We start from the raw sequence: 288,358 nt of genomic DNA, 5'->3' as shown, positions 1-288,358 counted from the left end.
TCTTCAGTGAGGCATTCGACAAGGTTCCTCATGGTAAACTGGTTAGCAAGGTTAGGTCACATGGAATATAGAGACAACTAGCTATTTGGATACAGAATTGGTACGAAGATAAAAGACAGAAGATGGTAGTTACGGGTTACCTTTCAGACTGCAGGCCTGTGACCAGCAGTGTGCCACAAGGACTGGTGTGGCATCCTCTGTTTTTCGTCATTTATGTAAATTATCTGGATGTGAACACAGGTGATATGGTTAATAAGCTTGTAGATGACACCAAAATTGGAGGTGTAGTGGGCAGCAAAGAAGGTTACCTCAGAGTACAACGTAATGTTGATCAGATGGGCTGATGGGCTGAGGAGTGGCATTTGGAGTTTAATTCACTTAAATGTGAGGTGTTGCATTTTGAAAAGGCAAAATACGGCAGGACTTGTACACTTAATGGTAAGGTCCTGAGGAGTGTTGTTGATCAAGGAGAACTTGGAGTGCAGGTTCATAGTTCTTTGAAACTGGAGTTCCAGGTGGAGAGGATAGTGAAGAAGATGTCTGGCATACTTGTCTTTATTGGTCAGTGCATTGAGTATAAGAGTTGGGAGATCATGTTGCAGCTGTACGGAAGATTGGTTAGGCCACTTTTGCAATACTGCATTCAACTGGGGTCTCCTACTGTAGGAATGATGGTGTAAAACTTAAAACGGCTCAGAAAAGATTTACGAGGATGTTGCCAGAGTTTGAAGGTTTGAGAGAAGGAGGGCTGATTTTCCCTGGAGCATTGGACGCTGAGGGGTTACCTTATAGAAGTTTATAAAATCATAAGGGACATGAATAAGTTGAATAGACCCAGAGGTAAGGGAGTCCAAAACCAGAGGGCATAGGTTTAAATTGAAAGGGAAAAGATTTGAAAGGGATCAAACTGGTAATATTTTCACGCAAAGTGTGGCACATTTACAGAATGTGCTACCAGGGGAAGTATTAGAGGCTGGAACAGTTATAACATTTAAAAGACATCTGGATGAATGTATGAATAGAATGGGTTTAGAGAGATATGGGCCAAACGCTGGCAAATGGGACTAAATTAATTTAGGATAACGGGATGGCATGGATGAATTAGACTGAGGGGTCTGTTTCTGTGCTGTACAGGTCTATGACCCTATGAATATAAGTATCCCTGCCTCAGTTATAGGCAACATTCACTTACCAATTGCCTATTTCTGAATAGTTATGATTATAATTTCCTTAGTAGCAGACTGTATGTGTTCATGACTCAGCTGAGGGTCTTCCAATCTGTTATTAATTTCAGAACTAAGATCTCTATGACCTAGCTGCAGAAAATAGTGATGCTGAGCTTGAGACATTAACTCTGTTTCCCTGTCCACAGATGAGGCTAGATCTGCTTGGAAGTCCCTGCACTTTTTTTTTAATTTCAGATTTCCAACATTCATAGTGTTCAAATTTTGTGTTTTGTGAAATCTCCGGACCTGTGTTTGAGTGAAGCTGCCTCTCAAGAGGACGGTCATATAAATTATGACTATCCTATGACCCCACTCTCACCTCTACATGGCTAACATTGCTCTACAAGGCTGCTAATTCAAATGATCACATCAACTAATTATTTGTTGCTTTGGTTTGGCAGCTTATATCCTGTAGTTCTTTTAACCTAAGCTCCCTATGGAGCATAAAAAGAAATTCTGTTCAGTTTTGAACTAGGAACTTTTTGCATATGAGTCAAATGTGATAACAACTACACGACAGACACATTTTGTAAGGTACTGTTGCCTTGGTCCTGCTGAATCATAGGCCTGAGTTCTCATTAAAGAGAAACAACAATGTTGGTTTAACCTGAGCGTACTCACGCAAGGGAAGAAGCTGAGTCCTTTGTGTTAATTTCAGCCAGTGCAGGAATTGAATCCATGCTGTTAGCATCAATCTGCATTGTAAGTAAGCCATTCAGCCAACTAAGCTAACTGACCCTGACTGGCTGGTAGCAGTAATAGAAATTCCAGAGCACTGTAGGTTTGTTGTCTTATTAGAGAGAGAAAACAGCTGGCATGTTTAAACTGAGGGCTAGCACCTTCAGGTGAAGGATGAGGTCAAGAAGGCGGGACCTTCATGGTGTCCTCAGTTGTTATGAACTCTCACGGTTGGCATCATTCTGCATCACAAACCAGCTGTCCAGTCAACTGAGCTAACTGACTTCCCATTAAAAATAAATTTCTGTCTGAAATAAGATACTGAAACACTTGAATGGATTGCTCTGAACATAAATGGCAGCAGTGGGATTAAAATCCACACTTCCAGAGAAACTTGAACCTGAATCCAGCACCTTAGACCTCTTGGCATTGGATGAAAACCAACCTGGTGTTTGGGTAAGACTACTCTACATTCTGCTCCATGGTACTGTCCTGTACCTACTTAGCAAGAAAAATGGCTTTGTATGCAAACGCTTTGTGACTTTTCTAGCCTCTTATTAATATAACAAGTTGAGGCAAAAATTTGTCCCAAATGGGAAAAAGCCTCAACATGTAATAGAAAGACTTGATTTCTCACTCCAGTGTAATGATATGTTTCACCCGTATTGGGTCAATCTTTACTTACTATTTACAGATGATTTGTTTCAGAAACTAAGGAATAAATGCCGTAATTGCCTGCTGAAAACAAATTGATGTCTACAGTGCATTCTGGCAGTAAGACTGAAAGATGGCCAAAGCTGTAGGCTCATAAATGATGGCCAATATGTTTGGTTGCAGGAATAGGGAAAATAATTGCTGTAAGGTAGTAACATTTAACGTAGGATTGAGGACCGGAAATATTTTAACATGTTCAAATCAAGAAAGGCAAGCACATGTAGCAGCTTGATTTGCAGTCAGTCATCTTTCTGACCTCAAGCTGACTAATTTAAAGACCCAAAATAGCCACACAGATACTTGCCACCTGTGGCAAGGCTACACAACGTAACAGATTGCAAAGTGAAGCAGAGCAGGATAGCAGACAAAAACTGATGCACTCAATGCTTTCTACAATCAATTTGTGCAGAATGCCAGTGGTGTGGCGTCACCTGCCCCAATAGGCAAAGACACAATTATTCTCTCTGCCACTGCTGCAGACTTCGGATTGGTCTTCCTGGGAATAAACCCAAGGAAAGTGACAGGCCTGGACAGAGTGCCCAGGTATGCATTTAGATCCTGTGCACACTAGCTGACAAAAATATTCTCTGATATCTTTAACCTCTCTTTGCTGCAGTTTGAAGTTGCCACTTGCTTCAAGAAGACCACCATTATCCCAGTACCGAAGAAAACATATGCAATGTGCCTTAACTACCATCATCCAGTGGCTCTGACTTCAATAATCATGAAGTGCTCTGAGAGGATGGTCATGGCCCACATCAACTCTAGCCTCCCAGCCTGCCCTGATCCCCTGTAATTTGCCTACTGCCAAAACAGGTCCAGAGCAGACGCCATTTCCCTAAACCTACATTCATCCCTAGAATATCTGAATAACAAGGACACCTACGCCAGGCTTCTAATCATTATTACAGCTCTGCCTCCAACACCATAATCCCTGCCAGACTAATCTCAAAACTCCAAGACCTAAGACTTGGCTCCATCCTCTGCAACTGGATGCTCAGCTTCCTGAACCACAGACTACAACCAGTGAAGATAGACAACAACACCTCCTCAATAACAATCCTCAACACTGGTGCCCCACAAGGATGCATTCTCAGCCCCTTACTGTACTCCCTGTACACTCATGACTATGTAGTCAAATTCCATACAGATGCCATCTACAAGCTTGGTGACAACACCACCATGGTAGGACAAATATCAAACAACAATGAGTCAGAATATATGAATGAGATAGAGTGCTTGGTGTCATGGTACAATGATAACAAGCTATTTCTCTTACTTCCAGCAAAAGGGTTGATAATTGACTCTAGGAGAAAGGAGAAGGACATGAACCTATCTACATCAATGCAGCTGAGGTGGAGGGGTTGAGAACGTCAAGTTCCTAGGAGTAACAATAACCAACAATCTGCCTTGTCCCTCCCTCATATCTACAACAGTCAAGAAGGCATAACTGGACCTCTTCTGCCTCAGATGGCTTAGGAAATTTGCCATGTCTATAAGGACTCTCACCAACTTTTGCAAATGTCCCATAGAAAACATTCTATCCAGGTACATAATGGCTTTGTATGACAATTGCTCCATCCAGGGCCATAGGAAAATAAAGAAAATTAAGTGCACAGTGCAGACTTTCATGGAAGCCAACCTCCCATCCATGGACTCTATTTACACTTGTCATTGCTACAGAAAGGCTGCCAACATCATCAAAGATCCCTCCCACCCTGGTAATGCTCTCTTTCAATCTCTTTCATTAAGCTGAAGATACAGACAGAAGCTTGAACACATACACCAACAGGTTCAAGAACAAATTCTTCCTTGCCATTATTAGACTGCTGAATGGATATCTGTAACTTCAAATAATGTTGATCATGCTAATGTTGATCTTGCTTTGTGCATCCATAACCTTGCATGACTTGCCCGGTCGAAGCACCCTATGACCTGTATACAGTAACAAGGTGTAAAGCTGGATGAACACAGCAGGCCAAGCAGCATCAGAGGAGCAGGAAAGTTTACGTTTCAGGCCTAGGATCTTCTTCAGAAATGGGGGAGGGATGTGGGTTCTGAAATAAATAGGGAGAGAGAGGGAAGTGGATAGAAGATGGATAGAGGAGAAGATAGGTGGAGAGGAGACAGACAGGTCAAAGAGGCAGGGATGGAGCCAGTAAAAGTGAGTGTAGGTGGGGAATTAGGGATGGGGTCAGTCAGTCCAGGAAGGATGGACAGGTCAAGGGGGCAGGATGAGGTTAGTAGGTAGGAGATGGGGGTGGGGCTTGAGGTGGGAGGAGGAGATATGTGGGAGGAAGGACAGGTTGGGGAGGTAGGGACGAGCTGGGCTGGTTTGGGGGTGCAGTTGGGGGAGAGGAGATTTTGAAGCTTGTGAAGTCCACATTGATACTGTTGGGCTGCAGGGTTCCCAAGCGTAATTGATTTTCCTTCAACCTTCGGGTGGCATTACTGTGGCACTGCTGGATGCCCAAGATGGACTTGTTGTCTGAGGAATTGGAGTGGGCGTTGAAATGGTTCGCAACTTGGAGGCGCAGTTGTTTAGTGCAAACTGAGCATAGGTGTTCTGGAAAGCTAGCCTACAGCCTCCACTTGGTTTCCCTGATGTGGAGGACGCCACAACGGGCACAGCGGATGCAGTATATCACATTAGCAGATGTGCAGGTAAATATCTGCTGGATACGGAATGTCTTCTTGGGGCCTGGGATCGGGGTGAGGGGGGAGGTGTAGAGGCAGGTGTAGCATTTCATGCGGTTGCAGGGAAAAGTGCAGGGTGTGATGGAGCTGGAAGGGAGGGAGGAGCAGACAAGCAAGTCATGGAGAGAGTGGTTGCTCCGGAAAGCAGATAAGGATGGGGAGGGGAAAATGTCTTGGTGTGGTGGGGTTGGATTGCAGATGGCGGAAGTGTCGGAGGATGATGCATTAGATCCGGAGGTTGGTGTGTTGGTACATGAGGATGAAGGGGTATTCTGTTTTGGTTGTTATTGCAGGGAGGGGATGTGAGGGATGAGTTGCGGGAAATTGGGAGACATGGTCGAGGGCGTTCTCCACTCCTCTCCATCTATCTTTTCCTTTATCCATCTTCCATCCACCTCCCCCTCTCTCCCTATTTATTTCAGAACCTCCTTCCCCTACCCCATTTCTGAAGAAGGGTCTAGGCCTGAAACGTCAGCTTTTCTGCTCCTCTGATGCTGCTGTGTTCATTCAGCTCTACACCTTGTTATCTCAGATTCTCCAGCTTCTGCAGTTCCTATTATATATGATCCGTACGTCCTTTTTTGCTTTGATCTTCCTATACTGCCAGCAAAGCAAAGCTTTTTATTGTTCTTAGATACGTGTGACCACAATGGTCAAAGTGGTTTGAATCACTCCTAGCCACTGGTTCTGGACTCTGGGCTTATTACTCACAATGTAATAAGGATCCAGGGGAGAGGTGTTTAAAGGGGAAAATATCTCTGTGTTTACTTATGCACAAAAAGGTATAAACAATACAGGAATATGCAATTTAATAATTCAAGGAAATTAACACAATTAATATACAGGAAACAGTCATACTTAAAACAGACCATTGCTACTATTAGAATCACAGCTGTTTGTTACTACTCAAAGAAGACACCAGTATTTAAATACACTGTTAATCAGAATTCCTACCAGTACAGTACCAAAGCATGGATATCAACCACCTCCAACTGCTAACTTTGTTGGAACTTTGGAGTATTGAGAGTTTTGTTCACTGCTCAGAAAACATTTTTGATGTTTGGCTAGCTATTCTGGCTTGTTGTACAATGCATGGTTGAGGACTTTGAGCTATGCAAACTTTTCAGTTTGGGTTGTGCCCCCAATGTGGTAAGGCATGCATTGGATCTATTGGATAAGTACCTGATTTCTTTTACCTTGCTTGTTTGGCCCTGGTTTTCACCTCAGTTGTGTCTGAGGACTTTTGATATTGGATGAGTTGGTTGTTGCTTTGAGTCGTCTGTCTTGGTTTTGATTATTTTACCATCAAATGTTCTCAGTTCACAAAAGCCGGTGTTCAGAAGCTCTTTGTTCAAAAGTTGCTTCAGTCTATTCTTTTGCAAATGCCTTGGATCTGCTTTTCAGCCTCTCGGGGCATTCTGTGTTCTGATGATACTCTTGGATTGGCTTCCCAATTTTGGCCTTGCTTTTCAGCCTCTCAAGCTAGCTTCTCTTGGATCTTGGCTCACAAGCTTGCTCAAGTGGGATTGGGGCTGACAGTTACACTGGCTGTGGGCTCTGTTAGCTCCATGCCAAACGTATAGTCTCATTGCTTGGTTGATGTTCTTTTTGAGGTTAATTGGCTTCCCAACAAGACCTAAATGGTCTTTAATCAATGTTGGATGCCCAGGCCTTTCACAATACTTAGTAGGAGCAAATTACTGTAGATGTTGGAGTCTGTACTGAAAACAATAAATGCTGGAGATCACAGCATCAGATCAAAATGTTGGCTTGCTCTCTCCATGGGTGATGCTTGATTAGCTGTGATCTCTAGCATTTTGTTGTTTTCAGTCTTTCGCAGAAGACTCTAGGTTCCACACTGTCTGAGCTATGTAGCCAGAAGTGTAAAAGCCATCTCGGGACAGGACTCTGTTGGTTTTGGGTCAATTATTTCAGATTGGACATGTGAATTGGAAATGCAAGCTGAACAATTCTCCCAGGTCTGCAGGTGGTTTTATTCATTCCTTGTAAACACCACATTTTGTAAAAGTATTTGTTTTAAAGTCTGTCCAAAATCCAGAGTTTTACCCATTAGTTTTAATACTGGGGATTTTTGCACACTATTACATACAACCTGAAGACATTAGAATGTTTGTATTTGTATTGTAGAGACTGAGAATTGCAAGAACAAGTAAAAAAAATGTTAAACTTGTATTGGGCACAGTTAAGGCACATTTGGCTAATGTGCAGCTTCAGATTTTCTGATACATGATATGGTATCTATGAGTTCTTCCTTTATAAACAGCAGCCTGACTTTACCCTGATCTAATCTGCCCTTGCAATCCACCATAGATACAGTGTTGGGCTATTTATCTTTAGCAGGGTATTGGTATCTGATGAGGTAACACTTATATTAGCTCCCATTACATAAGAACAAGATGTGGGTTCCTGGTATTACAATCACAGGCACTTATCAATCTGAATTAAAGCTAAGCAAATTGGATGCGATCTACAACATGCTTCCCTCAGTGGGGCATACTGCAAAGAGGGCTTAGCAAGATGGAAACTGAGATGTTTATACCATCAAGCTACATGCCATCATTCAATGATGACAGCCTGGAAAATTCCCTTAAAGGTGTATTACATACTAGCCGTAAGACATAGCTCTTAAAGATAGTGGAATCAAGGGTTATGGGGATAAGGTAGGAACAGGATACTGATTATGGATGATCAGCCATGATCATAATGAATGGTGGTGCTGGCTCAAAGGGCCGAATGGCCTACACCAGCACCTATTGTCTAGTGTCTATTGCATAATTTACAACGGGGACGATATAAATGGGTGACATGGTGGTTCAGCGGTTAGCACTGCTGTCTCACAGCGCCAGTTACCTGGGTTTGATTCCACTCTCAGGCAACTGTCTGTGTGGAGTTTGCACATTCTCCCCATGTCTGCGTGCGTTTCATCTGGGTGCGCTGGTTTCCTTCCACACTCCAAAAATGTGCAGGATAGGTGGATTGGCCATGCTAAATTGCCCATAGTGTCCAGTGATGTTTTGGTGAGGTGGGTTAGACATGGGAAGTGCGGGGGAATGGGCCTGGGTGGAATGCTGTTCGGAGGGGCAATGTGGACTTGTTTTTCCACACTGTAGGGATTCTATGATTCTAAATCAAATGAATTAGGGAGAATGGCTAAATGACCACTGAAGATCTTTAGAATCAATTGGCCTACTTCCTCCTTGTCAAAGTAGATAAGGTAAAATGCTAAGATAGATCATTTCTCCTTTCTTCTGGCTGTCCGATGATAATTTTTGTTGGAGAGAATTCTCATCGTGGGTTCTTGAAAGTTGGCAACATTATTAATAAAGACCTTGTTAGCATGTTAAAGATGAGTTCATTTTTTATTGCACGCCTTCTTGTTAGATTGACATATCTTTGAAAACGAGGAAGCTGCTCAGCAGCATCCAAGACTTGATAATCTAAGCTTTTGGCTATGTTTTACATTTTTGATTTTTTAGGTTTTTTTTAAACAGCATAGAAGGAAAACGTACTACACTGAAAGCTCTTCATGGAACTGTTAACAAATTAGTGTCATGTGATTGGCTGAGTAAGCAATAAAACATGCCAAATGTTCAAACTAATATTCCAGGTCTTTTGTAACCCTAATTTAGCTTACTTCTCCTCTGATATCATAAATAATTATCTGAAGACTGAATTATAATGCTCTTAGCCCTTCTAGAGTGTCTATCTGTGTCTTGTGATTCAGATAAGCTTTTAGTAATAGGAGATGAAGTTCAAACCTTGATTATTTTTCAGTAAGTGGGATCAGTTGGCTGATTTGTTATACAAAGTAACTTCAACAGCATAGGTCCAATTCCTGCAGTCGCTGAGGTTATCATGAAGAACTCTCCTTATCAATCATTCCCCGAACCTAAGGCATGGTGACCCTTAAATTTAACTCACCACTAGTCATCTCTGCAGTGGGAACTCTTTTAGGACTATGGTGACTTTACTTGTATTAAATCACTTGGAATACAGAATGAGATAATCAATTCTGCTTTGGATAAAAACAACACAGCACTATGCAAAGAATCATGTCACTATTTGTTAGGCATTTCAAAATACTTCAATTGGCCACACAACAGCAGTTTGTAATTAGAAACGCAAGATATATTGGGTAAACTGACAAGGTGGGGGAGAAATCATGTCCTTCCCTCACTCGCTGTTCTTTGCAATGGTTGGAGTTTCAAGTAGATACATTAATGGAGTTGCTCAGTCATAGATTTTTTTGAGAATTTTAATCTTGTTGCTACAATATACTTTGAGCCTGTCATGAGCTGTGCAAAAATAAATTGTTACACACTCCCACACCAATCTTTCAAACAGTGCAATGAGCATGTTGATCAGTTTAATGATTAGGGTTTAATTAATTTGCTATACTTTCCTGAGTACTGGAGAAAAAGCATTGCTTGTTTTTCAAAACACTAATTCAAAAATGCAAACAAAGAAGTGGGTTTATCTATGAACCTGAAGTATATAATAGCAGTTCTAATGTGATGCATGTTAAACATCTTACTCTAGAGATCACGTTGCATGCACATTTGGCCTTCTTCAGCCTATTTCATCATGTTGTTCCTCAAATCCCTTTACAATCCAGAATCATTCCTGTGTCTGTGCATTTCCTTCCAAAAGTTACAGCTAATGTGTAGCATCAAGCCATTCAGTTCAAATATCCGTGACAGTTTCTCCAGGGCTCCTTATCAGGTTTCTAACCACACAATTAAAAGTCAAACTCATTCCACTTTTTTATTTCTTTTCAATTTTCAATGTCTTGGCAAAGTTAAAGAAAGGTAATAAATGACCAACAACTGCAAGGTATATCAAAGATAGGTTTATATGGCCTTCATGGTAAAGGTCACCCTCCCATATCGATTAACTGCTCCACTTTTGCACATCTATATTCAATTACCTTCATCATCAATTAACTTATCCTCACCAAATACCCTCAATTCAAAACAATGAACACCTGCGCTAGCACCCATTCATAGGTTAGTGATTTGCCTCACTTCAAGATGTGGAGGTGCCCGTGTTGGACCGGAGTGGGCAAGGTCAGAAATCACATGACACCAGGTTATAGTCCAACAGGTTTATTTAAAAAACACAGGCTTTTGGAGTCTTACTCCTTCCGGTGTTGATGAGGGAGGTAGTACCAGACACAGAATTTATAAGTAAAAGGTCAAAGGATCATGCCACTTATGAGGATGTACTAAACAAACCTTAAGGCGCTGTTAAATTTTAATCATTTAGAAGGTTTTAATTGATTAATATGTATATGTAAATCTCCAAATTCCTTTGAAGTCACTGTCCTGAGAGAACTAAAGGTTTTATCAGTGTAAAGAAGAGGTGACATTTTAGGTCTGACAACGCATGTTAGGTGGAGGCCTTGTTTAGAACCTATTTGTGTTTTGGTTTGACCCCATATGCCCACACACACACACACACACACACACACACTTTGATCAAATAGTACACAATTTATAGACAGCTGGTCAATGTGGTGTTTTATAAATTCCTACATCAGAAATAAACTATCTGATTTCAAAACAAAACACAAACAGATTCTAACCACGGCCACACACCTAACATGCAGTGTTCTAACCTAAAATGTCAACTCTTTGCACTGACAAAACCTTTAGTTCTCTCAGGACTGTGACTTCAAAGAATTTGGAGATTTACATATGCATGTTAATCAATTAAAACCTTCTAGTTTATTAAAGATTTAACAGCATTTTCGGATTGTGTAGTACATCCTCATCAGTCGTGTGACCCTTTGATCTTTTACTTATAAATTCTATGTCTGAAAATACATCTGTCACTAATACCTGAAGAAGGAAAAAGTCTCCAAAGGCTTGTGTTTTCAAATAAGCTTGTTGTAAAGTAACTTGGTGCTGTGTGATTTCTGACCTCATTTCAAGACAGCAGATCTCTTTCATTCTCAAAACAACTCAAAACAGACAAACTCAGAGGTGGAGACATTGGATGTCAGTCGAGTTAAAATCACCACAGGAGATGCAAAACTTGTAAAACTTCTGAAATCTCACTGAAAATATCTTTATTTTTCATTGTTTGGATCCCTCCTTTGAAAATTTGGGTGTTAATGATCATTATTCCTTAAATATTAATGAAGATTCCTTTAAGTTGCATGTTTTTTAAAACAATGGGATGTGTGCATCACTTGCAGTAATTGACTAAGCAATGTTGCTGCAGGTCTAGACTCTGCCTTGTAGGCCAGTCAGAGCAGGAAAATCCCTTGCCGCTCGCTATGTCTATCCTTTAACATATTTATTTTGACAAGGGCTGATCTCGGGCTTCAACTCCATTTGCCAGCTATCTACCTATACCTTTTGATTCCCTGAAAGATTAAAAATCTGTCTATTCCAATCTCAATGGATCCAATGATGGATTATCCATAATACTGTGTAAATAATTCAAATAATTACCACTTATTGGATACGGATATTTTCCTTTACCACAGTTCTAAATAACTAACCCCTAATCCTGAGACTGTATTGTTGCATTTTTAGATTCCATTACCAGCAATTACAATCACTCACTGGATACTCTGTCAAGCCCCCCCTACACGTCTTCACAAGATCACGTCTCATTCTTTGAAACTCCAGCAAATACAAAGACAATTTACCATTGTCTCATCATAGCACAATCCTTCTATCCTAAGTATTAAGCTATGTTTCCTCCAAGACAAGTATTTCCTGCCTTAAATATGAAGAACAAAACTTCACAGAGTAGTCTAGTTGCGTTCTTACCAAAGCTGTATATAGTTGTAACAAGTCATATTTACAGAGTAGTCTAGTTGCGTTCTTACCAAAGCTGTATATAGTTGTAACAAGTTATATTTATTCCTGAATTCCAATCCCCTTTCTTCATCTAAGCCATTACTATAGGTTGTAAATAGCTAAGGCCCCACTGCAATGTTTTGCTAGTTACAGCCCACCATTGAACATACACCATTTTGTGCTTGATCTCTTTTGCTTGTCCATTTACCAATCCTCTATCAATGTGAATGTATCAGCCTGAAACTCATGAGCCCTTATTTCATGCATTAACATATTGCATGTCACTTTATCAAATACTTTTGGAAATCCAAAGTATACTACAGCTACTGGATTCCCCTTTATCTACCTGATAGTTGCATCCTCAAAAAACTTAAATTTGTCAAATAAGATTTCCCTTTTGAGACTTTTTTCACATCATGCTGCATTGTTTCTATTTGCATTGTTATGGCATTCTTGATAATGGATTTTAGGACCTCCAGAAGGAATTGGAATAGGCTGCCAAAGGTAGTGGTGGAAACCAGAACAATTTTGTCATTTAAGAAACATTTGGACAGGTACGTGGATGGAATAATTATGGAAGAATATGAGCCAAATGCAAGCAAATGGAATGAGTTTAATTGTGAAAAATGGACAGCATGGGAAAGGTGGGCCAAAGGACCTGTTTCCATGCTGTAAACCTCTATGACTTTATGATTCTATGTGTTGCTCAATATCAGAGCAGAGACTCAACCTGAATGTCTCCACCGCTCCTGCAGGGGTTGCACAATACAACATTAGCCCATTCAGGAACTGGAACTAATCAGTATTGGTATGGAAATGGTGCTGGGGAAATTGATGGGATTAAATCTTTCAAGAATCGAAATTTTCTGGCACAGTTCCTATGAACTGGAAGAATGCTTATGTAAGATAACTATTTTTAAAAAATGAATTATAAAATGGTCAGCCTGACAATGATAATGGGGAAAATGTGCAAGTTCATTGCAAAAGATTTAATTACAGAACATTTGGAAAACTGTGACAAGACCAGGCAGAGTCAGAAACTGAAACAGAAATTGCTGGAGTAACTCAGCAGGTTCCTGAGCATCTGTGGACAGAAAACTGAATTAAAGTTTCAGGTCCAGCGACCCTTCTTCGGAATACTATCAGTTAATGCTGAATTAGATAGAGAACTGCTTAGCAGGCAGGAAACAAAAAGTAGGAATAGAATTGTTATCTTCCAAGTGGCAGCCATGGATTTTGGCATACCGCAAGGATAAGTTTTAGGTCTTCCACTATTCCAAATAGATATTAATGACTTTGATGAGGGACGTATGTAGTTTTGGTCTCCTCATCAGATAAAGGATATTCTGGCTGTAGAAGGAGTGCAACAAATATTTATCAGACTGATTCCAAGGATGGTAAGACTGATGTATAAAGAGAAACTGGTTTGATTAGAAGAAGGAGGGGGCTTTCGGAGAAATCTATAAAATTCTAACAAGACTGACAGAGTAAACATAGGAAAGTTGTTCCTGATGCTCAAGATCTGTGCTGTTTAGGACTGAGCAGGGGAGAAATTTCTTCACCCAGAGAGTGATGATACCGTGGAATTCACGGCACAGGACATTGTTTAGGTCAAAACATTAAATGTTTTCAAGAAGGAATTAGACATAGTTTGAGGGCTGATAGGATCAAAGGGTTTGGAGAGAAAGGAGAAACAAGATACTGAGTTGGATAATCACCATGATCATCTTGAATGGCAGTGAAGACTTGAAGGGCCAAATGGCCTTCGCCTTTTCCCTATGTTTCTTATGAAATGTTAGCCTTTATTATCGGAAAAATTGGAATTGAAGGAAAGATGTGTTGTTTCACCTGTACAGAGCATTGGTGAGACATCTCAAACAGTGTGTCTAATTTTGGTCTCCTCATTTGAGAAGAGCTGTATATGTGGGAAGTTTACCAACATAAGGGAGTGACATTTTAATAGATGCAGGTAAAAAAGCAGCTGTGATATTGAGTATTTTTACAGTATTTCTATAAATTTGATTCAGTTCCGACAATTAAAGCAGAGGTCTCTCCTTACCTGTGAGTTGTTGGGAACCTGAGGATTCATTGGATGTGCTGTTAAATCTGAAACTATCTCCCCAGTTGAGTGTCTAACATCCATAAAATGAAAAGCTGCCCTTCTCCCAACCCAAGTTTGTATAACCAACTATCGCATTTCAGATATTTGTAGAAGTCAACAGATTGGAGATGGCTTCCTGATGCACTGATACTTTTGCAGATTATACCCTTCTGTGTTGCACCTACTTAAATTTATGTCCTGTTTGAGATTAAAATTGTTCTCAAGGAAAGTGGAATCACCACAAAGACAGCAAGAATGAGATAAAGAGGGAGAAGCAAGTACATCGTAATATGAAAGATAGAGGATATATTTTCTCTACATTTTGTTAATTGTCTGTGCCATAACTGATCACGCATCAAACATAATATATACGACACAATTATAATGTATTCACTTTTAAAAAACGCATAAATCTGATCGCACTGAGGAGCAGAACACAAGATGTTTTAGCAGCATCATTGAAGGTTTCAGGCATTTTTATGATGGCTTAAATTAGATAAAAATATTTGTGCTTAAATTTCTTTCCTAGTAATGTGTGTATAAAATGTCTCAAATAATATTTAAACAGAACATTTAGAGCCAACTGAAATGGACCAAAAAAAGTATTCATTTTTAGCTGTAACATTTTCAAACATAAATCTTACACTTGCTGTTGACATTGTTTTTCAGTTTACATCTGAAGATGAAATGATAACGTAGTTATGAGTAAAAGGTCACTATAGGAGTCGGGAATTATTATTACTCCACACCAAAGGCGTAGCCATTCTTGACTGTAAGATGTTTTACTAGTTTTGGTCTGTGATACAGACTTGTTCCAAAGTATACAGGGAAAGATATTCATTTACAGGTTTATTTGCGACACTGCATTATGCCTCAAATGAAGAACATTGCATAGATCGTACTGGGAGTGTCTTAGAATGCTGTTGTCTAATGAATTAATGCAAACCTGTGTTGCTACATGACTCACAAAGCTGCCTCAGAGAGAGTACAACAAAAGACCAGTAAAACCTGTAAGTGTAAATACGAGAGCTCATTATTCTAGAGCTCTATTTAAGTATGTAGAATGAATTGGAACAGTGCATCTAATCTGTCAATTTTATTTTCTGACTGGGACAGAAATGCATTTCACCCTCAATATTTTTGATAAGTATTATGGAAACTATAAATCATGAAAAAATATACTTATGTCTATTGACAGTTAAACAGTGAATTGACATACTGTCTGACAGACACAACATACTTCTGAGTGACTGGACTCCCTGTATCTTGTCTATACTCGGCATATTCAATTCCTCCCTGAGAACATAATGATAATCAGGCTTTACTTAACTTTAACTTAACTTACTATCTTCATCAAATGGAAAGGGCATTTTTGTTTCTAAATATCTCTTCCTTTTGCCTCTTGAAAGCCTTTGTCAATTGTGGCCTTTGTTTTAGCAAATAACTGTCCTATTATTTCATCTGAGATTGCACATGTAGCTCTTCATTCTGTTGGTCTGACTTGAAACCATTTGATGAAAATGAAATCACAAGCATGCATAAGTGCTTACTTATTTGAAGAAGCTTGATGGACAGACTTATCAGGAGGTAAAGAGGGTACATTTATTTGTTGGGGTTGCTGGCATCCATCTGTTGCAAGGTACAACTGTATTCACATCACATTGTGGACACTACACATAAGCTCTGCTCCATACACAATTGAAATTTCCCGTGCGGAGAGTTCACTATTAGGAGAAAATCTGACCAACATTTTCAAAATTATGAAGAGGCTGAATAGAGTAGATTGGGAGCAATCGTGCCTGCTCGTAAAATGATTGTGAATAAGAGGTGATAATCGCCTCTTTGTAGGTTACGTGGAACAGTCCCTCTTCCGCACCGACACAGGCCCCAAACCCCACCTCTTCCTCCGTTACTTTGATGACTGTATTGGCGCCACCTCTTGCTCCGCAGAGGAGCTCGAACAGTTTATCCACTTCACCAACACCTTCCACCCCAACCTTCAGTTCACCTGGGCCATCTCCAGCGCATCCCTCACCTTCCTGGATCTCTCAGTCTCCATCTCAGGCAACCAGCTTGTAATTGATGTCCATTTCAAGCCCACCGACTCCCACTGCTACCTAGAATACACCTCCTCCCGCCCACCCTCCTGCAAAAATTCCATCCCCTATTCCCAATTCCTCCGCCTCCCCTGCATCTGCTCCCACGATGAGGCATTCCACTCCTGCACATCCCAGATGTCCAAGTTCTTCAAGGACCGCAACTTGCCCCCCACAGTGGTCGAGAACGCCCTTGACCGCGTCTCCCGTATTTCCCGCAACACATCCCTCACACCCCGCCCCCGCCACAACCGCCCTAAGAGGATCCCACCAACCTCCGAATACAACGCATCATCCTCCGACACTTCCGCCATCTACAATCCGACCCCACCACCCAAGACATTTTTCCATCCCCACCCCTGTCTGCTTTCCAGAGAGACCACTGTCTCCGTGACTCCCTTGTTCGCTCCACACTGTCCTCCAACCCCACCACACCCAGCACCTTCCCCTGCAACCGCAGGAAATGCTACACTTGCCCCCACACCTCCTCCCTCACCCCTATCCCAGGCCCCAAGATGACTTTCCACATTAAGCAGAGGTTCACCTGCACATCTGCCAATGTGGTATACTGCATCCACTGTACCCGGTGTGGCTTCCTCTACATTGGGGAAACCAAGTGGAGGCTCGGGGACCGCTTTGCAGAACACCTCCGCTCGGTTCGCAATAAACAACTACACCTCCCAGTCGCAAACCATTTCCACTCCCCCTCCCATTCTTTAGATGACATGTCCATCATGGGCCTCCTGCAGTGCCACAATGATGCCACCAGAAGGTTGCAGGAACAGCAACTCATATTCCGCTTGGGAACCCTGCAGCCCAATGGTATCAATGTGGACTTCACCAGCTTCAAAATCTCTCCTTCCCCCACCGCATCCCAAAACCAGGCCAGTTCGTCCCCTCCCCCCACTGCACCACACAACCAGCCCAGCTCTTCCCCTCCACCCACTGCATCCCAAAACCAGTCCAACCTGTCTCTGATTCCCTAACCTGTTCTTCCTCTCACCCATCCCTTCCTCCCACCCCAAGCCGCACCTCCATCTCCTACCTACTAACCTCATCCCACCTCCTTGACCTGTCCATCTTCCCTGGACTGACCTATCCCCTCCCTACCTCCCCACCTATACTCACCTCTCCACCTATCTTCTTTTCTCTCCATCTTCGGTCCGCCTCCCCCTCTCTCCCTATTTATTCCAGAACCCTCACCCCATCCCCCTCTCTGATGAAAGGTCTAGGCCCGAAACGTCAGCTTTTGTGCTCCTGAGATGCTGCTGGGCCTGCTGTGTTCAACCAGCCTCACATTTTATTATCTGTGAATAAGAGGACATGGATTTTAAGTGATTGGCAAAAGAAGCAAACGAATGTTCATACAGTATGTTGTTTGGGTCGGGAACGCACTATCTGGAAGTTCGGTGATGGCAGGTTGACTTGAGGCATACATGAGGACATTTGGTGATAATTTATATTGAAACAGGGAAAAGGCAGTTAAAATAAGTTAAAATATTCATTCAAAAAGTTGGTACCGGCCTAATCGGCTGAATGGTTTTCTTTGCATCCTAACAATTCTGGGATTCTTGTTGTGAAAGAATTCCACTCTCTTAACATCCAACTATTATGCAACCATAGGCAGAGAATCATGAAGATGAAAACCTGATACACTGGCAACATCCATAATGCCTTCATTTCATAGCAGTCCACTGTACCATCTACATTTGATTCATTGTGACAAATCTACCAATGGTTGTGCTACATTCATGAATTGTGATGATTTGGATGGCACTTTCCCTGTTCTGGTGACATTGTTAATACTCAGCATGTGTATATTGGTACTCAAAACCTTTTGAGTTGACTATTGGCATTCTGAATCAATGCTGTCATTGTCAGCAGACCACTTTAGTGGAGCTGTGCACTGCTCTGCAGAGCCTATTTCAAGAGGTGAGATAATTTGTTGCATTCTGTATGATCTTCACATTATGAGTGGTGCACCTTCTCACTTGCTATTTTGGAGCAGTAACACGAGAAGGAGAAGACGGTAGAAGATTAAGAGACAGGTAGGGGATCCTGAGACTGCTCTTTCCTTCCTGAACTATTAATGAATGGCCAAACCAGTTCAGTGTCAACAACAGAAACCCTAATTTCCCCATTCACCACTGATTCTCCACTTGATTTTTCTTCAGTCATTGACCTTCCCAGCTTCTGATGAGACATAATGCAAAAATAAAAGGCACCAAAAATATTTTAAATTAAGTTTATGAATAAAATCATGCTATTTGGTAAATTAACATCATTTAATCAGTGTTCATTATTACCTTAGTGACTTTCTTCTGTTTGCTTTTGCCCGTCTTGGAGCTCCTACACAGTACGACCCTGGAGGCTGGATCATGGCTGCTGAGTGCAGAGAACAGAAGGTGGTCTTGGATGATGACCTTGAACAGCCTTGGTTCCCAGATCAGGGCTTCCAACCATCTGGGCTGCTTGGCTTGCAGGGAACAACAAGCATACTGCAGGAGTGGCAGTGCTGGGAGAACAAACGCCGTAATCAGAGGAGAATTCCTTGGAATTAGTGATACAGCCCCAGGTGATGTGACAGCAATCCTCTCCATCTGTTGAAGTGTGGATGGAAGGCATGCTGAATGCTGCAATGGGCACTCACGATGGTAGACTTTAAAGCATTCATAAATGCAAGCTGACTTTCCAGGGCATTCATCTGACTTTGTATTGCAGCATTCAGACACTTGTGCTAAATTGGAAGCTGGGATATCAGCCATTTAGTGCTGCATAAGAGCAGCTGTCCATAGAGGCAGCCAGACCTCATATGCCAGGGCAGCATGATACAAAATAACATTTATGGAGTTGTCCAACCTTCAAGTCAGATTGCACAGTGCCTTCAACAAGTTTGCTTCCTGTGTTTGCATGTGCATTTAAATTAACTTATTAATGACCGACAGGAATGGCATCCTCTCCTTCCTGGGATTGCGCAGGCATCTAGTTGCTGGCAGGACTATTTCTTCCTCGACCAGCTGGGAAGACGTGGCTGGCATGTGCTCTTCGGAATGTGCTCCCAATTCTAATCTATATGAAGTATCTACAGAGGTGTCAATCTGTAAAGGAGGCAGCCTTGCTCGTGCTTCCACTGAGGGATTCATAGGTTCTCACTCTTACGTGGACAAGGAAATGTCTGCCACCTTTTAACAAAAGGCAAAATGAGTTCAGAAGTGGGCATTGAAGTTTAGCCATGGTAAGAATGTATTCACTATGATAATAATAGGGGAATGGTAGAGTACTTGATAATGACTCTTACTTGGTTGCTGGGACATAGAGGTTTCAGCATCGCATAAGTGGCCTCTATCTTCTCCCACCAAGGAAAAGATTCTTTCCTCATTTTTGCTGAGGATACCGATGTTGGGCACACCACTTAGCTATCTTAGATAGCTCTTTCTGACTTGCTGAGGGCCATTTTCTCCTGGAATGAGGCAAAAGGAGGGATAGAGTGAGGTAAAAGTGAGTCAGTGGCACAGAGGAAATGCAGGGTGAATAGTGTGGTGAAGGAAGTGTTGGGATGGGTGAGAACAAGTGAAGGAAGCTGTTACAAGCAACCATAATGATGGCAAAGCATTGGCCTTGATGGGAAGTGGGTGCATCAGAAGAGATAGTGAGAGTACTAGGTATCAGAAAGATGATGGTGGCACTTATCCTCAAGAAGTGGAGTATTTCATTGATGTTCTTATGTCACTGCTGAGCATTATTTTGGACCATGGACACTGCAATTTTGGCTGGCAGAATCTGGGGCCATGCTCCGCTAGCAATCATGAGGGAAGAGGACTGGCCCCATCCACACTTCCCATGTAAAGCAATGAGTTTGACCACCATACCTTAATTAGGAGCTTCAAAATTTTCAGTAAAATAAAAAGCTACACTTTCATGTCCTTGTACCCTCAGCTGAAATTTGAGCTTTCCTATGAATTCTCTTTAGTATTCAAAACTACATTTAATTACCTTACAACTCTGGATTCCTTTCAGCATTACATATCACTATGCTCCATATCACTAATTTGTCCGGATTGAAGTGACAGCTTCCCTTGGCAACTTTTTTTTCTTACAAGTACTATTTCGTCTTCAGCAACTCAGAACAAGAGTCACTGCCCTCAAAATGTTAACTTTTTTTTCTGAATAGATGCTGCCAGACCTGATGACTTTCCCCAGCATTTCTGTTGTTATTTGTTTCAGATCTCCAGCATCTACAGCTCTTTATTTTGTTTTAGTTATAACACTGAACAATGGGCACACTCCCATGTGATTGTTAAGAGGGAGGAAGTAAAAAATGATGTACTGGTTCTAGAACACAGTCACAAAACAAACACAGGCCCTCAAGTCAACAAGAAGGAAAATCAAATAGAGAGTTGCCACAGCTAAAAAGCAGCAAAATTGGTGCTGCTCAAAACAAAGGCAAAGACTGTCAAACATAAAGCATGGTAAAAAATATTGTTAAGGGATAGGTAGTCGGAACGCATGGTCATCATTTTTCTGATTATATGGTACATCAGACAAGGACTTTATGTAGGATCTTATTGTTAGTAAGCCTGAATGGATATGCAGGAGGTAGAGGAAGATATTGAGCTTACTCAAGCCAAAAATAGAGACTGATTGAGATTATCACTTAGATATATGACATCAGATAGTGTACAGTGTGTTATAGTTATCCTAGACATAGCACAGCAATATCAATCTAGTTTTGAACTCCAGCAAACTAGATTAAGGCATCCAGTCAGAATTTCAGATCATCTCCACCCATGAGATTTAAATTTTGATGGGGATGATTAGGGGCACCAGTGTCCTATGTACTATGGATGCAATTAAACTATACATGCAATATATACTACTTATGTAATTAAAAATACGTAACTATTGGAATAATGTAGACCAAGTAGATAGATGGATGGAGATGTGGTATAATGAGTTCCATAAATTATGATTTAATTGATCACATAATTCTGACATCAATAAAAGCGAAAACACCAGAAAACGATAGTCAAGAATGTATATGGAACAACAGCTTTCATCAGTCATGGCATAGAATACAAGAGCAAGGAGGTAATGTTGGAGATGTACAGAGAATTAATCAGACCACAACTGGAGTACTGTTTGCAGTTCTGGTCACCTCATTACAGGAAGGGTGTGATAACACTAGATGAGATACAGAAGAAGTTCAACAGGATGCTGCTTGGGATGGAGGAAGTATGCTATAAGGATAGACTAAAAAGTTTTGCATTTTTTTTGCGCAGTGAAGACTGAGGGGGCCATCATTGAGGTGTGTAAAATTCTAAGGGGTATGAACAGGGTGAATAGAGAGTGGCTGTTCTCCTCATTTGAGGGGTCAATCACGATGCCATAGTTTTAGGGTGGGGGTAGGACGTTCAGAGGGGATTTGGGAAAAAAAATGCTTTCACTCAGCAAGCCGTGGGAATCTGGAATGGACTGCCTGGGAAGGCAATAGAGGCCAAAAACCTGAAAAAACTTTAAAAAATAAAAAAAAATTAAAAATGAGCACTTGATTGGGGATTAGTCCTACTTTAGTGGCAGTTATTGTTAGTCTAGACTTGATGGGCTAAAGGGCCTTTTCTGTACTGTATGAATCTATGAACCAGTCTGTATGAAAATGGAAACGGAGGGTCTTAGACATTATACTAGAGAGCTGTATTTCAGAAACTAAGTACTGATATAAATTAATGAATGTTACGAGTGTTGAATAGCCCCACTTAGTGACAAGGAGAAAACAGCCACTGAGACTACATATGTGCAGACATCCAGAAGCCAAGATATTCCATACTGGTATCTTAATGTGCAGTTGGCAGTTTTGGCTTAATGCACAGGAGAGGGCACTGAGCAGGAACATGACGTCAGTCATGATTGCCAAAATGACTATATCAACAATACGATCCAGGTTTGTCAAATGATACAGTGTCAAGTTTTCACTATCATGATGTGATCGGCGCTGACCCAAGGGCTTGTTGCAGAACCAAGGATGCACAATAAATGCATGGCTCACAGTTGAGTTTTAGCTGTGGCCTTATACCCATTTGTTTTGAAATTTATTGTTACACTCTGAAGGATCAACATTTCAATGCAAGTATTAATTCTGTGATATACTGTGCAGCTATTGACTGGGTAACTGTACAAATACATTCAATTTATTAGTTTTAATGATAAGCCTAATTTATCATAACTATTTAAAATAGTATAACTTTTGGTTGAAAGGTTCACCTTCATTTATTATCTGTAAAATATATGAAATTAAGTTACTGGATTGTCTGATATTTTAAATTAATTTTCAGTTTACAGTATTCTAAGTTTTAAAAATTGTTCTTAGAAAATTTCTACAGAGCAATTTCAATGTGATTGTTCACAATTGTGATTTTAAGCAAGCTTTATTTGTGGTAAATTCTCACCAAAACAATTCAACATTTGAACTACAAGTTCTTGAGAAATAATGAGTAGTGTCTGAGTTCAAAACAATTCAATATCTTGGTCAGTTTAGATAGAGCCATAGAGCTGTACAAGATGGAAACAGATCCTTCGAGCCAACTTTTCTATGCTGACCAGATATCCTAAATTAATCTAACTCCATTTGGCAGCATTTGGGCAACATTATCCCTCGAAACCATTCCAATTCATATGCCTATCCAGATGCCTTTTAAATATAATTGCACCAGCCTCCACCACATCTGGCAGCTCATTCCATGTATGCACCATCTTCTGTGTGAAAAGTGCCCACAGCACATGGCCCAATGATTAGAATTACTAATTTGCAGGGCCAGGGACCTAGGTTTGAACCTAGCCTTGGGCAACTGTCTATGTGGAGCTTGCACATTCTCCCTGCATCTGCATGGGTTTCCTCCCTTAGTCTAAAGATGTGCAGGTTAGGTGGATTGGCCATGCTAATTGCCCACAGTATGCAGGCTAGGCCGGTTTGCCATGTGAAATGCAGGGATGGGGTGAGACATGGGTTTGGGTGGCAATCTCTTTGGAGGCTTGATAGGTGTAGACCTGTTGGGCTGAATGACTTGTTTGCACACTGTAGGAGTTCTATTAAGTCTTTCCCCTATCACCTTAAACCTATACCTTCTAGTTTTGGACTCCCCTGTCCCAGGAAGTGACCTTGGTTATACATCTTATCCATGCACCACATGATTTTATACACCTCTACATGGTCACTCCTCAGCCTCAGATGCTCCAGGAAGAATAGGCCCAGCCTATTCAGCCTCCCTCTATAGCTCCAACCCTCCAACCTGGCAAATCTTTGTAAATCTTTTCTGAACCCTTCCAAGATTCATAACATCATTGCTGTAGCAGGGAGACCAGAATTGCACACAGTATTTCAAAAGTGGCCTAACTAATCTCCTGTACAGCTGCAATCTAGCCTCCCAATTCCTATACTCAATGCACTGTACTATTGTAAGGCAAGCATCCCAAATACCTTCTTCTCTTTCCTCTCGACCTGGAACTCCAGTTTTGAGAAACTATGAATCTGATGTCCAAGGTCTCTTTGATTGACGACACTCTCTAGAAACTTATCCTTATGTGCATAACTCCTGTCCTGTGCAGCACCTCACATCCATCTAAATTAAACTCTATCTACTACTCCTCACCCATTGGCCTATCTGATCAAAATCCCATTGTTCTGAGGTAACTTTTTTGCTGTACCACCAATGTCAGCAACATCTGCAAACTTACTAACTATAACTCCTATGTTCACATCCAAATCATTTATAAAAATAATGAAAAACAGTGGACCCTGCACTGATCCTCATGGCACACCATTGGTCACAGGCCTCCAGTTTGAAAAACAACCCTCCACCACCATCTTCTGTCTTCTAACTTCGAGCCAGTTCTGTGTCCAAATGGCTATTTTGCCCTGTACTCCACAAGATCTAAATTTGCTAACCAGCTTATCATAAGGAACCTTATTGAACATCTTACTGAAGCCCATATAGATCATATCCACTGCTCTGCCCTCATCAATCCTCTTTGTTACTTTTTCAAAAGTTGAATCAAGTTATTGAGACACGATTTCCCACACACAAAGCCATGTTGGCCATTTCTAATTAGTCCTCACCTTTCCAAATGCATGCAAATGCTATACCTCAGAACTCCTGCCAACAACTTGCCCGCCAGCGATGTCAGGCTTACCAGTTTATAGTTCACTGGCTGTTCCTTATGACCCTTCTAAAATAGTGGAACCACATTAGCCAACTTCTAGTCTTCCATCACCTCACTTGTGGCTACCCATGATACAAGTATCTCAGCAAAGGGCCCAACAATCACTTCTCTAGCTTCCCACAGAGTTCTAGAGGACACCTGATCAGGTCCCAGGGATTTACCCACCTTTATGTGTTTTACGATGTCCAGCCCCTCACCCTTAGTAAATGGACATTTTTCATGATGTCACTCTTTATTGCCCAAGTTCTTAATCTTCCATATCCTTCTCCACAGTAAAGACTGATGCTACATACTCATTTAGTATCTCTACCATCTCCTGAGGTTCCACACATAGGCGGCCTTTTTGATCTTTAAGGGTCCCTATTCTCCCCCTGGATACCCTTTTGTCCTTAAAGTATTTATAGAATCTCTTTGGAATCTCGCCAATCCTATTTGCCAAAGCTATTTCATATTTTTTTTAACCCATGACTTCCCTCTTAAGTATTCTCCTACTGCTTTTATATTCCTTTTGGGATTCACTTGAACCCTGATGTTTGTAGCTGGCGTATACTTCCTTCTCATTTTTGATCAAAACCTCAATTGCTGCAATCATCCAACATTCCCTACACCTAACTGCCTTGCCCTTCACTCTAACAGGAACATACTGTCTCTGGACTCACCTTATCTCATTTTTGAAGGCTTCCCATTTTCCAGCTGTCCTGCAAAAATCCAACCCCAATTAAGTTTTGAAAATTCTTGCCTAATACCATCAAAATTTTCCTTCCTCTAATATAGAACTTTAACTTTTAGATCTCTATCATTTTCCATCACTATTTTTAAACTAATGGAATTATGGTCCCCCACTAACACCCCAGTGACCTGCCCTGCCTTATTTCCCAAGAGTAAGTCAAGTTTTGCACCTCTTCTCATAGGTATATCCACATACTGAATCAGAAAATTTTATTGAATACAGTTAACAAGTCCATTTCCATCTAAGCCCTGAACACACTGGCAGTCCCAGCTATGTTTGGAAAGTTAAAATCCTCCACCACAAATAAATTACTGTACAAAAGGAGGGAGAGAGAAAATGGGGAATTATTGGCTAGTTAGCATGAAATCAGTGGTGTGGAAAATGCTTGAGTCAGTCATTAAGGATGTAATAATTGAACATATAGCAAGTGTTAACAGAATCTGTCAAAGTCAGGATGGATGCACTAAAAGGAAATCATGCTTGACAAATCTTCTGGAATTTTTTGAGGAAGTGACCAGTAGAGCAGACAACAGTGAATCAGTTGATAACAAAGTTTGGAGCTGGCTGAACACAACAGGCCAAGCAGCATCTTACAAGCACAAAAGCTGACGTTTCGGGCTTAGACCCTTCATCAGAAAAGGGGGATGGGGACAGGATTCTGAAATAAATAGGGAGAGAGTGGGAGGAGGACCGAAGATAGATAGAGGAGAAGATAGGTGGAGAGGAGAGTATAGGTGGGGAGGTAGGGAGGGGATAGGTCAGTCCGGGGAGGACGGACAGGTCAAGTGGGCAGGATGAGGTTAGTAGGTAGGAAATGGAGGTGCAGCTTGAGGTGGGAGGAGGGGATAGGTGAGGCAAAGAACAGGTTAGGGAGTTGGGGACGAGCTGGGCTGGTTTTGGGATGCAGTGGGGAGAGGGGAGATTTTGAAGCTTGTGAAATCCACATTGATACCATTGGGCTGCAGGGTTCCCAAGTGGAATACGAGTTGTTATTCCTGAAACCTTCGGGTGGCATCATTATAGCACTGTAGGAGGCCCAGAATGGACATGTCGTTCAAAGAATGGGAGGGGGAGTTAAAATGGTTCGTGACTGGGAGGCGCAATTGTTTATTGCGAACCAAGTGTAGGTGTTCTGCAAAGCAGCCCCCAAGCCTCCACTTGGTTTCCCCAATGTAGAGGAAGCCACACCGGGTACAGCGGATGCAGTATACCACATTGGCGGATGTGCAGGTGAACATCTGCTGGATGTGAAAAGTCATCTTGAGGCCTAGGATGGGGGTAAGGGAGGAGATGTAGGGACAAGTGTAACACTTCCTACGGTTGCAGGGGAACGTGCCAGGTGGGGTGGTGTTGGAGGGGACTGTGGAGCGGACAAGGGAGACCCGGAGAGAGTGGTCTCTCCGGAAGGCAGACGAGGGTGGGGATGGATAAATGTCTTTAGTGGTGGGGTCGGATTGTAGATGGCGGAAGTGTCAGAGGATGTTGCGTTGTGTCTGGAGGTTGGTGGGGGATGCTCTTTTGGCGGTTATTGCAGGGGCGGGGTGTGTGGGATGAATTGCCACAAATGCGGGAGACACAGTTGACAGCGTTCTCGACCACTGCATGGGGGTAGTTGCGGCCCTTGAAGCATGAGGACATCTGGTATGTACGGGAGTGGATTGCCTCATCCTGGAAGCAGATGCGGTGGAGGCGTTGGAATTGGGAATAGGGGATGGAAGTTTTGCAGGAAGGTGGGTGGGAGGAGGTGTGTTCTAGGTAGCTGTGGGAGTCAGTGTATCTGGACTTTGAAAAAAGCTTTTGACAAGGTTCCACACAGGAGACTAGTAAGCAAAATTAAAGCTCATGGTATCAGGGATAATGTGTTGATATGGATAGAGAACTGGTTGGCAGACAGGAAGCAGAGAGTTACAATAAATGGATTATTTTCAGAGTAACAGGCAGTGACGAGTGGGGTATTGCAGGGTTGAGTGCTGGGACCTCAATTGTTCACAATATACATTCATGATTTGGATGAAGAAATTGAATGCCGTGTCTCTGATTTTTGCAATGACACGAAGCTGGGTAGCAACGTGTGTTACGAAGAGGATGCTTAGAGGTAGCAGGGTGATTTAAACAGACTGGCTGAGTAGACAAATACTTGGCAAATGCAATATAATGTGGATAAATGTGAAGTTATCCATTTTGGTCACTAGAGTAGTAAGGCAGATTATTATCTGAATGGGGGCAGTTTAGGAAAAGGTGACTTGCACCAAAACCTTGGTGTCATGGTAGAACAGTGGCTGGAGGTTGGTATGTAGGTGCAGCAGGCAGTGAGGAAGGTTAATGGTATGCTCTCTTTCATAGTGAGCAGGTTTCAGTATTTGAGTAACAACATCTTGCTGCAGTATAGAGGGTCCTGGTGAGGCCACACTTTGAGTGTTGTGTGCAGTTTTGGTCTACTAGTCTGAGGAAGGAGATTCTTGCTATTGAGGGAATCCAGACTGATTCTCAGGATTGAAGCCCCAGTGGCTCAATGGTTAGCACTGCTGCCTCACAGTGCCAGGGACCTGGCTTCAATCCGACCCTCAGTTGACTGTGGAGTTAACATGTTCTCCCCTTGTCTGTGTGGGTTTTCTCTGGGTGTTCTGGTTTCTTTCCACAGTCCAAAGATGTGCAGGCTAATTGGATTGGCTATGCTAAATTGCCCGTACTGTTCAGAGATGTGTGGGTTGATGGGCGTGGGTGGGATGCTCTGTGGTTCAATGTGGACTTATTGGGCCAAAGGTCCTTTTTCCACACTGTAGGAATTCTAAAAACCTGTAAGAAGGGCTAACATATGAGGAAAGGCTGGGTTGACTGGGCTTGTACTTGCTGGAATTTGAAAGAATGAGGGAAGATCTCATAGAAACATATAAAATCCTGATGGGACTGGACAGGTTAGGTGCAGGAAGAATGTTCCTGATGTTGGGAAAGTCTGAACCAAGGGTTCACAGTCTAAGAATAAGGGGTAAGCAATTCTGGACTGAGATGAGGCATAATTTCTTTACCAAGAGAGTTGTGAACCTGGGGAATTTTCTACCACAGGCAGCTATCTGGCCCAGTCCATTAGATATATTCAGGAAGGAGCTAGACATTGCCCTTGCAGCTAAAGGGATCAAGGGGTATGGGGAGAAGGCTGGAATGGGATACTGAGGTTGCATAATCATCCATGATTGTATTGAATGGTAGTGCAGGCTCAAAGAGCAGAATGGCCTACTCCTGCACCTGTTTTCTGTGTTTCTATAACCACCCTATTATTCTTACAGATAACTGAGGTGTCCTTACAAATTTGTTTCTCAATTTCTCACTGACTACGGGTGGGGGGATTGGGGGAGAGGGAGGTTGTGTGATAAGATCCCAATGTGGTGATGACCCCTTTCTTATTTCTCAATTTCACTAACATAACTTCCTTGCATGTATTCCTAGGAATATCCTCCTTAAATACAGCTTTAATGTTATCCCTAATCAAAAACGCCACTCCACCTCCACTTTTGACACCCCTCCCACCTTCTATTGTTCCAATAGCATCTATAGGCTGGAAACCATTCCTGAGCCACAACTGTGTAATCGCGGTGATATTCTAATCCCATGTTCCCAACCATGTCCTGAATTCATCTGCCTTACTTGTTAGGTCTCTTGTGTCGAATTAAATGTAGTTTAATTTATCATACCGATTTTGTTCTCTGCTTCATTTTACCTGTCCTAACTGTTTGACTTGCTCCTTTTCCCAACTGCACCAGTGTCAGACTGATCTCTTTCCTCTCCCCATCTCCCTGTGTACACTCTCTTACTAGTTCAAACCTTCCCAAGCAGTTCTTGCAAATCTCCCCAGGACTATATTAATCTCCTTCCTATTCAGGTGCAATCCGTCCTTCTCATACAAGTCACTTCCACGCCAGAAGAGGTTCAAATGATCCAAAAATTGAATCCTTCTCCCCTGAACCAGTTCCTCAGCCACACATTTGTCTGCCCTATCCTCCTTTTTGTACTCTCACTAGTCCATGGCATTGGGGGAAATCCAGATATTACTACCTTTGAGGACCTACTTTTTAAGTTTGCTCGCTGAGCTGGAAGGTTAGTTTTCAGATGTTTCGTCACCATTCTAGCTAACATCATCAGTGAGCCTCCGACAAGCGCTGGTGTTATGTCCCGCTTTCAATTTATCTGGTTAGGTTTCCTTGGGTTGGTGATGTCATTTCCTGTTATTTTTCTCAGGGGATGGTAGATTGGCTCCAAGTCAATGTGTTTGTTGATGGAATTCCAGTTGGAATGCCATGATTCTAGGAGCAACCCAAGGAAACCTAACCAGATAAATAGAAAGCGGGACATAACACCAGCGCTTCGTCGGAGGCTCACTGATGATGTTACCTAGAATGGTGACGAAACGTCTGAAAACTAACCTTCCAGCTCAGCGAGCAAACTCACATCCAGAACCTCAACCTGAGCTACAAATCTTCTCAAAACTCGCTAGCACCTACTTTTTAAATTCCTGCTTAACTCCCTGTATTCTTTCCTCAGAATCCCATCCTCTTCTCTTCCTCTGAATTTAGATCCAATGTGTACGATGTTCTCCCACTGGTCCCTTTCGCCTTTGAGCATATTCTGCACCCTGTCTGAGATTTCTTTAATCCTCGCATGAGGACGCGACACACTTTTCTGATGTCTCACTGTTGGCTGCAGAAATGTCTGTCTGTGCCTCGGACTAGCGTGTACTCTATCTCAAGTGATCGCTTGGAACCTGACATATCCCTCATTACATTACAACCAGTTTTAGTACCAGAAACCTGGCTGTCTGTACTCCATTCCCCTGAGAGTACATTGTCCCCTACACTTTCTAAAGCAGAATACTTGTTCAGGATGGAGATCAATTTTATGTTATGAAATAGTTAATGGGAAATATAGAGAGTCTTAAAATGATTTTTGTCTTTGTGCAGTTACACATGTTATTTAAACTGATGATAAACCATTTCATTGTGAGAGTCTCATCACAAGAGATGAATAATTCAGAAACTTTGAGAGGAGAGTTAAAGATGTATGACACTATGAAGAACTAACTTAAATAAGTGTAAGTGCTTTTAGAAGTGCAAACTAATGTTTGAATGCTGTTGTTTGCACCTTCAAAAATTGTCTCAAAAATAGGTTGAAAAATATGGGCGGTCCTTGTGTTCTGCTGCCATTCTTGATTCTTATGCACAGCCATCTATTATTGTGGGTCATGCTGCCAGTAAACAGATGGGAATGTGAAATGGTGGTTAATATTGCATGAATGTGACACACTTAAAAAAAGACTCACTCTACTAGTAATCCTCCACAAAAGACATGCAAGAGAGGTCCTGAAGTTTACTGAGTAATATTCAAATCCGGAGATGTTATCAGTCAGTCTATTTCTCCAGTTTGTTAAATTCTTTGATGACTGGCTCTTCCAAACAGTTGAAGCCAATTACTGACTTTATTGTTTCCCAGCTGGCTGGCATGTTGATATGTTTGCAATAGACTTTACTGAAATGTTTTGCAATGGAAAATAATCAAGACGAGATTTGAGTCACACTGCAGCACAAAAGATATGATCAAAAATAAACAACTTAGCCAACTCCCACACAAATTGTCTTTTTAACTAATGCCAATGTAAATGGAAACTTGGGAGTGGGTATAAGGTGCTGTCTGGTCACCATTACCCATATTGCTGATCAAATTAACTTCATACCAATTTGTAGTTTGCCTGATAATGCACAACAATTCATCAATATGTTTCTGCGTCTCACTACACCAGCAACATGTAGGTAGCCAGCAGTAATGGCGCTGGTACTGATTCATTGGCATTTCCAGCATAATAGCTGCCCTATGTTGAAGAAACCAGCAATAAACACTGCCCCATTGAAGTTCACATTTGATCCTCCTATAGTAGATCCCACTACTCTCTTGCACAGGTGATCTGACTCACAAACCATTTTTTGCTCATGGCTAGCTTGTATGTTACTCATGCCTGGTGCACTCTATGTTGCTTCCAGCCTAACACAAGTTGGTAAGATAATTTAGTGTCAGTTTCTTTCTCTCTCTTTCTCGATCTCTGTCTCATCCACAATAGCAGTGATTACCCTGTATTCAGCTTACACATTTTGCCAAGTGTCGTACAATGAGTGATGATGTATATCTGTGATTTCAGCTATTATAGAGTCAATAAGGCATAAGCATGGAAACAGAGCCTCTGTCCAACTCATACACGCTGACCAGACATCCCAATCTGACCATTTGTTAATATTTGACCAAGATCCCTCTGAACTCTTCCTCTTTCATATACACATCCAGATACCTTTTAAATGCTGCAATTATACCAAACTCCACAACTTCCACTGCCAGCTCATTCCATACATGTGCCACCCTCTATGCGAATAAATTACCCCTCAGGTCCTTTTTTAAATCATTCCCCTCTCACTTTAAACCCACATCTTCTAGGTTTGGACTCTCTACTATTCACCCTAATCATGCCCCTCATGATTTTATAAACCTTTATAAAGTCACCCTTCTGGCTCTAATGCTCCATGGAAAAAAGCATTAATCTATTCAGCTTCTGCCTCTAACTCAAACCTTCCCATCCCAACAGCATCCAAGTAAATGTTTTCTGCACCCTTTCAACTTTAACAACATCCTTCCTATCGAAGGGTGTTCATCATGTACATGAAACTGTAAAGAAAGGACAGAATAGTCTCTATGCTTGAGAGACGTACTTAGAAAGAACAGTGGTAAATAAAGTGGTGTAAATAAAATAGTTTGCAGAATATATTAATGCCAGGCATCAGTTGCTCCAAGGTAGGAGGAAATTATCATAGGTCCTGTACTAAAGCTGAGTCAAAGGCAGCTATCTCTCCAATCTGCAGAACAGAACCTTGAGCAACAGACGTCATGGCAACACCAACTTTCGGGCTTCAAGATCAGGAATGCTGGGATCTGAGAAAGGAGATAAAGCAAGAAATGCTACTTCGAGGTTTTGAATGTCACAGCCTCCATCACAACCAGCTACATGATATGAAGAAATCTCTCTCCCACACTTCGCGTTTCTTGTCCTTCCCAGCTTTTGCTCTGCTCCCTTCTATTGAATATTGTCTTCTGCTAGAAATAGGAAAGAACATTAATAATTGTGTTGTACTGTGTTTGAGTAGTATGCTCTTATTCTATTAACTCCTGTAATAGCATTTAGTGGACGTTTCCCATTATTGAGTGTGGCATTCCCTTAAGAAGTCAGACTACATTTGAGAACAGAAGGTTAGCTACAGCAGATGAGTTGACTAAACACTATTTTGCTTCCTGCTGAGCTAGCAGTGAGATATATGTATAGGCCATATATACATATGTCTACAACTGGAGAAATGTAGAGGCATCACCAAATTTGCTGCTTACCTCCCCCAAATCTGATGCTAACAAATTAAAAATGGTGACCTCTTTGCCAAAATAACATTGCAACCCAATTGTTAGCCTGTGTATCCTGACATCTAGTAAGGATTGTTTAAGGTAGCAAGAGATTATTCGCATCATTGTAAGATTTACTCGCAACTTTCAATTCATGAGGAGATGGTGGCGTAGTGGCAACATCATTGGACTAGCAATCTCGAGACCCAGGTTCTGGGGAGGAACATTCAAATGGCAGCTGATCAAATTTAAATTTAATTATATAATCTGGAATTAAAAACTAGTTGATTTGTTACTTTGAAACCAATATAAATTGCAATAATAACTTATTTGTTTCACAAATCCTCCTTCAGGGAAATAAGCCTGTCATTTTGCTGATTTATACTCCAGATCCAGAGCAATATGATTGAAAATAGGCAAGCCTCCTGGAGGTCTGAAAACGTGTCACATTCGACTTGAAGTATTAACTTTGTTTCTTCCTATACAGATGCTGACAGACCTGCTGAATTTCTCCAGCGCTTTCACTTTGCAGTTTAGATCACTACTCTTTGTGATACTTTGCTTTATGTTTCAAAGCCACTCAGTTGCATCAAACTGTTACAGCAAAACTAAAGCGGAATGAAGCCAGATAGACCTAGGCACAGGAAATGACAATGGCACATACCACACTTTAGCAACACTGCAAAGATCTCTTTCTAACTTCTGGGTGCTTTTGGTACAGTTGGCAGAACTGTCCCACAAACTAGGCAAGTAACAGATGGATTTAGTAATGCTCACAGAATCATACCTACAGACAACATTCCAGGCACAAGTATCTCCATTCATGGGTATGCCCTGTCCCAGAGGCAGGACAGACTCAACAGAGCTGACATAATATTGGCATACAGTTGGGAGTGAATGTCCTCAATATTGATACTAGATGTATGAGATCTCATGGTATCAGGTCAAACATGGGCAAAGAAATGTCATGCTGATTACTGTCAGTGCCCTCACTCCCCCCTCTCCACATAATGATCAATAAATGCTATTTCATATTCAACACCACTTGGAAGAAGCATTGTCTGTGGCAAGGGCAAAGAAATTACTCCAGGCAGGACAGTTTAATATTAATCCCCACAGTAGCTTGGTAGTGCAACCACCGACTAAATGACCTGAATGCTAAAGGATGAGGCTTCTAGAATAGGTTAATAAGAGATAATGAGGAAACCAAACAGTTGGAATACCCTAACTGAATTCCTCCACACCAATCTGCCTGTCACAGATGCTTCTCTCCCAGAAGATACATATTTCAAAATCATTTTGGCAAATGGAAACAAAATACTAGTAAATGTGTGCCAAGTTTGAACTGTGTCATCTCTGACACGCAAGTACATTGAAGACAAATGAACAAGCAGGCAGATAGGTTGGGGTAAATGAACACACAGAATACTAGAGAAACTTAACAAGTCTGGCAATATTTGTGGAGAGGGAAATAAAGTTAACATTTTAAGTGTAGCATGATTCTTCTTCAGAAGTTTCTCTTCATTTTGAAGAACAGTCATACAGGGCTAAAAAGATTAACTCTGTTTCTCTCTCCACAGATGGTCCCAGAACTGTTGAGCTTCTCCAGCATTCTCCATGCTGGTTTCATATTTAAAACATCCCCTGTTATTTTAATATTTTTCATAAGTCGGGGTTGTAGGGTGGGGAGGTATATCAGCTTGACCATTCCTTGTGATTGATCGCAGGATACGGTAAAACAAAATGGTAAATATTAGAATGGTAAATTTGAAAAAGGAACTTAGCAAAACTGGAAACATGATGATAACAGTCCGAGTTGGAGTTCTATTTTCAGATATATCAGATAGGTTCGGATCAGTTTCATCATTTGCGAGTTGAGTTTATTTGGATTCCTTCACCTCAGAGCATGGTGGATAATGTCATGTTGATGATAATGGTACAATGATCATTCACTCATCAGGGATTTATTAACTCCATGGGTTGATTTATTTAAAACTGTAGAGTTACAAAGCAGACTGCTGCAAAGCAACTGATTTCTACATTTGCAGCTTGCAAACTCCCACAATTTAATTTTTGTACAGAGCTGTGACATTGTATACACATGACCTATGAAACCCTTCAAAGTAAACATTCTTAAAGACAAATCGTCATTGCTGCCATTCATTTGTGAAAAGAGGATCACACGAGCAATTTGTTGCACCATCTGTGCTGTGCACCTTTCCTGTTTTACAGGTCCATCAACTTTTAGCACCTCAGAGAATCAAATGTTGTAAAGCATGGTGGAATTGAGGTAAAGGAATACTTAGAATGAAAAGTTTGAGCACACTTAAGGATAATACTACAAAAATAAAGGACAAAATGCTGGACAAACTCAGCAGGTCTGGTGCCATCTGTGGAAATAGAAAGGGAGTTAGTGTTTGTATCTAATATGACTCTTCTTTGGAACTGAGAGTATATTCTTGCTTCCATTTCTGTTTCTCTCCTCCAACCCTTCCACATACATTCCTCACTTGTATCAAGTATTATGCCGGAGACAAAAACTCTATGCACCCTGTGGACTTGGCAGCAACATTTACAGGTGTTCAGTACTTGCCAATAGCAAGGGTTTCAGAGATCAAACCAAATTGATAATGAAGTCTGAGTTCAATGGAAAATGAAACGCTGGGGGCCAAGCTCTCTCTCTCCAAAACTTCATTTTAAGTTAATGGGTTTCTATATCTTGAAAATAGCTACAGCAATTCTTGAATTATTGATTGAAAATCCAATTAAATTGCAGGGATTGGCAAGGTTGCAACACTATTCAAGTTTTCCTTTGTAGAAATGAAAGAGGTATTGCACAATTTGTCAGGAGTGGAATCTATTATATTTTCAGATCTCACGTTACTTTTGAGCGCCATGAAAGTCATTGAATGAATGGGTTTCCCTCGTTAATGGCGTAATCTCTGGCTCACTAATTAATCTCAACATCAGTTGTCGAGTGTCATTTTATCCTCAGTATATATACAGAGATTAAGACACAACGGCAATGTAAAAGCAAAATGTCCAGGTTAAGACAGCACCTTCCAAGCTCATGACCTCTACTTTGAAGAGCAATGTCAAAAATCACACAACACCAGGTTATAGTCCAGCAGGTTTATTTGAAAACACAAAAAGCTTTCACAGCTGATCTCCTTCTTCAGGGGTAGTGTGGGAAAAAGTGTATAAGACCTAAGAATTTATAAGCAGAAAGGTAACAACCCTAAAACTGCCCACCTGTAATTGAATCTTTAATCAGTTAGAGGAGACTACTGATTGAGATCTTATCAATGTATACAAGAGGTGGCATCTGAGGGCAACAATGCATTTCTGTTGTGAGATCTTGTTTAGAGCCTGTGTATAGTTTAAAATGGGGTCATGGTTTTTTTATTGAGCAAAACAGAATGCATCTGCAAACACATAAACATCTTGAAAGGAATCTGGATTTTTTCATTTCTATCAGTAGTCTCCTTCCTGACTGATTAAAGATTCAACAAGAGATGGCCAGTTTCAGGGTTGTTACCTTTACGCTTATAAATTTTGTGCCTTATACCCCCTCTCTCACATTACACCTGAGGAAGGAGGAATAACAATTCTGGTTGCTCTGCTACAGGAAGAATATTATTAAACTGGAAAGGGTGCAAGGAGATATACATACATAAAGACATAGGAAGTCGGAGCAGGAGTAGGCCGTCCGGCCCTTTGAGCCTGCTCCGCCATTCAATAAGATCATGGCTGATCTTTTTGTGGACTCAGATCCCACGCTCTCACCATATCCCTTAATTCCTTTATTGTTCAAAAAAATCTACTTTAGCTTTAAAAACATTTACTGAATTAGTGTCATCTACTTCACTGGGCAAGGAATTCCATAGATTAGCAACCCTCTGGGTGAAAAAGTTCCTTCTCAATTCAGTCCTCAATCTGCTCCCTCTAAACTTGAGGCTATGCCCTCTTGTCCTAGCTTCACCTGTCAGTGGCAACATCTTCTCTACTTCTATCTTATCTATTGCCTTCATAATTTTATATGTTTCTATAAGATCCCCCCCTCAATCTTCTGGATTCCAATGAATATAACCCCAATCTATTCAGTCTCTCATCCTTAGGCAACCCCCTCAATTCCAGAATCAACCTCGTGAACCTCCTCTTCGCCCCCTCCAGTGCCAGTCCATGTTACCAGGATATTTCTGAGACTGGAGTTGGAGGGATGAGAAGAGGCTGGATAGGTTGTGACTTTTTTTCCCTGGACTGTAGGAGACTAAGAGGTGACCATGTAAAGGTTTACAAAGTCATGAGGAGCATAGATGAGGCAAATAGCTATGACCTTTTCCTCAGGGTAAGGGAGTCAAAAACTCAAGGGCATTAAGTGAGAAGGGAAAAATTTAAAAGGGACCTGCAGGGGCAGCTTTGTAACGTAAAGGATGATGTGTATATAGAACAACCTGCCAGAGGAGTGGTAGTGTTGAGTACAATTACAACATTTATAAGATGTTTGGACAGGTACATGGATAGAAACTGCTTAGAGGAATATGGACCAAACACGGTCAAATAAGTCTACCTCTGTTTAGGACCTTTGTCATCATGGACAAGTCAGGCTGAAGGGTTTGTTTACATGCTGTGTGACTCCCATTCATCAAGGTCAAAGCCTTAGAAGCTGTAAAGGATAATTTTAGCTCAGGTGATGGGGCAATAACCTTATGGGAGGTATGCAAACATTGTACTGAAAGAAAAATGGACATGGATTTGTGAAGTGAATCACATTCAGAGGCATGAGAGAAAAGGGATGATATAGTTTGCAAAGAGAAAGAATCAGTGTAGATTGATGATAAAGACAAACTTGAAACTGGGGGAGATGGAACCTGAAGACAGGATATCATCAAATAACATCATCTAAAGTGGGTGCCAGGAATGGAAGATAGGTGTTAAGTAGTTCGGTGCGAATTGGGTTGTGTTCGTGATTTGGGAAGACGAATATCACAGACACTTGGAGGAGGTGGTGCCCTTGTGGTACTATTACTAGATTATTAATCCAAGGACCCAAGTAATGTTCTGGGGACTTGGGTTCAACTCCTGCCATGCCAGATGGTAGAATTCGAATTCAATTAAAACCTGAAATGATGAGTCTAATGATGACCGTAAAATCATTGTTGATTTTTGAAAGATCCCATCTGGTTCACTGGCCTCCTCATCTGGTCTGACCTACATGTGATGCTAGAGCCACAGCAATGCAATTGACTCTTAGCTGCCCTCTGGGCAATAAATGCTAGCCTAGACAGTGATGCCCACATCCTGTGAATGAAATAAAAAATAAAATTAGAATAGCCAGTGGGGATATTGGAATTAAACAAGAGAAATATTGAGAGTTTAGGGTGACAGTGGAGAGTTGAGGGTGGGCAGTATCCAAAAGAAAGATTGGCTTGGTTGGATGTGAGAAATGAGGATTACAATGAAGATACCTGAACATGGATCGCAATTTTAATGACAAAAAGCATTAGATACCTTTGTACCTATCAAAGGTAGAGGACTCGGGAGAGCAAAGTTTATAGTGTTTATGTTGAACAAAAGAAAACAAATACTATTGTATTTAGAGAAATTATTTGAAAAGTAAGAAGTTTTGATGGAAGGGATCAAAACCTATCATTGCTTCATGCAGTCCAGTCAGATCTGATGTTAAATGACAAAGCCAGTTGCTTGCCACAAATGTTCAAACCTACACTATTGGATCTATGGAGGTCAATATGAAGACTGTTATTTGGTGACAAGCAGAGGAAAGAAAATTATGTTTTTTGGTGACAAGGACATCAATGTAGATGTAAAAATACAATTGAGCAGGTTAGTAGATGCAGAAATGTGGCAATAGAAGGACCAAAGATTAGTTGGGAATGTAATTACGCCATTATACATGTTTTGAGGGAGGACACAGATGGTGAAGGCAGTGGGATTTGAAGGGAGTACGAAGGACTGAAGCACAGAGGAATACAAGGAAATGATTATGGTTAGCTTTATCGGTATTTGTCACAGTGGGAATTCTGCAATTCTGTTCAGTTAAGTTAAAGTCACAACCATGGTATTGACTCCAACGTGGCCATGTGAAACAGAAATCTAAAAAGTTTTATTAAATATTTTACTGAGCTTATCAGAACAGAGGCCCAATCAGGTAGCTTATTTGAATGGGCGGAGGTGAGATTGGGTTGCCCTGAACCATTAGCTATCAGGTCCAACACTTTTTCAATTATTTCAGTGTCAAAACCTTGCAGATGTCAGCCAGCTGGCTGATACAGAGGGAGTATTTCTGCCTTTGTGCCAGAGGATCAGGTTTGAGTTACATGTGTCACAGAAAAATCTCAAAACAAGTTGCTTAAAAATTATAATGGAGTCAATGGCCACATGAAGGCCCTTTGGGTAAGAGAACAATTCAGCAATACTTACTCTCCCTCTGCAGCTAGATAACGATTTAGAAGTATGCGTAAAGTTTACAAGCATGGAGGAGAAAGATTTTCATTTATTTTCATATTACATTGGATTGTATAGTATCAAAGTTCAGCCCTTTCCTAAAAGACTCTGTGGGTAACAGTAATGATATTTGTTGTTATTGGGAGTGCAGTCAAAAGAACTAACTTCCTGTGCAACATTGTGGACCAGAGAAACCATCCTATCTCTGCATGCACAAACTCATCCATCAACTGTAACTTGCTACTTCTGCTGCTGCAAACAGGTTGCTTAGAGTAACTTTCTCTATGAGCAGTTCATCTCCTTTGCCTGTGGCACTCTCCAGTTGTCATCCTGAAAGAAAAGTGTTACATAGTCCGTGGAGTTATGATGCAAGGTGGGAAATCCCTGAACAATATAGGTCATGGGATTTTGCAGAAGCAGTGTGTTCCCCACTCTGATGTCATAAAGTTAGTCAGGAATGTACCCGCAAAAATGCCAGCTACCCTCCAGCCATTTTACATTTAGTTAATTGGCTCTGGGTGAGAATTCCTCCCCTACCCCTTTTCATCTTGGGAAGAAGCTCTCTTTTAAAGAGCTTTCGACCAATCAGATTGACCAGCAGCTCTATGATCCCAGTAGTGCCATGTTTGAATGGTGGGTGGCTAGTGCTGACAATACAAATGAACCACAAAGAAGAAAGGTCTACAGAAGCTAAGCAGCAAATATTGAGTTTCAGAGGGTACTGGCTGGCAGATTTTAGTAAGGGACATAGAATAGAATAGAACAGTAAATTATGGTAACTTGTACTTTTTTCAAAAAACTCAATGCAAAGTGTTCAAGTCATCATGCTCCAGCACTTATATTTAGTAACGGAAATCATATATAAAAAGTAAGTCAGTCCATTTTTGTTTAGTTTATGAATCATGGTTTCCCAAGGTCAAAGAAAAGACAAGAATCACATTTTTCACTGCTGCAGAAAGCCAACACCAAAGCTGCAGAATCTCAAGCTAGTGGAATCTTGGCACAGATGACCACGCCACTGAAAACACCACAGAAGCTGTCCAAGGGCCTACCTCATCACCAAAGCCATGAAAAAAGCAGGCTACCACACTGAATCATTGGAATCCCAGGCCAAAAGATTCTACAGAAGTCACCTCGAAGAAACCCGGGCCAAGCCAATCTCTTCGCTGAAGGTGCTATTGACCTGGGACATTGGAATCCTGAGCCAGGCCCACCACACCACCAAAGCTGCCCATATGCTGCCACAAAGACCAGGAGGACCGAACCACACCACTGAAGCCAGTAAAAGAAGGTAAGATAAATTTTGATGTTAAACATGAATAGATGAAAAAAATTAAAAAAGAGGTTTGACGGGACTGCTGATCAAATGGGCTCAGGAACCCAAACACTTCCTTTGTCCCTTGCTACTGCCATGTGCAAATGGAGGCCTATGGGACTGGGCTTGAGGGAGCAAGAGAAGATTCAATGTTTGGGAGCTTGTGGATGGGGCAGGATGAGGGAATATCTCTCACAGGCGCAGAAGACAGCCTCCACACCCCCCCAAAAAGAGTTTCTCTGTCCCCATCTATTAACAGGCTGTACAGCTAAGAGGAGTGATGGCCTGGTGATTTTATTGACTTGGTGATAATGCGGACTATGAACAGAGACCCTGATATTCTTCAGAGGATCCAATTTGAATCTTGTCATGACATAGTGGGAGTTGAATTCATTAAAACCTGGAATTTGGAGAATAATGATGACCGTGAAATCATCATATAATTGTCAAAGAAAACACGCCTGGTTCACAAATATCTTTCAGGGAAGCAAACTACCGCCCTTGTCTGGTTTGGCCTACATGTGACTTCAGACCCACAACAATGTAGTTGACTCTTAATTGCCCTCTGGATGATTGGAATTGACAATAAATGCTTGTGTGGCCAGTGATGCTCACATCTTGTGAATGAATAAAAAAGAATAAAAGCCAGAACTGTAGCTTAGCTACTTGTCCTGTGCCAACCCTTGCTGTAGTCAAATAATGATGGAGCAGGATAAGGCACTTAAATATGTTTTAATTGCACACTTATTAGCTGCAGTATTTCCAAGAGCAGATGAGCTATTCAATACCTCCCTGTGCCTTGTAAAATGGGAGACACATTATGGGACAACCAGAAAGGTGGCAGCAGACCACTCTCTGTATTTTATGAACTCCCAAACCATTAAACATACTGGTGGCACTGGGGTGTAAAACACAGTGCCACAAGCTTTTTCCATCCCCATCTCAGATCAAAATTCATATCCATTCTTCAACCAGCTTCCTGACCTGCCTGATACTCTTTCAATTTGAGCTCCCTTAATTCATTCCACATAGTTTTCAAAGTATTGCGGTCTGCACCACTCTTACTTTGTGTCCCATACTCACCATGCCTCACTTATTCACTCATTCTCATTGTTACTTCAAATCCATCAAATGACTCCATTTGCCGAATCTTAGTGGTCTTTTCCTCCTACACATCTTTCCATTGGATCTCTTAGTCTTCCATTGATAGCATCTCCTCAACTATTATGTTGTTATACTTAAGAATTCTGTACCTGGTGCCATTAATCTTTACTTTTAAAAATATCTTCTTCAGTTCCAAACACTCACTCCCTCCATCTTTAGTACACAATGATTACCTCGCCCCTTTCCTTCCGATTGTAAAAGTATGTGGACAAAAATAGTGTTATATTGTTTTAGTTTGCCAATGGATTTTCAACAAAGTAATGACCATTAATAACAAAGGGTATTAACCTTTCCACTGCATCTCCATTCAAGCCTTTGATTCTATTTTCTATTTTAGTATATTACCCTACAAGTCCTTTGCGTGTGTCTAGATCCACAATAATATGGTTGGCTTTTAATGGCCTCTTAACGCACTGAGTGAGTCACTCACCTGGATCAAAATGCTGCTGAAAAACTGTAGAAAGGATAAAATTTGGCAGAATACTTAGCAATAAACTCGGCACTGGAATGACTGGGGCCCAGTCAAAACTGCAAAGTTCACCTCATCAACACCTAGGGATAAAAAATATTCATTTTTTAAAGCAAAAATTTGAATATTGCTGAAAAGGAGACACATTTTGTTGATGTTTCAATCTTTCACTTATCAGGACATTTTCCAGAATATCAATATACAGGAGACAACATCTTTTGCAACAAAAGAAGAGAGGGCTAATAGTTTGACAAGTGCACACTGATTGATAGGCACATTATAATGGAAAGACAAAGATAGAACATAGAACAGTACAGCACAGAACAGGCCCTTCAGCCCACAATGTTGTGCCGACCATTGATCCTCATGTATGCACCCTCAAATTTCTGTGACCATATACATGTCCTGCAGTCTCTTAAATGACCCCAATGACCTTGCTTCCACAACTGCTGCTGGCAACGCATTCCATGCTCTCACAACTCTCTGCGTAAAGAACCTGCCTCTGACATCCCCTCTATACTTTCCACCAACCAGCTTAAAACTATGACCCCTCGTGCTAGCCATTTCTGCCCTGGGAAATAGTCTCTGGCTATCAACTCTATCTATGCCTCTCATTATCTTGTATACCTCAATTAGGTCCCCTCTCCTCCTCCTTTTCTCCAATGAAAAGAGACCGAGCTCAGTCAACCTCTCTTCATAAGATAAGCCCTCCAGTCCAGGCAGCATCCTGGTAAACCTCCTCTGAACCCTCTCCAAAGCATCCACATCTTTCCTATAATAGGGCGCCCAGAACTGGACGCAGTATTCCAAGTGCGGTCTAACCAAAGTTTTATAGAGCTGCAACAAGATCTCACGACTCTTAAACTCAATCCCCCGCTAACGAAAGCCAAAACACCATATGCTTTCTTAACAACCCTGTCCACTTGGGTGGCCATTTTAAGGGATCTATGTATCTGCACACCAAGATCCCTCTGTTCCTCCACACTGCCAAGAATCCTATCCTTAATCCTGTACTCAGCTTTCAAATTCGACCTTCCAAAATGCATCACCTCGCATTTATCCAGGTTGAACTCCATCTGCCACCTCTCAGCCCATCTCTGCATCCTGTCAATGTCCCGCTGCAGCCTACAACAGCCCTCTACACTGTCAACGACACCTCCGACCTTTGTGTCGTCTGCAAACTTGCTGACCCATCCTTCAATCCCCTCATCCAAGTCATTAATAAAAATTACAAACAGTAGAGGCCCAAGGACAGAGCCCTGTGGAACCCCACTCACCACTGACTTCCAGGCAGAATATTTTCCTTCTACTACCACTCGCTGTCTTCTGTTGGCCAGCCAATTCTGTATCCAAGCAGCTAAGTTCCCCTGTATCCCATTCCTCCTGACCTTCTGAATGAGCCTACCATGGGGAACCTTATCAAATGCCTTACTGAAGTCCATATACACCACATCCACAGCTCGACCCTCATCAACTTTTCTAGTCACATCCTCAAAAAACTCTAAGGTTTGTAAGGCATGACCTACCCCTCACAAAGCCACAATTAGAAACTATTCTTTCTCCAAAATAAGCATTTAATAAAATAAAACATTAAATGATGGCTGATAGTTAACTGCCAAGTTTTGACTCAGTTTAAACTAGACAGGTTGACTTTGATTAGTCAAGGCATTGCAGAGGAATCAGCCAGAGAGTAATTGTCACAGGCATATATTCCAACTGTCTCAAAAGAACAGGGCCTTATATATTAATATGTGAAGGTTCTAGCACATCTGTGTGTGTTAAACTGGAGCCCAACTAACAATCTTAAACAGATTGTCAGCATAATTTTTTGCACACTCAGGGTCATTGAGTAAATGTTGTCTCATTGTAAAATCACACCTAATGTTTGGCAGTGTTTTGAGTTTTGTGAATACAAACTGTTGTGCCTGCTACCAAAAGCTGAAAGGATATGTTACTTGATAAGATCTGTCAGTCCAGGATTAAGGCTTAGACGCCTAACATTTTATATGGGTGATGATAGGTACGTAGGGTGTTCTGGCAGTTTACATATTATGTCGCCTGGCAAGAATCCATTTATTTTAGTATAAGTACCTCAGGTACCCCTATTCTTCCAAAGCCAAATAATATGTCCTGTCTTCCAGTTCAAATTTGGAGGTGAGCAAATAACTCAGTCATTCCTTCCGCTATAATCTATCAGCTGCCAAAACAAGCGTTTCATCTGAATAAGTGCTGTGACGCTGTTTCAATTCTACATGCAGATGTTCTCATGTATTTCTGCCTTGTTTTGAGGTGAAATATACTGAAAGCTTTTTTTTGGTTAAGTGTGAGTTGAGTCACATTATTAGACGGTTTGTTGCCATTAAGTCTCAAGAGTTCCCTCCTCTTATTTTACCAACCTCAGTTCATCAATTAACCGCCCGGCTCCAGTGACCATCTTACCACATGTTCTTCTCAGAACAACTCTCCACTCAGTAGACATCCCTAAAATCACCCACATCCCTTTTGTGCCCATGCCATCTTTAAAAGCTAATTGCACAGCTGAATAATCATCAAAGAAGATGCCCTGCATGGTTGCTCTGTCTCTGTTATTGTAGCCGCCTCCCACTAGGACTCATGCTCTACCATTCTCACTATTGCATGTAATGTCTTGCACACTCGCTGCCACTCATCCTAACCCTGGCACTACTAACCCTGCATTCTCTCTGCGCTGCCTACTCACTCGGGACAACTCCCCAACTGCATGAGTAGCAGCTGTACCACCACTTTCATATTCTGAAATACTTGCCTCTCCTTCATTCCAGGAGGAAAACAACTCATAGTGGGATAGAAAGAATTAAGATGGGAAGCATGCTGCCTGTCATTAAGTTCCTTAGCCCTTATGAGGAGAGGAACTAAACTATGATCACTCTGAGGCTGATTTCAATAGCTGCCCTTGATTCAGTTTGCTCAGATCCCCTGATTGATGTCTATTCCCTTGACTTGACTGAGGACTGGTGATAGCTTTATTAATCTTGCTGGATTTTATGCCTTTACTAAACAGCAAAGCAATACAGCAATAAAGCACAAGAAAGAAGGACAAAGCAGGGATGCCGTGAGCGTTGAAATGGGCTCAGAGCAAGTGTGTGCTATGATAGCAAGTGAAGAGTTTGGAGATGCAGTCTAGTTCAGTCTATGAGCTGGGTGTGTTTCCCTGAGCTACACAAGGTCTTTACTGCAGCATTACAATAACAGTTGCTTGGGCAACACAAAGTATAAGATCAAAGGATAGAAATGTACTGTACGTATAATGGAGAGGTGCCATGGAGTTCGGAGAGGCTCATACATGATGGATGTCAATGTTCCAGTGTATGAGGTGCATGTGGCCCATGCCCATAGAGGCCATTCAGAACAAGAAGTGAGCTGAATCTGCCAGGAACTCAGTTTGGTTTCTTTGTAGATTTCTTCCAACATTGAGTTTTTTTGGTGAGTTTGTTTAGATGAAATATTGAATGTTATGCTGAATTTTAATGAGACAAGTTGAGCTATAAACACGGTATTTCATAAGCAGTAATTGATGTTTCAAACTGTCTAGTGAGAACCTCATCACACCATTTGCGAAGAACATAAAAGATGGTGCATGTTGCTCCCACATTCAAGATGAGCCTTGCTGAACATCATGCCTGACTCTGCCACAAAGCTCACCATTGTCCACATCACTCAGGGCCCTAAAGAATTCCATTCATGGAAGCAAATGTAGACCTTTAAGTTCATCAACTTTGTTCCACTTCCATTATTATTGACAGGAGAAAAGAAAAAAATGATTTTTTACCTCGATGCCACAGCCTTAGGGTATCTCCCTCAACTAATGGACAAAGTGACTCTTCAATGTTACCTGTTGGTCCACCAATTCTTGCAATGATCAATGTCCTCCTCCTGGTCAAAAGTCTTGGGTCTGAGATAAAACAAAACTTTGCTTTCCTCAACCCTGGTGCCTGACGTCCAAACATGGCCTGAAATTCCATTGATTTCCATCAAAGACTTCCACCATCAGAAAGAGGATTGACAACAGATGACATTAGAGACATAAAATCAATGTGTTATGGGTGGATGGATGATTGGCATTTCAATGGTTTCCCATCTTCTCAGACCTTGGCCATAAGACTTCTTCAAGCAGTTAAAACGAAAACCTACCTTTTTGTCTAAATACCCTTTGGCTGTGGAGTTAGTGTGCCAAAGATCATTCCCCCAAAACTAAGCACTGGTATTACATTTTTGGGTACGATTTAAGATAACCTTTATCTCTCAATCTTCTAACTCCTGAAGTAGTTATGGGATGTACCCTTGGAGAGTAAATTCACAATAATGAATAGATCAAAAAAATGAAGCTCGTGTATAGAACTAATTAGGTTTTCTTCATTATTCAATAATATCTGGTTACTTCAACAGTTAAAGTAGTCACAAACAATGGGCAGGCCATGAACAATGATTCAAAGAATTATCTTTTAATAATTCAATTACAAAGTCCCCTCAGACTGCTAGCTAACACAGTTACTAGAGAACAGAGGTCTGTGGGAAACACTAGTTTGCAGTTTGGAAAAAAAATCCATGTTGAATTGTTTAGCGTTAACAGCATAAATAATTATTGTACTGCGTAATAACCCAGTCTGTTCACTTCTGAATGTAAAAGGTAGCTACCTCCTACATTCCCATAACTATTTGATGTTGCTCAAGTATTGATATGTTTAGATTACAAAAGAGCTGTTTTCATACATGGCTACAATGTAAGCACAGTACGAATTGATGTCGATAGAAATAATTGCTTGTTAGCTCATGAAACAGTCAATGTTGGTTAGTTCATACAGCCCATTCTGGAGTTGAGGGGGAGTAAAGTAGTCAAAAATTCAGGTTCCAACACCTCCCAGTGATCTTTAAATCTCAACTATCCCTGAACATTTTTCAGTTAGAAAGAACTTTATTCAATCCTTATCCTGAAGTAGATGTTCCTTTGCAATTTTATGCTTTTATCTACAATGTCCAATATGTTATGAAAATGAGAATTCTCCATTGAGCAAGAAATTGTACTTTAAAAAGCCATGACAGGAAAATGGAAACAGGGAAGGAATGGTCCAATCTTTGCCACATGTTGAGCACTATTCTTTTAAGATAAATTATAGGGAGGTCTTTTTAACCATGTTAAATTCCACATTTTAATTTCTTTAAAATTCAATATATGTTTGCGTAAGCTCCCAAAACATTGCTTTGGAAGACTCTTTTTTTTTAATTTGTGGAAGAAAATAGTCATTCAGAGTTCTTTAGCTTTTAGTCATTTCTTTCTCCACTAGTAACTCGATGCTGACCAGCATCAGAGTTCCCAATCCCATGGACATGGAAGAATCATCTGTGGACCCAATCCAGCTGGCATTGTCAGCCAAATCTCACTTGGGTGAGGCTTTTCATAGTATATACCATTTAACTTTTTATTTTCCTATTGTCTTCATTGCAATTTGAACTGCTAGATGTACAAGCCAATTGCATAGCATGATTATTACAATGGAGAAAGGATTGTGAGTTAGAATCTAATCTGGTGTTGAAAGGGAACGGAAGCTACGTTTAATGGAAACAAACACAAGAAAAGCAAGATACAAGTACGAAATTTAAAGGCTTATTTTTAAAAACCAAAACAAATGGACTCATGCATGAATAAGAATATGGGCCAAAATGATTGGTATGCATTGAAAATTTTAAATAACAATTAACACTGTTACATGTTTTGTGGTGGGTTTAATGGCTATAAAATGTGTAAATCCAGCATATTCTTAAATATAAAGGAAGGCTAAGGACAAGATGCTATTTCTATGAAACAAGAAGTTAAGTATGTAACTCGACCAGCAAGTTCTAGAGATTCAGAACTCATACTGTATTCCTTTATCTTTTAAATTTGCTGTTCAATTTGAACATTAATCAGACTGTGATATGTTAACATGCCAATAATTTTCTAAAACAATTTGGGCAACTGTGAATTTAATTTAACATTGAAATAAGAATTATAATCAAGAAGAAATGATAAACTTCTGAAAAAAAATCCTACTTGAGATTTTTGCTCCTAACATCACTTTCTCAACAGCAGTCTTTAGTAGAAATTTGCTCCTTGTCTTATTTCTGGCACTAAGGCCAACCTCATAACAGAAAGGCAGTGTTGGAGTCCATAAGGATACATTGTTTTGCAATGCATAACTACTTGAGATAGTAAGACACAAGGGTAAGAATTTAACTCGCACCAAGTTTTTGGTAGGTGGAGTAATCATCAATTATGTCAAATGAAAAGTGTGTGATTTAGATATATTTTAATACTGTTTAGATTTGATGTTGTATTTTTGAATTTTAAACTAGTGGCATAAGGATTTTTCTGTATGATATGAGGGGTTTAATTATTAAGTTGTAAGTATTTCTCTTTTCATGCTGATTTCTTTCAAAGACAGTATGAGAAAGGGACGTTGAAGAACTGGTGGCTTATTGTTTACGTTGGAAGAGTTTGAGTGAGAAAGGAAATAATATAATGAATTGAGCTTTTGGAAGGAATCTCCTTGGTGTATCTTTTTGTTTTGCATGGGGATGAGTCAAAATACCCATAGTTTGGGAAACAAATGTTTCAATTTCAGGATAATAAAATGTGAGGCTGGATGAACACAGCAGGCCAAGCAGCATCTCAGGAGCACAAAAGCTGACGTTTCGGGCCTAGACCCTTCATCAGAGAGGGGGATGGGGGGAGGGAACTGGAATAAATAGGGAGAGAGGGGGAGGCGGACCGAAGATGGAGAGTAAAGAAGATAGGTGGAGAAGGTGTGGGTGGGGAGGTAGGGAGGGGATAGGTCAGTCCAGGGAAGACGGACAGGTCAAGGAGGTGGGATGAGGTTAGTAGGTAGCTGGGGGTGCGGCTTGGGGTGGGAGGAAGGGATGGGTGAGAGGAAGAACCGGTTAGGGAGGCAGAGACAGGTTGGACTGGTTTTGGGATGCAGTGGGTGGGGGGGAAGAGCTGGGCTGGTTGTGTGGTGCAGTGGGGGGAGGGGATGAACTGGGCTGGTTTAGGGATGCAGTGGGGGAGGGGGAGATTTTGAAACTGGTGAAGTCCACATTGATACCATATGGCTGCAGGCTTCCCAGGCGGAATATGAGTTGCTGTTCCTGCAACCTTCGGGTGGCATCATTGTGGCAGTGCAGGAGGCCCATGATGGACATGTCATCAAGAGAATGGGAGGGGGAGTGGAAATGGTTTGCGACTGGGAGGTGCAGTTGTTTGTTGCGAACTGAGCGGAGGTGTTCTGCAAAGCGGTCCCCAAGCCTCCATTTCAGTTTGGGCAGTTCTGAAGAAGTGAAGGTGAATCCATAAAGCAGTTACTTCTGATAAAGAGAGAAGATGGTTTAAAATTGTTAAAAGTAGGCTATTTCAGGGAAAGGAATTTAGTCATGGTTCAGGTCTGGAATTGTTGAGGGTAAATTTGGGGGTTGAAGTCACAACTATGTTAGACTCACAGAGAGATGGGAAAGAAAGAAAATCTGCTTATTGGTGTAAGTGTTGTGAAAGGGTTTTTTTTTAAGATCTTTAACAGAGTGTTCTTTTGGGTAAATGACTTTACATTTTTACCATGTATTTCAAAATCTTTAAGTTTGTGTTATTTGCAAATGGTCTAGTTCATTCTAATTTGACTTCATTGGTTTTGCTTAGTGAACTTCTAATTTAATGTTAAACCAAATCTGCAAGACGTGCATCTATGTTTCAGAGAGATATCACCTCATTAAAACCAAAACAAAATCTATTAAGCTAGACCTCAGTTTAGGAATACCATCAACTAGGATCATAACACCAGGCTTGCTAATTAGAACACTCCTGCTTTAACTACGAATCTTAATCCTAATCTCCAACATGATGTGCACTTGTGATGCCAAGGTGTAAAGTCTATGCGTCAAGTGCTAGAAAATTGAATTAGAAAAGTTAGATAGTTGTTCTTGGCCAGCATGGACATGATGCGCTATAGGGCCTTTTTCTGTGCGAAAGATCTCAATAACTCTATGACTCTGCATTTGCATTTGAATGATGGGCTGCTTGTATGACTTGATCAAGAACAGGGAGCCCATCTGTTGTATTTCGTGATACCATCCACTAGTGGCTTACTGTTGGGTGTGATGTTGCCACCAAACCTTCTATACGGAGACTAAGTGTCTGCCTGATTAACATTGGTCAAGGGTAGGCCACCTTTGAGACTTTACAGAAAGAGGTGCTTGTCTTACTCAATATGTAGTTTATTGTACAATGGCAATAGATGCAAGTTATGTTGACGAGTTAAGCATAGTTAAAAAGACAATCAGGAGCCAAAGATAATACATCTGTCTTTTTCAGAAGCTTGTGCTACACTGCTGCCTCCCTACCCAAAGATTTGTGGAACAATAAGATGGGTGGAACTTAATGCAACTTTCACATTTACTCTTTCAGAACCATTACTTTCTTCAATAGCATCCACTCTGAGAGGAATTTGGGTACAGAACTTTAGAGGCCTACATCTCTCGAAAAGAGGTTACATTAATTGGTGCCAAACTGTTACGTGAACTTGGGGTTTCTTCCCAGTGAGTGGCAGAGCTGGAACCAGGTTCCATGATGCCTCACAAGAGGTTTTAATGGGAGAAATTGGATAATGGGAAACAGATTGTTTTCCAGTAGGGGGAAAATGATTTCCAATGTTTTTGTATGCTAGGCCTTGAATCAAAAAGCAGATATGGTCAGTTCCAGGACCAGAACCTTCAGGCCCAATTTAGTGCATACTTCAGTCATCTGAAGAATGATTTCAAAAAAACTGAGCAAACAAAACCCTCCTCCTTTTCTTAATACAGAAATATCCTAAACCTACAATATGTCTTTTATCATCTTTTATTCTGATTTAAAACACTTCCTGCTTGCAATTTCCTGTTTTCACAGAGTTGCATTTGCAAAACCTAAATGTTGCCTAATGACCCCTTTCTCACTTCTCATTCTATCTGCTTGCTTTTCTTCCAATCCCTCCCTATGTAGTTGTGTCTGGTTTATTCTCCCTTCCCTTGTATGCATAACACTCAGAAGTTTCACACCAGAGCAGTTTTTTTTTCCATTGACTCTGCAAGCCACAAGGAAACGTGATAGAAAGGAAAGTTGTAAAACTGAGGGAAGAGCCTCTCCCAGCACTCTGCCACATATCCTGATGAAAGACAGGCTTTTGGACATTACAAGCTTTTTAACAACAGTGCTGAATATTGGAGCAACAGCAGTTATCCACCAGCCTCCATGAAATCACTTGCATGACATCTGATAGGAGCAATTAAGTTAACATTCCTTCTTTAACAAAACATTTTGCATTGGCACTTAGATGAGAAGTGAATTGAAGGCAATTTTTGTGCTACATTAATTGAATCACACTATAATTTTACAGCAACTTTTGAAGCTGCATTGTCAGAGCATCACTGATGGAAAAGAGAGCTGAATGGCTCCAGCGTTTGTTAATATGGGATTGAGGAAGTGATGAAGAACAGGGCAAGGATAGTTAACAGAGATAACAAAATGTGGAGCTGGATGAACACAGCAGGTCAAGCAGCATCTTTGAAGCACAAAAGCTGATGTTTCAGAACTAGACCCTTCATCAGAAAAGCAATTTGTGATAATGGGTCGAGGCCCAGAACGTCAGCTTTTGTGCTCCTAAGATACTACTTGGCCTGCTGTGTTCATCCAGCTCCAAGCTTTGTTATCTCAGATTCTCCAGCATCTGCGGTTCCCTTTATCAAGAATAGTTAACACGCATGGGCCTGCATCAATTTTCAGCGAAGGGAGATAAGTGCATCACTGAAAATGCTGTACCCCAGTGATCCCTCATGGCCTCAATTGCAAAGAGTTAAACTGGCCTTTATTTTGCTTCTACCTTCTCTTTACTTACATTTGTGGTGTTAGTTACAGATTCTCTATCCTCACATGAGTATTTTGTTGAATAATATACAGCATACCATATTGATAAGGAAGACTTTTTTCATAGATTCATAGATCACTGCAGCACAGAACAGGCTCTTTGAGTCTGCACTGACAGAATTACACACTAAAAATATGACCATCCAAATTTTTTTGCATTTATCGCATATCCTAAGAATGAGAGAGAGATTCAGCAAAGGTGGTAGTTTCCCCATTTAACTGAATTGAATGATTGCTATGGAATTCTCCTTGTTTCAGCTTATATTATCTTTAACTTCTCTGCAGGCTGCGGTTGGACCTGAGGTACTCTGGAGTGATGGGGCTCTGGAAGCTTAAATTAACCATGGGGAGGGCATCTCTGCAATGTTTCTGGATGGGTTGATTGCCACAATTTAAGTCCCATGACTGGGATGAACTTCCTCTTACAATAATCAGATGCCTTAATGAAATGTAATCCTTCCTGTTGGCTTGTATTCTGGTGATTTGTTAAGTTTATGATTGGAGGCAGCTGCCTAGCCTTGTGAAGACATCCAATGTTGCAAATGTTGCAGTGTCCTCTCATTGTAGCACTTGGCATCGATAAGGAAAATGATGCATTGATTGATTAATCTTGACAAATGGGGCCTTGGTGACATATATGTTCTGAAGTGCAGAAAGATGTTAACAATGCCCCCGAGACATTTTGGAAGAAAAGTGGTTAAGGACAATGGTGATTTTGACAGACACTGTCAAAACATGACCATGTGATCCAGAATGCAGCAAGCTTTGTTACAGGAAGCTGCAGGCATCAATGCAAACCTGTCCAAAGAAAATTAATCTTCCCATGTAGAGTTTTTGCCCATTTTTTAAATTCCAGCATGCTGCAGGGCAGATTATTAACATTTTTTGGTTTTGCACTGCATAACAGATAGGTCACCAAGGTCCTATCTGTCAAGACCAATCAATGCATCATTTTCCTTACATTTGCTGAGAGTTGTAAAGAGAGGAATTGGTGATTTCTGCACATTCATGAAAGTAACTCATGTTTTACAGAGATTATATATCAGATAAATACCCCCACAGCAGCCTTCCTCACCCGCAGTCGTCCAATATGCTGATCTACCCACAAATCCAATTGTCGAGGGTACTGTCAGTTGCTGTTCCACGTTTAACTCCTCATCCTTTATCGAAAACAGTGAAGCAAGAATTGTTCAAACAATAAGTTGTGAACAAAGCAAAAAAAACAGAAAAAACAAGTCTAGGTAATTTCTGCATGAAATGGGAAGCTTCAAAATCAACCAAAATGGAATCAATTGTGACTGTCTTCACCGAAATCAAAATTGAGAGTGATGTACAAATGGATCTCTGAATCCACATCATTCTTTCTAGGCTGTCACCAAAAATCAAAATTACCCACAAGAAGAACTGCCTTGAATATGCAAAACATATCTATGTGATTCTGAGTGCCTGTCCCTGTAAAAGTTCCAATCGTCATGGTTCACTGAAACTAATTATGCCAGGTTTACATGCAGCAGATTAAATACAGGGCGTGCCTTCCAAGTTTTCAAGTTAAAATTGCAGCAAAACATAAATTACACTGATTCACATATATATGTCAGAGACATCCTGCTTCTGCTGAGCACCCCAAACCCAACAAATATTAAAGTTTCAGCAAGCAGGAATCTAACAAGGGTGGTACTCAATGTTTCAGATTGCAATTGGCTTATTCACAAAACGCTTCAGAATGTATACTTGCAGCTAGGTTAACAAATTTTCAATGTTTGGTTAAACATGTGAAGATGTAAAAAAACCTGTGCCCTGTTGTTGTTATTCAAGAAGGAAAGGGTTTAATTAACAAAATCACTCATTTATAAGTAAGCTGAGGCGTAGACAAAAACAAAATAAGAGAGCAATCGGTAAATCAACCTTGACATTCCATTGACATAAATAAAATATTTGTTATAGCTCAACAGCAGTTTTATAAAAATTGTCAATAATCATTGTTGCTTAAAAATTTGTCAAAGAAAAATATTGGCTCCTGAGTTTGTGTCAATTTATTAAGGAACTAAGTTGTAAGTCCAGACGACAAAATTCATTTCTGGAACTGAGATTTTTTTCAAGTATACAGTAGACGTTGGTGGAAAGTCCAGACTTAGTTGGTACCTTATACACCTGTTTCCCACACAAAATCTGTCAGCAAAACATTGAATACATGTAAACAAGCTACAATCTCAAATGCTCATACCTAATTACTTTTCAGATCAGTTGTCAAGGAAACTGTTATGCAGGTAAAGTCAACATCAGCTGGTCCTTCAGCAAGTCTTAATGACTATTTTCCTTGCAATGCTTGCTGCTGTTGGCATCAAAAATGATACAGCATTAAGCTGTTTCACTTTTTTGTCACAAGCTTGCCTTTATTGGTCATTGGATTGAGTATAGGAATTGGGATGTCACATTGCAGCTATACAGGACATCGGATAAATCACTTTTGGAATACTGCATTCAATTCTGGTCTCTTTGCTATAGGAAATGTATTATACTCAAAAAGGTTTAGAAAAGGTTTACAAGGATGTTGAGATAGCCCAATGTGGAGCTGGAGGAACACAGCAGGCCAGGCAGCATCAGAGAAGCAGGGAAATCCTCTGTCCCAACCTGAAATGTCAACTTTCCTGCTCCTCTGATGCTGCCTGGCCTGCTGTGTTCCTCCAACTCCACACTGTGTTATCTCTGACGCCAACCTCTGCAGATCTTGCTATTTCTTTACAAGGATGTTGCTAGTTTTGGTGGGTTTGAGCTACAGAAAGAGGCTGAATAGGCTGGGGCTATTTTCCCTGGAGTGTCTGATGCTGAGGGTTGACCTTGCAGCTGCTTATAAAGTCATGAGGGGCATGGATAGGGTGAGTAGACAAGATCTTTTCCACAAAGTGGAAGAGTCCAAAATTAGATGGTATCGGCTTAAGGGGTGAGGGGAAATGTTTAAAAGGGACCTAAGTGGCAACTTTTTCATGCAGAGGCTGGTGTATGTATAAAATGAGCTGCCATAGGAAGTGGTGGAGATGGTACAATTACAACAATTAAAAGGTGTCTGGATAGGTACATGAATAGGAAGGGTTTAGAGGGATTTGGGTCATATGCTGGCAAATGGTACTAGATTAATTTAGGATATCTGGTTAACATGGACGAGTTGAACCAAAGTGCCTGTTTCAGTGCAGTATGTCACTATGAGTATGACTATGATAAGGAAAAATTGGTAGGCCAAGGTACAACCAACAACTCTAGAAACTTCAACTTAAGCACCTGTTTTGACATGGGGAAGAGTGTGGTGAGGAAGCCAACAGTGAGAATAATGCCTCCTTGATATCTGATAGGAGAAATGGCGGACTTCATCCTCATGCTTGAAGTGAATGCCTACTTGATTCTGGTGGGCATTGCCATTTGCACATTCACATTTTGTCAAGTGGTAGGTTTTTATTTCTATTTTCCCTGGTCTGTCATGTTTAAACCAAGGCAGTCCCAACAACGGCTACATTCCCACCAAACTGCACTGTGCATAGTTGCCCCAAAGTTCCTTGCACACCGATCACCATCAGGACAAACTGATCATCGCATTGACATCTGGCTCTGTTAATCGCTGCCACACATGGACCTTGGAAATCCTGCCGTTGGAAAGAAAATTAGACAGAGTGCTGAAAATTAGGTATCCTCCATTGTTCCTACTGAAGCAAGGTCTGGCACAAAATAATAATACATCAAAAATTTACATGCATAATGCTTACAATCACAATGGCTTATGTGGACTTGTTTGAGAATTAGCTAGGCAGTCAGAGCAGGGCTTGGTGAGTTCTGGTCTCCACCTGCTTCCAAGGACCTCCATGTTGGACACTGGGCACCGATACCTCTGAACATGGACAGCGGCCCCATACACCTCACATCTATAGCCAATGACATTGGCTAAATGCCAACATCTAAAAAAATTACATGGCACATCTCCAATTCACTTATAGGACAGTTCTACACTTCATGCTACAACTCAAGGCACAATGATAACAATATTGTTTTCTACAGCAAGGATACTGTGCTAAGGGGCTCACACCCAGCTCATGAAATCGACCAGGCTGCACCTCCAGCCTGTTTGTTTGCAGTCATACTACTCACTCATTCTGATGTCATAACATCTCTGCCCTTTCTTTCCTCTGTTTTGACATTTTGCACTTTATCCCTTTGGTCAGACATGCCAGTCTCATGGAAGTGCTGTCTTGTCATATCATTTACTGCGACCACAAAGCTGGGAAGCTCTTCACAGTTGTTAGCTGGCCTCAGTCAGAAGGAAGGGGATAGGCTTTGTTCAGAGATCCCAGCAAAATAAGACAAGGGCAGCCTTAAATATCTGCCGAGGAGTTTGAAAGCAGTCAGTCAGGTACTCAGAGCAGTCAGAGTTTGTGTCTTATTCTCATAAGAGGGTGTGAGGAGTCAAATGTTGGCCTGCCCATGACCCTCTTGACTTTTTCTGCACTATTGTCATTGTTTCCTCCTGGAATGAAAGAGATGTCCTTGTATATTGATGACTCATTTTTTTAAAGGGTAAAGTATGCCAATACTACGGCTTAATGAGGTGTATTTTGTCTTTTTTTTTAACTGAAGAGAGGTCGAGTGAGAGCACTGTGTGGTCTGTTCAAAGCCAAAAAAGTACACAGCTTGGGAGGAGTTGTTTTTTTTAAAAGTTGGAAAAATAGAAGCAGTTTAAATGGGTGGGGTCAAGCTCTCACAGAACCAGGATTTTTGTTTTGTTTTAGCTTCCAGCAGTTGCTGAGGTCTTGAAGCTGAATATGAGAGCTTTTATTCCTCTCTCTGTTACAGCTCAAAGTTGGGGTTTTCTTCTTGCTGCTAGATTCGCATGCGAGACCATCTACTTTATTAAATTTGTACCTGCGAAGCAAAGATTTATGAGGCATTACTATACTGAAACAGTTAATTAGTAGCAGTTAATATATATTATAATTTTGTTAACCATTTCAATAGAATTACAGTTAAGACAGTTATTTTCTTTTATTTTGTCTGTTTTCAACTGTAGGATTAAAATGAAATATATTACTTATAGTTGAGTATTTTGACACATCAAATTGCATTTGGAACACAAAGCTTTACATTTACCTTTAAAATAAGAAAAGGCTAGGGTCTAAGTTATCTTGGTAATATATTGTGAGAGGGTTTAGTTTGGTCGATAACAGTATACATGGCAGAAACTACAATCACTTGAGGCCTCTTAATCTTATGCAAATAAATATAGTGCTGTGGCAGCATAGATCAGAATGCCAAAGCCATCAAACAAGCAATGTTTTACCTGAAAGTCAGCTTTTTCAGCTAAAAATGAATAATGTGATGCCATGAATAATGTAAGTGCAATCTGTGTCAAGTGAGGGAGTGCAAGGGATGAAGGCCAAAGGGCGTTATTGTTGTTAGTATAAATGGGGCCAAACTCCCATGGTACCTAGGTTAACCTTTTAAACAGCCCCCTTAGCACATTGCCACCCAAAGCAATTTTATTAGCCTGACTGCAGCCCATCCCAGGAACAAAAATCATATTCTTGCAAAGTGGATGGGCGAAATAGGAACATTTTCCAATTCATGCTACCCTCCTTGAAGATTACAATCCAGTTTATGGTGGTTATGTTATCAAAATAATATTCCAGGACCTTAGATTATTAATCTGGACTGTGTGAGTTTAAATTCCCTCAGGGCAATTGGAAAAGTTAAATTCAGTCAATCAAAATAAATATAGAATGAAAAACCATTGTCTATATGGATGACAATGAAATTTCAAGATTGTGCATAAAAATGTATAAATACGTTGAGGAACGGAAAGCTGGCAACTTAATATAGGCATACATATGGCTCCGAACTTACAAAAATTTGGGCCACTCTTAGCTGATTTTAGAAATGATCAAATGAGCTTCTTCCACACCATACCTGAGAAAATGTAACACATACAGACTGTTATGGTTCAAGAAGATGGTTTACAAACTTCCCCAAAACAATTAGGTATGGACAATAAATGCTGGCCTCAACAGTGATGTATGTGTCAAATATCTGAATGACAATAAAATGCTTTGCTGCTAGAGAGAGTTAATTGTATTGTAGTTATTAGAAGTTATCATTCAGCAATGAATTGCAGAAGATTCAATAGATTTCTTAAAATATATACAGTTTCCTCATGGATTTTCCAACAGGCAGTGGGCAGAATTTCAATAAATGAATGCTGCACTCTCTTTTGGGTCTGTTAACTACAGCATTATTATAATTTGTATTTGAAGTAAACCCGGACAAGCACTCTGGAAATGCTTCCTTTAGCTTTTATATTACCATATTGTATCATAAATCATTCTACAGTATTGGAACTCAACAGTGCATTCACCAAATAGCTATTCTCTTTGATAAGCAATAAAACCTTTTTAAAGAGCCTAGACTGGGGAGATACAGTGGAAAGTGAAACAATTTCAAAATATTCAGTGCCATCCTTGAACCAAGTGATTTTAGTTAAGAGGAAAGACCTGTTTTTAAAATGAACTGGTTTAAAAGAACTTCTGAAGTTGCAACATGTGGTGAAGGCAGGTTCAATAGAGGCATTTGAGGCATTGGATGACTATTGAACAAAATTGATGTTCTAATGCTTGGAGATAAAACAGCGGATTGATACTAGATTATGATGCTTTTTTAAAGAGCTGATACAAGCACAATAGGCCAATGGCATCCTTCTGCATCATTAAAATTCTGTGTTTTTTTGATTCTTTGACTTCCAATTACATTCAGTCTATGGATCTGGCTGCCTTCCACAGGCAACTGCTATAGTATTGATGTCCACACAAGAACCAACATTGATTTACACAGATCCTAAAGAAGTGTCACATTGGATTTGAAAATTTGCACTTTTTCACGCCACAGATTCTGCCAGACCTGTTGAGTTTCTTCAGCAATTTTGAATTTTATTTCAGATTTCCAGCTTCCACAGTGTTTTGCTTTTAACATTGGTTTCTGTGGAAAGTTACTATGATCGAGAATGTATTACCTACAAAGGATCTGCAAGATAAATAAGTAACCTAAATCTAAACAAACAGAAACAGGACAGCATTGGAAAGAAAAGTAAAACAGGGCATTGAAAGAAAGGGAATCTGCATTAGAAACTGATGAGTGGAAGAGTGTTAATGAGCATTTTTTGTTTGAAAGCTAGTAATTCATTTAATTTTGCAACTAGCTAACCATTATGCTTTAAGTTAAACTAAATTAAATCTCATTGCAGACTTATTTCAGGAGTGTACCAGCTCTGAAACTGCACACAGTTAATTAGTGGCTGGTTTAATTCAGAATTCAGAATTTTGAGATTGGTCTCCTTCAGTGCTACTTCCTTCATTGTATGCTGCTTTGGTCATACGGAGTGTAAAGTGAAAATTTAGTGCATTACAGGGAGGTTGGTGACTGGGAGGTGGAGGTACTCATGTCTTATTCTACAGCCCACAGAATTATAGATACAAAAGTTGTGGGAAGGATTCAAATGAGTATCATGTCTTTGTCTTCAATAAAGGAGAAGGAGGATTCAGATATTCCAGTTAAAGAGGAGTGTAAAATATTAGATAAAGTAAGCCATGTAAGAAAGCAATGCACTAAAGGGACGGACCATCTTTAATGTGGATTAATCACAAAGACTGGAGTAATTGTATCCTCGTTTAGTAAAAAAGACCTTTGGAAGAAATGGCAGATGTAGTCTTTTTTCCCCCAATCCTCATTTGATTTAGGCAAGTTAACTTAAGTATAGTGGTCTGTGAACATTGCACAATACAGCAGGAGTGTAACAAATAGTTAAAGTAATTATAGCCTGGTCAGTCCGAATTTGATATTAGGATATTGATAGGATGAACATTGAGCAAAAAGGATTATCTATTAACTTGGAATAGTACACAACAATCAGGGAGAGTCAGTATAGTTTTGTTAAGGCAACAATGAGACTTACTAACTTCATTCACTTTTTTGAGTAAGTAACAAGCAGGGATAAGAGTTGAGGCGGATGCAATCTGCATAGATTTTAGATTGGGGCTTATGACGAGGCAGGCTGATCGCAAAAATTAAGGCCATGGTATGCATGAGAATGTGATGATTTAAATCTAAAAATAGCTGGAGTGACAGAAACAAAGGAAAATAGTCAATAGATGTTATTAGGAACAGAAATCAGTTTCTATTGGTGTTCCACAGGGCTATTTGTTGGGTCTGTTGATGTTTGTGGTATATATTAATGATTTAGGCATATTTTGGTAAGGATGATTGGAAAAAAATTGCAGGCAACACAAATGTTCTGTGTAGTTAATAATGAATAATAGCCTGTTGATTGTAGGAAAATGTCAATGGTTTTTGTTGAATGGATAGAAAAGTGCCAAACGGAATTCAATCAGGAGTAGAAACTGAAAGAACTACAGATGCTGTAAATCAGGAACAAAAAGCCAGTGACCCAATCTCAGAACTCTGTGTTCTGGGGAATCGTCATTGGATGTTAACTCTGATTTTTTTCTTCACTGATGCTGCCAGACCTGCTTAGCTTTTCTGGCAACTTCTGTTTTTGTTCAATCAGGAGTAGTATGGAGTTAATTCTTTGGGGAAGGCTATAAAATCCTGGGAATACCCAATAAACAGGAGGTTATTTAGGGGGATAGAGGAAGTGGCAGAGCTGGAAGTGCCTGTTCACATGTCTTTCTCTGAAGGTATCAGATCAGGGCAGTGAAGAAGGCATTCCTTCATTGGGCGAGTTATTAAATAAAGGAGCAGGGATGTAATGCTAGAACTATATAGGTACTGGTTAGGCCACGGTTGGAATTTTGTGACTATTATAGGAATGACATAATTAGTCCAGAGGGAGTACAGAGAATATTTGTAATAATGTTGTCAAGGCTTGAAAATTGTGGCTGTGAGGACAGATTGGATTGGCTAAGGCTCTTTTTCTTGACAGAGGAGCCTGAGAAATGATTGAATTGAAGTATGCAAAATAATGATGGGCATGGATACGGCTGCAGCGAAAACCAGTTTCCTCAGTGGGTAGGTTATTTACCAGGGCAAAAATTTAATGTGATTGATAGAAGGATAGTGTGGACTCGAGGAAATCAGTGGTTGAGACACACTTTAAATAACTCTGGAATTGCACCTGCAGTGTTGTAACCTGCAAACCTTTAGACCTAGGCCTGGAAAGTGGGATTAGACTGTGCCTCTGGTTTATTCAGCCAGCAAAATATGATGGGCTAGATGGACTTTTTCTGTGCTGTGAATATTTTACAGTTCTTTGAGATAGATATGGGATAGAAGTCTGAAAAGGTGGCTACGTATTATTGGAGGAAGTTATCTTAAAAATAAACTAAAATGTTTACACAACAATGTGCACAATATCCATAAGTAAACAGGGGAACTGGAGCAATCATATATTCAGAGTAAACAAGGTGTAGAGCTGAAAGTACACAGCAGGCCAAGCAGCATCAGAGGAGCAGGAAGGCTGACATTTCGGGTCTAGACCCTTAATTTTCCGAAGAAGGGTCTCGGCCCAAAACGTCAGCCTTCCTGCTCCTCTGATGCTGCTTGGCCAGCTGTGTTCATCCAGCTCTACACCTTGTTATCTCAGATTCTCCAGCATCTGCAGTTCCCATATCTCTGAATATATTCAGAGTAAGCAGGTATAGTTGATATTACTCAGACATGGCATAGAAAATCTAGGATTTGATTTAAAAATTGCAGGGTAGAACAGATACAGAAGAGAGGATGAGAATAGGGTGATGGAGTAGTTTTACTTATTAGTGATATCATGCTGAGAGTAGAGAAAAGAAATGGAACAATCACCAAGGAAAAAATATAGAATGCTTATATATGAAAATGAGAGATAATACAGGATTAGTCACTCTTATCAGTGTCGTCTACAGAATGCTTAATATTGGAAGCAAGGTGGACTGAGAAATATGCCAAACAGTTTGGAAATGAATCATTAAACCATGGAACTTCTCAAACTGCTTACTGGACAGAAAAGGTAAATAAAGAGAAAAAAAACAAACGGGGTTAATATACTGTCCGCAGGATTGCTTTGTAACCCAACATATACAAAACCTAACAGGAGAAGTTTTGTTATTGGATGGGTTAATGGGGAATAAATCAGAGTCTACAGCAGAAGTAAAAATAGTGGAGTAGTATTAGTGACCGGAATATATATACAATAAGATGATGATCTAGAAGGGCACAAAACAACTAAACAGTAAACACTGGTGGGAAAGCTAATTTTGAGAGATTGTGAACAGAACATAGGGGAAGTAAAACCAATTATATTACTGGTGAACAACAATCAGAAGCATTTAAATCAGTGCTCAACAGAGATCAGGGAAAATATATTACCAAAACTAAACATACATTAATTCATGGATGAATAAAGACATAAGGGTAAGAATAAGGGTACGGAAGCAGACATATGTGAAGTACAGACATAGCAGAGAAGAGCCTGAAAGGACGGAAAATCATTAGTGGAGAAGTGAAAATGATTATGAAGTCAAAAAGGAGCTATGAAATTAAATTATTAAGATACATAGAGCAAACTTATAAAATATTTTACAGGAACATCAATAAAACATAAGGAAGGGTCCAATAGAAGTGTGATCATTATGAGCCACATCACTGCAAAAAATAGATATAAGGCAGAAATATTAAATAATTATTTCACCTTGGTATTTACTGGGGAGATAGAACAGGTAGATATGAGATAATTAGAATTTAAATAAAGGGAGCATTTTGATTAAATCAAATACACCCAGAAGATAAATCCCCTTGTCCAGGTTAATTGAATCCATATGCTGTAGAAGAACCTGGGGAAGAAGTAGCTGAAGAATTACTGAACATTTTTAACATTTTGTTATAAAAGGGTGCAGTGCCAAAGGACTGACAGGCAGGTAGTATAATTCCTACAGTTGAAAGGAGGACTGAACGTGTCCAGGGAATTACAGTCCAGTAAACTTCCCTTTGGCAGTCGGAAAAGTAATTGAAAATCTATTAAAGGAGAGAATAGAAAAATAACTAGAAACTAGAAATATAATAATGAGCAGTCATTAATGATTTCAGAAGGCAAAATCTTGCTTGACCAACCTTAATGATTTTAAGGAGGTAGATGAACATGCAGACATTGGTTTAGCCGATGTAATTTGAATAGATTTACAAAAGGCATTGGATTAGTTACTACAGTCAGATAATATGGAGTCAAGAGACAAGTGAAAGGCTGAATTGGTCACTGGATTCAAGACAAAAAGCAGAAAGTAGGAATTATTTAGAGTGAGGGAAGTATTTTTCAACAGCCACTGTTGTTCATGATTTACATCAATGATTTCAACTTCATCACCAAAAACACAATTTTCTAAATTTGTCAAAGCGATCAAATTTAGATGGGGCCATGGGGAATAGTCAATCCTGAAGCAAGCTGTAGTAAATTACAGGAGGGTATTAATATGGCAGCACAGCGGCTCAGTGGTCACCATTGCTGCCTCACAGTGCCAGGAACCTGAATTCAATTCTAGCCTCGGGCAACTGTCCGTTTGGAATTTGCAAGTTTTGCCCATGCCTGCATGGGTTTCCTCCAGGTAATATGGTTCCCTCCCACAGTCCAAAGATGTGCAGGGTAGGTGCATTGACCATGTTAAAAAATTGCCCATAATGTCAATTAGGTGGATTAGCCATGGGAAATGCAGGTTTACAGGGATAGAGTAGGGGGTGAGTGTGGGTGGGATGCTCTTCCAAGTGATGGTGTGGACTTACTGGGCTGAATAGCCTGTTTCCTCACTGTAGGAATTGTATGAAATGTGCTTCCAGAATGTGGAAATAATTAGCTAATTTGCTTTAACATATATAACATTTAGGGCTATACTTAACTGCGCGTAGTTTCAATTTCCATGTTGTAAAAAGAATAAAGAGGAAACTGCAAAAGGTTCAGAGAAGATTTACAAGGATGGTACAAAAATGTGAGTTGATATATATGTATAAAATATATGCAAAAATCACAAAGGGTTGACAGGCTGGATCTTTTTTTTTGTATAAATAAAGGCAAGGATTGGTGTAAAGTGACACAGGTGCTTAAAATTCTGCAAAGTTTTGATAAGAGTAAATAAAGATAGCATGTTTTCTCTTGTGGTGTAAAGCATAATTCAAGATCAATGCAAAAAATCCAACAGGAAATTTAACAAAAACCGCTTCACTCAAAAAGTGGTGAAAAAGTGGAACTTGCAACCACATGGGATGTTTGAAGTGAGTTGTATTGATGCATTAAGGGTAAGTTAGACAGGCAAAAGGGAATCAACAGTAGTGGGTCACAGTTATAGATTTACAAGAGGAAAAACAGAAGAAGGATTGAATGGCATGTAAACATTATTATGTAATGTTTGGGATCAACTGCACTGTTTTTGTGCCACACATGCTTTACAAAAATGGACAACCACCCCCTACACTGTATTCCCTTGCTTTGTTAACTCTCCCCAAGGGTTAACCTCACAAATCTCCCTATTGAAGTCCATTTCCCACTTTTCCACCCAAATCAAACAGACCATGGATATCATTCTGGAGCCAACAGCTACCTTCTTCACCATCAAACATCTGACCAATTTTTGTCTGGTCTGAAAATTTCCAAATAATGTCTCCTACATTTGCTTCTAATTCATTAGCATATATCATGAGAGAAAGGGATCCAATACTAAGCCCTGAAGTGCACCAGTGGAAACTGCTTTGTATTCATTAAAAAAGCAACCATTGACCATTTTCCTTTGCATTCAGTCACTTAGGCAATTTACCAGCAGCTTTAATTTTAATGAACAGTTTGCTGTATGGAAATTTGCCCAATATCTTACTAAAATCCATGTAGATATCATTGACTATTCTGCCCTCATCAATTTTTCTTGTTACTGCCTTAAAATTTTCAACTAAGTTAGTAAGGCACAATATTTTCTTAACAAAACCGTACTGACTATTCTTGATTATTCTACATCTTTCCATTTAACAGTTAATTCTATCTCTCAATATTGACTCTATTAGATTGCCCACCACTGAGATTAGACTTACTGGTCAATAACCATTTGGCATTTAATTAATAGTATTGTTGAATAATGGTACAATATTAGCAGACCTCCAATATTCTGGAAGACTGCTTGTATCGAGTTCAAATTGGAAAATGATCTTTGGAGCATGAGCTAATTCCTCTCTGAATTTCGTTAGCAGCCTTGGGTAAAATTCATCCAGCCCTGGTAATTAGATTACTTTTAAGTAGGTCAGTCTATCAAGTAATTTCCTTCTCGTTATGCATACTTTATCAAATATTTCCTACTCCTCTTTAACAAGAATGTCTGCATCATCCCTCTCCTTTGTGAAGACAGACACAAAGTTCTCATTAGGAATCCTTCCCACATCTTTTGCATCCACCCACAAGTTACCAGGTATGTGCCTGATAGCCCCAGTCCTTTCATGAGTCATCCACTTGCTCTGAATGTACAAATAAAATATTTCTGGATTTTCCTTAAATTTACCAGCTAAAATTTCTCTCCTATACTCTTCTTGCCTTCATTCTTTTTTCCTTTTCACTGCAGCCCCATACTTTCTGTGTTCCTGTAAGCTTTATAAAGTTTTTTTTTCCATCTCTGAGATTTTTTTAAGCTCCATTTTTCTGTATTGACCTTCCCTGTGTGATTCTGGATAACAAGAAGTCTGTAGATTGGATAGTATTATTCCTTTTCTTTGTGGGAACATGTCTACATGGTGACTGTACAGTGTAATTTTTGAATGCCTCTCACTAATCTGCCACTTCAAGGAGCTATATCCAATCCACTTCTCTAAAATTTGTCTTTCTCCAGTTTAAAACTTTATTTCTGTTCTATATTGTTCCTTTTCCATAATCATGCTAAATCTGACTATACTACGATCACAGTCTCTAAAATGGTCACCCACTAATATTTCATCCACTGCATTTCCTAAGACTAAATCTGGAATTGTACTCTCTCTCTCATTAGGCTTGTTAAGTACTGCTTAAAAAAGAAGTTCTCTTTGCATGCACGTTGTTGCTGCTGTTTGTATCCCAGTTCAAATGTGGACAGTTGATGTTTCCAACAGGGTGTTTAACACACTTGCCTTCATTGCTCAGACCTTTCCAACTGTTATTGCCCGATTGTTTTTACACTCGGAAATATGCTTCCATATTTGCTCTGCATTTTCGAAATAAAAGGGTCTATAATACACATCTTGCAGTGTGACTGCCCTTTTTATTGTTTCTGAGCACAACTCATTGTATTATTTGATGCTTGATTTAGTACAACCTCTCTCCAAACAACTGTGATTGATTGTTTAGCCGATAACGCTATGTCTCCAACATTTTTAAAAAATCTTATTCTCTACAACATACAGGGCCTGGGTGGGACACATCTAAAATATCATGTGTCCTTTTCCTCTCCTTATCTGAAGAGGAATGTTCTTGCTACAGAAAGAATGCAGTGAATGTTTACCAGACTGATTCCTGAGATAATAGGACTGGCATATGAGGAGAGTTTTAAATCAGTTAGGATTGTATTCACAGGAGTTAAGAAGAATGAGGTGGGGCACCCATAAAATTGTAACAGGGGTGGCATAGTGACTCAGTGGTTAGCACTGCTGCCGTACAGCACCAGGGATCCAGGTCTGATTCCACCCTCAGGCAACTGTCTGTGTGGAGTTTGCACATTCTCCCTGTGTCTGTGTGGGTTTACTCCAGGTGCTCTGGTTTCCTCCTACAGTCCAAAGATGTACATGCTAGGTGAATTGGCTAAATTTAGCTATGTTAAATTGCCCATAGTGTTCAGGGATGTGTATATCATGGGAAGTGGGTCTGGGTGGGATGCTGTGAGGGTCAGTGTGGCCTCGCTGGGCCAAAGGGCCTGTTTCCACACAGTAAGGGTTCTATGATCTATGATTAGACAAGATAAATGCAGGAAAGTCTGGAACCAGGGTCACAGTTGATAAACCATTTAGGACTTAGAAGAGGAGAAAGTTCTTCACCTAGAGAGTGATAAGCTTATGGAATTTGCTACCACAGAAACTAGCCTAGGCCAAAACAACTGTATGATTTCAAGAAGGATTTGGATATAGCACTTGGTGCTAAGGGCTAGTATTTCACCTTGTGTATGTTTTTGATATTTCCAAAATTTCTTTAAGGTTCTCACTTCTTGAGGTACTTTTCTTTCTTTGGTGTCTTCATGTTGGTTCAGCTACGAAGTGATTTCATACATCTTTCTTTTGATACTTCCTTTGGGATATTGGTTTTCTGTACATTTCTCCTCTTCTCTTTAAATATACCTGTCCATTTGTTCTACTCCACTTCTCCTCAGGAGTCTACACCTGAACCATTAACCTTGTTGTCTTCACAGTTGCTCAACAGGGTAGCAAGCCGAATGCAGAGTGGCGTGGCAAACCAAGTGGTACATTGAGTGGAGTGGCAGTTGAATGCCAAATGAGCTGTAAGTAGAACAATGACGTTGACTGCACCAAGCATGCACTTATCAGCAGAGTGGGTGCCAATCTCCTGTTCTGGTCTTATGTTACCACTAACCTCCTGTATCTGAATTTCAGGAAGTACATTGTTTCTAGTTAAGGGTCAGAGAAATTGACCTGGACTTTGCCGTAGGAGGAGACAAAGAATGGTGGTGGAGAGTTGTTTTTCAAACTGGAGACCAGTGACCAGCAGGGATCGGTATTAGGTCTGCTTTTGTTTGTGATTTATGAGGCATGGTTAGTAAGTTTGCAGATGATACCAAAATTAGTGGGAGAGTGGACAGTGATAAGGCTACCTAAAATTACAAAGAAGTTTTGATTATTTGGGTCAACTGGCTGAGGAGTGGTAGGTGGAGTTTAATTTGGATAAATGCAAAATATTATATCGTGGTAAAACAAACAAGGGCAGGACTTATACAATTAATGGTAGGGTCCTGAGCAGTGTTGTAGAACAGAGAGATCTGAGGATTCAGTTACATAATGCTTTGAAATTTGCATCACAGGGTGGTAATGAAGATGTTTAGCACATTTGCCTTCGTTGCTCAGACCTTTGAGTACAGGACTTGGGGCATCATGTTGAGGCTGTACAGAATGTTGGTGAGGCCTCTTCTGGTGAATGCCTACCTCCAACACCAGTTTTTCAGCTATATGCTCAATTATTTAATTCTTCCATTTGTGTGCATTCTGGTCACCCGGCTGTAGGAAGGATTTTATTAAATTGGAGAGAGTTCAGAAAATATTTATCAGCATGTTGCTGGAAATAGAAGGTTTAAGTTATAAAAATGGGCTGGGCAAGCTGGGCCTTGTTTCTCTGACGCATAAGAGGGTGAGGGGTGACCCGACAGAGTTTTATAAAATCACAAGGGGCATAGAAAAAGTGAATAGTAAGAGTTTTTTCTCTAGGATAGGTGAGCTCAAAACTAGGGGCATATTTGTAAGGTGAGAGGAGAAAGTTTTAGAAAGTACATGAGGTACAATTGTTTTTACCCAAAGAGTGGCTCATGTGTGGAATAAACTGTCAGAGGAAGTGGTGCATGCAGGTACAGTTACAATATTTTAAAGACATCTGGATGGTTTCATGAATAGAATGGTTTGGATGGATATGGGCAAAATGCTGGCAAATAGGAATAATTCAGCTTGGGAACATGGTTGACATATGGACTAGTTGGATTGGAGTGTCTGTTTCCATGCTGCATGACTCTATGACTACGCAAAAGTGGAAAGAGGTTATTGATTTGGATGATCAGCCATTAACATAATGAATAGCAGAATATGTTTGAAAGGTTGAATAGTCTACTCTTTCTTCTGTTTTCTCTGCTTCTGCATAATGCTTGAGAAATCTACATCCAGGGATGTTAAGCTTCTATACTTGATCATCTTTAAGCCATGTGTAAGAGTGCCCTCAGCTCATCAGCTATTTTTGCTTTATTCCTTATATTTATATATACCTTTTATTAGTACCAAAATGCTGTGCTGCCCTCTTGTTAATTACTGTTTTCTCAACCTTTCAAGGTTCACTCAATATCTTCCTTCTTTCCATTCCCTGCTTTGAATTTTCCCTCGGTTGCTAACCCTCAGTACTTGAGTTTTAAACTTCTCCAGCAATGCTATTAAATCTTCCTGCAAGAATATTTTCTTTGCAGTCTTGCTCGAGAATTTATAGATTGCATAGGTCCTATCTTCACCCGATCTGGTCCCAACACTCAAGAATGCCCACCTCCAACACCAGCTTTCCAGCTATGTGTTCAATTATTTAATTCTTCCACTTGTATGCTTCCATGCATGTGGGACTGGGTGAAACCCAGATACTACTGCTTTAGAGGACCTGCCTTTCAACCTTCTACCTGGGTCTCTGAAATCTGGTTTCAGGACATCATTCCCACTCGCTTTTAAGTCAATGGAAGCAACATGGACCAAGATCTCTGTCTGGTCACCCTCTCCAAGAAGAATTTCTGGAAACCACTCAATAGCATCTTTTACCCTGGCATCCTGGAAGCAACGTACAGGCCTATTGCCTGACTCTCTGACCATAGGATTCAATATCACTTTTACTCTTCAATTATTCTTCTTCCACCGCAATACAACCACACGTGATGCCACCAGACATAGTTTTGGCTGCACTGTCTTGAGAAACCAGCAACTTCACCAAGATTCAAAATGAATATCAATTAGTAAGCAAAATAGACTATGGGGATTCTTGCACAGCCTGTTCAGTTCTCTTCGACTACCTAGTGGTCACCTTTTCCCTCACTGCCGATACACTCCTTTCCTGGAGTATGATTATCTCTGTAAATGCATTATCCATGTTCCCCTCTTCCTCGCAGATTCAGAAAAGTGACATCAGCTACCTCATAAGTTCCAAAACAGAAAGCCTCATATGTCATGGGTAGGGAGTTCCACTTGGCCAAGCTGACCAGCCATCATATAACTTTAACTATAAGTGATAATTAGAATAGCATTATGCTTATCAGAATTCACCAATCAGTTTAGTCTTCTATACAGAATCAAAAGCCCACTACAGAAAGCCAAAAACAGTATGAGGAAGGAGCACCTCACTCCACTCCACTCTGACTTACTGAATTTTCTTTAGCTGATTGAGGCCTCATTTTACACTCAGTGCAACCAACGGAGCATTCAGTGATGACAAGGTATCTCTGAGACATCCCTGTAGTTCATTTCTTGAAATCAATAGACTTGAGCTTCAAAAAACTGGATTAAATCAGCCACTGATTAACTAGTTAAATCTTATCCCAGAGCTCACATACCTCTGGTTCCAAATTGCAATAAAACTTTATTCTGTAGCTTAGCAAATTGTTAAATTAGAGGATAAATTAGACAATAGATGGGAAAAAAACCTATACATTTTGCACACTCATCATTTCTTAATATAGATCTTGCTTTAATTCATAAAATCCCAGAGTTACATTCCCTCATCTGCATTATATCTCATTAGAAACAAAAAATAAGTTCATAATCCCTGACAGTAACAAGCACTGGAATTCATAACCACATGATAAATTGTACATAACAATTGTCTCTGTCAATTTAACTGTGAAATAACAGGCACCCTGCCGTGATAAAAGATTATTGTAAAATCAGTCATGCAGCAAAAATCTAGTAATAGGAGATCTCATGCTTATGTTAACAGGCATTCAATCTTTCTAATGCTTGACTATTTCTTTTTATTATATTTTTATAGATAAGGTAGAGAATTTTATAGATCCTTTGGACAAATCTTCATTACATATTTAATAAGTCCTGTTAACATATTTGATAGCTGTTCTTGAAAGGTGCTCTTGAAAGTTGCTTTTAACCATTTTGACAGTTTACTTTGTTTTGCCTGTTGACACTTTCAATCTGCTTGACAGTTATAAAGTTATGTACATTTCGCCCACAACTGTCCTTAATTTGAATCCTTTGAAACAGCAACATACCACCTCCAATCAGCAGCTTACTTCTCCCAAAGGTCACCTTGATTGTTGTCAATATGACCTTGGAACATATCCAAACAGGTAACTCACCTTTCCAAATGAAAAACCTGCCTTTCAAAAGAATTGCACAAATTTGAGACCTATCCTTACTGGATTTACTCTGTACATTTCAGGCCTAATGCTCCTGGGCTTCCAAAATCACTTAGCCCTAGGGGTACCTCATCATTTAAAAGTTAGCTGCTTCTATAAGATGTGCATGCATGAATCCTGACCTGACTCAATCCCATTCATTCCCCACAAAAAGGAATTTCTGTGTTTAGGAGTGGGACTTGCGTTTTCGGAGTGCGTGTTATCATGATGGAGAGCATCTCCTTCCGTCATGGACAAAACCCAGATTGTGAGAGCAATCAATTTGATTGTAACAGCATATAATCACTGTCAACAAGCAACAAAGAGTAGCTCAATCTGTGTATCTGTGATCAATATTTCAAGTAATTGTCTTGGTTCAAACTAAAGTTGCAAGAAACAAAAGCGTTGGAGTGGATTTTAACTGTCAGGTTGGTCGAATACACAGCCATCTAACCTAATCTTGTTGACAGGAAATGCTTGTTTCATGCCTACTGCCATTTTTCCAAATTGACTGGACTGGCTGGTTAACATGACGTTTTAAAATAAATCTTGTAGCTTGGCTTTTCTCTGCACCTGCAATACTGTACTCCTTTAGGAATGATATCAGCCAGTGCCAACATAATTGAGGTAGTTAACCAGGCTTAAGCCATTTACTGACCCAGGTTAAAATCTAACCAGTAAAGCAGTGCTGTTTTACTTTGAAAAATAGAAAATAGGGACAGGAGTAGACTATGCAGCCCTTTGAACCTGGTCTGTCATTCACTATGATTACTGCTGATCATCCAACTGAGCACCATGTTCCTGGTTTGTTAAACACTTTAACCCTAATAAGTGTATCTCACTCCTTCTTGAAAATATTCAGTGTGTTGACCTCAACTGCTTTCTGTGGCAGAGATTTCCACAGGCTCACCTGGGTAAGGAATTTCTCCTCACCTCAGTCTTAAATGACCTCACACATCCTCATACTATGGCTCTTATTTAGTCAATTAGTAATGCCATTTCATTTTCCTTCATGTAAATATAAGTACAGTGGCATATAAAAGGCAGCACTTGAATTCTTTTGGATAAAAGTGAGTTAATGCCGTCTTTCTACATCTGTTGGAAATGTCTGTCACATTTGCAGCATATTAGATTAAATTAAACAAGTTGGAAACTTTGTATAGTTCAAAAGATTAATTAGTCTGAAGCTCATCTTTTTCAATGGGTCTTCGAAAGCGGTAAGTACCTTGGGATAGCAGTATCCTCCTGCTAATAATGCAATTCATTTACATTTGACCCTTCTTTCAACCAAATAGAATGATATGTTTTATGATTGAAATTGGTTAATTGAACTCCAGAGGGCTTCCTGTTGGGAGCAAGCACAACGCCAAAATTAAACTCTAGGGTCTCCTTTCATTTGAAATGTCATAACCAGAGAATTGTTCAAGACTGTCTGAAATAAAAGTGATTAATGAATTACCTCATCAAACCGAGGGTTTTATTGGGCATAACATAGAAATGATCCACTTACAAGTTAAAGATGTCAATCATACATCTTTTAATTACTTGTTTACAATTATTCCTTTTTAGGCAGCAACTTAAGTATTTGTAAAGTATACTAATTTGTCTTTTACCTCTTAATGAGGTTTTCTGGACTGTAGAAAAGAGTTAAAAACAAAAGAAAAGCCATTTTACATTATCTAAACCAAAACTTTGCCAATTTTCAATTGTGATTGAGCCTAGAAAAGAGCTGTCATTTTCAAAGTGCCTTTTGGGCTTTGTGGGGACTTTCCTGGAGATCTGCAAAACAATGTAAAACTGTATTAGTTATGCATCTGAGTGAATGAGTGGTATGAGACAGGCTCTGCTCCTTCACACTCCTATTCTCAGAAAGAATTGACGAAGGATCACTGTATTCGAAACATTAGCTCTGTTCTTCTCTCCACACATGCTATCAGACCTGCAGTGTTTATCCAGTAGATTTTGTTTTGGTTTTTAACATTTCTTAATTTTATTTCAAGAAAATTGCCAAACTGTATGCAACTATAATTAATTCTTCTACAAATGATCCATCATTTTACCTGACAATTTTATAAAGTTTTGCTGTCATTATGAGACTATTTTGACAGACGTCAGATGAGAATTCACCTCCAAATGTAACAGAGTTGCATCAACTCTAAAATATGCAATGAATTCCAGCAGAAATTAGAGTGGTGGAAAGTATCCCCTCCTTTCTGGAAACAGTAATACATCAAGGGAATGGCCTGATGCATCAAAAGCTCTACCATTGATTAACAAAGCTCATTACAAAATGCAGCTTTAGTTACCTGCAAAATTGGCAAATGAGGAAGTGTCTATTTTCAACAAGCTATGGAAACTGTTCCTGTTTATTGTAGCTCATTCCTCATTTTTGAATGGAGCAATTTGAGCTTTGTGCCTAATAGCACATGTTGCATTGAATGTGCCTTAATGACTACCACGCAGTGGCTCTGACCTCTATAATCATGATGTACTCTGAGAGGCTGATTATGACCCACATCAACTCTAGTCTCCTCAATCCCATGGCAATTTGCCTACCGATGAAGCAGATCCACACCAGACACTGTTACCCTAGACCTACACTCATCCCTGAAACATCTGGATAAGATGTACACCTATGTCAAACTGCCACTTACCTATTGCTCTCCCTTCAATACTATTAGCCAGTCCAGACAAATCTCAAAGCTCCAAGGCCTAGGTCTCAGCTCCGTCCTCTGCAACTGGATCCTGAGCTTCCAACACACAGACTGCAATCAGTGAAGTACTGAGGCGTCCATCCTTGATGGAGTTGTGTGTGTCCAAGAATAAGACCGATTCTGAAGAGTAGTCCAAGATAAGTCTGATGGTGGAATTAAACTTGTTGAAATTGCTATTTGGCTGTATCAGTGATTCCTAACCATGGGTTCAAAGGAAGAAAATGTTGACAATACATCTGGTGTATAGTGTTGTTCAGAGGTCCTGCAGAGCAAAGACATCTTACTCAATCTTGTATATGAAAACGTTGGCATTTTGGGTTGCAAATTTGGTTGCTCTGGCTGGATGAAGAACTGGTTGCTGAAAGTTCCCAGACCTTTACGGTGCCCTACGCACTCTCGTCCTTTGTACTCCCCATATTGGAGACTTCTACTGCTTTCTGAAGATATGCAAAGCCAACACACTTGAATGTCCCATCATATCAGGTAATGGGACACTGTGTGAGAACCTCTCTGGCTATATTGAAGGTATATTGAAACCCATTGTATAGTGAACCCCTAACTTCTGTTGCGACAGTACAGATTTCTTACAAAACTCAGTACCCACGGACCAGTCAAACCAAGAACATTCCTCACCACAATGAACGTTTTGACAGTCTATACCAGCATTCCCCACGACGACAGCATCGCTGTAATAGCCTCAGTACTCAATACCAAAAACTGCCAATTTCCAAACACCATCTGACAAACTCATCCGCTTCATCCTCAACCACAACACCTTCACCTTGACAACCAGTTCTTCATCCAGCACACGGAACAGCCATGGGGACTAAATTTGCACACCAAAATGCCAACATTTTCATGCACAAGTTCAAGCAAGACTTACTGGCTGTGCAGGACCTCCAACCAATGCTATACACCAGATACGTTTAATGACATTTTCTTTCCTTGAACTCACGGCAAGGAACCATTAAAACAACTACATAGCAATATCAATAAAGTTTCATCCCACCATCAAACTTCAGATTCAGTCTCATTCTTGGGCACAGGCAACTCCATCATGGACAGACACCTCAGTACTTCACTCTACCACAAGCCCACTGATAACCTCACGATACTGCACTTCTCTAGCTTCAGCCCTAAACATGGTAAAGAAGCCATCCCTACAGACAAGCCCTACACATACACAGGATCTATTCAGAAGTGGAAGAATGCAACGGTCACCTAAAGGTTTTGAAGAGTACCCACATAAGTTTCGGATATGATGCTCAATGCATTGATTGCCAGTTCCAACGTGCCACAGCTAAAAAATGCAATGACCTCCTCAGAGGGCAAACAAATAATAAGACTGATAGAGTACCCTTCATCATCCAGAACTTCCATGGAGCATAGCAACTACGCCATGTCCTTTGCATCCTTCAACAAGTCATCAATGATGATGAGCACCTCACCAAGATCTTCCCCATGCTTCCTCTTCTTGTCTTTAAACAACCACCAAATGTTAAACAGGTCATTTTTCATCGCAAACTACCCAGCCTTTAGGGCAACATTGACCACAACACTCTCCAACTGTCATGGCAACCTCTACAAAACATGTCAGGTCATCAACATGGATACTACCATAACACGTGAGAACATCACCCACCAAATGCACGGCAGATGCTCACATGACTCGGCCAACACTGTCTATTTCATACGCTGCAGGCAAGGATGCCCCAGGACATGGTATATTAGTGAGACCAAGCAGACATTACAAAAATGGACACCGCACAATTGCCAGAAAGAAATGTTCATTCCCAGCGGGGGAGCACTTCAGCAGTCAAGGACATTCAACGTCCACCGTTTAAGTAAGCATCCTTCAAGGTGGACTTCAAGATACACAACAACGCAGGATTGCTGAGCAGAGACTGATAGCCATATCCCCTATCCAAGCAGACAGCCTCAACCATGATCTTGGGTACATGAACCACCACATGTGACCCCACTGTTCTGCTTCTGTAAAATTTTCCTTCCTGTCCTGTTTCGTCACCATCACCTGGATAAATTGTTATGATCTCTCTACATTAATTAGCTTGTACAGTGTTGACTTACTTATTACTTTTGATGGACCCTCAGCATGCGACTCTTATACCTATCATGTTATTCCAGTCTAGACCCTTGATGAAGGGTCTAGGCGCAAAACATCAGCTTTCCTGCTCCTCTGATGCTGCTTGGCCTGCTGTGTTCATCCAGCCCTATACCTTGTTACCTCAGATTCTCCTGCATCTGCATTTCCTATTATCTCAGATGTTATTCCGGTCATCTAGTTTGTTTCCAGGATTACATTATTTTTAAATTTTGGTAATTATTTCTCAATTAATTGTATTATAGGCCATCCTTTTGCTTGTTATTCAGCTGTTGACACTTTACTCACCATCTAACACTCGTGATCACCTGCAGAGACTTATTATCTGACACTCCATTCATTACCAGTTATAAGCTCTTTTGATCTCTCAGCCCTTCAGGTCTCTGCCTTTAAACTCTGCATGCGCTGTTCTCTCCCACTGTACTTGTTGAAGGGCCTGCAATCTGAAAACTTGTGAATTCAATTAAACGTGTTGGACTATGGAGACAAAAGAACTGTAGATGCTCAAATACAAAGTAGGCAAATAGGAGGCTAGAAGAAAACAGCAAGCCAGACAGCATCTGGAGGAAAGGAGAGGTCAATGTTTCAGGCATGACCGTACTTCAGGACTCGATGTAGGAATCGGTGGGGCTGCAGGTAAAGGGAGCGGGGGATGCGGCTAAGCAGAATGGTGGCAATAGTTAGACACTCGGTAGTAGGCATGACCTGGTTTGCCGATGGGAGGGATGAATCTGTTTTGTGGCTGAAGGGAGGGATAGAAAGTAGAATGGAAGGGAGGAGGTGGGGCTGGAAAGGGAGCTGTGGGATGGATGGGAAGGTTATTTGAAATTGGAGAACTCAATGTTGAGTGCTCCGGGCTGCAGGCTGGAGATAAGCTCTTGGGGGAAGATAAGGTGCTGTTTCTCTAACATACATTCTGAGTTGCTGTGACACTGGAGGAGGCCAAGAACAGACATGTTAGAGGGGGAGTGCTGGGGTTGAGGAGGGGGTCTGGGAATTGAAATGGACAGTGACCGGGAGATTAGACTGGTCATTACGGGCCAGGTGAAGATTTCAACAAAAACCACATCAGCAGCACCGGATGCAATGGACTAGGTTGGAGGAGGTGAAGGTGAAGCTCTGTCTCGCCTGGAAAGGCTGTTTAGGGCCCAGCATAGAGGTGAGGGAGGTGGTGTGTGGACAGGTTTTGCATCTTTTATGGTTAAAGGGGAAGATACCAGGCAGGTTGGAGTGGTTGGTGGGAACTGTGGCACGAACTAAGGAGTGGCAAAGGGAATGGTCCTTATGGAAGGCAGATAGGAGTGGGGAGAGGAAGATATTTCTGTTGGTGGGGTTTAATTGGAGTTGGTGGAAATGTTTGAGGAAAATATGTTGGATATGGAGGTGATTGGGGTGGAAAATAAGGACAAGGGGGATCCTATCTTTATTATGCTTGAGGAAAGTTTAAGAGCTGTGGGGCATGGAATGGATGAGGCACGTTGGAGGGCTGTCTGGATGAAAGAGGGAGGAAAAGAGTGTAGTTTGGAAAAGGCGGATATCTGGGATGCTTGGGAGTGGAACATCTCCTCATCAGAGCAGAATGCAATGGAGACTGAGGAATTGGGAAGACGGATTGGAATTTTTGCAGAATGCAGGGTGGGAGGAGGTGCAAGTAGAAATGGGAGTCTGTGGGTTTATATTAAATGTCAGTCTGTAAACTGTCACCAGAAATGGAAACACAGAGGTTAAGAAAGGAGAGGGAGGTGACTGAGATAGATCAACTGAATTTGAGAGTGGGGAGGAAGATGTTAGTGAAGTCGATGAACTGCTCCAGTTCAGGCTGGTTGCAGCATGCAGCACTGAAGCAGTCATTGATGTAACAGCAGAAGAGGTGGGGAACAGTACCCGTGTATGTACTGAAAAAGACTGTTTGACATAACTGACAGGCAGGTACAACTGGGGCCTATGTGAGTGCTCATGACAAACCGCTGGATTTGGAGAAAGTTGGAAGAATTGAAGGAAATGTTATTGAGGGTGAAGACCAGTTTGGCAAGGCAAAGGAGGGTATTGGTGGGAGGGTACCATGTCTGTTGGAGAGGAAGAACTGAGAGCCTGTAGGCCGTCCTTGAGAGTTATGGACATGTACAGGGATTACACATCCCTCGTAAAGATGAAGTGCTTGGGATCAGGGAACTGGAAGTTTCTGCCGAGGTGGAGGGTGTGTCTTGTGTCCTGAATGTAGGTGTGCAGTGTCTGGACCAAGGGGGACAGAATGGAGTTGAGGTAGGAAGAGATGAATTTGGTGGGGCTGGAGTATGTGGAGATGATAGATCATCTGGGGTAGTTGGGCTTGTGGATCTTGGGGAGCAGGTAGAACTGTATAACGTGGGGCTGAGGGACTATAAGTTTGGAGATAGTGGAGAAGCAATGAGGTCATGGACAGTGTGGGAGACTTGATGGGCCATGGTGGGTTCATGGTCAACAGGGGGTAGGATATGATGCCAGAGAAGGCCTCTGCAACATAGAGGTTCATCCTCCAGACTACCACTGACCTGCCTTTGTCAGTGGGTTTGATGAAGAAACAGGGATTGCTGTGGAGAGAGTGGAGTGCCAAATGTTTGGAGAAGGAGAGGTTGGAGTGGGTGAGGGGAGTGGGGAAATTGGGGCAGAGGATGTTACGTTGGCAGTTAGCAATGAAGAGGTCCAGGGTTGGTAAGAGACTGTGAAGGGGTGTCCAAGATGAGGAGGAACATTGGAGGCAGGAGAAGGGGTCTCTGGAAGGTGTTTGGGAATCTTTATTGAAGGAGGAAGCATGGAGGCAGAGGCGGGAGAAGAATAGCTCCACGTTGTGGTGGTCATGAAGCTCATTGAGATGGGGACAGAGGGGCACAAATGTAGGCCCTTTACTGAGGACAGACCATTCAGCCTCAGAGTTCGAGGTCGGGGTGGAGTTTTGGGGAGGGGGCCTTCTAGAGGTTGAAGGAGGTTGGGGGAAGGATGATAGCATGTGATGGGTGAAGATTGGGAGAGAGTAGTTGTAGGAGGAAAAGGAGAATGGGAGGGAATTGGGCTGAGGAGTGGGATGGAGGATTGGATGGGGGGAGGGGTGTAGGAGAGCTGAGGAAGAGAGGAGAGAGGAGAGTTGGAGGGGTCGGGTGTGCATATATGAGGAGAGAGGAGTATGCTAACTAGCTGCAGGTGGGTATTAGGACCCAGGAGTGACCCTAGGGATAAGGGACCTTGTGTTGATTGGAAGTGGGCAGAGTCTGGAGTGGAGGCGGAAGTTGCAAAGAAGTCGAGGCAGGTTCCAGTTCTTTCATTGGCAGATTCTGGGGCAGCTGACACAGAGGTTGAAGGTAAGTTCCTGTAGATCCCAGATGATGTTTGTAGAGGCTCCAGTACTACATAACCTTCACATGGTTTGTCCACCCCAGTCCACCACCGACACCTCCACATCATTGGTTTGTCTAAAGCACTCCATGATCTTTATGTCCTTTTTCACTATGATCTGCCAGTACTACTTGCCAAACAAAGCTTTTCACTGTACTTAGGTATGTGGGCCTTCAAGAAATCAAATCAGATCCCCCATTCTACACTTACAGCAAGAATTTCTCTTGTTTCTCCCGTTGGGCATGCCATATATATGTCCTCCTATTGGAGAACAAATAATAGCAGAATGAGGAGAAATGAGAAAGGAACACAGGATAAGCTTAGACCTAAAGGAGAAGGAGACTAACATGTAACATTGCTTGTGCCATATGAAGTCAGCAATGCATTTCTTTACAGATCTAGTAAAGGAGCTGGAAGTTCCATGAGGAAGCATTAAAAAATCCTCCCAGACAGGCTAAATGGTGTGGGATAGAATTGCCACCACTTTTGATTGCCCAATGCCCAACACCTTATTCTGAGAACAAGACTTGAGGCAACTTGCACAGTCATCGCTACATTTGCATGTTAATATCAGCCACAACTATCACCACCATCTGATCCACACCACCCCTTCTACAATGGCATGAAATGACATAGTTCCAACATACAAGTTTGAGGCAGGGTGTGGGAGTAGATAAGAAAAAAAAAAGATGTTTGAATCATTAGCTCCCAATCAAGCCACTTGATGCTATACAAGGCACACTGGGCTTTCACATTATAGGATTAACTCCTGTCCTCCACTGGCTGAAACTTCTGGGATTAAGATAATGGGAGTAAGCACAACTGCTGAGATCAAATTTAAATATAGATGTGATATCAGAGAAATAAGGATTTTTAAACTCTATGATGAATATGAGCAATTGAATCAGAGTGAATAAATTGGTTCAAATACAGGATGCCGACTCGTGAACACTCATTTCACATTGTTGCACAAAGTCAAGATCTCACCCAAGGGGCTTTCATGTCTCTGGGACAAAGCAATCATGTGGGAGCAATTTTGATATGACTTCCTGCTGAGACATATATTACAGACAAATTCATTGTAGTCTGAGCTGTGTATAATTAACTGTTCACTTGTTTGTAAAAATATTAACTAAGTGGTCTTTGCTTCATCAAACATTAATTAGGCAATTTTAATGGCTTGGCCTCAAGTGACATATATCTCTGAATGGAACCATCAGCTAGAGCAATCCCTAAGTATTCCATAATTGATTAACTATTCTTCAAAACACTATGAAGTAAGCCAAAATGATCATAGCTAGGAGCATACTCTGACTATAATGAAATATTACAATGGTTTTAGACAGGAATGTGTTTTGTACTTTTCCTGAACTTTATACTTTTTTTACATATAACTTAGAGAAACAAAATTAAATTGGCTCCAGTAAACTCAAATAAATTTTACAAGGAGGGATAATATATAGATTTTGGTATAAGTTGCAAGGTTCTGAGGCAGATTGTATCGTAATAAACTTAACACAATTAGTCTGAGGTAAAATTGCAAGTGCATGGCTACCCACTTACCTTGACCCCACAGAGGTTGACATCCCACCATTGCTGACCACACAATAAGGTCCCAATCCATTTTTTCATCTTTGCAATTTTCATCTCATTTTCTTGACATAGGCATAGAAGCATAATCTGAGTTGACAAACTATCTTTATTCCTGTTCAAATGCCAAACAATGCACACATTTCAAAGCCTTTGAAGTTTAATATTTCAAATTTTAAAAAAATACAGCACTAAAAGGAAGACCAATACTATTCAGATCAATGTGCACTCTCCATCATAAGGAAGCATATATTTCAGTTACCGCTGTTAAATATCATGGGTAACCATGGTGGAAAATAAAATAACTTTCAAGAATTTGCAAAAAGTACAGGGCATTGAAGGCACTCGATGAAGGAAGAACACATAAAGAAATTCAAGTTGAATTCATTGTCAAACAAAATAAACTAAATAGTTGGATAAAATAAATTTAAAGCAAAGTATGTGAGAGTGGAATCTGGAATATCAAAAAGATGTGACTCGCAAAGAGTCCAGGATTGGAGAAGGTTAGCTTAGCTTGGTATAATGATGCACTCAAAGCCAAAACAAAAGTAGCTTTGGAGATAGCTGGAACTGCAGATGCTGGAGAATCCAAGATAACAAGGTGTAGAGCTAGATGAACACAGTAGGTCAAGCGGCATTGTAGGATCAGGAAAGCTGATGTTTCGGGCCTAGACCCTTCATCAGAAATGGCAGAAGGGAAGGGGGTTTGGAAATAAGTAGGGACAGAAGGGGAGGAGGTTTGAAGGTGGATAAAGGAGAAGATAGGTGGAGAGGAGACAGACAAGTCAAAGAGGCACGGAAGGAGCCAGTAAAGGTGAGTGTAGGTGGGGAGTTAGGGAGGGGATAGGCCAGTCCTGGGAGGATGGACAGGTCAAGGAGGCGGGATGAGGTTAGTAGGTAGGCGATAGGGGTGCGGTTTAAGGTGGGATGAGGAGATAAGTGAGAGGAAGCACAGATTAGGGAGGCAGGGATGAGCTGGGCTAGTTTTGGGATGCTGTAGGGGGACGGGAGATTTTGAAGCTTGTGAAACCCACATTGATACCATTGGGCTGCAGGGTTCCCAAGCGGAATATGAGATGCTGTTCCTGCAACCTTCAGGTGGCATTGTTGTAGCATTGCAGGAAGCCCAGAATGGACATGTCATCTGCGGAATGCGGTGGGGGGGGCGGAGATGAAATGGTTCGCGACGGGAGGTGCAGTTGTTTATTGCAAACCGAGCGTATGTGTTCTACAAAGTGGTCCCCAAGTTTCTGCTTGGTTTCCCCAATGTAGAGGAGGCCACAATGGGTACAGCAGATGCAGTATACCACATTAGCAGGTCTGCAGGTTAACGTCTGTTGATGTGGAAAGTCTTTTTGGGGCCTGGGATGGCAGTGAGGGAAGATGCGTGGTGGCAGGTGTAGTGCTTCCTATGGTTGCGGGGAAAGTGCTGGGTGTGGTGGGACTGGAGGGGAGTGTGGAGCAGATAATCCATCTGGCCCTGGCAACCTAACCACTTTCATGTATCCCTTTTACTTCTTTTTAAAAGAACTTTGGTTATGTCTTACAACATTGACTTTAATTTCTCAAGAGGAGAAAACTGGCTTTGCTGAGAAAAGATAATATGTCATAAACTAAAAGGGTCTGTTGATTTCATAATGACAGAGACTGACTCCAGTTGCTGCTTAACTCAAAAAAGAGATGAAGACTTGAAAATTCTCAAAACATCCACTATATTTCCAAAGAATCCACTTTGAAAAACCCCTGGCAGCTAAATTTTGATATTTAAGTCAGGATGAAGCAGCAGCTGATATTTGATCCAACTGTACCTTAGAATAATCGGAACTAGTCTTTCATTTTCCTATCAAAAGACCTGCAGACGATGAAGATGCAAATCCTGTCAGTTCCCAGACTTTGTACAAGATAGTTGATGGATGAGCCACTCAGCTCTAGTTTGCATAATCATTTGATAGAAAATTGGGTGACCATGAAATAAATAACTTTGGTGAGAACCCATTTGAAGACTTATCTGAATACAACTCAGAACCAGATGGCTTACAGTCATACTTGCAGCACTGATACGGCTGACATGGTCGAGTCACAGATTTCCATTCCCAAGCTGTTATCACTGCATGCCAGTGAGTTTAAAAAGACAGTGAATTTACAAGGTTATAAGTATCTGTGCCTTTTTCTCCCCCAACCATCTTTGTTTTGAATAGTAACCTCACTATCCTCCAAATTATGTACATATTAAATAGAGCACGGATAGAATTCTTATTTCTTATGCATCGTTATCAAATCATTTATTTATTTTTGCTGAGCCTTCATGCTCTGTAATCTTGGGACTGCAGTCATATATTAGAGTCTCTATTTGCAACCTAAAGCTGCTGATAAATTAATTTTAATGCATCGGAAATTCTTCAAAGTGGATGATCTGCTCACCTGATTATCTGATGCATACATGTAGTATAGGAACTCATTTATTCATATTATAAAATTCATAATATCTGCTTTTATGCTTTTTCTAGGCTCTACACACTTGATACAACTGAATATTGATGAGCCATTGCTAATTGCTGGTAGATACAACTTGTAACGATTATAAGGTCTTATCAAATGAACACCTCTTTATATCAGGTGAATTTATTGCCTTTAGAAAAGTATTTCTTTTGCATTAAAAGGATGTGAAACTGAATAAGAAGCATTAATGCAGCAATATAGGCATTAGCATTGACTGTGATGCACAATTGCATAAGCAAAATGAAACTTTATCGTGGGAATTTTTAACTGCCAGTTGGGATCTAAGAAGTTTGTCATTTTGCCTTCACTATATGTTGATCCTCAAATGACCAAACAAAAACAAAATTACTACAAGCTTTCAGCATTCAAGGTCAGTATTAGTGGGCAAGGCAAATCAGTTAACATTTAAAGACAGAACCAGAAGGCATTCCAAAAGGAAAATAATTGAAGAGACCCTTCCCTCTTAAAATAACAAAGGTGCACTTTTCACCTTCTGAGTGGTGCAACGGAGTGGTTGCACTCAATCTGCACTCGTTTAGACAGGGCAGAGGGACTGGATCTAGGGCATGGGCATCCCCTAAAAGACACTGAATTTCCCTTGTTTCTGATCTTGCCACAACCGCAGCCATGACCTGCCTCATCACCACCCACATCCCAAACAATACCTAGCTGTCCCAGGAATTTGAGGATGCTGTCCTGGCAGTAACCACAGAGTTCACCATGGTGTTGCCATAGCAGCTTTAGATGGACACGAATTTCTGCTGCAGAATCATAATTCTGGCTGATAGCCTGGCAAGAACCAATCAATTACCCAATTGATGTTGGAACCAGCCATCTTTCTGAATATAAATAAAAGTTGCTGAAAAAGATCAGCAGGCCTGGAAACATTTGTGAAGAAAAATTCAGAGTTAATGTTTGGAGCCTGGTGACCGAAACAATAACTCTGATTTTTCTTCACAGATGCTACCAGACCTGCTGAGCTTTTCCAGCAACTTATATTTTTATTCCTGATTTACAGTGTCTGCAGTTCTTTCTGTTTTTACTTTTCTGAATATGATAAGCCAGGGGTTTCTCTCTGGGAAACACTCCCGCTTAGACCAGAAATGGGAAAATCCCATCCAGAATTTTGGAAGTGTGCTGTTTTTTTCAATGAATAGTTAGCACAAATGATAAACGTGATCAGAACAATGTTGATAAAATGCTTTAGCCTACTGGGCTGTGGAATGAATGTCAAAATCTTTCCAACATGTTCTTCTACAATACGCTATAAATCACATTAAACAATTTGTGGGCACAGGTCATAAATTATCACCTGTTATCAAAGTGTTTTTTTTAAACAACTAATTATATTGGTAGAAAATGTTTTGTCATTCTGGCACAATTGTGACTGCACCATGCTGTATCATGCTGGCAATACAGATCAAAGCAACATTCAGCGTGGCAATCTGTGTTTGTTCCTTATATCAAACTGGATTGTCAGCACTGCAAACTCTTACGCTAACAGCTTTCCAACTTTGTCTGGGAAATGCGACAGCCATAGAAATGGTAGCTCTTTACTGCTAAACAAAAAGCAGCTGCAACTCCACATAAAAGCACAATGACTTCTGGCATCAGAAACAGAGACTAATTATTCTCAGATAATAAAACGTGAGGCTGGATGAACACAGCAGGCCCAGCAGCATCTCAGGAGCACAAAAGCTGACATTTCGGGCCTAGACCCTTCATCAGAGAGGGGGATGGGGTGAGGGTTCTGGAATAAATAGGGAGAGAAGGGGAGGCGGAGCGAAGATGGAGAGAAAAGAAGATAGGTAGAGAGGAGAGTATAGGTGGGGAGATAGGGAGGGGATAGGTCATTCCAGGGAAGACGGACAGGTCAAGGAGGTGGGATGAGGTTAGTAGGTAGGAGATGGAGGTGCGGCTTGGGCTGGGAGCAAGGGATGGGTGAGAGGAAGAACAGGTTAGGGAGGCAGAGACAGGCTGGGCTGGTTTTGGGATGAGTGGATGGAGGGGAAGAGCTGGGCTGGCTGTGTGGTGCAGGGGAGACGGGACGAACTGGGCTGGTTTTGGGATGCGGTGGGAGAAGGGGAGATTTTGACGCTGGTGAAGGCCACATTGATGCCATTGGGCTGCAGGGTTCCCAAGCGGAATATGAGTTGATGTTCCTGCAACCTTCGGGTGGCATCATTATGGCATTGCAGGAGGCCCATGATGGACATGTCATCTAAAGAATGGGAGGGGGAGTGGAAATGGTTTGCGACTGGGAGGTGCAGTTGCTTATTGCGAACCGAGCGGAGGTGTTCTGCAAAGTGGTCCCCGAGCCTCCACTTGGTTTCCCCAAGGTAGACAAAGCCACACCGGGTACAATGGATGCAGTATACCACATTGGCAGATGCGCAGGTGAACCTCTGCTTAATATGGAAAGTCATCTTGGGGCCTGGGATAGGGGTGAGGGAGGAGGTGTGGGGGCAAGTGTAGCATTTCCTGCGGTTGCAGGGGAAGGTGCCGGGTGTGGTGGGGTTGGAGGGCAGTGTGGAGCGAACAAGGGAGACACGGAGTGAGTGGTCTCTCCGGAAAGCAGACAAGGTTGCGGATGGAAAAATGTCTTGGGTGATGAGGTCGGATTGTAGATGGCGGAAGTGTCAGAGGATGATGCGTTGTATCCGGAGGTTGGTGGGGTGGGATGTGAGAACGAGGGGGATCCTCTTTGGGCGGTTGTGGCGGGGGCGTGGTGTGAGGGATGTGTTGCGGGAAATGCGGGCGACACGGTCAAGGGCGTTCTCGACCACAGTGGGGGGAACGTTGAGGTCCTTGAAGAACTTGGACATCTGGGATGTGCGGGAGTGGAATGCCTCATCCTGGGAGCAGATGCGGCGGAGGCGGAGGAATTGGGAATAGGGGATGGAATTTTTGCAGGAGGGTGGGTGGGAGGATGTGTATTCTAGGTAGCTGTGGGAGTCGGTGGGCTTGAAATGGACATCAGTTACAAGCTGGTTGCCTGAGATGGAGACTGAGAGGTCCAGGAAGGTGAGGGATGTGCTGGAGATGGCCCAGGTGAACTGAAATTTGGGGTGGAAGGTGTTGGTGAAGTGGATGAACTGCTCGAGCTCCTCTGGGGAGCGAGAGGCAGCACCAATACAGTCATCAATGTACCGGAGGAAGAGGTGAGGTTTGGGGCCTGTGTAGGTGCGGAAGAGGGACTGTTCCACGTAACCTACAAAGATGCAGGCATAGCTGGGGCCCATGCGGGTGCCCATGGCCACCCCCTTTGTCTGTAGGAAGTGGGAGGAATCGAAAGAGAAGTTGTTGAGGGTGAGGACGAGTTCGGCTAGGCTGATGAGGGTGTCGGTGGAGGGGGACTGGTAGGGCCTGCGGGACAGGAAGAAGCGGAGGGCCTTGGGGCCATCTGCATGCGGAATACAGGTGTATAGGGACTGGACGTCCATGGTGAAAATGAGGTGTTGGGGGCCAGGGAATCAGAAGTCTTGGAGGAGGTGGAGGGCGTGGGTGGTGTCATGGACGTAGGTAGGGAGTTCCTGGACCAAAGGGGAGAAAATGGAGTCCAGATAGGTGGAGATGAGTTCGGTGGGGCAGGAACAGGCTGAGACAATGGGTCGACCTGAGCAGACAGGTTTGTGGATTTTAGGAAAGAGATAGAAACGGGCCGTGCGGGGTTGGGGAACAATGAGGTTGGAGGCTGTGGGTGGGAGGTCACCTGAGGTGATGAGGTCATGAATGGTGTTGGAGATGATGGTTTGGTGCTCGGGTCAGTTGTAGGCTAGAGAGATGTGAGCTTCATTGCTCCGTTTGATGCTGAATGTTTGGAAGTTCTGTTCTTGGATAACTACCACAGAACCGAGACTTGATTCAGACCTCCTGAAAAAAAAAACATAGACAGCAGTTATACGGAAAATAAATGAATTAAGGAATAAAAGGAACTGCAGATGCTGGAGAATCTGAGACAACAAGGTGTAGAGCTGGATGAACATAGCAGACCAAGCAGCATCTTAGGAGCAGGAAAGCTGATGCTTCGGTTTCTGATGAAGGGTCTAGGCCCAAAATGTCAGGTTTCCTGCTCCTAAGATGCTGCATGACCTGCTGTGTTCATCTAGCTGTATACCTTGTTGTCTCAGACTCTCCAGCATCTGCAGTTCCTATTGTGTCCTAATTAGAATCTGACTCCCCTGAACTAGGCTGCAAATAAGGAATGAACAAAAGGAAGAATAAACAAAAGGAAGAAAAGAAAATTTTGAGAATTGCCTACTCCCGTTTTACTACTATTCCAGGGTTACAGCTTTGAGAACCCAACCCAAGTTCATTACACTCAATATTACACAATGCATAGCATATTCACATTTTCAGAACGCATTATTCAGACCGTCAGTCAGGCCAAAGTGCTTGTCCTTTCTAAACTGTCTTTTATTGTTCTGTCCTCTTCAAATATGATTGTTTCTCATTTGTTTTCAAAATCTCCTTAAAGCAATAACAGCAACACAAAACAATAAATTCAAATTCGGGTGCAATTTACAAGTCAGATAGTGAATTGTGATTCATACAAAGTCATCGGTGCTTCAATATTTAATGAAGAGCTAGCTTATCAATCAAGCGACTCTCGTCAACACTTACAAATCCCTAGTCCACAAGCAATTAGTGAATCATGAGAATTTAGTACTCGATTTGCAACTTCTCAGAAGACAATTACATCTTGAATGGCACATCTGGTTTAAATTGTGTAATGCAACATAAACCCATATAACCTGTCTTTTTGTAACTCACTCCATGGTTTTATCTCTTACTATGTCTGTAACCAACTGCAGCCTGACAAATTTTCAGCAGCTTTGCAACTCCTCCATTTCTGGCCTCCTACATAACCTCAAATTTGATGCTTAACTGTGGTGAGTATATGTTCAGATGCCTGGTCCTGGTATTCTGTCCCTATACCTTGCAATTTCTCTTTCAACCTTTAATGAAGCTTTTTAAAACCTTTTATGTCTAAGTTTTTGGCCCCTGTTTCCCTTAAAAAATGACTTGAAAGGCTCAATGTAATATTTTGATTAGGGGTCCCAAAAGTGCCTTAAGATATTTGACTGATAAAGTTGTTACAGAAATGTAAAATGTTGATATTTTTCATTAATTGATATTTTAAGTTAGTCACCTTTCATATATATTTACAAAATGTCAAACAATAGCATTAAGGATGCTAATAATTTGATTAGATAAAAGAAAGTATCATATTACATGCATGTCAAAGTACATAAGTATGGTGTCAACCTTTATAATTTGGCTTTGTAAATTAAAAGCACAGCCATTACTCGTGGCCTTTCTAAACAAAAGCCCCATTATTCGCTGACTATGACAGTGTGCCGGTGTGACTGAATTTCATAAGCTGCCCTACTTCAGTTTCACAGCATAATAAATCACAGCTATACTTTTTAAAAAAATCTATTCTTATTAGCTACACATTAAGGGCTTTAAAAATAATAAGCGTATAAAGCATTGCTGAAATCCAAATATGTGATCAAGAGGAATGCTTTAGACTCAACTGTCTTAACGGCAGGAGTTAGTCACAATGCCATCACTGTGGTTGCATTGACTGACAGTCCCTTGTGTTTGTGTGAGATAATTTTATGAATGATTTTGAGAAAGCACAGGACATTTTCACTTTGTAACAAAAACAGGATCAATATTGGTTACTGAACTGTAAGTGCATTTCAACCTAACATGCATTTTGCACAGTGAAAGGAAATCAATGCCGCACTTAGAAAATGTGGAATGATTCATTTTTCTGAGTGTCTTTTTTTATTGTGTAATGTATGTTGTTCTGAATTCAAATGTCAGGATCAATTTAAAACTGCAAAGTAATTCAGTGTGAATGGCTGTCAATACTGACTATGATTAGAAGGGTCATATTTTTATACAGGACAATATAATGCAGTTTTCATATCAAGACATTTCAGAGAAGTGTTCTTCATCTGTTGCAGATACTGCTCTCTGAGGGGGATGCATTAAGAGTACTTTTCCACTCTGCTAGAGCCCAGGCTGTAATAAACGGTATCACCTGGTCTTTCAAGTTCTCATGTCAGAGACTAAATAAGGTGTCAGTATTCAAGAAGAATAAAATTGTCAATGCCTTAAGCTTCCTTGCTCATGGAGTTCAATGTGATCTCTCTCAAGCATAACAAGTTTTAGGTTATCAGTGTTATGATCAAATCCACTTTCAATAACAATGAATGTTACTAAGTGGGATTTAAATGCTTTTTCCATACTCTCTCCGTTGGCCGTTTGATTTCATCCAAGCAGGTTCAAATTTTATTGAATGTGAATTAACCTTCAGAGACAATCTCACAGAGTCAATATTACTCATAAGTCTCACTCTAATGCAATTTTGCTAGTCTAAAACAATGAGCTATTAATTATCCAAGAAAAACATACCAATTTAGTTCAAACTAAAGAGAGGTCATTTGTTCAGTTCAACCTGATTATCCATCTATTCTCGACGCAAAATGGACTTCAGTTTTTAATCTTGATTTTCCATGTACTGTAAACATGCTGAATTTCTTTATATTTGCCTTTCAATGGCACAGGACATAAGGTAAGGCAGATTAGACTATCAGCCATTCTAACTTGTACAGCCACCAACTCATACACTGGCATGAACCAAATTTTAGAGGGCAATGAGACAGACTAGCTTAAGGTGAAGGAATGCCTAAGAGGCAGTAACCATAATGTCATAGAATTCATCCTGCCTTTGAGCGAGAGAAGCTGGAATCAGATATCACAATATTACAGTTGAGTAAAGGAAGCTGCAAAGATATAAGGGAGGTGCTGGCCAAATTTGAATGAAAAATGAGCCTAGCAAGGAAGACAATGGAACAACAATGGCAGGAGTTTCTGGGGTAATTCAGGAAGCACAGTAGAAATGCATCCGAAGGACGAAAAAACATACTGAAGGGATGAAATTGTTGGCTTGCTCACCAAGCTGGCTGGTTATCGTACAGACATTTCATTACCATGCTCAATAACATCATCAGCGCAGCCTCCAATGAAGTGATGTTGTTCTACTGTTTGGTATTTATATGATCCGGTCTGTGAAGTTAGGTGGTGTTATTTCTAGTTCTGTTCTGCTTGGGTTGCCTTCATTGTCCGAGTTGCATTGAGATGAGTGCACAGAACTGACAACGAGACTTGTGAGCACTAGAAATCATGGTAGCATACAAACCCACAGCCACACTTTAGCAAACACTCAAGGAACAAAGATCCCATACATACGACATGCAGGTCCAGTACAGATTACAAAATACCTTGTGATAACTGCAACAAACATTACATTGGCCATACTGGAAGGAAACTAGCCATCAGGATCCATGAACACCTGCTAGCGGCAAAATGACACATCTTTAACTTTCCCACATCTCAGAGCTCTCGGGCAATGAAGACCATCAAATTAACTAGGACAATATGGCCATCTTATCTCAAGCCAACCATATACATGCACGGGAATTCCTAGAGGCCTGTTTTCAGCTGTAATGCAATCAACAAACATTTGGAATTAGACCCAATATACAAATCAACGCAGAACAAAACTGGAAATGACACAACACAACAGACTGGATCGTATAACTTCCAAGCGGGGTAGAACATCACTCCATTGGAGGCTGCACTGATGACGTTACCTAGCATGGTGATGAAATTTCTGTACAGTAGCCACCCAGCTCAGTGGGCAAGCCAATAACCTCTTCCAAAACCCAAGCTAGAAATCTTCGCAAGAACCTTTAAATGCTAAAGGGAGGATGAAGCAATCATGGCTGACAGGGGAAATCAGTACAGCCTGAGAGCAAAAGAGAAAGCATACAATGTGGCGAAAATCATTGGAAAGCTAAAAGACTGGGAAGGCCTTAAAAAACCAACAGAAGATAACTTAAAGGCAATGGGAATAGGGAGAAGATGAAATATGAGGGTAAGTTAGCTAGCAATATAAAAGAAAACAGCTAGATTTTTAGATATAAAAATGGTAAGAGAGAGGTGAGAATGGACATTGTACTGAAGAAAATGAGGCTGGAGAAGTAAATGGGGAACAACAAAATAGCAGAGGAACTAAATAGGCACTTTGCATCAGTTTTCACAGTGGAATAAATCATACCAGAACTTCAAGAGAGTCAGGGAGCAGAGATGCGTGCAGGGGCTATCACCAAGGGGTTATCAGCTAGGGAAGCTGAGGGATGTGAAGTTAGATAAATCATTTGGACTGAATGGACTACACCCCAAAATTCTTAAGGTGATGGTTGAGGAGATTGTAAAGGCATCGGTGGTTATTTTTCAGCGATCACTTGAATCAGGGAGGTTTCTAATGAAAATCACTAATCTAAAGACCCCTGCTAAAGAAGTGAAGCAGGTTCCAGATAGAATATTATAGGCCAGAGATAATGGGAACTGCAGATGCTGGAGAATCCAAGATAACAAAGTGTGAAGCTGGATGAACACAGCAAGCCAAGCAGCACCTCAGGAGCACAAAAGCTGACATTTCAGGCCTAGACCCTTCATCAGAGAGGGGGATGGGGTGAGTGTTCTGGAATAAATAGGGAGTGAGGGGGAGGCGGACCGAAGATGGAGAGAAAAGAAGATAGGTGGAGAGGAGAGTATGGGTGGGGAGATAGGGAGGGGATAGGTCAGTCCACATAGGTCAGGCCAGGAGCTGCAGCCCAATGCTATCAATGTGGACTTCACCAGCTTCAAAATCTCCCCTTCCCCCACCGCATCCCAAAACCAGCCCAGTTCGTTCCCTCCCAACACTGCATCCCAAAACCAGCCCAGCCTGTCTCTGCCTCCCTGACCTGTTCTTCCTCCCACCCATCCCTTCCTCCCACCCCAAGCCGCACCTCCATTTCCTACCTACTAACCGCATCCCACCTCCTTGACCTGTTCGTCTTCCCTGGACTGACCTATCCCCTCCCTACCTCCCCACCCATACTCTCCTCTCCACCTATCTTCTTTTCTCTCCATCTTCGGTCCGCCTCCCCCTCTCTCCCTATTTATTCCAGAACCCTCACCCCATCCCCCTCTCTGATGAAGGGTCTAGGCCCGAAACGTCAGCTTTTGTGCTCCTGAGATGCTGCTTGGCCTGCTGTGTTCATCCAGCCTCACACTTTAGAATATTATAGGCCAGTTAGTTTGATCTTGGTCATTGGTAAGACTTTAGAGGCCATTACTTTGGATTAAATTATGGAGTACTTGGAAGTGCAAAGCAAAATAGGGTTTGGTCAGCACGGCTTCATCAAGGACAGTTATGCTTGACAAATATATTAGAATTCTTTGGGGAGGTATTAAGCAATTTAGACAAAGGAGAGCCAGTGGATATGATCTATTTGGATTTACAGAAGGACCTAGAAAATCTGCCTCACAGGAGCCTGCCTAATAATTTCAGAGACCGTGGTATTAGGGCAAGGTATTGGGATGGATAGATTGGCTGACTGGATAAAGTGGTCTTTTTTCTGGATAGCTGCTGGTGACTAGTACAGTTCCGCAGGGGTCAGTGTTGGAACTACAACTATTCACATTATACATTAACTATCTGGGTGAAGGAACTGTGATCCTTATTGCTAAGTTTCAGATGACACAAAATGTTAAGAAGTCAAGAGGGTGCAGAAATGTTTGGACAGGTTAGGAGAGACAGCAAAGAAGTGACAAGTGGAAAACAGTGGGAGAGTATGAGTTTATGCACATTGGTAGGAAGGATGGAGACATAGATTATTTTCTACACAGGGAAAGGCTTTGGAAATCTGAAACAGAAAGGGACTTAAGAAGCTTTGTTCAGGATTCTCTGAAGGTTAACATGCAGCTTCAGATGGCAGCTAGGAAGACAAATGCAATATTAGCATTCATTTCAAGAGGGCTAGAATACAAGAACAAAGATGTACTGCTGAGGCTGTATCAGGATCTGGTCAGATTGCATTTGAAATATTGTGAGCAGTTTGGGGCCCTATAATCTAAAGAGAGATGTGCTGGCTTTGGAGAAATCCAGAGAAGGTTTATAAGATTCATATCTAGAATTAAGAGCTTGTCACAGACATGCACAGTAGACATAGAGTAGATGTTTCCACTAGTAGGAGAGACTATGGCCCAAGGGCACATTCTCAGAGTGAGATGATGAGCCTTTCGAACTGAGATGAGGAGAAATTTCTTCAGCCAGAGGCTGGTGAATCCATGGCACTTATTGCCACAAAAGGCAATGGAGGTGATCATTGAATGCATTTAAGACAGAGATAGATAGGTTCTTGATTAGTGAGAGGATCAAGGATTACAGGGTGGAGGCAGGAGAACAAGGTTTCTTCTTTTCCCACCTCCTTCTGTCTCACCTTCTCCTGAAATGGTCATTGACTCTGCAACAGAGAATGGTGATACTCTTAATCTGGCCAAAAACAAAATAGCTAGGGCATCCAACCCAGTGGGCAATGGAATGGTCCAGATTGTGAATTCATTACTTCTATATATGGACAGTCTACGTATAGACATATATCTTGGCTGTCCTTGCAAGTACTGGCCAAATTTCATAACGTTCCCATCACTGAAGCTGGTATATGCAGAATCTCCACAAACTGTTGCTTTCCGCTGCCTTTGCCTCCACGCTTACTTCTTTAACCGGCCGCCTAACCCTCCCTCCACTGACCCCTTCACCTGCCTCCAACACAAGTCCTCCCCCAGGACACCACCCCCAGGCCTCCTACCCTCCCTTGACCTCTTTATCTCCAACTGCCGTCGAGACATAAACCGCCACAACCTCTCCACCCTTGTCACTCACTCCGCCCTCTCCCCTGCAGAACAGGCAGCCCTCCGCTCCACACCCAACCTCACCATCAAACCCGCAGACAAGGGAGGCGCAGTGGTAGTATGGTGCACTGACCTCTATATCACCGAGGCCAAACGCCAACTCTGTGACACCTCCTCCTACCGCCCTCTTGATCATGAGCCCACCCCCAAGCGCTAAACCATCATCTCCAATACCATCCATGACCTCATCACTTCAGGGGACCTCCCACCCACAGCATCCAACCTTATTGTTCCCCAACCCCGCACGGGCCCATTTCTATCTCCTTCCCAAAATCCACAAACCTGCCTGCCCTGGTCGACACATTGTCTCTGCCTGTTCCTGCCCCACCGAACTCATCTCCACCTATCTGGACTCCATTTTCTCCCCTTTGGTCCAGGAACTCCCTACCTACGACCGTGACACCACCTTGGCCCTCCACCTCCTCCAGAACTTCCAATTCCCTGGCTCCCAACACCTCATTTTCACCATGGACATCCAGTCCCTATACACCTGTATTCTTCATGCAGATGGCCTCAAGGCCCTCCGCTTCTTCCTGTCCAGCAGGCCCGACCAATCCCTCTCCACTGACACCTTCATCCGCCTAGCTGAACTCGTCCTCACCCTCAACAACTTCTCTTTCGATTCCTCCCACTTCCTACAGACAAAAGGGGTGGCCATGGGTGCCCGCATGGGCCCAAGCTATGCCTGCGTCTTTGTAGGTTACGTGGATCAGACCCTCTTCTGCACCTACACAGGCCCCAAACCCCACCTCTTCCTCTGTTACATTGATGACTGTATCGGCGCCGCCTCTTGCTCCCCAGAGGAGCTCTAACAGTTCATCCTCTTCACCAACACATTCCACCCTGACCTCAAGTTCACCTGGGCCATCTTCAACATATCCCTCACCTTCCTGGACCTCTCAGTCTCCATCTCAGGTAACCAGCAAGAAACTGATGTCCATTTCAAGCCCACTGACTGCCACAGCTACCTAGAATACACCTCCTCCCACCCACTCTCCTGCAAAAATTCCATCCCCTATTCCCAATTCCTCCGCCTCCGCTGCATCTGCTCCCAGGATGAGGCATTCCACTCCCGCACATTCCAGATGTCCAAGTTCTTTAAGGACCGCAACTTTCCCCCCACAGTGGTCAAGAACGCCCTTGACCGCGTCTCCCGCATTTCCGGCAACACATCCCTCACACCTCGCCCCTGCCACAACCGCCCCAGATGATCCCCCTCGTTCTCACATATCACCCCACCAACCTCCGGATACAACGCATCATCCTCCGACACTTCTGCTATCTACAATCCAACCCCACTGCCCAAGCCATTTTTCCATCCCCACCCTGGTCTGCCTTCCAGAGACACCACTCTCTCCGCGACTCCCTTGTCCGCTCCACACTCCCCTCCAACCCCACCACACCCGGCACCTTCCCCTGCAACCGCAGGAAGTGCCACACTTGCCCCCACACCACCTCCCTCACCCCTATCGCAGGCCCCAAGATGATTTTCCATATCAAGCAGATGTTCACCTGCACATTTGCCAATGTGGTATACTGTATCTACTGTACCCGGTGTGGCTTCCTCTACATTGGGGAAACCAAGCGGAGGCTTGGGGACCGCTTTGCAGAACACTTCTGTTCGGTTTGCAACAATCAACTGCACCTCCCAGTTGCGAACCATTTCAACTCCCCCTCCCATTCCTCAGACGACATGTCCGTCATGGGCCTCCTGCAGTGCCACAATGATGCCACCCGAAGGTTGCAGGAACAGCTACTCATTCCGCTTGGGAACCCTGCAGCCCAATGGTATCAATGTGGACTTCACAAGCTTCAAAATCTCCCTTTCCCCCACTGCATCCCAAAACCAGCCCAGTTCTTCCCTTCCCCCCCCCACCACTGCATCACAAATCCAGCCCAGCTAGTCTCCTCCCCCCACTGCATCCCAAAACCAGCCCAGCCTGTCTCCGCTTCCCTAACCTGTTCTTCCTCTCACCTATCCCTTCCTCCCACCTCGAGCCGCACCTCCATTTCCTACCTACTAACCTCATCCCACCTCCTTGACCTGTCCGTCTTCCCTGGACTGACCTATCCCCTCCCTACCTCCTCACATACACTCTCCTCGCTACCTATCTTCTTTTCTCTCCATCTTTGGCCCGCCTCCCCCTCTCTCCCTATTTATTCCAGTTCACTCTCCCCATCCTCCTCTCTGATGAAGGGTCGAGACCCGAAACGTCAGCTTTTGTGCTCCTGAGATGCTGCTTGGCCTGCTGTGTTCATCCAGCTCCACACTTTGTTATCTATGAATTGTATGATATATGCATTATACGATAAACATTCCATTTTAGATACTGTTCAGGTTAATCACTTCACCACATATAGTTTAGAAAGGGACCAGAAAGGGAAAGGATGGAGGTTTATAACAAACATATTTACAATTGGCTGAAAAAACACAGAGATGGATGTGCTACAATTGCATAGATGGGAATGGCAGCAGATAGAAAATTTATCAATTGAATTCTGAGCTATTAACTAGGAGGACTAGACCCTGATATCTGTGACTATATAAAAATAACGCAAGGCATCTGCAGTAGATGAAGGATACTAGCTTACTAAATCCCATTCTGTGAAGGAAAATAATTTGTTAAATCCTAATGGTTTTAAGTCCACTTCGACTGAAGCTAGTCCTTTTAGTGTTGCATGTCAAAAGAAACAGCTTTGCTCTGACATGCAGCATAAAACAAATGTATTTGCAAAAGTTACAGTTTTTAAAAACAATTTATTCCATGATCTGCAGATTTTGTTTTCAATCTGCAAAACTGAGGGTCCATCTGTCCTATCAGGCAGTTTGTTGAAAAATATCCTACAGTGCAATTTGAAGATGAGGGGAGTTTACTGGCAAATATTTATCCCTCAAACCGAAAAGAAGAATAGATAATCCAATTATTGTAACATTGCCAATTGTGGGAGATTGATATCTGGAATTGGCTGCTGCCTTTCCTACATTACAGTAATGACTACATTTTAAAAAAGGTAGTTTGGGATGTCTTCTGGCATAAATGACACCGTATTAATGCAACGGTCCTTTCAATTTTCTCACAAAATTCAACAACTGATTTTACAGAAAGATATCTCCATATTCTTCACATTCAAAAATAGCTCTAGGTTTTTGAATTTGAAATTACACCAATACACATGAAAGTGAAGGAGCGGACCAAGTAATGAGTTAACTTGCTAACGCCTAGTAGCATGAAGAAATAGCTTGCACAATACAAACTGCTGAAAAAGCAGAACCACGCTGAAACAGCAAGATCCTGCAAGCTAACAACATAACAACTCTAAGGGAGTGAACCGTTAGACTGAAGCTGAGAAAGTAGCATCTGCTGATTGTGAGACGCCTGGAACAGATCAAGGAACTGTGTACGTGACTGGGGGAGGGTGGCGAGTAACAGCAAATGTATTTATACTTTGAAATAGTCTGTAATAGCTGAGAAGTTTAGTGAGGCCCCTTTGAGGCCCCTCCTCCTTCCAAAAGCTTTTGTTAATAAAGCAGTGCCTGACTCACTATTAAATTGTATTTGGTAACAATTTACCTACAACAAAAGCAACAAAGTGTTTAAAGGGGATCTCTTCAGGGCACGAGCCAAGATTCTTAATAAGTCTGACTGGCACTGCATCTGGTAAGTGAAGGACTATAATCGACCTTCCTTTTATCTCGTGTCATTCAGCCGACCTAAAGTTCGGATATTTAAATTTACTTACTTGTTCAGTAAATGCAAGCCAGTGTCACCATATAAATTGTCTTGCCATTTCAGAGAACTGCAGCTATAATTCCACCAGGAAGTGACCAAAGTATAAACAACTATGTATTTTTTTCATGCTTGAGGGCTTGCACAATTTTGCCAGTTCATTAAATGTTCTGATGCAAGATGTCTCCATAGATTTCTTAGCTAAAAGCTATTTGCTGAAGAATATTCCACTTTTTATCCGGGCTTTACATGCCTGCATCTGTTTTATTTATCGTGTGACCGCTTTAAAGAATGAAGTTGATTGAAAACTTCATGCAGTAATGTTCCCTCATGGTTTTGGTAAAGCAAGCCTGAAGAGTGCATCCAAAATTTGGTCTTCAAATATTTTGTTGTCAAACAGTGTGAAATAGAATTTGATCTACATATTTAGCTATAATCGTTGACATATTTTGTGATTGTTTGGATAACCTTGATTACTTGTCTTTCAGTTATACAGACGAGCAATGAAGCTGTTACCAAGACAATGACTGAAAAAGATATCAGGCAAATATTGACCAAAATATGACAGTACACAGTTCAGTAACACAAATGATCCCTGCTGATCAATGATTATCTGGAGTGTAAAAAGCTTTGAAACAGAAAATGTGAAAGCAACTATCCAAATAAAGTGCCTGAGCCCCAGCCTCAGAATAGCATTCCTATTGCAAAAGTGTGATACTTCAGATTTCACAAAGCAGAGATTTTGTGATCTAAAGGACTGAGATGGTCTATTAACTGTCACCTTTGATTCAGTGATAATGTTTGAGCAATACAAAACTCTGCAAGTACAACAACTTAAGTAGCTCTGGGCTCATAGAAAAAATGTTAGCCTTGGAGAGAGTCTTGTAAATATTCTAAAATAGTACTTGGAGTCCAAGCATCACTATGAAAAGATATTACACAAACATTGTTTGGAATCCCCAGAATTAAACCTTTTGGGGCATTATGATTGACGTTTTCCACATATTTTGGGGAACAACTATTTCTGCCAGTTGGGGATTCTAGAACGAGGGGGCATAGTTTAAAATTATAGCCGACCTTTCAGGACTGAGGTTATAAAATGTTTCTTTCAACTGAAGAAATGAACATTCAGACAAAGTGTAGGAGTAGGCCATTCAGCTGGTCAAGGGTGCTTTGCATTTAATAAGTTCATGACTTTTGCTCATTGCCACCTTCCCAAATAACGTCACTCGTTTGCTTATCAAGAATCTACCTATGCTTTAAAAATGTACAAAGACTCTGCATCCACAATGTTTTGAGGAATAGAGTTTCAAAAACTTATGACATCTAAGAAAAAATGTCACTTTATCTCTGTCTTAAATGGCAATCTCTTATTTTCAAACTGTAGCCCATAGTTCTAAATTTCCCCACAAGAAAAAACATCCACTCTACCTTCAGATTCTCATATGTTTCAATCAAGACACATTTTGTTCTTCTAAACTCGAGCAAATAAAAACCTGGCATGTCCAGCCTCTATTATAAGGCAATTATTAACAATCCAAGTTATTAGCCAAGTGAACCTTCTCTGAACTGTTTCCAACACACTTGCATGAATCGTCATAGAATCCCTACAGTGTAGAAATAGGCCCTTCAGCCCAACAAGCCCACACCAACCCATCGGAGCATCACACCCAGACACATACACCTATAACCCACCTAATCTACACATCCCTGAACACGATGGGCAATTTAGAATGGCCAATCCACCAAACCTGCACATGTTTGGACTGTGGGAGGAAAGCAGACCACCCGGAGGAAACCTACAGACATGGGGAGAATGTGTAACCTCCACAAAGACAGTTGCCTGAGACTAGGCTCAAACCCAGGCCCCTGGTGCTGTGATGTAGCAGTGCTAACCACTGAGTCACCATGCTGCCCATTTACATCCTTCGCTTAAAAAGACAAATACTGTGCATTGTACTCCAGATATGGTCTCAACAGTGCCTTGTATAACTGAAGCATAATTTCCCTGTGTTGTATTCAATTTCTCCTTACAATAAATTATAGAGTTCCATTAACTGTACTAATTACTGACTGTATCTCCATACTCAGAAGCAATCAAATAAACCATGATTTTATTAAATAACAGCTGTCCTTTTGTGATTCAGGCACTAGGTCACCCACATCTCTCTACATCTCAGAGCTCTGTAATCTCTTACAACTTAGATAATGTGCTTCTTTTTTATTCTTCCAGCCAAAATGGACAATTTTACTTTTTTTTTCCACTATATCCAGCTGCAGGTTTATGCCCACATACTTAATCTATCTGTATCCCTTTTGTAGCTTACTTATATCTTCTTCAAATTTATTTTCCTACATATCATTGTCTGATCAGCAAATTTAGCAAGCATAGCATTCGTTCTTTTATCCAAGTAGCTGAAATACATTGTAAAAAAAGATAAAAGCTGCAACACTGATCCTGGTGGAACACCTCTTGCTATATGTTTTCACCTAACAAAATGACAGACTTATCGTCATTTTCTGCTTCCTGTTTGCTGTACAATTTTCTATCCATGTCAATATATTATCCCTACGCTATATGATTTTAATCTCTGCATTAACCATTGATGTGGAACTTTATCAAATGCCTTCCAGAAATCTTAGTACTGTACATTCACCAGCTCCCTTTTATCCACTGCATGTTGCTTCTTTAAAAACTACAAATATTGGTTAAATGTGATTTCTCTTTCACAAAACCATGTTGATTCTTTCTGATTTCTTAAATGATCTGAAATGCCCTGCTTATAGCATCATTAAAAATAGTTTTGAACTTTTTCACTATGGCAGGTTTTAAATTAGTTACCTGCATTTTGTTGCCCCTCTTTTTTGAGTAGAAGAGTTTCATTTCTTATTTCCCTACCTAATTGAACCTTTCTCAACATATCAAATATCTCTCAGGCCACTTCTTTCCAAACTCAAATAAACTCCATCAGGATCCAGGGGCCTGTTGGAATGCACCTCCAACAATTTATTCAGTATTACTTCCGTTGTGACTGGAATTTTTTGAACCTCCCCCTTCTTTTTCATGATTTATTGCTATTTATTTGATCTTACTAGTGCCACCTGTTATCTATGTAGTTGCAGGTGCATGGTTGACCCAGAGCAGTGAGCTTAGGTCAGTCTGGGCCTGACTGTGTAGCTGTAAAGATAAATATTAAACTGTTCCCAGTTCAAGTTTCTCCAGACCTACCTCATGGTCATTCTACAATTTATAATTAGACCTGAACATAATGACTGCTGATGAGGCTTAGTCACAGCACATTAACTGTGTGCTATCGCCGTTTTGAGAAGGAAGTGACGAGATTGAACATTGCCCAGACTTTGAAAACAGCATGGGATTGAGGAGCTACTGTGGTAGCCCTGCTGGGACACAGATCAAAATGTCTAGAGAAGCAATTACTAGGGGACTCAGACTGCAATCGATGTTGGGGAAGAAGGTACTCCATGGAAATGAGCCGAGACTGGTGGTTCTGAGTGTACGCGGGCTATGCCCAATGGCTGAAGCAATGAGTACTCTGAAGTACTATTCACGAATTTACTTAATCTGCAGGTGGCTAGCAGTACTAAGACTCAAGTTGCAGAGAAAGTTCCCACCAGGGCAACAAAATGGTAGGTCAATTTGAAACGATGGGCCCATTTAAAGAAGAGACAGAAAATTGGATTCTGTACATCGAATGTTTAAATGCACGCTTTAGGGTAAACAGAGTAGCTGACGGTTTCAGGGTATTGGTTTTAGAATAGAATAGAATCCCTACATCGTGGAAACAGGCCCTTCAGCCCAACAAGTCTACACCGACCCTCAGAAGGTCCCACCCCTATAACCCACTGAACACTATAGGCAATTTAGCATGGCCAATTCACCTAACCTGCACAACTTTGGACTGCGGGAGGAAACTGGAGCACCCAAAGCACACCCATGCAGATAAAGGGAGAATGTGCAAACATCACACTGGCAGTGACCAGAGGGTGGAATCAAACCCAGGTCTCTGGTGCTGTGAGGCAGCAGTGTTAACTACTGAGCCACTGTGCCCTCCACCATCGACTACCATTGGGACCAAGAACTTTGTTGTTCTAAGAATTCTCGTCAACCAGAGAAACCAGGTGAAAAAGACAAACCAAAAACTTTATGAAATGTTGAAAAGTCATTTTGTACCAAAGTGATTGATGATTGGAGAATGTTCCTGTTATTATAAATGGGCGCAACATGATGGCGACTCTATTGCCCAATTGTGGCCACCTTAAAGAGGTTTGCAGCACCTTGTGAATTCAAATGGTTCATCCAGGATGCTTTGCAGGACTGGTTGGCTTGTGGCCTCTGACTTGAATCAATTTCACCTTTTGAAATCGCTACCTCAATGGATTGGCCACCAAAGAAACATCTCACTTGCAGTACCAATACCTGGGTGTATAAAGTAGCAGAAGTTCAGCAGAGTGTAGCACCAGCATCAGTTTGCCACCAATGTAACAAATTTGGCCACAAGGAGCCAGCACATTCAACTCGAGAAGCCCACTGCTAAAAATATAAGCAAATGGGCTGTATTGCTCAAAATTGCTGGTTATAATCCAAGCATGAGAAGGGGATTCAAAAAGAAACAATTCAGAGAACAAGGCCTAAGGTACATGTTGCCAGCAAAAGAGTTGACCAGGAGTCAGAGAGGTCTACAGAAGAAGCCTAGAGCTATCAGACCTTTGGTTTAACATTTTGTAGGTACAGGGTGAAGCTGATCATTTGTGGTTTTTCCTAAATTAGAAGAGAAGACAGTGGATACAAGTGCAGCAGTCACTCTGATTCCCAAATTAGTCTACAATGAGAAGGTGAACGCACTACCTGCTGAGATTATACTGCAGAAATACATGGATCAAGAGATGCCATAGAAGACCTATCTACTAGTGAAAGTGCAGCTAAGGCAACAGTGTGCAGAATTACCACTACATGAAGTAAAAAGCAAATATCCTGCATTATTCAGGGGCTTCTAGTTACAAAGCTTAAAGTTGAATTGAGGCTGGTGAACTGAAACATGAGCTTGCAAGATATCCTGGACAAGTATAAAGTTGTATTCAAAAGAGCCCTGGGGGATATGAAAGGTGTCAAAATTAAATTCGAGCTGAAGCCAGAGGCTCACCCAAGGGGTCTGAAGACTTATCCAGTCGTATATGCTATCCGGTCTGAAGTGGAGGTAGAACTGCGACCAGTAGTCACCAATGAATGGGCCACTTCCATTTTTCTGGTCTTAAAAACAGATGGTGACTGAGGATTTGTGGAGACTTTAAGGTCATAGTCAACCCAGCCGTATTTGCATGTCAATACCCACTACTATGCATCGAGGACCTGTTCCCATGGAAATTGAAAGTGCCGTACTCAGAGACAGGGCTTGTGGTTTCTCTCCACTTCTGCCATTTTCACCACAACATAGAAGATCTCTGTCATGGGAAAAATCTAGTGGACTGTCCGTTTGTCTGTCTCAATATGTTTACAAGATGGCTTAAATAGGCTGTCGCCACATTATTATAATGAATATATACCAGAAGTAATTGATTGGCATTAAGGTTCTAAGCACTTGCAGGAGATGAGATTTACTCTATAAATTCAAGACCTTTCATTAAATACCTCTAAACAGGCAACTGGGACAAAAATAACAGCCAACTCATTTTTTTTCCAAAGCCCAAGCAGTTCTTTTTGAAGCCTAGATGAGAGTTATGCATAGGGACTCCATGGAATCCCATCATGGTACGATCCAAAGGTATTGACTGGGAAATTGAAGATTACAATGGACAATTTCCACTATGCTTGGACTGTACAAAATCTCCGTTTAAATTGGAGAATTCAGAGTGTTCTGTTGAAGTCAAGGAAACAGGTACTCCGGGAAAGTAGGTTATTAAATGCCTAGTCTAACTCCTGAATAACTATTCAACTGACCCCAAAACCATGCCCCCTACTCTGGACCAGACACAAATATGCTTCTCTGCTAGAAGATATGAATCTTCCTCAAGTTCCCAACATCCTCACAGCTGATTCTCTCCCCTCCCACCCCACTCATCCCACCCTAAACTAGACATGTCCCACCAGTTCAGATGTTACTCTGATATGGCCCAACTTTCCTTTAAACGTTTCATCACTTAACAGTCCACACTGCATCCTGACATTCTACTCACCTGAAACTCAACTCCAGGATACTAACCCCTACCACTTGACAGCATAACTCACATTTACCTTATGTACTTGGTCTTTGATAGCAGCTGTCAAAGTGGCTGTTTTAAATGTCAGAATACATCGGCTGACTACTGTCAAAGAGAACAATGGTTTGCCTTCCCCTGACAGAACTGCACCAGGAGAGAATTGTCAGGATGGAAGTATGGCGCCATATTTCTGAGGGGACCCTAATCAGACCCTCCTGTCAGTAATGAACATTCATGGCATAAAAAAAGATAGAGAAGGATGACAATCTGAGAAATTTCACTCCCTTGGAAAATACGGCCGATTATATTTCATTAAATAACCACAAGACTTTTCATAGAAGAACCCGTACTGTTGAAAATGCAATGAGGCAGAACTACTTCACACAAATTTGTTCCTATTGCAAATTTAGGTGAAAGGGTCATTGCCATATTAAAGGGTAGGTACTTGCACTGATGGTGATATGAGAAAAGCAACTCTTTATTCTGAATGAATGTGGCAGAGGGGGGAGGTGGTTGTAAATGATACAGTTCATTTGAAGAGTTGACCATGAAAGATGTTCCCGACTGAAACAAAAACTGATCTACTTAGGATCAATTCATATTCAGAAATATGTGAGGCTGTATCCTGGAAAATGCATTTTTTAAATAAATGCATCGCTAACAGCCATAAAAGGATAAGTGAGTTGAGACTGCAAGACAATCATAGGAAGCTCCTCTGTCAATATCACCCCTAAACAAAGGACAAGTTAGAAACGAGGAAACTGAAGTAAGCAACCACTGCCAGACATGGGAATTGCAGAGTGTGTCATTTTAGAGTACAAACATAATGGAGAAAGGTTCCAAACAGTCTCTGTCAGTCTCTTCATGACCTTTAGGCTCACATTCATATAAGAAAGAATGGACTTTCAAGACTGGAGTGCAGTGCTTATATTCAAATTGAGTATCTCAACACCTCCGTTTACTTTTCTGATGAGACAGTAAATTATTCTAACAATGTATTGAATTAGACTGGGTTAGGATTTTTGAGAGCAAAGCTGGTTTTAACCCCTTTGTGTATCATAACGCATTAAATGAACAAATAATAAGTTAGATTTTACATCACTTTTTATGTTTCAATACTTTAATGTGAGCCTTTAACAAGCTCTTCATAGTTTCAAGCAAGCTTTTAAAAATGTATTTTAGGCTTTTTTTCCCTTACTCTCCTTGTCTCTATTTTAGTTTTGGTGCTCACCAATACAGAATAGAGGAAAGGCTTCATTTAGGTAGCAATGTTCAAAACTTTGAATGATGCCCTCATTCTTCAGGCTGACAACACATTCCAGGAAAAGTTATCTACAGTAAACAGACAAAAGCATGTGATTTTCCTGTTTCATACATCTATAGACATGGGAAGCCTTCAAAAGCTAACCTTTAGTGATCATGGGATGCTCAAAAATTCTTTGAAGCTACAGATCATTTGAAGTGTAGCCACTCTTGTAATTCAGAAAACTCAGCCAAGCCAGACCCCATAAAATCAATGAGATAAACTGCCAGATAATCTGCTTTAGAGATTAACTTGAGCAATAGATATCGGCTAAGACACCGGAAAAAATTCCTGTGTTTCTCCAAACTAGTGCACTTGGATGCTTTCTGTTGACCCAAGGGGGCAGACTAGATTAACATCTCAACAAAATGAAAGCATCTGCTCTGGGATTTAATTAAACATGGATCGAGGAAGCTGTTCCCTCTGTCAAGTGACTGTATACTAGAGGCAATAGATAGAAAATCATTAGGGATAGATCAAGCTGGAAGATAGGGCAGAATTCATTTACACCGATCAAGTTGAGAGGATTTGAGATTCCAAATGAGGTACTATCTGACTCCACAATTCATTTTAACAAGGAGTTGGATGGCTACTTGAGATTCTGGAAGTAACCGTGCATTTGGCAAAAAAAGTAGGTATTTGGGACTTAGGATGAATGCTCATTCTGGAAGTAACTGTGCATTTGGCAAAAAAGTAGGTATTTGGGACTTAGGATGAATGCTCTTTCAAGGACCCATCATAAGCACAAAGACCTTCTGTGCTGCAGGCTTTGATTGGTCTCTGAAATCATAACCCTCCCTCAGTAAAGTACTAAAGTGATAACCTAGATGGTGGTGAGGCAAGAGTGCTACCAACAAGCCAAGGCTGTTGTGAAAAAAATACAGTATGATTAGTAATAGAATGTAACACAATGAAATTGTTACATATCTAGTGCTGTTTTTGCACACTTTTGTTTCCCCGGCCAATAACATCAAGAGTGAAATATCAGATTATGTTATGCTTAAAAGGACAAAGAACAATTTGGAGGACGAATAATTAACAGGGGGAAATGCCAATTCTATTGAGGTGAGAATGGATCCATTCTGAAGAAACTGAAACTAAAGGTTGATAGGCAACATGATCACTGAACAGAGTGCTGTCTTTTAAGAGGACATAGTTTGGTGATATCAAGGTATAATCCCATAAAGAAGAATGGTAGCACAAACAAATCTAGTCCATGCATAATGAAAGAGATTAGAGGTTAAAGGACAAAGTAAAATTGTTACGGGTTTGAGTGAAGATTTGTAGCTCAGGTGGGGGTTGTAGATGTTGGTGTGTTCGCTGAGTTGGGAGGTTTGATAGCAGACGTTTTGTCCCTTTTATTAGGTGACATCCTCAGTACTGGGTTTGTCATAGAAGACAGAAATATTGACTGGAGATCTATGATCAGTGGTGTTCTGCATGGATCAATCCTGGAACCCTGTTATTTGGAATATGTATAATTAATTTGGAGAAGAATGTAGCTGGTATAATTAGCAAGTTTGCAGATGACATGAAGATTAGGGTAATGCAGATAGTGAGGAGGATTACTAAAAGATGCAGAAAGTTATGGATGGGCTGGGGATTTAGGCAGAGAAATGAGAGATGGAATTGAATTTGGAGAAATGCAAAGTAATGGATTTTGGAAGGTCTATTGCAGGAAAGAAATATACAGGAAATGGCAGTACCTTCGGAAACATCGATATACAGGGAGAGCTAGTTGTACAGGTCCACGTTTCCTGAAAGTGGCAATACAAGTGCATCAGGTGTCAAGAAGGCAGATGACATGCATTTCTTTATTGGTCAGAACATAGAGTAGAAAAATTGGGAAGTCTTGTTGCAGCTGAATAAAACTTTCAGTCAGCCACTTTTAAAATACGATGTACAGTTTTGGTTGCCACACCACCAGAAGGGTGTAAAGGCTTTGGAGAGGGTACAGAAAATGTTTTACCAGGACGTTGTCTGAGTTGGAGGGTATTAGCTTTGAGGAGAGATTGGACAAACTTGATTTGTTTTCATTTGAACAGTGAGGAAAGAGGGGTAACCTGAATGAAGTTTATAAAATGTGGAGAGGAATGGATATAATGGTTAGTCAGAGCCTTTTTCCCAGGGTAGGAATGCCAATTACCAGGGAACATAGGTTTAAGATAGAAGGTGGAAAGACTAAAGGAGATGTGAGAGGCAAGTATATTACGCAGAGGATAGTAAATGTCTGAAAAGAGGTGATAGAAGCAGATGCAATAGCCATATTTCAGAGGCATCATTAAAGATATATAAATAGGTAGGGAATAGAGCCATGCAGGCCACAAAGAAGCAAAAGGTTGTTTAGAAAGGCGTGTGTCAGGCCATACTGCTCTTTGTAACATAGAGTTGGTGAGGATAATACTGTTGATGTGGTGTATTTGGCCTTCCAGAAGGCTGATGATAAAATGTCATACAACAAACTCATGACAAAGTTAGTGTTTGTGGAATAAAAGCAGATTACATCATACAGTATGATCATGAAATTGGCTGAATGACAGCTAACAAAGATTAGCAATTAACCAATGTTTTTGGGAATTCAGGAAGATTTGTAATGGACTTCCCAAACGGAGGTGCGCAAAAGACATGAAGGGCTGGATGGAGTAAACAGAGTAAAACAGTAAAAAAATTTTGTGGAAAGATCAGATGAGAGAACACCAATTTAAGGTAATTGACAAAACAAACAATGGAAACATGAAAGGAAATCCTCTTCACGCAATGAATATTTTGGATCCAGAATGCACTTATTGCTGTTTTGATTGAGCCAATTAATAGGGATTTGGATTATTTGAAAGGGAAGCATATGTGGGGCTACAGGGAGAAGATCCTAGATGCAACACTAAGTAGGTGATTCCCATGGAGAGCCAGCACAGACACAATGGGATGAACAACCACATTCTATGCTAAAACCATTCTGGGAAGTTCAAATGTCAGGCTGACGAAGGTCTGAGGGCCCTATGGTACACCAGGGAAGTAGTTAAGGCACCTCTGATCAATAGCATCCCTCTTTGTGGTGTTTCTAAGAGTGAAGGGCAAATACCTTAACATCTTAAGACAGATTGCAGAATATATTCAGTGCTATAATATGATTTCAGTAATATTCTAACATACTTGTCTAATGATTATTTGTGATAATTTCCAAGAAGGCAAACCCAACTCTTCAGATAAGCTTTGGGTTACTCGTCCTAATAGCTTCATTTCTAACTCAACATCTTACATGTTCTATAATGGCTATATGAATTGCCTTTGGACATTTGTCTACATCAGAGTCTGAAACCTTATAGGCAATTGAAGGTTTTTTTAAAAAATCTAAGCCTGTTACAATAGCCTGAAGTGGAGCTCCAGGGCACAGCAAATGTTTTTTGGGGAAGGAAGCATGAAACAAAATATGTTTTCTGGCTTACAGATGAGCTACTAACCTGCAAGTGGAGTGCAATGGGGATCACCAGCCAGCACACTCCCAGGATAGCAAAGAATTCCTGGGCCCTGGCCTTGCTTAAATATACTGAAACAGCAATTGGAGCAGTGCATTATGAGTGTGACTTGATCATCATCAAAGCATTTACAATTTTAACATGACAAAGAGGAATGCTATTGATCAGAGGTGTCTCAACTACTTCCCTGTTGTACCTTAGGGCCCTCAGACCTTTGTCAACCTGACTTTTGAAGTTCAGGCATCTCAACGCTATTACAATTATCATTTGTTATTTTGATTTGTATTATATAATTTTGTGCATTGGGAAGATTGGAAGGCGTAATTTTTCACACAATTATATCATTGATGGGAAAGTTCCAAATTTTACGTCGATTAGCATCAGGTTCTTTGACCAATTTGCAGAAAATATAGCCCACCTAAATTTCCCATTCCTAATTGACCTTGACAAGGTAGTTATCAGTCTTCATCTTCAGGTTGGAATCCTGCAACAATGAAGGACCATGTGTTTGAAGAGAAAATCTGTTTGATGTGTGACCATGTATCTAAATGGTTCAATTGGAAATACTTTTTGCTTTCAAGTTTAAAGGATCTTGATTCATTACCAGATCGGCCTTGATATTACTGAATGACGCAACAAACTTGAGGGGCGAAATGTCCTAATTCTGCTTCTAATTCACAAATTTGTCCTGTTCTATGGCTGGAAAATCAGTAGAACATTGAGGAACTGCAATGCTATTATAGGTGTGACCTCAGACAGTGCTATTTTGAAGAAGAGTAGAGAAATTATGCCAGGTATCCCAGATATTACCTCAAATGATATCAGAAAAGTGTATTATCTGATTGTTATCACAACTCTCTGTGTGAATAGGTGCTGTCTTCAACACTACTTCAAAGATACCTCAATTGCTGTACAGTGCTTTGAGATGTTTAGTGGTCCCGAAAGGCACTCTATAAATGCAAGATTTTCTCTCTTTATCTTGCTGCCCTTGCCCTTGTAGATATTCAGTTCAGAAGTTGTTTGCAAAAAAAGTCTTAATGAATTACTGCAGTACATCCTGCAGTTAGGAGACATTTCAGTTCTTGTACTTAAATGATGAATGAAACAAATGCTGAATCATAAAATGATAATGACACAGATGGGTGTTATTCAGCCCATTGAAGTCTGTGCTGGTTCCCTGCAGAAACAATTCAGCTAATCCCACACTATCTCTCTTTCTCACAGCACCTAATATCCACCCAATCCACCTCATCTCCTCTGGTTCTTATCCAATTCCCTTATGAAGGTTATGCTTGATTGGTTCAAAGTTAGAGGCTATTTAGTGAGAGCTAATGGTCAAAAGTGCTGCAGTAACATTGCTTGGTATAGTCTATGGATCACTAAGTAGTGGGAAAGTGCAACTGAATAATCAGTTACCTTTAAAGAAGCGATTACTTGCACACCATCAACGTATATTTCTACAAAGAGAAAAGTAAGGCAAACAAACCCTGAGCTTTGTGGATGATGAGGCAGAGATTAAGATGAATCAGAACATCTGTGCCTTCAACAGATGCCAAGCAGATAATATAATTGAGATCTAGGCTGAATAATGAAGGTTCAAAGGGGAATTGGAAAAAAGACAAATAAAAACAAAAGAAGAATGAGAAGATGCTGGTGGCTAACACAAAATGGAACCCATAGAAAATTCTATTGTACATTGTTAGTGTCTCTACTTCTTGATCCAAAGGACCTGATTCAAGTCCCAACTGTTGTGGAGATGTATCAAAATATTCCTGAAACAAGTTGGCTTAAAAGTTCTGTTTTTTTTTAAGAAAGGGAAGGAATCCATAGGCATAAAACTCTAAAGGAGTGATAAGAGGAGGCATGGGGACTAGGTACCAAAAATTGGATTTAAACTAGAAACAGAGGGCTTAACTAAGGTGTTCAAGAATATTTTGCATCTGTCTTGACTAAGAAAGAACATGCTACACAGGTCATGGTGAAGAAGGGGGAGTTTAGATTTTTGAAAGGTATTAAAATTGATAAGGAGCAAATATTGGATACATAAATTTGATCAGACACCAGGATTAATTGAGATGCATTCAAGGACAGTGAAAGAAGTGAATACAAATTGCAGGGGCATCATTCACAATTTATCAGTCTTACTTGGACCTCAGAGATGGTGCCAGAGGACAGGAAAATTGTGGGTGTTACACTATTGCTCAAAATAGAGGAGGGAGTCGATCCCAGCAACCACAGACCAATCAGTTTAGCCTCAGTGCTGGAGAAGTCTTTAAACATAATAATTTGGGACAAATGAAAGGTGGTTAATTAAGGGACAACAACATAAATATTTTCATGGAAAATTGTATCTAACCAACCTATTGAAGTGTTTTTTTAGCAAGGTAGCAGAAGAGTTAATATTGTTAATGTGGTGTACATGAATGTACAAAAGGCATTTGATAAAATGTTACACTGAACATGTGAACAAAGTTAGAGTACATGGAACCAAAGGGACAAAAGCGGCACGGGCACAGTATTCGTTAAATGACAGGAAACAAAAGATTGTATTTTTCAGACTGGAGGAAGTTTTACTGTGAGGTTCCCTAGGGATCTATGGGTTAATGTTTGTCTGCCAGGTATGTCTGTCAGGACTCCTGTACTTTCTGATATATATTAATGATGTAGATGTGGTATACAGGGCAGAGTTATATAATTTAAAAATGGTACAGTACTTGTAAGTATTTAGAATCATGTACAGAGTAAAGTAGAACATCATAGAACATAGAACATAGAACAGTACAGCACAGAACAGGCCCTTCAGCCCACGATGTTGTGCCGACCATTGATCCTCATGTATGCACCCTCAAATTTCTGTGACCATATGCATGTCCAGCAGTCTCTTAAATGTCCCCAATGACCTTGCTTCCACAACTGCTGCTGGCAACGCATTCCATGCTCTCACAACTCTCTGTGTAAAGAACCCGACTCTGACATCCCCTCTATACTTTCCTCCAACCAGCTTAAAACTATGACCCCTCGTGTTAGCCATTTCTGCCCTGGGAAATAGTCTCTGGCTATCAACTCTATCTATGCCTCTCATTATCTTGAAAACCTCAATTAGGTCCCCTCTCCTCCTCCTTTTCTCCAATGAAAAAAGTCCGAGCTCAGTCAACCTCTCTTCATAAGATAAGCCCTCCAGTCCAGGCAGCATCCTGGTAAACCTCCTCTGAACCCTCTCCAAAGCATCCACATCTTTCCTATAATAGGGTGACCAGAACTGGACGCAGTATTCCAAGTGCGGTCTAACCAAAGTTTTATAGAGCTGCAACAAGATCTCACGACTCTTAAACTCAATCCCCCTGCTAACGAAAGCCAAAACACCATATGCTTTCTTAACAACCCTGTCCACTTGGGTGGCCATTTTAAGGGATCTATGTATCTGCACACCAAGATCCCTCTGTTCCTCCACACTGCCAAGAATCCTATCCTTAATCCTGTACTCAGCTTTCAAATTCGACCTTCCAAAATGCATCACCTCGCATTTATCCAGGTTGAACTCCATCTGCCACCTCTCAGCCCATTTCTGCATCCTGTCAATGTCCCGCTGCTGCAGCCTACAACAGCCCCCTATACTGTCAACGACACCTCCAACCTTCGTGTCGTCTGCAAACTTGCTGACCCATCCTTCAATCCCCTCATCCAAGTCATTAATAAAAATTACAAACAGTAGAGGCCCAAGGACAGAGCCCTGTGGAACACCACTCACCACTGACTTCCAGGCAGAATATTTTCCTTCTATTACCACTCGCTGCCTTCTGTTGGCCAGCCAATTCTGTATCCAGACAGCTAAGTTCCCCTGTATCCCATTCCTCTTGACCTTCTGAATGAGCCTACCATGGGGAACCTTATCAAATGCCTTGCTGAAGTCCATATACACCACATCCACAGCTTGACCTTCATCAACTTTTCTAGTCACATCCTCAAAGAACTCGATAAGGTTTGTGAGGCATGACCTGCCCCTCACAAAGCCGTGTTGACTGCATTTAATCAAGCCATGCTCTTCCAGATGGTCATAAATCCTATTCCTCAGAATCCTTTCTAACACCTTGCAGACAACAGACGTGAGACTTACTGGTCTGTAATTGCCGGGAATTTCCCTATTTCCTTTCTTGAAGAGAGGAATTACATTTGACTCTCTCTCCAGTCCCCAGGTACGACTCCAGTGGAGAGCGAGGATGCAAAGATCTTCGCAAGTGGCAAAGTAATTGCATTTCTCATTTCCCAAAGCAGCCGAGGACAAATCTGGTCTGGGCCTGGCGACTTGCCAATCTTAATGTTTGACAACATTTTCAGCACATCAGCTTCCTCTATCTCTATCCATTCCAGCATGCGCACCTGCTCTTCAAAGGTTTCATTCACTACAAATTTCTTTTCTTTCGTAAAGACAGAAGCAAAAAACTCATTTAGGGCTTCCCCTACCTCCTCAGACTCCTACGGCTTGAATTGTAGCGAGACAATCTATTTTCTTGAATTTGCATTTGCCAAGGGTGTATTTATGGGATAATACTATATTAGAACAGTTAATTAATAGTAGTTTATATATATAAAATTTTGTTAAGCATTGCAATACAGTTACAGTTGAGCCAATTCTTTTTATTTTGTCTGTATTTTAACTGCTGTGTAAAACTAAAGTGTGTTTAGCTTAAAGTCAATCAAACGGCATCTGGAATTTACCTTTAAAATAAGAACATGTTCGGGTCTAGGTTTTCTTCTTAATATATTTTGGTCTGGTCCATAACAATAAACAGAGTTAAGCAATCCCAAAACCAACTGATCCTGCCACAGTCCTGCCACATCCAGTCATGAATAATGGTAGGCTATTAAACAATTCACTGGAGGAGGAAGCTCCATGAATATCCTGTCCCAATGATAGAAGAGCCCAACACATCAGTACAAAAGTTAAGGCTAAAACATTTGCAGCAAACCCCAGCCAGAAGCACCAAGTGGACGATCCATTTCAGCCTCCCCCAGAGGCTCCCAGATACCAGTCTTCAATCAACTGGATTCAGTCCATGTGATATCCAGAAACAGTTGGAGGCGTTATGCTGCAAAAGCTACAGGGCCTGACAACATTCCAGCAATAGTACTGAAGACTTGTACTTAAAGTCATGTAGTTTGACCAATCAAATTGCATCTGGAATTTACATCTACCCAACAGTGTGGAAAATTACACAATTATACAAAAACAGGACAATTCTACCCGGCCAGTTACCGCCCTGCCAGTCCACTCTCAATCATCAGCAACGTGATGGAAGATGCCACCAACAGTGCCATCAAGCAGAACCTGTTCAGCAATAACCTGCTCAGTGACACCCAGTTTAGGATCCGTTCAGACTACTCAGTTCCTGACCTCATTATAGCCTTAGTTCAAACATGGACAAAAGAACTGAATTACAGAGGTGAAGTGAGAGCGACAACCCATGACATCAAGGCCTCACCTAACCTCAAGTGTGGCCTCAAGGAGCCCAGGCAAAACTGGAATCAAGGCAAAATTCTCAACTGGTTGGAGTCATACGTGGCACATAGGAAGATGGTTTGGAGGCCAGTCATCTCAGCTCCAGGACATCGCTGCAGGAGATCCCCATGGCAGTCCTCAGCCCAACCATCCTCAGCCGCCCCATCAATGACCCCTCCTCCAACAACAAGGTCAGAAGTGAGGATGTTCACCAGTGATTGCGCATATTCAGCACCATACGTGACTCCTCAGATAACAGGAAACAATCTCTCAGCATTATCTTGTCAAGTAACCGTATGTGGAATATCTTGTCAAACTCCTTTTTGGAAATTCAATTAAACCTACTGGTTTCACTTCATCTATCCAGCTTATTGTCTCATGAGTTTATAATATAAAAATCCCTACAGGGTGGAAACAGGCTCTGTGGCCCAACAAGTCCACACCAAACCCCAGAGCATCCCACCCATACAAGTTTAATGGAATGTATGGACAAGTGACAGTTGAAATTTAATACCGAGAAGTGTAAAGTAGTTTCACTTTGGCAAGAAGAACAAATACAGTAGAAATTAAAAGATTTTTTTTATAAGAGGTATAAGAGCAGTGGAAGCAGGAGGTATAGGTGCATAAATCATTGCAAGTATTGGGACAGGTAGGTTAAGAGAGTGGTTAATAAAGTGTACAGCATCCTAGATATTACGAATGACAGCATAGAAAACAAAAACAAGTACATTAATTTTTAAAACCCATTGCACAAAAGAATTGTACAAAATACTGGATTAGCCTCAACTGGAGCCTTATGCCTGCACACCACGTTATAGGAAGGATAGGGAAACATTAGCCAAAATACAGAAAAGGCTCTGTAGACAGAGTACCTATCAAATAAGATTGTCTTGAAAAAAGCAAAGTTGAGTTTGTTGAACATTTTTAGAAATGATGGAAGGATAATGTTTAATCATACTCCAGACTTGTGCTTTGTATATTGTACATGGAAATAAATGGCCCTTGAGATTCAATGCTTAAATGTTAAGTGTTTTGACAACTTTGCACTGGAAAAATATGAAAGCACTGAAGTGGCTGATGCAAGAACATTGCCACAAATACACCCATAGTAAAGTCAGGAGATATTTAAAAAAAGACTCCTGTTGCTCCTACTCTTTATGCTGCAGCAGTGCTCATAATTTATGCTAAAAATCAGTCATTGATTTTCCAGTGTAACTTTCTTCTCGAAGCTATTTTGTTTTGGCACTCTTGTGCAGAGAGTTAAAGTGCAGAAAGCAATGAAACCATCATTTGCTGTAGCAGGATGAGTCAGAGATTAGCCCATAGGAAACCTCTAGGCTTGCTACTGGCGTCTAGCCTTCTCGAGCTTCCAGCAGCCACCAAGGTCAAATTAATGAAAAAATGTGTCCTTATTACTGTGCCTTCTAGCTGTGCCTTTATGTTATGCCAACTATCGCAGCAAATTAAAAATTCTAGTAGTCATGCGCATTCATGCTGTGCAAAAATATCAAAATTACTCAAACCACAAGAGCGATGCAATAGCTTTTAGACCCATAATACGGAAATGTATCTGTCATGTGCCATTCCTGACAGTGGTATTTGAGGCAGTTAGGCACTCTTGCTTTTATCTGATTTCCCCATATAAATCAAAATTGCAGATGCCAGTGAAGTGCGGGGACACTTGTGCGGTTACATGGCAGGAGAAACATTTCAGCGGTGAAACCCAGTGACAACTGATAACTCAGCCAGTTTGGTTTGTCGAACAAGGTGGACCCTCATTATGGCCACAACTTCTGTGCCCAACCCCATTGTCATTGATAAGTACTGAGAACAGTTTCGGTCTCCTTAACGCAGGAAAGATATTTTAGCCACAGAGGGACCTTTTCCTGAGATGGCACAAAGGTGCTATGAAGAGAGATTGGGAAATCTGTGGTTGTATTCTCTAGAGCTTTGAAGAATGCGAGGTTATCACATTTAAATATTTTGTGAATTTCAAGGGACAGGCTGATTAGATGCAGGTAAAATGATTTCCCTAGTCAGGGTGTCTAGAACCAGAGGACACAATTTCAAAATAATGAGGAAGCTACGTAAGACAAAGACAAAGCTTTTATAAAGAAAGTTGTGCATTTTTGGAATTCTGTATTCCAGAGGATTGGAGGAACTCAATTATTGAGACAGTGAGTATGTTTAACATACAGAATTTTAGGTACCAATGGCATAAAGGAAAATGAGGATAGTGTGGGACGAGAAGAAGCTTTTCAAGTGGATGTTCAGGCATCATGTTACATGATTGAACAGGCTTGAGAGGATGAATGGCATACTGCTATGCTCCTACACCATTCTCCTACTCCCCCGCCGCCTCAGCATAGAATTCAACAAGACAACTGCATAAAGTTGACTGATCACATAGTATTTTAGCAAATAAGAACCAAGTATAACAAGATTTTCATGTTCCCTTGCCTTTATTTTGAAGGCAGGAGTTAATTTTAAAATGTACACCAGTGAGTATACATAGCATGCAAATATAAACATGAATATGTCAGATGCTGTTGTGAGGCCTGGCAATAAAGCACACCCAGACTTTATCTCTGCCTTCAAGAGCTGTCAGGAAATTAAAATGTTATATTCTATCTAATTCAGTCATTATGTGTGTCACATTTCTGTAAAACCCCTTCCATTGCAAAACATTGGTTAAGGAAGTTCATACCTTATACTTCCTTTCAAATGTCCCTGATGATACTACTTGAACACCATCTCAATTACTGGGAATTATATCCTATACCCTCGAAGTGGATTTCCAAACTTAGCAGAAGATGAAGATTTCATTGTACTGCGTATATAAGAAGGAATCGATAGGAACCATAGCCAGGATTTCAGATAAACAAAATTAGCAGTGAGGTTCAGTGTTGAAAAGATACAGAAAATCAGTCTTATTGACCTTGATGTTGACAATGGAGGGTGTCAGTATGATGAAAGATTTAAAGCGTAAACCCAACATGCTGGGTTTCTCCCTCTCCTGGTGCATATGTCCGTTTCCTCGCCTTCACCTCGTAAGTATTGGAGTCAATGTGTCACTGTTCAACTGTCTTGGGTTTACAACACAATATAAGTAGCATTACTGGAACTTGAGTGGTGTAAAGTTGGTGCTCGGCCTCGTGTATGAGCCAGTAAATTAACATCCCACTTACAGAGGGATACAACCTTTATGCTTGGCAAAACTTCCGTACACTCTGAGGGATTAGGTTCAAAGTTGAGGTACATTAACTCTGGGTGAACAGATTTCAAACTTTAAGTTTGATCATAATGCTCTGAACAGTTGGGAAATACTCTGTGATATAGGCCTATTTCTAGGAATAACGTTGATACTCACAGGACCAGGCAGCATCCTGGGTTCATGGACTGATATTTCCCTAGCCCCTGAACCATCATGGGGAAATTTAGATAGTTACATATCTCATTTTCACAGCAGCCACTTCCTATCTCTGTGTGCCTTAGTCAATTAGTGTGAACGCAAGGACAGTTAGCAAGTATTTATCCATTGCCATGTGAGCTTATGAACAACTGCATCCTGTCCCCTGCAGTTTAATGAAAATCTGCGTAAAATAATGGTCCAAACCAATCAGTCACTCTCCTTTGTGGAACACCTATGCTCGGTTTGTGTCCCAGTTGCGAGCCAATTCAACTCCCCCTCCCATTCCTTGGATGACATGTCCATCCTGGGCCTCCTCCAGTGCCACAATGATGCCAAGCAAAGGTTACAGGGACAGCACCTCATATTTTACTTGGGATCCCTGCAGCTGAATGGTCTCAATGTTGGACTTCACAAGCTTCATAATCTCCCATCCCCGACCTCGTCCCAAAACCAGTCCAGCTCGTCCCTGCCTCTTTGAAATACCTGTCTTGTCTCTCACCTATCTGCTCCTCCCACCTCAGACCAACCACCTCCCCCAGCTCCTACCTACCAACCTCATCTCCACCTCCTTGACATGTCCTTCTTCCCTTGGCTGACCAACCCCCACCCTAACTCCCCACCTACACTCACATTTACTGGCTCCATCCCCGTCACCTGGACCTGTCTGTCTCCTCTCCACCTATTTGCTCCTTTAACCACCTTCCATCCACCTCCCCCCCCCCATCTATTTATTTCAGAGTCCCATTCCCCTCCCCCATTTCTGAAGAAGGGTCCAGACCCGAAACATCAGCTTTCCTGCTCCTCTGATGCTGACTAGCCTGCTGTGTTCATCCAGCTCTACATCTTGTTATCTCAGATTCTCCAGCATTGGCAGTTCCTACTGTCTTTTGTTAATCACTCACCCATATGTCTGATATAGAACACTCCTACTTCCATCACTCCATTCTACTTCTCTAACATCGAATATGTTCAAATATAACAAAGCAGGTCAGAGCAATGGAAAATCTTCATTGTGAACAATGGAAGTAGTAGACTACAGAGCCATCTACACTGGGCAAATGACTGCTTTGTGGAACATCTCTACTCAGTCTGCAAACATGAGCCTGATTTTCCAATCATTTGTCATTTCAATGCACCATCCTGCTCTCATGCTCTCTTTTCTGCACTCAGCCTGCTACAGTGTTTCACTGAAGACCTGCATAAGCTGGAGGAGCAGCATCTCATTTTCCACTTAGGGTCTTTATAACCTACAGGATTCAACAGAGAATTCAGCAATTTCTGCCAATAAACAGTTCTTCATTTTGATATTTATCTTGCCCTCCCTCCTATCTCTGCCTCATCCCCACAGTCTCTGTCTTGTTTTTCCTTTTCTTGTATTCATTTGGAACTCATCTTTATTCTGTCATTGGTATATGTTCTGGATCTATGCTGCTTCTTTCATGTCACGTCTTTGTCTTGTTTTCTTTCACTTTAATCTCCAATCTCCTGTTACCTTTCCTCAACCTGCACTACTGTTCCACTTGCACATACCCCTATCAGCAACATAAAAATAGTGATATTTTTGCACTTCTCTCAGGAACGAAGAAAAGTCATTGGATTCAACATATTAACTTTGCTTCTCTCTTCACAGATGCAGCCAGGCGTTCTGCATTTCTCAAGAATTTTGTTTTATTTCAGATCTTCAGCATTTGCAGTATTTTGCCTTTATTCATAATAAGAACTTCTATACAGTTTGATTTTATTGATACAGTTGCCAGAAGGCCTCATTATGAATGTTTAACTGAATTCCATTTCTTAAAAGTGTCGATCAACTACAGCTAATCATAATATCAATGACAGAAGCTTTTATCCAATCCGTGTCTCAATCTTTATAAATGCAAAGGCCATGAAAAAAGCTGTTCAAAGTATGGTAATATGGATGCCAATTCTCACTGCTAGGTGGTATGCCAACAACCACTGGCTACTAATTTACCAGAATATCCAAATATCTTTTGACAAAGGCAGTGCTACGGGTATGCATGAAGGGATCAAAAAGACACTTATAAAGTGAGCTCTTCTGTCTAAAGTAAGTGGTTCTTGTTCTGGTTTCTGGGTAACTTCTACACTTGCCAACGGGCCTTTGGTTCTGTACATAGTATATCCTGGGAAAATGGATATGCAGAATTGATGGAAATATGGAATGGTTGAGAGGAGGCATGGGAGATTGAGAAGAAGTTTAAAATAAAAGGCATGGAAAAACAAATGTATCAGTGTCTGACATTCATCATTATAATCAGTCTGAAGTCCATGTAAATGAAAATAAGTATTCTAGGCCATCTGAAGCTAATTTCCGGAGGTATTGGACCCAACTCCATCCTGCCCTCCATCTCCCTGGAGCAAACGTAAACGAGGATGGTCACCTTCTTAACAAAGATGAGTTTCCAGAGTTGAGCTCTTTCTTAAATCCTGACATCCAACTTCTTCACAAAAATGTGACTCCAGAAGACCAGCCCTCACCATGAAGAAACCTGTCAAAAAGAATCTGAAGAGAAATGAATTTAAAAGAAAGACTAACCATCATTTACCAGATTTCATTTTCTTAGAATTTCCCAAAGAAAATAAAAGGATTCTGCAGTTTAGAACAATAAGATGCAGTTTCATGGAAAATTAGAACATTCCAAAAGGGATAGACACAATAGATACAGAGTAAATGTTTCCCAGGTTATGGGGCCCAGAACCAGGAGAAACACAGTCGCTGAAAAAAAAGACAAGTCATTTGGGATGGAGATGAGGAAAATGTTTTCACTCAGAAAGTGGTGAATCTTTGGTATTTTCTATCCAAAAGGATTGCGGAGGCTCAATCATAAAGTAAGTTGAAGGCAGACATTGATAGATTCCTAGTTATGACTAACTTCAAAGAATATGAAGATAGCACAGGAATATGCTGCAGAGGTCGATAATCAGCTATGATCAAGAACAGCAGGTCAGGTTTGTAGAGCAGAATGACTTGCTTCTGCATCATCATTCTTATGTGCTAAAAAAGCAATTAAGTGTTCTTGAAGAATAAGCACTGTTGTACTGTAGGAACTATGATTTCCCATTTGTGTACAGCAGGTTACAGGGAACAGCAATGAGCTAATAAACAGCTAATCTGTTTTATTAACACTGGTTAAGAGATAAATGCTGGCCTAGGCAAAGAAAAGGTTATATAGCATTTTTCTCAGATGTTTAATTACCATTCATTTAATATAGATATTCGCTTGGTAGTGGTTCAGGCAAGGGTCCAGTAATCATGCTTGAATTCTGGATTGCATATTGACTGCAATATCACTTTTGCAAAGCACCTCTGCATGAGGATTTTTTTTGTCTTTGCCAACTCAGCAAAAATAGCTACTTCCAAACAGAGCCACAAGTATTTAAATATTAATATTAAAGTTGGAATGTTGTGATTTCTTTCAATTGATAGCAAAAGCTTTTCTTGGTGGAGAATTAATAAGTTTTTTTTTCTTGAATCGTATGTTTTGTCACTCAGACCAGTATTATCAACAGTCTGTATTTGTGGCATCTTATGTGTCATATTGAAGAAGAAGTAGCTATCGATGAAACACAAGGAGATGTAGTCTTGATAAATTTAACAGCAAATCAATGCAGAGCAGGAATCATCTAAGAAAATAGCTGTCAAGATATTGACTCAAAATAGTTCATGTTTTCATCACTAGGTGATTGATTTGAGTGCATTTACCACAGTAGCAGATATTCACACACCCAGCTCGGGTGGTGACCACTTAACAGATATACCAAACTTAATTGTATGGCTAAATTGTACTTTGAAATTGTTGCAAGAAATAAATGATAATTATATTTTGGTCCAGATGAAAAACCTCACTAAATTTTAACTGAGCCATTGATGAATCGTCTCCAATGTTCACCGAACTCTCTCAAGAGAATTGCCAGAACAATGGAAATGAATGAATATGTATGGCACATTCAAAAAAAAAATCAAAAAATCAGAGAGCCACAGCTGCAGAATTTACAAAAGGATTAAAAATATTGTTCATCCTTAAGTCATGAAGTGTTGTACTTTGAAAGTAAGGTTAAGCTAGCATTGCTAAAAGGAAATAAAAAGTTGAAACTTTTACTTTTTCACTTATCAGAACTAGGCTGCAAGGTACAGACTTGAAGAAAGGAATTGCAATGTATACAGTTTGAGAAGAAGGTACTGGCATGAAGATGCAGCAAACTAGTTACCTATCAATCTTAATTCTGAGACTCAGTGAATGGATTCTGTTTGGTCAGAGAGTTGCCATGGGAATAAAGCAGAGTTTGGCTGTATCCATGACTCCGTTTTATCTGAAAAAGGCGTAATATACTTACAAATTCCTTATGCCTACATAAAGAGGGTCCTGAGTATTCATATGTGTAATTTTTGGCATGCACAAATGAATCACATCATAAGCCTGATTGATTTTAAATTGGTTTCCAGCGTAACTCTTAGCACAGGCTGGACAACAGCCGAATCATGTCTAATGTCAAATATACCTTTCTGAGACTTGCAAGCATGGACTGGTTGAGCATGAAAGGCATGTTGTCACTAAATTGGCCAACAGAATACATTGTTTTAAATGGTCCACTAGCCATTGGGATGTATGGCCTACATACCTGACATCACATTGATACTGTAACTCATACCACACCACTCATTTTGACTAAACTGAAGATCGCTCACTGTCTTACCGTGTAGAAACGGCAAGACAGTGCAAGCTTCAACTGTCGTCTAAATTTTTGAGACATCTTCCTTTTCCAGGGTAATTTCCAAAATACACATAGTTCTCAATTATGTTTCTGTTTATATCTACAGGACCTACTACAACACATGATTGAACATCCATACAACTGGGAAAATTGCAGAGGCATTTGTCAGAATTGCATTATGGTGCGGCCTGCCTCGTGGCAAGCATAAAAGTTTCAACTTATCTTCTTTTAGCAATTTTTAAGTATTGTCATACCCAACAGTCATTTCTTAATCTCCTAGTTAGTCAATATAATTTTTGTTTGAAAGGACCTATGGAAATAGCTTTTGTAGATAATGGGTTACCTATCTTCAGGTCTTGAAATAAAATGCAACTATACATTTGGCAAAACAAAAGCCTTTGGAAAAGTTCACTCATGAGACGATATCATCCAAACTTCCTACTGTGGAATCAGAGGGACATTATTAAATTGGACCAGGCACTTCCTTACCAACAGAAGACAAATAGTTACAATGGATCATCTTCTCCTTGGGGTGACCTCCCTGCATTGCATCAGGGAACTATCTTGGGAACTTCATTCAACTTGACACACATGAACATTTCCAGCAAGTTTATAAACAGGGTGCTATTATTTACAGATGATGACATGGCATATGTACCATGTAAGATAAGATTGCATCAAATCATTGCAAGATAAATCTTCCTAAATTGTAAAACTGGCAGGATCCAAAAGAAACAGTATTTATTGCCAAAAATACCTGTCATGAATGCTGCCAACACAAAGGTTCCACCAGCAGATAGCTTTAAGCCCTGAGACAGAATGCCTGACTGACTGATGCATAATCATACCCATTGTTTCATGTTTAAAAAAATCCTTAATTGGGATTCCATATTCATTGGGTAATATTGAAAGCAAACATCATGTCCACATTTCTGGGGACATATCTTTAGTATTAGAACAAAAATATAAGAGTCAGATCTTGCTGAACATTTGTTTATCCAGCCCTGAAGGAAACAGGTTGAAGGTGGAATTATTTTATGACATAGGATGCTGCTCAAGACCTTAAAACATAGGAATAGAAGTAGGCCATTCAGTTCATTGATTGTGATCTGTCATTCAATGTGATCATGGCTGAACTGATAACTCCACTTACCTGGTTTTTTTTCCCCATAACCCTCGATTCCATGGCTGATTTTTAAAAATTTAAGCCTACAATTTTTTAAAAATCCATCCTCGACAGCGTTTTATAGTAAAGAATTCCAGACTGACTACCCTCTGAAAGAAGAAATTCCTTCTCATCTCTCTATTATATGTGCATCACATTATTCTAAGATTATGTCCACTGGTCCTGGACTCTCCCACAAATGGAAACAACTTTCTGCATTTACCCTGTCAAGTCCTCTAAGAATCTTGTATGCTTTGATCAGGTTGCCTCTCATTCCTCTAAATTCTAATGACTACTGACATTAACCTACTCAACCTCTCCCCATAAGACGTCCTTCATACCTGGTATCAATTTAGTGAGCTTTTTCTGGGCTGCTTCCATTGCCAGAATATTTTCTTTAGATAAGGGACTCAGATTACTTGCAGTATTTCTGTTGTGGCCTGGCCTGTGCCTTGTATAATTTTAGTGAAACCTCTCTACTTCAATACTCTATTTCCTTTGAAATAAAGACCAAACCTTCATTTGCCTTCCCTATTGGCTACTGAATATGGACATGATTGATGCATGAGAACTCTCAGACATATCTGTTCCATAGCTTTCTGCAGTTTTTTTTTCCATGTAAATAATATTAAGCACCTCAGTTCTTCCTGTCAAAGTGCAAGATCTCACATTTTCCCGCATTATAATCTATCTGGTATGTTTTTGCTAACTTGCTTAACCTTCTATATCCCTTTGCAGACTGTGTGTTCCACTCACAACTTGCCTTCCCATCTATTTTTCTCTCATCCAGAAAATTGGTGATAGTACATTCACCTCCCATCATCTAATTCTTTCATATATATTCCAAATAACTGTGGTCCCAGGACTGATCTCTGTGGTGCACCATCAATTACAAGTTGCCATCCTAAAAATGCCTCCCTAATCCCAAATCACTGTCTCTATTAGTCATTCAATTCTCTATCCATGCTAATATATTGCATCTCACACCACAAGCTCATCTTATTAAGCAGCTTAATGTGTGATCTCTTATCAAACATCTTCTGAATATCTAAATACATCACATTCACTGTTTCCCTTTTATCTCCTCTGCTTGTTAACTTCTCAAAGAATTCTAGTAAATTTATCAGGCATGAAACCCTGCTGGCTCTGCTTGATCACTCTTTGAATTATGAAATGCTCTGCTATTATCTCCTAGATATAATCATTTTCACACTCCAGACCAAAGACTTGGAATAGGAGTCACTACCACAAAGGATAGAGAAAAAATATCTTTATTTCATTCTATAGCATATAGAATGGAGTATTGAGAATTGCAAGAAAAAGTACCATAGTGCCCTTTGGTAATGATCGAACACGAGGAAGCCATCCATGCAAACTACATATCAACACTGTTTCTTCAAAAGAACAATCCCACAGTGAAGAAACTGTCAAAGCAAATAGTGACAGCCTCATTTGTTTGATAGTTAGAGGTATGATCCTTAGATTATTTCCATTTGATTCCTTACTTTCTCAGAAATACTACCTCAACCTGCCCTCCAGTGCAACCTATATGAAAAGTGACGGAATGTGAATATTAGTCTGCATGGCAGCACAACAAAAGCAGAAACAGAAACAGTTCAATATAATTCAAAGAAAGTTATGATCAAACTGAATAGTACACTGGTCAGTTTACATCTGCACTGGGAGGTGGAGGGTGGAGGTAATGACCTAATATTATTTCTGCTAGATCATCAGTTCACAGATCCAAGCTAATGACTGGAAACTAGGGTTTGAATCCTGCTGTGGCAGGTGACAGAATTTGAGTTCAGTAGATATCTGGAATTAAGATTTTCATGATGATCTTGAACGATTGTGAGGAAAAAAATCCCATCAGATTTACTAATGTCCTTTAGGGAAGTATACTGGTGTCCTTGTCTGGTCTGGCTTACATATGACTCCAGACCCAGAGCAATAATTGACCCTTAATTGCCCTTAACTGTGAAAATAGAGAAAGGTAATAAATGTTGGCTGACCAGTAACTTGCATATCTTGGGAACGAATTAACAAAAACAGTGCTCAATCAGTCAGAGATAAACAGTAGAGCAGTGGAGGCAATGCAGAGGCAATGCAAGGAAGAGCTGAGAGCTTGCCCCTGGTGTTAAAACTCTGAGGCCCAAAGGAGAAATGGAGAAACAATGGAGTAACTGCTGTGTCTTCTCAGAAGGACGAACTAAAATGAACTTGTTTGCTCACAACATCTGTAACATTTCTTACGTTTCGGTAGCCAAAGTCCTTTTGATATGATCTCAGATGTCAGATCATTCGGGTGCGCACCTCAGTGGGAATGAACATGTAAATACTCAGCACCAGCCCTGCACTATGCTATCATAAGGATGTTGCTCAGGTTCCAACCCCAAATTTGTTCTCTTCATATTCTTCAAAAACACAAACTCTTTTGAAAAGATTCATTTTTCCATGGGTTGTGTGTGTCACTGGCAAGGACAACCTTGTTTGCCTATCACAATTTGCCCTTAAAGTGAATGGCTTATGAAGTTATTTCAAAGGAGAATTAGGATTTAACCACATTTCTGTGGGTCTGAAGATACATGTTGGGATGACAAGACAAGGGTAACAGATTTTCTTCCCTGAGGACATTAGAGAGCTAGTTCGAGTTTTACATTAACCGTTGGTGGATGCCATGGTCAATGTTACTAAGACTATCTCTACATTTTTTTTCAGTGAATTCATTAAATTTAAATTCCAACAGTTGCCATATTAGGATCTGAACCCACGTCCTTATAGCATTAGTCTGGTCTTCTGGCAAGACCCAAGAGGCTCTCATTTCTAATCAGAAGTGCCTGGGCAGTAGCATAAAAGCAAAAGAGAAAGCATATAATGTGGCAAAGGGAAGCGGGAAACCAGAGGTTTGGAAGTTTACAAAGACCAACAGAGGGCAGCAAAAAAAGAATAAGGAGGCAGAAGATTAAATATGAAGGTAAACTAGCCAGTAATATAAAAGAGGACTGTAAGAGTTTCTCTGGGTATATAAAGGGCAAAAGAGAGGTAAAAGTGGACATTGGACTACTGGAAAGTGAAGCTGGAGACATAGTAGTGGGGAGTAAGGAAATGGCTGAGGAACTGAATAATTATTTTGCGTCAGCCTTCACAGTGGAACACATGAGTAATATCCCAAAAAATAGAGAGAGTCGGGGCAGAGCTGAGTATGGTGGCCATCGCCAAAAAGATGGTCCGAAGAAAAACGGAATGGCCTGACGGTGGATGAATCACCTGGACCAGATGGACTACACCCCAGAGTTCTTAAGGAGATAACTGAAAAATTACTGCTGCCTCACTGCACCAGGGACATGGGTTCGATTTTGTCCATTCTCTCCATGTCTGAATGGGTTTCCTCCGGATGCTCCGGTTTCCTCTCACAGTCCAAAGATGTTCAGAGTAGGTGGATTGGCTATGCTAAATTGGTCATAGTGCCCAGGGATGTTTAGGCTAGGTGGGTTAGAGAGAGGAAATGCAGGGGTAGGGGAATGGGTCTGGGTGGGATGCTCTTAGGAGGGGCAGTGTGGACTTGTTGGGCTGAATGGCCTGTTTCCACACTGTAGGATTTCTAGTGAAGGTGTTAGTGGTGATCTTTCAGGAATCGCTCGAGTCAGGGAGGGTCCCAGAGGACTAGAAAATCACCATCATGACACCCCTGTTTAAAAAGGGAGGAAGGTAAAAGACTGAAAATTACAGACCAATTCACCTAACCTTGTTTGTGGGTAAGATTTTAGAGGCAGTTGTGAAGGATGAGATTTCTGAATACTTGGAAGTGCATGGTAAAATAGTGAAAAGTCAGCATGGCTTCATCAAGGGGAGGTCATGCCTGACAAATCTGTTAGAATTCTTTGAGAAATTAATGAGCAGGTTTGACCTAGGAGAGCCAATAGATGTTATCTAGCTGGGCTTCAAGAAGGCCTTTGATAACTTGCTCAGCAGCCTCTGTGCTGTACGTTAAGGGCCCAAAGTGTTAGACGCAAGGTGTTAGCATGGATAGAAAATTGGCTGTCTGGCAGAAAGCAGAGTGGGTTTAAAAGGGTCATACTCAAGATGGCAGCTGGTGACAAGTGGTGTTTGGCAAGGTTCAGTGTTGGAACCACAACTTTTCACTTTATCCATTAATGATCTCCATGAAGGAACTGTGGGCATTCTGGCTAAGTTTGCAGACCATACAAAAATATGTAGAGGATCAGGTAGTATTGAGGAGGTGGGGAAGCTGCAGAAGGATTTAGACAGGTTAGGAGAGAGGGCAAAGAAGTGGTAGATAGAGTACAATGTGGGCAAGTGTGGTTAAGCATTTTGCTCAGAAGCATGTACTTGTTTCTAAATGGAGAGAAAATTCAGAAGTCTGAAGTGCGAAGAGACTTGGGGATTTTAGTCCAGGATTCTCTCAAAATAAACTTACAGGTTGAATCAGTGGTGAGGAAGGCAAACGCAACTTCAGCATTTATTTTGAGAGGAGTTGAATATAAAAGCAGGGATATACTTCTGAGGCTCTATAAGGCTCTGGTCAGGCCACATTTGGAGTATTGTGTGCAGTTTTGGGCCCCATATCTCAGGAAGGATGTACTGGCTCTGGAGCGGGTTCAGAGGAGGTTCATGAGAATGGTCCCAGAAATGAAAAGCTTAACATATGAGGAATGTTTGAGGTCCCTGGGTCTATGCTTGATGGAGTTTAGAAGGATGAGGCTGGAGATAATTGAAACTTACAGAATACTGAATGACCTGGACAGAGTGGATGTTGGAAAGGTGTTTCCATTGGTAAGACAGACTAAGACCTGAGGGCACAGCCTTAGAGTAAATAGAGGACCTTTTGGATCGGAGATGAAGAGAAACGTCTTCAGCTAGAGTGTGGTGAATCTGTGGAATTCATTGCCACAGAGGGCTGTGGCGGCAATGTCATTGAATATATTTAAGACTGATATAGATAGGTTATTGATTGTCAATGGAACCAAGGATTTTGAGAGAGAGCAGGAGAATGGGTTGAGAAACTTATCAGCCATGATTGAATGGCAGAGCAGACTCGACGGGCTGTAAGGCCTAATTTCTGCTCCGATGTCTTATGGTCTTACTACCACGGTGTCGTTACTAGATTACCACCATGTCCTATAACCCCCGTCCTTCAGGGTTGCAGTTCTCCGGTCTTGACGTCATCAGCTGTTCCTCCATCTGCCCATCTTGAGGTCAATGCACTTCTACTCATGCACAACACTAGCTCTCAAGGAGATGCCAGATTCCAACTGAGCCAACAGACTGGGAATAGCCAGCACTGGAAATTCCCAAGTCTGTCCAATGTGAAGATATTTGTCTTGCAAAGGGTGGCTAAAGAATCTGTCACATTTCAAAATAGTGTTCCTGGATCCAAAGGCAAGGATAGGGGAGGGGATGCAGAGGGGTGATATCCATAGGTCTCCTGCATAGATATGATGGGAGTCCAGTCTTGAGTGAATGTTAGTTCCTTTGTGATAGGTACGAGGCTTATCTGAAAAGGAAGTAAAACAAAAGAATTTTTTTTTAGAAAATGCAATTTTCTTTTTTAAGTGCAATACTAGTATTTGTAGCTTATCAAAATTTCTGAAAATAGTTGTTGCTTTGGGCTAGCAGGAGAGTCAATGGTTATCAGTGGTAGGCAAGAAAGCACTGTTGAGGCAACAGTTGAATCAGCTATGACCTTATTGAAGTGCAAAGCATGCTCAAGGCTTCAAAATGTCTGCTTCTGGTCCTAATTCACACATCTGCCACCCCCATCCATGCTCAAGGTGATATTAACTTGTTGCTTCAATATCCACCTCCATGCCAACCATCCCCTAATCCTCCAAAATGCAAACAAAAAAGGTCACCACTCATTAATAGCTTTTTAAAGCAAGTGAACAAAGTAAAGCTACAAATTCCAAGGGAAAATTGTCAGCAATGCCGAGTAACACAGATTCATCTTAATTTATCTTAAGTTTTCTGCGCTGCTCTTTTCAGAATTATAACAAAAATAGTGCTTATTGGCTACAACAGAGAAATGAGTCACGTAGTTGATATAAATGTCAAAACGTTCATTAATCTTGACAGAGAATGACCCATGAGATTCATTTTACCAACCAAACAATGGCTACAGTTATAATATCTCTTGAGAAAGAGTATTAAATGACATTTCATTTTTCTTTATCTGCTTGTGGGACATGAATGTTGCTGGCTGGACCAGAATTTATTTCCTGGTTCTAGTTGCTCTCAAGAAAGTGGTGACATGCTTCCACCTTCTCAAGAGCAAGAAGGGAGGGGTAAGAATTGCTAGCCCAAATAGCAAGTGAATAAATGAAGTGTCTGTTTCACTGGTTATAAACACTTACTTTAAATCTTATAATCTGTTTTAATATTGTCATTTCAGTATAATACAGAGGAAAAACAATATTTTCTAAATTTCAGGTTCCAGAAATATGTCTTGTGGGTTCCTGGAAAATCGTGATTGCATTTAAGTTGAAAGCAGTGGTGCTCAACATTCCCACTATTTGCCTGTGTCTGTATGACTGCATACCAAAAAGAAACTACTGTCAAATTTTTTGAGCTGTGTTACTAGATTATTTCCTATCGAAGCACACCTAACATGGTCATTGCAGCAAGCTGTCAGTGAAAAATAACCCTCCTGTGCAATAATCAATTCTTACACTTGTGATACTACTTCTGAGTTATTCTCTTCATTCAGCTCATTCACTTGCAACAAAATATTTGTATTGTCACTGTATAGCTACAGCATGTGGTAAGAGTGCATCATTTATGACCTTAAAAATGTTTTTAACAAGTACTGAAAATTCACTTTGAACTTACTTGTTTTTTTACTAATGATTCATTTACTTTTGTGGGGTTTTTTTGATGTAGACATATTTTAAAGCATTAGAATTTGATCGTTCAAAGTTAAGAAAACAGGGAATGTTCCTGCAGGGATGAGAGCTACATCATACAAGTTCAATTCTCAGCATGAAGCTACAGTAGTTGAGGAAAATGCGATATATCCCATATTTTTCTTCATAAGCTTATGGCATTTTCTGTAGCCTATTACTGCCCAGTATGATACTTTGTAAAAAAGTTTGCTGCAACCAAAATCCTTAGTTCTTTAAACTGTTTTGACTCTTGAGAAATTGTAAATCAATTATAATTTGATCCTAGAAACTTTGAAGACAAGATGTGAGATACAGTGTCAGATACACATGACATTTCAAGATTTCTGTTACAACTATCTACAACTCATTGCTAAGTGATGTTGCATTGAACTAATCTCATTACTCAAAAAACTCTGCTAATATCCTCAGAAATAGTAAGAGCTGCCGACGCAGAAGTCAGTGATAACACAGTGTGGAGCTGGAGGAACACAGCAGGGCAGGCAGTATCAAAGGACAGCAAAGTTCATGTTTCGAATTGGGGCCCTTCTTCTTTCTGAAGGCCCTTTCTGAAGAACGGTCCCTACCCAAAACATCCGCCTTCCTGCTCCTCTGATGCTGCCTGCCCTGCTGTGTTCCTTCTGCTCCATACTGTGTTATCTGCCAATATCCTGATCAGTTCTTGACAGAAAAGCAATAGTTAGCAGTACATTGAGTCATTTCAGCAATCATATGTATGATTCATATTCTGCATCATAGCAAACGTTACTCAAATATTTCCTTATTCTTATATTAATTATTTACAAAATGCTCAGCTTTATTCTCATTAATTTTTCTGTGTTATCAGAAGGCCATGGTGACAAAGGTAATAGTTTGATAAGCTTTTAAAATAACTTTTGTGGAGCATGATATGAATTGTTAGATAATTTTGGTATCTTTGTCACTTGCTTAGATGGTGATGATACTGCTTGGCACAACACCAATCTACACCAATGAGGAGTCTCTCTCAAATCTAGTCTGATCCCAGCTACAGTAAGTATACAAGTGTTAAATTTGGATTTATCGCTCCCGGATTAGAAGAAAAATGAAGAAACTAACTAGGATTTCAGCGCTAGCTGACCAGTAACCAGGGTTATAAAATGTGTATTTGAGCCCCCACAATGTTTGTCATACAATCAAGCAGAATGCTGAAATTTGTTGAAGAGAATAGTCATTTGCATAAGGTTTCAGAGGACTGCTAGGAACTGGACTCAACAAGGCAGCACCCCCAAGAAAGAAATAGATAGAATTTACATCATTCAGAACATTCAATCCAACAAATACCTTCTGTTTATTCTTTACACACACCAATAGTCATATGCATATTCACTTCATGTTCCAGTATCCCATCCACCCATTTCCATCACCAATATAGAGCATCTAATCTGAATATTGACCCAGTTACTGATCCAGCCCCAAACACCAGAGGTTAATTTGATAGCCTCACAAGCACCTTCAGGAGGACTTTTTCCTGCTGTCTATTCAAATTATTTATGTCTATTTCTATATCTATGAACACTTATAATTTAGACTTCATCAATTGAAAACAATCTAGTTCTCTCTAGTCTGTGCTAGCTGTGCATATTTGAAAAAAAACTTTTCTACCATTTCTTCATCAGTGTTACTGTAACAAACAGAAAGCCCCTAAATTTTCCTGGCATTTTTTTTATTGGAGCGGAAAGGTGATTCAGTTAACTAACAGAAAGCAAGTGATAGATTACAGACAATGCAGAATCAAGTATTAGGATGGATAGTTAGCTAGTTGGAAGGCAGAAATCAGAAAGGAATAAAGGTTGACTTTTCAAAATGATAGCAAGTGAGGCTTGTGCCAGTGCCACAGCTCACGTTTATAGTCATAGAATCATAAAGTTAGACAGTGCAGAAACAGACCCATCAGTCCAACTCATCCATGCCAAACAGATATCCTAAACTGATTTAGTCCCAATTGCCAGCAGTTGGCCCGTATCCCTCTAAACTCTTCCTATTCATATATCCATCCAAATTAAAATGTTGTAATTGTACCCACCTCTACCACCTCCTCTGGAAGCTCATTTCATACATTGCACTACCCTCTGCAAGAAAAAGTTGTTCCTCAGGTCCCTTTTAAATTTTTCTCCTCTCACCTTAAACCTATGCCCTCTAGTTTTGGACTTCCCTGCTCTAGGAAAAAGATGTTGGCTATTCATCTGATCCTCCCATGGTTTTATAAACTTCTGTAAGATCATCCCTCTTTATGTTAATAGTTTAAATTTTGGAATGAAAAATACATCGAATTGGCTTTCGATTGTATCATCCCGTGTACTCAAGTACAGAACTACAGTGAAAAGCGTACAATGTGGCCACACATGGTGCCATCGTAGGGTAAAGTACCTAGATACAAAATCTTAAGAACAAGATAGAAAGAAAGAAAAAACAAAGTTAAAAGTTAAATGTAACCTCATTCTTAATGTTAAGCAGAAAAATAAAGCTAACAGGTCAAACCTCTACATCGCCGAGGCCAGACGCCAACTCTCCGACACCACCTCCTACCGCCTCCTCGATCATGACCCCACACCCGAGCACCAAACCATCATCTCCAACACCATTCATGACCTCATCACCTCAGGGGACCTCCCACCCACAGCCTCCAACCTCATTGTTCCCCAACCCCGCACGGCCCGTTTCTATCTCCTTCCCAAAATCCACAAACCTGCCTGCCCTGGTCGACCCATCGTCTCAGCCTGCTCCTGCCCCACCGAACTCATCTCCACCTATCTGGACTCCATTTTCTCCCCTTTGGTCCAGGCACTCCCCACCTATGTCCGTGACACCACCCACGCCCTCCACCTCCTCCAGGACTTGCAATTCCCTGGCCCCCAACACCTCATATTCACCATGGACGTCCAGTCCCTGTACACCTGCATTCCGCATGGAGATGGCCTCAAGGCCCTCCGCTTCTTCCTGTCCCGCAGGCCCGACCAGGCCCCCTCCACCGACACTCTCATCCGCCTAGCGGAACTCGTCCTCACACTCAACAACTTCTCTTTTGACTCCTCCCACTTCCTACAGACTAAGGGGGTGGCCATGGGCACCCGCATGGGCCCCAGCTATGCCTGCCTCTTTGTAGGTTACGTGGAACAGTCCATCTTCTGCACCTACACAGGCCCCAAACCCCACCTCTTCCTCCGGTACATTGATGACTGTATCGGCGCCGCCTCTTGCTCCACAGAGGAGCTCGAACAGTTCATCCACTTCACCAACACCTTCCACCCCAACCTTCAGTTCACCTGGGCCATCTCCAGCACATCCCTCACCTTCCTGGACCTCTCAGTCTCCATCTCAGGCAACCAGCTTGTAACTGATGTCCATTTCAAGCCCACCGACTCCCACAGCTACCTAGAATACACCTCCTCCCACCCACCCTCCTGCAAAAATTCCATCCCCTATTCCCAATTCCTCCGCCTCCGCCGCATCTGCTCCCACGATAAGACATTCCACTCCCACACATCCCAGATGTCCAAGTTCTTTAAGGACCGCAACTTCCCCCCCACGGTGATTGAGAACGCCCTTGACCGCGTCTCCCGCATTTCCCGCGACACATCCCTCACACCCCGCCCCCGCCACAACCGCCCCAAGAGGATCCCCCTCGTTCTCACACACCACCCTACCAACCTCCGGATACAACGCATTATCCTCCGACACTTCCGCCATTTACAATCCGACCCCACCACCCAAGACATTTTTCCATCCCCACCCCTGTCTGCTTTCCGGAGAGACCACTCTCTCCGTGACTCCCTTGTTCGCTCCACACTGCCCTCCAACCCCACCACACCCTGCACCTTCCCCTGCAACCGCAGGAAATGCTACACTTGTCCCCACACCTCCTCCCTCACCCCCATCCCAGGCCCCAAGATGACATTCCACATTAAGCAGAGGTTCACCTGCACATCTGCCAATGTGGTATACTGCATCCACTGTACCCGGTGCGGCTTTCTCTACATTGGGGAAACCAAGCGGAGGCTTGGGGACCGCTTTGCAGAACACCTCCGCTCAGTTCGCAACAAACAACTGCACCTCCCAGTCGCAAACCATTTCCACTCCCCCTCCCATTCTCTTGATGACATGTCCATCATGGGCCTCCTGCACTGCCACAATGATGCCACCCGAAGGTTGCGGGAACAGCAACTCATATTCCGCCTGGGAACCCTGCAGCCATATGGTATCAATGTGGACTTCACCAGTTTCAAAATCTCCCCTTCCCCCACTGCATCCCTAAACCAGCCCAGTTCATCCCCTCCCCCCACTGCACCACACAACCAGCCCAGCTCTTCCCCCCCACCCACTGCATCCCAAAACCAGTCCAACCTGTCTCTGCCTCCCTAACCGGTTCTTCCTCTCACCCGTCCCTTCCTCCCACACCAAGCCGCACCCCCATCTACCTACTAACCTCATCCCACCTCCTTGACCTGTCCGTCTTCCCTGGACTGACCTATCCCCTCCCTACCTCCCCACCTACACCCTCTCCACCTATCTTCTTTACTCTCCATCTTCGGTCCGCCTCCCCCTCTCTCCCTATTTATTCCAGTTCCCTCCCCCCATCCCCCTCTCTGATGAAGGGTCTAGGCCCGAAACGTCAGCTTTTGTGCTCCTGAGATGCTGCTTGGCCTGCTGTGTTCATCCGGCCTCACATTTTATTATCTTGGAATCTCCAGCATCTGCAGTTCCCATTATCTCAGGTCAAACTTTATGGTTTTTTTTAAGTGCTTAGCCTTCTGGAAATGGACTTCATACAAGGACTCAATCTCTTCTGCTTTGGCATGCTTTCCTTACACAGTACATTTTAGGATCACCCACACTGGCCCTACCATGCGGCCATCAAAGCAACTGCTGCTCACATCGATCCACTATGAGCATTAATTGAGGCAGACCACATTGCAGGTGCTGACTGATGTGGAGCGCAGATTCCTCTTTCTCAGTCAACCACAGAGGCGTCCCTGCTTTTGAAAGTCAATGCCTCCTTGAGTTCTGCACTAGGCCCACCAACTTGGAAGGTGCCATGCTCTGGCACCATCTCTTGCTGTTGGACACACAATCGTTGCCGTCGTGAGCTCCCTTACGGTTCATTCTCCTCTACAATAGGCTCCCTCTCCCCGAGGAGCTGAATTCTGCTGCTCCTGCTGCATACGCTTGGAAGTTTGCTCTCACCCTGCCAAAGACTGAAAATGTCACCGAGAGGAAAAAAATAAAGACCAATAGTGAAGAGCAAAAGCAAAAAAAAAATGCAAAAAAGGAACAAAGCAAGCAAATGGAAGTGAACAAGCCTCGGGCCAGCAGCTCAGTTGCAGCACTGCTACTTCACCACGGCAAACTTGTGAATTGAGGAAGAATGTCACAAATAGGAACAAGATGACATTAATAAACCTGCCATGTAATTAGAAAATAATTTGCATTACAGGTTGCAATTCAGAATGGAAAGTAGGGAAATCACATGATTTTCAAAAATAAACATTTGAATGGGAGTCGAAATGTATAAATGACTAAAGGTAGATGACAGTCCAAACTGTTGCATTGCCAGCCCACTATCAGAATTCAGGACATCGTCTCGGGGCTGGAACAGGACTTACAGTAAAAAAGAGGGGACCCAACAATTGAAGTCAGTGCAGGGACCAACCACATTTTGCAATGAGAGTATGAGGAACTAGGGCACAAAATTAAAAATCAGAACCTCAAAGATTAAAATCTCGGGATTATTACAAGAGATGCGTATAAATTGGCATAGGGTACATAAAATTAGAGAGATAACCTTTGAAGAGCAGATATGCATGCTGGAATGGATAGAGATAGAGGAAGCTGATGTGCTGAAAATTTTGTCAAACATTAAGATTGACATTAAGATTTGCCCTCGGCTTCTTTTGGAAGCGAGAAATGAAATTCCTTCGCCACTTGCGAAGATCTTTGCATCCTCGCTCTCCATTGGAGTCGTACCTGAGGACTGGAGAGAGGCAAATGTAATTCCTCTCTTCAAGAAAGGAAATAGGGAAATCCCCGGCAATTATAGACCAGTAAGTCTCACGTCTATCGTCTGCAAGGTGTTAGAAAGGATTCTGAGGGATAGGATTTATGACCATCTGGAAGAGCATGGCTTGATCAAGTACAGTCAACACGGCTTTGTGAGGGGTAGGTCATACCTCACAAAACTTATCGAGTTTTTTGAGGATGTGACTAGAAAAGTTGATGAGGGTCGAGCTGTGGATATGGTGTATATGGACTTCAGTAAGGCATTTGATAAGGTTCCCCATGGTAGGCTCATTCAGAAGGTCAGGAGGAATGGGATACAGGGGAACTTAGCTGCTTGGATACAGAATTGGCTGGCCAACAGAAGACAGCGAGTGGTAGTAGAAGGAAAATATTCTGCCTGGAAGTCAGTGGTGAGTGGTGTTCCACAGGGCTCTGTCCTTGGGCCTCTACGGTTTGTAATTTTTATTAATTACTTGGATGAGGGGATTGAAGGATGGGTCAGCAAGATTGCAGACGACACAAAGGTCGGAGGTGTCGTTGACAGTATAGAGGCCTGTTGTAGGCTGCAGCGGGACATTGACAGGATGCAGAGATGGGCTGAGATGTGGCAGATGGAGTTCAACCTGGATAAATGCGAGGTGATGCATTTTGGAAGGTCGAATTTGAAAGCTGAGTACAGGATTAAGGATAGGTTTCTTGGCAGTGTGGAGGAACAGAGGGATCTTGGTGTGCAGATACATAGATCCCTTAAAATGGCCACCCAAGTGGACAGGGTTGTTAAGAAAGCGTATGGTGTTTTGGCTTTCATTAACAGGGGGATTGAGTTTAAGAGCCGTGAGATCTTGTTGCAGCTCTATAAAATTTTGGTTAGACCGCACTTGGAATACTGCGTCCAGTTCTGGTCGCCATATTATAGGAAAGATGTGGATGCTTTGGAGAGGGTTCAGAGGAAGTTTACCAGGATGCTGCCTGGACTGGAGGGCTTATCTTATGAAGAGAGGTTGACTGAGCTCGGTCTCTTTTCATTGGAGAAAAGGAGGAGGAGAGGGGACCTAATTGAGGTATACAAGATAATGAAAGGCATAGATAGAGTTGATAACCAGAGACTATTTCCCAGGGCAGAAATGGCTAGCACGAGGGGTTATAGTTTTAAGCTGGTTGGTGGAAAGTATAGAACGGATGTCAGAGGCGGGTTCTTTACACAGAGAGTTGTGAGAGCATGGAATGCGTTGCCAGCAGCAGTTGTGGAAGCAAGGTCATTGGGGTCATTTAAGAGACTACTGGACATGCATATGGTCACAGAAATTTGAGGGTGCATACATGAGGATCAATGGTCGGCACAACATTGTGGGCTGAAGGGCCTGTTCTGTGCTGTACTGTTCTATGTTCTATGTTCTATAAATACAATGCTCAAAGACTAGTTTAGGAGAAGTGAGTTCCAGTACGTCGGTCAGCAGCATTGGGGAATGTGAAGGCACCATTGAGACAGTCTAAATCTGAACATGCTAGGATCAGTGTACTTGTGAACTGTATAACTTGGAAAGTAAAGGGAACTTTAAGCAACATAATGGTGACAATGGATCAAATGTGGAAAGATTTAGTATATTAAAATATAGGGACAAGGTAAGAGTGGAAAATCAGAATATGAAAATGAGAGTTAGAAAATGGCAGGAAGAGAGAATTACCTGGAAACACAACAATTAAGATGAGATGTTGCAAAAATAAAAAAAGTCAAATCAAAAGACTCAGTATCTGAATATGTGTAATATTGAAAACAAATTCAATAAACCTATCGCAAACAATAACAAAAATAAATAGAATCTGACAGCCATTACAGAGACATGGTTTCAGGATGACAAGGATTGGATATTTAAGATTGATGGGTATACGACATTCTTGGAAAAAGTAAGAAAGCACACAACACCAGGTTGTAGTTCACAGGCTTATTTGAAAACACAAGATTTCAGAGTATTATTCCTTCTTCAGGTGTTATTGAGAGAGGCAGTATCAGACACAGAATTTATAAGTAAAATATCAAAAGTTCACATACTGATCAGGATGTACTAAACAAACCTAAGATGCTGTTAATCAGTTAGAATGTTTTAATTGATTAATGTGTACATGTAAATCCCCAAATTCCTACTGAAGTCAATACCCTGAAAAAAAACTATAGATTTTATCAGTGTAAAGAAGAGGCGACATTTTAGGTCAGACAACGCGTGTTTAGTGTGAGGCCTTGTTTAGAATCTGTTTGTGTCTTAGTTTGGAGTCAGACTGTTTTATTTCCAAAGCAGGAATTTATAAAATGCTACATTGGCTGATTTTCTATAAATTGTATGCTTTATGAACAAAATAAATGCATCTACAAATACAAATTCACTCCATCGATTCACATGTGTGTGTGCGTGTGAGTGTGAGAGAGCGAGGGACCATGTGTATGTGTGTCTAGTGTGACCGCAGCACCATAGGGCCCTGTCATGGCAGCTCGGCAAGACATGTCAGATCGACATGGACACTAACAGCACATGTGGGAACACCACCCACCACATACATGGCAGATTCTCATGCAACTCGGCCAACATTGTCTAACAAGCAAGGATGCCATGAGGCATGGGAGATTGGTGAAACCATGCAGACATTATGACAATGGATGAATGGATACTGCGTAACAATCGCCAGACAGGGATATTCTCTCCCAGCATGGGGACACTTCAGCTGTGAAGGTCATTTGACCTCGGATCTTTGGATAAATGTCCTCCAAGGTAGACTTTGGGATGCACAACAACGCAGGATTGTCAAGCAGAGGCTGATAGCCAATTTCGGTACCCATGAGGATGGCATCAACTGGGATCTTGGGTTCATTTCACACCACAAGTGAGTCCATCACACTGTACACTCACTCTCTCTCTCTCTCTCTCTCTCTCTCTGTCTTTCTCTCTCTCCCCCCCAAAACACTCAAACACACACACACACATAGTCTCCCTCACTCACACACATATATGCACACACTCATGTGAATCTATGGAGTGAATTTTTATTTGAAGATGTTCAAAAAGCACAGTTCATAGACAATCAGTCAATGTGGTGCTTTATAAATTTCTACTTTGAAAATAAAGCCAATATGACTCCAAACCAAAACACAAGCAGATTCCAAACAAGGCCTCACACTTAAGATGCTTTGTCTAATCTAAAACATCACATCTTCTTTATGCTTATAAAACTTTAATTTTCTCAGGACAGTGGCTTCAAAGGAATTTGTGGATTTACATATACATCTTAATCAATTAAAACCTTCTAATTGATGAAAGATTTAACAGCATCTTAGGTTTGTTTAGCACATCCCCATTAATGGTGTGACCCTTTGATCATTTACTTATAATTTCTGTACCTGATACTTTGTCTCTCACTAACACCTGACGAAGGAGTAAGACTAGTGCTAGTGCTGTTTGGATGGATTTAAACTAGCTCAGCAAGGGGATGGGAACCTATGGTGTAGTTCCATTACACAGGAGTTTGAGAGTAGGGAGGACATGGACAGTATCTCACTGTCACAGGAGTGTGCTGGCAGACAGCAAGCTAGCTTGAAGTGTGTCTACTTCAACGTCAGGAGTATCCGGAATAAGGTAGGTGAGCTTGCAGCATGGATAGGTACCTAGGACTTCGATGTTGTGGCCATTTCGGAGACATGGATAGAGCAAGGCCAGGAATGGATGTTGTAGGTTCTAGGGTTTAGATCTTTCATTAAGATCAGGGAAGGTGGTAAAGGAGGGGGAGGTTGACTTTGTTAGACAAGGACCGTATAACGGTGGCCGAAAGAACTTTTGATGAGGACTCATCCACTGAGGTGTTATGGGCTGAGGTCAGAAACACAAGAGGAGAGGTCACACTGCTGGGAGTTTTTATAGGTCTCCGCAAAGTTCTAGGGATGTGGAGGAGAGGATTGGCAAAACAATCCTGGGCAGGAGTGAAAGGAACAGGGTGGGCATTATGGGAGACTTTAACTTCCCCAACATTGACTGTAAATGCTATAACTCTAGTACGTCAGATGGAACAGTTTTTTTTCCAATGTGTGCAAAAGGTTTCCTAACACAGTATGTCAAATGGCTGACAAGAGGGGAGGCTGGTACTTGATAATGAACCAGGCCAGGTGTTTGATTTAGTGATAGGTGAGCACTTTGGAGAGAGTGACCATAATTCGGTTACATATAATTTAGCGATCAAAAGGGATAGGAACATGCCACAGGGCAAGAGTTATAGATGGGAGAAGGGCAATTATAATGCAATTCTGCAAGACTTAGGAGGCATAGAATGGGGTTGCAAAATGCAGGGGATGGGTACAATCGAAATGTGGAGCTGGTTTAAGGAACAGATATTGCGTGTCCTAGATAGGTTTGTCCCTGTCAGGCAGGGAGGAAGTGATAAGGTAATGGAACCATGGTTTACTTAAGAAATTGTATGTCTTGTTAAGCGGAAGAGGGAGGCTTATGTGACGTTGAGACGAGATGGTTCAGATGAGGTGATGGAGAGTTACAGATTAGCTAGGAAGGATTTAAAGAGAAAGTTAATAAGAGCAAGGAGGGCACATGAGCATCCAATAGCAGGTAGAGTAAAGGAGACCCCTAAAGCTTTCTATAGGTACGTGAGGAATAAAAGGATGACTAGAGTAGAAATAGGGCCAGTCAAAAACAGAAGTGGGAAGTTGTGTGTGGACCCTGTGGAGATCGGAGAGGTTCTAAACGAATATTTGTCATCTGTTTTCACTCAGGAAAAGGAGAATATTGTAGAGGAGAAGACTGAGATACGGGCTATTAGACTTGAAAGGATTGAGGTTAGTAAGGGGGAGGCGTTATCAATTCTAGAAGGTGTGAAGGTAGAGAAATCCCCTGGGCCAGATGGGATTTTACCGAGGATTGTCTGGGAAGCTAGGGAGGAGATGGCGGAGCCTTTGGCCTTGATCTTTGAGTCGTCGTTGTCTACAGATTTAGTACCAGAGGACTGGAGGATTGCAAATGTTGTGCCCTTGTTCAAGAAGGGCAGTAGATATGAACCAGGTAATTATAGACCAGTGAGACTTACGTCTGTTGTAGGAAAATTTTGGAAAGGATTATAACAGATAGGATTTATAATCATCTAGCAAGCAACAATTTGATTAGAGATAGTCATCATGGATTTGTCAAGGGCAGGTTGTGTCTCACAAACCTTATTGAGTTTTTTGAGAAGGTGACCAAGCATGTGGATGAGGGGAGGGCAGTTGACGTGGTGTACCTGGACTTCAGTAAAGCCTTTGATAAGATTCCACATGGTAGGCTATTGGAGAAAATGTGGAGGCATGGGATTGACGGAGATTTAGCAGTTTGGATGAGCTGAGAAACTGGCTTTTTGTAAGAAGGCAATAAGTGATGGTTGATGGAAAATATTCAGCCTGGAGTCCAGTTGCTAATGGTGTGCTATAAGGATCTGTATTGGGACCACTGCTGTTTGTCATTTTTATAAATGACTTGGACGCAGGCATAGGTGGATGTGTTAGTAAGATTGCAGATGATCCTAAAGTTGGTAGAGTAGTGGACAGTGTGGAAGAACGTTGCAGGTTGCAGGGAGACTTGAATAAACTGCAGAATTGGGCTGAAAGGTGGCAAATGGAGTTCAATGCAGATAAATGTGAGGTGATTCACTTTGGGAAGAATAATAGGAAGGCAGAATACTGGGTCAATGGAAAGATTCTTGGTAGTGTGGATGTGCTGAGGGATCTTGGTGCCCATGTACATAGATCCCTGAAAGTTGCCACCCAGGTTGATAGTGCTGTTAAGAAGGCTGACGGTGTGTTAGGTTTTATTGATAGAGGGATTGAGTTCCAAAGCCGAGATGTCATGTTGCAACTGTACAAAATGCCGGTGCGGCCTCACTTGGAATATTTCATGCAGTTCTAGTCGCCCCTTTACAGGAAGGATGTGGAAACATTGGAAAAGGTGCAGAGGAGATTTACCAGGATTTTGCCTGGTCTGGAGCGAAGGTCTTATGAGGAAGGGCTGAGGTATTTGGGCCTGTTCTCACTGGAGAGAAGAGGGCTAAGAGGGGATTTAATAGAGACTTACAAGATGATCAGAGAATTAGATAGGGTGGACAGTGAGAGTCTTTTTCCTAGGATGATGATGTTGGCTTGTACGAGAGGGCATAGCTGTAAATTGAGGGTTGATAGATTTAAGACAGATGACAGAGGCAGGTTCTTTACTCAGAGAGTGGTAAGGGCGTGGAATGCCCTGCCTGCCAATGTAGGTAACTCAGCCACATTAGGGGCATTTAAACAGTCCTTGGATAAGCATATGGATAATGATAGAATAGTGTAGGGGGTTGGGCTTAGATTAGTTCACAGGTCGGCGCAACATCAAGGGCCGAGGGGCCTGTTCTGCGCTGTAATGTTCTATGACTCTGAAAGCTTGAGTTTTAAAATAAATCTGTTGGACCATAACCTGGTGTTGTGTGGCTTCTGACCTTGTCCACCCCAGCCTAACACTGGCATCTCCACATTCTTGCAAAATAGGAAGCTAAGTAAGAGTGAATGGTAGTGCTGTTAATCAAGGATGGTATTTGAGTAGTAGAGATAATCTAGGTTTAGAACATCTGGATATAGAATCAGCTGAGAAATAGGAGCAGAAAGAAGTCATTAGCAAGACTAGTCTACCGGTCTGTTAACAATACAGAACAAATTATTCAGTAAGAAGTATTTGATGCTTGTAACAAATGCACAACAATAGCCATAGTAACTTTAGTCTATGTAAAACTGGAAAAATCAGTTTGCCAGTGATAGCCTGAGTGTCATAAGAAGCAAACACAAAAAGTGCTGGAAAAACTCAATAGTTCTGGCAGTATCTGTGGAGGGAGAAATAGTTTCACCATTTTGAGATCTGAATCAGAGTTATACTGCATAATCTGTTCAGATTTTCCAGCATTTGCCAGCATCTGTTTGTTTCCGATTTCCAGGATTGCCCTATCTTGCTTTTATTCATTACACTGACAGAGTTAGATTAGGAACAATGGGAGCATGATCAAGTGGAATATGAATGTCAAAGTGGGCCTTTTGGGCCAAGTTACCTGTTGCTGAACTGTACAGTCAATGTAATTCGATGCACTTCTCCTTAAGTGGGTTATATATCAAGGTAAGTTGTTGCAATGCTCTGTGGAAGGGCCAGTCAACCAAAACTTTAACTCTAATTTCTGATCAGATGCTGCCAGGCCTGCTGAGTTTTTCCAGCAATTTCTGTTTTGTTAGAAAATGTCAGATTTATGCAACACAGCCTAGATCAACACAGTGAAATGCAGATGCAACAAATCGTTAAGTGATAACATGGTGTGAAGCTGGATGAACACATCAGGCCAAGCAGCATCGGGGAGCAGGAAAGTTTGACGGTTAGGGTCGAGACCCTTCTTCACACTTTGTTATCTCAGATTCTCCAGCATCGGCAGTTCCTACGATCTCTGTAACAAATTGTTAAGTGACTCTGTATTAACCAATATCAAAACATGTGATTTTAGTAGAAAATTATTGTAAGATTCATTGTACAACAAATAATTTGGACTGTAATTATTTCACACCATTAACTTTTACCAGTAGAGTAATCATGTTTTAATGTACTATGACAAATTAACCTTTTAAAACAACATAACAGGTTAAGTAACCTTAGCAGATTTTATGAAAATTAATTCATTTTTTGCATTGCAATTTAGGTAAAGTTATATCAAATTTAGAGCAAAGCAGTAGGCTATTTGACCCAGCTGTTTGAAGCAAGTGTTTATTCTTCATGCAAACTTCTCCACATTATTTGCCTCATCTGATTCTATCAGTACTTCCCTTTTTCACCATTTTTAACTCATGCTATTGTTTTGCATCAATGCAACTTGCCTTAACCTTAACCCTAATCCGTTGATGGAGATTTCCACATTTTCACCATTTCCTGACTAAAGAGTTTTATCCTTAGTCACTGATGCCTTTTATCTCTGACAACTCCCTGTTTGTAGTCCATTTTTTGAATTCACAAGTGCAGACATCTTCTCCACCTTTATCAAATCAAACTCCATTACAGATCATATTCATCTTGTCAGCTAACGTAAGATTGAACCTTTCTGAACCTTTATGATGGTCAAACAATATTATCATATTGGTATAACGCTACTAATTGACTAAGTTATTTTCGCTTACACATCACGCCAAAAATATACTGCATTCTGTTTTGCTGCCTCTCGGGATTAGGTCATATGTTTAACTCCAGAAACGAAGATCACAAGAGTGTTGTTGACATCGGAAAAAGGATATTAGGTATTTGGATGCTTTCAATTTATTGGGCCATTTCTAGTGTGATGTAGAATTGGAAGATTGGATATGCACATATCTCAACAGTAATCCAATTGGCCTAGTGGTATTATCACAACTATTTATTTACAAACCCAAGGAATGTTCTGGGGACTTGAGTTTGAATCCTACCATGCAGGCAGTAGAATTTGAATTCAATAAAAATATGGAATTAAAAGTCTAATGATGATCATGAAACCGTTGTTGTTTGTCAGGGGAAAAACCCATCTGGTTCTTGAGGGAAGATAAGCTGCCATCCTTACCTGGTCTATCCTACATTTGACTCCAGAACTACAGCAATATGTTTGACTCTTAACTGCCCTCTGAGCAATAATGGACAGGCAATGGAAGTTGGCCTAACCGGTGACACCCATGTGAATGAATTTTTTAAAAATCCCATATGGGCCTATTGGCTAAGGCCTCAGTGGTTCCTCTTCTCGTGATGTTCAGCAGTGCCTCTCTTTCATGTGGAAGTTTTTAATAGCTTTTCCTTTCTATAGTAGAGGACACATGACTAGGCAAATCATAGTATTGCAAGAAATCACATATTGATTTTTGGACTGTGGACTGAAATTGAGAAAACAAAAGGACTCTGCTTTTAAATGGGGGGATGGTACAAGGTATTATTTCCTTTCTAGGTAAATAAATGAACCTGACTGAGACAAATTAACATCATTCGTTATGGGTTCATGAGAACACAGCCTACCACTAAACACCGACTTTCCTGCTCTTCTGATGCTGCCTGGCCTGCTGTGTTCCTCCAGCTTCACAATGTATTGATCCTGATTGATGAGCTAGCAGTTTATCACAGAAGAGTAAAACAGGGCGAAGGGAGGAGACCTCCAAAGGTTACCTGTATTAATCTTTCTTTCTTCCTCTCTCTATAAAGTTGTGCTTTCCAATTTCCTGGCAAAAGAGTAGAAAATGTTGAAAGAAATAATTCTGAGACCCAACAATAACAAGAAAGAACATGAGTCTAACCTCACAAACAGTAAACTCCAAACTGATCATCAGTATGCATATAACATTGACTCATTTATCAAGGAATTAGATTGTGGAATTGACCTATTTAATATTATAAGTTTGGACTTGTGATATAGACTATATTCTTCCGACTGTACATTTTCCCACCCCTAATAATACTTGTGTTTTACCTTTTGGTGTGCATTTCCGAATGTGTGTGTTTTTAAAAAAATGGTTATGTTAAACAAGAAATCCTATTCTTTTACTGTTCTTGTTACGGTTAAGTGTGTTACAACAAATAAAGATTCTTTATTGTTATGAAGTATGCTGGTGTAGTTTGTTTTATCCAAAGTAACCCCTGTAAGTCAGAGGCAAATTGGGACTCATGGTACTTTCATTATATCTTCATATTTGCTATGATTTCTGGAATGGAGCAGTTTGCTTTCCAGCATCCTGTGGTATGTGATAGTGTACAAAGTACTTGAAAACTGGAATTGAATTAAACGATTTAACATCATTTGCATTTTATAGCAACTAATGCATAAAATATAGTGAAAAGCTTCAACTGTTGTTGCAATCCAACGTCACTTTGAATTGTTTACGAATAAAGTGAATTAAAAAAATAACTGAAAGAGGGTCCATCTTTGTTCTGCCACTTCTGCCCTGAGTCCTGAGCTGTGATCCAGCTCACCGACAACACTGTGACTCCACCTGTCCTCCACTGCCTTGCAGCTGACTGTATGGCCCTATCAACATATGAGTTGCTTCTTTTTAGGTGCCATCTCTTCGCCACTAGGTCCACTGTGCTAGTGTCACTGCTGATGGCATGTCCCATGCTGAACGCACGCTTGCTCCACCAACAGGGGACCCTGGTTTCGTTACCACTGCCATCTCACCGATAACCAGGAGTCCTCAAGTCAGGATTTACCACAACCAGAAGCTGCCAACTCTGCCTCATCAGAGATAATGGGAACTGCAGATGCTGGAGAATCTGGGATAACAAAGTGTGGGGCTAGAAAAACACAGCAGGCCAAGCAGCATTCTAGGAGCACAAAAGCTGACGTTTTGGGCCTAGCCCCTTCATCAGAAAAGGGGGATGGGGAGACGACTCTGAAATAAATAGGGAGAGAGGGGGAGGGGGACTGAAGATGGATAGAGGAGAAGATAGGTGGAGAGGAGAGTATGGGTGGGCAGGTAGGGAGGAAACTGGTCAGTCCAGGGAGGATGGACAGGTCAAGGGGACAGGATGACGTTAGTAAGTAGGAAATAGAGGCGTGGCTTGAGGTGGGAGGAGGGGATAGGTGAGAGGAAGAAAAGGTTAGGCAGACTGGGACAAGCTGGGCCGGTTTTGGGATGCAGTTGGGGGAGGGGAGATTTTGAAGCTGGTGAAATCCACATTGATACCATTGGGCTTCAGGATTCCCAAGCGGAATATGAGTTGCTGTTCCTGCAACCTACGGGTGGCATCATTATGGCACTGCAGGAGGCCCAGGGTGGACATGTCGTCAAATGAATGGGAGTGGGAGTTGAAATGATTCATGACTGGGAGATGCAGTTGTTTACTGCGAACCGAGCATAGGTGCTCTGCCAAGTGGTTCCCAAGCCTCCTCTTGGTTTCCCCAATGTAAAGGAAGCCACACCGGTTACAGCGGATGCAGTATACCACATTGGCGGATGTACAGGTGAGCATCTGCTTGATGCGGAAAGTCTTCTTGGGGCCTGGGATGGGGGCGAGGAAGGAGGTATGGGGGGCAGGTGTAGCACTTCCTGCGGTTGCAGGGGAAGGTGCCGGGTGTGGTGGGGTAGGAGGGGAATGTGGAGCAGACAAGGGAGTCGTGGAGAGAGTGGTCTGTCCGGAAGGCAGACAAGGGTGGGGGTGGGGGAGGGGAATGTCTTAGTGGTGGGGTCAGATTGTAGATGGAGGATGATGTGTTGTATCCGGTGGTTGGTAGGGTGGTATGTGAGGACTAGGGGAATCCATCTACAATCCGACCTCACCACTAAAGACATTTTTCCCACCCCACCCTTGTTTGCCTTCCGGACAGACCACTCTCTCCGCGACTGCCTTGTCTGCTCCACACTCCCCTCTAACCCCACCACACCTGGCACCTTCCCCTGCAACCGCAGGAAGTGCTGCACTTGCCCCCACACCTCCTCCCTCACCCCCATCCCAGGCCCCAAGATGACTTTCCACATCAAGCAGATGCTCACCTGCACATCCGCCAATGTGGTATACTGCATCCGCTGTACACAGTGTGGCTTCCTCTACATTGGGGAAATCAAGGGGAGGCTTGGAGGCCGCTTGGCAGAACACCTACACTCAGTTTGCAGTAAACAACTGCACCTCCCAGTCACGAATCATTTCAACTCCCCCTCCCATTCATTCAACGACATGTCCATCATGGTCCTCCTGCAGTGCCATAATGATGCCACCTGTAGGTTGCAGGAACAGCAACTCATATTACACTTGGGAACCCTGCAGCCCAATGGTATCAATGTTGGACTTCACAAGCTTCAAAATCTCCCCTTCCCCCACTGCATCCCAAAACCAGCCCAGCTTGTCCCAGCCTGCCTAACCTGTTCTTTCTCTCACCTATCTCCTCCTCCCACCTCAAGCTGCACCTCTATTTCCTACCTACTAACCTCACCCCGCCCCTTTGACCTGTCCGTCCACCCGAGATTGACCTATCCCCTCCCTACCTGCCCAGCCATACTCTCTTCTCCACCTATCTTCTCCTCTATTCATCTTCAGTCTTCCTCCCCCCTCTGCCTATTTATTTCAGAATCCCCTCCCCATCCCCCTTTTCTGATGAAGGGTCTAGGCCCGAAACGTCAGCTTTTGTGCTCCTAAGAAGCTGCTTGGCCTGCTGTGTTCATCCAGCTTCACACTTTGTTATCTTGAACTTTGCCTCATCGACAACCAGGAGTTCCTGTTCTGGGCCTACCACCACCAGGAGACCCTGGCTCTGCTGCTGCTTTGATGATGCCAACAGTACCTACACCACGCATACCACTTTGCTGTCGCCTAATCGCCAACCCCAGCAGACACCACCCTGGGCCCACTACAACCAACATAACCTGGCTCTGCTGCCAGATCAGACCAACGTCGCTGCCTCATCAAGAGATTTGCTCAGGCTGCCCTCCTCTGAATTCTCGCCTCGCTGGTACCGCCATCTTGAAAGATCTGCTGCTGCTGCCAACTCCCATCACTGCAGGAGCTTTAATGCTGCTGTTGGTGACCCTGAGAACTCTCTTGCTGCTGCTACTGACATGTCTAATTGTGTTCTTCAAATGTTTTAATAATGCAACTGTCTTCATCAAATAGCTGTCAGTGTGTGTCAGCTATGAGTAATTGAGTAAGGCTTGCAACAGTGTTAAATGTGTGAGAGTGAGGTAAAACACATTAATTGACAGGTTTAGTCCCAAACTGTTGCAAAATATCTGCATTGCACCCATGTCCTTCGAGCAGCTCTCCTGGCACTGATCTCCAACTTTATTTCCACCTACTGTTTCCTGAGAATGTGCCTGTCTTCCTGATGTTACAAGGCCCAGATTTTCAAAGTGCCAATAAGAGCCCAGCACTGGGATGGATTCTGTGTTCTAATTCTGCTCTGGAGCTGCATTGCTCTTGTGACATGATGTTTTGAGTTCAAATACACTGATTGGACATGAGATGAGTTTGCCTTCAATTAATGATGCTAAATGCCTTGGGCATTGCATAAGAAACATAAGAAAGAAACAAGAGGCAAAAGTAGATATTGGGCCATTCCAAATTGATGCTGGAAGGCTAGTGATGGGAGATAAGGAAATAGCTGAAGAACTTAATAAGTACTTTGCGTCATTCTTCACAGTGGAAGACATGGGTAGTATGCCAACAATTAGGGAGAGCCAGGGGACAGAGTTGAGTATGGTAGGCATTACAAAAGAGAAAGTGCTAGAAAAGCTAAAGGGTCTAAAAATTGATAAATCTCCTGGCCCTTATGGGCTGCATCCGAGAGTTCTGAGGGTCGTGATCTTTCAAAAGTCACTGGAGTCAGGGAAAGTCCCAGATGATTGGAAAATTGCTGTTGTAACTCCCTTGTTGAAGAAAGGATCAAGGCAAAAGATGGAAATTTATAGGCCGATTAGCCTAACCTCGGTAGCTGGTAAAATTCAAGAATCCATTGTCAAGGAGGAGATTTCTAAATTCCTGGAAGTGCAGGGTCAGATTAAAACAAGTCAGCATGGTTTTAGTAAGGGGAGGTCGTGCCTGACAAACCTGTTAGAATTCTTTGAAGAGGTAACAAGTATGTTAGACCAGGGAAACCCAGTAGATGTTATCTATCTAGACTTCCAAAAGGCCTTTGATACAGTGCCTCACGAGAGGCTGCTGAGCAAGGTGAGGGCCCATGGTGTTCGAGGTGAGCTACTGGCTTGGATTGAGGATTGGCTGTCTGACAGAAGGCAGAGAATTGGGATAAAAGGCTCTTTCTCGGAATGGCAGCCGGTGACGAGTGGTGTACCACAGGGTTCAGTGTTGGGGCCACAGCTGTTCACCTTATATAGTAATGATCTGGATGAAAGGACTGGGGGCATTCTGGCAAAGTTTGCCGATGATACAAAGATAGGTGGACAGGCAGGTAGTACTGAGGAGGTGGGGAAGCTGCAGAAAGATTTAGAAATGGCTGATGAAATTCAATGTGAGTAACTGTGAGGTTTTGCACTTTGGAAAAAAGAATACAGGCATGGACTATTTTCTAAACGGTGAGAAAATTCACAAATCAGAAGTGCAAAGGGATCTGGGAGTGTTGGTCCAGGATTCTCTAAAGGTTAACTTGCAGGTAGAGTCCGTAATTAAGAAAGTGAATGTAATGTTGTCGTTTATCTCAAGAGGGTTGGAATACAAAAGCAGCAATGTGCCTCTGAGGCTTTATAAGGGTCTAGTTAGTATTCTAAATGGGGCCTGTGTCCAATTTTGGGCCCCACACCTCAGGAAGGACATACTAGCCCTGGAGCGTGTCTAGCGGAGATTCACACAGATGATCCCTGGAATGGTAGGTTTAACGTATGATGAACGGCTAAGGATCCTGGGATTGTACTCATTAGAGTTTAGAAGGTTGAGGGGAGATCTAATATAAACTTACAAGACAATGTATGGCTTAGAAGGGGTGGATGTTGGGAAGTTGTTTCCGTTAGACGGGGAGACTAGGACCCATGGACACAGGCTTAAAATTAGAGAGGGGGTAAATTTAAAATGGAAATGAGATGACATTTCTTCAGCCAGAGAGTGGTGGGCTTGTGGAATTCATTGCCGCAGAGTGCAGTGGAGGCTGGGACGTTGGGTGCCTTCAAGGCAGAGATCGACCAAATTCTTGATCTCAAAAGGAATCAAGGGCTACGGGGAGAGTGCAGGGAAGTGGTATTGAAATGCCCATCAGCCATGATTTAAATGGCGGAGTGGACTTGATGGGCCAAATGGCCTTACTTCCACTCTTCTGTCTTATGGTCTTATGGCTTACCTGGTGCTGGTGCCAATGGCAAAGGCAAGTGTCAAGCATGCTGGCCGTTGCTGCTGCCCTCCCGTGTACAGCAGAGAGCTCTTTAAGATTTAGTATTGTTAACATGGATAGAAGTGATCATTCAGGGCAGATAACAGTGGAGCTCTCAAACTGGCGCAAGCAAGTCTATGAAATGTCATTTTAAGTTAAAATGTGAGTTTTCCCTCCACTGCAATCATATCCTTATAGTGAACATAGGAACTGTGAGCACTTATGAACTGCAGGCTGTTTGGGTTCACTAAATTAACGATTAAATTAAATACAACTGTACAGGCCCCTATGACAAGGATCTTAAGGTGCAAGGGAGATGTTAAGTCGTAGAGAGGGCATTTTCTGTTCCCTTTCACTCACATGCCCTTGGCAAATGCAAAATACTCACTAAAGTACTAAGGCAACTTCTTGGATGGAAATTGTTGAAACCGTGTCTGCACCCCAAGGCCAAACAGTTTGAAATGCAGCTGAAGATATCTCTCTGTTTTCCCACATCTTAGACCAAGTGCTCCAGGACATCAGAAGGAAATCTGGATTAGCATTCTGACAAGCGATTAAGCTAACTTGTCCATCTTTGACAACTCACAGCCAGCCCACAAAGAACTTCCATTTCTTCTTGCAATGGTAATTAACTTCCCATTTAAGAGTTTCAAGCTGCCCTTAAAACCATGATCACAGGATTCCTGTTGATGTGCACAGCTAATGAGCAGAACACAGAGTGTTAGAATAGAATCATAAAATCCTTTCAGTGTAGAAGCAGGCCATTTGGCCCATGGAATCCACACCCATCCTATGAAGGACATCCCATGCAGACTCACCCCCTTATCCTCTCCCTGTAACATTGCATTTTCCATGGTAAATCACCCTAACCTGCATGCCAATGGACTGTGGGAGGAAACCAGAGCAAACCCACACAGACTCAGGGAGAACATGCAAACTCCACACAGTCAGCCACCTAAGGGTGGAATCAAACCTGGGTTCCTACCGTTGTGAGGCAGCATTGCTAATCACTGAGCCACCCCACACTGGTACATACAACAATCAAATAGCAGCACAAATTTAATATGACCCTGTATGACACAAGGCCCAGGTGAAGGTTAAATGAATACCAGGATAGGCATGACCATCTTCAGGCATTTCCCAATTTAACCTCCATTATTTTTCCAAACATTGGAGCTTAAAAAAACTATTATTGATTGCTGTCAATAACACCTACAAACTGCTGAAATTAACCACACATTTCAAAAATCTTAGCACCAGGGTAATGACCACCTTTATTCATTGTTATATATTTATTTTACATCTATACCAAAGAACGACTACTTCTGAGACCCAAAACCACACAAAAACAGAATAGTAATAATTTTACAGACCAGCTATTTTAAAGCTGGAATGAACACTGGAGAAATTCCTTACTTTCATCTTCTGTTAATTTACACAATGTCACACAGCAACAAGATTTACAAATGAATTAATTATTCAAATCTTCATATTTTATGGAAGTGAGAAATAAAATTTTGTACAGGTTTAGAGAATAAATAGAGAAAAAGATCAATTACATCTACGTAGTGTTCTACATAATCTCAGGAGTACCACGGGAGAAAGAGATCATGCATAATATTTTAGATTAATGGATTAATGGCTTGAAAAGATGTTCCTGCAAAACTGGCTAAGGGATAAACATTGGCCAGGATACTGGGAAGAAATCCTCTCTTCTGTTTTGATCAGAACTTGTTACGTCTACTTTTCAATGCTGGCTTAATGCATCATTTAAAGATGACATCCCTGATAGTTCAATATCCTCTCAGTGCTGCAATGAAATGTCAACCTGGATTCTGTGCTGGAGTCTCTGGAGAGGGCCTCAAAACTACAATGTTCTGACTTCAAGAAGAAAATGTCAAGTTTCATATGAGAAAACACACAGACTAGTTGCTTCAAGAGTAAATTACATTTCAGTTTCACCATCCTGAATTGGTCAATGCTAAGACTTTGCTCAGAAATTGTAACAGGTTTTCTGAGAATTATTCTGCCATGTTTTCAAGAAAATATTGCCTGTTTCCATCAACTGTAGCTACCACTGCTTCTCCCTCTCTGATAAATTCAAAGTTGATAACGTTATTGACAACATTGCAGTTCTTTGTACATAAAATCTGAGCTTTCCAGATAGGATGTTGTATTTCTTGCTTTCATGGCAACTGCTGATCATAGAATCCCTCAGTGTGGAAGCAGGCTATTCAGCCCGTACTGAAACTCTGAAGAGGATTCCATACAGACCCACACCTCCTATCTTTGCATTTCCCATGGTTAATCCACCTAGCCCGCACATCTTTGTGCAGTGGGAGGAAACCAGAATACCCAATGAAAACCCAGGCAGACACAGGGAGACTGTGCACACTCCACACAGACAGATCCCATTACTGTGAAGCAGCAGCACCAACCACTGAGCCACCGTGCCACTCCTAATGTCCCCACTTTAGGAGGTGAAACCATAGATGCAAGAGTTGGTGGGATAGTAGTCAGGAAAATGACTAAAGATAGAAAAGCATCCAAAGTCATTGCAGACTAGAACTGGTTAGCTGGGCCATGGCCTTAACAAGAATCTTCAGCCGTATGTGAGGAATGGTAATCTATCACAAGTCTTATGTTTTGTGGTTCAATACCCAAAATGTTGACACTGGACAGGTTACAGCCAGCTAAGGAATCAAAATGAACATGCTGTACAATGATCAGGCTAACAGTAACTTGGTGCCTCTTTCACTCAGAATGCCTGTTACTTGAATCTTAATAACAACTAGAGAGAAAGAGTCCTTTTCTTTCCAAAACATGGGATTATGTAAACAATCCTGTATTTAGTAAAAGGCTTTTAAACCACCCACGCACAGAAAAAAAAGAGCAAATTTCACTGTTCCAGCAAAAAACAACTTCAGGCAGCTTAAATCCAGACCCTTTCAAAGTGAATTATAATGGATCTAATCAGGACTTTTTTTCTCCTTGGATGCAGCTTATCAATTTATCTCTGACCTTTAGCTACAGATCAGTGAGAGTTCTGACCCATAAAGTTTGTAGCTTCAGGGTATCAAGGTCTGCTGTCAATCTTGCAAAGACTCCTGGGCATCAGTCATGCAGACAAATGCCTAGAGGGTAAGCTCTGTAGGAAATTTAATCAGGTACCAATTATGTTTAGAATTCTGTTGCGAAGTTTCCAAATTGCATTTTATTTATTCAATTTATGTTTTGTTTTCTTTTAGAGCAAGCTTTCAGAGTTAATATACAGACCATTAACACTGTTCCTTTGATAAATTTTATTTTGGACATGATTAATTGGTTGGATTAATGACATTATAATAATCTTTCACTTTACCTATTTGCTGGCATTTGTATGAATTCTTCCCTAGACCTTTATCCTCTCTTACAATTGCAATGTCTGAAAATCGACAGAACTAATCTACATGAAGCCTACAGGCACTAGCATAAAATGGAAGCATAATGAGATTGCCTGTGGAGTAAAATATTTAAGCCATGAACTTACTTCTGGCAATATCAATCGCAAATTTTTACCACCTTAAATCTGTCTATTAAAGTACCAGATAAAGGAGTATTCTATAAATATTTTTGAAGACCAGCAGCTAATATCTCAATTTTAATGAAGGCCGTATCAAATTATCCTTCATTCAAGATTACCACAAGGAATAATTTCTATAAATAAACCTGCATCACTTTATGATCTGAAACTTAACTTTGATAGTTTAAGTTGAGAGCTTCGCAACTGAGGTGGGAGTGATATATCCTTTCACTGATGGGCTATACAAGGAGTAGTATAAGACGCCACCTTATTCTCTTGGTTACTCCAAGAAATGAAGAAAGATAGCAGTGACAGAATACCTATCTAACATTAATCTAAGAATGAAAACAAAACAAGACAAAGAACTGTGGATGGTGGAGATTGGAAACAAAAACAGAAATTACTGGCAAAATTCAACAGATCTAGCAGATCTTTGGGAACGAAGTAGAGTTAACTTCTTTGAATTTGGTGACATTTCATCAGAACTGTGACAGCTAGAAAAATTCTTTGTATCCTGATTCTGTCCTTCCTTGTTTTCTTAACCTACTCCCAGCACTCTCACACATGGTCCTGTCATGATATGGGGTTGCTTTGAGCACAGCCGACCCACTTTCAGGACTATTACCACATTATGTGAGTTGCTTTCAGCACAACCTACTCATTCTCTCCTACTCTCCAGCTCTCACTGTCACTTATTCTGATTCTCTTCTGTACTAGCTTTCTATCAATAGTCCCCTCATTTGCCTACACCTTTGCTATCTCTCTGTTGTCTCTGCCTCTAAATATCCTCTCACCTCTCCTCCCACCCACTCCCTCGTCCCACCCTCACCTTCATTATAAATGCCACATTTTCCTAAATGAAGAAAACAATGAACTGTAGATAATGGCAATCTGAAACCAAATTAGAAATTGCTGGAAAATTTCAGCAGCTCTGGCAATATCTGTGGAGAGAAATCTTATGTAATGTTTTGGGTCCAGTGACCCTTCTTTTTTCCTTAAGAAAGCTCACTGAATCTGAAACATTAACTCTGATTTCTCTTCACAGATGCTGTTAGACCTGTTGTGATTTTCCAGCAAATGCTATTTTTGTACCTTTTTATCCTATCTATTATCAGTTCTGATGAAGAATCACTGGGCTTGAAATGTCAACCCTATTTTCTATGCACAGATCTTGCCAGACCTGCTGAGTTTCGCCAGCAATTTGATTTTGTTATATTCCTAAAAATTGTTTGTTCCAAGGAACAATTATGTTAATATAGCCAATCAAATTGAATTAAAATTATTCTCACAGTGTGTGAAACTATTCCCAAGTTCTAACACATTAATACTTGTTGAAAGTCTTACAGTTTGGAATTTCCAGTAATTTTAGACATTCCAGTGTCTACTTACAAATCCCTTGTAGTAGTTTGTTATGACAGGTACTGAAAATGTAATGTGCTAATAAGTCTTTCTTCTGCTCTATTTTTATACAGGCTTCTTTGATATCATCTCCAGTCATTTTGCTTTAGTAATCTTCAAATTGGCCTGTTCTGAGCGTATTCTGATACTAAAACGGTAAATGTCGCATTTTTTTGGAGTGAATCAGTAAACATTAGAAGTTTGTTTTTTGCAGCCATAACTTGTGCACTGTCTGTAAGGGTTAACAAGGCAGGCTTTCCACACTTGACAAAACCCAGTTAGAATTGATATAGGACACTTCTGAGGATCCTCATCCAAACACCAGTAATCCAATACGACACTGCCCTGGTCCCGTCTATACCCAAGGGTGACCATTGGTAGGATCAACAGCAACGATAGGGAACACACCTTACAGAAGCGGTAAACAGTAAAGTTGACAGCGTGGGCTGTTGCAGCAGCTGCCGAAGAAGTGTGATTTGCATTAAAGTGGCAAAGGAACAAGCAATAAAATACCAGCCTTGTCCGTTACCAATGAATGATTTTAAATTAGGTCTTGAAATTGTGGTTGGGTATAATCCGAGTGCCTTTTTAGGACCAACCTGTGTACTTCTTAAGTGATCATCCTGAACATAATGCTAAGAAGTACAGATTTTTAAATTGTACTGCATGGGCCTGAATGGCTGATCCCAATCCCACTAAGGGAAAGGAACCACATGAGCTTAGGATCATCCATCAGATAACCTTGCTTTAAACAAATTTCAGCTTATTATATTCTGGACATTGTGATGGCTGGAAATTGTTCCTCAATAACATATTTCCCCACTAAATAGTGTACAAAAATCAGACAATTTGCAGTTGACAATTTGGAGTAATAATTCATTGTAATTTGTAAAACTCTGGGAAACATAGAGAGTAGAGAATCCAAGTTTTAATTCCAAATATTGTTTCAGTAAAAATATTTAAGTAAGATATCCATCAATTATTCAAGTCACAATTCCTTTAATTTCTGAGTTAATAGACGACTATAACATTTAATAAGGTACAAATTAAGGAGAGTATGTCATTGCCTTTTCCTCACCTTGAGAGATGCTCAAAGGAGTTCAGTGAATCTAAATATCAACTGCTTCAAAAATGCAGTGCTTACACTGCTTCTGAAGTTGTAAAACTAATATATTGCATTTGAGAGTGGTACTCCAACTTGAAGTAAATTTGTCTTTCTACATTTTCCAAATAAAGTTGTATTACTGCTGGTTTCCAGGTAAAATTCAGCTTTCTTTGATTTTAAGAAAGGCAACACAGAAGCAGCAAGCTGTAAACTCTCATGATTTTTTAAAAAATTATATTTCACTTTGCTGTGTGTCATTTTATAAATGAGTTTTAGGTCTGAGATAACAAAGTGTGAAGCTGGATGAACACAGCAGGCCAAGCAGCATCTCAGGAGCACAAAAGATGATGTTTCGGGCCTAGAAAAATTACCCATTTCAAAGAAAGCCCTCATTCACAAGAAGGTAACTTTTTAAAATGTATGACCCTCATTATGACTGATCATAAAGTCATAGAGATGTTATGCGGGTTAGGCCATACTTGGAATATTGTGTTCAGTGCTGGTCACCTCACTATAGGAAAGATATGGAAGTTTTAGAGACGGTGCAGAGGAGGTTTACCAGGATGCTGCCTAGACTGGAGGGCAGGTCCGGTGAGGAAAGGTTGAGGGAGATAGGGCTTTTTTTCATTGAAATGAAGAAGGATGAGAGGTAATTTGATAGAGGTATAAAAGATGATGACAGGCATAGATAGAGTGGATAGTCAGAGGCTTATTATTCCCAGGGCGGAAATGACTATTATGAGGAGGCATAATTTTAAGGCGATTGGAGGAAGTTATGGGGGAGATATCCGAGCAGGTTCTTCGCACAGAGAGTGGTGGGCGTGTGGAATGCGCTGCCAGCAATGGTAGTGGAGTCAGGTACTTTGGAGACTTTTAAACGACTCTTGGATAGGCACATGGAGGACAGAAAATTGTAGGGTATGCAGGGTAGATGGATCTTAGTGGATTAATAAGTCGGCACAACATCATGAGCCAAAGGGCCTGTACTGTGCTGTACTGTTTTATGTCTATGTCCAGCATGGAAATCGACCCTCAGGTCCAACTCAAACATGTCAACCAGATATCCAAAATCAATCTAGTCCTGTATGTCAGCACTGGTCCTTACCCGGCTATGTGGCCATCCAGGTGCCTTTTAAATGTAATTATACCTGCATCCACCATCTCCTCTGACATTTCACCCTCTCTGGATGTGAGTTTGCTCGCTGAGCTGGAAGGTTAATTTTCAGATGTTTCGTCACCTATTTTTTATTTGAAAAAATATACTTTATTCATAAGATGTACAAAAAATAAAACATTTATACACCTACCCAGTCATGCAAGCCGCTCCGGGTTACCTAGGGGGTACGTACACCAACTAAAGGAAAAGAAAACAAAGAAAAAAAACAAAGCAAAGAAAATACCCCGGCAGTCGTCACCCGACACAGTCCCAGTTGGCCCCCTGACCAGTTGGGGAAGGCGCCAGCTGGGACCAGTTACCAGATAGGGCCCTTTTTTCTATTCTGGACGAGGGGTTTCATACCATGGTCTTTTCCCACTACGCCTTGGCGGCGGCTGCCCCAAGCTTTAGCGCATCCCTCAGCACATAGTCCTGGACCTTGCCAGTCTGCAACACTCGGTTGGGGTCAGTTATTTCAGCTGGCAGACCAGCAAGTTGCGGACAGACCAAAGAGCGTCTTTCACCACATTGATAGTCCTCCAGGCGCAGTTGATATTGGTGTCAGTGCGCATCCCGGGAAACAGCCTGTACAGCACGGAGTCCCGCATCACGGAGCTGCTCGAGACGAACCTCGACAAATACCACTGCATCCCCCTCCAGACCTCCTGCGCATAGGCACACTCCAGAAGGAGGTGATCGACAGTCTCCTCTCCCCTGCAGCCACCTCGAGGGCAGCGTGCGGTGGCGCAGAGATTCCGGGCATGCAAAAAAGGATCTCACTGTCAGAGCCCCTCTTACCGCCAGCCAAGCATTGTCCTTGTGCTTGTTTGAAAGTTCTGGCGATGAGGCATTCTGCCAAATGACTTTGGCAGTCTGCGTGGGGAACCACACGACGAGATCCACCCTCTCCTTTTCCCGAAGGGTCTTGAGGATGCTATGTGCTGACCACTGCCTGACGGCCTTGTGGCCAACGGTGTTTCCTTTCAAAAATTTCTCCACGAAGGACAGGTGGTACGGAATGGCCCAGCTACTCGGAGCGTTCCGCGGCAACGAGGCCAGGCCCATCCTTCGCAACACCAGGGACAGGTAGAACCTCAGTAAGTAGTGACACTTGGTGTTTGCATACTGAGGATCTACGCACAGCTTGATGCAGCCGCACACAAAGGTAATCGTCAGGGCGAGGGTGGCGTTCGGTACGCCCTTTCCCCCATTTTCCAGCTCTTTGAACATGGTGTCCCTGCGGACCCGGTCCATCCTCGACTGCCAAATGAAGTGAAAGATAGCCTGGGTGACCGCAGTGGCGCAGGTCCAGGGAATAGGCCAGGCCTGCGCCACATACAACAGTACTGGAAGCCCCTCGCACCTGACAACCAGGTTCTTACCCGCGATGGAGAGGGACCAGAGTGTCCACCTGCCCAGCTTCTGCTTCAGTTTGGTGATACACTTCTCCCAAGTCTTAGTGCAGGCACCAGTTCCACAAAACCAAACACCCAGCGCCTTCAGGTAGTCTGTCCTGACAGTGAAGGGGTTGAAGGAGCGGTCATCCCAGTTCCCGAAGAACATGGCCTCGCTCTTACCCCTATTGACTTTGGCACCCGAGGCCAGTTCAAACTGGCCGCAGATGTCCAACAGCCTACTCAATGACCGACGATCGGTGCAGAAGACGGCGACATCGTCCATGTACAGGGAGGTCTTGATCTGAAGGCCTCTGCTGCCTGGGATAGTCACACCCTTCAGGCTCACGTCCTTCCTGATGGATGAGGCGAAGGGCTCCACACAGCACATGAACAAGGCAGGAGAGAGCGGGCAGCCCTGCCTGACTCCAGATCTGACAGGAAAACTGTCCTATTCCCACCCATTGATCGAGACTGCGCTAACGATGTTGGCGTAGAGCAGCCGGATCCAATTGCGGATGCCCTCCCCGAACCCCAATTTGGAGAGGATGTCCCTTATGTAAGCATGAGAGACCCTGTCGAAGGCCTTCTCCTGGTCTAGGCTTACGAGGCAGGTGTCCACCCGCCTGTCCTGCACGTAGGCGATCGTATCCCTGATGAGCGCGAAGATCTCAGTGATCTTCCTGCCCGGCACAGCACAGGTTTGGTCAGGGTTAATCACTGACTCCAGGACAGACCTGACCCGCTTGGCTATGACCTTGGCCAGGATTTTGTAGTCCACGTTCAATAGTGAAATGGGACGCCAATTCTTAATTTCTTCCCTCTCCCTCTTACTCTTGCAAATGAGGGTGATGATGCCCTTCCTCATGGACTTGCACATTTCCCCTACCCGAAGTGCACTATCGTACACCTCCAGCAGGTTCTGGCCGACCAGGTTCCACAGAACAAAATACAGCTTGACCGGTAAGCCGTCGCTCCTGGGAGTCTTATTCCTCTCCAAGGACTTGAGGGCTCTGGTCAACCCGTCCAGGGATATCGGCCGGTCCAGCCACTCCCTCGTGCCGTTGTCTAAGACCTCCGTGATAGACGATAGGAACGATTCAGAGGCCGTGCTGTCTGTGGGCTTCGCGTTGTACAGTCCGGCATAGAAGGATCTGCTGATCCTCAAAATGTTGGGCCGAGCCGATGTCACCGAGCCGTCGTCCTCCTTCAGCCGGCTAAGCACAGAGCTCTCTTTGTGCACCTTCTGAAAGAAGAAGCACGAGCAAGTCTCGTCCTGCTCCACGGACCGGACCCTGGATCGGAAGATTATCCGGGAGGCCTCCACGGCAAAGAGCGAGGCTTGCTGGACCCTCACCTCGCGGAGGTCCTCCGTGACATTGACCCCCATCAACTGCAGAAGGAGCAGGTTCTGCACCCTTTTCTGGAGTCGTGACAGCTTTCCCCGCCTCTCTCTCCCCTTCTGAACACCCTTGAGGAAAAAGAACCTCTTGATGTTCTCCTTCACCGTCTCCCACCAGCCGCCTGGAGACTTAAAGAGGGGTTTCACGGTTCTCCAACCGGCGTACTCCCTCTTAAGCTCCTTGATGTTCTCTGGGGTCAACAGAGTCGTGGTGAGCTTCCACGTCCCCTTGCCGGCCGGCTAGTCATCCTGTAAGTGACAGTCAGCCAACAGGAGGCAGTGGTCAGAGAAGAACACCGGCTCGAAGCCGGTGGACCTGACCGAGAACGTCCGTGACACAAACAGCAAGTCTATCCTTGAGCGGATAGACCCGTCTGGCCGCAACCAGGTGAACCTCCGCTGCGCTCCGTCTGCAGGGGTGCAGAAGACATCGAGCAGCTTGGCGTCCTTCAACGTGCCCATCAGGAATCTGGACGTGACGTCCAGTTGACACCCCCCACCCGCTGTCCCCACGCCGGATCTTCCATCTGCATCGATGATGCAGTTGAAGTCTCCGCCTAGGATGACCGGCCTGGACGTAGCCAGCAGGGGTGGAAGCCGCTGCAGGACGGCCAACCGCTCACTCCGTACCGCTGGGGCGTACACGTTGATCAGCCTCAGGGGAGCGTTCCTATAGGTGATGTCAGCCACTAGGAGGCGCCACCCCACCACCTCCTGAACTTGAGAGATGGTGAAGTGGCGCCCCCACAGCAGAATAGCCAGGCCCGAGGAGCGACAGTCGTTACCCCCCGACCAGATCGAAGGCCCACAGGTCCAGGCGCCGGACCATTTCCTGTACCTGCCGAGGTGCGGTATCCCGCACTCCTGCAGAAACAGGAGGTCCGCCTCGATGGTGGTCAGGTAGGCCAACCTAGACACACATCTTGCGGTGGACTTGACGCTGCGCACATTAGTGCTCGCAACTCGTACCCCCATTGTGGGCAGTGACTGCAGTATCCTCCCGAAGTCCAAGGTCCAGCCCCTCCATCTGTCCCTTCATGCCCATTGCCCGGGCTAACTGCTGGACGCTCTCCGGGCTCAGGAAACCGTCCGTGCTGCCTTCCGGGTGGCATCCCCCCATCAGGGGTGTGGAGACAGGAGTGTCCGGCTCTGGGTCAGGCTGGGGACGCGCTGTTTCCTCCTTCCCACCTGGATGTTCCGGGGGTCCTCCAGTGCTCCGGCGGCACTTGACTGGGTGTCGGAGGGAGCCTCAGGACTCCTCCCGTCACCGGGAAGCGGGGTGCTGCTTTCCTTCCCCCTCGAGATCTTTAACTTCTGCTTCGGGTGGGCCCTCTCCGAATCCCCCTCGTCAGAGGAGCGCTTATAGCCCCCCTGTAGCTGCCTCTTTCCGCCTGATGGTTGCGGTTCCTGGGCCAGTCGACGCACCTTCCTCCTCACTTTACGGACTGTTGTCCACTCCCCTGGGTTGCCTGTCGCCGCCTCCATCGACTCCGCGTTGTCAGGGGGGATCGGAGCCTGCAGGAGTGCTTTGCTGGCCTCGGGCCCATCCTGCGGGGCTGGGCCCTCCTGCACGGCCTGGCCCTCCTGCACATTAGTGGGGTCCTTCCTGAGCCCTGGTGCCTTCCTCTCCTCCGGGGGTGCTGGCCCCGCACTGCCCCTGCCGGCGACCTGGGCGTAGGTGGTCCCCCACCGCGGGCACGCCCTATAGAGGTGACCCACTTCCCGCAAAGCTTGCAGCTTTTCTCTTGTGGGCAATCCTTTGCAAGGTGTCCCTCCTCCCTGCAGATGGTGGCTTTGCAGTCGGCCGCCACGTGACCTGACCTACCACAGGCATGGCAGACTTTAGGTTGCCCTGCATAGGTCAGGTAGCCCCTGCTCCCGCCGATCACGAAGCTGGACGGTGGGTGCACAACATCCCCGTCCGCGCCCATCCTCAGCGTGACCTTGACCTGCCTCTTACTCGTCCAGATTCCAATGGGGTCCACGATGTCAGTTAGGTCCCCTTCCACCTTCACGTACCTTCCAAGGAAGGTCAGGACATCAACTGCTGGCACATGCGGGTTGTACATATGTACAGTCACCATACAGCTCCTCTGCGCTGGCATCACGAACAGCGGGACAGCGGTCAATACAGAGAGGGGTCCCTCACCTCCTTTCTCCTTGAAAACCTCCAGGAAGCGCTCGCAAAGCTTGGCACTCCTGAAGGTCACGTCGTAAAAACCTCCACCTGGGAAATCCTGCAGGCAGTAAATGTCCGCAGCAGCGAACCCACAACAGTCCAACAGGACCCTCTTCACGAAGAAGGTGCGGTCCAATGCTGCACGTTCATCCACCTTCTTTACAGAAACACGGATGGTGTTCCGGACCCCCTGACCTGGGGCACGAGCACTTGCCGCAGCCGTCGTTGCAGGTTGGCTGCTCCCCTGAACCAGCGTTTGGCCGAAGCCAGCATTAAGATCCACTGGTCGCAAGGGTGCACAGCCAACCCGACGTCTTCCTTCCACTTCCAACACAGTCACACTCTCCTCCTCTCGGTCCACAAGAGAGTGGGTCTTTATTGTGTTCCAGGTGTGAGCTGGTTCACTGAGCTTGAAGGTTTGTTCCCAGATGTTTCGTCACCATTCTAGGTAACATCAACAGTGAGCCTCCAGTGAAATACTGGTGTTATGTCCCGCTTTCTATTTATCTGTTCAGGTTTCCTTGGGTTGGTGATGTCATTTCCTGTGTTGGTGATGTCATTTCCAGTTGCACAAGAATTCCTAGACGCGTGGCATTCCACCCGGAACTCCATCAACAAACACATTGATTTGCATCCCATCCACCATCCTCTGAGAAAAAGAACAGGAAATGACATCACCAACACAGGAAATGACATCACTAACCCGAGGAAACCTAAACACATAAATAGAAAGCGGGACATAACACCAGCGCTTCACCAGAGGCTCACTGTTGATGTTACCTAGAATGGTGACAAAACATCTGGGGACAAACCTTACAGCTCAGTGAACCAGCTTACATCTCGAACACAATAAAGACCCACTCTCTTGTGGACTGAGAGGACGAGAGTGCAGTCTTGGAGGTGAAAGGAGGACGTCGGGTTGGCTGTGCACCCTTGCGACCAGTGGATCTTAATGCTGGCTTCGGCCTAACGCTGGTTCAGAGGAGCAGCCAACCTGCAACGATGGCTGCGGCAAGTGCTCGTGCCCCAGGTCAGGGGGTCCGGAACACCATCCGTGTTTCTGTAAAGAAGGTGGATGAAGGTGCAACTGTGGACCGCACCTTCTTCGTGAAGAGGGTCCTGTTGGACTGTTGTGGGTTCACTGCTGCGGACATTTACTGCCTGCAGGATTTCCCTGGAGGAGGTTTTTACGACGTGACCTTCAGGAGTGCCAAGCTTTGCGAGCGCTTCCTGGAGGTTTTCAAGGAGAAAGGAGGTGAGGGCCCCCTCTCTGTATTGACCGCTGTCCCGCTGTTTGTGATGCCAGCACAGAGGAGCCGTATGGTGACTGTACACATGCACAACCCGCATGTGCCAGCAGTTGATGTCCTGACCTTCCTCGGAAGGTACGTGAAGGTGGATGGGGATCTAACTGACATCATGGACCCCTTTGGCATCTGGATGAGTAAGAGGCAGGTCAAGGTGACGCTGAGGATGGGCGCGGACGGGGATGTCGTCCACCCACCATCCAGCTTCGCGATCGGCGGGACCAAGGGCTACCTGACCTATGCAGGGCAACCTAAAGTCTGCCATTCCTGTGGTAGGTCAGGTCACGTGGCGGCCGACTGCAAAGCCACCATCTGCAGGGAGGAGGGACACCTTGCAAAGGATTGCCCACAAGAGAAAAGCTGCAACCTTTGCGGGAAGTGGGCCACCTCTATAGGGCATGCCCGCAGTTGGGGACCACCTAAACCCAGGTCGCCGGCAGGGGCAATGCGGGGCCAGTGCCCCCGGAGAAGAGGAAGGCACCAAAGCCCGGCAGGGACCCCACTAATGAGCAGGAGGGCCAGGCTGCGCAGGAGGGCCAGCCCCGCAGGATGGGCCCGAGGCCAGCAAAGCACCACTGCAGGCTACGCTCCCCCCGACAACCCGGAGTCGATAGAGGCGGCGACAGGTGACCCAGGGGAGTGGACTACAGTCCGGAAAGCGAGGAGGAAGGTGCGTCGACGGGCCCAGGAACCGCAACCATCAGTCGGGAAGAAGCAGCTGCAGGGGGGCCATAAGAGCTCCTCAGACGAAGGGGATTCGGAGAGGGCCCACCCAAAGCAGAAGTTAAAGATCTCGAGGGAGAAGGAAAGCAGCACCCCGCTTCCCGGTGACGGGAGGCATCCTGAGGCTCCCTCCGACAGCCAGTCAAGTGCCGCTGGGGCACTGGAGGGCCCCCCAGAACTTCCAGGCAGGAAGGAGGAAACAGCACGTCGCCAGCCTGACCCAGAGCCGGACCCTCCTGCCTCCGCACCCCTGATGGGGGGATGCCACCCGGAAGGCAGCACGGACGGTTTCCTGACCCTGGAGAGAGTCCAGCAGTTAGCCCGGGCAATGGGCATGAAGGGACAGATGGAGGGGCTGGACCTTGGACTTCGGGAGGGTACTGCGGTCACTGCCCACAATGGGGGTACGAGTTGCGAGCATTAATTCAGCACAGTGTCAAGTCCACCGCAAGATGTGTATCCACGTTGGCCTACCGGACCACCATCGAGGCGGACCTCCTGTTTCTGCAGGAGTGCGGGATACCGCACCTCGGCAGGTACGGGAAATGGTCCGGCGCCTGGACCTGTGGGCCTTCGATCTGGTCGGGGGATAACGACTGTCGTTCCTCGGGCCTGGCTATTCTGCTGCAGGGGCGCAACTTCACCATCTCTCAAGTTCAGGAGGTGGTGGGGTGGCGCCTCCTAGTGGCTGACGTCACCTACAGGAACGCTCCCCTGAGGCTGATCAACGTGTACGCCCCAGCGGTACGGAATGAGCGGTTGGCCATTCTGCAGCGGCTTCCACCCCTGCTGGCTACGTCTAGGCCGGTCATCCTAGGTGGAGACTTCAACTGCATCATCGATGCAGATGGAAGATCCGGCGTGGGGACAGCGGGTGGGGGGAGTCAACTGGACGTCACGTCCAGATTCCTGATGGGCACGGTGAAGGACGCCAAGCTGCTCGATGTCTTCAGCACCCCTGCAGACGGAGCGCAGCGGAGGTACACCTGGTTGCGGCCAGACGGGTCTATCCGCTCAAGGATAGACTTGCTGTTTGTGTCACGGACGTTCTCGGTCAGGTCCACCGGCTTCGAGCCGGTGTTCTTCTCTGACCACTGCCTCCTGCTGGCTGACTGTCACGTACAGGACGACCAGCCAGCCGGCAAGGGGACGTGGAAGCTCACCACGACTCTGTTGACCCCAGAGAACGTCGAGGAGCTTAAGAGGGAGTACGCCAGTTGGAGAACTGTGAAACCCCTCTTTGAGTCTCCGGGCGACTGGTGGGAGACGGTGAGGGAGAACATCAAGAGGTTCTTTGTCCTCAATGGTGTTCAGAAGGCAAGAGAGAGGCGGGAAAAACTGTCGCGACTCCAGAAAAGGGTGCAGAACCTGCTCCTTCTGCAGTTGATGGGGGTCGATGTCACGGAGAAACTCCGCGAGGTGAGGGGCCAGCAAGCCTTGCTCTTCGCCGCGGAGGCCTCCAGGATAATCTTCCAGTCCAGGGTCCGCTCCGTGGAGCAGAATGAGACGTGCTCGCGTTTCTTCTTTCTGAAGGTGCACAAAGAGAGCTCTGTGCTTAGCCTGCTGAAGGAGGACGACGGCTCGGTGACGTTATCTCGGCCTGTCATTTTGAGCATCTGCAGATCCTTCTATGCCAGACTGTACAACGTGAAGCCCACAGACAGCACGGCCTCTGAATCGTTCCTGTATTCTATTACGGAGGTCTTAGACGATGGCACGAGGGAGTGGCTGGACCGGCCGATATCCCTGGATGAGCTGACCAGAGCCCTCAGATTCTTTGAGAGGAATAAGACTCCCAGGAGCAACGGCTTACTGGTCGAGCTGTATTCTCCTCTGTGGGACCTGGTCGGCCAGGACCTGCTGGAGGTGTACAATAGTTCGCTTCGGGTAGGGGAAATGTGCAAGTCCATGAGGAAGGGATCATCACCCTCATTTACAAGAGGAAGGGTGAGAAGGAAGAAAGTAAGAATTGGCGTCCCATTTCACTGTTGAACGTGGACTACAAAATCCTGGCCAAGGTCATAGCCAACCGGGTCAGTCTGTCCTGGAGTCAGTGATTCACCCTGACCAAACCTGTGCTGTGCCGGGCAGGAAGATCGCTGAGAGCCTCACGCTCATCAGGGATACGATCGCCTACGTGCAGGACAGGCGGGTGGACACCTGCCTCATCAGCCTGGACCAAGAGAAGGCCTTCCACAGGGTCTCCCATGCTTACATGAGGGACGTTCTCTCCAAATTGGATTTCAGGGAGGGCATCTGCAATTGGGTCCGGCTGCTCTACACCAACACCATTTTGTGTAGTCTCGATCAACAGGTGGGAATCGGACAGTTTTCCTATCAGATCTGGAGTCAGGCAGGGCTGCCCGCTCTCTCCTGCCTTGTTCTTGTGCTATATGGAGCCCTTCGCCGCATCCATCAGGAAGGACGTGAGCCTGAAGGGCGTGACTATCCCAGGCAGTGGAGGCCTTCAGGTCAAGACCTCCCTGTACATGGACGATGTCGCCGTCTTCTGCACCGATCGTTGGTCAGTGAGTAGGCTGTTGGACATCTGCGGCCAGTTTGAACTGGCCTCGGGTGACAAAGTCAATAGGGGTAAGAGCGAGGCCATGTTCTTCAGGAACTGGGATGACCGCTCCTTCAACCCCTTCACTGTCAGGACAGACTACCTGAAGGTGCTGGGTGTTTGGTTCGGTCGAGCTGGGCTGTCCATTCAGACTTGGGAGGAGCGTATCACCAAACTGAAGCAGAAGCTGGGCAGGTGGATGCTCCGGTCCCTCTCCATCGCGGGTGAGAACCTGGTTGTCAGTTGCGAGGGGCTTTCGGTACTGTTGTATGTGGCGCAGGCCTGGCCTATTCCCTGGACCTGTGCCGCTGCGGTCACCCAGGCCATCTTCCACTTCATTTGGCAGTCGAGGATGGACCGGGTCCGCAGGGACACCATGTTCAAAGATCTGGAAAATGGGGGAAAGGGCGTACCGAACGCCACCCTCGCCCTGACGGTTACCTTTGTGAGCGGCTGCATCAAGCTGTGCGTAGATCCTCAGTACGCAAACACCAAGTGTCACTACTTACTGAGGTTCTACCTGTCCCCGGTGTTGCGAAGGATGGGCCTGGCCTCGTTGCCGCGGAACGTTCCGAGTAGTTGGACCATCCTGTACAACCTGTCCTTCGTGGAGAAATTTTTGAAAGGAAACACCTTTGACCACAAGGCCGTCAGGCAATAGTCAGCACGTAGTATCCTCGAGACCCTTCGGGAAAAGGAGAGGGTGGATCTCGTCGTGTGGTTCCCCACGCAGACTGCCAAAGTCATTTGGCAGAATGCCTCATCACCAGAACTTTCAAACAAGCACGAGGACATTGCTTGGCTGGTGGTGAGAGGGGCTCTGACAGTGAGATCCTTTATGCATGCCCGGAATCTCTGCGCCACCGCACACTGCCCTCAAGGTGGCTGCGGGGGGGACGAGACTGTCGATCACCTCCTTCTGGCGTGTGCCTATATGCAGGAGGTCTGGAGGGGAATGCAGTGGTAATTGTCGAGGTTCGTCTCGAGCAGCTCCGTGACGCAGGATTCCGTGCTCTACTGGCTGTTTCCCGGGACGCACACCGACACCAACATCAACTGCGCCTAGAGGACCATCAATGCGTGAAAGATGCTCTTTTGGTCTGCCCGCAACTTGCTGGTCTGCCAGCTGAAATAACTGACCCCAACCAAGCGTTGCAGACTTGCGCACTCCAAGGTCCAGGACTACGTGCTGAGGGGTGCGCTAAAGCTTGGGGCAGTCGCCGCCAAGGCGCGGTGGGGAAAGACCACCGTATGAAACCCCTCATCCAGAATAGGGCCCTTTTTACTGTCTGTTAACTGGTCCCAGCTGTCGCCTTCCCCAACTGGTCAGGGGGCCAACAGAACCTTGGCGGAGAGATGACTGCCGGGGTATTTTCTTTGCTTTTTTTTAACTTCTTTGTTTTGTTTCTGCCTTTAGTTGGTGTACGTACCCCTTGGGTAACCGGGAGCAGCTTGCATGACTGGGTAGGTGTATAAATGTTTTATTTTTTGTACATTCTTTGAATAAATTATATCTTTCCAAATAAACAAACGGTGACGAAACGTCTGAAAACTAACCTTCCAGCTCAGCGAGCAAACTCACATCCAGAAACTCAACCTATGCTACAAATCTTCTGAAAACTCGATTTCACTCTCTGCATAAAAAAGTTGCCCCTTAATTCCCTTTCAAATCTTTTTCCCTTTCACCTTAAACCTATGTCTTCTAGTTTTGGACTTCCCTACCTCAGGGAAAAGACCTGGGCTATACACCCTGTCCATTGCCCTCATGACTTATAAACTTCTATAAAGTCTCCCCTCAGCCTCCAATGCTCGAGGGAAAATAGTCAAAGTTTATTCAGCCTCTACCTATAGCACAAACCCTCCAATATTGGTAACATCCTTGTAAGTCTTTTCTGAATCCTGTCAAGTTTCACAACACATTTCCTATGGCAGGGGGACTGGAATTAATCACAGTATTCCAAAATTGGCCTAACCAATGTCCTGTCCAGCCACAGTTTGATCCTTCAACTCCTATACTCAATGCACTGACCAGTAAGGGCAAGAATACCAAATACCTTCTTCACTACCTTGCTTACTTGCTACATCGCTTCCAATTAACTATGAACCGGCACCCCAAGGTCTCTTTGTTCAGCATGGCTTTACCATTAAATGTATAAGTCCTACCCTGATTTCCTTTTACCAGGGTGCAACACCTCACATTTATCTAAATTAATCTGCATCTGCTACTCCTTAGCCCATTTGCCCATCCAATCAAGGTCCAGTTGTACTCTGAGACAACTTTTTCTCGCTGTCCATGACACCACCAATTTTGGTGTCATCTGCAAATTTACTAATCCTACCTCCCATATTCATGGCTGAATCATTTCCACAAATTACAAAAAGTGGTGGATCCAGCATTGGTCCTTCTTACACAAAATTTGAAAATTGTATTGTAATACTTTTTGTGGAGGGCTTCAGCAGGTAGTGCAAATGTTAAGGGAGGAATGACATTAAACCCTATCCTTTACTTGAAAGCATATCAGTCTAATTGCTGTAGCTACCCTGGTGCTATAACCTTTGTCTGAGAAACAATAAAACATGAACAGATGGGACGTAAAATTTGCCCTGCCTTTATCCCAATAGTCCTCCCAATCACCACAAAACCAGCACCATTTGGATGTAACTGCTTAAAGAGATGTCAGAAGTCACACAACACCAGGTTATAGTCTCAGTGATAATGGGAACTGCAGATGCTGGAGAATCCAAGATAATAAAATGTGAGGCTGGATGAGCACAGCAGGCCCAGCAGCATCTCAGGAGCACAAAAGCTGACGTTTCGGGCCTAGACCCTTCATCAGAGCTCTCTGATGAAGGGTCTAGGCCCGAAACGTCAGCTTTTGTGCTCCTGAGATGCTGCTGGGCCTGCTGTGTTCATCCAGCCTCACATTTTATTAACCAGGTTATAGTCTGACAAGTTTATTTGGAATTATAAGCTTTCAGAATGCTGCTCCTTCATCAGGTGGAGTCTGGTGGTCTCCACCTTGCGAACGATCAGCACTTGGAAAGTTTGTAATTTCAGATAAACCTGTTGGGCTCTAATCCGGTGTCATGTGACTTCAAGAAATGTACGTTGATAGAATCGCTGATCTCAATGCTATGAAGCCCAAAACTCAGAGTAATAATAACTGATAGGCTTTGTTTTTAACTCTTTCATGTAATGTAAGCCTTTGCTGATGACTCTAGCATCTGTTTCTGAAGAAGGGTCCCGACACAAAATGTCATTGTTGCCTGGCCAGCTGTGTTCCTCCAGCTCCACACTGTGTTCTCTGACGCCAGCATCTGCAGTTCTTACTATCTCTGAATCTAGCATCTGTTGCCCATCCTTATTGCCCTTGAACTGAGTGGTTTGCTTGGCCACTTCAGACACCAGCTAAGAGTCAGCTACACTGATGTGGGTCAAACTGTGTAAGGATGGCACATTTTCTCCCAGAAAAAATATTTGTGAATCAAATGAATTTTTATGGTAATTAATAACAGCTTCATTTTCACCTCCTCAATCCACTTGCAAATCTGTTTTGTATTTAAATGTTGTAATGTAATTTGGAGCACATTGGCACTTGTCATTAGATTATTTCTGCCAGGACTCTTTGTGCTCAGGGACAAGCGTTCAGCTCATGGATTGGACCAGGTTGCATGTCAGGACTGCTGACTCACTCTCTTAGTGCTGACTAACTTTGTGCCTATTTGGATGCACTCAGCATCTCCACCTCGCTTAGTTTTGCCTTAGTTTGCTTTGCTCCTTCAGCGAGAGATCTAATACTCATGGTACTTCTGTCTTGACTTGCCTTTTAGTGCATATACAAAGCCAGCCAACTTGTCATGCTTGCCAGCAGTAATCATTCAAAGAGATGGGCGTGCTACTGTATGGCACCATGCTATATCAGTTCACACCTGCACCATGTACCACCTATGTAGGTGGCAAGCACACCGCATGTGCATTAACTAAATGCACATTTACCATGCACCAAATGCTTTGGATGGCATGATGGCTCAGTGTTTAGCACTGCTGCCTCACAGTGCCGCGAACCTGGGTTCAATTCCACATTTGGATGATTGTCTGTGTGAAGTATACACAGCTTCCCTGTGTCTGCATGGATTTCCTCCAGGTGGTCCAAAGATGTGTAGGCCAATGGATTAGCCATGTGACATGTAGGGTTACAGGGATGGAGTGGGTCTGAGTGGGATGCGCTTTGGTGGGTCGGTGTGGACTCGATGGGCCAAATAGTCTGCTTCCACACTGTAGGGTTCTACGAAATGGCTATGTCTCAAAGTACTCAGTCAATTTGAGGGCAACACCCTTCAGTCAGGAGTCCTGATACAGTATGTCAAAGGCAAAGTCTGACATCAAGCCAGGAGCTTGGGCATGGTCATTCAGCATCAGTCAGTCATCTGCACCTCTACAGTCTGAGAGTGTGTCACAATCAGCCCTGATGAGACAGCCATTCAATCGCACTACTGCTAATAAGAAGTTGACATACATTAACAAATGCAATAATGTACTTGCAATGAATTGTCACCAATGCTGACTATGTACTCTTAGAATGTCGTCTTCTTTCTTTGTCATCTAGACATACTCGGGCATCAAGGGAACCAATCCAAAAGTGTAGCCTATTGGCCTTTGAGATCTAGTCAGGCGATGTAATGGGCGTTTATAGCTCAAAACCCCAGATTTGTTAAGTACTTCTTGCCCAGAGAGAGCTACCCCCTTTTCAGCTTGAATTCCCACAGGGCTGAAAGTGGCAGATAAAGTGGATATGAAAAGCCAGCTATCTCTGGGCTGTGCTGGGGGAGGGGGGAAGTGGGGGAGGTTACTAAGTGTAGTTTCACCTTCTGATGGATACTAACATTACAGTGTCTCCTTGTGAAGGGCACCGAGAGTGAGACCAAGGTTCCCTGTCCCCTTGTTGCCTTGTTGAAAAGTGCTAAGCATCAATGGCTAGAACAATGGGGTGCAGGTCTATGTGTATACTCAGCAGACTCTGACAGTGCAGGGTCTGGTTCTCCATGACAGCCACCAACCTGTCCATGGAGACTGCCAGACACCAGAGGCAGTTGGGTCCCGAAGACATTGGTGCAGTCCTGCATCTTTTATGTCATTTTGCCCAATACTCTGAATAAACCTGAGTATGGCTCTTGTGACAGCTGGTGCACTTTAATGCAGGTCTGAACTGTTCTTTCCTGGGTCTGACCAAGTTCCTGGTCTCGAAAGTCCTCTGAGTGCCAGTGGCCTGGGAATTTCTGCTTTGGTTAGCTGCAGAGACAAGATAATGATGTGCTCACCAGCAGGTGCTTGGGACTCTAAAGTAGCTAATGTACCTTCTGCGGTTTCTGTATCTGAGCTGGTAAAGGTTGCAGGAGGCAGCCTTGCCAATGCATTTGCTGAAGTGTTCATGCTTCCTTTCTTAAAGGTTGGGGAGAAAATGCATGGTGGAATCAGCCTCTTGGCCAGTGAGATCGTGCTGAGGCTACCGATATCCGCAGGAGACAAAGTGATGTGTCACGAGCAAGGGGTAGAATTTCAGGCATGTCAAGTATAGATTTACAGTGCTGGCGATGGAGAGTAGCACAGAATGGTCAATGCTTCTTATTCATTTGCTGGGACTTGGAGCTTCTGGCATTGCCATACCTTGGCAGCCAGAGCCAAAATCATCTCCTCAGAGGTGTGAGACCCAATTGCCAGGCACCCTACCATCTATCTTGGTTCTCTCCACTTGTTCATGGGTACTTTACTCCTGGAATGAGTCTAAGGGACAGAATGACTGAGACGAAAATAGCTAACACTGTCGTTAGTCCGAGGTCAGGTGGAGGAAACTGGTGAGATGCCCTGAGTGAATGTGGGCAACACAGAGACCATGTACTGTTAGGAAAGATGCTGCATTTAACAGTGGAAGTGGTAGAGCATGTGCCTTGGTGGATTGTGAATGCAGAAGCAGAGATGGAGTAAGTGTGAGATAGTAGAGAGTAGATAGTGCCACCTATCCTGATAGCGTGGAGAAGGTCCTCATCTTTCTACTTTGCTGCCCATTTCTCTGGACTGTGTAAACTGCACTGAACTGGATAGTAATTTAAGGCAAAACTGGCAGAGTTTCATGTCACAGCCTGTCTGATGATCCTGGCGTAATGCAACTGCACTCCTCTGCATCACCCTATCCATTGATGCATCCAGGACACTGTCCATGAAGCAGGGCATCATTTTTTCCTTGTCTGTCATGTCTATGGCAAACAATATGAACTATGTGGATCAGGTCTAGATTGATAGCACTTCACTGGTTGCACAATAGTCTTTTAACTATGGACTAGCACCAGGAATCCCATTGCTAAGTATTTCTGAGATAGCAAATGGGAAAACAGGATGACAAACAGCATGTCAAAATGTTATGGTACAAAGGTAATAAGAATTTGAGAAGATGGTGTGAGAAAATTTGCTGGGCTTCTTAGTAAGTAACCATTCAAAATAATGCTCAGCCAATTTCTGGTAAGGTTCAACTCTAGCTTTCAATTCAATTGAATTTCCATCAACTCCCTTGGTGGAATTCCAAACCAACTCCCCAGGCACTATCCCACCAATTCTCTCAAGTGATTTCAGGCCACTTTCACAATATAGGAGTCAAGATCTTTCATCTACAGGCAGCACTGTGGAGTTGAGGCCAAAATTAGATCTGCCATGATACTGTTAAATGTTGGAATAGATCCAATGGCCAAATAGTGAATTCCCACTCCTATTTTTCATGTTTTTATGCTCCATTCAGTGCAGTACACTCTGTCTGTTATGGCACAAGCAGATGTGCACCTGAAGCATGCAGAGTGGATGGTTTGTCATTTCCATCAGCCTCTGACTCTGACTCAGCACATGACCTGATATGGATTACATGAGTCCAGTTAATGCTCACTATCAATAATGCCCAGCTGAGCTTGCTCTGAGTTGCATGAGGCATCCCTATTCGTATCAATTTAAATGTTACACATCCAACTTCCAGAGTTGGTGGGAGTAATGTGAATCTAATAGGAAGAGCAGGCAGGGCTAGCAGTCTGAAGTGTATTTATTTTAATGCAATGAGCATAACAGGTAAGGGAGATGAGCTTGGAGCCTGGATTAGCCCATGGAACTACAATGCTGTAGCTCCTGAAACTTGGTTGAGAGAAGGGCGTGACTGGCAGCTCCTCATTCCTGGGTTTGGACGTTTCAGGCTAGATAAAGAGGGATATAAAAGTGATAGGGGAGTTGCAGAACTGATTAAGGTGAATGTCACCTACGACAGGACAGCTTGGAGGGAGCATCCAGCAAGAACATATAGATAGAACTCAGGAATAAGAAAGACGTTTTTCACTTTGGTGAGGTTACACCGTAAGCCTCCCAATAACTAGCAGGAGATAGACGAATAGAAATGTACGCCATTCATGGAAAGATGTGAAACAGCTGGGCCATTGTCATGGATGATGTAACTTTCCCAATATTTACTGGGTATCCTTCGTGCCAGGGGCTTAGATGGGACTCAATTTGTTAGGTGCAATACAAAAGGGTTTCTTGAAACAAAATGTAGAAAGGCCATCTAGGGAATGGGTCATACTAGACCTTGTATTGGAGAATGAACCTGACCAATTAATTGAAGTTTCAGTGAGGGAGCATTTTGGGAGCAACAATCACAATTCTGTAAGTTTTAAGATGATTATGGATAAGGATAGACAGGCCCTTCAATAAAAATGCTACACTGGCAGAATGCAATTACAATAGTATTAGGCAAGAACTAGAGAACTTAGTTTGGAGGTGGCTGTCTGAGGGTAAATCTACATCTGCCATGTAGGAGCCTTTTAAAGGCAGGTTGATCACATTTTAGGGCCAGCATGTTCTTGTGAGGGTGAAAGATAATGATGGCAAGATTTGGGGATCTAGAATACAAGAGATATTGAAAGTTTAGTCAAAAAGAAAATGGAAGCATATTTAGAAAACAAAGCTATTGGCAAGTAGGATTAAGGAGAATCCCAAAAGGTTTTCTACATATATTAGGAGCAAAAGGACAGCTAGGGAAATGGTAGGTCCACACAGCACAAAGGAGGGAATTTATGCATGGAGCCAGAGGAAGTGGATGAGGTCCTTAATAAGTACTTCGCATTGGTCTTCACCAAGGAAAAGAACATAGTTGATGGCCAGTTTAGGAATGAGTATATTAATATTCTAGGGCATATTAAAAAGGAGGAGCTTTTGGGTGTCTTGAAAAGCATCAAGTGTCGAGAAGCCCTCAGGGCCTGATGAGATCTATCCCAGGATATTGAGGGAGGCAAGGGATGAGATTGCTGGAGCATTAACTGAGATTTTTGCATCCTGTTTAGCCACAGGTAAAGTCCCTGAAGTTTGGAGAATAGCTAATGTTGTTCCTTTGTTTAATAAGGGCAATAAAAATAATCTAGGAAATTTTGACCCATGAACCTTACATCAGTGGTAGGAAAATTAGTAGAGAACATTCTTAGGGATGGGAGTTACTGGCATTTGGAAAAGAATAGACTTATTTGGGGTAGTTAGCATAGCTGAGTGTAAAAAAAAAACGGACTCTGAAAACTCAAAATAGTTCCACAACATTAGTCATTTTCTTTGATGCACGAGTTCCCTCGGCAACATCAAACATTACTATCTTGCTTCACTTTGATAGGTTGCATATTTTTGTAAATGTTTGTGCTTAGAATTCAGTTAGATCTTTATTTTGAACATTGAGAACAGCAAGAACAGTTGTCTGCCCAAGGCTCAGCTTGAAATATTACTTCATCAGTTTGCAGATTTGTTTATTTCAAAAGAATGACCTCACTGTCACTGAAATATAACCCCTACTGTGATCATTTATGTTTATGCTGACTGTCTTCCACATGGGAATGGGTCTCCAAGTATGGTACTATTTACTAGAAAATATTAATGCTTTTAATCAGTGGTATCATGTATACTCACAAGTCCCTTTGCAATAATACATTCAGTCTCTCAATCATATTTTGCTTAATTTAGCAAATGCCTTCTTAGCTATCTTTTTCTGTTTATACTGCTCCCCTGTAGTCTACAGCTGAAAAATCGAACTCCCCGTGCACTTATTTATATTAGATTAATTTGTTAAATAAATCCTCTTCCTATCTGAAAGATTTATCTTTTTCATTTTAATCCTGCCATTAATCCTCCAGTTATTATAAAATTACCATATGTTCCCAAGGGCATAGTTCCAGGTGTGGCTGTAAATGCACAATGACAAAGTTTCAAAAGATCAAGGAATTTAGAAATATCCAGCATCAGGAACCAGGGAATTTAGAAACATCCAGCAACAAGAACCATGTTAGTTTCAAATAAGTCAGAGGAAAGTTAGTAAGTTTGCAGACGACACCAAAATTGGTGGCATCGTGGTCAGTGAAGAAAATTATCTAAGATTACAAAGAGATGTTGAACAATTGGGCCAATGGGCTGAGGAGTGGCAGATGGAGCTAAATTTGGATAAGTATGAGGTGTTGCATTTTGATGATAACAACAAGGGCACAACTTACACAATTAATGGTAGGGCCTGGGTGGTGGTGTAGAGCAGAGAGTCCTAGGGATTCAGGCACATAATTCTTTGAAATTTGGATCGTATTTAGACAGGGTGGTTAAGAAGGCATTTTGTATGCTTGCCATCATTGCTCAGACCTTTGAGTATGGAAACCAAAAGAACTGCGGATGGTTTGTTCTGAGGAAAGGTCACCAGGCCCAAGACGTTAACTCTGATCTTTCTTCACAGACATTGCTGAGCACTTCCAGCTATTCTGTTTTTGCCTTTGAATATTGGAGTTGGGACATTATGTTGGCAAGTCCTTTTCTAAAGTACTGTGTGCAGTTTTAATTGCCCTGTCATATGAAGAGAATGATTAAACTGGAGAAGATTGAGAAAAGATTTACCGGGATGTTGCAGAACACGGAGGATTTGAGATGTTAAAAAAATAGGCCGGAAAGACTAGGACTTGTTTCACTTGAACATAGGAGGTTGGGAGCGATCTTATTGAGGTTTATAAAACCAGGAGAGGCATAGATAAGGTAAATGACAAGGGTCTTTTTCGAACGTGGAGAAGTTCAAAACTAAGGAGCAATTTTTAAGTTGAGAGGAGAAAGATTTAAAAAAGGACCCAAGGGGTAACTTTTTACGTGGAGAGTGGATCATGTGTGCAATAAACAGTCAGAGAAGTTGCTGGATGCATGTACAGTACAATGTTTAAATGCATTTGGATAAGTTCACGAATAGGAAAGGTTTAGCAAAATATGGAACAAGTCAAGTGGGACTAGTTTAGTTTGGGAACATGGCTAATGTGGACTGGTTGGACTGAAGGATCTGTTTCTGTGCTCTACGGCTTTGTGACTCTATTAAACAAATGAATTAAATGGTCATAAGCTGTCATAAGGACAAGTTAAACATTCTTGTCTGACAATGCAGAAATCCATTAGGTCTTTGAAACAGCTAAGCTCCAAGCCAAGATGTTCTGATTGACAGATCTTACCTCTGCTATCAATTGCATCATGTTTATTTCAATAAGATGAAAACGTTTTAAGTGTTCGAATTTTCTGCTGCAATACGTTAAAAGGCCCAGACCTTTGTCTTCAAAACAACAGTGCTGCTTTACCTAACCAACATACTTGCCTTTGTTTACTGGTTTGGTAATTTTTTTCTTTTAATTTGCTATACAATAAAAAATATTTGCTGATAATAATAATTTTTTTCAAAATCCCTCCAAGTTATTTTGGTTCCTAGTTACATATTTCTACATATTGACCAATGGCCAGTCTCTCACTTTGCCCCCGTAGGATTTCCCAGTCCTTCAAGCTGCTCCTAACCTTCAGCAATCATCAGCTTTAAGTAGCAGAGAACTGATGCAAGATGAATGCACCATGACAGTTGCCAGGAAAACCGGTAACAAAATTCTATGATGTGTGGCCATGGCCTCTGTGTTGTTCGCATCGCATTCATCTGAAAACAATGCTGAACGGCTGTGGGAAGCACTGAAGGCAATGTGACAGTTGTCACCAGCACTTTAGACTCTAGGCAAATTTGTCTTGTTCTGGGAAAGATGAATATGATGCAGGCATTTTTCTTGATATACCATCTTATTTATACTACAGTGCACAGCAAAACTAGGCAATACTGTTGGTGTTACCACCTGAAGTCTGGAATGAACCTGTTGTGCGAAGGATCATAAGCAGGCCTGCCTTTCCCTGATTTTGTCTACAATAGTGTCTGCAACAGGTAGCATATCCCAATGAGATGAACCTTGGTGAAACAGAACTATTCAAACCTTGTTTTTCAGTTCAATTGAAGTCAGAGAATTGCCCCCTGAAGAACATTTCTGGGTCAGACCTTCATTTCTTGCTTTTTTCCTGCTATGCCTGCCTTCTTTTAACTTTCTCGCTGTTCTGTCTCCTTCTCCAGTCTCAAAGACAAACCATTTCTCACAGCAAAAATATACTTTCAAGGCAGAACAAAGCAGTCCAGTGTACACAGTTGTTAGTCAAAGTCAGAATTGTGATTTTAAATAGAAAATAGCTTATAAAACCTCTTATGTTAATGAGTAATCTTCTCAGTCAAAGTCCCAGCTAACCTGTTTCGAATGGATGATCTTTTTTACACAGCAGGTTGGTACAGTTAGATTGTGTCTTACTGAAAAATTAGGTATTGAAGCAGTCCAAATTTATAAAGAAGGTTCCTGACCCAAAATGGCAACTTTCCTGCTCCTCTGATGCTGCCTGGTTTGCTGTGTTGTTCCAGTTCCACACTGTGTTATCCCAAATGGACAAGTAGTGAATTCCTACTTAATTGTTAAAAAGTGTCTTTCAAATGCATCCAGCATCCACTATGGACTTTCACAAAACAGCCTGACCCACTTCACTTGTCATATCGAACCTTTATCTATTTAATTCATGCCTCTGATATGGGAGGAGTATGGTTTAAATTTGAGATCAGCAAATGCAAACCAGTACTTTTGACAAAAGCTGAGCACTACATTATAGTTTCATAACCATACATATGATTGAACTCAGACTTTGAATATTCAAAACTTTAATTACTGAGAAAATAATGTAGTTTTACTTTGAAAGACTATTGAGTAACTTATGGGGAAATGATCAATTTAAACTCCCTGCAGATATGATTTGGGACTTGACAAATTTTACCTTATTTGTATAAAAAAGACCATTTAGTGGAGTCACAGCCAAGGGCTGCAGAAATATTTTTCTATAGGAATTGTTTATAAAAATCTTTAATGTAAGGTTCACTGAATTTCACACAAAATAAAATAAAGGAAAATCATAAACAACAGACTTCGAAATGGTGACAGATCTGATAAAATGTTTATTTTTCACTTTTCACTATTATAATATAGGAAATATTGAGATTCAAAAATACAAAGTCCAAAAGTAGCCATTTGCACTTCAGCAAACTCTCAAACACCAATGTGAAAGTGACCAGAAAGTTTGTTTTGCAGAATTATAGACTGAAGCATAAATATTCATCAAGGCATCAGAAATTAATCCCCTCAATCCTCCAGGAAAATGACATGGGGTCTGTTATATCCATCTGAAGAAGCAAACGGAATATTGGATTTTCACCCAAAGGACAATACTTGAGGCAGTATGATTCTGTCTCAGTGCAGGCTGGATTGCTTGCTTTGACCTTTTCACTAAAGCCCTAGATAACGGCTTGAAACAAGAAGCTTATGATGTGGAGCCAAGTGTGCTTTGGATTGGGTCACATTTAACATCTAGTTCTTTCACAGATAAATAGTGCAATAACTGAATTCAACTATTTGAATCCAATGAGGAACACTACTCTATTGCAGATAGAAGAGTCACAACATTTTGTGCTTTGGTGCATAATCATCCCAATGTGGGCACATCCACTAAAACCTTAAGTGAAATCTATAGTGGGGTCTATGATACACTATAGTGCTGCTTACCTCTCTTGTCCAGATTGGAAAGGTTTATCAATTTTGCTTTCCATTTCCACCCTGGTCTCACCTTCACCTGGTTTATCTCTGACTTCTCCCTTCCCTTCCTCAACATATCTGTTTCCATTTCTGGAGATAGTCAGCCACTAATATCCAGTACAAACCCACCAACTCCATCAGTTACCTCAACTATCCATTCGCATACTGTGTTCCCTGTAAAGATTCTATTCCATTCTCTCAGTTTCTCTGGGTCTCTGCTGCATCAGTTCTAATGGTGCCACCTCCTGAAAGGGAGAGCTCCAAAATGGCCACCTAGGATTCTCCACTATCGTGATTGATAGGATTCTCAGCTGGGTCTGACCCATCTCCCCTACTTCTGCCCCCACCCTCTCTCTTCCCTCCAACAACAGCAATACAGTCCCCAGGTCCTCATTTATCACCCCACCAGCATCCACATCCAAAGGATCATTGACTATCATTTTGGCCATCTCTCGTGGGATGTCACCACATATGCCTCTCTGCTCCCTTGTCAACCTTCCCGAGGGGCTGTTCCCTCCAGGATATCTTGATCCACTCTTCCTGCACTCCCAATTTATCCCCACAGCCTCCCGGCAGTTTTACCTGCAACCACAGAAGGTGTAACACCTGCTCATTTATTTTTGATCTCCTCACTATCCAAAGGCCCAAACACAATTTCCATGTGAAACAATGATTCACCAGCATTTCACTCAATCTAGTCTATTGTATTTGCTGCTCACAATGTAGTGCCTTCTACACCCAGGAGACAAAATGCAAACTGGGTTGTCTGCAAAAATAACCCTGAGCTTCCTGTTGCCTGCTATTTCAAAACACCATAATGTTTTCTGGCCAACATTTCTCCCTCAGTTTTGCTCAGCATAAGCTGGAAAAACAGCATCTCATTTTCCACTTGGGGCCCCTGCAACATTCAGGATTAAACATCAAGTTCAATAATTATAGGCCTGAGTACATTATCCCATGTGTTTACCCAAATTCCACACACCAAACCTGGTCATCACATTAATTGCACAAGCAACCTATTGTCAGCCACTAATGGTACCCATCAGCAACACTAGATTCTCCTTGGCTTTGCCCATTTCTTTGTCTACCCAAATGTTTATCTCTCCCTCTGGGCTCTATCTCCAACTATTGTTTACTATGCTCCCCACAATCCCATCTTCAGCAAATATACCATCCTTTCCCAGATTAAAATCAGTTCTGAAGAAGGGTCACCGCACCCAAAATGTTAACTTTGCTTTCTGTCCACAGATGCTGCAAAGCCAGCTGAGTTTTTCCAGCAATTTGTTTTTTTTGTTTATGGCTATAGAAGTGAAGAACATCTTGCTCATTCTCCCCATTTCAAAAGTCAGATTAAAAAATTTGCTTAATAATGCCTTCATCAGTCCTGGCTGCCTGCTCATGCCAACCATATTACAGTCTGGAAGAATACTCACTCTTTTTTACCCACGTCCGTCCTCCATGCCCCACTGAAAATCCACCCAGCAGGGATACTTAAATTCAAAGCCTTCAGTTTCTCAGAATTTTTGACCTAAATTCAGGACTTGTTATCACACTTATCATAGGTGGGAAATTGTGAAGGCCTAATCAGATTCACATTTCATGTTTTAAACAAGTATCCACTATATACCAGCAATTGTTAGTATTTGTGAATTTTTCCTGCATTATCTCCTCATGAGGTTCAACTTTCAGACTTAAAAATTGGTAGATCCAGACCATCAGTTGTAAGCCCTGAATTTTATTTTATTTTCTTGAGCTTTCAAATCACTAAATCATGGCTGTAATATTGAGATCTTCTTAATTATAGATCCAATCTTATTAAATAAATCTGAAACTGTTATGTTCTGCTTTCAGTAAATGCTGCTCTTTTTAATGCCTCCCAATTAACATTTATCACATTATAATTTGACATGATGGTGCAGAATTTTCTGCTCAATTTGACTGCTATTTAAGAAGCTTGTCTTCTGATCCACAGACCTCCATATTTAATTGGCAGTTGAATTGCACATTCAGAAATACAGCTTCAGGGTGTGTATTAGTTTAACATCCTCAACAAAGCTGCATTTGTGGCAATTTATAGCACCCACGAAGGAACACTCCTTGCTGAGCTTTAGAGGAAGAAACTTTCTCTCTCTCTTGTTCAACAGTCAGTCACACATTTCAGCAGTGTTTTTGAAAATGTGATGATGTATACTAATTACCATTTGCTTCTAAAGATAGGATTTAACAAACCTAACTGTTGGAGTTCAGGATTTGATGTATGCAAACAGTAAACACATACCAGCATTGCTAAATTACAGTAAGGGTTTGATGAATATGAACATATAAATATGGAGAAGGAGTAGGCCATCAGCCCCTTGACCCCGCTCCACCATTCAAGCAGATTATGGCCGATCTGATTGTAACCTCAAATCTAGATTTCTGCCTATCCCTGACAAGTTTTCATTTCCTTGATTACCAACAAGCTATCCATATATACCTTAAGATATTCAAGAATTACATTTCCATCTTTGAGGAAGAGATTCCATAATAGGTGGAGATGACATCTCATTTGTGACATTAGTCATTATTTAAAGATATTGCTGACCTTCTCTAAACTTCCTTCAATGCATTTGGATGTTTCCTTAAGTAAAAAGATCGAAACTTAGTACTCGAGATACAGTCCCATCAATACCCTGTATAACAAAGCACAATCTCCCAATTTTTGTGTTCAATTCGCAATAAATGATAACGTTCTATTAGTTTTCCTAAATACATACTGTACCAGTATATAAATCTTTTGCTGCTCATCCACAAGAACACCGAGATCCCTCTGCTTCTCAGAGATGTGCAATTTCTCAACATGTATACAATACACTTTTATTATTCTTCCTCCCAAAATGAATATTTCCACATTTTCCCACATTATATTCCATTTGTTACATCTTTATCACTGACTTAAGCTATCAACATCTTTTCTTAATCTCCTTATGTCCTCTTTACAGCTTACTATCCTTTCTATTATAGCGACATCAGCAAAGTTGGCAAAGTAATTCATATAAAATGTAAGCAGTTGAACTCCCAGCACTGCTCCATGTAGCATATCACTCAACACTTCCTGCCAACCTGAAAAAGGCTAACTTATCAGAGATAATGGGAACTGCAGATGCTGGAGATTCCAAGAAAAAGGCTAACTTATTCCTGGTCTCTACTCCCTGACAGCCAAACAATATTCTACCCGTGCTTACATGCCCGGTACTTTGTCATGAGATTTTTTTTATCCACAATGACCTTTATCCAAGTCCCTCTTTATCCAAAGCACATGTTGCTCTTCAAAGAACTCCAATAAATGGTTAACGATTATTTATCCTTCATGAACCAATGTTAACCGGATTACCTTGGACTTATTGAAGTGATGTGCTATAACCTATTTAATAATAGCTTCTAATATTTTCCCTATGACAAAAGTTAAGCTAACTGATGTATAGTTTCCTGACTTCTCCCCTTTTTGATTAAAAAAGTTACATTTACTGTGTTCCAATATAGAAACTGTCACCAAATGAGGAAAATTTTTGAATAAAGCATCAACTATCTCACTAGTCACTTCTTTTCAGACCCAGTATGAAGTCTATCAGGACTCCAGCATGAGTTGGCCTTAGAAGTTTGTTGCTGTGACCCTAGGTATGTTTGTAACTAAACAGATCAGAGATGTCGGGTGTCTTCTTGATCATGACAAGTTGAAAGCCTTTAGCTTGAATTCCAAGGTTTGGAGAGGCCTAACTGGATGGAGATGGAAAGCATGGCAGATTTGCCTGCTTCCTGAGTGGAAATTGCTGAGGGCTGTATGTATAGTTCCTGGCTGGGTGCCTCCTGGCACCATCTTCTATCATTGCGGGGATGATTACCTGGACTGTGGTCAAGGTTCCCATCCCCTGTCACTATGCTTTCATGATCAAAGGCCGGGTAGATAGAGCGTGGGTGTCTTCTGTTCTCCAGCAGAACCTGAGAGTGCTGGATCCCACTGTCCATGGCAACCACCAACCTCTCTGTGCAGGCAGCAAGACAGTTGCATGACTCACTGAGCTCTTGCAGCCTCTGAGTAATGACAGTTATTGCCTTCTACATCCCTATCTGCTGCTGCCTGTTTATGTGGGCGTAGTCCCAGATTACTGACACCACAGGGTTGTCTCCTACCTGAGGCTGAGTAGGTGCACAGTATCTAGCAGTCCTCTGAGTGCCATCAGCCTCGGCTGTTTTATCCTTGGCTGGCCAGTGCTCCTGAGATGCTGCTTGGCCTGCTGTGTTCATCCAGCTCCACACTTTGTTATCTTGGATTCTCTAGCATCTGCAGTTCCCATTATCACGAGATGTGATAGTGAGGTGTTCAACAGATTGTGAACTCATACATTTCAAACTTAAAGATTCCTGCTGACATGTCAGTATCTGGGTTGATGGGGATCACAGATCTTTCACCCACAGAAGTCCAGGACGAGCTTTCAGGAAAGAGGTCATGGATATCTCACTGCTACCTGCAAGACACAAAGGACAAATGTCCTGGCCAAAGGTTAGAAGTCATGTGCAATGAATTAGATGGACTGTAGTGTGTGTGTAGGAGTTGTAGTGGAATGAGAAGTGGTATTTACTTGGTTGGTTGGACACGGATGTTTAAGCATCCCTATAGGAGCAATCCAGATCTTCTCCTGCAAGGGCAAGGATTCTAGGATAGGCTAGGGAGTAATGACCTGGATGTCAGACAGAACCCCATTCAGACAGGCCCACTCTGTCCTGTCTTCTACTGTAATGAGCAGAAGGGGCCAATGAATGAGATTATAGTGGCTAGCTGTAATTGCTGGTGCATTTGAGAGATATACTGAAGTACTGAGTGGGCAGTGCAGGGTTCATGATGTGATGTGTGAGAGCTAATGAGGAGGAGTATTGCATGCAACAGCAGAAATGGGACAGCATGAAATTTGGCAGGAGATAGGTACAGGAGCAGAGACAGAATGATAATGATGTGTCAGGGGCCAAAGATGTGTTGTTTACACGTGTGAGAATGTCATTGAAATTGTTAGCTTGCTGGCTGCTCCTCAGCACCCTGAAGGTGAGGAACACTAGCAGAACTAGGCAATGGGTATTACCCCAGACTAGGTAATATGCAAACCCAGGGGCACATGTTTGGATCAGGGATTAGCTCACAAAACTAAAGGAAGACCCCCCCTATTCACATGCCATCTTAAACAATAGAAGCCAGACTGTAGGAAGCAAACAGCTTCAACAACTGCAGACCTGCTGGAGCCTACAGAAGTACGAAGCCATTCAATTTCCAACCAATGCTCAGGCACAGAAATACTTAACATTCTACAGTATTGTGCTAGATGTTTCACTTGTTTCACCTTCAGAGTTAAGAACATTTACATGACTATTCAAACGAATACCCATCCAAGGGACATTCCAAACCATCGAAATAATTCACCTCGATCGAAAAGCCATTCACACCTACTCCATTGATCAGGAAGCTCATTCAGCCCCAAGAGGAGGGACAATAGTTCAGCAGCCAAAGCCAGCTTTGGCAGGAGATAAGAGGGCCTGCAGTTGGGTACAACTGGAGACCCTGAGCCCACCACTGTGCACTGTGATACCAGCAATGCACCCCGATTCCGACAAGGTGTGAGCTCTGAGGTGGGATCTGTGCATTCTCGGTGTAAGCGGTTCATGAAAGGAGTTGGAGAGGACAAGCAAGAAACAAGTCCTGCTTGCGAAGGAGTCTTTGAGCCAAAGCTGTGAGGAAGGGATTGGAGATCAGTCAGACCTACTGATCTGGAGAGGATTTCCCACAGACACCTTTGAGTCAGGGACTCTGCGAACCCTCCACACCAAGACAAACCCTTATAACCATTGAACTTCATCAACCAATCACAAACCTCCACTTGACAGCTGGAGGCAACCAAAAGCATCCAGAGGCACAAGGCACTAACTGGGGCAACACCAGTGATATCCACGACCATCCAAGTCAACAACCCACTTGCAAGGACCAAAGAAAAGAAACCCAAGGTACTCTCCCATCAGGTCCGATGTGCCTAACCCACATAAGTGGACACCACAAGACTGACTGGTATCTATTTGACCACAGTATTGAGTCTTGACTGTAAGTCTTAACTGGGGATCAACTTAACTGAGAGTCAGACCTAAGTCATTAGATAACAAAGTGTGGAGCTGGATGAACACAGCAGGTCAAGCAGCATCTCAGGAGCACAAAAGCTGACGCTTCGGGCCTAGACCCTTCATCCCATTATCACTAAGTCATTAGATGTTAGGTTTTGATTTTAACTTTTTTTGTTTTCCTGTAAATATATTAAATTTGCTTGTTTTTCATTAATAATAAGGTTTTATTTACCTCTGAAGCATCTGCCTCCATCTTTACCATCGCATCACATTCCATTACATATGGCCAGTGTCACCAGAGAGCTGGTGAACGATAAATAAGGCAGCATTCCCTACACTTCCCCTCCATGTTCCAACTCTGAACTTGATTAAGCAGGGCATTTTTGGAATGCCAACACTCATCCAGGTGCACTGGTCTTTTAATGATGGTGAGAATGCAAGAGATGTTGGTCTGTTGGCAGACATCAATTGAGTGGTGAGTTGCTCTGGAAATGGTCAGTGTTAAGATGGTGCTGGAGTCAGGTGTATGAGGTGCCAAAGGGGTGTGGATGGTGATTAATAAAGGAGGCTTAGTTCAACAATACCTCAGTAAAGGAGAGGTACCCAAAAGCTATTATAGTTTATTAAAGTTATCAGGCATAATGCCTTGGAGAGAAACAGAACAGAATCACTGGATTCAATTTTCACTAGTGTTGCATGGTGTTATGGGATGGGAATGGTTTCAGAATGGAGTGGGTGATGATACTGAATAATTTATTTTTAAAAAACCTGCTATAACATTTTCATGGGTCTACGCCAGATGGCTAAAACATAGGCCTCTTTCCTGTCCAATTCACCTCAGTAAGGTTCAATTTCAACTTTAAGAGGTATAGAACATAGAACATAGAACATAGAACAGTACAGCACAGAACAGGCCCTTCAGCCCACAATGTTGTGCCGACCATTGATCCTCATGGATGCACCCTCAAATTTCTGTGACCATATGCATGTCCAGCAGTCTCTTAAATGACCCCAATGACCTTGCTTCCACAACTGCTGCTGGCAACGCATTCCATGCTCTCACAACTCTGTGGATAATCTTTTTAATGTGAATGCTCAAGAAGCAGCTGAAAAGAAATGTATTGCATTGAAAAAATGTCATCAGTGTCTTTAATTAATGACTAATGTTCTCAGGCAAGAATGGAAAACAAAGCCTGGCTGAGAGCCCAGAGAGATATTAACATGGTGAAACAGCAGTGGCACTGCTTTATTGATAGCTTTGTCCCACTGATCGCCACCAAATTTAACAATGTTTGTTCGCACAAGGTTAGCATTTAAACATGAAAAAATAGAAGTGGAAGGAAACTATTTCACCCCTCCATTCTCTCCATAAGGTCATGGCTGATCTATTGGTGCTTCAAATTATACTTTTCCATCAGCTTAATAGCGAAAACAAAGAATAATACAGCACACGAACAGGCCCTTCAGCCCTCCAAGCTTGCACCGCAACATTTTACCCTTCCACATTAAAACCGTCTTCACTTACAGGATCCGTATCCCTTTATTCCCTTCCTACTTATGTATTCATCCCGGTGTTTCTTGAATGCATATTTCTCTACTTAACTAAAATTAAATGGCCCTGCCTCGTCCACTTTCAGAGGGAGAATGTTCCAAAGTTCTATAAATTTCTGACAGAAATTCTTTCCTTTATAATTCTTAAACTGAAAGGGTGACCCCTAAATTTAAAAAGGTGACCTGGATTCATCCATAAGAGAAAACAATCCTTTCCACTAACAGAGATAGCAGGAACTGCAGATGCTGGACAGTCTGAGATAACAAGGTGTAGAGCTGAATGAACACAGCAGGCCAAGCAGCATCAGAGGAGCAGGAAAGCTGACGTTTCAGGTCTATATCCGAAACATCAGCCTTCCTGCTCCTTTCCACTAACACCTTGTCAAGACTGTTTCAGGGTCTTGGGAACAAACTAAGCCTGTTTAAAAGAACTGAAAGAACTGCAAGATAATAAAATGTGAGGCTGGATGAACACAGCAGGCCCAGCAGCATCTCAGGAGCACAAAAGCTGACGTTTCGGGCCTAGACCCTTCATCAGAGAGGCCTTGATCGCATCTCCCGCATTTCCCGCAACACATCCCTCACACCCCGCCCCCGCCACAACCGCCCTAAGAGGATCCCCCTCGTTCTCACACACCACTCCATCAACCTCCAGATACAACGCATCATCCTCCGACACTTCCGCCATCTACAATCCGACCCCACCACCCAAGACATTTTTCCATCCCCACCCCTGTCTGCTTTCCGGAGAGACCATTCTCTCCGTGACTCCCTTGTTCGCTCCACACTGCCCCCCAACCCCACCACACCCGGCACCTTCCCCTGCAACCGCAGGAAATGCTACACTTGCCCCCACACCTCCTCCCTCACCCCTATCCCAGGCTCCAAGATGACTTTCCACATTCAGCAGAGGTTCACCTGCACATCTGCCAATATGGTATACTGCATCCACTGTACCCGGTGTGGCTTCCTCTATATTGGGGAAACCAAGCGGAGGCTTGGGGACCGCTTTGCAGAACACCTCCGCTCGGTTCGCAATAAACAACTACACCTCCCAGTCGCAAACCATTTCCACTCCCCCTCCCGTTCTTTAGATGACATGTCCATCATGGGCCTCCTGCAGTGCCACAATGATGCCACCCGAAGGTTGCAGGAACAGCAATTCATATTCCGCTTGGGAACCCTGCAGCCCAATGGTATCAATGTGGACTTCACCAGCTTCAAAATCTCCCCTTCCCCCACCGCATCCCTAAACCAGCCCAGTTCGTCCCCTCCCCCCACTGCACCACACAACCAGCCCAGCTCTTCCCCTCCACCCACTGCATCCCAAAACCAGTTCAACCTGTCTCTGCCTCCCTAACCTGTTCTTCCTCTCACCCATCCCTGCCTCCCAACCCAAGCCTCACCTCCAACTCCTACCTACTAACCTCATCCCACCTCCTTGACCTGTCCGTCTTCCCTGGACTGACCTATCCCCTCCCTACCTCCCCACCTATACTCTCCTCTCCACCTATCTTCTTTTCTCTCCATCTTGGGTCTGCCTCCCCCTCTCTCCCTATTTATTCCAGAACCCTCACCCCATCCCCCTCTCTGATGAAGGGTCTAGGCCCGAAACGTCAGCTTTTGTGCTCCTGAGATGCTGCTGGGCCTGCTGTGTTCATCCAGCCTCACATTTTATTATCTTGGATTCTCCAGCATCTGCAGTTCCCATTATCACTGAAAGAACTGCAGATGCTATAAATCAGGAACAAAAACAAATTGCTGGAAGAGCGCAGCAGGTCTGACAGCATCTGTGAAGAAACAATCAGAGTTAACGTTTTACATCAGGTGACCCTTCCCCAGTTCTGAGGAAGGATCACCGGACCCAAAACGTAAACGCTGCTCTAAGGCTGTTTAATGTATTCTCAAAGGACCAACCATTTATTCCAGCTGCCAGTGATTTAAATTTCAACAACATTGTAGTTTCATGTGTTTAAATTTTACAGGGTCTGAGTGACTAACTCTTTAATAGACCTACACCGAACGGTTTTTAAACTTGCTGGAAAGTTAGGTCTTCTTTTTAAAGACTTTTGTTTATACATCTAACTAACACCATGAGGTTCATAGCTTTGATTAACCTAGTAATACCCCATCAAAAAATCTGTGCTGACATAATTCTGGCTCCTTTTTGTATCCCTGATTTTAATCACTTTACCATTGTCTTCAGTTGCCCTGGCCCTGAACTCTGAAATTTTTGGTCTAAAACTCACCACCTCTCTACCTTCGTATTTTTTTTAGATACTTCTTAAAACCTACCTTGTTTTATGACAATGCTGTGACTTTAAAATGTGTAGTTTGTGCGTTTTTAGTAAATAGAGATTGAGGCAGATGTACTGAGCGATGTTTTCCAAACAAATAAAGTAAACAGCTTGTGAGGCCTTGGTGTTTCTTTTCAGTTGGAGCAATAGAAGCAGCATGAGTTGGTATGGTCAAATTCCCACAGAACCAAGATTTTAATTTTAGCCTTCAGCAGTTGCAGAGGTTTAGAAGCTGGATGTGGAAGCTGTTATTCCTCTGTTACAGGTAAAAGCTTTGGTTTTCTTCCAGCTGCTAGAATTGCATGTGAGACAGTCTATTTTACTGACTTCACCTTTGTCAAGGGTGTGTTTATGGGAACATCTACATTGGAACAGCTGTTGCTCGGTAGTTAAATAATCTATTATTTCATTAAGTTTTCCAGTAGAGTTCAGTTACTCTAATTTTTCTTTATTCTGTCTGTATTTTAACTATAGTGTAAAAGTAAAGCGTGTTTTGCTTCAAGCCTGATAGTTTGACAAATCAGATTACATTTGGAAAAATTGCTTTACATCTGCCTCTAAAAATAAAAAATTCTTAATTTATTTTGAGGGATTTTGGTCCGGTCCATATCAGCTTATCCAAGCTTTTGTTCACTTGACCTAATATCTTCTTACGTGGCTTGGCATCAGACTTTATTTCATCATGCCGTTGTAAAACATCAAGAAATTTTATTCCATTGAAAATTCGATATAAATGTGTTTTTGAACATGTTGCTATAAAAGCATTGTCATTTGAGCCATTAATTGTGAAATCTCATGTATGGACCAGAGAAAAATAATCCAGATGAAACAGTTTAACTCAAGTGTAGTTTATTAAATACGAAGCCAGAACAAGAGGCAGAAACTACAATAGCCTTTTACCTGTTCTTTCTTCCTTTCATTCCCCAACCCTACACTACATCACACTCACCCCTCTCCCAAAATACCTTCCACTTCATCGCAAAAGTCTCCTGTGATTGCAATACTTAACTTTCCCTTCCCTTACACAAATTCTAACACAAGAACATATTAAATAGGACAAAAATTAAACCATTTGTCCCCTTGAGGCTGTTCTGCGATTCAATAAGATCATGGCTAATCTGTTTTGTTTTGAATTTCATGCTCCCTACAACCCCCTTTTTGTTTTGACTCCCTTGTCTAACAGGAATCTACCTCTGCCTTAAAAAATATTCAAAAGCCTTGTCTCGCTCACCTTCTGTGGCAGAATTCCAAAGTTGCACAGCCCTCTGAAAAAATGTATTTCTGCTCATCTGTGTGATGCAAGGGTGACCCCTAATTTTAAAACATTGATCACATGAGGAAATATCCTTTCAATATCCACCTTGATGAGCCAATTCACCATCTTCAAAAATTCAACCACATCACCACTAATGCTTCTAAAGTCCAGTGTGAACAAGCCCAGTCTGTCCAGCCTTTTGAATGTACAGAGACAGAACAAGAGAGGCTACTCTGCCCCTTGAGTCTGCTCCAGACATTCAGTGAGATCACGGCTGATCTGATTTTAATCTCAACTCTGTACTCCTGCATATCCATGGTAACCTTTCATCCCTTCGATAGTCAAGAAATTATTAACCTTTGCCTTAAAAATATTTAGAGATTCTGCATCCATTGCCTTTTGATGAAAGGAATTCCAAAGACTCACAATCATCTGAGAAAAAGAAATTTCCTCATTTCTGTTCTAAATGGTGCCCCCTTCTTTTTAAACTATGACCATTAATTTTAAATTCTTCACAAGAGGAAATGTCCTTTCAGCATTTCCCCCCATCAACTCCCCTCACGATCTTATGTGTTTTAATTAAATCACCTCTGGCTCTTCTAACCTCCAGCAGATGCAGGCCTATCCCATCTAACCTTTCCCCATAGGCCAATTCACTCATTCCAGGTGTTAGTCTAATAAACCTTGTCTGAAGCTCCTCCAACATATAACATCTTTCCATCAGTGCTCCAGATGTGGTCTCATCAACATCCTGTATAAGTGAAGCATAAGGTCTCTACTCTTGCGCCTCATAACAAACCGCCACTTTCTGTTAGATTTCCTGATTACTTGCTATTTTGTAACTAACCTTCTGTGATTCAAGCACCTGAACGCCTAGATCTCTCTGCGCCTCAGAGCTCTGCAACCCCTCACCAATTAAGTAACATCCATTTTTTAAATTCTTACTGCCAAAATGGACAATTTCACACTTTTCCACTTTATACTCCATTTGCCAGATCATAAGACAACTCTTTCATTCCAGGTTTAAATCTAATTAACCTCCTCTGAACCATTTCAAAAGCATTTATTTCCTTCTTTACATATGTGGATCAAAATTGCAACAAGTTTTCAAGGTCTGGTTACACCAAAAGCCTCATAAGCTGAAGTATAACGTGCTTACATTTATGTTCAATTCCTCTTGTAATAAAGAAGAGTATTCCATTCACCGTCGTGATTATGTACTGTGCCCAAATACTACCTTTATGAGATTCAGTCTTGAACACTTCAATCCCTTGATAACTCCAAATTCTATGGTCATTCTTCATTTAAGTAACACTGTACTTTTAATTCTTCCTGCCAGAACAGTGTGAAGAGAAAACAAGTCCACCTCCTTACTGCCCGATCATTATTCTGTCACCTCAGTTGATTTTAATTGATAGAAGTTATTTGTAGATAATGGTATTAGGGATCAAGCTGACCCATGAACAAATGTATGCCATTCAAAGCATTCGGGTAAGGATAGATTTCAGAATGTTGGATATTCCTTCTACACTGCATTTTTGTGTTACACTAGACTGCTTTGCTAGCTTTTATTCAGATGCAGGTCCCACAGACATGCTTGCAGGAATGCCATAACTATTTAACAGGCTGCCTGTATTCCAGATGCTACATTTGATGGGGATTTGTTCTGTAGGCTATGCTTGATTGATAGGGCAAATTTACTGAAGGCTGTTTTAAGGATCAAACAATTTGTGGACAGTAGGTAAGAAAGTAATTTTAATTTATTCAGGGTAGTAATGGGCTTTGACAAACAGGAATAGAAAGAGATGTCCAAAGCCAATCAGCACATGCCTATCTTCTGTCATTTCTCAACTCTATGAATGAATACAGCAAAATATTTATGCCTTATAGTTCACAACTTATTTAGCAAAATGTATCCAAATATTTTCTTTTTTCTCTGAGCTGTACACAGAATGTTTTACCTCAAGGGGCCAGCTTAGCTCTGCGGATTTTATGCTAATAAAATGCAAGTCAAATAGAAATGGAACCTGGAAGTTAGATCCTTTCAGACCATACAGTCATTGAGAAACAGATCCTTTGTTCTAACCATTCCATATTGGCCATAATCTTAAACTAAACTCATCCTACCCGCCTACTCCTGGCCCATAATCCCTCCAAACCTTTCCTATTCATGTGCTTATGCAAATGTCTCTTAAACATTGTAGTTGAATCCATATCCACCAATTCCTCAGGAAGTTCATTCCACAGCGCACCAGCCTCTGTGTAAAAAATTTGTCCCGAATGTCTTTTTTCCCCATCCTAGGGAAAAGACAACAACCATTAACTCTATCTATACCCCTCATACGCTCTGGTGGAAAAAAAGTCCCAGCATCTCCAATCTTTCTTTATAACACACATCTTTCATACCCAGCAACATCCTGGTAAAGACAAAACTTTCATTTTCTGAAGAAGGGTCTAGACCCAAGACATCAGATCCCCTGCTCCTCTGATGCTACTTGGCCTGCTGTGTTCATCCAGCTCTACACCTTGTTATCTAACATCCTGGTAAATCTCTCCTGAACCGTTTCCAGCTCAATAACATTCTTCCTTTAACTGAATGACCAAGAAACTGGACACAGTACTCCAGAAGAGGCCTCACCAATGTCTTGTACAACCTCAATATAACTTCCCAACTCCTGTACTCAAAAGGACCGAGTAATGAAGGCACATGTGTGAAATGCCTTTTTAACCACCCTGTCTATATGTCCTGCAAACTTCAAAGCATTACGTACCTGCAGCCCAGGTCTCTCTGTTCTACACCACTACCCAAAGTCCTACCATTAATTATATAATCCCTACCCCTTTTTGTTGCACCAAAATGGGTTGCATTTATCTAGATTGAACCCGAACTGCCATTTTTCAGCCCATTGATCCATTTGATCAAGATCTCTTTGTAATCTTAGAAAACCTTCTTCACTGTCTCCTATGCCACCAACTTTGATGTCATCTGCAAACTTACTAACCATGTCTTCTATGTTCTTATCCAAAACATTTATATAAATGACAAACAAAAGAGGACCCAGAACCAACGCCTTTTACTGTGCATTGTCACAATTACAAGAAAGACTTATTCCTTTTAGATAATTTGCAATCTGATATATGGCTTACTCCTAATTGCTAACAAAAAATCTTTCAGTGGGCTTTGTAAACAGAGCAGAGCAACGCTGAGAGAGTGCAAGTGTCATACAGTCATGAGCAAACTCTGATGATAGTTTTTCAACACGTACGTTCCTCACTCTCTGATATACTGCTCTCTGTAAATGGCCTTTCCAAGATGTCAGAAGCACATCAAGCTGCTCACTTGATGTAATAATTCACTGCATCTTTTCACTTACTGCTCACATCACTTATGATTGTATTATTGCAGATGTCCAGAGAATATCTGTTATTTCTGATATCATTGTCAAAGTACACCATGAAATATCACAGCAGAATGCAACAACAACTATGCAGTTGAATATGTTAAACCTCTGCCACAACAATAGGGAATAGAAAATTGTATGATCTGTCCAGTCCTAAGAATACTTCCTGTACATAGTTATAATAGATAGAATCTTCTTCAAACTCAGTGGCCTCAGTATTTTCAGGTGCCTGGAACTGGCCTGCCTCAAAAAGGAAATTTCCCATTATCTCAAAGGATGTCCCAAAGCTATTTAACAATGGAGACAGTGTGAGTTTTTTTTTGACGCAATATATTTGTCCCTTTATGAAGAGGATGTTCTGCCTTAGATAGCTGTTGGTCGATCAGATTGGGTGGCTGTCTGTACAATGCCTGATGGATAAGGTATCCACTGCAGGGTATTTCCAGGGTAGGAGTTTTATAGAGTGAGGTATGGGGAAGTTGGTGTCCAGAACCCAGGAAGAGGCTGCTGGAGGGGACAGCCAAAAGGGGGTGAATCTAAAAATGTGACTCAAATGGGTCTAGGGGCCCTACAAAAGATGTTTTCCCACCTTCCACCAGGGACCAATATTTGACCAATTAATGGAATCAATAGTCACAGGAATGGCTGGCAATGCAATCACCACACCATCCCCGCCCCCTAATCCCTGTAAAATCTCAGGGAACTCCAGATGAATGAAAAGGCAGTGGAAGGCTTCCAGCAGATTTAAAGGTGATGAGGAGGGGGGTGGAGGTGGAACACAAAATTCAGCCTCGTGTATGATAGTGATAACTGTCATTGAATCGTTCAAGTTGACCTCGTTACAGAAAGGATCCTAGAATATATTCTTTCATCGGATCTTTGCCTCAGTCACCTGGGGTATTTGCACAACACTGCAGGATGAAGGGCAATGCCTTACTCTACTCTGCCCGTATGAATGCCTGATCTTCTCCGTGATACCTCACATACATTTTGCCTTTGCTAGTGCAACCACCTCCCACCAAGACTTGTGCTCTTCCCTAACTAGCTGTCACACACCTTAACCTCTAATAGCACCAATCCTGTGAACCTTCCATGCTGCCTTGTCAGGTTGCTTCCCCATCTGAGATCATGTTGCAACTGTACAAATCTCTGGTGCAGCCTCACTTGGAGTATTGCGTACAGTTCTGGTCGCTGCATTAGAGGAAGGATGTGGAAGCATTGGAAAGGGTGCAGAGGAGATTTACCAGGAAGTTGCCTGGTATGGAGGGAAGGTCTTATGAGGAAAGGTTGAGGGACTTGAGGCTGCTTTCATTAGAGAGAAGAAGGTTAAGAGGTGACTTAATAGAGAAGTACGAGATGATTAGAGGATTAGATAGGGTGGACAGTGAGACCCTTTTTCCTCAGATGGCGATGGCTAGCATGAGCGGACATAGCTTTGAATTAAGGGGTTATCAATATAGGACCGATGTCAGAGGTAGGTTCTTTACTCAGAGAGTAGTAAGGGTGTGGAATGCCTTGCTTGCAACAGAAATAGACTTGCCAAATTTAAAGGCATTTAAATGATTATTGGATAAACATATGGAATAGTGTAGGTTAGATGGGCTTCAGATTGGTTTCACAGGTCAGCGCATCCATTGAGGACCAAAGGGCCTGTACTGCGCTGTTATGTTCTATGTTCTATAACAATAATAGTGGTACCACCCACTTTCACCTACTGTAATATTGCCTTTCTCCAGGAGGAGGACAGACCACAATAGGGGACAAAGAGTCAGGAAGAATTGTGTGCTACTTGTCATCTGGTTCCTGAAACCTGATGAACAGAGGATCCTGGCTCAGATTGCCCCAAGCCGGGCCTGGACTGGTCTCGAAGGTTGCCTTGCTTTAACATGCCAGGAAACCCTGACTGAAGCCTATTCCCCTTGATCTGTCTGAGGCCTGATCAATTAATGGCATTAAACACTTAAGCTGATCCAAAAGTCCAGTTCAAATTGCTATTGGATCCCTTTCAAATGATTAGGGTCCAATCCCCCACAATCTTTCTGCCCATCTAAAGCCCTTTATTTGCAATCAAATTCACAACATCACATTCTTCATTAATAGTTCACTCACATCTTCGTATCCCAGCATTAAAACAGAATCTGTCTCTCAAGATATTGTATACAAAGATACTTCTTTTTGATAAGAACTAATTATATGGTAGAATTACTTAATAAAGTGGCTTATGAATAAAATAGTAATTCTTACCCTACTAATAATTTTTTCTACCCATCAAAGTAACTGTACTTATTGTAATCTAGTATTGCATATCTTTAAGCAGTTCACAAGTAAAAAGGCATTTAATAATATTCCATTTATTCAAAGTGTGTGCATCATCATTAAAAAGCCTTTTGAAAACACAAGCTCTCAAATCCTCAAAAAACAAGCCAATGTTTCCTCCAGATTATGCCGATGTTAAGACTCCTTGCTGGAGAAATCTGCCATGTGCTCATGCACAAAGTGAACAGTTGTCCAAGGAAGTTGTCTGCAATTGTACATGCTTGGATTGCACAGATACTACATAAGTTGTTATTCCTGTTTAACTGGTCTTCATAATTCACGTCGCCAACTTTTTATTACAGACTAAGGCATCTTAAAAACTAGAATGAAGTTCTTGCCAAGATGTGTGCTCAGGTTGTGATGAGGTTGTTGGCTTGCTCACTAAGCTGCCTGGTTATTGTACAGACAGTTCATCACCAGAAGACCATAAGGCTATAAGACATAGGAGTGGAAGTAACCATGCTAGGTAACATCATCAGTGCAGCCTCTGATGAATTGATGTTGTTCTAGTCCATTTGCAATTTATTATGGTTCAGTCTGTTAAGTTGGATTGTGTCATTTCTGGTTCGTTTTTTGCATTGGTTTGTATATGGGGTCTAATTCCATATGTTTGTTGATTGCATTACAGGTTAAAAACTAGGCCACCAGGAATCCCCATGCATGTCTGTGGTTGGCTTGAGCTAAGATGGTCACGTTGTCCCAGTTAAATTGATGGCTTTCCTTGTCCAAGTGCACTGAAATGGGGGAAAGTTTGTTGTGTCATTTTGCTGCTAGCTGTTGTTCACTTATCCCGATGGTTAGTTTCCTCCCTGTCTGGCCAGTGTAATGTTTGTTGCAGTCTTTGCAAGGCATTTTGTAAACTATGTTGGCCCTGCATGTCATGGGTATGGAGTGTTTGGTCCTTGTGCGTGCTTGTCGTACTGTGGCTGTGAGTTTGTATGTTACCATGATTCCTAATGGTTATGGGAGTCTTGTTGTCAGTTTTGATACGTTCTTGATACAGGCTAGTGTGACTACTGTCTTGAGTTGTACTGTGTATTCTTGGCATTGTCTGTCTAGTGGATGCTTGTGGATGAAGTTGTCAGAATATCCTTGTTGTGGAATTTGATCCCATTTACAAACCCATGCAAATAAAATGGAAATGACAACCTAATTTAACAGAACAGATCATATAAATTCCAAGAGGAATAGAACAACATTGATTCATCAGAGGCTGCACTGATGATGTGGCCTAGCATGGTGACAAAATGTCTGTGCAATAACCAGCCAGCTTGGCAAGCAAGGCAACAACTTCATAAGACCATAAGACCATAAGACACAGGAGTCTAAATCAGGCCATTCAGCCCATCGTGTCTGCTCCATCAATCAATCATGGCTGATAAGTTCCTCAGCCCCATTCTCCCTTTTTCTCCCTGTAACCCTTGATCCCCTTGATAACAAAGAACCTATTTATCTCAGTCTTAAGTGTACTCAAAGACCTGGCCTCCACAGCCTTTTGTGGCAGTGAATTCCATAGATTCACCAATCTCTGGCTGAAGAAGTTTCTCCTTATTTTCATTCTAAAAGGCCTTCCCTTTACTCTAAGGCTGTGTCCTAGGGTCCTAGAGTCTCCTACCAATAGAAGCATCTTCCCACCATCCACTCTGTCTAGGCCATTAATTATTTTGTAAGTTTCAATTAGATTCCCCCATCATCCTTCTCAACTCCAATGAGTATAGTCCCAGGGTCCCCATGTGTTATGCTTTTCATTTCTAGGACCATTCTCATGAGCGTCCTCTGAACCGCTCCAGTTCCAATATATCCTTTCGAGATATGGGGGCCAAAACTGCACACAATACTCCAAATGTGGCCTGACCAGAGCCTTATAAAGCCTTAGCTGTATATCCCTACTTTTATATTCAAATCCCCTCAAAATAAATGACAACATTACATTTGCCTTTCTGACTACGGACTCAACCTGCAAGTTTACCTTGAGAAAATCTTAGACAAGAACTTCCAAGTCTCTTTGCATTTCAGACTTCTGAATTTTCTCCCCATTTAGAAAATAGTCCATGCTTTTATTATTCTTACCAAAGTGCATGACCTTTTACTTTCCCACATTGTACTGCGTCTGCCACTTATTTGTCCAACTGGAACGAAGCGATAAAGAGACTACATTTACCTCAATGAATAAATACAGTTGTTATGGTTTATTACATAATTTTTGATATTTCATTTAGTTCAACTTTATTTTGGGCATGAGAAATTTCAATTCTGAAGAAGATAATGTAGAAAGTAATGTTGGAAAAATGACCATGCTGAGACAAGTTTTTGCGTTATTAATTTTACTACAGATTTTCATTGTTACTGTTGATCCAGTCAGTGATAAATGTTGGCAAAAGAAGTGACTCAGTAGACATAGGAAATAAGATCTGTAAACAGACATCACATTCCCAATGTGAGATTTTAAATTATACATACTGGCAGAGGACAATTGTTCAAAGCAGAAAATCATTACTTAAGAAAAATGTAGGTTGGAGTTAGACCAAAAAATTGCATGTTGCAAACTGATCCAGCCTGCTCTGGCCTGTGAAAATTGTCATGAAACAGTGAGTGAAAAATATAATAGGATCAATACGAACCTTCACCATGATCTATGATACATGGTAGAGGGTGGGTATAGGGTAAGGTTAAATTAAAAATTGCAAAACACAAATCTACTCATCTCTTGCCATTTTATTATGGTGAGTTGGGTGGTGTTTTCTCACTCTGAAGTCATGGAACATTATATGGCAATGTTTAAATCAGTTATCGAAAGCACTTTAGAGTCTGATTTTGTTTTCTATTACTCATGGACATGAGCATTACTGGCTAGGCCAGCAATTTTTGTCTATCTTTAATTTCCAAGAGGGCACGTAAGAGTCAATCACATTGCTGTGGGCCTGGTCTTTCAGAGGGTTACCCTCAGTCCACATCTCCCATGATGGCTTCATGGTCATTATTAGATTCTTAATTACAAGTATTTTGTAATTCAAATTCCACCACCTGCCATAGCAGGATTTGCATTCAGGTCTCAAAAAATACTTTTCACTGTATCTTGGTATATGAGACAATAATAAATCCAATCAAATTAAGAACATTACTGACACTAGGCCATCACCACCCCAAATAAGGATACCAAACAGTTTCTCAGGGGTCAAGAAATTGAATAGCTAAACTGTGATGAAGGATGTAAGAGTGCCATACAATTAAGTGTCTCCAACAATGGAGATCTGAGAAAAGAAAAATAAGAGGTGGTTAGCCACTCAAACAATCTTCCAGTGATAGTAGTCTCTTCTCATTGCTCCTATTCACCAACATCGCCTCTAAACTCTGATGTTTGCCTTCCTTCATCCATTCCAAGTGCAATGTTCCCAGATCCATAAACAAACTTCAAGCATTTTCAATATCGTTGGGCAATCCCCATTTACATCCATCAGTTGCTGGGCCAACTCTTTGGTTTGTCAGATTGCCAAGTGGAAAACAGAATTGAGCATTGCTAAACAATATCTGAAATTAAGTTAACCTCCTCACAATCTTAATGTCAAATGTTATCCTGGGATAAGCTGTCAATTTCAATGTGCCACTCACATCCCTGTAAAATGCACTGACTTCACCCTGTCTGAGCTCATCTACAATGGAAACCTCATTCTTGCCTTTAGTAACTCTATCTTTCTTCATTCCCCTATTCCAAGTTAATTCCAGCTCATGCCCACTACCCACCCCACTGGTCTGTATAGCACTTATTTAAAATTAATGCTGATGGACTCCCCCTGATGATCTCCCCACCCTTCCTTATACCGCCCATGCCAACTCACCCAGTATCAATCATGTGAAGACTTCAGAAACCATGATGGGATGTAATAAGACAAAGGTCTAATTTTCTATTTTTTATTTTACCGTAATTTAAGAAATTCCATTAATTAATTGTTAATTTAAGACATCTCTTCTCATGAAAAATTGACTTATATGATTGCAAAATAAATAAAGCTAACCTTGAAGTAATCTCTTTCAACTGTCAGTAATACTATGAATCCAGGTCATACTGCTAATATAATTTGTAGTTAGAGAAAACAGTCAGAATTAATCATGATATAATCATAGCCTTTGAGGAAATGTCAATAAATAACTATTCGAACTGTGAAAACAGGTTTCTTTGGCATTCTCCTTGCACAGTAAGCCATTTTAAATTTTATTTGAGATGTTAGGTGACAAAATAACTTAAATAACTGACAGGTATATGCATGGCTGGCCACGGGAGGGCATTGGATTGATTGAATCTGACTGTGTCAAAGAAATTGGCGAGTATGTCAGCAGAATATGGGCCACAGTAGAGGCAGAGATAGTTAGTATTGTGGAAATACACAGATTTTGAGATGGTCAAGAAATACAAGATCAAAAGTCACATGAAAATAGGTTATAGCCCAACAGATATAGCAAGAACTGCAGATCTGGAGTCAGGGACAATACTGTGGAGCTGCAGGAACACAACGGACCAGGCAATGTCAGAGAAGCAGGAAAGTTGATGTTTCGGGTCAGGACTCTTCTTCAGAAATGTGGAGGGGGAACAGAGCTCAAATAAATAGAGAGGAGGGATGGGGCTGGGTAGTGTGGTGATAGGTGAATGCAAGTAGGGAGTTGTGGGGATTGGTCAGTGAGGTGGGAGGGGCACATAGTTGGGCGAGAAGATGGACAAGTTGTGTTAGGTCAAGGAGGCAGGGATGAGAGGCCAGGTTGGACATGGGATGAGGCTGGGGATGGGGAGATTTTAAAATTCATGAATTTCATGTTTGGGCCATCAGGCTGTAGACTCCTAAGGTGGAATATGAGGTGTTGCTCCTCCAGTTGTGGATGGCGACATTGTGGCACAGGAGCAGGTCCAGGATGGACATGTCATCCAGGGAGTGGGAGGGGGAGTTAAAGTGGTTGGCAAATGGAAGGTGTTGTCATTTGTTGCATACAGAGCGCAGATGCTCTACATAACGGTTTCTGAGTCTACACTTTGTCTCACTGATGTAGAGGAAGCCACATCGGGAGCAGCGGATAAAATAGAGCAAGTTGACGGTTGTACTGGTGAACGACTGTCTGTGTGAAAGGTTTGCTTTGGGCCTGGGATGGAGGTGAGGGGGGAGGTGTAGGGGCAGTTGTAGCACTTCCTGTGGTTGAAGGAAAAGGTGCCACGTGTGGTGGTGTTAGTGGGGAGTGTGGAATGAATGAGGGAGCCTCAGAGAGACCAGCCCCTAGAAAAGACAGATGGGGTGGCAATGGAAATATCTCTTTGGTTGTTGGTTCAGATTGTAGTTTGCAGAAGTGGCGGAAATTGATACGCTGGAAGAAGAGGTTGGTGGGGTCGCATGTGAGGATAAGGAAGATTCTGTCTTTGAGGGCAGAAGTGTGAGAAACACAAGAGATGCAGTTTAGGGCATTTTTGATCATGAAATGAGAGAAGTGGCAGTCCTTGAAATTCCCCTGCATGTTTCTGAAGAAGGGTCCCGACCCAAAATGTTAACTTTCCTGCTCCTCTGATGCTGCCTAGCCTGCTGTGTTCGTCCAGCTCCATTTTGTTGTCTCTTATCATCCAACAGATTTATTTGAAATCACAAGCTTTCAGAGAGCTGCTCCTTCATCAAGTGAAGTCTGACAAAGGGGTAGTAGGAACTGTTAATGCTGGAGAACCTGAGATAACAACGTTTAGAGCTGGATGAACACAGCAGGCCAAGCAGCATCAGAGGAGCAGGAAAGCTGACGTTTCAGGTCTGGACCGTTATTCAGAAATGGGGAAGGGGAAGGGGATTCTGAAATAAATTGAGAGAGAGGGGGAGGCGGATGGAAGATGGATAAACGGAGAGATAGGTGGAGAGGAGACGGACAGGTCAAGGAGGTGGGGATGGAGCCAGTAAAGGTCAGTGTAGGTGGGGAGTTAGGGAGGGAATAGGTCAGTCCAGAGAAGACGGACAGGTCAAGGAGTCGGGGATGAGGCTGGCAAATAGGAGGTGAGGATGGGGGTTGAGGTGGGAGACGTTGATACGTGGGAGAAAGGACAGAGAGGTTAGGGAGGTGGGGACGAGTTGGGCTGGTTTTGGGATGAGGTAGAGGGTGGGGAGATTTTGAAGATTGCGAAGTCCACATTGATACCGTTGGGCTGCAGGGTTCCAAAGCGAAATATGAGGTCCTGTTTCCGCAAACTTAGGGTGGCATCGTTGTGGCACTGGAGGAGGCCCAGGATGGACATGTCACCCAAGGAGTGGGAGGCACAATTGAAATGTTTCGCGACTGGGAGGTGCAGCTGTTTGTTGTGAACCAAGTGTCAGTGTTCCACAAAGCAGTCTCCAAGCCTCTGCTTAGTATCCCCGATGTAGAGGAGGTCACAATGGGAACAGCAGATACAGTATGCCACATTAGCAGATGTGCAGGTGAACATCGGTTTGATGTGGAAGGTTTTCTTGGGGCCTGGGATGGGGGTGAGAGGGGAAGTGTCGGCACAGATGTAGCATTTCCTGCAGTTGCAGGGAAAAGTGTCAGGTGAGGTGGGGCTGGAGGGGAGTTTGGAGCAAACAAGGCAGTCACAGAGTGGTCCCTCCAGAAAGCACATAAGGGCGGGGAGGTACAAAATGTCTTTGGTAGTGGCATCAGATTACAGGTGGTGGAAGTGCCTAAATGATGCGTTGGATCCAAAGGTTGGTGGGGTGGTACGTGAGGATGAGGGAGATCCTGTTTTGATTGTTATTGCGGGGGTGGGGGTGTATGAGGGATGAGTTGCGGGAAATGTGAGAGACAGTCGAGAGTGTTTTTGACCACTGTGGTGGGGAAGTTGCGGTCCTTGAAAAACGAGGACATCTGGGATGTCCGGGAGTAGAAACCCTCATCTCACGAGTAGGTGCGGGAGAGGCAAAGGATTTGGGAATAGGGGTGGCATTTTTGCAGGAAGGCAAGAGGAGGTGTATTGTAAGTAACTGTGGGAGTCATTCGGCTTGAAATAGATAGCGGTTTCCAGGTGGTTGCCACAGATGGAGACAGAGAGGTCCAGGAAGGAGAGAGAGAGGTATCAGAGAAGGTCCAGGTGAACTTACGGTTTGGGTGGAAGGTGCAAGTGAGGTAGATGAACTGTCTGAGCTCCTTGTGGGAACACGAGGTGGCACCGATACAGTCATTGATGTAACAGAGGAAGATGTGGGGGATAGGGCCAGTGTAGCTTTGGAAGAGGGATTGTTCCATGTATCCTACAAACAGGCAGGCATAGTTTGGGCCCATGCAGGTATCCATGACCATCCCCTTTCTCTGTAGGAAGTGGGAGGAATTGAAGGAGAAATTGTTGAGGGTGAGGACGAGTTCAGCTAAGCAGATAAGGGTGTCAGTGGAGGCAGACTAATCGGGTCTGCACGACAGGAAGAAGAGGGGGGCCTTTAGGCCATCTGCATGGGGAATGCAAGTGTACAGAGACTGGATGTCCATGTGAAGATGAGGTGTTGGGGACCAGGGAATCGGAAGTTTTGGAGGAGGTGGAGGGCATGGATGGTGTCACGGGTGTAGGTGGGGAGTTCCTGGATCAGGTGGGGAGAAAATGGAGTCAAGATCAGTGGAGGTAAGTTCAGTGGGGCAGAAGCAGAGACAATGGGTCGAACAGGGCAGTCAGGTTTGTGGATTTTGGAAAGGACATGGAAGCCGGCGGTGTGGGTTGGTGAACGATGAGGTTGGAGGCTGTGGGTGGGAGGTCACCTGAAGTGATGAGCTTGTGGATGGTCTGGGAGGTGATGTCTTGGTTGTCGGGAATGGGGACATGATCAAGGGGGCAGTAGAAGCGGATGTCAGAGTGCTGGCGCCTGGCCTCAGCGATGTAGATGTCAGTGCACCATACTACAACTGCACTTACCTTGTCCATGGGTTTTATAGTGAGGTTGAGGTTGGAATGGAGGGAGCAGAGGGCTACACATTCTGTGGGGAAGAGTTTGGAATCTTAAGTCTTAAGTCTGACAAAGGAGCAGTACTCTGAAAGCTTATGATTTCAAATAAATCTGTTGGACTGTAAGCTGGTGCCAGGTGACTTTTGAACTTGTCCACCCCAGTCCAAAACCAGCACTTCCACATCAGGAAATACAGGAAATAGGCCAGGAATATGAAGCTCCAAGTGTAAAAGCAATCTAGTTCAACCAAAGGCAGGATATTGAACTGGCAGATGAGACAACAAAAGAAAAGTGGAGTGGCTCGAAGAAATGGCAAAGACGTAACTGTGGATGCTGATGTCACCAATGAACTAGACACGGTCTCTCTGCAATCAGCAAACTAAGAATGGAAGCAAGTAAGGGCAATAAATTATGATTGAGTATAGCCCACGCATTATATGAATCAGAAGTTTAAAGTGCCTTTTGAAGTAAACCTGCAGCTGAATCTGTGAAAGACAAGCCTTTTAATGATAATTTCACACTTAAAATTTCCATATTGAAACTTATGAAGTCTTGAATATGTGCATTATTGGAAATTGGTAGAACTTTCCTTGTTGACAATGATGTATTTTATGAATTACATTATTATGCCAACCTTATATGTTCAATCAAGGTGTGAGAGAATGAACAGTTCTTATGATAAAATGAAGCAATATACATCAGGTAATAACATTTTAGATTTTAGGCATTTAATTTTTAAGTACTTACTTTGATAAGAATTTCCATAATTCTAGAAGCAATTAAAATGTGATAGAATCACTATAAAAGTTATACGGTCATACAGCATGAAAACAGACCCATCTGCCCACCTTGCCCATGCCAACCAAATTTCCCAAACTAAAGTAGTCCTATTTGCCTGTGTTTGGCCCATATCCCTCCAAATCTTTCCTATTCATTTACTTATCTAAATGTTGTTTAAATGTTGTAATTGTACCTGCAACTACCATTTCCGCCGACAGTTCATTTTATATATGCACCACCCTCTATGAGAAAGTTTCCCCTTAGATCCCTTCTTAAAACATTTCCCTCTTTCTAATGTCTGTGCAATGCACTCCAGAACAGTAACTAATGCCACAATTTTTAAAATTGAAACCTATTCTCTAACATGCTGGTTGGTCAAAGAAACTATTTTAAGTTTATTATGAAAGCTGTTTTTCTAATCTTGAGTCACTTACTGTGTGATAACTACCCACTGACTTAATAAGCAGCAACAAAAAACACTGAATATGGCAAGAGCTATGGGCCTGATAACATTCTGGCTATAAGTGATGAAGACATATACACTGGAACCATCTGTTCCGCCTCCCCATCTCGCATACTATACTCACCGTTCCTTGGAGTTATGGCATTGACACCTAACTGACCTTGTAGAAAATTGGTCCCATCTGTCCCAACCACAAAAAAAGGACAAATGTAACTCAGCCAAATTATTGTTGCATCAGCCTTTTACTGCTCATTAGCAGTGAAGTAGTCAACAGTGCCATCAAGTGACACCTTTTCAAACTGGGCTATATGCTCACATTCAGGTTTAGTTTCCACTTAATCTACTCATTTTCTGCCATATCTTTGATACTGTGTGAAGTCAAGAGCTAAATTCCATCGAAGAACTGGGAGTTTTCCCTTTTAAATCAGGAAGCAGCTGGCTGTCTATGTTTCAAAAATAATCTTTTGGCAAATCTGAGGTGACCATTGTTGTGATATGATGATCACATAACCTTAAACAGATGCATCCTAAACTGCTGTCAGTCATCCACTAAGACAGAATGTCATGTTATAATCCTATGACTCTGAACTCAGTATAGAGCAAGATCATTTAAAAGGCAGACTCAACTTTTGGTTTAACTGTTTTTTTTAAATATAGTTCCAACCTCAAATAAAGAAACCAAACTGTTTATAACCTTTACTTGGTACATTTACATTAAATAGAAGAATGTAACATGGAGGTAGTACAGTTTTTGAAGTTCTGACTGAAAACCTTTTCACAAACAGAAAAACTGGAATGGGAGTAAAATTACTATCAAGTAGTGTTTGCAGCACTGTATATATTCTGTTCATTGTACTTTTGCTCAGATGCTACACTTCAGTCCAGTTTGCAGGCACTAGGTCTTGGTAAGATTATTCAAATTTGGGAGAGAATTATTAATACCTCAAAATCTAAAGCCCTCGAGTTATGATTTGCACGTCTCACCAACAAAGATTGTATCCATATGAAGGGAACTGCACTTTTACACTTGCGGCTGTCTCCATGAAATACAGATATGCAAATTACAACATAGTCCATCCCACCTGCATTTGCGACTCTTTCTGATTCTGCGAAAATTCAGATCATTGCTCTGTTTCCGGCAGCTTTGCCATCACAAATGATCTAAGTTTTTCTCTGATCACAGCTTGAACATAGCGTGCAGTATTTTGGTGAATAGGTAAGGACAAGTGCTAAACAGTTTCTGAGCTGAGAAGTAACCAGAGTCAGTTAGCTCAGTTGGCTGGATAGCTGGTTTATGATGCAGGCTGATGAAAGATTTCTCTTTCTCAGCCACTTCCTTCACCTGATATTTGGTGGCCCTCAGGTTAAACCATTACCGATCATCTCTTTCTAATGAGAGAGCAGCCCTAATGTCTGTTTGGGCCATGGTAAATTTACCTTTTACCTTTATAAGCAATCATTGTCTGTAACTCTGGTTTTATCACACAATTTTGGTCCTAATTATTGTTTGCCTTAATTTAATTAACTGTATTTATAAGTTAATATATGTCCAAAATTATGCAGAAACAGAGAGGAAACAGTTGAATCTGGAGGTACTAGTTTTGAGCAGAATCCTACAGACAGTAGAGAATTTACCATTGCTACTTGGTATCCATTCAGAGAGCTGGGGTGTGGGGAAGAGGAGATTAAAACACTGCAGTTTGGGCTTTGGTGGAAAATTCCAGCCCATGCAGTGCACTATATGATTGCCCCTATATACCGCATGGAAATTGCATCTAATTAGTATTTAAATGCTAAACTTGTAGGTACTTGACTCTACCCATTTGATGGAGTTTAAATTATGGCAAGCAACTATTATCCTGGGCACTTCGGCTGAGTCAGAATTGGAATTATTTCCACCTCCATGTTCCTGACTATGGAGTGTAAATGTAACCCTTTGAACATATGAGGTGAAGTAATACGCGCTTGAGTCATTCCTATCATCACCACTCCAGGAAAGTTAATTCCCACAAATTCTTAAAATTATTAATCCAGGCCTCTCTCTCTCTCTCTTTTCTTCCAAAAGGTCAGTAGTTTAATCTTCGAATGTGGTTTTTAATCTATTGGGTAGTGAATAGATTAGGATTAGAAAATTGTCTAAACCTGTTTTGCAGATTAATAATGATGGTATTTGTACATGGCAAGTTATATTGGGGGACACACAGGATAGGCCAAAGAACTCTGCATCGGGAGACTTCAAAAGAATGATGCCCAGGAGCATGAGCAGAATGAAGATTTGAATTGCTTTGACTTGATTTGATTTGTTACTGTCACATATACTGAAGTACATTGAAAAATGTTGCCTTACATGTTTTACAGGCAGGCCGTACAATGCAAGTACATCAGGATAACAGAACAGAGCGTAGGGCAGTGTTAAAGGTGTTGAGAGCATGCAGAGAGAAATCAACATTAACACTAAAGAGATCCATTCAAGAGTCTGACAAACGCAGAAAAGAAGCTGTTCTTAAATGTATTCATGCTTTTATACATTCTGCCCAATGGGAGAGGGTAGAAGACAGATTAATCCGGGTGGAAGCGATCTTTGGTTGGTTTCTTTTCCAGAGTAGCGGGAAATATACATGAAGGCAATGGATGGGAGAATGGTGTACATGATGGACTAGGTTGTGTCCACAACTCTCCATAGTTTCTTGTGGTCTTGGGAAAAGCACTTGCCATACAAAATTGTGACATGTCCAGATAGGCTGCTTTTTACAGGACCACAGGAAGCAGCTTGCCAGAGGAAAAGCTTACATATTAATCTTGCAATGAAGGCAGCTGCCACAGTGTGGTATAATGAGATTCATGTAGGTCATGAAGATTTGGCGGTTCATATGAAAATAGAAGTAGCTGAATATGCTGACACTAGCACATGTGCGTTTTAAATGGATTCAGGGCAGGCATGATTGGAACAGGAGAGGGGACAGAATCGGGGAAGGGTTGTGGGGACGGGACTCAGAGGTAGCATTCCAGGTCTCCCATTCTCACTCACCTGACCCCCATGTCCTCACTCCCAACAGTTCTAACCGCCCCCCTCCCCCAACAATTTTACATGATGGCTTGCTGGGTCTGAAATTGTGCACATACATGTTTCTGGATTAATGCACACATGGAGCTCTGAGTATCATCAAACAATACCTGAAGAAGACAGCAATCTAGTCCAAGCATATGAAGAGAGGTCTGAGACTCTACAGTGAAAAGTTATATTTCAGAACAAGATATAAATAAAGGAGTGATTCAGTACAAAAGGATTTAAAGAGCCTTACTCAGAAATAAGGAGAAAGCAGCCTCAGGGACATTATATGTTCAGAGAAATTCCAGATCAGTATCTCTATGTGCAGATGGCAGCATTGAACTAAAGCACAATGTAAAGTAAATGGCAATGCAACAAACATTCCCAGCTTTCCTCATATAGGAATATTGGAAGACTGTGAGTAATAGGAGTAAGGATTCCTTGATTATTATCACCTTAGCCTTTTTTCTGAATATTCATGATATATTACTGCGTCGGTTTAAATGGCCCTCTGCAGATGCAAAGTTCCCTGCAGGACAGTAACAAAACTTTATACCATTGAAACTTGTGTATTTCATTTGTTTATTGTACATTAATCCTGCTTCCATGCAGAAAGGATTACCTTAATCTATGTAATAGTGGTGGCCACTTATTTTGCATAATTTAAGCAGGAAATGTTTAATGTAAAGTTTAGAGTTTGGACGCTGATTTTGAACCCAAAAAGAGGAAAAGCACAATGAATCTTTTGAACAATCAGTTTTTCCTTAAATAATGTTATCTAATCCCATTAATTTTGCTGTTTAAATACACGGGTAGTTCTCCTATAAATGCAATTATTGCTTTCTTGTGTGACTTCATGCTACAGAAAATAGTGTTATAGGAAATCACCATAGCAAATCACATGATGGGGAAATTGCTATAACTGTACAGTAGAAAGTTCACGTTATCCAAACAGCATCCACTATTCATCAATCATGTTACAGCCAATTTGTGTTAACGAAACATGCGTTATAGCAGAACAACCTGTAGTGCCTAGCATACGAGAAGTCATCTCCCTATTACACAAATGTTAATGGACATTAGAACATGAACATAAATCTAAAATGAAAGCAATATACTACAAGTGTTGGAGCTTTTAAATATAAATCAGAAATGCTGAAGAAATTCAGCAGATCAGGCAGCATCTGTGTAGAAAACACATTCACATTTCATGTCTCTGGCCTCTCATCAGGACTGAGGAAAGATGAAAATATGAGCATTAAAACCATGGAAGAGGGATAGGACGAGGCAGAGAGAATAAAGGAGAAAGCAGAAAAGATTAAATAATAAAATACTTCATGATGCAACAGTAAAGGATAGTGTTAATGGACGTAATAAAAATCAAATCTGTAGAAGGGCCTGAAGAAGAATGACTGGACTCAAAAAGTCAATTCTGTTTTCTTCACACGGATGCTGCCAGGCCTCCTGATTTTCTCAAGTAATGTCTGTTTTTGTTAAAGAAATAAATGTTGTGTCCCAAAAGGGTTAATTTCTTAAGTTATTTGATTGAGAATAGGTGTTTCTTAGTTTTAATAAGAAAGAGATGTAAAGGATTTACTGAGGCTTACTGAATGGGAGCTTCAATTATTATCATGAAGACTGATTTACATTGTTAGAATTTTGTTTTATTTCATCCAGCTTCTGAGTTTTATCCCAGCTGGATATTGGATGAGTTGACATAGCAAGATAATGAGGCAAGGATTTTGGGTCAGTTGGCATTGTGTTATATGATGGCCCTAAGGGACCATAGCAGTGGTTCAGTTACATGAGTTGGTTTTCAGTTAGGGTCATAGAGGTGGAATTTAGAATAGATGGAGAGTGATGGGTTGTAAGAAGTGAGGCTTAGATAATCTTTGACAATAACTGCAACAAAATCCCAGAAAACTAATGCAGCCTGGGTAAAAGACTTGTCTTAAAGCTCAACTACCCCCATGCTTACATCAGATCTGCTTCTGGAGGTGAAGTGGTAGAGTGAAAATTTGTTGTCACTCAGAGTAAGAACTGCAGATGCTGGAGTCAGTGTTGATACAGACTAGAACTGGAGGAACTCTGCAGGCCAGGCAACATTAGAGGAGCAGGAGAGCATCCTTTGATGCTGTCTGGCCTGCTGAGTTCCTCCAGTTCCACACTCTATTGACACTGGCTCCAGCATCTGCAGCTATTGCTATCTCTGAGTGACAACAAATTTTTACACTATATTTATACCCAGCCAAGAAATTTCAAACCACCTAGCTTGGTTGCATGAAATGAACTTGCTGAGTCTGTTAAAAGCTGGGAAAGTAAACCTACAGAGAGATTCACAGCCAAGTTGGGGTAAAAAAAGGTTGACAAAGGTTAAGTAGGAAGAGGAGGTTCAAAAGGTCAGGCTTCTAAAAAGGAGAATTTCCATAAATCTTTTCCATCATAGCTTTGAAGATGATCAATGAAAACCCTGTAAAGACAATTCAGAAGGATTTTAATTGTGTACAACCATACTAGGAAGCCATACAAAAGATACAAATTGAATGGAAATGGCAATTCTATAGACTGCATCTCTATGAACCATCCCATAGGGTTCCCATTCTACATGTTGAAAATGAGGAAGCATACTTCAGACAAAGGATAGTTAGGAAGAAAATTTATACACGTTCAGAAACTGTTTACACCTTAAAACTATATCACATTACAACCATGTTGAATAAAACAGCAGCAACAGTTTACTATGATGTAATACCTTTATGTAATGAAGTGTCACAAAGTGATTCACAGGAGCATTGCAACAACTAACTGTGACACTGAAAAACATAAGGAGATATAAGGTCAGATGACCAAAAGTTTGATCAAAGAAGAGGGTTTGCATAAATGCCTCAAAATATGTAAATGAGATAGAGCGGAAGGAGAGCACACCAGTGTTTAGGTTCGAAGTAACAGCAAGGAAATAATTATGATTGGAACTCATAATGACATGGGCTAAAAATTAAAACTTTGGATGGGCATTTCAAACTCACCATGTATTTGTCCACTGCCATTTTTACCATAACAAGCTATCTCATGTTTGAATGTCCTACTTTGGAAAGGCAGGACTCTGCATGTACATATTTGAGTTAGGCTTCCACAGTACTGCTTACTTCTCACAAACTTGTAAATTTGCAGCAATTAACACGGCAATTAACATGATCATAGAGGCAAAAATGATCATCGCAGCATCTAACATACCAGTAGTAAACATTTACATCAGTTATCAAGAAATATGCAATCAGCATCAAGTTGACCCTATTAGGTGGGATTATCAGGCAGAGAATAAATTGTTAAAATTATTTCTTTACCACAATTCATATCCTGAGACTAACCTCCTGAATACGATCATATATGGATCTCAACAATATTCTACTAATTTTGAGGAATAAACTTTTTTGTAGTAGGGAGGATTAATCCATTAAGGTCCCAAGCTCAACCACTGATTATAATTTTTGGGAAGTTGTTCACTTTAAGGAGGTTGTGTGCCTCCATTTTAACAAGACATTTATTTGAATTTCTGGACTCTAGAATTTCCAGTAATTCCAGAAATAAAAAAAATGAGAATTTTTCTTCCTTAACTATATGATTATCAAAATTTTAACATCTGTTGTCCTGATACCATCTTTTTGCTCATTATGCTTTATACAGTCCACCCCTAGGCTTTTCACCTTGGTATGTCAATTTAAAACAATGGGAGAATAGAGAATTGCATCCCTTTCCTCATTAATCCAAGTGGACCAATGAGAGTATATCAAGCTCAGAGAACATGAGCAGGTAACTAATAACTGAAAAATTCACCAAGCATCACATTTCAAAATTTGCAGTCTCTTGTTCAGTGGCATAAATGGGTACATGCATTAGAAAGCATTGGAGAAGTGTGTGAAACTGTTTTACCTCTGTGAAGCAAGAAATTACAATATTTTTGCATTGTACCTAGACTAGGCCCGAAACATCAGCTTTCTGGCTCCTCTGATGCTGCTTGGCCTGCTGTGTTCATCCAGCTCTACACCTTGTTATCTTAGATTCTCCAGAATCTGCAGTTCCTACTATCTCTTAAAAAAAATTATGATTTGTTCATTGGATCTGGTTTTAATAAATTTCATTGTTCCCATTAACTTCTTTCCCACAACATCAATTTAGTTTTATAATGAAAGTGTCTTTAAAAGTATTAATTTCTTTGTTGCCATCCAGCCATATGTCCTTTAAAGAATTTAGTGCCATTTTGCTAAGTGCTCCTTGCCTCTGATATTGTTTCTTTGAGGTGCAACATTTGTGAGGAAAAAAACAGCAGGATCGATATGTTTCAAGATTTAAAAGGGATACACAGAGTTCGGCGTAAGAAACACTACAGTGCATGAAACATTAGACAATAGAAGTATTTTAATTGGCACTCATTGAATAGAGGATAGTTGAATAAAAATGACATTCCATGTTCAATTAACATTAATTCAGCACCACAGCCCGTATTCACTTCTTTGTTCACATTTTAAATAGCGCAGAAGTAGAAGATTAAAAGGATATTAGTCTTGCTGGGGAGCAGAGAAGGGGATGAGTTTTGAATGGCAAAACAATAAGTCAAAAAAATCTTGCATCTACTCATTAATGGTCAACCAATGAAAATGCAAAGAAGATAATATAAATAATAATAATGATTGCAAAAACACAATAAGAATCTTACTTTATATTGAACTGTTTCAGAGATAGTAGGAACTGCAGGTGCTGGAGAACATGAGATAACAAGGTGTAGACATGGATGAACACAGCAGGCTAAGCACCATCATAGGAGCAGGAAAGCTGACATTTCGGGCCTCGACCCTTCTTCAGAAATGGAAGAGGGGAAGGAGGTTCTGAATAAATAGAGAGAGAGGTAGGCCGGCAGAAGATGGGTAGAGGAGAAGATAGGTGGAGAGGAGACAGGCTGGTCAACGAGGCGGGGATGGAGCCAATAAAGGTGAGTGTAGGTGGGGAGGTATGGAGGAGATAGGTCAGTCCAGGGAGGACAGTCAGGTCAAGGGGGTGGGATGAGGTTAGTAGGTAGGAGATGGGGGTGGAACTTGCGGTGAGTGGTGGGGGTAAGTGGAAGGAAGAAGAGGTTAGGGAGGTGGGGACGAGCTGGTCTGGTTTTGGGATGCAGTGGGGGAAGGGAGATTTTGAAGTTTGTGAAGTCCACATTGATACCATTAGGCTGCAGGTTTCCCAAGCAGAATATGAGTTGCTTTTCCTGCAACCTTCAGGTAACATCATTGTAGCACTGCATGAGGCCCAAGATGGACATGTTGTCTGTGGAATGGGAGGGGCCGTTGAAATGGTTCGCGACTGGGAGGTGCAGTCATTTAGTGTGAACAGAACGTAGGTGTTCTGTAATGCGGTCCCCAAGACTCCGCTTGGTTTCCCCGATGTAGAGGATGCCACAACGGGAACAGTGGATGCAGTATACCACATTAGCAGGTGTGCAGGTGAACATCTGCTTGATGTGGAAAGTCTTCTTGGGGCCTGGGATAGAGGTGAAGGGGGAGGTGTAGGGGCAGGTGTAACACTTCCTGCGGTTGCAGGGAAAAGAGCCGGGTGTGGTGGGGCAGGAGGGGATTGTGGAGTGGACAAGAGTTTCCCAGAGATAGTGGTCCCTCTGGAAGGCAGATAAGGTTGGGGAGGGAAAAATGTCGTAGGTGGCGAGGTCGGATTGCGGATGGCGGAAATGTCAGAGGATGATGCGTTGGATGCGGAGGTTGGTGGAGTGGTACGTGAGGACAAGGGGGATTCTGTTTTTTCTATTGTGGGGAGGGGGCGTGAGGGATGAGTTGCGGGAAATGCAGGAGACACGGTCGAAGGCATTCTCAACTACTGAAGGCGGGAAGTTGGGACACAAGGCGGCACCGATACAGTCATCAATGTAACAGAGGAAGAGGTGCTCCCACAAGGAGCTCGAACAGTTCATCCACTTTACCAACAACTTCCACCACAACCTCTCTCTCCATCCTAGACCCCTCTATCTGCATCTCTGGCAACCACATAGAAACCAATATCCATTTCAAGCCCACCAACTCCCACAGCTACCTAGAATACACCTCCTCCCTCCCATCTTCCTGCAAAAATGCCATCCCCTACTCCCAATTCCTTCATCTCTGCCGCATCTGCTCCCTGGATGAAGCATTCCACTCCTGTATATCTCGGATGTCCTCGTTTTTCAACGACCGCACCTTCCCCCCCATAATAGTCTAGAATGCCCTCGACCGTGTCTCCCTCATTTCCCGCAACTCATCCCTTACACCCCCTCTCCGCAATAAAAAAAACAGAGTCCCCCTCGTTCTCACACACCACTCCACCAACTTCCGTATCCAATGCACCATCCTCCAACACTTCCGCCATCTGCAATCTGACCCCACCACCAAAGACATTTTACCCTCCCCACCCTTATCTGCCTTCCAGAGGGACCACTCTCTCCGTGACTCCCTTGTCCACTCCACACTCACCTCCAGCCCCACCACACCTGTCACTTTTCCCTGCAACTGGAGGAAGTGCTATACCTGCCCCTACATCTCCCCCTTCAACCCCATCCCAAGCCCCAAGAAAAGTTTCCACATCAAGCAGATGTTCATCTGCACATCTGCCAATGTGGCATACTGCATCCGCTGTACCTGTTGTGATCTCCTCTACATCAGGGGTAACGAAGCGGAGGCTTGCGACAACTTTGCAGAACACCTACACTCAGTTTGCACTAAACAACTGCACCTCCCAGTCATGCACGATTTCAACGGCCCCTCCCATTCCACAGACAACATGTCCATTCTGGGCCTCATGCAGTCCCACAACTATGCTACCCGAAGATTGCAGGAATAGCAACTCATATTCTGCTAGAGAACCCTGCAGCCTAATGGTATCATTGCGGACATCACAAGCTTCAAAATCTCCCTTCCCCCTACAGAACCCAAAACCAGCCCAGCTCGTCCCTGCCTCCCTAACTTGTCCTTCCACCTATCCCCTCCTCCCACCTCAAGCCCCACCCCCATCTCCTACCTACTAACCTCATCCCACCCCCTTGACCTGACTGTCCTCCCTGGACTGACCTATCTCCTCCCTACCTCCCGACCTACACTCACCTTTATTGGCTCCATCCCCGCCTCTTTGACCGGTCTGTCTCCTCTCCACCTGTCTTCTCCTCTATCCATCTTCTATCCACCTCCCCCTCCCTCCTTATTTATTTCAGAACCTCCTTCCTCTCCTCCATTTCTGAAGAAGGGTCTAGGCCCGAAATGTCAGCTTTCCGGCTCCTATGATGCTTCTTGGCCGGCTGTGTTCATCCAACTCGGCACCTTGTTATCTTATACTGAACTGTGTCGCGCTTTGTGTAATGTTCAGTTCCCTGTTTTGATCTTCATCTGAAAATCTTGCACATCTTTACATCTTCATCTAATTCAAACCCTCAATTATCAATTCTGGCTGACCAACATGGATGTGTATTCTTTGTGTGACAAGCACGACTGACCCCCTCGAAGAAAATGTTTTTTTTTGTTTAATTGGATTGCTTTCAAATGGAACAACAATCTTAGATTCATGAGAAAGAAATGCATGCATATGCTGATAATTTGGAAGTAACATAGGAGGAAGTTTGTCCGGAGCATAAACACCACTATAGGCCAGTTGAACTGAATGGCCAGCTTCTTGACTGTAAACTCAATGTAATTATTGCTTTGGGTGCATGGAGGTGACATTACAGTGTATGTTAATAACTAAGAGCTACGGTGAAAACATTTTCAGAGATACAAACTACATTCAGATATAGTTAAAAGCCTTCAACTGTGATAGCTTTTCAAATTTCCATATATATGAATTTTGTAAAAGTTCGCAATCAATTATAAGTTCAGTAAGCTTGTGTTTATTTAATGTATTAATTATACTTATTACTAAAATTACTTGCAATCTTTTGGAGGAGGCTGAATATTGCTTTGAGTTAATGCACATACGATATTGTTTTCAACCTTCCTGGGCCAGTGCATGAACGTTATCCATCAGCACCTTCCGTAATGAATCAACGTTGGATGTGATTAGGATGGTTCACCTAGTCTCTGTTGATTTTACATTTTGCTTCTTCCTTTCTCAATGGCTCCCAATGTTACAAAATGGCAAAATCATTCAGAGGTTAAATAGAGATAACATGGCTTAAAGATGGAAATGAAACAATGGCTTAAGTCATTTTGTAATTGATGGAGATTATGAACACTAAGTGCTGACAAAATGAAACAAAATTTTTATTCTTTTGATTCATTCTTTAGATGTGGGCATCAATTGCAAGTCCCTTATCTCTCGCCCAGCCCTAATTGCTGCTGAAGAAAGGACAATGAGCTCCCTTCTTAAATTGCTGTAATCCACATGGTATGGGAGGCATCCCAACTAATTGGGTGGGTTGCTGGATATGGTTGAAACAACTAAGAAGTAGTCAAAATGAGTAGTATTATGGATATCTTGTGGCACAATCCTCCCTCTCTCTGAGCCAGAAGGTTTGATTTCAAGTCCCACTCAGGCTTGATAGCCTAGGAATGTGTGCACATAATGGCCAAACAGATGGAATACTAACTTGTAAATCTTTCCAGCAAATGCCATTGACAGGTGATAAGAATGCTGTGCAGTTGGGGAAAAAAAATGAACTGTCAACCATCTCCATCCATAATTTTAGATGACAACATGATTATCAAGGTACAATTTTTCACAGAAGCTCAGGCTTGTTTACAGCAGATGTGGGAGTACAGGGGTGTGTGTGGAGTGTAGCTTAGATTGTTAGTTGGCTGGATGGACTAAGTGGGTCAGATTGGTGCCAATAGAATGCTGTTTGATCCTCATGGTGGATTCAGGTCCCCCTTCCATTCTCTACCTGTGATGGAGATCAGTGTCAAACATTGGACCTGCCTTGGACAGAATATTAATAAGTACCACTAAAACCAGACATTAAATAACTAACAAAGAGCAGGCTCATTCCAATTCTATTAATTGAAACATTCATGCAAAACAGATGTTTCAAAATTGAGAGATAGCAGTAACTAGGATGTGGAACAAGAAGGATAGTCAAGGATGTAATCCAAAGATGGTGTAGCAAAATAATTAACTTATTTAATGATTACAGCAAATTTTCAAGCTTTGGAGCAAAGTTCTCAGGCACAGGAGTTGGATGACTGAATTTGTGTTAAGTAACCTCTGATTTCTGGAAATGAAAGCATTACTAATGAGATTTGCTTCTCCCATCCAGTAATCAGTTACCAGTAGCAGCACTGTTTGCTGGTCAGGGGAGTGATAAAGATTTAAAGGCAAATGGAATAAATGGAATGGTTCAAATATCCAAACTTAGTTTATCACAGCATTATAGGGAGAGGAAAAGACCATTCTTGCTTCTCCTGACTTGAGATTCAGATAAACATTGGTGTTTTGGTAGTGATCTCCAGGGTTCTATTTAAGATCCTCCTGGTTAGGCTGAATGTAGGGGATGGCCTGGGCTTTGTAAATAGTGATGAAGGAGATTGGAAAGTGCTCAGAAGCAATAAATTAATCGTCAAGATGGGTGGAAGGGTTGGGTGCAGGTTGGGACAGGGTGATGGTCTTGAAGGTTTAATAACCCAAAAGGTAGATTTTGGTCAGGGAACAGGATGGGTTTGCCTGAAACCCAATAAGTGTGAGGTTAAACAGGGTAGAGGACAAAATTGCAAATTTTCATAAAACAGAATCTGATCAACATTGCTAACAACTTCCTTTTGAAGAGTCATTTGAAATCATGCTACTTGCTTAGTCCTAGCTATCAACTTGGGACGAGATCTCAAATCATCCCAAAGAGCCATTAAAACTCTTGGCCTTTTACATCAAAAACAGGCGTGAAGTATTAGTTAAATAAAAATTTAACTAATTTGTGGTTGAAACTCTCTGAAATCAAATGAGATTCCATAAACTGTGCAACAGTAAACTGTTCCATCCTACACTCTGAGATAACCTTGAAACTAGCATCTTTTAAGTTCAAACTTATTCAATAGCATGGTACTGTCACAGTGCTTTTTCCGTAGAATTCCATTTTAGTTAATAAATTATGTAACTCAGTGCATGAAATTCTGTTGCTCAATGCAAAAGTACTTCAAAAATGAAGGTGGCACCAGAGGACATAAATCCCCCGAATGTTGCAGAGCAAAAGTCATTTGAGATGCTGTGTTGCAATGTTTCCATGACCTAATCTTTAGTTAATAACAGGCATTATAAAAATAAAACTATTTAACATGCAGAATCAATAATATGCATTCAGTAAGGTACCACACCAAAGGTCGCTATGCAAAATGAGAGCTCATGGTGTAGGAAGTAACATATTGGTGAGTGAACAGTAAACAGAAGGAAGGGATAAATGGTTTGTTCTTGGGTTGACAAGACATAACTAATGGAGTAACAGAGGGATTAGTTCAGCTCCTCGACAATTTAGAATCTATATGATGAGGAGAAATTCCTTCACCCAGAGAGTGATGAGCCTATGAAATTCTCTGCCATGGAAAGAGATTGAGACCCATACATTGAATGTTTTGAACAAATTAGGTATAGTTCTAAAGGCTAAAGGGATCAAAGGGACATAGGGAGAAAATGGGAACAAGGGACTAAGTTGAATGAACAGCCATGATCATAATGAATGATGGAGTGTGCTTGAAGGGCCCAATGGTCTACACCTGCTCCTATTTTCTATTTTTCTATCTATGAATGATTTAGGTAAAGGAACTGATTGTGTGTTCTCTAAATTTGCAGATGGCACAAAGATAGGTAGGTGAGAAAGTTGTGAAGTGGGCACCTGGCAGTGCTTCTCGGACTTTTCCCACTGTGACTACATTTTGAGACTTTAAAATTGTCACGACCCCTTAGTGAGAACAATGACAGCATGGGGGAAGCAAGGCGAGGATGTATTACTGTGAGAGCAGGAATCTTTTGCACAGGGAGCCAGGTGCAGTGGCTCAGTCAGAGTTCCAGAGGCCATTGCTATCTAAGAGCTCATGATCATCGTCATGGTACAGAGTGATTGACATTTTTTTTACAAGTTAATTTACAAGGACAGTGAACTATTAGCAAGACAAATGGAATTTAAAAGTGGGAAGTTTTATTACATTTGTACAGAGCTTTGGTGAAACTAAATCTGGAATGCAGTAAACCCTTTTGATCTACTCGTTGTTAAGTTTATAGTGAAAAATGATTACCAGTATTGAAATTTTACCCTTAACTTTCATAACTGAGACTTCTGTGGACTAAAGCAATTTATAAAAAGCTGTTGCAGACCAGAAATGTGTCTTGTGATAATCTAACAAACCCAGATAATCCAGTGGACATTGGAATGAGTGGTGAGAGTATATTGACAATGTCTTTGGATTCATCACTTTGAGCTGTAGACTGGGAACGTATATTCAAATCACACTGTGGGTAATGGTAAAATTTTAATTCAATGAATATCGAATTGAAAAGCTGATGACCATTTAAGCATTACTGATTATTTGAAAAACCCATTTGGCTCGGTCACGTCCCTCAAGGAAGGGAGTTGCCCAAAGATAAAGACAATTTGTCGATGACTAGCATCTTGGGCATTGGCATGGTATGTCAAAGTATTTTTGTGAGAGGGGACCATTTTAATTTCAGTAATATGAAAAATCTGCTGAAAAAAATCCATACGCTATTACAACAACATATGCTATTACATAGTGAAGTCAAATGGGTGGAGAATAATACAAAAATAGGAATATTGAGCAAACTGTCACAATATTTTTGTTGCTTCCTTCCCATTTTTGCTGTGACTTGACTGTCATGGGGACATTTTGGGGAAGTGACAATGGATTTTGGGGGAAATTCAGGTCATGTAGAAAGCATCTGATGACAGTTGGGAAGATGTTGATAATTTTAGGAGTATTTTCATTGTCCACTTGAAAAACAAACTAACATAAGGTATCTTCTGACAAACAGTGGAGACAAACTTGTGTTACGTTTGTAAGCTGTTCTGCTTATTGATTTTTAATTAAAGCACAAACTACTTCATTGGCCGTAGAGTCAGCTTCAGCTTATGACCAGAGTTATACAAAATCGATAAATTGTAATTAGCATATAGAGAAAATATTAATAATGCATTACTGTTATCCATTCCACAAGAATTTTGAAGGAATCTCAACAACCAACACTACAGGATTCGCTTTTTCGTGATAACCAAATGATAATTGAAGGGAGTCAAAAATAGGGTTATCTAGGAGTTTATGAACAATTAAAAACCTATCCTCTTTAAGGACATTTGGCAAATGACCTCAGCAGCCATTTCTCAGAAGTTCATTTGTCAAGTGTTGACAAGCTGTTCATCTTTGTGTGAGCTTGACCTTGTTCTTATCTGGGTTAGAACTTTTCCAGCTCAGTGGGGGCAGCTTGAAAGTCTAAGTGCCGGAAAGTCAAAACAAAACCGTCATGCCAACTCTCTAATGAGTTCTCATGGTTTGTTTCCTAGAGTTCTGTGTAATCCCTGCAGAATACAAACCTTCATGCCATTATTGCTCATAAATTAACAAAAAGATGGCTATTTGTTGTTATGATTCTGGAAAAAGCTTTAATGTATAAACAGTTATGAATACCAAATTCCTACGTGGTTTAGGGAGTTAATTTTCTCTGTATCATTTTATGGTAAGAATTAATCTTTTCTCATCTGTTAACTCACAGTTTGTCAGCCTGGCACCAATGCCATTAGTCCATGCATGTGAGTTGGGAACCCAATTAAAAGCGATTAATAGCAACCTTCTGAAAGGAAGGCAATCTTACCAGAGCCAGACTCCACGTGCATGAGGAAATTGACACTGCGACTTCAGGACACCTTGTCATACATTTAATTATCGGAGAGAAGAAAGTTTATAAGAAGCACATATACAACCACATGCATTAAGCATCTCGGAGAGAAGAAAGTTTATAAGAAGCACATATACAACCACATGCATTAAGCATCTTGGTATCCACAAATATGAAGTCTCCTAGTTGAAGTTAGTAATTGTAATCAGGAACAAGTGCCTCAATATTGATATAGTTCCCGTTTATTACTTAATGCAGACAACTAAATTAAATGGTAAAATTGTATGCTCATGCATATGTCTGTACATTTTATGTATATGCAATCAATTGGATTTTCAAATCTATTTAGGGATTGCTCAATGTCTTGAATTCCTAGGGTCAGAGAAGCTACAGAAAAGTGTCTAAATGATATACTTATTCCTGTAATAAGGAATTCCACCTCGCAAACTTTATACCTATCCCCACTCCTTTTATTCAATGGTTGATTTATATTACAAGCTATAGCTTCATAATCTGTTTAAAATTTCCCTCTAAGTTTTTTTGTTGAGGAGTTCAAACAGTCAAACGTTAGTCAAATGGTTAGAACAATCTCTAATTAACTATATAATTCAAAAAATCATTATCATCTTGAAATTTACAACAGCATCAGATGATTCAAAATTCGGCAAACATCCATGGTACTAACAACTTGGCAATGTTCTTGGCATTAATTTTTGGCATCTGAATGATACCAAGCTTCTGCAAGCCAGGAACTTTTTTCACAAATTATAAACTCATTAGAAGTAATGTCTCTTAATTAAGCATTCTAACTGGGAATAATACTCATTTAGTAGAACATATTAAAAGAGTTATAGTCAGCTGCTGTTGAGTCCCTTTTAAACTTCACAAATTCTTCATTTCAACAAAGACAGAGTACTGTGTTTGCAATACTGAAGATAGCACAGAGCGAGGTCATGTTTTGTTTTCTGTGTCAGTTAACAGATATTCATTTTTATCTAAAACGATACATAAAAAATTAAGTTTCAAAACCACGTAAGTTTTGGTATTCAAAACTATTTTTACATTGGAACATTTTCCAAAATCATTACAAAGAATTTTTTCAAATAAATTAATGAGCATTAGTATTTCATACAGGTTACATTGAATTAGTAGAATTTAAAACATTTTTTTAAAATTGGAGAATTGAATCTTTCTGACTGCTTCCTTGTGTAAAATATGGAGAAGAATATATTAGTCATTAAAATAGCTTACAGATTGCACTTCACTCTGAAAGTCCAAGTTACTGTGGCAACCTGCACTTAGGCATCCAAACTGTAATCTGGAGCACTGGATAGTGATGGTATAGGCTGCAGCTATCTCCTTCCATTAGCATGTGTTGGAAAGATTTGCAGGTTGTAACTCAATCTGTTTGGCCCTATTCCTTGGCCATCAAGTTCTAGAGTTGGGACTCAACTCTGAGATTACAGACTCAGACATAGGGACGCTGCCCATGTTCACTCAGTACAGAGAAATATCAATATTCTACTTTTGCTCCTAATTATTTTATATGTAAAAATATGACAATTATTTAAAAAGTTATTTTTTAAACTTACATATCTAAAGAACTATAATTAACAATTAAACTCTCACATTTTCCATATTATTAATTTTATCTACCTTGCGATCACTAACAACTATTCAATTTATACAAGCTCAAATGTAGTTGCTTGATTAGTGAATTGAGGATTATTCTTTTGTTCTACAACATAATGTTTTCTTGTTTAAATTGCCCTGAATGATGTAGCCTATCCTGCAGCAGATGCACTCTTAATGATGCTTTGATGTCATACGTCAAGTTTTATCACTTGCTGAGTGGAGTGACATTTCTTTTGACAGCTCCTAGCCACAGTGATGCACATTGCTTGGGTGGCGGGTCACCTTACACAGTACAAGCCATGGACACAGCAAGTTTATTTATTTCCATCTTCCATTTATTACTTGTATAAAATATATTATTACAGATCATTTCATGCACAGCATTTATAAAATATGCTTTTTAGTTCAAACAATCATTCAAAAACAAAACTAATCTAGTTCGTGGATAGAGGTTATTTGTTGAGAGGTAGAACATTCTTGTTATTCTGCCGTAAGTTAGAACTATAAAGTGAAAAGCAATGATTTTTACTGTTTCTTTTTACAGCCATCACCAAAATGAAATCAATCATTAACTAAAAAAAAACCCAAAGAACTCTGGACAGTGGAAAACGGAAACAAAACTGCAATTGCTGGAAAAAAACTTAGCAGGTCTGGCAGCAAATTTGGAGAGAAGGCAGAGTTAACATTACGTGTCCAGTAGTCTTTCTTCAGAACTGATTTAAGTTAGGAAAAGCTTGGTATTTATCCTGAAGATGGGATGGGGGAATTGGGAGATGTAAACGATAGATGGAGGTGGAGTCCAGGGAGAAAAATAGTTGGGCAGACGAAGGAATTGGTAGAGACCAGCCTGGGAAAATGAATAATGAAGACTGTCAGTAGCTGACAATTGGTTGTTTGTGGCAGGAGCATATGTGATCAAAACTCCCCCAGCAACTTCTTTTTTTGTGTCAATCATTAACTTTGACCTCTTGCTACTACTTCTACTTCTTTCTCTGCTAAAGTTGACAGCAAGAAATTGCATTTATATATAAGCTTTAATGCAATATAATATCATAAAGTGGTCATGAGAGATGGTGATGAAAGGGATTTGGGGTCAGCAGCTAGGCCTAGGGTCCATCATTATAGCAATATTCTGAACGGTCCAATTCAGATTCAGTCAGTTACTGGGGAGACAGAAGATTGCAATACTTAGAGAAGAGAGATTTTTAAATACTGTCAGGGAGAAGTGAGATCTGGATGTACTTTGAAATTAATGTTCCTGGGTAAAGTGTTATTCTTCTGACACCACTGGAATGGAAAGCTACCTTTAAAGCATAGGAGTGTGGAGCAGATCAGCTGGAGACCTTTCCACTGCCAATTAAATGTGAGTCGAGCTTCCTCAATTGCTTGTTGACAAGCTAGAGAGGACCAGAGGAGATGTATTAAGGGGTGACCAGAAAATCAAATGGGGTTTCGAGACTGAAGAGAGTACGAAAATTAGCATGAAATTGGTCAGGTCAGATATTAGGAAGGATGATGGTTGACATTTGGAACTCACTTCCTCAAACAGCATGCTTGCTGGGTCAATTGTTAACTTTAAATTAAGATAGTTTTTTTTTGTTTAGCAAACGTACTGAGGAATGTGGGCCAAAGGCAGTTCTATGGAGTGAGGCTACAGATCAGTGAGGTGGTGGCCAGCCAGTGACTTACTCGCCACAGTATTCCTAGCTTCTGACTTGCTCATTTAGCCATTGTGTTTATTTGGTAAATCCAGTTAAGTTTCTAGTCAATGATAGCCCCCAGAATGTTGATAGTGGGGGATTCAGTGATGGTAACTCCATTGAATGTCAAAGTGAAATGGCTAGATTGTCTCTTATTCATGATGACCACAGCCTGGCATTTGTGTGGCTCAAATGTTACTTGCTACATGTCAGCCCAAGCCTGGATATTGCCCAGATCTTGTTGAATTTTTACACGGATTGCTTCAGCATCTGAGGAGTCACAAATGGCACTTTTCATTGTGCAATCATCAGCAAGCATTCCCACTTCTGACCTGTTAGATGGAGGGAAGGTCATTGATGAAGCCACTGAAAGATGGTTGGGCTGAGGTCACTACTCTGATGAACTCTTACAGGGATGTCCTGGAGCTGAGATGAGTGATCTTCAAGAACCATGATCATCTTCCTATATGTCAGATATGACTCCAACTGCTGGAGAGTTTGCCCCCTAATATCCATTGATTCCAGTCGAAAGGATTGAGGGCTTATGACAGATAACAAGGCGTAGAGCTGGATGAACACAGCAAGCCAAGCAGCAGAGGAGCAGGAAAGCTGACGTTTTGGGTCTAGACCCTTCTTCAGAGATGGGGGAGAGTAAGGGGATTCTGAAATAAATAGGGAGAGAGGGGAAGCAGATAGAAGATGGATAAAGGAGAAGATAGTTGGAGAGGAGACAGACAGGTCAAGGAGGCGGGGGGGTGGAGACAGTAAAGGTGAATGTAAGTGGGCAGTAAGGGGATGATTGGTTAGTCTGGGGAGGACAGACTGGTCAAGAGAGTGGGATGAGGTTGGTAGGTAGGAGATGGGGGTAGGGCTTGAGGTGGGAGGAGAGGATAGGTGAGAGGAAGGATAGGTTTGGGAGGCGGGGAAAGCTGGGCTGGTTTTGGGATGCGGTCGGGGGAGAGAAGATTTTGAAGCTTGTGAAGTCCGCATTGATACCATTGGACCACAGGGTTCCCAAGCAAAATATGAGGTGCTGTTCCTGCAACTTTTGGGTGGCATTGCTGTGGTACTGCAGGAGACACAGAATGGACATGTCGTCTAAGGAGGTGGGGGGGAAGGAGTTGAAATGGTTTGCGACTGAGGTGCATTTGTTTGTTGGGAACCAAGCATGGGTGTTCCACAAAGCAGTCCCCAAGCCTCTGCTTGGTTTCCCTGATGTATTGGAGGTCATGTGGAGGCCATATACATATGGCAGACTACTGGATGGATTCATAATCATAGAAGGTAAGGCAGGTGACAACAGTGTTCCAAATCGGATGGTGAAGGAAGTATGGAAAAGTAATCTTTCATTTGAGGGTGGAAAGTGTACAGGGTTTATTAAGGTTGTAGACAATTTAACTTGAACATTCTAGGACTTGCTCTGTAAGCTCAAATTTGATACCAATCCCCAAATAACCCTTGTAATGAATAATTTGCAAGGCCATTTCTGTGGACATTTAACATTTTACAGCTGGTCCAAAGTCACATGTCGTTCACATCAGATCAGATGGAATAGCAAGTTTCATTCCCTAAGGACCAGATGCTGATCCTCACATTTGCATGTAGACTGATGTGTTGATAAAGTCATTAAATATTGTCCAAAAAGTATCACCCATTATGTCAAAAATTATCTTAAATTATTAAGATTTGAACACATGCACAACACAATGGATTAGTTTTAACCTCTTGGTCACCTTGTCAGATGACATTAATTTTTTTCTTCAGCTGGAAGCTGTTAAGAAACATTATTAATAATTTAATCAATTGGAAACACACTTGATTTATTGATGGTGGATATCAGATGAAATGTAACATGGGTGATTTCACAGTTGGAAATGTGATACACTTCATTTAGAAAAAAATTCCATGATGAGGAGGGCTCTTATGGTGTGATGGTAGGAGGTCCAGGTTCAAGTCCCATCTGCTCTAATGGGGTGTCATAACATCTCTGAACAGGTTTCTTAAAAGGTGAGAAGGCTTGGCATCCCCTGTTGTGTAATGGCAATGCCCCTACCTTTGAAATGGGTGGCCTGGCTTCTAGCCCAAATGTTCCTGGCGATTTGTCATAATACATTTGACTAAAAAAATTCCAGTGCTGGCCAGCAAAAGTGTTTGTAAACTCTTTAATAAGCACTGAAAGGTAAGTTAAATGTCAGCCAGAACCTTCATGTTCCCTAGGGTGTCCATTCCTAGGATGTATTTGACCTCCTTTACCACAATGATGGTCGTGCTAAAGGCAAGTTAAACCAGCACAAGGGCTCAGCACTGCTGCATATCTACATCAGATATTCATCAGCATCTATAGTATTCTGAAAAATTTATGATGTCTCCCCCTTTGTGTATGCATTTTTCTAAGTAAGACAACTAATTGTAACAAGTCGCTTAAATATTGAACTCACAACCTAAAAATTGTTATCTCAAGAAATCAGTGGAAATCTTTCTTCAGTTCAACAATGAGGATTATTATAAAACAAATTGAGAGAGGAAGAAAAAGGAAAAGAATAGCAATTGCTGACAGCTTACAAATAGAAGCTTTATTCAGGATTAAAACAAGCCTTAGGCTGGAAGGAAAGTAGTTTCTGTGAATCTAATTTGGAAACACATTGGTTATGCTGAAGAATTATGACTTCTTTAAAACAGCAGTAAAATGTCACAGTCTGTGCTATTCTGTAACCATGGCAATGTGGCCTTGTGTGACTAAAGCAATGGGACAGGTATATTATCATTCAGGAAACACAGCCTGTGAAGATAAAGATTTGAAAGCTGTGGCCTTTCTTTGAAGTTCATTTGTACTGTGAGTAGTGAATAACTTTTAGACATTATTGGCTATTTCCTGCACTCAACAAGATCTCATGTCTAACCCCAAGGATTGCACAAAACTAGTTGTTCCTAAAATTGACATGTTTTTATACTTGACATTCTCATTACCTAGCCAGGTTTATGATGTTCACAGATATGACTACAAATCTAAAAAGACATTGAGTTTTTTTGCCTTTTTCCTTGGATGGAGATGGCTCGCACAAGGGGACATCCCTTTAAATTGACAGGTGATAGATGTAGGACAGATATCAGGGGTAGGTTCTTTACTCAGTGTAGTAAGGGTATGGAATGCCCTGCCTGCAACAGTAGTAGACTTGCCAACTTTAAGAACATTTAAATGGTCTGTGGATAAACATGGATAATAATGTAATATTGTAGGTTAGATGGGCTTCAGTTTGGTTTCACAGGTCGGCGCAACTTCGAGGGCCGAAGGGCCTGTACTGCGCTGTAGTGTTCTATATTCTATACTCTATAAGATACAGAAAGGAACAGTGAAGATTCTTTCACTCGAGTTTTAAAGTGCCTACATCTTTTAATGTATCTCTCTTGTACAAATAAAGAAGTAAGCATGTTGAAGTAGGTTTCCATCCTTTTGAGCATAAAGCTCACTCCTTCTAAATCTGTTAAGTTAACAGTCTTAAGTGACAAGGGAAAGCTTATAGGCAGGCAGCTTGTATAACTTTATAAAATTTTTAAAGGCAGACCATTAGGCTCAGATCAGCAGTTTACTGAAAACTATTTGTTCTCTAAATTTTCTTCTGTTTTCAGTTTTATTCCTTTTTAAGCTTCAAGAACAGTTTACTTCTCTTTTGAAATTTTCAATTGGAGATAAATAAAGTCCATGGTTAAAGATTGCGAACACTTACAGGCAATTCTTTCATTGACACTAATAGACCAAGAAATCGGTAGCATTTTCCTAAAGGGAATACATCTGACATGCTGGTAGTAATGGAAAGAGAAAGAATCCTGAGTCCCACTGCAACATTTAAAAGCTTGTAGCTGCTTAAAGAGTCAGAAGCATTTTAGGAAGAGAAGGAAAAGCACTGGTTTTCAATGGAAATGAGAGGTCCAAGATTTTCAGACAACTCCATAGAGGGATAATTAGCAGAGACAGAGGGTAAAGAAGGATTGACTCACTGAAATGCCTGACTGAAAGGCTCATCAGAGCGAGGACAAAGGAAGTTGGCAAAGATAGCAAATGTCATCTCAAACCTCCTATACATGGCACTATGGCAGAAACCTCTTGAAGTTGACCAAAATGCATCTTGAAAGATTGTTAAGAACATGGTGGTCTTCCAATTGGTTTCCCCGATGTAGAAGGGGCCACAACGGGAGCTGCAGATACAGTATACCACATTAGCATATGTGCAGGTGAACATGTGGAAAGTCATCTTGGGGCCTGAGATGAGGGTGAGGGGGTAGATGTAGGGGCAGGTGTAGCACTTCCTGCGCTTGCAGGAAAAAGTGCCAGGTGTGGTGGGGCTGGAAGGGGGTGTGGAGCGGACAAGGGAGTCATAGAGAGAGTGGTCCCTCCAGAAAGCAGATAAGGGTGGGGAGGGAAAATATCTTTGGTGGTGGGGTCAGATTGCAGATGGTGGAAGCGTCGAAGGATGATGCATTGTATCCGGAGATTGGTGGGGTGGTACATGAGGACGAGGGGTATTCTGTTTTGGTTGTTATTGCAGGGAGGGAGTATGAGGGATGAGTTGCAGGAAATGTGGGAGACACGGTTGAGGGCATTCTCAACCGCTGATTGGGGTAAGTTGCAGTCCTTGAAAAACGAGGACATCTGAGATGTTCTGGAGTGGAATGCCTCAAAAAAAGGGAACAGATCCAGCAGAGGCGAAGGAATTGGGAAGAGGGGGTGGCATTTTTGCAGGAAGGTGGGTGGGAGGAGGTGTATTCCAGGCCGCTGTGGGAGTCGGTAGGCTTGAAATGGATATCGGTTTCCAGGTGGTTGCCGGAGCTGGAGACAGGGTCCAGGAAGGAGAGAGAGGTATCAGAGATGGTCCAGATGAACTTAAGATTGGGGCAGAAAGTGTTGGTGAAGTGGATGAACTGTTCCAGCTCTTCATGGGAGCACAAGGTGGTGCCGATACAGTCGTCAATGTAACGGAGGAAGATGTAGGGTATACAGCCAGTGTAGCTTTGGAACACAGATTGTTCCATGTATCCTACAAAGAGGCAGGCATAGGTTGGGCCTTTGCGGGTACCCATGGCCACCCCCTTTGTCTGTAGGAAGTAGGAGGAATTGAATGAGAAGTTGTTTATGGTGAGGACGAGTTTGGCTAAGCAGATATGTGTGTCAATGGAGGGGGACTGATCGGGCCTGCGGGGCAGGAAGAAGCGGCGATTCTTTTGCCCATCGGCATGGGGAATGCAGGTGTATAGGGACTGGGCATCCAGGGTAAACATGAGGTGTTGGAGTCCAGTGAATTGGATGTTTTGGAGGAGGTGGAGGGCATGGATGGTGTCACGGACATAAGTCGGATGTTCCTGGGCCAAGGAGGAGCAAATGGAGTCGAGATACTTGGAGATAAGTTCAGTGGAGCAGGAGCAAGCAGAGTGTCAACCAGGGCAGTGAGTTTTATGGATTTTGGGAAAGTCTTCTCCCCCTTAGTCCAGGAACTCCCTACCTAGGTCTGTGACACCACTCATGCCCTTCACCTCCTCCAAAACTTCCAATTCCCTGGTCCCCAACTTTACTATGGATGTCCACATCTGCTAATGTGATACACTGTATCCGCTGTTCCCGTTGTGGCCTCATCTACATCGGGTAAACCAAGTGGAAGCTTGGGGACCACTTTGTGGAACACCTAGGCTCGGTTCGCAACAAACAACTGCACCTCCCAGTAGCAAGCCATTTCAACTCCCCCTCCCATTCCTCAGACGACATGTCTATCCTGGGCCTCCTGCAGTGCCACAACAATGCCACCCAAAGGTTGCAGGAACAACACCTCACCCCAACAACAGCCCTCTGATATCAATGTAGACTTCACAAGCTTCAAAATCTCCCTTTCTCCAACTGCATCCCAAAATCGGCCCAGCTTGTCCCCGCATCCCTAACCTGTCCTTCCTCCCACCTATCCCCTCCTCCCACCTGAAGCCTCACCCCCATCTCCTACCTACTAGTCTCATCCTGCCCCCTTGACCTGTCCATCCTCCCTGGACTGACATATCCTGTCCCTACCTCCCCACCTATAGTCACCATCCCCACCTCTTTGACCTGTCTGTCTACTCTCCACCTATCTTCTCCTTTATCCATCTTCTATCCGTCTCCCCCTCTCTCCCTATTTATTTCAGAACCCCCATCCTCTCCCCCATTTTCTGAAGTAGGGTCGAGGTCCGGAACGTCAGGTTTCCTGCTCCTCTGATGCTGCTTGTCCTGCTGTGTTCATCCAGCTCTACATCTTGTTGTCTCAGATTCTCCAGCATCTGCAGTTCCTACTATCTCCAAAACCTGTAATAGATGTAGTTTTCCTCACCTCCCTAAAGCTGCCCAACTGCTCTTGATATCTGTAAAACATGTTGTACCAAAGGATATTGACCACACGTGTACAGGAAATCTTGTCCCCCAGGCCAAGCCAGATCCCAGAACAAGACATAGGTGGCTAACAAAGTGGCACAACACAACACTGGCAGCAAAGAATATTCTAAAAGTGTGCACAAATGCAAACACATCAATGAGGTTCAGAGATAACTGCGTGAAGATAACCCATCTCTCCATATTGTTATTCTTGCATACCGTGTTGACGGTACAAGGTGAATAGAGCAATTTGCGCCAGTTTATCATATGCCCTGTAAAGAAAGGAAGACAAGCATTAAAGCTTGATTTATGTGCTGATGCTCTAGACAATGAAGTTGAAATCATGCTCAAGGTTGATCTGTTCAAGATGAGCTAACTCAATGAGCCTCTCTGAACAACAGGGCAAGCAGTATCATAGGAGCAGGAAGGCTGATGTTTCAGGCCTAGATCCTTCATTCTGAAGAAGGGTCTAGGCCCAAAACATCAGTCTTCCTGCTCCTCTGATGCTGCTTGGCCTGCTGTGTTTGTCCAGCTCTGCACCTTGCTATCTCAGATTCTCCAGCATCTGCAGTTCTTGCTATATCTGAACCACTCTGACAGCTGCTTCATGGAAAAGACACAATCATGCCTTTTGTTGCAGCACCTCTAACAAACTTGTTATTAGACTCTTGCTGTTTCTGTCTACTTGACATGAATTGAAGTCTGTTAATTTTAAAAGTTAATTCTTACTGAGAGCTGATTGTCAAGAAATTTACAGATATTTTCTGGATATTTCTGGCAGGCCATGGAAAGAATTGATGTGTTATGACTGTAAAGCTTGTCTATACAAATGGCAAATTATATTTTATATTTCCTTGGTATTGTCTACTGTTTAATTCATAAGTTAGAACTGTATGTATTACTTGCTGTGTTTCAGCAAACATCCACAACTTTAAATTTCAAAAATATTTGTAACTTCAGTTTTTTTACTTTTTAAGTATGACACTGTCAGAAGTTTTTAAGACCATAAGAGCAAAAGACATGGGAACAAAATTTGGCTATTCAGCCCATCAAGCCTGCTCACTATTCAATCATGACTGATACGTTTCTCAACCTCATTCTCCTGCCTTCTCCCTGCATACCTCAATTTCTTTACCAATCAAGAACCTATCTATCCTTGTCTTAAATACAGTCAATGAGTTGGCCTTCACTGTCATTGGTGGTATTGCATTCCATAGATTAACAACACTCTAGCTAAAGAAATTCCTCCTTATTTCAGTTCTAAATGGCTGTCCCTTCACTCTGAGGTTATGCTTTTGGTTCCAAGTCTTTCCTATGAGTGGAAACATCTTCTCCATATCCATACTATCTAGGCCTGTCAATATTATGTGAGTTCAATGAGATCCTCCCCTGATCCTTTTAAACTCCATGTACAGACACAGAGTCCATAACTGCTCCTCATATGGCAAGCCTTCATCCCCGGGATCAGTCTTCTAAACCTCCTCGGGGCCCCCCTCCAACACCAATACATCTTTCTTTAGATATGGGGCTCAAAACTACTCACAGTATTTGGATTGAAGTCTGACCAGAGGCTTATTTAGCCTTGAAAGTACATTTCTGCTCTAGTATTCTAGTTTTCTTGATATGAATGCTAACATTGCATTTCCCTTCCTAACTGCCAAATGAACCTGTATGGTAACCCTGAGAGAATCCTGAACAGGGACTCACAAGTCCTTTTATGCTTCAGATTTCTGAAACCTTTTGTCATTTGGAAAGTAGTCTTTGCCTGTATGCTTACGACCAAAATGCATATGCTCACACGTTGCATTCCATCTGTTACGTAGTTGCCCATTCTGCTGGCCTGTCCAAGTCCTCTGCAGTATCCTTACTTCCTCAATACATTTCCCTCCTCCCACCTCTGTGTCATCTGAAAGCTTAGCGATAATCTCCTCTGTTCCTTCATCCAGATTGTGAGTATTGCTTCACATGAATAGTTGCAGTCCCAATACTGACCCCTGAACTCTACTAGTCATTGACGCCTTCCTGAAAAAAGACTCCTTTATACCCACTCTCTGCCTCTTGCCAGTCAGCTAAACCTCTGTTCATGCCAGTACCTTACCCCTAACTCCATGGGCTCCTAACTTATTTGGCAGCCTCCTGTGTGGCACCTTATCAAAGGCCTTCTGGAAATTCAAATAAATAACGTACACTGAGATAATGGGAACTGCAGATGCTGGAGAATGCAAGATAACAAAGTGTGTAGCTGGATGAACACAGCAGGCCAAGCAGTATCTCAGGAGCACAAAAGCTGACGTTCGGCTTCATCACACACACTGGCTGTCCTTGGTCAAACTTGCTCATTAACTCCCCCAGAGAATGCCATCAGTATTGTCAAACATGACCTCCCCTCGATGAAGCTATGTTGACTCAGTCCTATTTTATCATGGATTTCTAAGTACTCTTCAATCTCATCCTTAATAAGGAACTCTAAAATCTTTACTGAGGCCAAGCTAACTGGCTACAGTTTTCTGCCTCCTGCCTTCTTAAACAGAGGTGTTACATTAACCATTTTCTAGTCCCCTGGAACCCTTTGTGACTCCAGTAACTTCTGAAAGATCATCACCAACGTCTTTATAATCTCCTCAGCTATCATCTTCAGAACTCTGGGGTGTAGCACTTCTGATCTGGATGATTTATCCACCTTCAGAACTTTCAGCTTCCTCAGCGCCTTGTCTTTAGTGATGGCCACAACATTGACCTAACCCTGATTCTCTTGAAGTACTGGTATGCAGCTGACGTGCTTCAATGTAAAAACTGATTCCCCACCATTTCTTTGTTCCCCATTACTATTTCTCCAGCCTCGTTTTCTAGTGATTCAATGTCCACTCTTGCCCCTCACTTACCATTTTAGATATCTAAACAAATACTTTTGCAATCTTCTTTTATATTAGTAGCTAGACAACTTTCATATGTCATCTTCTACACTTTCATTGCATTTTTAATTATCCTTTGCTGGTTTTTAAAGTCTTCCTACTAATTTCCACCACATTGTATCAAGTAGTAATCCAGAGATTATTTCATTTTTGGTTTTGCTTTCTAATTTAGCCTGTAGCTGCTCATATTTCCTCAGCATAACTTCTTTTGTTTTTCTACCTGTGTCGTTGATCCTACTTGGACCATGGCAAATAAATGATTCCCCTCCCACTCAAGGTTCCTCTGCAGCTCAGATGAGATATTCTTGACACAGACACCAGATAGGCAACACAGCTTTTGGAACTCTTGATCCTGTCCGCAGAGAACAATGTCTAGTTCCCTGGCTATACTATCCCAAATTATAACTACATTTTGCTTTTCTCCATCCTCTTGAATGGCTCCTTGTGCCATGGTGCTATGGTCAGTTTGTCCATCTGCCCTACACCCCCTGCTCCCATCCACACAGAAAGCAAGAACCACAAATCTATTGGACAAGCTCAAGGACTGAAGCTCCTTCAGTGCTACCTCCTAAATTCCTGTAACCTGCTTCACTCATAGTCACACCCTGTTGTCCCTGACCACTGATCGAAATTGAGATGTTTCATCTGAGCATTTTGAATGCTTCCTGAAACGCAGTATCCAGGTAACTGTCTTCTCCCTGATGTTTCACAGTTTTCAAAGTTCAGAATCAAGCTAATCAATTCTGAGTCAGAGTTCCTTAAGCACCCAACACTTGCTTAAGGCATGGTTGCTATGAATTACAATGAGGTCCACCATCTCCCACATCATGCAGGTTCAACCCAACATCTGGCCCTGCAACTCTAATTTATTCATTTAGTTTTTAATCTGAGTTTTTTTGAGGAATTCATACTTGTCTTTTAGTTTGTAGCTTGTATATATTTTCCTTATTTATGTTCAATCTGAGAGTAACTTGTGGTAGATAGTTAAATTAGTAGCTATCACCAACCAATGAACTTATGGCTTACATGTGCTGTCACTCTTTTGTACTGGGCCCCTGATCCTGGGTTTTAATTTACCCTGTGTTAAAAAAAAAACTTTTCAAACTATGAGCTGAGAATGGACCAACAAAGCACCTCTTCCCACCTGCACCAAATTCCCCTGCTGTCTCCAAATTCTCTGAATTATATTCTCATTCAGGTTCTGTTTCTCTTTGTATGAGATCTTTCCTTCCCGACCATGCAAAGTTTTTGTATATTGAAAGAACCTGCACTTTAATTTAAAAGGAAATTAACTGTGTCTTCTTGGAGATCTATACTCTATCCACAGCTCTGTACGGCTATCTGCTCTCATAGAAACTGATATCACAGATTGTCTGAATTCTCTGATGTTCAAAACTGTTGTTCAATTGGCCTTGAATTAATTTTCCAAATATCTACAGCCAACAAATTGAGTCTTTAATTTTTTAGACAGTTGCTGCTCCTAACCATGATGTTTCATTTTCCACTAAAAACTGTTTTTATCTCTGCTTGTTATCTCCTGTAACCTAATAAATTTGACAAAAATATTGTGATACTGAATAATCTGTCAGCCATTTATTACAGATGACTTTTATGTATAAACATTACATTCTTCAGGCACATTAATGTCAGGGCTAAAATTGAGCAGTTGAGTTACATAGGGCAGCATACCTCCAGTAGCATGACTTGCTTTTAACAATGCAAGGTAAGGAGCAATATTAGACATTTAACCCTCTGGTCATGTGCTATGAAACAGTGATGCTATAATGAGCATGTCTCTTAAAGCACACTGACATATTGTCCGAGACACATAACGCAGCAACTATTTCATAAATTAACTGTTGTACACCTCTAAGCATTGACAGAGTGCTAGCAAAATATTAGACCAGCCAAATCTGATTCCTCCCTTATCTGGCATGCAGCCACTTACATTTTCAGGAGAAAGGTTTGAATTGTGAAAAGAAGCAGTAAGCCTGGCTAGTTTCTTGACGCCTACACTAGTCTTGGCTCCTCCTCCCCCACAGCACGCTCCCCCCCAGACCCCGACCCCACTTCACCCCCCAAACACCAACACCCAAGCCAATTACTATGAAGTTGGTCCAACTATTCTCCAGGTCAAGGCCCATTTTCTATTGTAAATTGTTGTTAGTTGATACTGAATGTGAATCACAGTGGGGACAATGTGGCCGGTACTGAAATAGAGACGCTCAATAATAACTGCTGTTCTGATTATTTGCTTTCCCTGATGCTGCTGTTTACTTTTTGTGATTACTGTTTGCTAATTGCCTTGTTCTACATCGAATGATCTCTGTGTATTTTGGGGGCTCTGTTTGTCAATTTGTTTTTAATTTGCTTCTGTTTCTTTTGTAAAAAAAACACATCTGAACACTTTAAAAAAAAATTAACTAAATTTATATCACGTGTAATTGAATTCATCATTTTGTGCCATTTGTACCTGTTTGCACCTTCCCTCCCATGCATTTATTTAATTAACTGATGCTTGCTACTGCCAGTTATCCCACACATTCCAAGTGATATATTTTTTCCATTCCTTTTTCCTTTAGGTAGAGATAAGCAATTCACATGGTCAGGGTCACAAAAACACTTATTACACCATTTTTTTTACAAGAAGTAGAAGTGCCTAAAACAGTTTTGTTTTTGCCAAAAAATCTTACATTCAACACACAAACAATGAAGGACAACCCAGCATGCCCAGGAATATTTGTGGTCTCTCAATTATTTACCATGTCTGCTTGCATGGTGCCTGGAGACCAGAACAAGATGTTCATTTAGATTTGTTGGGCGCATCTACAGGAGCAATGAAGATATAGTGTAAACATGTTTAAATTTTGGTTCTCTTCCCTTCATGTGAATGTATTCATTTGAAACTACTTCAAAATGAAAGTTGCCTGGTAAACAAAATATGGCACAAAAGATAAAACGCTCCTTATGTTGGGAAGATTAAATACTGCACATTCTACAAGATAATGAATTCATTTTTGAATTTAGAAGATTGAGGGGAGATTTATTTGAAGTCTTTAAGATGCAAAAGTGAGCAAGTAATTTTCCCTATGTATACTATGTCCTAGAAGTTATCAAATATGAAACATACCTCCATCATTGCAAAAATGGAAAAGGAGCCTGCAAATCAGAAATCCCGCTCTGAACAAAGCCTTATCATTTCTGTGGGGTCATGTCAGAATTCATGCATATAAGTTTCCTGGTGGTAGCTGTCCATGTAAGTCAGCAGCTGCCTCCATTTATGTCTGATTTTGATGAGCCAGGTGCACCAAAATTGAAATGTACAGATTATAAACGGTAGGGGCAGATTAGAGATTGATTTGGTTCGTTAGGATATCCTTTTCGAGAGGTAAAGTACCCCTTTGGATACAGTTCCAGGACACATTTTGGAGCGGTAAACAGCTCTATTGGGGATGCAAAGTGCTCTTAAAATGGTTGGAAATGGACATGAAAATGCATTTAAAAAGACATAAATTAACTGTTTAGATCATTGCAGTAATCAACAGGCCTGTCAAAATCAGCCACACCTAGAATATACCTCCTCCCACCCACCCTCCTGCAAAAATTCCATCCCCTATTCCCAATTCCTCCGCCTCCGCCGCATCTGCTCCCACGATAAGACATTCCACTCCCGCACATCCCAGGTGTCCAAGTTCTTCAAGGACCGCAACTTTCCCCCCACAGTGATCGAGAACGCCCTTGACCGCGTCTCCGCATTTCCCGCAACACATCCCTCGCACCTCGCCCCCGCCACAACCACCAAAAGAGGATCCCCCTCGTTCTCACACACCACCCCACCAACCTCCGGATACAACGCATCATCCTCCGACACTTCCTCCATCTACAATCCGACCCCACCACCCAAGACATTTTTCCATCCCCACCCCTGTCTGCTTTCCGGAGAGACCACTCTCTCCGTGACTCCCTTGTTCACTCCACACTGCCCTCCAACCCCACCACACCCGGCACCTTCCCCTGCAACCGCAGGAAATGCTACACTTGCCCCCACACCTCCTCCCTCACCCCTATCCCAGGCCCCAAGATGACATTCCACATTAAGCAGAGGTTCACCTGCACATCTGCCAATGTGGCATACTGCATCCACTGTAACGGGTGTGGCTTCCTCTACATTGGGGAAACCAAGCGGAGGCTTGGAGACCGCTTTGCAGAACACCGCCGCTCGGTTCGCAACAAATAACTGCACCTCCCAGTCCCAAACCAGTTCCACTCCCCCTCCCATTCTTTAGATGACATGTCCATCATGGGCCTCCTGCAATGCCACAATGATGCCACCCGAAGGTTGCAGGAACAGCAATTCATATTCCGCTTGGGAACCCTGCAGCCTAATGGTATCAATGTGGACTTCACCAGCTTCAAAATCTCCCCTTCCCCCACCGCATCCCAAAACCAGCCCAGTTCGTCCCCTCCCTCCACTGCACCACACAACCAGCCCAGCTCTTCCCCTCCACCCACTGCATCCCAAAACCAGTCCAACCTGTCTCTGCCTCCCTAACCTGTTCTTCCTCTCACCCATCCCTTCCTCCCACCCCAAGCCGCACCCCCATTTCCTACCTACTAACCTCATCCCACCTCCTTGACCTGTCCGTCTTCCCTGGACTGACCTATCCCCTCCCTACCTCCCCACCTATACTCTCTCCACCTATCTTCTTTTCTCTCCATCTTGGGTCCGCCTCCCCCTCACTCCCTATTTATTGCAGTTCCCTCTCCCCATCCCCCTCTCTGATGAAGGGTCTAGGCCCAAAACGTCAGCTTTTGTGCTCCTGAGATGCTGCCTGGCCTGCTGTGTCAATCCAGCCTCACATTTTATTATCTTGGATTCTCCAGCATCTGCAGTTCCCATTATCACTGAAAGAATGTGTCTATAACATCATGGGGTTTAAACTTCTGTCCTTTAATTCCTAGGGAAAAAAATTTCTGGAGTTTAAAAAACAAATTGTTGCTTGCTACTTCTCTCTAATGACACAAACCTGGGGGCTACCACTTCTGGATTAGCGCTGCATAAATGATTTCACCACCTTTCATTATTACAATCAGATTCTTGCTATTTCACAGTTTTATTAATAACTACAAGTGGTTATGAACTCTTTGAAGTTGTCAGTGATGATGGTTTGAAATGATGATTTCTAAAGTTGGCTTTTACAAGAGTTTGTGTAATGAATGAAATGTTTGTCATTACAAGAAATTATATTGTTAAAGGAATATAAATATACTTAAGAGATAACAAAGTACGGAGCTGAATGAACATAGCAGACCAAGCAGCATCATAGGAGCACAAAAGCAATTAAGTCATTTTTTGAATGAGAAGTTTACTTATTTAAGACAAAAGTATGCAGAAAATGTGGCCATGCTGAAACAAGAATTCTAACAACAACATCACTTCCTTCTGTGCTTACTACCCAGGAATGAAAATCCAGATCAACTTCTGCTGATAGGCAAATTTAGGACCAGAGGTGAGAGCAGTAATTATTCAGGAATGAAATTAGGAAGTCCTTCTATGCACAGTCTGTAGTAAAGTTAGGAACTGTTTCTCAAATGCCAATTGACACTAGTTCTATTGCTAGACCCATGGAATGCTTTGTCAAGGACAGTGGTTGTCGCCAAAAGGAGCTAGAAATAGTACATGGGGTAAAGGGTTAAAGAGTTTGAGGAGAAAGAGGGAACAGGGCACTCAGCTGGATAATCAGCCATGATCATATTGAATGGCAAAGTAGGCTTTAAAGATTGAATGGCCTACTACTGTTGCTATTTCCTATGTTTCTAAAACATGTGTAACCTATGTGCATGACTCACATTGAGGCAAGCTAATGCAAGTAGACTCTATGGCTCAGTCTGTAGCATTCTTATCTCTAAATGAGGAATTGTTTTGGCTCAAGCCCTGGTCTCAAGTATTGAGCGCACAAATTCAAAATGTGAAGAGTAGCAAATAATTTCAACTCAGTATGATTTTTTCTTGATTTAGCCAAAACCAGGAAGTGGGGTAGTTAAAATATAATGGGGAAATGTTACCTGTTCGACTGCTGCCATTTTAAGATGTTGAGACAAGGACACTCACCTGGTACAATGATTGTGTCTCCAGAACAGAATTAAATCCAGAGGTTTGGATTAATTATCCTGTGGAACCATCAGCACTGTTTGAAGATTTTATTCTCTCAAAGGATGTTAGTGTTGATTTGAATGTAGATTTCAGGACAAAAGTCATTAACACTAAATCTGCTTTCACAGATGTTGAGTTTCACCGAATCCCTACAGTGTGGAAACAGGCCCTTCGGCCCACCAAGTCCATGCCGACCCTCGCAGAATCACATCCAGACCCATCCCCCTATAACCCACCTAAATCTACCCATCCCTAAACACTACAAGCAATTTAGCATCAGAGATAATGGGAACTGCAGATGCTGGAGAATTCCAAGATAATAAAATGTGAGGCTGGATGAACACAGCAGGCCAGGCAGCATCTCAGGAGCACAAAAACTGACGTTTCGGGCCTAGACACTTCATCAGAGAGGGGGATGGGGAGAGGGAACTGGAATAAATAGGGAGAGAGGGGGAGGCGGACCCAAGATGGAGAGAAGACAAGATAGGTAGAGAGGAGAGTATAGGTGGGGAGGTAGGGAGGGGATAGGTCAATCCAGGGAAGACGGACAGGTCAAGGAGGTGGGATGAGGTTAGTAGGTAGATGGGGGTGCGGCTTGGGGTGGGCGGAAGGGATGGGTGAGAGGAAGAACAGGTTAGGGAGGCAGAGACAGGTTGGACTGGTTTTGGGATGCAGTGGGTGGGGGGGAAGAGCTGGGCTGGTTGTGTGGTGCAGTGGGGGGAGGGGACGAACTGGGCTGGTTTTGGGATGCGGTGGGGGAAGGGGAGATTTTGAAACTGGTGAAGTCCACATTGATACCATTAGGCTGCAGGGTTCCCAGGCGGAATATGAGTTGCTGTTCCTGCAACAGTCCCTCTTCTGCACCTACACAGGCCCCAAACCCCACCCCTTCCTCCGGTACATTGATGACTGTATCAGCGCCGCCTCTTGCACCCCAGAGGAGCTCGAACAGTTCATCCACTTCACCAACACCTTCCACCCCAACCTTCAGTTCACCTGGGCCATCCCCAGCACATCCCTCACTTCCCTGGACCTCTCAGTCTCCATCTTAGGCAACCAGCTTGTAACTGATGTCCATTTCAAGCCCACCGACTCCCACAGCTACCTAGAATACACCTCCTCCCACCCAACATCCTGCAAAAATTCCATCCCCTATTCCCAATTCCTCCGCCTCCGCCGCATCTGCTCCCACGACAAGGCATTCCACTCCCGCACATCCCAGATGTCCAAGTTCTTCAAGGACCGCAACTTTCCCCCCACAGTGATCGAGAACGCCCTTGACCGCGTCTCCCGTATTTCCCGCAACACATCCCTCACACCACCCCCCCCCCCCCCACAACCGCCCAAAGAGGATCCCCCTCGTTCTCACACACCACCCTACCAACCTCCGGATACAATGCATCATCCTCCGACACTTCCGCCATCTACAATCCGACCCCACCACCCAAAACATTTTTCCATCCCCACCCCTGCCCGCTTTCCGGAGAGACCACTCTCTCCGTGACTCCCTTGTTCACTCCACACTGCCCTCCAACCCCACCACACCCGGCACCTTCCCCTGCAACCGCAGGAAATGCTACACTTGCCCCCACACCTCCTCACTCACCCCTATCCCAGGCCCCAAGATGACATTCCACATTAAGCAGAGGTTCACCTGCACATCTGCCAATGTGGTATACTGCATCCACTGTAACGGGTGTGGCTTCCTCTACATTGGGGAAACCAAGCGGAGGCTTGGAGACCGCTTTGCAGAACACCTCCGCTCAGTTCGCAACAAACAACTGCACCTCCCAGTCGCAAACCATTTCCACTCCCCCTCCCAATCTCTAGATGACATGTCCGTCATGGGCCTCCTGCAGTGCCACAATGATGCCACCCGAAGGTTGCAGGAACAGCAACTCATATTCCACCTGGGAACCCTGCAGCCTAATGGTATCAATGTGGACTTCACCAGTTTCAAAATCTCACCTTCCCCCACCGCATCCCAAAACCAGCCCAGTTCGTCCCCTCCCCCCACTGCACCACACAACCAGCTCAGCTCTTCCCCCCCACCCACTGCATCCCAAAACCAGTCCAACCTGTCTCTGCCTCCCTAACCTGTTCTTCCTCTCACCCATCCCTTCCGCCCACCCCAAGCCGCACCCCCATCTAACTACTAACCTCATCCCACCTCCTTGACCTGTCCGTCTTCCCTGGACTGACCTATCCCCTCCCTACCTCCCCACCTATATTCTCCTCTCCACCTATCTTCTTTTCTCTCCATCTTCGGTCCGCCTCCCCCTCTCTCCCTATTTATTCCAGTTCCCTCTCCCCATCCCCCTCTCTGATGAAAGGCCTAGGCCCGAAACGTCAGCTTTTGTGCTCCTGAGATGCTGCTTGGCCTGCTGTGTTCATCCAACCTCACATTTTATTATCAAGCAATTTAGCATGCCCAATTCATCTAGCCTGCACGCCTTTGGATTGTGGGAAGAAGCCAGAGCACCTGGAGGAAATTAATGCAGACATGGGTAGAATGTGCAAATTCCACTCAGGCAGTCGCCCAAGGGTGGAATTGAACTCGCGTTCCTGGCACTGTGAGGCAGCAGTGCTAACCACTGAGCCACCATTATTGGTTAAACTCAACTTGGTTACATCCGTGAAGGAAATTTACTGTTCTACCCAATCTGACCTAAATGCGACTCCCACACAAATACATCTTATTGTTAATTGTGCTCTAGCAGCTGAGCAAGGACAAACAGTTGATGAAGGTCACTAATATCCTTCCTGAACAACATAGGACAACTGTCAAAAGGCAACCTTGGCGCCAATACCCACATCACAAGGGTAAATTGTCTTAAAAAAGAGAACATCAGCGTACTACTACGATTTTTACCTGGGGACTCAACAGGACAGAAGTATTGGCTTCTTGGCCAAGTGAATTTCCGCTGCTCTTTGTCATCCAATGCACTTAATATGTGCTGGAGATTAACTTCCCTTCCTTAAATTGGAGGCTATTTCCAGCTCATTCCTACAGGGAGTACAAGTCACCCATTTGATGCCACGTTCAAAATCAGGGTTATGCTGTGCACTCCTTGGGAATACTGTCATTTTGGAATACTGCACTCACTGTATACACAGCCCTTTCTTCCATGTCTGGCTAGACAGAGCCAGTTCCAGACATTCATCTCTGCCTCATCTGATCTGAGTTTTCTTCTCTTTCATTATATCATTTAATATTTTTTCTTAAACTGCTTCTTAACTGTTATGGTCGATTGAGCTTCTCTAGTCCCTCGTGATACAGTATTCCATATTCAAATAATTCTTTGAATAAAAGAAAAACGTAACTGCCCTCACTTTATCTCCCCTTGTTAGCGATTCACTTACTGGTGAAAAAACCCTTCATTATTTATAGTCTGAAAGCCTATTAGAATTTCAAATAATTCTATTAGACTTCACCTTATCATTATCTGCTGCAAGGAATACAGAACTAACTTTTGAAGTCATCGTTCATAATTATTCCTGGTGTTATCGTAGTTAATCAGTATTGCACTGTTCCTATGTTTTCATTTTTTACCTTGGTGCAGAACACTGCATGCAAACCTCCAACAATATCTTAGCCAATAAGTTGAACAGATTCTTACTGTATTCATTTAAAGAAATAATAGTTAATTTAAGAGGAAAAAAGGGACTGGAATTTGCTACTTTGACATATCCCTTACTGACTGTCACCTTTTCAATCATTTTCCACTTAGAAATTCAGATAATGTCTTGAGATAATGTGATCCTACAATATTTGATAGACGTTACCAAAATCAATGCATGATACCTCCACTTATATGAATATGTCATCCACATTCCCATTCCAAATTGTGAAAATAATGTGTTAGAATACAATTTATGTCAGCCAGGTTGTATTCCCCAAATCTATGCATCTTAAAGCACTGAATACTGTACACTATGCTGAAAATGGCTAATTGAATCTTAGTCTCCACACAATTCAAATAATAGACTTTCTTGATTTTTGTCATCTTTTAGCATAAGATGCTTTTTATGTACATCAAAAGCTATGAGATGCTTCATCAGTAGCAATCCCCCACGTCTAAAATTATCATTCTTATAGGTGGCTGGGTGAAAATGAGGGGTCAATATGGCTTTAGGTTTGCAGCTGGTTTATGAGTCTTACTTTAAATTTGCTGGCTCTCTCACTGTGCAGACATTAGTTGTCAGTCAGTAGAGATAGTGACTTGTTGGCTTGAGCAGCCATCCACTCAGTCCCATATTTCTTACAGTCCTGTCTAAAGGACTGTTCTTATTGATTGGAAATGTTTTTTTAAAAAATGATATGTTACCTTCTCAGTCACAGTTGGGATATACACCACTCTGAGTTGATGATAATAGAGTAGATATTCAAATCTTTGGAATTATTGGTGAAGTGTTTTCTTCATCCTCCCCCAAAGGGAATGGATTCCTTGGTATTTTTAAGAGTGTAGTGTTTGTAAAACATCCTGAACCCATGTACTGCCAACTCAGCTGATGTGAGACTATCATGGCCTCTATACTTGGCTGTTTAGCTGGGCTTGCAATCAATGTGGGTGACAGTATTTGGCATCAGCTCAACAGCTGACAATAGCACTACATCAATTCTTTTCCAGTAGGTGAACTAAATTATGTTCAAACTCAATTCTTACTCAATCTCAAGGTACTCCACTGCACAGGACCTGCCTTCCTCATGATCGAACAACTCCAGGGGCAGTAATCCTGCCCCCACCTCCCTCATGGAGAGACACCAGCCACTCCAAAGGCTTGCAGTCATTCATTGTTCTGCATGACCACCAGAGGCGCAAAATGAAATAGCACCACAGAGGACAATATCCTGTTCCCAAGTCACTCTCTGTTTACACATGGAGAGTTGTTGACATTGATCCAGCTTCCTCAGAGCTAACTTTCAGAGTGAACAGAACTTTGAACAGTCCTGTTTATATCCGTCAACCACAGCTCCCTGATTGGACCAGATTAACAGCCTGAATCAGGGAACTCATATTCTATAAGGTTCACCTGGCTGACTTTGTTACAATCACTGTATCCAACCCCCTCTGAGTCTGAGGACATAGGCTGTTTTTTTTTAAACTTTGTAGCTCTCTTGGGGCATTTTAGCACTAGGTCAGTTTCCCCCAGCTCTGCCTCTGATACAGGCAGCATGTAACGCACAGTAGCTTGCCTTTTGAGCTCATAGCACCTCAAAAGAAAGTCATTCTCCTCTTCAGGTGCAAAAGCATTTAAGTGACGACATCCACCATGTCCATCTCAGATTTCAAGGTATCTTCAATGCTTAATGGAGAAGGAGAACACGAGTTCCGGAACGGTCTAAAAGGCAGTTGAGGAGCTGGGCATGTTTTGCTCCCACATCGTTTGCGAATTTGTAGCTTTCATATGGCCTGTGTTTGTTCAGGACTGTCACACCTACCCAAACTTTATACATCACTGGAACTGACCTTGTGTTGACCTTGCCTCTTACCCACAGAGTGCCATTCCCGTAGTTTCTACAGGAACCTCTTCCCTGGAAGTAAACTTTCTCTCTTGTTTAGTGGAGTCTTACGTTTGGCAATGGTGTTTCTGATACCATTTTACTCCTCCCCCACAGGTCCAGGAAGATAAGATTTAACCTGGTACAGAGTCTTCTCCCTATTACAAACTCCGCTGGATCTATCCTTGTAGTTGCATGAGCGGGTGCTGCTATAAACGAATAAGAACTGGGACAGTTTGCTATCGAGTGAAAGTGTAGGCTTTTTTAAAGACTGTCTTCAAAATTTGCTGTTTCTGCCAGACCATTGGATCATGGATGGCACAGATGTTGTTACTTGATGAGTACCATTTGACTTTAGGAAATACTTAAATTCCCTGCTAGTAAATGTTGGCCCATTATCTGACAATAGAACTTCTGGGAGTTTGTGTATGTAAAAGATGCATGCAGCTTTTCTACCATCGCTCCATGTTCGATGAATGAACTCTATGCACATCCAGCCACTTTGAGTGGACATCCACAATGACTTAAGGTCACTGAACCCATGAAAGGATCTGGATAGTCGATGTGTACTGAGTCCAGGGATTACCCAGTCATTCCCACAAATGTAGGGGAGCTGCCAATGGTAATTACTGTCCTTGTTGGCCCTCTGGGCACTGTCCCAACTATGTCTGCATCCAATTTTGGCCACCAGACAGAACTTCTCACCAACTTCTTCATTTAGGAAACCCTCAGAGGACTTTGGAGGCGTTCAGCCAGTATCTGTAGTAACCTTTACAATCACTCTAGTTCCACATAATGACATGCCATCCTCTGCACCATGATCTTGTCTCTCCAGGTGCAAAAGGTTTTCAATTCTGAAACCTCCTCCTACCGCCCCCTTGATCATGACCCAACCCCTGACCACCAAAACATCATCTCCCAGACTATCCACAACCTCATCACTATAGGCGATCTCCCACCCACAGCCTCCAACCTCATTATTCCCCAACCCAACACCAGCCATTTCTATCTCCTTCCTAAAATCCATAGACCTGACTGCCATGCTCAACCCATTGTCTCTGCCTGCTACTGCCCCACCGAACTCATCTCCACTTATCTCAACTTTGTTTTCTCCCCCTTGGTCCAGGAACTCCCCACATACATCCGTGACACCACCACATCCTCCACCTCCTCCAAAACTTCCAATTCCCTGGTTCCCCAGCACCTCATGTTTACCATGGATACCCAGTCCAGAAATACATGCATTCCCCATCCAAATGGCTGAAAGGCCGTCTTCATAGAATACGTGGAACAATCCCTCTTTCATACCTACACTGGCCCTAAAACCCACCTCTTCTCCGTTACATTGATGACTGTATTGGCACCACCTGTGCTCCCACAAGGAGCTCAAACAGTTCATCCACTTCACTAACGCCTTCGAGCCCAACCTTAAGTTCACTTGGACCATCTCCGATACCTCTCTCTCCTTCCTGGGCCTCTCTGTTTCCATCCCTGGCAACCACATGGAAGCTGATATCCATTTCAAGCCTACCGACTCCACAGCTACCTAGAATCTAATCCTCTCACCCACCTTCCTGCAAAAAGGCCATTCCCTATCCCCAAATCCTTTGCCTCTGTTGCATCTGCTCCTGAGATGAGGGATTCCACTTCACGACATCCCAGGTCTCCTCGTTTTTCAAGGACCACAACTTTCCCTCCACTGTGGTAGAAAACACCCTCGACTGTGTATCTCACATTTCCCACAACTCATCCCTCACACCCCCTCCCCACAATAACAACAAAAACAGAATCCCCCTCATCCTCACGAACCACCCCACCAACCTTCGGATCCAACGTATCATTCTCTGCCATTTCCACCACCTGCAATCTGACCTTACTAGCAAGGACATTTTTCCCTCTCCACCCATACCTGCCTTCCAGAGGAACCACTCTCTCCGTGAATCCCTTGTCTGCTGCACACTCCCGACCAGCCCCACCCTCCCCGGTGCTTTTCCCTGCTACCGCACGAAGTGCTACACCTGCCCCTACACCTCCGCCCTCATCCCTATCGGAGGACCCAAGAAAACTTTTAACATCAAATAGATGTTCACCTGCACATCTGCTAATGTGGTATACGGTATCCGCTGTTCCCTATGTGGCCTCCTCTACATTGGGGAAACCAAGCGGAGGCTTGGAGACTGCTTTGTGAAACACCTACGCTCAGTTCACGATGAACGACTGCACCTCCAAGTCGCGAACCACTTCACCTCCCCTTCCCACTCCTTGGACGATATGTCCATCCTGGGCCTCCTCCAGTGCCACAACGATGCCACCTGAAGGTTGCGGGAACAGCACCTCATATTTCACTTGGGAACAGTGCAGCCCAATGGTATTAATGTGTACATCACAAGCTCCAAAAATCTCCCCACCCCTGGCAGCATCCCAAAGCCAGCCCAGCTCATTCCCGCCTCCCTAACCTGTCCGTCCTTCCTCCCACCTATCCCCACTCCTCCCAAATCAACTGCCACCCCCACCTCTTACCTACCAGCTCTTCCCCGCCTTCTTGACCTGTCCATCTTCCCTGGACTGACCAATCCCAACCTTAATTCCCCATCTACTCTCACCTTTACTGGCTCTACCCCTGCCTCCTTGACCTGTCTGTCTCCTCTCCACCTATCTGCTCCTTTATCCATCTTCTGTCTGCCTCCCTCTCTCTCGCTCTCTCTCTCTCTATTTATTTCAGAATCCTCTTCCCTCCCCCATTTCTGAAGAAGGGCCCAGACACAAAACGTCAGCTTTCTTGCTCCTCTGATGCTGCTTGGTCTGCTGTGTTCATCCAGCTCTACACTTTGTAATCTCAATTCTGGTTGTGATGGCTCTTTGGTTTACCCCATTGTAACCAGCTATTCCAGTTTTGTCAGGACTGGATCTTTCTGCATCTAAAGTCTGTTATTGTCAGCTGTGACTGGAAGTCTGTCCAGAAAATTTAAAACCATAGAGGACTCTTCCAGCGATGGTATATCAGTGGTATATCTGCTAATGGAAGGTCGCTCAATGCATCCACATTTCCTGATCAGCCTCATGGGTGGTGTTCAAACTTGTAATAATCATGTGCACTTAATATTAGAGCCCACTGCTGAATTTGGCCTGAGGTTATGAGCACACTGCCTTGTCCTCTTTAAGTACCCCTATCTGGGTTTTGTGGTCCATTATTATTACAAATATATGTCCGAAAAGGTATTGATGGAACTTTCTGACTTCAAACATGACCACCAAACATTCCTTCTCTATCTAAGCATATTCATGCTCTACAGTAGCCAAAATCCTAAATGCATACACTAGTGGGCGTTGTTCACCATTGGGCCACTCTGATGTCAAATGGAGAGGTGTCACATGTCAATGCCAGACCTTGTTTGGGTGCATAACGTTCCAGTACCTTCAAGGATGACAGGTATTTCTTAGCTTCCCCAAAAGCTGTAGCTTGCCTACACAAACATTTCCAAGGCTGACCCTTTTTAAAAGATTTGATGCAAAGGTGCCAGGATGGAGGCCAGGTTATGTATGAACTTTCTGTAATAATTCACCAGCCCAAAGAAAGACCTAAATTCCTGCACAGATATGGGAGCTGGGGCATCTTTGCTTGGAAGATAAGGTAATGGCAATGTGTGTAACCCATCTTGTCATCTCTGTAGCCCGAGTTGGTCACTCGGGGTGCCTGGAACACACATTTTTTCCTTCTAATGCATATGTCTGTCTGGGTACAACATCTGATGGCAATTCCCAAGTTCCCTAAATGCTCCTTATTGGTCTTCCCTGTTATTAGCACATTATGTAATAAATGATGAACTGGGGGTAGAGCTTGTAAAATGTTGTCCATCAGCCAGTGAAAATTTGTACTGGGTGATGCTACCTCAAAAAAAAATCTCATTAATACCCTGATGGGTATTAATTGGAGCATGCTTCTTGGAATCCTTATTTAACAACTGCAAGTACGTGGCTCATTTCCAGCCTCATGAAGGACAGTTCCCCTGCCAGCTTTGTGTATAAATCCTCCATGTGAAGGATTGGGTATTCATGCATCTGTGAAAAACAGTCTATCGTTTGTTTAAAGATCCCCACAAAGATAAACCAACACGTCCATCTTCACAATTGGTATACCCAGTGCTGTCCGTTTTGCAAGTGGCACTGGTTTGATTATTCCTTCACTGTCTAACCTACTGATTTCTGCCTCTACTTTTGCCCATAATGGTAAATGGTATTGCAAATGGTGCTGCAGGGCCATGCAGAATCGTGAAACTGCTTCCTGGTCAACATGAAAGTTGGCCCTGGCTCCTTCGATCGACCCTAAACCTTCCTGAAAATCATCCGGTATTTAATTAGGACTTCACTTACACAGCCATTTTCTAATTTAAAAATGTTGAGCCTATCAGGGTGAATCTTTTGCAACCAATTTCACCCCATCAAGCTTGGGGCCGAGATTTTTACTACAATCACTGGTGACCAAGCCAGCTGTTTCTCATAACAGACTGGAACCAAAGTTGTATCCTTAATCTGTAGGGATTGGGTATAGGTACATGTTCTCAGCCTAGCGCAGGTCTTGCACAAACTTAGGGGTTGGATCCAGAGCAAATTTTATTAAAGACTGCTTCTGCGATCACATTAGAACCAGGTGGCCATTTTACTAGGTAGTTATTTTGATTAGTTATGATTTGGATGTTGCTGTGCAATTTAACTGTTTAAAATCAGCTATGAGCAGACTTTCTAGGGTATGCACTCTCCTGGATATTGGCCGATGAGTTCTTTTACTCTTTTTAGGTCTAATAAGACTCCTTTACAGTCTCAAGTCCACGTACTGGCAGTAACTATGATGGCTTGCCAGCCCAGATCCTAATGAAAATTTTAATTGTTTTGCTGAGGCTTGGCTTTTCTATTGGATTTTGCTGTGGGCTGACCTAGAGTCCCTCTGTTCAGGATATGTCCTGAATGAGGCTATGCAATTGCCTTCACTCATGTGGTGTTCTTAATCTCAGTTGTGTTGTCGAGGCTGTCCATTTCCATTGGAATACCCTGCAACTCATGCTTCACTTGTCATATTTTCCAGTTGTAAAGCCAGTTGTGGTGCTTGTTTGAAGCCCAACTAGGCTTCAGTTACTAGGCGCTTTTATATGGTTAAAACATTCATCTCCACATCCCAAATGGTCTCTCGGCATCTCATTAAGGGTTAAACCAAAACCACATGTCTCTGCCAGTCATTTTAACCTCATCATAAATCCTGACATGGGCTCTCCTCCTTCTCAAGGAAAACATCTTAGAATTAGAAGAAGCTTGGAGTCATAATATTCCTTAACTAAATTTGTCAACTCTTGAAATGTTTTAGTATCTGGTGCTTCTGGGAAAGTTAGGCTCCTAATAACTGAAAAAGCTGTGAGCCCACAAGCTGTTAGGAGAATTACCTGTTGCTTTTCACCTGCCTCGATGTCATTTGTGCATTCTTTCCACATAATGAGCCCAGTATTTGGCAGCAGGATCAAGCAAGCCAAGGTTCCCAAGGATCAAGCAAGCCAAGGTTCCCAAATAATGGCATGATGCCAAAAATTCTTACCTCAACTGATGATACTGCAAGTGAATTTCTTTAGGAGCATTCTTTTCTCTCATTACCACTGAAATAACTCCACAGAGGCAAGTATCTTGTCACCAAGTCATCCTTTATTTACACGTGGGGATTCCTTGACATTGGTCTAGCTTCATTTGGGCCAGCTCTCAAAGTGTGCAGAATCTCTGACACTCTTGTTCTTATCTGTCAACCAGGGCTCCCTGATGGGACCAGACTAACAGTCACAAACAGGAACTCAGATTCTACGAGGTCCACCTGGCCGACCTTGTTACAATCATTACACAATGGTTGTTGCCTTTAATGATGACACCCAAGATCCAGGATTGCCAATGGCTCAGGCTTCAGTGGATTAATGGCAGGATGGGGACCATGGGTGGATTTTACTGACAAGGAGAAGGTTAACAACAAAGGTAGGATGTGTGTCTAAGCAAGCTATCCTTCTCAATGCCAGGTCCCTCAATTGAGCACTGGTTGAGTACCAGTGGTGGTAGAATAGGGTCATAAACCAGCACTAATTACCATTTAAAGCGTCAATTGGTGGTAGAGTGGAAACCTTCCCATTCTGTAACACCACAATACACCCCTCACATAAGACTGTAAGTTATTGGAGCAAAATTAGGCTACACAGCCCAGAGTCTATTCCGCCATTCAATCATGGCTGATATGTTTCTCAACAACATGCTCCCACTTTCTCCTTGAAACTCTTGATCCTTCGATGAAGCAAGAACTTATCTATCTTTGACTTAAAAATACTCAATTACTTGACCTTCACAGCCTTCTATGGCAAAGAGTTCCACAGATTGACCACCATCTGGGTAAAAAAAATTCACATCATCTCAGTTCTGAAGAGCTATCCCCTCACTTTAAGCTCTGCCCTTGTTTCTTAGTGTCTCCAATGGAAAAATCTTCTTTAGTCCACTTTATCCAGGCCTATCTGCATTCTGTAAGTTCCAATCAGATTCTCACTTATGATTCTAAACTGCATTGAGTACAGACTCAAAGTCCTCAACAGCTGCTCATATGAAAAGACTTTTGTTCCAAGATTTTAAATTTCCTCTGGACCCTCTCCAAGGCCTTTCTGAGATGGCGCGGGGGTGGGGGGGGGTCCAAAATCACTCACAATATTCCAAATATTGTTTGACCAAAGCCTTATACAACCTTAGCAGTACATCTCAGCTGTTATATTCTAGCCATCTTGACTGAATGTTAATATCGTATTTGCTTTCCTTAATGTCAACTGTGCTGGCATGTTAACCTTAAGAAAATCTTGAACAAGGATTCCAAAGTCCCATTTCAGATTTCTGAAGCTTTTTTCCCATTTAAAAAAAACACTCAATGCCTCTATTTTCTTCTACCAAAATGCATAAACTCACGCTTTCCAACATTATGTTCCATCTGCAGTTTTGTGCCCACTTCCCTAACTTTTCCAAGTACTTCTGCAGACACTTGCCTTCTCAACATTACCTGAGCCTCCAATTATCTTAGTGTCATCTACAAACCTAGCAACAATTCCTCAGTTCTTTTGTCCAGGTTGTTAATATATAATGTGAATAGTGGTGGTCCCACACTGACCCCTGCAGAAGTTCACAAGTCACTGGCAGCCATCCTGAAAAGGGCCCCTTTATGCCCACTCTCTACCTTCTGCCAGTCAGCTAATTTTCTATCTGTGCCAGTACTTTGCCCCTAACACCATGGCTCTTATCAAATGTAGCAGCCTCCTGTGTGGCTTGTTGTCAAAGTCCTTCTGGCAATCCAAACAGATGATATCCACTGACTTCCTTTTTCTAATTTGATCATTAACTCTGCAAAGAATTCCGACAGATTTGTCAGACATGACCTCCTCTTGACGAAACCATGCTGACTCAGGCCTATTTTACCGTGCACTTCTAAGTTCTCCACAATCTCATCTTTAATAATGGACTCAAAATCTCTCCATTGGCCGATGTCAAGCGAACCGGCCTAAAATTTCCAGTTTTCTGTCTCCCTCCTTTCTTATACAGATGTATTGTATTTACCATTTTCAAGTCCTCTCGGACTTTCCCTGGCTCCAGTGATTCTTGATAGATTACCACCAATGCCTCCATAATCTCTTCAGCTATCTCCTTTAGAACTTTGGGTGGTAGTCCATCCAGTCCAGATGATTTAAGCCTTTCAGCTTCCCAAACACCTTTTCCTTAGTGATGGCCACTACAATCACTTCTGCATCCCCAACTCTGTTAAAGACCTGATATGCTTTCACTGGGAAAACTGATGCAAAATACCAATTCAGTTCCTCCGCCATTTCTTTGTTCCCATTTCTACTTCTCAAGCCTCATTTTCCAATGTCCAAAGACCACTCTTGCCTCTCTCTTACCTTTTAAAAGTAAAAAAAACTGTTACAATTTTATTTTCTATTACTAGTTAGCTTACTCTTGTATTTCATCTCCTCCCCCCTTATTGCTTCTTAAGTTATCCTCTACTAGTTTTTAACGGCTTCCCAATCCCTTGGCTTCCCATTAATCATTACCACATTGTTTGTTTCTTCTTTTGCTTTGATTCTGGTCCTGACTATTTAGCCATGATTATATCATCCACCCCTCAGTAGGTTTCTTCTTCATTGAAAGGAATTTCTGCTGTACCTCCCAAATGACCCCTAGATACCCATACTATTGCTGCTCTACCATCTTCTCTGCTCACTGCAGTGCACCACTAAAGAAGTGCTACTTTTTTTTGGCTGTGAGATTAAAGTAAGGCTGTATCTGCAGTCCATATAAAAGGGGGTCATGGCACTATTTTGAAGGGCGGCAGAGGAGTTCTCAGTATAAGTAATTTTTGCCTGGAACCACAATAACTAAAGGCAAGCTATCTTAACATACATTGCTGTTTGTGAGACCGTGCTGTATACAAACTGCCAGACACATTTCCGAATTACAGCATGTCTTTCTTTCATGCATAACCAATGGAAACAGATTGGCTGACTGCTCCTTGCTTGCATTTTGAACTCGTAGATCTCTTATCTTTCATATGCTTAAAAAACACTTGAAATCTTCTTATATGTTACTAGCTTGCTTATCCTCATATTTCATCTTCTACCTATTACGTCGCGCACCCCCTCCCCATCATTACTTCTTTAGCTGCCCTTCTGCTAGTTTTTAACGGCCTCCAATCCATTAACCATGTATGCTTTGTCTGTTGCTTTAATGCTATCTCTGGCTTCCTTTGTCAGCAATTGTTCCCTTGATCTCTCCTTGGTATGTTTTTACTTCCTTGGGATGAATTTCTGCTGTGCCTGCCAAATTGTCCCAGACATTCATCAGTGGCTAGCACTGCTGGCTCACAGTGCCAGGGACCCGGGTTTGATTCCAGCCTCAGTTAACTGTCTATGTGGAGTTTGCACATTCTCCCTGTCTCTGCATGGTTTCCCTCTGGATGCCCTGGTTTCTTCCCACCATCTAAAGATGAACAGGTTAGGTAGATTGACTTTGCCAAATTGCCCATACTATCTAAGGTCGTGGGTGGGTCTGGGTGGGATGTTCTTTGGAGGGTTGGTGTGGACTCAATGGGATGAATAGTCTGATTCTACACTGTAGGGATTCAATGATTCTATGAAATTCCTGTCATTGCTGCTCCATCATCTTTCTTGCTCGCACCCCCCCCCCCACCCCTTCAATCAACTCTGGCCAGCTATTCCTTCGTGTCTTTGCAGTTATCTTTACTCAATTGTAATACTGTTACATCTAATTCAAGCTTCTCCTCTCAAATTGCAGGGTGTATTCTATTACATTATGGTCATTGGCCCTGAAGGGTAGCTCCACTTTCAGCTTTTTAATCAAGTCTTTCTAATTACACATCAAAAAATCCAGAATTGCCTGTTTGTTCATGTGTTCTGCTGCCAGCTGCTCCCAAAAAAACCAACATGTAGACATTCCATAAATTCCTTTTCTTGAGATCCAAACTGAGTTTCCCAATCCATCTCCATATTGAGGGTCACTCATGATTCTTGTCATAGAGCCGTTCCTGATTACCTGACTTCTGCTGGGAGAGCTGTACATAGCAACCTTCATGATCTTCGAGATAGTAAGAACTGCTGATGCTGGAGTCAGAGTTAACACAGTGTGGAGCTGGCTGAACACAGCAGGCCAGGCAGCATCAGAGGAACAGCAAAACTGACGTTTCATGTCGGGACGCTTCATCAGAAATGGGCACTTCATGATCTTTTTCACTTTTGCTGTTCCACAAGTCTACTCACACAGATTCTACATCTTCCAAATACGTCTTGTTCTTGATTTAATCTCTTTACTTATTAACCGAGGCAACCTTGACCCTTCTGCCCATCTAGCTGTCCTTTTGATAAGATGCATCTCCTTTGATATTTAGTTCCCAGCCCAGATGCCCTTGCAGCCCTGTCCTGGTGACACCCACAACATCATACCTACCAATTTCAATGTGTGCTCCAGCTTATATACCCTGTTTCTAATTGAAGAAACTTGCTATTTAAATTTTCTGGTTTGGAATTTATAGTCAACGTTGGAGTGACAGCTCTTACCACTGATCTCTAAGAAAACATCCCGTAAAGATTTAGTAGTCTTTGCGAAGTATTTCCCCTTTTTATTGGCAGATTTGGAGAGATGTTAAGGGGATCTCCAGGCTTCCAGCAGCCGTGAGGCTAAATATGTAAAACTGGAGATTCTCATTGCAAGAATAATAGGTGCTTGGACAATGGTGTTGAACTGTTACCTGTGTTTCTTTAGCTTTCTTAATTTTGGTAAGAAGCTCTGTAATGTTAAACTTTATAATTTTGTTTTCCTTATTTTTCTGCTTTGTGCGTAAGAATCTGTACCTAGGTACGTTTGTCCCTAAGATGATCAACAAGATGGCAACATGTGAACTTTTCACTGTACTCATGCTAGTGCATGTGGCAATCAATCTAATTCAATTCAATTCAATTCTGAAGGAGTCTTCAGTATTATTCCCTGTGGAGGAGCTTGGAATCTCTACTGAAACCTTTGGATTTCCATGCCCTGTACATGTACGGATGTCCAATGTTATTGTCAACTTTGGTCAGATGAGGGCAATAAGAGAAGACAATGCCATGACTATCACAATACCACACCATCACAAGAGAGTGGACATGAGGAATATTGGATCAGTTATGATCCTGTTGAATGGTGCAGCAGGCTCAAGGGGCCAAGTGGCCTACTCGTCTTCCTATTCCTTTTGGTCTGATCACGTTTTCCAGTCATGCAGTCAGCTATATCATGATGTGATAGCTGTACTGCAGCATGTGACTCTGCCATTAGAGAGTACCATTAGCAATTTGGATGTACCTTCTGAAATTCAAGTTTGATTGGTAGACCCATAAAATAATTTGAGTATTTTTCTTTTAAGAGAGTCAATCCACAGATCTACCTCTACAGTTACATAGCCCAGGTATGTAAGCGTGATTCTTCTTTATGATGTAGCTCAGATAATTTGAGTCTTTTGTTAACCTCTTTGAAATCATGCCAAAGAAGAGATTAGATCAGAAAGGGTAAGTTATTTCTATCACAGCAAAGAAAATATACAGATCAGCAGTTATGAGCAGGACCAGAAAGCCTGGTAATAATGCTGAAGCACGTTCCAATTGGGAGGATGCAATATCAGATACAAAACCTGAAGAAATTTCAGTGTACCTGTTTGCAATGTCTTGATGGATCCAACTAATCACAATATCACCATTAATCTAGCAATGAATGTGTGGCAAAGTATGCGGTTAGGATATCTATATGTTGGAATGTTTCTGAAGGAATTAATGTCTGTGTTAGATTGGCTGTACCTATTGATTTAGATTTTAGGCATTATTGTTAGATATACTCAAATACAGATGGGCAGGCGTAGACTGCAAAGTGTATAATGTCACCACACATGGTGTCATGTTAGTTTCCAAGGTATCTAGGTACAAATAAAAGCTTAAGCACAAAGTAGCAAGAGAAACAAGAGTTTAAAAAGTTTAACATTGCTTCATAGAAGAGTAGAAAAATAAAGAAATAGGTAATGGTTTAAAGTATTTCATAGTTTAAACTTGGAAAATTAAAGAATAAGTTAAAAGTTCAACAGTCTTTGATGAGTCCCCCACTTATCTGGTACTGACGTGTGTTCTCAATCCTGCCACCACAGATAGGGTCGCTGCTGCTGAAACTGCTTCCTCTCTCTCCGATCTTCCCCAGTGCCCTGAGAACATGCCCCAGGTAGGATCCACTTGCACACCTAACCACCATGAGCCCCAGAGAGACCAGTCGACATAATACTGAGACACCACGCTGAGAGCCGTCGAGAGACCAAGCCAGGGCCCACCACAGCCACTGAGAGACCAGGTTGGTAGCCTCCACAAACCGGCAGACCAGGCTAAGACCTGCTGAGAGACTAAAGGGAGAAAAACAGAGATCCGAAACAGAATAGAAGAATAAAACAGAAGGAGTAGAGGAGCTCCAGTTGGAGAGTCCTACTCCACCGCCAACTTTTAATGACATCATACTTAATCAATGGAAGGAGATAGAGTTCTACTCCAGCTGTCAGAGGGAGGAGATATATCTGTACCAGCTCCCTAAGGTTATACCTGTCTAAATGTAGTTGTGCTTATTGCTGTTATGCATTTAAACCTCACGTTATCCAATAACAGTGCCTCTTCTGTGAATACTCTATCGTGCTATCATCTAACAGCAATCAGTAGAAAAGGGCCCAGACAAAACAAAGATAAATAGAATGAAAGCAGTGAATTATGTCAAACAAGCCTTTCCCAGTACCACATGCTGGCAGGATTGCACATACCACATGGTACCAGGGGTGGTGTTCTGAGAAAACATGAAAAAGAGCAGCAAAACACAATCCTGATTGGGTTATTTAAAGAGCCAGTTGTCTAGCAAAGCAATTAAATAGACCCACAAGTTGCAGAACATTGTTATGTTAAACTTAAATAAATCTGAAGTGAAATACAAGTATATTTGTAATGCAAAGTTAAATAAAATCTGCCAGTGCTAATTCAAATCATTTTACCCATCTCAGCCCTCACATGAACAGTAAGAGTAGGTGGATCTCACAGACACTGGATCATCACAGGAGCTGATTCCTTCCGAGAGTCACAAGTAGGCTTTGTGGAATTTAATGGTCCTTGCTCACAACATTTGATCTAGCCTTCATAAGTGTGAAGTGTTACTTGAGAATGCACATAGTGTAACATCATCATTCTGGACGTTCTCATTGGCATTTGTTGCAACAGCCTCAGTCATTGCCAACCATGCAATTTTTGCATAATTTACTACACTGACTCAGAAAGGGGTCAGCTAGAGAATGCAGGCATACCTGTTCTGCACCGCTTCTCTGCAAAGAGCTACTTTGTCTTGCATGTATATCTGGTTGTTACAATTGATGAATGCTGAAAGTATGTGAAAACTGCAGGATGAAGGTGTGTGGTTTGTAGCAAGGGTAAGCATGTTGAGGGTAAGATGGAGGATATGAATGTCAAGCATGAATCTTGATTACTGGCGATCATTTGTGGATTAGTGACAGAGGTGCTGTTCATTCTGCAAGTGTGAGATTGGTGGAGCAGTGGCTAGCAGATGGCATTTGAAGATGCGTTCACTGTCCTTGAAAACTCTTGAGGTCATTGAACTATTTTGTCCCTGCAACGAGATGGTAGGGAAAAGCTCCTGAATTTACATCCATGGTTACATTTAGACACAGTCCCAGCATTTGTAGTGACCTGAATGTACCTCCTTTAGAATTACAGACAGCTAAGAAGTGCAAGTTAGCTGTACCTCATGCTTTCCGTGCATATATCCAGACTTCTGACTGAGTATGCATACAATCAACAGCCTATACAACATTGGTCTGTCCATTGCAGTCATTCTGATGAGAAGGCAACATGGGGTAATCATCTAATGCAACCCCTGCACCCCAAAAACCAACACTCCCTAATTTCTATTCCCTGTCCTGCATGTTGCATAAGTAAAAAAAAAATCAGCTCTTAAAAGGTTAATGTCTCCAATTGAAGGCTGTTTGGCTGAAAAACAGTAAGCAAAATAGCAAACATTAATGCTGCACATTACTGTCTGCTAATTATTTCGGTTAGGAAATTATTTCATTGTTTATTCAGCAGTATAGATTTCTTTTTTTTTATAGGACAACATATATAACACTGTGCCATTAAAAAGACCCTTACCTAAGGCACAATAAACATTGACTTTTCTGTATAAGTGACTATTCAGCATTATTACTTCTCATTCAAAATCAATATCATTTCAGAAAGTGTAGAAATGATAGCTTAATTAAGAATCTACACTAATGTGACTTGCTAACTCAAGGATGGTGGGGGTGTACACTAGATTCTTGCTTTGAAGAAGTTACTTCTGCAGACCCCGGTGGAGAATTTCTTCTTTTAGCTTTTCATATTAAAAGGCTCTGTCATTTAAAGACTGGAACAGGCAGGCATATGAAGCTTGTTGCAATGCCCGTTTGAACATTTTCGCAAGGCCACTGACTCTATTTTAAGTTGTTACCATTCCATTAACACGAGGCTTAAGGATTGAAAATAAACTCTATTAAGTCTTCTCAGAACCAACATTCACAGACTCCTGCATGGATTGAATGTGATAATGTATCAGTAGACTAAAATCCATATCATGCACCTGAAATGTGTGATGTTCACCACACTCTCTTGTCTATTCAAACAAGCAGTAACTATCGGACTGTTATCTAATAATTTTAGAATTTTTGACTCCCATTGCTGAGCCAAAAGAAGTATCAGTGCTTTGCATAAGACCAGGCATTTCCCTCCTGGTCCCTGGCCATGCTGTATCTCAGTCAAGTGACCGTGAGCAAGACCCCACTACCCTAAGTGTCAGGAGACTGTTCTTTAGATCCACAGTGATGGTCCTTTCCTTTCTGACATTCTGTTCCCGTCAGCCATCCATCAGTTCATATTAATTTTGTGTGGATGCTGACTGAACCTGTGCACATGAAGTTTGGGAATTGCAATGTCCCAGACCTTAAGATACCAAACCCAAAATTATTTCATATACACTTTGTCTCCTATCCCCTTCAGTTAAATTTTCATCCAGACACTGTTTCTATTTTTAATGTTTTGTCATCAAAAGTTTTATGTAGAGTAATGCAGCCACTGTTGCTGCATGTGTAACTTACCTTCGAAAAATTCACCAAAAAAGATTCTACGTGCTATGTGTATTCAATGTTGTGACTCCACCTGCCAATTGGTCTGTTATAAATTTATAAGCTATACACACATAAATTAGTTGGTTTGCTGTACTGTCTGCTTCATAACTTGTGTTTTACTATGTTAAATGAGCAAAACAGAATTAACCGAGTCTTGATAAACTATGACAATTATATGCATCTCTTTCCTAGTTTCCCTGCTAACATAATGGTTGTGAGGACCTTTCAATAGTCTGATGGGAACCTATAGGTTTCTGGCCCAAGATATCAGATGTTTCAATTATATAATGTTTAAGCCAGCTGCTGTTTTAAGTTTAGTCTTGACTTTCTTTGGAGTCTGTACCCTATCGTGCATAACTAAATGTGAATCTTTCTCAACATCACAAGTTAATTCTATAATTGGCAAAAGATTCAGTGGACCATATCAAACGCAAACCTGCAGTGTATAAAACATCACAAATATTCTCAGTATACAACTCATCAGATAACATAGGCAATTGTTGATATTTATGGGTTGTGAGGTGAAAATTATTTGTAGAGCAGGCGTAGCCCCCTCTTTTATTCAGAGAATCTGTGGGACAGAAATAACTTAATATTACTCGGCGATAGCTTCTGTGCTTTTCCGTCAGTTCAAAAGTTACAGATGTTCTGGCCTGTGACGCTGTTCAGTTGAACACTCCTTGTACAAAGTTTGTGCTAATGTAATCAGCAGAAGCACTAAAATCAATGCCAAAACATTTTGATTATCTGAGTTCATTCTGTGCACCAGTTCTGGGGTGGGGCTGGAAACAAGTCAATTTCTCAAGCCATTCCCATTATACTGAATATATTTTAATAAGTCTCCATAAAATGCGCAGTACCTTGCACAATAATATGAAAAATTATTGAAGGTGTTGGGAGGGTCATCACAATGTAGAATTTTAACATCCCAGATTTTGTTCCTGATGCTATTAGAAGCTACTATCCAAAAAAGATTCACTGCAGAAGGAAAATTATTTGATTAAGTTTCATGGTGAAAACTAAAAGTTGTGCCCACCTGAAATATGCCACGAAACGAAGCAAAGAAGATCGAAGAACAAGTTGCTCACTCCCACTCTATATTCAAGTCACTTGTCTTTAATTTCAGGACAGAAAACAGGCATACAGCCATCTTATATTGTCTATTGAATCAGTAACATTCTTTGCTCTGAACATAAACAGCCCGCTTTTTGGAAAACGTTGGTTCATTGCTTCAATATTACATGGGGAGGTCTTCTGGCACAATGGGCAAGATCCCTTCTTCTGATCCAGAAATTCTGGGTTGAAGTCCAACTCTAGGGCTTGATGACCATGGAATCTCTAGGTTACAAAGCAGTCGGACAAGTTAATTATAAATCTTCAAATCTTACAATAGATATTTAGTGGGCAGTAAGAGCAGGAGGGTCTGCTGGTCCTCCATGCTTGATATGAATCCCCTCTAGCAAAGCCGGTGGCATAATGATAATGTCACTGGATCAGTCACCCAGAATTATCAGGCTATTGTTCAGGAGATGTGAGTTTAAATGGTGAAGTTTGAATCAGTAGTAAATCTGGAATAAAAATGATAACCATGTCACCACTGTCAACAGTCCTAAAAACTCATCTGATTCACTTATGTCTTTCAGGGAAGGCAATCTACAATCCTTACATGGCCTGGCCTCTATGTGACTCCGGACCCACAGCCACATGGTTGACTCTTAACCATCCTCTGAATGATTATTCATGGCCAGTAACTGTTGACCTAGTCAATGATACATTCATTCCATGAACAAATGTTTTAAAACATTGTTGTCTCTGGTGTGGCAGGCCTGCTTCAGGACGCACAAGCTATGGAAACAGATGTAAGCATAAGCTTTGCTTTGTTCTCGAGCTGTAGGAGGTCTTCTAGGTTTAAGACATGTACATCTGCCTTTCATTTTTTTTCTATCCACTGCAGAGCTAATTTTGACATTGTCAATGAGTATATAAAAGAGAAACAAACATTGTGGCCGTTAATGTTGAAGCCCAATTCTCCTTAAGGCTCTGCAAAATAACTTACTGGCAAAACGCAAAAGATACAAATGAATTAAAACAGCTGCTCAGATACTACTTCAGTGGCTTGACATATTTATCTTAACATTATTCTTCAAAAAAATTGTGAAAATTCATGAAAAGCAATATCTGATCGTAAACTTAGTGATACAAAGCAAACAAATCCTGTGAATATAAAATGAAGTGCAGCCTTCTCAAGGCATTTTCCACTTGGAATCTTCCACTACATGACCATGCACCTATGTAGTAAGGGTCAGGAGGGCATTCACCTAATAGAAGTATTGCAAGTGAACACAACTCTCTCCTCCCTTTATCCCAAGCCATTCAACCCCTCACCGTCTCTTATCTCACAACACACACACAATTTATTTAATTACATATAAATTGGAACGTGAACTCTGGCTCCCCCCCTGTCTAACTAAGGACCCTGGAAGGTGTTTGTATAATCAGCAAGATTGGATGAGATCAACTAACTTGGCATAGGCAAAGAATAAATAAAGCATGGTTAACTTGTATGACTCATCTAGATATATCCACAAAGGACCACGAAAGCATGAATCAACTGTAGTCTTGTCAGGAGAACACAAGAACAGTCTGCAGCTCAGCCCTCAGATGAAATAGGCTGTTCTTGTATTAAAGAACATTACTTGTTTGGTTAGCTTGTTGCTCAGCAATGGAGCTGAAATCTTGCATGAAAAATTCTGTCCTCAAATTGATTTTTGATTTTTCTGCCGTTTGATAGGAGGATTTATCCAGTGTATCTAAGGTGCTTGGCCTATTTAACAGAGAATATTATGATACTGAGTCAGGATATAACTACACCATTAATAAAGTTGAGAATCATGTGTGACTTTGGTCATATTTCCAAAATGAGTGACAGTGAATCGGCAGTCTATTTTGCACTCTTTGTCAACACTTATCCAAGGGAAATAAATCTAAAACTGCAGTAAATTGGTTACCCATTTGCTATGTCTGTTTTGTAGTATATCCCAGGATCATTTCTGATCTGCAAAATTTGTTTTCATATCAGTCATATTATCAATTATAAAGCAAATTAAACGTGTATGTGGTTGTGAAATTGTCTTTTTGCTTAATATTAATTTATTCAGAAGGCAAAGCCATTTATAACAGTTGTTACAAGTGGCTTTGTTGAACCCAATCCACGAATATAAGCATCTCATTTTTAATGCATGCATTTTGGAACGGAGGTACGAAACCAAGCCTACTGGCTCACAATGACTCCTGTGGTATTTTCTTTCCTGACCTATATTTTTAGCTTGGTTATTCCCCTTTTAGCTTTTTGAGTGCTCCAACTTAAAAAGAATAAGATACAGAACTTTAGTTTTGAATAAGATTGGGTAATAATTTATTACACATTTGTTGTTGCAAATTTCTAAGTTAAAGAAAGAGTTATTAGATAAAATACAGATACAATGATTAAAGCATATATTAAAAATACCTATAAAAATAAAAATATGATCAGTTGGTTATGATTATACTTAGTCAAAGATTTTCCTTGAAACTTGTCCTTGGAATAGGGTTGAAAACTTGAAGTTAGAGCTCAGCAGCTATGATTGCTTTTACAGTTGAACAGTTGAAAACTGCTTACATGGATGGGCTTAGTATGTATACCAGGCTTTGCAAAAGAGATTATCTTTCCTATTCCTCAGTACTTCTGCAGTTATGGGATTTGCAAATTACCTGGATTCTTTCAGCAGAACTGTGCTTGATTTCTGAAAGCCTTTCTCCTTGTGTTCTCTTTGGTGGTGATCCCTCTCCCTCTCTCTCTCTCTCTTATACTAACATACAGTGGTCTTTTCTGTGATAGATTATACTAATTTAAAGTGCTCTTTTGTGATAGATTAATATAAAATGGTACATCACAGAGTATTAAACAGCACAAAACTTAACATGAATGTCACAGTAACACTGATAAATCACCATTATACAAAAAGGCATTAAATATACTTGAAATTGAAATTACAAGTGATATCCAGATCTTTTCATTCTCCTGTCTCATGATCTTGCAGTTCTCACACTTTTAAGGACCAATTGTGTTATCCAAATATTAATTCAATTCTACATGTCTCCCTTTGTGGTTGATGCTGAGATAGCTAACCTGTCTTGTTGACTGAAGTCAATTGACTATGAACAGTCATGTGACTCCTAACAGCCATCTTCTAAATTGCTCCCTTGTCTGCTCCACACTCCCCTCCAGCCCCACTACACCAGGCACTTTCCCCTGCAACCACAGGAAGTGCTACACTTGCCCCCACACCTTGTCCCTCACCCACATCCCGGGCCCCAAGATGACTTTCCACACCAAGCTGATGTTCACCTGCATATCTACCAATGTGGTAGACTGCATCCGCTGTACCCATTGTGGCTTCCGTTACATCGGGGAAACCAAGCGGAGGCTTGGGGACTGCTTTGCAGAACACCTACACTCGGTTTGCAATAAACAACTGCACCTCCCAGTCGCAAACCATTTCAACTCCCCCTCGCATTCCTTAGATGACATGTCCATCCTGGGCCTCCTGCAGTGTCGCAACAATGCCACCCGAAGGTTGCAGGAACAGCAACTCGTATTCCGCTTGGGAACCCTGCAGCCCAATGGTATCAATGTAGATTACACCATCTTCAAAAATCACCCTTCCTCCCACTGCATCCCCAGACCAGCCCAGTTCGTCCTACCTCCCTAACCTGTTCTTCCTCTCACCCGTCCCCTCCTCCCACCTCAAGCCATACCACCATTTCCTAGCTACCAACCTCATCCCACTCCCTTGGCCTGTCCGCCCTCCCAGACAGACCTATCCCCTCCCTGCTTCCCCACATATACTCAGCTCTACAGGCTCCATCCTTGCCCCTTTAACTTGTCTGTCTCCTCTCCACCAATCTTCTCCTCTATCCAAGTTCGATCCACCTCCCCCTCTCTCCCTATTCATTTCAGTACCCTCTCCACCTCCCACATTTCTGATGAAGGGTCTAGGCCCAAAACGTCAGCTTTTGTGCTCCGAAGATGCTGCATGGCCTGCTGTGTTCATCCATCTCCACACTTTGTTATCTCTGATCCTCCAGCATCTGCAGTTCCCACTATCTCTTCTAAATTGCTGTGTCCATTTAAAAGGTCAGATTAACACCCTTTGTAAAATATATAGCATTATAACTATACAGCCATGATAGTTTAATCAGTCAACATCTAATGGATCAGCCTCAGGATCCGATACTTTCAAGATTGCTGCTTCAGTTGAAACCCCTTCTTCACACCCACAAATAAATGTGCCTATTGCATGAGGATCCCTATGTAAATGGCACTTAAATCCAATTTGCAGATTCTTCCTTATTTCCACCTATAGGATTTTATGGAATTTATGGAAGTACCAGATTATTGGAAGATTTTAGGAAGTTTTTTTAATCCTGGATGGAATGGCATTAGATATTGAGAAAGCATTAGATCTTTCTAAATAGACTCTGACTGCAGCACAAATTTTCACTCATAGGGGCTATAGCTTCAGCTGCCCTAAGTGACATCAGCAGGACCATCAAGGCTCTTGAGGGAGACCTTCACCTACCGCTTCCTAAGCTAAAAATGCTGTGCTTCAACAAGGAGGTATTCACAGAGCTGTGATATTTCCTTGACCTCGGCAAGCATCCTCACCAGTGACCATCAAGGTGATCGTGATCCTCCCAAATTTTGTGACACATGGAACATTTCAGATGGGATCAATAAATTGTCCTGACCCCTCGCTGACAACTTTACCAGTTTGTCTGCTGACCTGGTTGTAGCTAAAGGTGAAAATTGCCCCATGTATGTAGTTAAAAATTTATTTCAATAGACAGTAGCATTGAAACTGATATGCTGTAAGACACAGCAAGGTCGTTTTTGAAAATTGCTACTTTAACATTCTGAAAATGAACATGTGCAACTATGATTATTTCATAATATGTTCTAGAAAGGACAGATCTCATTCTTTCCTCAGAATCACTGAGTTAAAATCAGACAATAAACACTGTGCAAGTTTCTACCATAGCCCTTAGCCCAGTGTTTAACACAGTGACTAAATCTCTTAGAATAGAACTGCCTACATTCTAATAGCAAGTAGTAACGTGTCAACCGACAACCACTTCTTTAATTTAAAAAAATGTAATTGAAAAGGCCTTTGTCCAGCAACAATATATTAGATTTAAATATTAGGCTTTGGGCTGACAACGTCTATGATACTTTAGAAAATGTCAAAAACAAACTGAGGGACACATTAGTCATTTCAAGTCATTCCTTTTGGAAATAATAATGCAAAGTATGTGTTTCTGTTTAATAACTTGCTTAATGTCTGTTCCAGCTCCCACCACCCCCATCTGATTTAGAAATAGGGGAGGACTGATTTAGAGTTGCTTTATCATCATCAATGAGACCAAGTTAGATTTTCCCATCCTGTTACCTAAAGAGCCATTATTATAAGTAGTCAGTAGGGATCTTAGGACATTAATTGGGTGGGATGAGACCCCTGTCCCATTTACATAGAAAGTGCCTTTATAGGGAGTTTCCAACCAGTAGATAGCCAACAGCTCTGCAGTGCCAGGTTTGGGCATTGGGCACAGAATTGGAGCAATTAGAGCCCTGACTGAGGGTCAGTCCAGGGTATTAGTGGGGCCTGATAGGCAGGCTGCAGCAATGGGAGAAAAAGGTTGGAGGACCATGTTTTACGGGTGGCACAGAAGGGTTAAAGGGAGAAATGGGGTTTGAGGTTTGAAGGAACCCCAAAGTAGGTACAGCTTCCTTTACCCAACACCAGTCCACTTACCTAAAGCTACTTGACCATCTGTTTAGCATGGGTCTTCCCCTGTCATGGGCAACAGATTGATGAGGACAGGATGAAGTAGACATTAGCTGAACACTTATGGTTTCTGAATAGAATGTATTTTTGATTAGATTAGATTCCCTACAGTGCGGAAACAGGCCCTTCAGCCCAACAAGTCCACACTGCCCCTAGGAGCATCCCACCCAGACCCATTCCCCTACAACCCACACACCCCTGAACACTACAGGCAATTTAGCATGGCCAATCCACCGAGCCTGCACATCTTTGGACTGTGGGAGGAAACCGGAGCACCTGGAGAAAACCCACGCAGACACGGGGAGAATGTGCAAACTCCGCACACAGTTGCCCGAGGCTGGAACCGAACCCGGGTCCCTGGTGCTGTGAGGCTGCAGTGCTAACCACTGAGCCACTGTGTTGCCCAAAAATGGCACTTTTTGTGTAAATGGGACAGGAGTCTCATCCGACCCAATTAATGCCCTAAGATCCCTACTGACTACTTATACTAATGGTGCTTTAGGTAACAGGTTGGGAACATCTAACTTGGTCTCATTGATGATGATAAAATTAGAATTTTTTTTGTACTTTTAATTCAGGACTGAAACGAGAAATTAATTGTTTTAAAAGTAATAATCGTAGAAGAGATTGCTGTATATTTTAAAAGCAGATTACTGACTCCCATGGTAAGTGCTGTTTACACTGCTACATGGTCAAGGAGTCAGGGCAGGTTACTGCTGACAGGTTGCTGTGAGATGACTGTACAAAGGGAGATTCGGCTGATAATATGTAGTTGATTAGCTTGTGGAGTTACACCCAGTTGTCGTTGATATTGTCGTTATCTCCCAACAACTATGTGATTGACTCTCAGGTGGCTGAATGGCTTGGGGCTATGGCAAGAGCTTCTGGATCTCTGAAAGGGAGATGGTGTCTCTCTCTAGTAGAACAAAATCTAAAGCCTGAAGAAATCATAGTTATCTTCCCTCACCAATTGCTGTAATTTATGACCTTTAGCCAGTAACTAGGAAACTTGAGAATTTGCAATCAAGCTTCTTGCATTTGGCAAAGGGAGACTGACAAAAGTGCTGACAGGTTAAAAAGAAAACCTCAGCAAGCCCTGTGGACTGTCTTTTCAGCTCTTCCCAGTACCCATAACACCAATGTATGTTTTTTGTCTGTCCATGTCTGTCTGTATGTGTGCATAGGGGAATGTTTATGAGGGAGTTCAAATTTTAACCAGTAGAGTTATATGTAGACAGTTCACAATTGTATACCTGTAACTAGAATCTATTTATTTGTAATAAACAGTAATTCTTAGTAAATACAGAAGTCTGAGGAAAAAGACAGGTAAATTAGGAAATTCTACACAACTTGATAAAACTTTTAACTTTTGAGACAACTTCAGGTACAGTGGGACATATATTTCAATTTAATAAAAAGGGATTAAAAGTTGATTAAAAGGGACTAATAAAATCTGCTAAAGGAATTCAGCAGGTTTGGTGTCATTTGTAGAGAGAAAAACAGAGCTAATATTTTCAGTTTGGCACGATTCTCCGCATCAAATTGAAAACATTAATGTCATTTCTCACTGCACTAATGCCACTACACTCACTGATTTTCCTGCTACTTTCTCTTTTTATTTCAGATCTGCTGTGTCTACAGTGGAATATTTTCATTGCAAATACATTTACAAGCTTTATGATGCATTTAGGAATAGAATTTAGTTCCCACAGACAATATTCTGCACTTCAATTATATCATACCTGTTCAAAATCTCAACTTCAGTAGTTCTGTAAGTCTTAATACATTTTCTTAATAAAATGTTCAGTCTCACATGTTGACATTTTCAATTGACCTAATTTCAATATTCTTTTGGGGAGAGAGTTAAAGATTTCTACAGTGCTTTGTGCAATGTATTGCTTCTGGTCTTCAGCTGAGCAATATTTTTTTTTAAATGTCTCACTTTTTGGGTTTCTGGCCTGAGGAAACAGATTTTGTGTCTTCACTATCCTCATCAACTCCTAAAATTATCTTAACCACCTTGATTAAATAGCCTCTGGATCTTCTGACTTGATGGGGGAGATTGTGGCACAATGATAATGTAACTGGACTAGTAATCTAAAGTCCCATGCTACTGTTTTGGGGACATAGAGTCATAGAGCCTTACAGTTCAAAAACAGACACTTCTGTATTTTCTGGAGAAGGGTCTAGGCCCGAAACATCAGCCTTCCTGCTCCTCTGATGCTGCTTGCCTGCTGCGTTCATCAAGCTCTGTACCTTGTTATCTCAGATTCTCCAGCATCAGCAGTTCCTACTATTTCTGAGACACTTTTGTCCAACCAGTCTATGCCAAATATAATCCCAAACTAAAACAGTCCTACCTGCCTGCTTCTGGGCCACATCGCTCCAAACCTTTCCTATTCATGTACCTATCCAAGTGTCTTTTAAATGTTGTAATTTTGCCCACACCTAGCACTTCCTCAGGAACTTCATTCTACACGCGAGCCACCCTCTGTGATAAAAAATATCCCTCATGTGTCTTCTCATCTTAAAAATGTACCCCTTAGCCTTGAAATCCCCTATCCTAGCGAAAAGGTACCTAACCTTAACCCCATCTACACCCTTAATAATTGTATAAACTTCCATAATGACGCCTCTCAGCATCCTATGCTCCAGTCAAAAATGTCCTAGCCTATCCAGCCTTTCTTTATAACTCAAACCTTCCATGCTCCATAATATCCTGGTAAATCTCCTCTGGATCCTCCCAAGTTTAATAATATGCTTCCAATGACTGGGTGTGTTCTAATGTCAGTCTGAGCAGCAATAGCGGCAGCAATAGTGAAGGAGAGTAATCGTGGGGGTGGAGAGCAGCAGCAGAAGTAGGATAAATACCTGAGGGGGTGGCCTGAATCAAGGTCAGCAACAGCAGCAACAGAGCAAAGGAGAGTGAACCTGGGCACTGAATCTTGGGTTGGAGCTCCAGAAGTGACATCACTACTCAAAAAGTGGCACAAGCATAGCTGCTGAAGAACCAGGTTTGCAGACTGAGTGCGTAGTGCCTGGAAAGAGACAAAATATTTACTTCATGTAGTTATAGACTGCTAGAAACAGACAGCAGGAGTCACAGACCTGAATTTGGTGACTACTGGATTAGGTTGCAAAATCAGTCCCTCGATTATTGGCCTTCGTTGATAAAGTTGATTTAATCAATAAGGCTCACAATGGCAAAAGAATATGGCCCCATGGAGTGGTCCTCCTGCAATATGTTAGAAATCAGGGACACTGCTAGTTGTCCATGGTGGCAACATATTCAGGAAATGTGTTCAGCTGCAACTTCTGAAATGCCACATAGAGAGCCTGGACATGCAGATGGAGTCACTACAGAGCATCCATGATGCTGAAAATGTTGTGGATAGAACATTTATCAAGCTGGCTACACCATCAATAAGGGCCACACAACAAAGAGTTGGGTGACCACCAGGAAGATGAGTAAGCATGGGCAGGCAGTGCAGGAGGCATGAAGGTCATGAAATTAGAAGGGCATGAATATTGACAGGGAAGTTTGCTCATTTCATTTGGGAGGGTTTAAATTAGCGTAGCAGAGAGGCGGGAACCACAGAAGTAGGTCAGCAAGTGAAATGACTAAGGAGGAGTCAGAGGCTAAGGCCAGAGATTAAGAGAAGGAACACAGTAGGACTGGTGGCCTGAGGTATATTTGTCTTAATGCGTGGAATCTGACAGGTAAAACAAATTAATTTAGAGCTTGTATTAGATCACGTAACTATGATGCAGCAGCTATTACAGAAGTGTGGTTAAGAGAGGGACAAGACTGGTAACTTCGTCTGGGATTTAGTTGGTGATAGGGAGTGATGTAGAAGAGGTGGGCAAGTTGTATTACTGATTTGGAAGAATATTGCAGCTGTACTGAGGGAGAACACCTTGGAAGGCTTATCCAGTGAGATCAGATGGTTAGAATTCAAGAACAGGAAAGGCGCAATCACTTTGATGGGTTTGTACTACAGGCCTCCCAAAGGCTAGCAGGTGATAGAAAAACAGATATGAGAACACATTATTGAACAACATAAAAACAGCAGGATTGTTGCGGTGGTTGATTTTAACTTCCCCGATTTTGACTGGGCCTTGCTTGGTGCCTAGGGGCTCAGGATAGGAGAAAATTTGTTATGTGTATCCAGAATTTTTTTGAGATAGTACTTAAATAGCCAACTAGAGAAGGGGCCATACTCGACCTGGTTTTACAAAATGAGCCCAGCCAGATAATCAAAGATTCAATACGGGAGTATACGGGAACAGTGCCCATAATACTGTAAATTTTAAGTTACTTGGGATAAGGATAAGAGTAGTCCTTAAGTAAAAGTACTAAGTTGTGGAAAGGCTCACTAGCGCAATATTAATCAGGTACTGGGAAATGTAGTCTGGGGGACAGCTGCTTGAGGATATATCCACACCTGACAGGTAGGCACCTTTTAAAGCCCAATTTATTAGAATTCAAGACCAGCATGTGCATGTGAAATGATAGATAAGGATGGCAAGGTTAAGGAGCCTTGGATGACAAGAGAAACTGAGAGCTTAGTCAAAAATGAAAAGAAAGCATATGTACAGTTGAGGAAACTGAAGACAGTCAGTTCCCTTGAAGGATACAAAGATAGCAAGAAAGAATTCAAACAAAGAATTAGGAGAGCTAAAATGTGCCATGAAATGTTTTTGGCAAACTGGATTAGGATATATCCTAAGGCACTTTATACACCCATTAGAAGCAAGAGGGCAGATAGGGAAAGAGTAGGTCTTAAGCCCTTAACAAACACTGTACATTGGTATTCACAAAGTAGAAGGGCCTGCTGGATGGGTATTTTGATATTCTGGGCATGTCAATATAAAAAAGGAGTAAGTCTTGTGTATTTAAAAAAAAATAAGTTAGACAAGTGCCCAAGACCTGATGGGATCTAAGCCAGAATGCCAAGGGAAGCAAGTGGAAAAATTGCTACAGCCTCGACAAAATCTTTGTATCTTCTTTCACCACAGGAGAGATCCCAGAGGACTGGATGATAGCCAACCTTGTTCCTTTGTTTAAAAAGGGTGATAGGACTAATTTGGGACCTTACATGCCAGTGAGCCTTCTATCAGTGTTAGAGAAATTATTGGACAAGATTCCTGAAGATAGGATTTACTCACATTTGGAAAAAATTTGAACTTAATAGTAATAAGCTGCATGGCTTTGGGCGAGAACTGTTATGTTTCACAAACTTGGTTGAATTTTTTGAGGAAGTGTCAATATGGTTGATGAAAGCAGAGAAGTAGATGTTGTAGATAGGGACTTTGTCCAGGCCCCTCATGGCAGGTTGATGCACAGAAGGTGAGCTGAAAAGATGCATACAAAAGATGCAAATTATCAGCAATAATTTCCTTGAACAATACGTAATGGAACCCACGAGGTAGCAAGCTATCCTAGATTGAGGGAGCAAGCTATCCTAGATCTAGTCCTGTGTAATGAGACAGGAATAATTAATGATCTCACAGTTAGGGATCTTCTTGGAAGGAGCGATCACAGTATGGTCGAATTTAAAATACAGATGGAACATGAGAAGGTTAAATCCAGTACCTGTGTCCTGTGCTTAAATAAAGGAGACTATGAAGGAACGAGGGAGGAGTTAGTTAAGGTAGAATGGGAGCAAAAACTTTATGCTGGGTCAATTGAGGAACAGTGGAAGACTTTCAAAAGATTTTTCACAGTGCTCAACAGAAGTGTATTCCAGTGATAAGGAAGAACTGTAGGAAAAGAGACAACCAGCCATGGATGTCTAAGGAAATAAAGGAAAGTATCAGATTGAAAACAAAACACATACAAAAAAGAACAAAGAGTAGTGGGAAACTAGTAGACTGGGAAAAATTTAAGTGCCAACAGAAAGCCACAAAAAAGTTATAAAGAAAATTAAGATAGATTATGGGAGTAAACTTGCTCAGAATATAAAACAGGCAGCAAAAGTTTCTATAAATATGTAAATCATAAAAGTGTGGCGAAGGTAAACATAGGTCCTTCAGAGGGTAAGAAGGCCAATTTAATAACTGGGAATGAAGAAATAGCCGAAGCATTAAACAGTTATTTTGTGTCAGTCTTCCCAGTGGAAAGCACAAACAACATGCCAAAAACTAATGGCAAGAAGGTTATAGCAGGTGAGGACCTAGAAACAATCATTATCAGTAAGGAGGCAGTGCTGGGCAAGCTAATGGGACTAAAGGTAGACAAGTCTCCTGGCTCTGATGAAATGCATCCCAGGGTACTAAAAGTGGTGATGGATGAAATAGCAAATGCAGTAGTAATTATTCACCAAAATTCACTGGACTCTGTGGTCGTTCCCGTAGATTGGAAAACAGCCAACGTGATGCCACTGTTTAAAAAAGGAAGTAGACAAAAAGCAGGTAACTATGGGCCAGTTAGCTTAACTTCTCTTTAATCTATCATTAAGGAAGAAATAGCAAGACATCTGGATATAAATTGTCCCATTGGGAATAGCCAGCATGGGTTCACGAAGAATAGGTCATGTTTAACCAATTTGGTAGAATTCCTTGAGGACATTACTTGCATGGTAGACAATGGGGAACCTGTGGATGTGGTGTATCTAGATTTCCAGAAGGCATTTGACAAGGTGTCACACCAAAGGCTGCTACATAAGATAAAGTTGTACAGTACTACAGATAATGTATTGGCATGGATAGAGGATTGGTTGACTAGTAGAAAGCAAAGACTAGGGGTAAATGGTTGTTTTTCTGGTTGCTGGTCAGAGGCTAGTGGTGTGCCTCAGGGATCAGTGACGGGACTGCAATTGTTTACAATTTACATAGAAGATTTGGAGTTGGGCACTAAGTGTGGTATGTCAAAATTTGCAGATGACACTAACGTAAGTGGTAGAGCAAAGTGTGCAGAGACACTGAAAGTCTGCAGAGGGATATAAATAGTCTAAGTGAGTGGGCAAAGGTGTGACAGATGGAGTACAATGTTGGTAAGTGTGAGGTATTCCATTCTGGTAGGAATAACAGCAAAATGGACTATGTTTTAAATGGTAAAAAATTGCAGCACACTGCTGAGCAGAAGGACCTGGGTGTCCTTGTGCACGAATTGCTAAAAGTAGGATTGCAGGTGTAGCAGGTAATTAAAAAGGCAAATGGAATTTTGTCTGCCATTGCTAGAGGGATAGAATTTAAAAACAGAGAGGCTGTGCTACAGCTATATAAGGTCCTGGTGAGGCCACATGTGGAGTACTGTGTGCAGTTTTGGGCTCCTTACTTGAGAAGAGATATACTAGCACTGGGGGAGTTGCAGAGGAGATTCACTCAGTCGCTTCCAGAGTTTAGAGGGTTGGAATAAGTAGACTGGGATTATACTCATTGGAATTCAGAAGAATGAGGGGAGACCTTATAGAAACATAAAAGATTAAGAAGGGAATAGATAAGGTGGAGGCAGGGAGGTTGTTTCCACTAGCAGGTGAAACTAGGACTAGAGGGCATCGGCTCAAAATAAAGGGAAGCAGATATAGGACTGAGGTCAGGAGGAATTCTTCACCCACAGTAGTGTGAATCTGTGGAATTCCCTTCCCAGTGAAGTGGTTGAAACTACCTCACTGAATGTGTTTAAGGCAAGGCTAGATAAATTTTTCAACAGTAAAGGAATTAAGGGTTATGGTGAGTGGGCAGGTAAGTGAAGCTGAGTTTCAAAAAGATCAGCCATGATCTTATTGAATGGTGGGCCAGGCTCGAGGGGCCGGGTGGCCTACTCCTGCTCTTAGTTTTTATGTTCTTATGTTTTCCTTCAGACCTGACTTGGGTTATAGAAGACAAAGACTTGTGGAAGTATGTTTTTCTGAGTGGAGAGCTATGACTAGTGGTGATCTGCAGAGATCAGTACTGGCACCACCGTTGTCTGTAAAATATCTAAATGAATTTCAGGAAAATGTAGGTGGTCTGATTAGTAAACTTGCTAATGACAAAAATTAGGGGAGATGCAGAAGGCAAGGAATCTTGCCAGAGGATACAGTAACATAAAGCTTTGCTGGAGACTTGGGTGGAGAAATGACAGATGATATTTAACTTGGATAATTTTGTGAAGTGATGTAGTTTGGAAGATATAATGCAGGAGAGAAATATACAGTAAATGGCAAAACTATTAGTAGTATCAGCATAAAGGAGGGTCGAGGAGAACAGGTCCACAGTTCCTGAAAGTGACAACACAAGTGGATAAGGTGATGAAGAAGGTATATTGCACGCTTGCATTCATTGGTTTAGGCATAGAGTATAAAAATTGGCAAGCCATGTTGTAGCTGGATGGAACTTCAGTTTGGACCTATTTTGGATATTGTGTATAGTTTTAGTCATCACACTACAAGAGGGAAGTGGAAGCTTTGGAGAAGGTACAAAATATGTTTTCCATGATGTTTCCTGGTTTAGAGGGTATTAGCTATGAGGAGAGATTGGACAAACTTTGTTTTTACTTGAACATCAAAGGGTGAAGTGTGACCTGATTGATGTTTACAAATTTTTGAGAGGCATGGATATCATGAATGATTAGAGTTTTTTGTCCAGTATAGAAATGTCAATTACTCGTGGACATAGGTTTAAAGTAAAAGGGGTAAGTTTAAAGGAGATTTGAGGCAAGTTGTTTATCTAAGTGGCGCTATTTGTCTGGAAGGTCCTGCCAGAGGAGCTGGTGGAAACAGTTATAATGTCAATGCTTAAGAGGCATCATGACTTTTACATAAATAGGCAGGGAATAGAGTCATAGAGCTGTACAGCACAGAATTAGACTATCCAACTCATCCAAACTGACCAAATATCCTAAATTAATATAGTCCCATTTGCCAGTATTTTGTCATTTCTTCAAAAACCTCAATCTAGTGAGACATGATTTCCCACTCACAAAGCCAAATCAGCAATCCCTAATCAGCCCTTTCCTTTCCAAATACATGTAAATTCTGTACCTGAGAATCCCCTCCACCAACATGTCTACCACTGATGTCAGGCTCATCAGTCTATAGTTCCCTTGCTTTTTCTTACCACCTTTCGTAAATAATGGAACCACGACAGCCATCATCCAGTCTTCTGGCACCTTACTTGTGGTAATCCATGATGTAAGTACCTCAGTGAGGAGCCCAGCAGCCACTTCCCTAGCTTCCTGTAAAGTCCTAGAGTGCCACTGATCAGGTCCTGGGGATGTATCTACCTTTATGCATTTTAAGACATCCAGCTTCCTTCTTTGTAATGTGAACATTTTTCAAGATATCACTATTTGTTTCCCCAAGTTCTCTAGTTTCATATCTTTCTCCACAGTAAACACTGTGCTGGGGATACAAATCATGTGGATGCAAGAGGTTTTCAGTTTTGAAAGGCATTATGTGTCTTGGTGGGCTGAAGGGCCTATTCCTGTGCTGTACTGTTCTTTGCTCTTTGACATGTGTTCAAATTTCACCATGGCCACTGGTCAATGAAAAAATTCATTGGTGGTCTAGAGTTGAAAATTAGCCAATATCAGCTGGAGTGAAATAAGCTACTTCCTTCACTCCTGCCCTTTCAGGAAAGGAAATCTTCTATCCTTATCCGGCCTGGATTATATGTGAATCCAGATCCACTGGAGCAATACAGATCACTGCCCTTTGAAATTGTTGACAAGGCCATGCATCTCTTGGGAAATTAGGGATGGGCACCAAATTCTGGCCCAGCCAGCGATGCCCACATCCCATGAAAAGATTAAGTGAAAATGAAATGAGCTGCAATCTCAGTCATTGCAATCTGTCCTCATAAGTGAATCAGTAACTAGTGCAGCACCCACTTGGTGGCCCAACATTGATATCCAGCATCGAGTAGTGAACATACTAATGTAAATAGGTTTAAAATAAGCATTATAAGACAGTGGGATTGCAAGCTCACTCATTACTGTTGCACAATCAGGAAGAGTTAAAATTAATTATTAAATTATAAGGCCTTTTTTTGTTGTGAAGACAAAGCAAACCTTAGAATAGGAGCCTTGGGCAGTTCCATGCATTCTTTATGTTTCTCCTGCTTTGGTATACTCTGCAGTGGTTGCTCTTGCATAATAATATCTTTAACTATTATTTAAAGCAACACCTTGAGACCTGCCACCAATAAGAAATTTCCGTCAACTGTCCTATGCTTACCATAACATATGCTGGTAGATAAAAGCATACTGAAGTGAATACAAGATCCAGGTTCAGAATAGAAATTGTATTATCTGATACTATAATTTAATGTCCTTGAGCTAAAAAGGCATGTTTCAGATGACTTCAAATGCCCTCAATGATGAATGCCTCATAAATAATGCATACGCACTGAATACTGAGAGTTTAGTCATTTGTAATGACTGATTAAAAAGACAGTTGTCTCTGAGAATCAGTCAGTGCAGGCTCACCCACAAATTTAAAATCATTATCAAGCAAAATAAATCTCCCAACATATTTGGTGAATATCACCACACATCAACAATGTGGCTGGTTAAAAAGCAATTCAAGTCATTGGTCGTTTTATATTATTACCTCTGAGTGAGAATCTGGAGGACTAGAGCTAAAGTAAAGGTCACCCTCACCACAGAAGGACTGGGCAATTCAAAAGGCTATTTGGTGGACTGGACCAAGATGTGAAAAGATTCAAAGCTGATACTCAGATGTTTTGTGGGTTATATGTTTGCAAGGGAGTAACAATTGAAGGCAGGGAGCAGAGAACGGTGTGGTCTAAACCCCTTTCTTAGGCCTGAAAGAGCTCCTAACATCATGAGGAAACCCAAAAATGGCATCAAAAAGAGGGCCCAATAGCATAGTTAAAGTTCAACTGGTGAACTTAAGGAAAGACTAGGGATAGGGAATGCCGAATCTTCTTTGCCATCTGTCCAGAAAGCTGATTGAAAGCAAAGATGGCTGGAAGTAATGGGCAAGTCTCCTTTCTGAGCTGAGGTGCTCAACCAGGATTAGAATTGCTTTATATTTGGTTTATATTCGTTAATATTTTCATTTAATAATAAAACTCCATTTGTTTAAAGAAAAACTCGGTCACTGAACACGTTTCCCAAAAGTTTGCAATAAAAAAAACGTGTGTGCAACACTTTGAATAGACTTATTTGATCACAATGATATTTTAGATTATTCACTGTTTGGCTGTATAAGTTAGGCTGATTAACAAGGTTCCATAACACAAGCATGGCTGGAGGTCATCCTGCCAGGCTGAACCGCATGATACTCCACAGAAATCTCAGAGTCATTAAATTTGAATATAATTACTGTAATTTCAGCTACAATTATTCCACTGCATGGAAAATAAGATAGTAATTAAATGAATTAACTAAACGAATTAAATATGAAAGCGAGCTGTGCAGGTTGATTGGTTCTGAGATTGGTGTTGAATAATGTTAGCAGCTTGTAGTAAAATGAAAGGTGAGGGCATTATTTCACAAACACCGTGATATATTTTATTTATTACTTAAAAAATTAAAAGATGCAGCACAATTTCCAAACACAGCATAATGTTCAATAATTAAAGCTATTCATAAATTAATTTCTGTTTGACATCAACATTTAATGCATTTCAGCAGCCAAGTTCATGAAAAAATTATTTACTATAAAATTCCCAGAGTTACAAGTTTTTAAAATGTATTTCAGCACATTTGATATTGTGAATGCAAACCTATTAACTCAGTGGTACATGAATCGTACAATCTCAACTCTGACTTAACGGCGGCACAGTGGCTCAGTGGCTAGCACTGCTGCCTCACAGCACCAGGGGGCTGGGTTTGATTCCACCCTCAGGTGACTGACTGTGTGGAGTTTGCATATTCTCGCCGTGTCTGCATGGGTTTCCTCCAAGTGCTGTGGTGTCCTCCCACAGTCCAAAGATGTGCAGACCAGGTGGATTGGCCATGCTAAATTGCTCATAGTGTTCAGGGATGTGTAGATTAAGTAGGTTATGAGGCATGGATCTGGATGGGATATTCTGAAGGTTGGTGTGGACTTATGGGCCGAAGGCCTGTTTCCACACTGCAGGGATTCTATGCCTTGCATCAACTTTGGAGTTGTGCTAATTTCATTTGTGACTACTCTAATTAAAACTTATTAAATATAAAATATTTGGGTTGTCAAATGTTCTTTTTCACCGGGTGCAAGAGGGCAAAAACGTCACAGGGATCACTACACACTAAGTCCTCAGTCCGTGTCATCCTCATTAAGGATCTACCAGCTACTCTGTAGCTTATAAAGTTGTCAAAACATGTGTAGTTGGAATCCCAAACCATGATTCCCAAAATCTCCAAGGCTTTTTCTCAATGGGATATTATTTTTATTCATTCATGCAATGTGGGCATCTTCTGGTCAGGCCATTATCTATTGCCCACCCATTATTGCTCTTGAGATGGTAGGGGTGAGACAACTTTACCGAACTCCATTTGGACCCACAGTGGGAGGGAGCTCCAAGATTTTGACTTCCAAATCAGGATTTTGAATGGCTTGACGGGAACTTTTGCTCCCCTCAGGTGGTTTACTTTTTGCCTCGGATGCTGTCTAAGGAGCTTTGGTGAATTTCTAGATTGCATTTCGTAAATACTGCACAACACTACTACTGAGCACTGGTGGTAAAAGGGCTGTTTAAGGTGGATGAGGTGCTTTAAAAGTAGCTGCTTTGTCCAGGATGGTGTCCTAAGTATCTTAAGTGTATTTTAGAGATGCACACATCCAAACTAGTAGGTAGCATTTCATCACACACTTCACTTGTGCTTTGTAGATAGTAGATACATTTTGGGGCGTCAAGAGGTAAATTTTGCACGACAGGATTCCTAACCGCTTACCAGTTCTTGTAGCCACCATATTTTTATGCCTAGTTTTGTTCCTGTAAATGGTAACCCAAGGAGCAATGGGTAGATTATGTATTTCTGGAGACTGTCATTACCTGATACTCATGTGATATGCATATTATGTACCAGCCCAAACCTGGATATTGGCCAGGCCTTGATGCATTTGGACATAGAACATAAAACAGTACAGCACATTACAGGCCCTTTGGCCCACAATGTTGTTCCAAACTTTTACCCTAATCCAAAGGTCTATCTAACCTCCACCGCTACCTTATACTATCATCCATATGCCTATCTAAAAGCCACTTAAATGCCCCTAATGAGGCTGACTCCACTAACCTCCCCAGCAATGCATTCCATGCCCCAACCACTCTCTGTGTAAAGAACCTAACTCTGACATCTCCCTTACATCTACCTCCACTCACTTTAAAACTATGCCCCCTCGTAATAGCTACTTCCACCCTAAGTTAAAGTCTCTGGCTGTCCACTCTATCTACGCCTCTGATCGTTTTGTATGCATCTATCAAGCCACATCTCATCCTTCATTGTTCTAAAGAGAAAAGCCCTAGCTCTCTCAACCTTTCCTCGAAAGACCTTCCCTCCATTCCAGGCAACATCCTGGTAAATCTCCTCTGCACCTTTTCCAGCACTTCTACATCTTTCCTGTAATGAGGTGACCAGAACTGGACACAATACTCCAGGTGTGGCCGAACCAGGCTTTTGTATTGTTGGAGCGTAATTTCACAGCTCTTGAACTCAATCCCTCTATTAATGAAAGCTAACACACCATGTGCCTTCTTAACAACTCTATCCAAATGAGTGGCAACTTTGGACATGAACCCCAAGATACCCCTGCTCCTCCACACTGCCAAGAATCTTTCCGGTTAACTCTGTATTCTGCTTTCAAGTTTGTCCTTCCAAAATGAATCACCTCATACTTTTCAGGATTAAACTCCATCTTCCACTTCTCAGCCCAGCTCTGCATCCTATCAATGTCCCTTTGTTAACTAGAACAGCCCTCTGCATTGTCCACAAAGCAACTCATCTTCATATCATCCACAACCTTACTAATCCACCCCTCCACTCCTTCGTCCAAATCATTTATAAAAATCACAAATAGAAGAGGATCCAGAACAGATCCTTGTGGTACACCTCGTAACTGAGCACCATGTTGAATATTTTCCGTCCACTACCACCCTTTGTCTTCTAAGGGTCAGCCAATTCTGAATCCAATCTACCTCCTTACATTCTGCATGACCATACCATGGGGAATCTTATCAAACACTTTACTTAAATTCATGTATCCTACATCCACTGCTCTACCTTCATCCACGTGTTTGGTCACCTCTTCAAAGAATTTAATAATGTTTGTGAGGCATGATCTGCCCCTCACAAATCCATGCTGACTATCACGAATCAAACTGTGCCTTTCCAAGTGGTCATAAATCCTAGCCCTTTCCAATAATTTGCCCACCACTGATGTGAGACTAACTGGCCTATAATTTCCGAGGTTATCCCTACTCCCTTTTTGAACAAGGGAATGACTTTTGCCTCTCTCCAATCTTCCAGCACTATACATAGACTGCTTCTGCATCTGAGGAGTCACAGATGATGCTGGACATTACACAATCATCAGCAAACATTTCTACTTCTGACCTTGTAAAGAGGAAAGTTAATTGATTAAGCAGTTGATAATGGTTGGACCTCGGACACTACCTTGAAGAAATCCTGGAGTGGTATCATGTGGGTGAACTGACTGACATCCACAAATGCAACTATCTTCCTTTGCATTAGGGATGGATTCAATCAGGAGACAGCTTTCCCCTCATTTTTATTGGCTCTATCAGGGTTCCTTGATGCCACAATTTTTGCCTTTATTTCACGGGCAATCACTTTCACCTTGTCCATGTTTGAACTAAGACTGCAATGAGATCAGAAGCTGAGTGGCCCTGGAGGAACCCAAACTAGATGTCAGTGAGCAGGTTGTTGTGAAACAGATGCTGCTAAATAACGCCAGTGCTAACACCTTCCATCACTTTGCTGATGATCAAAAGTAGACACTTGAGTGGTAATTGGCTGGATTGAATTTCCAAGTTGTTTTTCTTTTTTTGGATAGAACAGATCTTTACAAGTTTCTTGTCAATTTCAGTGTTGGAGCTTTACTGGAACAGTTTGCTGAGGATGTAGCAAGTTCTAGAGCACAAGCCTTTAGCATTATCACCAGCATATTGTCAGAGCCCATGGCCCTTCCAGTAGCCCATGCCTCCAACTGATTCCTGAAACCATGTGAAGTGAATCAATTTGGCTGGCATCTCTGATGCTGATAACCACTGGAGGGGGCTGAGATGGATCATCCACTCAGCACTTCCGGTTAAAGATTTTTTTTCTTCTTCAGCAGAGAGCGGCGGGAGCTGGGCGGAAGTGAAGTCGGAGCAGAGAGGCAGTTGGGAAGGTAAGTGACCGTCATTTAAGCACTTACCTCGAAGCCAGCGGTCTTTTCTTCAGGAGAGAGTGGCGGGAGCTGGGCGGACGTGAAGTCGGAGCAGAGAGGCAATTGGGAAGGTAAGTGACTGTTATTTAAACACTTACCACAAAGCCCCAGGTCCTACACAGTAGGGCCTCTCTCCCTCCCTCCTCCTCTAACCTAATTAAAAGTCCACAGACTCGCAGCAGGAAGAGCGGGAGCGTCGTTCAGAGGCCTACAGGTGGGTGAGTCTCTGCTTTAAAGATTAGCAAATACCTACCTTGACCGGCGGAGCCCTCCATTCCTGTTCTAGCAGCAGAAAGAGTGGGAGCTCTGACCAAGAAGGACTCTTGTGTGTTGTTAAGGTAAGGTTTTTCAATTTATATCCTTGTGTATTGTGTAATTGATTAAAAGTTTAATTGCTTAATTGAAAAAGAGTGTAGCAGAGAAGTACTAGAAAGCATTTAATACATAAATTGTAAAAGTTAACTAAGTAAGTAGTAATGGCTGGACAGGTGATGTGCTGTAGCTGTATGAAGTGGGAGCTGGCTGATCCCATTGTGAACGGCAGTGACCACATCTGCAGCAAGTGTTGGTTGCTGGAAGAACTCCGGGTCAGAGTTAATGATCTGGAATCGGAACTTCAAACTCTGTGGCACATCCGGGTGGGGGAGAGTTACCTGGACACTTTGTTTCAGGAGGCAGTCACACCCAGTAGATTAAATAACTCAAATTCAGAAAGTGTTCAGGGACAAGGTGTGACTGTAAGTGAGGCAGGTAGGGGGATTCTGAGTTCAGGAGTGCAGGAGCCTTAGCCCTTGACCTTGACCAACAGGTATGAGATTCTAGCTCCCTGTACAGATGAGGAAAAGGACTGTAGACAGGATAAGCAGCTGATCACGGCACTGTGGTACAGAAGGCTATTCAAGAGGGGGGAGCAAAAAGACAGGTAGTTGTTGTAGGAGATTCTATTATTAGGGGGACAGATAGTATCCTATGCAAGCCGGATCGTGAGTCCCGCATGGTGTGTTGCCTGTCTGGTGCCGGGGGCGGGACATCTCCGACCGGCTTGAAAGGATATCGGAGTGGGAGGGGGAGGATCCAGTTGTTGTGGTCCATGTTGGGACTAACAACATAGGCAAAGCTAGGGTAGAGGACCTGTTCAGGGATTATGAAGCACTAGGAAAGAAATTGAAGTACAGGTCCTCAAGGGTCATATCGCTGGATCACTGCCTGAGCTAATTGGTATAGTGAAAAGAAAGTTAGGGAAGTAAACACGTCGCTAAGGGATTGGTGTGGGAAACAGGGAATCCATTTCATGGGGCATTAGCATCAGTTTTGTAACCGGGGAGATCTGTACCATTGGGACGGTCTCCACCTGAACCGATCTGGAACCAGTGTGCTAGCGAAAAGGATAAATAGGGTGGTCAGTAGGACTTTAAACTAGTGAGTCGGGGGGAAGAGAAAGTGAAAGAGACGGGGAGTATGGAGTTAAATGGAAAGATAAGCAACAGGATAGCATGTATACAGGTGGATTTAAGCTTGAGGCAGACTAGGAATACAGCAAAAAGGAAGGATAGCTTAAGACATCTTGGGATTTCCAACCTTTCTAATAATGATAAGAAAGTTAGCATTAAGGCACTTTATCGAAATGCTCGTTGTATTCACAACATAGTAGATGAATTAACAGCACAAATCCTCTTGAATGATTATGATGTGGTAGGTATCACAGAGACATGGTTGGGGGGATTTCAGGACTGGCAGTTAAACATCCAAGGATTCACAAACTATCGAAATGACAGGGAGGTGGGCAGAGGGAGTGGGGTTGCCTTGTTAGTTAAGAATGGAATTAAACCTACGGCACTGAATGACATAGGATCAGAAGATGTGGCGTCTGTGTGGGTGGAATTGAGGAACCACAAAGGCAAAAAGGCCATAATGGGAGTTATGTACAGACCTCCTAACAGTGATCAGGACCAGGGGGCGCAAGATGCACCGAGAAATAGATAGGGCATGTCAAAAAGGCAAGGTCACGGTGATCATGGGGGACTTCAATATGCAGGTGGATTGGTTGAATAACGTTGCCGGTGGATCCAAAGAAAGGGAATTCATGGAATGTTTGCAGGATGGCTTTTTGGAACAGCTTGTGATGGAGCCCACAAGGGAGCAGGCTGTTCTGGACTTAGTGCTATGCAATGAGCCAGACTTTATAAAAGACCTTAAAGTAAGGGAACTCTTCGGAATCAGCGATCATAATATGGTAGAGTTCAGTCTGCAGTTTGAAAGAGAGAAGGCAAAATCGGATGTAATGATGTTACAGTTAAATAAAGGTAATTACAGGGGCATGAGAGAAGAATTGTCAAAAATCGACTGGAAGCAGAGCCTAGCGGGGAAGACAGTAGATCAACAATGGCAGAAGTTTCTGGGTATAATTGAGGACACAGTACAGAGGTTCATCCCAAAGAAAAGAAAGATTATCCGGGGTGGGATTAGACAGCCATGGCTGACAAAGGAAGTCAGGAAATATATCAAAGAAAAAGAGACAGCCTATAAAGTGGCCAAGAGCACTGGGAAATCAGAAGCTTGGGAAGGCTACAAAAACAAACAGAAGATAACAAAGAGAGCAATAAGGAAAGAGAGGACCAAATATGAAGGTAGGCTATCTAGTAATATTAGAAATGATAGTAAAAGCTTCTTTCAATACATAAGAAACAAACGAGAGGCAAAAGTAGACATTGGGCCACTCCAAATTGATGCTGGAAGGCTAGTGATGGGAGATAAGGAAATAGCTGAAGAAATTAATAAGTACTTTGTATCAGTCTTCACAGTGGAAGACATGAGTAGTATGCCAACAATTAGGGAGAGTCAGGGGCAGAGTTGAGTATGGCAGGCATTACAAAAGAGAAAGTGCTAGAAAAGCTAAAAGGTCTAAAAAGCGATAAATCTCCTGGCCCCGATGGGCTACATCCTAGAGTTCTGAGGGAGGAGGCTGAAGAAATAGCGGAGGCTTTGGTCATGATTTTTCAAAAGTCACTGGAGTCAGGGAAAGTCCCAGATGATTGGAAAATTGCTGTTGTAACCCCCTTGTGTAAGAAAGGATCAAGGCAAAAGATGGAAAATTATAGGCCGATTAACCTAACCTCGGTAGCTGGTAAAATTCTAGAATCCATTGTCAAGGATTAAATTTCTAAATTCCTGGAAGTGCAGGGTCAGATTAGAACAAGTCAGCATGGATTTAGTAAGGGGAGGTCGTGCTTGACAAACCTGTTAGAATTCTTTGAAAAGGTAACAAGTATGTTAGACCAGGGAAACCCAGTAGATGTTATCTATCTAGACTTCCAAAAGGCCTTTGATACAGTGCCTCATGGGAGGCTGCTGAGCAAGGTGAGGGCCCATGGTGTTCGAGATGAGCTACTGGCTTGGATTGAGGTTTGGCTGTCTGACAGAAGGCAGAGAGTTGAGATAAAAGGCTCTTTTTCGGAATGGAAACCGGTGACGAGTGGTGTCCCGCAGGGTTCAGTGTTGGGGCCGCAGCTATTCACCTCATATATTAATAATCTGGATGAAGGGACTGGGGGCATTCTGGCAAAGTTTGCCGATGATACAAAGATATGTGGCCAGGCAGGTAATACTGAGGAGGTGGGGAAGCTGCAGAAAGATTTAGACAGTTTAGGAGAGTGGTCCAGGAAATGGCTGATGAAAT

General features: G+C 42.1%; 2 long non-coding RNA genes across 6 annotated transcripts; one reads left to right on the top strand and one right to left on the bottom strand.

Moving 5' to 3' along the window:
• Nucleotides 1-55,746: 55,746 nt before the first annotated feature.
• Nucleotides 55,747-98,462, bottom strand: LOC125452125 (uncharacterized). Of its 3 annotated transcripts, none has more exons than XR_007247464.2 (4): nt 98,036-98,462; nt 80,948-81,089; nt 57,969-58,031; nt 55,747-56,990 (listed from the first exon to the last, which is right to left on the bottom strand). It is a non-coding gene; the product is annotated as an uncharacterized LOC125452125 (long non-coding RNA). The 3 variants fall into 3 exon arrangements; XR_007247465.2 differs by lacking the exons at nt 55,747-56,990; nt 57,969-58,031 and adding exons at nt 72,666-72,958; nt 87,186-87,346 and having other exon boundaries at nt 98,036-98,460; XR_007247463.2 differs by lacking the exons at nt 55,747-56,990; nt 57,969-58,031 and adding an exon at nt 72,666-72,958 and having other exon boundaries at nt 98,036-98,398.
• On the top strand, nt 97,711-265,441 carry LOC132209585 (uncharacterized). 3 transcript variants are annotated; one of them, XR_009445751.1, is made up of 8 exons: nt 97,711-97,953; nt 122,761-122,835; nt 131,668-131,747; nt 156,621-156,702; nt 157,928-158,054; nt 169,793-169,839; nt 253,481-253,696; nt 264,116-265,441. It is a non-coding gene; the product is annotated as an uncharacterized LOC132209585 (long non-coding RNA). The 3 variants fall into 3 exon arrangements; XR_009445753.1 differs by lacking the exons at nt 157,928-158,054; nt 169,793-169,839; nt 253,481-253,696; XR_009445752.1 differs by lacking the exons at nt 156,621-156,702; nt 157,928-158,054; nt 169,793-169,839; nt 253,481-253,696; nt 264,116-265,441 and adding an exon at nt 145,311-146,370.
• The last annotated feature ends 22,917 nt before the right edge of the window (nt 265,442-288,358 follow it).

The sequence above is a fragment of the Stegostoma tigrinum genome, chromosome 5, assembly GCF_030684315.1.
Source record: "Stegostoma tigrinum isolate sSteTig4 chromosome 5, sSteTig4.hap1, whole genome shotgun sequence".
In the NCBI taxonomy this organism is placed as follows: Eukaryota; Metazoa; Chordata; class Chondrichthyes; order Orectolobiformes; family Stegostomatidae; genus Stegostoma; species Stegostoma tigrinum.
The sequence above is the reverse complement of the archived record's forward strand: the minus strand, read 5'-3'. Positions and strand labels throughout refer to the sequence as shown.